At 38.6% G+C, this 288,358-nt stretch overlaps 1 protein-coding gene and 1 non-coding gene across 4 annotated transcripts; one reads left to right on the plus strand and one right to left on the minus strand.

Moving 5' to 3' along the window:
• Positions 1-2,567: 2,567 nt before the first annotated feature.
• Positions 2,568-128,721, minus strand: USP47 (ubiquitin specific peptidase 47). Of its 3 annotated transcripts, XM_053560441.1 has the most exons (29): positions 127,968-128,210; positions 98,294-98,353; positions 92,069-92,272; positions 87,925-88,038; positions 86,241-86,379; positions 81,251-81,347; positions 76,704-76,849; positions 76,250-76,329; positions 74,574-74,723; positions 48,330-48,425; positions 48,088-48,240; positions 45,576-45,743; positions 33,441-33,572; positions 32,919-32,995; positions 32,309-32,364; positions 28,573-28,685; positions 27,614-27,718; positions 25,543-25,750; positions 23,067-23,182; positions 20,707-20,826; positions 18,044-18,821; positions 12,341-12,516; positions 11,902-11,982; positions 10,470-10,585; positions 9,994-10,112; positions 7,228-7,358; positions 5,147-5,194; positions 4,928-5,058; positions 2,568-4,079 (listed from the first exon to the last, which is right to left on the minus strand). In XM_053560441.1, exons 1-29 carry the CDS (start codon positions 128,004-128,006, stop codon positions 3,905-3,907), a joined length of 4,128 nt encoding a protein of 1,375 aa, XP_053416416.1. In that variant the 5' UTR covers positions 128,007-128,210; the 3' UTR covers positions 2,568-3,904. The 3 variants fall into 3 exon arrangements, with proteins under 3 accessions (XP_053416416.1, XP_053416417.1, XP_053416418.1); XM_053560442.1 differs by lacking the exon at positions 98,294-98,353 and having other exon boundaries at positions 127,968-128,563; XM_053560443.1 differs by lacking the exons at positions 92,069-92,272; positions 98,294-98,353 and having other exon boundaries at positions 127,968-128,721.
• LOC128566102 (U6 spliceosomal RNA) lies at positions 116,960-117,066 on the plus strand. Its single transcript, XR_008374398.1, has one exon. It is a non-coding gene; the product is annotated as a U6 spliceosomal RNA (small nuclear RNA).
• Positions 128,722-288,358: the final 159,637 nt, after the last annotated feature.

Raw genomic sequence — 288,358 nt, forward strand, 5'->3', positions numbered from 1 at the left:
ATTTTCTTAACAATGCAAAGTGACTTAAAAGTTACAGGATTACACCAAGCACTAGATGAGAGCCCACTTCCCAGTGGGAAACTGCATCTGACAGAGCATGGTTGACCATTACTAGAAAAGTAGGACCACTGCATATTTAATCTCCTTAAGTGGACTCTCCCTAAATGTGTCACTTAAGCACTTAAGAGGTTGCAAACAGAGTGCCCCCTGTTGGAGGCGCGAGGGACAGAAAGGCGGGAGGCGCTGGGAGAACAGAAAGCAGAAGAGGAGCTTGGTTCCTACCTTTAAAGCAAAGTTATAGGATCCACTAAAAACCTCTGACTCTAACCAATCAAGATGGGCTTCTCTGGTGCAGACGAGCTGGTGAGGGGTGTGAAGAGGCGGTGCTACACTGCTGTGCAGTGAAGGGGCGCAGCACTGTTCCCAGCACTTCTGTGCCCTCCTAGCTTGTCACCCCACTGCTGGCTGCAGCTTTTCCAAATGGCAGTCCGTGCTGCAGGGCATTCTTGGTTTGTCTAGTGTTCTTGATGTTTCTGAAAGCCAAGTGGTGAAAATCAACACTACCTAATCACATGATCACTCCCTCCCCCTTCCTCACGCGAACCCCACTGAAGGGTAGCTTCAATGCACCGAGAACCTATGGACTCCTTTGAAAACCTCATGAAAACTATGTTACCAGCCCCCTAGAAAATCATACATATACACAATTTTGTGTTTGACTTCAGGGCTTATGGCCTTCTTATAAGATTCTGACTGCTGGTAACCAAATTATTGATGTTTTTCAAAAATTACACAGAATTGATTAGATGGAATAGTTTTATTTAGCAAACAAAACCTGCCAATTCAGAGTATCTTGTAGTCCATGTACTGTACTTTAGACTACAATTTGCAAGTCTCAAGCACAAGAGTTGGTTAGGGCCTGGAGGTTGAACAAAAACACAAAATCCAGAGGGAGAACTTAGGAAATACTAGCGAATGAACCAGAATAAAAGATTTTATTGTATTCTATACATTCACAGGTCACGTCCAGATTTAGTAACAACACTGCAATGCTCTGACGCTGTGTGCGCATTCAGTCAGACCACAGGGTGAGTCTGCACCTCTCCTGCATCTATGGATTTACACAGTACCATTCCTAACTGTGGCCTGGCAACAAATGGTTATTTCATTTGATTATTTTCTGACTGGGGCGTAGGTTCACCCATGTCCTCAGAATCTTAAAGTACTTTCCATTACATCAGGAAAGACACTTTAGGGCCCCTTCATGCACTACTTTTATCTATCATGAGAAGTGGACCCTCGATTAGCCAATTTCTGTACAGACCAGCTGAGCATGGCATGGTCCTGAAACCACAGCTTTTGTTTCTCTGGCCAGAATGCACCCCTCCCCTTGAGCACCAGTCTCAGAAATGCAGGTACTTTGTTCTTACAGGGTGTGCATGATTGACACGAGCTCCTGCCCTATGGCAAAAAGCTCTTCAAAACCTCTGCATGCCCTGTGGGAAGCAAGGACACAATTTATCTTGAGTGGCCTGTCCCAGCCTCAGGAGATAAGCAAAGCCAGGCTGCACTGCCCCTGGGCTCAGGGCACTTCATCCACACTCGTCAGAGCCCTACCTGTTAGGCTACAGATCCTCACTTGATTCTGTGAAGCTCAGGGAGGCTGACACATTTGAGCCTTTACTGAAATGATTAAGTGAAACATTGTTTTCACTCTATCAGGCACTGAAAAGCAAGAAGCTTTTATTTTTTCTTTTTAATAATAAAATGCATTTTCTTTACTCTTGGTATCTGTAATATGCCTGCAATTAGAAGTAGCAGTTAACACAAAACAAAGAGAGGGCAGAAGGCACAGACTAAGGAGCGGGTATGAGAAAAATTCTGCCATTTACTCTTACGGGAACACTAAACAAAACCAAACACATTTCAAAGCCCATTTTTTATACAAGTCTGCCTCCTCTGTGCAATAGAAAGTCGGTCCTTGAAAGCAGAGACACTAATAACTCTTGTATCTGAAATACGCAGGCCTGTATCAGAACCAAATGCTATCCTCTCACACCAGAAAATCTAAGTGATCTGGAGACAATTCATCACAAATGATTCTCATTTTCTTCTCAGAACACCAACAATCCTACTAATGCAAACTCAGAACTTTACTTTAATCAAATTCAGCTGAATGCTACACTTTACATGGAATAAAAAGTAGCCAGAAAAATACCTTAGAAAAGATTTTTTTTCCTTGTGGATTCCAAGAGACATTAAGGAATTCTCAACAATTGCATATATTCAAACCGAAGAGCCAACTCTTGCTAACACTATTTTTAAATTTTATCTTTCTTAAAAGGAAAACAGGGTAAAAATCTGATTTTGAAATATTGACAAGATCCCCCAAAGTTGGGCATTCACATCTTTTCATCTCTCTTATGAGAATTTACTGTAAATATATCTTTAGCATAGAAATGAGTTTATTCAATATACATGTTACAAAATGTTATATTTAAAGATGACAAATCTATTCTTTATGCAGATTCTTCATCCACAACTTTAATGACTAAAATAACACAACAGAATGAACAAATGTTTTATTGGCATGTTCACTGTTGTAAACAGCATCTGGCATGAAAAAGTTTGTTTTACCAAAACCTTTTTATTGATTTTTATAAATTAGATGGTATTTCAAAATTTATGTAGACTTGTGTTCATTGAATACTTTTATTTAGCAAAGCAAACACTTCCTGATTCTAATAGACTCTGCAGTGAAATCATGTTGACTGGCATCAGTCTGTACCAGGACCTGACCTTACTAGCAAGTGTATTCAAAATGTTAAGACGTTTCCCCAAAGGTAAACTACATGTAACTATGAATTGACTTTAAAAATTAAAAACTGGACTTACAAGCATTCTAGAAGATTCAAACTTGAAGTAAACCTTCAAAAATAAATGTACAAAGAGAAAAAAAACTGAAGCCACCGAACAGAAAAACCTCATTAACAAGAGCAAATACAATCCTATGGGACCCAGCACTGAGGAACCTCACTGAGGATTACATTTACACGGATTGTTACGCTTCTCAATGTACACAAATGTACATAATGAATATGTGAAAAGAATAACCATGGGAAATAGTTGAACTCCAAATAGAATAACTCAACAGGATCAATTTTATTTACATGCTAAATAAACGAGTGGAACATATTCTCTACATCCGTAACTTACGTACAATCAGTTATAATTACAATACTGCAGCAAACTGAGCTGCCACCTGCTGGAAGTGATCTAAGGGAAACGTTTTTGAAGAATAATGGTCTTAATACTCTGCAATAAATGAAACAAAATAAAAACACAACTTCACAATTCTTTACTGGGTTACGGCTGGTTCTAAGAATTTCTTTCTTCAGCTCCTATTTTTGCTGGTTTCCAAGAGTCAACACACGTTGCATTTACTTCTGAATTGTCAATGAGGTAATGTGTGTATCAGTGAAATAAACAGAAAATTCATTCATTCATGGCCTTTGCACAGCTTTTATTATTAAGCTATGAGCATCCTGTTTGAAAGCTAGTTTTACTAGCGGCTATGTGCACATTTGTCCACAATAAAAGAAGTTTACTCATTCCCCTTTCCCCATTTCTAGTAGCAGGTTTTGCTTTTTTTTTTTTTTTTTTTTAATTTTTTTGCACGTCCCTTTTCACTTTACAGTACATTAGACTATAGTGCACAACATGATTCCAAGTCAAAACAGTGACCCATTGGGCACTGAGCTTCTGATTGGTGAAGGGTTGTCCAATCAGTGCTGGTGTCACTGGGTTACCCCAACCATGTCCCGCCATAATGGCACTACCTGATAGTAGTGAACCATCTAATTAAAACCAAAACTCCCCCAGGGAAAATGCTACACTAGCAGAGTCAGTCTTGAGTCAGATCTTTATTTGGTGCTCCATCCAGATATATTTTTAGTGCTTTCTCTTTACGAGGTGAGTACGTCACACGATGTCCAGTCTTCTGGAGTCGACTACTTTCCTTTTTCATCAGTTCATTTCTTTGCTCATCTGTCAACTCCATTAATTCTTCTGTTTTATCCCTATATTTGAAATATTAGTGAAACATTAGACCACTAGAGCCATCTGCCTCTATTAATTTATGCTTGAATGCTATGATGCTTCTCAGCAAGATAATGCAATCTCATTGTCACTGGTGAAGTTATACAATCTAATACACTAGGATGTCCTATATTTCTAATGTGTTTATCATAGTAACACATTGCTCACTTGTAAAAAGTGGCATAGGATAATTTCCATGTTACTAGTAGTAGTAATAATAGCTATTATGTGTCAAACATTATTTATAACTGTGCCAGTTATTTTAAATGGAACAGCTCTAATTCTTATAAAATCCTGCAACATAGACATCATTGTTGCCACTTTAGAGATGAGGAGCTAAGTAAATAACAAAGCTAGACTTGAACTCACATCTTTTAGGCTCCAATGACTATTCTTTTCCCTTTATGTCTGTTCTGTCCAATACCAAAGCCACTAGCCACATGTGGCTAGTAAGGCACATGAAGTATGCCTGGTCCATATCAGAATGTGCTGAGATGTAACGCCCAATGTCTCTAAGACTTACTATAAGAAAAAAGAATATAAAATATCTCATACGGGATTTTTTTTGGATGGATAAAATGTTATAATGATAATATTTTGGATGTACTGAATTTAAAAATGTTTAAATGAATTTCATCTGTTTCTTTTTATTGGTTTTGATGTGTCTACTAGAAAACTTCAGGTTGTAACGTGGGGCTCTCATTTTATTTCTACTGGTTAATGCTCCTCGACTGTAATATCATAGTATAGATATTTATGTAAAATAAGATATTTATGCACACCAAAAATGTCTTACCACTAAAAGAACCAAAAGCATTGTGAATGTTACCTATAAAATATGACTGCACCATCATCGCAGATATAAAGAGGCCAAACATTCAGTGTAGAAACTTTAGGATTCCAGTCTAAATCCTGATGGATATCAAGGACAGAAATATCACAGGGAAAAGTTCCTCGGCCCTAAGAAGAAGAAGAAATGAATAAATCATGCTATGAGCCACTTTTCTCACATGCTAATACACATACGCAAACACTCTCAGACCTTTACCTTAGCAAATTCAATATCTTCTAAAGGAATCCCACTGATTTCACTAAGCTGTAAAAAAAATAAAAATAAATAAATTTATTTAAGTTTATTTAAAAAATAACTAGCTTAGAAAAGTTACTTTAGCCCAGAAAAATAGCTTGATTTCAAAAAATACACATGTTTGATATAAAAAATTAGAAGAAAAATGGAATTCTGTTCTCTGGTCACCCTGCAAATACCATATTCAAGAAGTAACAAGTTAGTATATTCCTTCCAGACCTTTTCATATGCCTATGCAAATTATATTCACATCATTTATAAAACACATACATTTTATTTATAAGATATCTCTATATTATAATTTTATGTAGCCTATATAGTAGAACAGGATACGGAGTAACCTCATTCTCTTAACTAGCTGAACCACGTATCATTTTATCTCCTACGAAGGTATTCCGAGATGGTTTTTAATTTTCCCCAGTTAAAATGCTATGTATACCTCCATGAATATCCTTGATGTTGAACTGTACATTTGAAATGTTGACAAATAATGCTAAACTGAACCCTGAAAAGGTATCAATTATACCCTTATCAAAGGTGTATGATATTAACTGCTTCTCTCAAACCTTGACAACTGTAGGTATGTTTTTTATTTTCTACATCTTCACCAATTTAAGAAGTAAAATGTGTTTTTGGTTTTAATTTGTATTTCTTTTCCATGAATTGCCTATTCATGCTTTTTGCGTATCTTAAAATTAGATTGTTATTTTTTTCTTAATAAGGTAGTACCTCCTTATAAATTATGGACATCATGTTTAATCAGTGTTTCAAATGATTTCCTCCCTGCTTTTTGTGTTTTAGTTTTTTTTTTTTTTTTTTGAGGCAGAGTCTCACTCTGTTACCCTGGGTATCATAGGTCATAGCAACCTCAAACTCCTGGGCTAAAAGCAATCCTCTTGTCTTAGCCTCATGAGTAGCCAGGATAACAGGCACCCACCACAACACTCAACTAATTTTTCTATTTTTAGTAGAGATGGGGTCTTGCTCTTGCTCAGATTGGTCTTGAACTCCTGAGCTCAAGTAATCCACCCACCTCGGCTTCCCAGAGTGCAGGATTACAGGTGTAAACTACTGCACCAGGCTTATGGGTTGTTTTATAAATACTTTTTTTTGACTGTGCAGAAGATTTCAGCTTTTTGAGGTCTACCTTTTCTCTTTGTTTGGCTGCTGGTATTATGCTTACAAATATCTTTCTCCAGAATTCTGAAAACTGTTTTTTTTTTTTTTTTTTTAGACACAGTCTCACTATGTTGCCCTCAGTAGAGTGCTGTGACATCATAGCTCACAGCAACCTCAAACTCTTGGACTTAAGCAATTCTCTTGACTCAGCCTACCAAGTAGCTGGGACTACAGGCGCTTGCCACAATGCCCGGCTATTTTTGTTGTTGTTACAGTTGTCATTGTTGTTTAGCAGGCCCGGGCTGGGTTTGAACCTGCCAGCACTGGTGTATGTGGCCAGTACCCTAACTGCTAAACTATGGGCACTGAGCCTAAAAACATTTTTAATATTTATTAATTTTAAATATTTTCATCTAGTACATTTATAATTTTTATTTTATTTTTATATAAATTTAATACATTTAGAATTTATTTTTGTGTTTGGTGTGAAGTATGGAAATACAACTTTTGCCCATTGTGCTAGTACCATTGATTGAAAAATTCACCCTTTCCCCAGAGATCTTTAGATTTCTTACCTGAAAATACAAAATGCAAAATATACTTTCATATGGATTCTCTATTCAATTCTAGTTCATCTTTTTTCTTTTTTTGACTTATGGCAATTTACTCTAGTAACTTCTAACTAATCCTAATAGAACAAAGTTGACCTAAGTAACGGAAAGTGAGGGTCTACTTCTGGATGGCCAGGGGTCAAAGAAATTTTTTTAAGCATCAGGATCCCTAACAAACAACCAGAGTATGGCACAGGGCATAACAGAGACCAAGAAAGAAAGGCTGCTACATCATCAGTCTTTGGTGCTTGCTTTCTAGGCTGCCAGAGGGAAAAATGTATTATTAGCTCCTTTTGTTTAAAATGAACTTACCCTCTCTCGCAACTCATCAACACTACTGCTTTCCAACACAACCTCCTGGAAGGGATCCAGCTTCATCTCTGAAGGCCTCCACCGTCTTGACAAAACTGCAAGCTGTGACATGGACTTCATCTTCTCTGCACCTAAGAATATGCAAGATCGTGCTGTCATTTTATTTCCTGGTTTGTAGCTTAACTTTTCCGATACTGCCTAACTAAAAGATTTACTTTGAGTGCTATTCTTAGAAAGTGGGCACAAGAAGCCAAATTATCCCAAAGAGTTTTTCTTTCTTTTCGTTGTTGTCTTTAAAAATTTTTTTCACTACACATTACAGCTATTCACCTAGGAGTTGTTGAGAAAGGAATCACTTCATTCCAGTCTCAGAAAATAATTTCTCCCTTTTGCAAGCTACCCTTTAACCAGACTCCTAATTCCGTGCACTCCTGACTCCTGCTGGGCATTGCTTTAATTATTCTCTTCTCTGTATCGCCCATCTGTGTTTCTCCATTGGTTACTACCCCAACCTAACATTATAATCAAATCATCTTCACTTTTTTATCTTCTTTCACTCAGGCTATTATTAATCCTTCTCATTTATTCCCAAGTTTAGTGATTCTTCAAAATTGTCACTTTTAACTTGTGTCACTTCTCAAGTGTCATTGTCACTTTTCTCTCTGGTGTACATGACAATGACTTCTACTGATTCAGGGACTTAGTACCTATCATTTTAGAATGACAGGCGTGCAATTCTTTTTCTTCCACAAATTGTGTGGATCCGGAGGGGAATTAATGGTTTTTATTCATTTTTGTAGCACCAGGGATTAGCCATGTCTGGCAAATTACCAGTCTATGAATGTTTCTTGGATTTAATCACATGACTTATTTCTTACAGTACTCAATTATTTTGATGCTAAAACATACTGAAATAATACTGATGCAGGTACCAAACATCCAGTACCACTTTCAGACTAATCCATCTCCAGCTAACATACATCCGATCTTTCCTCACCGGGTGATTTCTGTTACCCGTCACGATCTCTTCCTGGCATACCTAGAAGGTCTGCTAAGCCTCCTGACACTGAAGGACATCTGCGGTACTTGTCTATACACCATGGTAGATGGCGTGTCCTGCTTGTTTTTTGCCTCCTTAGTTAACTTGTCAATTAATCAGAATTTCAACCATCTAAATTTATACCAAATTAGATGTGAAATAGCCTGAAATAGGTGAAGTGTTAATGTTATTGAACTCTCTAAAAACTAACATAATCTTATTTTAAAATGTCTAGAATTGATATTTTAATTTCCACAGGAAAAAAAGGAAAATTAACATTTTCTTAAGTAACAGCAACAAAAGAAAACAAAATGCAGCACTAGTTTTTACTTTGATGTGATCTTCCCCAAACCAACTTTTCTCCATAGCCTCCTTCAGAAAAACGATATTTTAAATGTACCAACATCGACAATGAAAACCTGAAGGTATGATGAACACCTCTGATAGACGGAGCCGTCACTCGGCCCTCTGTTAGGTCATTGCTATAGGTTAAATTGTGTACCCTTCCTACCTCCTACTACACCAAAAGGCATGCTGAAGTCCTATAGCCTAGTACCTTGCAATGTAACCTTATTTGGAAACAGGATCTTTATAGTGGTAATCAATTTAAAATTAGGTCATTAGGGTGGGTCCTAATTCAGTATGACTAATGGTTTATAAAGAGTAGAAATCTGGATAAAAACAGATAAGCCCACAAGGAGAATACTGTATTAAGATGAAAGTAAAGACTGGGGTGATGCACATACAAGTTAAGGATTGTCAAAGATGGCCAACAGACCACTAGAAGCCAAGAGAGGAGACAGGGAACAGATTCTTCCTTACAGGCCTCAGAAGAAGCCAACTCTGCCAACACTTCATCTCAGACTTGTAGCCTCCAGAACTATTTCCTTTGTTTAAACCACCCAGCCTAGGAAACTAAGAAAGCCTTTGTTCTCAAATCTCTGCTATAAGTTATCAGTACCATAGTCTCAATACAAAATAAGACATAACAAAAAAGAAACTAGGTAACAAACATGGCTGAGAAAATACTATTAGGATATCCTGACTTGGCGCCCGAGGCACAGTGGTTACGATGCCAGCTACATGCACCCAGGCTGGCAGGTTCAAACCTGGCCCGGGCCAGCTAAGCAACAATGACAACTGCAACAACAACAACAAAAATAGCCGGGCATTGTGGTGGACGCCTGTAGTCCAAGCTACTCGGGAGGCTGAGGCAAGAGATTCGCTTGAGCCCAAGAGTTTGAGATTGCTGTGAGCTGTGACACCATGGCACTCTACCTAGGGCGACATAGTGAGATTCTGTCTAAGAAAAAAAAAAAAAAAAAGATTTTCTTAAAATGTACTAAAAATCCTTGAAATTGGAATTTCCCTGCAAGGACACAGTCCTAAAATTATAGAAAGAAGAAATATTTGAAAGGTAAAAACAGGTCCCAGAGAAAGATGGGAAAAAGCTGAAAGACACTGAATATTCTCTCAAAAATAATTTAAGCAGTTACACTGGAGCACTAGGGAAAAAATAAAACTCTCACGGATTGAACATGAAGAAGAATCATGTCAATCCATAGTAACAACAGCTTAATGCTTAATATAACACAAAAATACTATAACATATATTAAGATTCTGTATGACTCACTTTTGATTAAAAACTATAGGCAACTATTAGTCCTAGACTCTAGAATCTATAGCATTTCTAATTGATATTTCCTCACAAAAATATTGAAAATACCATCAAGAACTTCAAGGAAAACTTCCCAGTTGCTGGAAATATTAATATCTTCTTCATAAATATGATAATCCAAAAAGACAGTGCCAGGGTTCTTCCATGTTTTTTTCCTTAGACGAAACCTACAAATACAAGACATTTACAATTACTATTATTTGAAATCCTTAACTTAAAAAATTGACATTAATCAGGTATCAAAAAAACAAATTATGATCAAATATAAAAGTCAAATGGTTACTCATTAAAATTTGGGGAAAATGTAATGAAATGCTTCCAACAATTTAAATTTAGAATTCTCCAGAGGAAATTCAAACAAAATTCTAATACTCTTGCTTAGTCCTATTAATTTAATCTGCAAAACTAAAGCTCTAACTAGTATAGGAATTTTTAATTCTTTAAGTTTTAGAAAAGTATACCAGTCCCTATCAATTGATCATATAGCCTTTCTTCAAATTACAGATACTGAAATTTAGCTTTACCTGTCAATACTGAGTTCTAAACCACACTGCTCCCTGAGTTGAGGAATTAATTCCTCTTTTGATTGCCGTACAGTCATTCCTTTAGCAAACACAGCATCTAGCAGAAACTTGCATGGCTGGGAAAGTAAACATAAACAATTAGAGCCTGGAATGATATTTTGAAATAAAGACTAGCAAAATTTTCACTTTATAGTATAACAATTAAGGGCTTGAGTTTAGGAGTCTATATTCCTTGTTTTAAATCTTAGCTTCACAACCTACTAGCTCAGCTATCTTGGGAAAGTTGACCTAATATCCCCGTGCCTCAGTTTGCTCATTTGTAAAGTGTAAACAGTTTTTCCCTCACTAAGTCACTGTGAAGATTAAATAAGACAATGTACTCCTATTTCCCTTCTTGTGATAAAAACACTGTAATTTTGAAGGCAAAAAAGGAACCACTCTTAGGGACTAAAATGAGGGAAATGCATACTAATTCTCCAAATCCATTAATCAGTTGCCTCAAGAGAGACACAGTATCCACAAACCCCAACTCAGAAGAAACATTAAGTCAAAATGACTGTAATGGTCATGAGTAAGAGATATAATGGGTGCTGGATAAAATATCTATTGTACAAAAAAAAAAAGGCATTTGGGGAAAATTTACAGTTTTTATATTTGTCCAGATCCCCAATAAGATGTTATAAACACCTTGAAAATATGATCTTTGACTTACGCTTTTGGGTATTTGGAAGTCTTGTATACCATAAGAACTAAAATATATTTTATTGATTACTCTTTAAAAATCATGGCCTGTTTAGACCATTAAACCATCATTTACAAGTTGTGTGGCTCTAACCAAGATACATAATTTCTCTATGCCTCAGTTTCTTCAACTATAGAATGGGAATAATAAACAGTACTTATATCATTAGTTAATACTTGCAAGCACTTATACCATAAACACTATATAAATGCTTGTTAAATACTAAAATGACTCTCTAAACACAAAACACACTTATAGATTCTACAGGTCGACTACTATTCACATGTAGCATTCTATGAAAGCACAAAGCAAGCACAAAAAACCCCCTTTTTAATAGTAGGAAAATATTGCCTCACCCCAGCATTTGTAGCAACATGTCAAAGCAGGAGGGTGACAAACAATGGCCTGAGGGTCAAGTTTTAAGGCCGCCTATTTTTATAAACAGAATTTTATTGGGACATAGTCATTCTCATTCCCATTGGTTGATTATTGTCTTGTGCTACAATGGCAGAATTGAGTAACTGCAAAGACATACAATATGGCTTGCAAGGCTAAAGTATTTCCTAGAAAAAATTTGCTGACCCCTGCTTCAGAGAAATAAAAGAAAATGACTAGTCATAAAATCTCTGCATTTTATCTTTTTAGTAACTACAAAAGTAACCTGACATTGCTCTTAAATGTATCACTTACCTCTTGTTCATTGACTAAAAGCTGGTACACTTTAACTCTGTATTCTCCTTTTTTAAGTGCTCTCCCCAATCTAATTGTAATCTATAAATTAAAAACATTTTTTTAGATGGGTTGTCTCAGTGGAATAAACGAGCCATTCTCACCCCATTGTTTAATTTGTCAAAATTCTTTAGATTATAGACTCTCTGAGAACAGGTGTATCTTTTACCTCTGAATCCCCAGCACCTAGAACAGTAACTGACACACAGTTAACATTTAACAAATGTTTGTTAGATGAACAAAGAAAAACGACAATTAAAAAACAAAATCCCAAATAACTACAAAACAAAGTGATCTTTTTTAGGGTATCTTACTGCACCTTACTTGGAAGTAGTGCAAGATGTTCTCAAATCTATCATTTTAAACAGACTCTAATTATTCAAAGATTATTTTAATCAACCTTATTGTCATCAGAGAATGATGAAAGTGTCTCATTCAGTCGGACGCTCTCAAACTCTTGATTGCTGGTATACACTCGAAACACCTTGAAGTGAGAGGACAAAACTCCAACAAAGGGCTCTAAATGTTGTTTGAAAGCTGCCAGAGTAATTCTTTTATCAACATGCACCATCAACCCTAAGCACAAAAAAAACCAAAACAAAACAGGAACAAAAATGTAAAAGAAACTTCGGAGTATAAACAAAACAGATCATAAACTTTTTATTATACTGTAAGCAGCAAAAATCCCCCCTTCCAGCAAAGACTTTACCTAATATACTACATCAAATGGACAAAAACACAAAGTCTATAAGAGGTATAATGTGATAGCCTGAAATGTTCTGAGCTATGCAAGAGCCAGCTTGCTCATTTATTTACTTATTTATGCATGTATGTCACTGAATTTGAAGCCAAACTTTCAGGAATTCTTCTACCATATATATATTTACAGATCCCAACCCCACCTCCCCTTCTTATTTACTAGCTATGGGACATGGAGGAAGTCATCAGCCTCCATACCTTTATTTCTGGCATCAGAAAAATGGAGATAGTAATAGAACCTAGCTCATAGCATCGTGAATTCAGCGAGGTAATGTTTATCATGCTTTTAGCACAGAGGCAGGTTCACAGTAGTTGTCTCAAAAACTGTTAGTAATATTATCAAGTTCTAGGATTTTTAAGAGAAAAAAACATCTCAAGACTAGCAGCATACCAAGATGTCTGTTTTATCATGTGCTTGGGCTATAACAGGAACTGTCCCTGAAAGTCTCACTTCCTCCAGGCTTAACTTTAAGCTCTCTTGGCATTGTAATACCCTGTTTCCCCGAAAATAAGACAGATGTCAGCTGGGGCCACAGTCATCAGAAGGCTTGACTGAGGCTGGAGGATCTACTTCCAAGATGGCTTACTCTGGCCAGGCACAGTGGCTCACCCCTATAATCCTAGCACCCTGGGAGTCTGAGGCATGTAGATTGCTTGAGCTTATGAGTTTGAGACCAGCCTAAGCAAAAGTGAGACCCCCATCTCCCCCATCTCTACTAAAAATAGAAAAACTCAGGCAAGAGGATTGCTAGAGCTATGACTCGATGGCACTCTATCCAAGGCAAAAGCTTAAAACTATATCTCAAAAAAAAAGATGGCTTACTCACATACTTACCCTGTTTCCTTGAAAATAAGACAGTGTCTTATTTTAAGGTGTGCTCCCAAAGATGTGCTAGGTCTTATTTTCAGGGGACGCCTTATCTTTCCTGTAAGTAGGTCTTATTTTCGGAGGATGTCTTATTTTCGGGGAAACAGGGTAGGATTATCTTTAGTAAGCTTTATTTTTTAACTTTTTAAATCTTTTGTCCCTTATTTTATAACCACTCATGAGGATACTTCTGGAATGCTTCTATTTACTCTTTCCTTCATATTCTAGCAAAAGGCAAAACATAACTCAGTTGTCTCTTTCTCTTGTAATAAGGCAGTGCTGCCATGTTGTCTCAGGCCCCTGGTCCCTCTACAGCCCCAAGTCTCCCCCTGTAGCAGGTCTTGTTTTTCTGTGAAATCTACGATGGTAAAGGATGAGACCCTAAAACACTCCTGGTTTACATTCTCAGGTCATCCCAAATCTTGGGTTGATTTTTTCCAAGTATATTTTTCAAGTAAATTAATGTTCACTGACTTGTTTCCCGGGTTATGAAATATATAATAGATAGGATCAAGTACAAATGAGAAGAGGGTGATGAACTTTATTTACTATCTACCTTTTGAGGCATTTCTTTTAATTCTTTTAAAAATGTTTATTTCTAAACTTTAGGGAGTGCCCTTACATGTAATAATCCAACTTTTGACAAAGAGGCCACTTTTATCCTATCTAGCAAGTTACCAAATTTCTTGAGAGAAAGATGAAATGGAGGCCAGGCATGGTGACTCATGCTCATAATCCCAGCACTTAGAAAGGCAAGGTTAGAAGTTTGAGACCAGCCTGAATAACAGCATAACACTGGCTCTATAGTCCCAGCTACTTGGGAGCCTGAGGCAGGAGGATCGCTTAAGCCCAGCAGTTTGAGGTTGTACTGAACTGAGGACACCACTGCACTCCAGCTTGGGCAAGACAGTGAGACCCTGTCTCAAAGAACAAAACAAAACAAAACAAAAAACAACTATAATGGAAAAATTACTCAAGTAGAATTAAAAAGCTTATGGGTTGGATTTCAGTTTTGCTACTTTAGTCTGATAAATGGCCGTAAGTAGGTCATCTAATGTGTAGGATCATAATACCACTCTTATAGACCTATTGTTATGTCAACTGTAGTAAATTCTAAAGCATTATTCAAATACAAGCTATTGTTGCCATTTTGGTTTCTTTCCTAACCACTAGTAGTGTTGTGTCACAGGAAGACACAAATGTTTATTGATTATTAATACGGTCTAATATGGTGATTAAGACAAAGTGGTTCTGGAATTAGATGGTGTGGCCTCAATGAATATCAGATCTGTATACCAGATTTGTGACTTTTACTTCTTAAGTTCTCTGTATTTCAGTTACCTTTACTGTAAAATAGAGATAATAGTATTTATGTTTTGGGACAACACATATAAAATGTTTAGTGTAGCCTTGGCAAAGAATGTTAGGTTAATTTACTGGCTATAATTATAGTTTTTGAGATTACCATCATACCATTTTTCCTATCTACCTCTTTAGATGGAAGAATTTAGTCTCTTCACAATGCAACCTAAAAATATCTTTCCTTTCTCTTATGTATTTTTTGAATGCAGTGGTAACCAAAATTGTACAAAGAAATTTTAGTACAAATGCATTATTATTACCTTTTTTTAACTTGGCTTTTCTGTTTATACTCAAGGCCTACAAATTATAAGTGAGTCACATCCCCACAGTATTTTCAGAGAGTGGTCTATAATTATTCTCTGAAACAACTCCTGGATTATACCTGATAGCTTTAAAGACCATCATTGTTAAGTATAATTCAATTATTCCTAAGTGGACTGCCTGCGCCACAGTATGTCATACTTTGGATGTGAATTTTTTTTTTTTTTTAGTTTTTGGCCAGAGCTGGGTTTGAACCCACCACCTCCGGTATTTGGGGCCAGCACCCTACTCCTTGAGCCACAGGCGCCGCCCAGATATGAAATTCTTTGTTTACTTCTTACACTTTGCCATTTCATCAGTCCGAGGAACTTGTACTATTACTCATTATTCAGACCACCAAGGTTCTACCATGAATTAGTTTTAGTACGACTCCTAAAAAACCTGGTTGCTGGCTACCAACCCTACTCCCTTATCCCTAACCCAGTTTTCTAAATATGTGAAGGTATTTTCCAGGGTCTTCATTTTTCTTTTCTTTTCCTTTTTTTTTTTAAGAGACAGAGTTTCACTTTTGTCACCCTTGGTAGAGTGCTGTGGTGTCATAGCTCACAGCATCCTCCAGCTCTTGCCTCAGCCTCCTAAGCAGCTGGGACTACAGGTGCCCACCACAACACCAGGCTATTTTTTGCAGATTGGCTGGGGCTGGGTTCGAACCTGTTACCCTCGGTATATGGGGTCGGCGCCCTACTCACTGAGCCACAGACGCCACCTCATTTTTCTTTTCAAACAAGCCTTCTGCATGGCTTCTGAACACCCACATATGCAAACTATAGCAAACGATTTCTCTTCATCACCATTTTTACTATTTCAATGACCACTAGTAAATTAGCCTAGTATGAATTTCCAAAAGGTTAAAATAGCCAGCAATATCCTTTTTAAAGATTTTACTAACAATTCCAAGATGGAGAAGACTTTTCAAACTATAATTCTATGTACTGCCATTGAATACTTCCTGAGGTTGAGACTATCATGCAGTCACATTTTCAGGCCATCATTTTAAAATAAGGCACTTAAAACAAATTTCCAATCTTTTCCTAAAGAGGAGCTAGCTACTTTTAATTTTTCCAATGACCTTGATTGGTTGAATATGGTAAGAAAATAAGAGTACCTCCTACTGTATTTTCTACTATATAGGAAAGTAAGGAACAGTGGTAGCACACATGTGGCTTACAATCAGAAAACCTATGTTGCATTCTAGCAGTATGACCTACTAGCTGTGTGATCGTAGGCAAATTGCTTAATCTGTTTGACCCAGTTCAGTTAAAACTGTCTAACAACAATTTCACAGAGCTATTAAGAGAACTAAATGAAATGATGCGAGTTATTGAGCCTTACGAGGTAAATGCTCCATAGAAATTTAAAGTATTATTATAATATGATTTCTCTGTCTCCATTTTGGCCTACTAATCCACATTTTCACACTTGAGTTAATCCAAGATATATGTAAGGAGGCCATATAATCCTAGTGTTATTCTAATCTAACTAGTTAAAAACACAAATCTATATACTTTTACGGCTGATTTCAAAATTTCTACCACTTTCTCTTAAAAGACAGAATTTGGAGACTATAAGCATCATAACAAGCTTTTAGAGTGGCTGGCTGTGCACCTCCTCTCCATTAGATGGAACACTAAGCTGTGTCTTGGTCATCTCTGCTTCTAATAACATAACGGGCTTGGGGTCCAGCACGGACTCAGAAAATATTAATTGGATGAGGGGATAAAGCGTGGATTAGGGTGGATGAGACATTTTAATGTTTTACATATACAACCCCACACAAAAAAGTATTAGAAAAACACTTTGGGCTCTCTCCCAAAGGTAAAAGGAGCAAGTATGTTCAATTGGAAGCCTGCAACTCTAGTAATGGTCCTACTTACTACCTACATATGTACTTTTAGGCAAGGCATTCGTCCTCTGAAAGCTTCAGTTTTCTTATCTGACAACAAGGATATAAATGTTTGCTTTATTAAGGTTAGAGAAGCTTTAAGTGAGAATTGTTTTGACAAGTAAAATATAAAAACGTAAGGAGTGATATTAATATTTGCTTTGTTGAAGAATAGTGCAAAGTATTTAGATTTTTAGCTATTTCCCTTTCACACCTAAACGAAGATTTTGTATATTGAGAGCTTGCTTAATTCCTTGGCTGGTTTTAGTCTTGGGTTGTATAAAAGTTCTTTTAAGCCTCACCCGATTGTTAGTAAGCTTTTGTTGTTGCTGCTTGTTCCAAGTGCCCAAACCGATAGATCTCTTCCATCTTTTTGACATTTATGCATCAGTTTGTGCCTTGCCTGGAGTTACTTCAAGATAACAAAAAGAAATTCTTTTAAAGCCCTTTTTCTTTCTCTAACTTTCCTAGTTCACTATGGACGTTTGAGATGTATTGGAAGGAAGGGGTAGAGAGAAGGGTGAGGATGGAGAAATAATATTTTCCTAGGCATTGAATATCAAATTTCCTAACGTGTCTGAACTTTTTGTTGTATACATTATTTATAAAGTATTCCTGATTTTTTTACTTAGTACTTTTACCATAATTCCATTCTAATACTGAATACTACTATTTTTACTTATCCCACCAGAGTACTGACATAATTACTACCTAATATATTGCACAGGTCTAATAATATTGTTCACTGCAACTGCATTGACAATGAAAGAAAAGTCAACAGAAGAATCTTACAATCCAGAAAGTTACAGGTCACCACAGAACTAAGTACCTAATGCTTCATTAAAAATTTAAATAAATGGAGAGAAAAACGGCTGCTGTTTCAAGGACCCCTTTTCCTGTGAAGTACATACATTTATGTCCTTCCCCAGAACCTTCATCTGCAGCATAGGGTTCTGCTTTGAAATACATGTACTGCACTTCTCCCCTACTCTTGCCACTCTCATCATATTCACTATCAGTTCCAGAGTCTTCTTCTGCTGTGTCCCATGTCTCTTTTTTCCCTTCATTTGCTTTAGTTCTTCTACTACTTGTGATACTGTGAGAGTCAAGTCCATTAGCCAACGGGATCTGAGCACTGTCTGCATTGCACAAAGTATCACTGCTATGACTGGAGCTAAGAATATCACTGTCCACTGAACTCGTACTCCTGTCATTATTCACATCAGAGTCTGATCGTTCTTCAGACTGAAAATTTTCTGGATCAGAAGTCTGAATATGCTGTTCAAGTTCTCTATTCTCCACTGATGCTGAAGAGTCCCTCTCATTGAGAGGTGATTCGATATTTTCAAAGTCACTTGTCTCAGTACTTTTGCTGCTGTCCCCGTTATCACCATCCTGTTGTTGTTGCAGTGACAAGCTTTTGAGTTTTTCAGTGCTTTCTTCTAGAATAGCTTCCACAGACTTTAGACTCCCAACAGGTCCTTTGACTCTTTCACAATCATCATCCACATTACCAGAATCACCTCCAGCTTTCTGGTATGTTGTCCTTTTGGAATAAGATCCTGGAGATTGTTCAGGTAGCAAAACAAATAATCTGATTGTATTTGCATGCCGATCCAGAAGCTTCCATAAATGAGAGTCTGTAAAGGCCATCTGATAATCCAAGGTCTCAGAACTTTCAACAAACACCTAAATAGTCAAAAAATTATACTAAATCATTAATTTTAGCGACATTCTCATTCATCATCATACCACATCAACACAAGACAGTACATAGTTAAGTTATAAAATTTGTGAGGATAAAGTTTCATTTAGTCTCCAGAATTAAAGTGTTCTGGAGACTAAATGAAACAAATTTTAGGCTCCCATGTCTTTATAATTAGTCATAAAACTATGCTAAGATAGAGCAGATGGATAGGCATACAAATATATATTTTGTTTAATGGGGTCTCCATTTTCAGAAACTTCTGTATTACACAGATACATCATCTTAAAGATTCCCAGTGTTCTTTTATCTATATTCATACTGAACTAGGAAATCAAAGTTTTGAATATAGATAAAGGAACATGTATAAAGATACTCTGGGAATGCAACACCAAAATCCAGGAAAAAATTTAGTGGGCAAATGACTCTTTTTTTTTTTTTTCTTTGCAGTTTTTTGCCCGGGGCTGGGTTTGAACTCACCAACTCCAGCATATGGCCTGGCGCCCTACTCCTCTGAGCCACAGGCGTTGCCCAATGACTTGATTTTATAACAAATAACAAGGACGCAAACAAAAAGCACACAGGAAACTTACAAAAACAATTTTTGTAAGACAATGAATTCTGAACACTGACTAGATACTATCTAATATTAAGGCATTTTTAATTTTCGAGGTATATAACGTAATTTTATATTTTTTAAAGAGTCTTCATCCTTAAGAGATAGAAGATGCCGGGGAAGTTTATCAAGTAATCTGGAGGAAGTAAGTGATTAAATATAGATGAAGCAAGAGTTGATCATTGCAGAAATTGGGTGATAGGGACATATGAGATCATTATACTATTCTCTCCACTTCTGTATATATTTAAAAATTTCTATAATAAAGTATTTCTAAAAAGAAAGAAATTCACACACCTAAATTCAGCAATTATCAATATGTTGAGTTTTACATAAAAAGATGACTCTATCATTGTTTTACTTAGTAAATGTTACAAATTAAGACTACTTGCTAACTCTTTAAGAAAAACAATTTAAATAAAAAAAAAAACTAAGTTAGATTCCCTCCTGCACTCCTTTCCCTAAAACAGTATTGGGTAGATGAGATTTTATTGTTTTACACACACAACTCCACACGGAAAAGTCTTAGAAAAAAATAAAGGCGAATAATTGTACATTAGGATTAATAAAACAATACTAAATAGGGTTAAATGAGATAAAACACTAAGACTATCCTAAGACAAATGAGACTGGAAAAAAGTGATAAAAGATGGCAAAAAGGAAAATTCTGGATGCAACTTATCTAGCATGAACCATCACATTAGGAAGAAACACATATGAGAAAAGAGAAATGATGGAACACAAAATGGTATCAAGAGATAAAACAAACGAATCGACATGAATTTTCTCCTTTCTAACAGCAACAAATGAGTAGGCAAAGGCAAGTGCAATCACCTCTGATTAAGCACGCTTCTGACACACTGTGAAGTAGAGCTTTCAGGGAGAAGCTTAAGAATGAACAAAACTCAGAGGACATAATCACTGTGGGTAGAAATAGTCATGAAGGCTTTCACCAGAGAGGAAGGACTAACCTGGAGCTTGAGAATAAACATGGAGGGAGAGGAGGAAGAACACTCCAGGTGGAGGTATCATGAACAAAGCAAGAGAAGAGGAACCAGCGAGTGATTCCGAGGACAGGAAGAAGCCTGATGTGACCTGACCACAAAGGAAGGTAAATACTTTGGGGATGTAAGAATTTACGCTCCAGGCAGATGGTGATTAGCTCTAGAAGCCAGACTTACTATATTCAACTTAATTTCATCTACTGTGACCAACCAGCATAGAAAATAGTAATGAAAAAATAAAAGACATACCTTATTACTTCTAAAAAATCCTTCGGCTTTTAGGGTTTTAGTGGGCACACTGAGAAGACGCAAATCATTATAGCAGCGTTCCAGCACTATTCGCATTGTTTCAGCAGGTAACTGGATAGCCTATAACAAAAGTAATTTAATAAATAGTATTCTTTTAAAAATAATTCTTCATGACTTAGAAATATGGCAAAAACAGGAAGGGGGAGGAGACAAAGGGATTGGTGTGCTCCCACCTAATAGGCACAACCTCCAACAGGGAACTTAACTAACAAAAGCAAATTCTGTAACCTAATGATTTGTACCCCATATTAATCTGAATTACAAAACAAGAAATAAAGTTCTCCTTTCCAAAAAAAGTGTTAAAAAAAAAAATACGATAAAACAAGATATTGATGAGTTCTTTTTAAAAGTAGCAGGGTGAAAAATAACTTTAGGAGAAGTTTTAAAATTTTTGAAAAACTAAGGGAAAAACTATTAGTTATATACATTAATTATGTTACAAATAAGGAGAAAAAGTACCACTTATTAACATATTCTCTGAAACCCTTTTGAAGTTCAAGATTTTTCACTAGAAATTCTGTTCTTCTCAAACTTGCCAAGTAAGTGAGATGATTTGATTTTAGAGAAACTAAATAACTGGAGAGCTGACCTTCAGTTGACATCTGTTTAATTTCCTGGGTTTTGATAGGCTTTTTTTGTATACTGTGAACAGTTGTTAATAGTTTTACTAAATCCATTTTCCTTTGTATAAAATGAGAAGATTCATAGGTAAAATTTATTCTGAAATTCTACACTCTGAACTTCTGAAGTCATTTTATGAATTTCACATGAATGGAACAGATAAAATAATTTACATTTGAAAAAACAATTTGTTTTCAATACTGACTAATGGTTATCAGTTCTGAGTACCTAATTGGTAGGCAGTCTATTTATACTCTAAAACATTGTATTTGTTGACACAATGTTTTATGATTGTGTTTATTCTCTATAGATATATTTTTCCCCAAGATCATTAGCTTTTCCAGGGAAGGGGCTATTGCATCTTTCCTTTATGTTATACATTATATTATATATTTCCTCAGTGTTCACACTCTAAATTGAATTTTACATTGGCATTTATATTTTTTTAATGTAATACAGAGCAAATTACACTAATATGATATATATTTATGAGCAATTTAATCGTAAAATATGACTTCACAAAATGATTTGTTTCCTAGCTATTATTACTTTGGCCAAGCATTAGGAGTCATTATTCCTGCTTTTAAATAAATAACTACCAATTCTTAAACATAATGCTTCACCATTGTTTTACAAAGCATTTTTCGATTAACATCCTACAACCCTATCAGGCAGGTATTAAAAACCCCAGATAAAAGGATAAGAGACAAGTATAAGATGAATGATTGAAAACTGAACTTAATTTCTTGATGTGTAATTACTGAATAATTTCCACTACACCAGGGATCTTAACCTAGGGTACAGGAACCCTGCAAAATTTTGCCCGTTTTGTGTGTTTAAGATTTGCTAAATCAATGATCATTTGTATAAAGTGGACTAGTCCTTTTGCCCAAGGAAATTGAAATGTTTTCATTATTACATTTTTCCAGCTCAAAAACTCAGAATGAGCCTATATTCTTTATCACTCCCTCACATAATGGTGCCGTATTTAATTCATCACCTTCCCTGTCAAGTCTGCTGCCCCACTTTCCTCCTTCATTTCTGTGAACATATCACAACCTTCCTGGTTACCCAGGTTTGCAACCCCTCCGGTTATCTGTGCTTCTGCCTTACCCCAACATTTACCATTACAACTCCTGCAGATTCTATTTATGTAATCACTCTCAAAATCTACGCCTTCTCCATTCCCAGCCACGTATCTTCACCTGAATTATTTTAACAGTCTCCTCATGTCGATTCCTGACTCACCCCCCGTCTACCAGAAACACGAGTCCAGTGTCACCAAGTTACCATTCTACAGCACAGCTCTAATCATTCTACTGCTGTACTTAAATAGAAAACAAACAAAATCTACTTCCTATTGCATTCACCAAAGAGAGTCCCAATTTTTGTGCTTAGTGTCTAAATCTCTTTAATAATTTGTACTTATATTTCTGGGCCTAAAATTTATAATGATCCAAAACATACAAGTCATTGCTATATGCACTTGCCTCAACTTCCTTACGTCAATACTTTGTTCAAGTCTTTCTTCTATTTGAAGTGCCTTTTCCTAAATATAGTTGTCTCCTAACTACATGTATTAGCTCCTTGAAGTAGAGCTTATATCTTACTCAATACCACACAGTGCCTTGGACACAGGAGGCACTTAAAAATAGTCACTGATCAATTTTAAAACTTACCTTTGAAATCAGTTGCTTGAACTCTGTAACTGTCTGATTTAAGTAAGCACGAACAGTTACAGGAGCAGCTACAGACTCAGCCTTTAGATCAACAACATGAACTTTCACCATCACTTCTGTCACAATGGAACAGACATAAAAACATAATTGGAGGTTATAATTTTAATGTATGTTACATGAGTGATGCATGCTTAATGTGTTTCCAAAGATAGTATTTTCCAATTACCAAGATAGAAGATGTATGTTATACATGTATAAAACACAGTAAGAACATCTCTTTCATAATTTATCACACTATAAGCAAACGTATATAAATAAATGGAAATTAGGCTAATGTAAAGTTTTCCTAGCTCTCTTTATAAAAATGTTAAATAGTAGTCTTCATTAGGAAGTTTTATTTTTTATTTATATACCTACAAAAGTAAAAATATGATTTTTAAAAAAAAATGCTTTGTTTCCTTGTTAAAATATGACAATACTATTAAATTTATCAAGCACATTAAAAATATAAATCCAAAGTTCCAAATGCAGACCAAAACCAAAACACTAAATAATTATTATTATTTTATTTTATTTTATTTTTTTGTAGAGACAGAGTCTCACCTTATACCCTCAGTAGAGTGCCGTGGCGTCACACAGCTCACAGCAACCTCCAAATCCTTGGGCTTAGGCGATTCTCTTGACTCAGCCTCCCAAGTAGCTGGGACTAAATAATTATTTTTTAAAAACTAGGCTGCAAACCAAACAATAAAGAGGCACGGCAGCCCCACTTGCTTCTGAACAACCTTCATTAAACTATTCAAAACCTTGTCACAATCAAAGACTTCCTTTCCTCAAAATAACATTCTCTATTGGAATATGGAAAATTCTGCACAAAAACTATTCTGGCTTATGTGTTTGCTTTTTTCACTTAAATCCTTCATATTACAATTAAATCCCATCTTCTCCTCTTCTCTTCTATGTATTATATGTCAATCCTCAGTTTTCCCTATCTTGTTACTCTAAATTTGACAAAATATTCTGCTAAGGGTTTGATTATTAATGAACAAAGGAGATTACTTTGTAAGTCTTACAACCTACACTAGAGTTCTTAATCAAAAAAGAGGTTTTACTGCTCACTCATGTTGTACTTTGATCATTCCGCCTTTTTTCTACCTAATTCAAAAATAACCTGCAAGTTACAAGGGACTCCACAGACAGGGCAGAGTCTAATTAAAGTAGGCATCACCAGTTTTCAGAAATGAAATTTACCTATTTAGGAGAAAGCTTTTTGAAAGAATACTACACCTGACTACTTTGGACAGAGAAGCCTTCATAAAAACAAGTAGGTATACAGGATCCACAGAGGAACAGAATTTGAAAGGGCAGAAGAAGGTTTTGTAAGTTTAACTTTTATGGAAAAAGAAACACAAAAAAACGTAAGTCTGAATTCTGATTAACCACTGATACAAGGGAATTACAATCATAACACAATGTAAAAATTTTGTACAATTATTTAAACATTTTGATTTTCTCCCATTTGTTACAGTTTATATACAGTGATCACCAGAAAACTCAAGACACAAAAAAGACAACATAACTGTCTTTAGAGACTATGAGAAAACTAGAGATATGGTATTTTGCTTTCCAAAGCAATCCCGAACAAAGGAAAAAACCCACTATAGTGAATGAATGTGACAGACTTAATGAAGAAAGGGAAAACTGAAGTCTCTGGAACCTTGTCAAAAGTAGAAAAGATGAAAACAAATTGTCAATATTGATACTGGTTGCATTATGAGTCCACTCCCCAAAGATACTCAGAAAAACAGACTCTATTTCTGAGACTTTATGGGAATACACTTTTTGGACCAAGGACTACTGTATAAAGAGAGAAAGAAAGATATATCGTAAGAGATGAACTGATAACTTTAGGGATTTACAGCATACAGAATGATTATTGGAGAAGAAAAATCCCACTGAAGATCATAAACTAGAAGTTTTGTCATTTTTGTTAGTGTTTCTTTTTCTTTTTTTTTTTTTTTGTAGAGACAGAGTCTCACTGTACTGCCCTTCGTAGAGTGCCGTGGCGTCACACGGCTCACAGCAACCTCCAACTTCTGGGCTTTGGCGATTCTCTTGCCTCAGCCTCCTGAGCAGCTGGGACTACAGGCGCCCGCCACAACGCCCGGCTATTTTTTGGTTGCAGTTTGGCCAGGGCTGGGTTTGAACCCGCCACCCTCGGCATATGGGGCCGGCGCCTTACCGACTGAGCCACAGGTGCCGCCCTGTTAGTGTTTCTTTTATAAATTCTGTGTATAACTCTTCGCAAGTAATCTAGAACTTAATTCCAAACTTGTTACTACTTCCTAACCTGTCAAAATTATTCTACATTTTAAGACCATGTAATTTTTTTAAATTATGTTCATTTCTATAAAAAATATTTTTCTCATAAAAAATTTAAGTCCAATACAACTCAAAATAGTATAAAATTGCATACCTCCAGGTTTATAAGATTGGAAAACCTGATCAGGCTTTCTCGTCTCCAACAGCAGATCAAACATATATGTTGACTTGACTCCACCTAATAGAAGTCCCATTGGTGTATCTTCTTCTCCTTCATATGATTGTTCCAGATAATCATGAAACTCATCATATTTAACAAGGCGACAACAATCCAGGGGTATTACCTCTTCTAAATCCATCATCTAAAAGAAAACAACCACCCAGAAAGAAGAAAAAATACATATATAGCATTTTAGTTTGGTGTGTAATGATATCACCAATACATCCTAACAAACAAAACCCACAAACTTGTAATTTGCATTAAAAACAGCAAAGTTTGTAGGCAAAACTTAAATGTTATTTTAAAATAATCATGTTTCATTATGCCTTAAATCAAACAAATTATGCATTAATTTAAAGCAATTTTAATTTTTTTTAAAAGCTAACATCCTAAACTTTAGATGTAGAACTGATAGCAACATATTATAATCTATTGCTTTGTAATTACTAAACTAGAAACATGAGAGAAACCAACTCAACAACCAACTAGACATGCATCTTTTGTTCTCATAACACAATATGGAAGAAAACTGATAACTCATGTATCTTTTAATAATTTTCCTAGGTACAAGAGGACAGCAAATCTCTTAAAGCCATTGCAGCCTCTATGTCTCCCAAGTGACACCCCATTCCTCTCTGGACATCCCTTTGGAGTAACTACAGTTCATGGCATAAGAAGTTCTACCATAAAATTTCCCTCTAGCTCATGTCACTAGGAGGTGACATACCCGGGTACAATAACTCCTGAATAGGAAATGAGCCTCCTAAAGAAACACAGTAGGATTGCTTGGAAGTCTGCAATGCTCATTAAAGTTTGCAATTATTTTTTAAAAAGATTTATAAACCTTGGTATGTCCCTACTGATCTTTACTAATCAAAAATAAATCTCTTTTTGGTATATAAGGTTGACTTATTTCTGTCCTGAGAATTATCTGAGATACTTTTTAAAAATGCATTATTTCCCAGGCTCCAACACAGAAATTCTGAATAATTTGCAGGAATTAGCATTTTCAATAAGACTGTGACTCTGGTGCACGTTGTGCCGAATCACACTTTGAGAAAAAATATCAGGTATCCTCTCTGCTATTTTAATTTTTTTCCTCTGCTATTTTTAGTTCCTCATTATTTCTCTATAATTATATATGCAATGATATAGTATACAATTTTTTCTACAGGTAATGATGGTTTAATTTCAGTCAAATTCCGTTAATGTTCATATGGAAAGGAGAAAAATTTAATTTGTCAAGTATCACAAATGACATTTTAGAATACGTTGATGAAACGTGCTTCCTTTTCTATTTGCCTTTCAAACCTCACTAATAACTTCCCATTATTCTTAGAACAAAATGTAGACTTCCGTTCCCACGAAGCCTCTGATCACATTTTATACTTCTCTGTGCTCATTATACTACTCCTCCTTTTAGCTTCGCACTTCCTCACTCAGAGTTTTTGTACAAGCTGCTCACTCTTCTTAGAATATTATTCCCCAACTTTTTGCATAGCTGTCTCCTTCTTAAGGTTAAAGCCCCAGAATAAATTAATCTCGATATGCTACTGATTTACTTTATAGCATTCAAATAATAAAACAATTGCAGATTGTAACGTTTAAATATTTTTTGTGTTTTCCAATAGGCTGCAAACTCTATGAGGACAATGACCACGGTGTCCTAACTCTTCACGTTGTCTTGTTCACTCTCGTATCTCTAATTCCTCATACAGCAGACACTCAATAAATACCTGCTAAATGACTGGAAAGAACAAATAAATATTTTGTTTCTAATTCAAATTCTGGGGTCTAGAAAGTTTAACTGGCTTTCAGAATAAGAAAGTTTTTAAAATCAACTGAGTATGTTCCAAAGAAGAGGTATAAATAATACCCTCCAAGAGATATGTAAGTTAATAAGTTATCATAGTTACTATAAGTGCTTGTATTACAACTATAATAAATAATAATACTGTTATATCAGGTATCAATAAGCATATGCCAACAGTGCAATGCAACACACCTTATAAGCCATTTCTACTGCTTCCTTCAATGTTTTGTCCTTATGAACCTCCAATTTATTTTCCATCATTACTTGTTTCACAGGATGCAAACAGAATAATTTTATCTAAAAAATATAAGATATCATCATTAATTCAGCAAGTCAAGAATCAAAGTCTAATTCTTTTGTAGACAGCACTTTTTTCCTGTCAAAAACTGTTAATTTTTTAAAGAACATAATTGAGATCATTCTTTCTTGCGTCTTTTTTTCTCACCTAATAATTGATAGTGACATGTCTCACAACATCAAAAACTCAAAAACATTAATTTTAACAACTGTATGTTTTTATAAACAAATATCATAATTCATATAATCATTTCCCTACTGATACACATTCAGGTTGCTTCCAATATTTCCATAGTTTAGAAAACATTGTGATGAACATCCTGTAGTCAAGATTTTTATAGATCTATGATTATTTTACTAGGTAATATTTACATAAGAGAAATTATATAAGAATATAAAATTTGCTTGAGGTTCTTGATAAACACTACTCTCTCAATTTTTATTTTTTTTTTGCAGTTTTTTTTTTGGCCGGGGCTGGGTTTGAACCCACCACCTCTGGCATATGCGGCTGGTGTCCTATTTCTTTGAGCCACAGGCACCGCCCTCAATTTTTATCTGGAAAGGTTTTACTGATTTATTCTTCTATGGTAGGCTATGTGAATGGCCACCTCACTGAACCTCACAGCACCGAACATTAATCTCGATGCATCTATATATATGTTATATATATGTTACTGAGTTTTGATGCATCTAATCAAACCAAAATTTACCTTTCTAGTGTAGTTGGTGATACTGGTTAATGATCATGACAGCATAATTGTCTAAAGAGTCAACCCAATGAGTTAGTTACGAGAATTATAGCTAAACAAACTTAAATAGCACTTTCAATTAAAAATAAAATTATGGAATACAACCTTGCATGTATTGCGCTCAATTTCTCGTTGCCTCTTTTCTTGTTCTTCCAATTCTCTCTCTTTCTGCACCAAATTTTTGATATGTTCTGGGTATTCATCCACTTCTAGAAATTCTATTTAATAATAGAATAAAACAGAAAAAATAAATAAAAAAAACAGAAAAATAATAAAACAGAAAAAGACCATGTCACTGAAATTAAGCTCCCTTTATTCATTCTGTCTTACTATGCTCTAATAGTTTGTATTCCTACTATAACCCTCATGGAAATATATCTCAACTATATTCTTTTTTTTTTTTTTTTTTTAGAATTTAATAACTTAATATAGCACACATTTATTTATTTATTTATTTTTTGGCCGGGGCTAGGTTTGAACCTGCCACCTCTGGCATATGGGACCAGCGCCCTACTCCTTGAGCCACAGGGGCCGCCCTATCTCAACTATATTCTTCTCTCAACTTGGAACATGAGCTTCTTCCAGACAAGGGAAGAGGCAGTTGATAATGACACAGGGTTAGGTCTCATATTTTCAAAAGGCATGCATTTATTCAAAATGACTCTTGCCTCCAGTATACCTCCAGAATGTAGATTAAGATTTTAGAATGAAAAAGCCCCCTGAAAGTTGGAAATAATTTCTGATTTCAAATTGTGCCATCACCATCAAACTGTATGACTGTGGCCACATTTATTCTCAAGAACTAGGTCTCCAGAGCTGACAGGGCCTACACCATAAAGTTATTGTCCGGGACATAATAAAATTCAATAAATGCAGTTGCTGCTACTATTACCACAAATGCTATTTATTTGTTTATGATAATTCTCTAATATCTTTCTTTTACTCTCAAAGCAATGTTTTAGCTGCCTTCTAAGCAAAGAAGGCTGAGATTTACAAAACCAATAACCTTATCTGTTATATTTCTTCTTCTTCTATATATAGTCAAGATTAATTTGAATCAAGAAAAAGTGTTGATTATTCCTGAGGTTACTTTTAAAACAACTACTTAAATGTTTCCAACGAATTATTTTTATAAAAGTTTTTTTTCTTTTTTTTTGTTGTAGTTCGGCCGGGGCTAGGTTTGAACCTGCCACCCTTGGTATATGGGGCCGATGCCCTACTCACTGAGCCACAGGCGCCTCCCAATTTTTACAGAAGTTTTTAATAATCATTAACATCATATGTAATTCAAAGCATTAAAAGTGACAATATAGGGCTAGGCGTGGGTGGCTCATGCCCATAATCCTAGCACACTGGGAGGCTTGAGGTGGGTGGATCACTTGAGTTCACGAGTTCAAGACCAGTATGAGCAAGAGTGAGACCCTGTCTCTAGTAAAAATGAGAAACTGAGGCAAGAGGATCTCTTGAGCCCAAGAATTTGAGGTTACTGTAAGCTATGATGCCATGGCACTCTACCAAGAGTGACAAAGTGAGACTGTCTCAAAAAAAAAAGTGACAATATGAGATTATGATACCATTTAATAAAGCAAATTATTAAGTTGGCAGAATTATTGAAATGAGAGTAATTTATATCAAAAACACCATGATTCTGTATAAGGCAAAAAGCCACTGTCTTAAGAAATGAGCTCTAATGTTAAAAATATTCTGTATCAACTTGGCACCCGTAGCTCAGTGGGTAGGGCGCCAGCCACATACACTGAGGCTGCTGGGTTCAAACCTGGCCCAGGTCTGCTAAACAATGACAACTCCAACAAAAAAACAGCCAGGTGTGGTGGGCACCTGTAGTCCCAGCTACTTGGGAAGCTGAGGCTAGAGAATTGTTTAAGCCTAAGAGTTCAAGGTTGCTATGAGTTGTATGCCACAACACTTTAGCGAAGGCAACATAGTGAGACTCTGTCTCATAAAAAAAATATGTAGCTGGTTTTCCAAAAAAAAAAAATAAATAAATAAATAAAAATATGTAGCTGGGTGTTGTGGAGGGCACCTGTAATCCCAGCTACTCGAGAGGCTGAGGCAAGAGAATTGCCTAAGCCCAAGAGCTGGAGGTTGCTGTGAGCTGTGATGCAACAGCACTCTACTGAGGGCGACAAAGTGAGACTCTGTATCAAAAAAAAAAAAAAAGGTATATACTTTGTATCATATCAGACAGCGCCCTCTGGTGCTTCGGCACAAAACTAGAGTTGGGGGTTGAGTTATTGCATATTATAATGGAAGAAAAGTTCCACATGAGACACATGAATTTCTACCCTGACTCTATCTCCAGATAGCTATGACCTGGGATAAGTTACTCTTTGGAGTAGAATTTCTTTATGATACAGTAAAAATGATTACTTCTCTTCTTAAATCTCTATTCTAAAATGACTAATTATGATTTCCATTTATTTTATTAATTCCACAGTAAATTTTTGAACATCTACTATAGGACAGATCCTAGAACATTCCTTTGGTGAAAAGATGAGTAAGTCCTAACCCTGTACCAAGTGAATGCACAATCTAATGAAGGTTCACAAAATTATGTGCATAAACGTTATAATGCTCAAAACAGATTTACTAATAGCGTGGTATTGTTTCATTTCTGAATAAGGGAAATATGCTGAAATCAAAGAAGGTGATTTTTTTAATTATAAAATAAAATTTATTTATAAAAGAAAAGGATATGTGTATACATATCCATATGTATACACACACACATACACACACCCCTATCTATTTGTAATACTGCCTCAGAGAATCTGAGTTAGCAAAAAGAAAACAATAACTACAATTTTTTAAAGCAATAATTACAAAAAAGAGAGACAAATTTTTATATACAAGATTATTTCTGAGATTCTTAGTAAAACTGAAACATATAAAGGATGTATACCAGATTCATAAAGCTTTATTTGCTTTTTAATTAAATAACCATAGATATTTAATTCCAGTTCCCAAAAATGTTTCTAAAGCATTAAACTAGAAATTTAGGTCATCTAGGGTCTCCAATCAATGTATTTAGATACTAAAATACACAAAAAAACTTGAGACTGAAAAAAAGCAATAATAGCTAAAATTGAGTTTTTAACCATATACCAGATATGACCCTAAATGCTTGAGTTGTTATCTCACTAAAATTTTTATAACAACTCTTATAAAACACTATTATTCCCACTTTATAGGTATGGAAAGAATGGCTTAGATAATTTGCTCTAGGACAGTGGTTCTCAACCTTCCTAATGCCACAACCCTTTAATACAGTTCTTCATGTTGTGGTGACCCCCAACTATAAAATTATTTTCGTTGCTACTTCATAACTGTAATTTTGCTACTGTTATGAATCGTAATGTAAATATCTGATATGCAGGATGTATTTAGGCGACCCCTGTGAAAGGGTCGTTCGACCCCCAACCGGGTCACGACCCACAAGTTGAGAACCGCTGCTCTAGGACATGCAGCTGGTGGGTTATGACAAGCCTAGGTTTATCATCACTGCAGCAAACTGCACATGATATAACCTTACTACAGATAAGTATGTGTGTATGCTAACACATAAACATCCTATATATCTGATGAAGAGTAAGTTTTATTTGCCTCTCAGTGTATTAAAAAAATAATTCAATGAGTTTTTTTTCAAGTGTTTTTCCTACTTGATATTATTTCATAATATTCTTTATAATTAATTGTGCAACTAATTAAGGCAATTTAATTGTGCTATCATTTAAAAGTGGTTATCTAGGTCTGCAAAACTCACAAAAGAAATTAAGTTTATAAAACAGAAAAAAAATACAGCAACTGTAGGTTAACATACTTGCATTTCTTGCTGGATCCTTCAGTCTATATATCAGCATATATGCATTTGTGGAGCTGGTAGAAATACAAAAAAGATTAATAGTAACAGAAAGTAGGTTGTAAAGATTCCATTTCCTAGCATCAAGTATTTATTTTAAATTGTGATTTTTTTTTCCTTTCATGCCACTGCTCACACATTCAAATTTAAAACATCTCAGAGAAAAGGAAAATGTATTTTGTTTCTAATGACATATTTATAAGAAGATTCCATACCTCCTCTTGATAACACTGTAAAGTCTACAACAAAGCTGTGTACTGAAATGACTGTAACAGGTAAGTCAGGAATCAACAAAGTTGTTCAGCAAAGGACTTGATAGTAAAAATCTTTGGTTTGGCAAGCCATATGGCCTGTGTTGTTGTTACAATGCAAAAACATCAACACACAATATGTAAACAAGTGACTATGTTAGTATTTAATAAAACTTTACTTCCAAATTTTGAAGGCAGGCTGGGTTTGGCTTGTGGGTTATAGTTTACAGACCCCTGTGTTAAATCTCGGATGACAAAACACATTGAGAAGCTACAGTTAATTCTAACTTATAAATACTAAAAATTAGGAAGTTTCTTACCTTGCAAAAGCACTGGAATAATACCCTCTGCTTCCTGAAGATCCACCATGTGTTTTCTTAATGTCCTCTTGTGTTATCTGAAAGGTTATTGTGTGTGTGTTTTTTTGTTGTTGTTGTAAAAATCTCTAACACTATTGTAACCAAATCTTTTAACTTCAGAGTTAAATGCTACATAAGACCTTCAGAATGGCCCATACAGATCCAACTGACAAAATATAACCACAATCAGTGGCTGCTCACCAGCCAGTCAGTCCTAGTACTCCTAAACACACATGAAGCACAAGGAGCTCTTATGAAGGCCTGGGGCAAGGTGTTAACTGGCTGTCCATTTCTGCAGACATTCAGCAAGCCCCAAATAAAACAAATCAAAACAAAGAAATAGAAACAATACACAAAATCAGGAAGTTTACTAAAAGCAAAAAATGAAAGACTGATTTAATATGGGTCTTAAGATGCAATACTAGACAGACTCTCTCATCTCCACTTCTGATGTGTAAAATAATCTTACAAGATAGCTCTTACCCTGCTGACATGTTGATCATTGAAGCTGTACCACTGCTCATCACTGAATGACTTTATACATGCATAGTAATGACCACCAGCTGCACTCCCCGAATGAACCATAACAGAGAAGAGCTCATAAATCAAGGAATTCTAAGGGGAAAAAGTAAAAGTAACTCAGAAGACAGGAAAAACACTGAACCCTTATTTGTATATTTCCTATTTTCTATTAACACACAATGAAATAACAGGATATTAATAGTTGTCCTTTGTATTACAGGTCAACTTTCTCCTCAGATAAAATTAAAATGGCAAGTCACCAAATAATTTTACATACCACAAGTTTCAGAAGTTTATTTATTGTATTTTTTCACATTTTGATTATGCTATAACCTACGGAAGTATATATACTGAAATAAAAACTTAATTTATGTAAAAATTAAATATAGTCTGAAATTTTAAAGCAGTTACTTCTACAAGGCTATTCTAATATGTACAGTCAAGATCAAAAAACTCCCCAAAATAACAGATTTTTATTAAAATAAAATTCTATTTCTTTTATAAAAGAGTTGTGCAATATAATTATTTGGAAAACCTACAAATATATGTAGGTATATATATATATATATATATATATCTTTTATATATGTGTTTATATATGTATATGTATGTAATATCTATGATATAGTGATCTAATGATTTAATATGTCTCACTTTTATTAAGAATGAATCCTGAATTATATTATCTATAATAAATTAAAATTGTTTTAATAGTTTCCTATTAAATTCTGCAAACAATTCTTCACTGCTTGAAAATAAAGAATAAGTAAACTTCAAGAAATTTGTAGAAGAAAACAGAAATAAAAAAGCAACTGATAAAAAGACACCAACTTGTCCTTGTATTTAGAACCATCTTTTCTTTTAAAAGCCCAGGCACTTCGCAGCTCCTAAGACAGTTTGGGATACTAAAGATCTTACAGGCTAGTGATCCTATCTTAAGAATGGACATGGAGGAAGATGGTGATAAAGGAAAAGGTAAAGATGTTAAAAAGACAGTATGACATAAGATTCCAGTTGATAACAAGCTAGCTTGATTTCTTTACTTTTTTACAAGAACTACGGTTTGTCTTCTTTATTCTTTGTTTTAAAAACCATTTTAGCCTCTTGGAATTCTCAAGACATTTCAGTTTATCTTATTAATAAAATAACTATAAATCAACTATTATTACTTAATGAAATTTCTAGAAGAAATTCAGAAATGTCTCAAAATTTCTTTACATGTTTCAAATTTTATTTTATTTTATTTTGAGATAGAGTCTCACTATGTCTCCCTTGGTAGAGTACCGTAGCGTCACAGCTCACAGCAACTTCAAACTCTCAAGGGCTTAAGCGATCTTGACTCAGCCTCCCAAGTAGCTGGGACTACAGGCACCCGCCACAATGCCTAGCTATTTTTTTGCTGCAGTCGTCATTGTTGTTTAGCAGGCCTGGGCCAGGTTCGAACCCACCAGCCTCAGTGTATGTGGCTGGTGCCCTTACCCACTGTTGCTATGGGTGCCGAGTCATTCAAATTTTATTCCTAAAACTAAAATTAATCACAGGGGTTGTAGGGGGAAGGATTCAGAATTAACTGCAATCCAAAATTTGTATTTAAAGTACTAACCAACTTATAAAATGTGGTTAAGTTCACACTATTGAAGTGCTTTGAGTATAGTAGGTAAATACAGTTTATCAATATTGGTTTTTCATGTCACATCTTTAAAAACCTCTTTAAAGAACAATCAAAATATCTTCAAAAAGAACTTCCTCTCTACAGAGGAACAAAGATAAGAATTATAGCACATTTTTTCATTATAAAACATATAAGCAAGAATGAACTGTAGTAAAATAATTAAAGTGTTTAAGGAAAAATTACTACCAACTTAGAATTCTATATTCAGTGAAATAATCCTTCAAAATTGAGGAAGAGAAACTCAGAATCAATAGCAAAAGGAAAACTAGAAAATTTGCAAATACGTGTATATTTAACAACATATTCTGCAACAACTAATGGGTCAAAGAAGAAATCACCAAGGAAATTGAAAAATATCTTGAAAAAAATAAAAATAAAAACACAACAAACAAAAACTTAGAGAATGAAGCAAAAGCAGTACTAAGAAAAAGGTTCATAGTTATAAATGCCTACATTAAAAAACAGAAAAATATTTCAAATCAATAACGTACCATTACACCCAAACTAGAAAAAGGACAAATTAAACTCAAAGTTAGCAGAAGGAAGGAAAGAATGAAGTTCACAGCAGAAATAAATTAAATAGATAATAGGAAAAGGCGGTGCCTGTGGCTCAACAGAGTCGGGCGCCGGCCCCATATACGGGAGGTGGTGGGTTCAAACCCAGCCCCGGCCAAAAACTGCAAAAACTGCAAAAAAAAAAAAAAAATCTATATCTATCTATATATATAAATAGATAATAGGAAAAAAATAGCAAAATGAAGAGCTGACTTTTTGGAAACATCAAAAAAATCAACGAACAGTTAGCTAGACTAAGAAAAAAGGACAAAAGATTCAATTAACAAAACTCAGAATTGAAAAAAGGAGATAATAAGAATCATGAGAAACTACTATCAACAATTACATACCACCAAATGAGAGAACCTAGAAGCAATGGATGGAATTCAGAACAAAAGAGGAGTTGCAATCTTATTTTCAGATTCATGTGGATTTAAAGCAACTAAAGTCAAAAAAGACAAAGATGGTCACTTTATATTGGTCAAGGGAAAAATACAACAAGAAGATGTTTCAATTCTAAATATTTATACACCCAATTTAAATGCTCCCAGATTCTTAAAACAGACCTTACTCAGTCTGAGCCATATGATATCTGATAATACCATAATAACAGCGGACTGTAACACTCCTCTTACAGAGCTGGACAGATCCTCTAAACAGAAATTAAACAAAGATATAAGAGATTTAAATGAGACCCTAGAACAACTGTGCTTGATAGACGCATATAGAACACTCCATCCCAAAGATAAAGAATATACATTCTTCTCATCACCCCATGGAACATTCTCCAAAATTGATCATACCCTGGGGACACAAAACAAACATCAACAGAATCAAAAGAATTGAAATTTTACCATGTATCTTCTCAGACCACAAGGCACTAAAGGTGGAACTCAACCCCACACAAAGGCATGGAAATTAAACAATCTTCTGTTGAATAACAGACGGGTGCAGGAAGAAATAAAACAGGAAATCATTAACTTCCTTGAGCATAACAACAATGAAGACACAAGCTACCAAAACCTGTGGGATACTGCAAAAGCAGTTTTGAGAAGAAAATTCATCACTCTAGATGCCTACATTCAAAAAACAGAAAGAGAGCGCATCAACAATCTCACAAGCCATCTTATGGAATTGGAAAAAGAGGAACAATCTAAGCCTAAACTCAGTAGAAGAAAAGAAATATCCAAAATCAAATCAGAGATCAATGAAATTGAAAACAAAAGAATCATTCAGAAAATCAATGAAACAAGGAGTTGGTTTTTTGAAAAAATAAATAAAATAGATAAACCATTGGCCAGACTAACGAGGAATAGAAAAGTAAAATCTCTAGTAACCTCAGTCAGAAATGATAAAGGGGAAATAACAACTGATCCCACAGAGATACGAGAGATCATCTCTGAATACTACCAGGAACTCTATGCCCAGAAATTTGACAATGTGAAAGGAATGGATCAATATTTGGAATCACACTCTCTCCCTAGACTTAGCCAGGAAGAAATAGAGCTTCTGAACAGACCAATTTCAAGCACTGAGATTAAAGAAACAATAAAAAATCTTCCAACCAAAAAATGCCCTCGTCCAGATGGATTCACACCAGAATTCTATCAAACCTTCAAGGAAGAGCTTATTCCTGTACTGAAGAAATTATTCCAAAAAATTGAGGAAGAAGGAATCTTCCCCAACACATTCTATGAAGCAAGCATCACCCTGATACCAAAACCAGGAAAAGACCCAAACAAAAAGGAGAATTTCAGACCAATCACACTCATGAATATAGACGCAAAAATTCTCAACAAAAATTCTAGCCAATAGATTACAGCTTATCATCAAAAAAGTCATTCATCATGATCAAGTAGGCTTCATCCCAAGGATGCAAGGCTGCTTTAACATACGCAAGTCCATAAACGTTACCCACCATATTAACAGAGGCAAAAATAAAGATCACATGATCCTCTGAATAGATGTAGAAAAAGCATTTGATAAAATCCAGCATCCTTTTCTAATTAGAACACTGAAGAGTATAGGCTTAGGTGGCACATTTCTAAAACTGACTGAAGCTATCTATGACAAACCCACAGCCAATATTTTACTGAATGGAGTAAAACTGAAAGCTTTTCCTCTTAGAACTGGAACCAGACAAGGTTGTCCTCTGTCACCTTTACTATTCAACGTAGTGCTGGAAGTTCTAGCCAATACAATTAGGCAAGACAAGGAAATAAAGGGAATCCAAATGGGAGCAGAGGAGGTCAAACTTTCCCTCTTTGCTGATGACATGATCTTATACTTAGAGAATCCCAAAGACTCAACCACAAGACTCCTAGAAGTTATCAAAAAATACAGTAATGCTTCAGGATATAAAATCAATGTCCACAAGTCAGTGGCCTTTGTATACACCAATAACAGTCAAGATGAGAAGCTAATTAAGGACACAACTCCCTTCACCATAGTTTCAAAGAAAATGAAATACCTAGGAGTATACCTAATGAAGGAGGTGAAGGACCTCTATAAAGAAAATTATGAAATCCTCAGAAAGGAAATAGCAGAGGATATTAACAAATGGAAGAACATACCATGCTCATGGATGGGAAGAATCAACATTGTTAAAATGTCTATACTTCCCAAAGCAATCTACCTATTCAATGCCATTCCTATCAAAATACCAACATCGTACTTTCAAGATTTGGAGAAAATGATTCTGCAAATGATTCTGTTTTGTATGGAACCGGAAAAAACCCTGTATAGCTAAGGCAGTTCTTAGTAATAAAAATAAAGCTGGGGACATCAGCATACCAGATTTTAGTCTGTACTACAAAGCCATAGTGTTCAAGACAGCATGGTCTGGCACAAAAACAGAGACATAGACACTTGGAATAGAATAGAAAACCAAGAAATGAAACTAACATCTTACAACCACCTAATCTTCGAAAAACCAAAGAAGAACTTACCTTGGGGGAAAGACTCCCTATTCAATAAATGGTGTTGGGAGAACTGGATGTCTCATGTAAAAGACTGAAACTGGACCCACACCTTTCCCCACTCACAAAAATTGATTCAAAATGGATAAAGGACTTAAATTTAAGCCATGAAACAATAAAAATCCTCAAAGAAAGCATAGGAAAAACACTGGAAAATATTGGCCTGGGGAAAGACTTCATGAAGAAGACTGCCATGGCAATCGCCAGAACAACAAAAATAAACAAATGGGACTTCATTAAACTGAAAAGCTTCTGTACAGCTAAGGAGACAATAACCAAAGCAAAGAGACAACCTACACAATGGGAAAGGATATTTACATATTTTCAATCAGACAAAAGCTTGATAACTAGTATCTATAGAGAACTCAAATTAATCCACATGAAAAAAGCCAACAATCCCTTATATCAATGGGCAAGAGACATGAATAGAACTTTCTCTAAAGATGACAGATGAATGGCTAACAAACACATGAAAAAATGTTCATCATCTCTATATATTAGAGAAATGCAAATCAAAACAACCCTCAGATATCATCTAACCCCAGTGAGAATGGCCCACATCACAAAATCTCAAAACTGCAGATGCTGGCATGGATGTGGAGAGAAGGGAACACTTTTACACTGCTGGTGGGACTGCAAACTAGTACAACCTTTCTGGAAGGAAGTATGGAGAAACCTCAAAGCACTCAAGCTAGACCTCCCATTTGATCCTGCAATCCCATTTCTGGGCATCTACCCAGAAGGAAAAAAATCCTTTTATCACAAGGACACTTGTACTAGACTGTTTATTGCAGCTCAATTTACAATTGCCAAAATGTGGAAACAGCCTAAATGCCCACCAACCCAGGAATGGATTAACAAGCTGTGGTATATGTACACCATGGAATACTATTCAGCTATTAAAAAAAATGCAGACTTTACATCCTTCGTATTAACCTGGATGGACGTGGAAGACATTATTCTTAGTAAAGCATCACAAGAATGGAGAGCATGAATCCTATGGTACTCAATTTTGATATGAGGACAATTAATGACAATTAAGGTTGGGGGAGGGAGGAAAAGAGAAAGAGGGACGGAGGGAGGGGGGTGGGGCCTTGGTGTGTGTCACACTTTATGGGGGCAAGACATGATTGCAAGAGGGACTTTACCTAACAATTGCAATCAGTGTAACCTGGCTTATTGTACCCTCAATGAATCCCCAACAATAAAAAAAAAAAAAAAAGTTACCATCAAAGAAAAGTTCAGGGCCAGTTTTGCCGGAGAATTCAACAAAACATTCAAAGAATAATTAATATCAATCCTTCTCAAACTCTTCTTAAAAAGCAAAGGGGAAGAGAACACATCTAAATTCATTCCATTACTTTGATACCCAAACCAGACAAAGATACTATGTAGTGCAAGAAAACTACAGACCAATATCCTTGATGATTACTGATGCAAAAATCCTTGACAAAACACTAGCAAACCAAATTTACAACACATTTAATAAGCATATGGATTTATTCCTGGAACGCAAGGATGGTTCACTGTATGAAAATCAATCGGTGTAATATCCTACATTTACAGAATGAAGGACAAAAAGCACACAGTCATCTCAATTGATGAACAGAAGCAGCATATGACAAAATTCAACACTCCTCCCCCTTCAAGACAGAAACAGTAAACTAGGAATAGAAAAATATTACCCAAACATAATAAAAACTTCATATGAAAGACTACGGCTAACATACTAAATGGTAAAAAACTGAAAGTTTTCCCTCTAAAATCAGGAACAAAGCAAGGATACCCACTGTGACCACTTTTATTCCACATATTGCTAGCCACAGTAATCAGGCAAAAAGAAGACACAAAAACTATCCGAATAGGAAAGAAAGAAGTAAACTTATTTCTGTTCACCGATGACAATCTTATATATAGAAAACAGATTCCCCACCAAAAAAAGTCATAATTAATAAATAAATTCAGCAAAATTGTTGCGTACAATATCAACATGCAAAAATTTGTTGCATTTTTAAACAAAGAACAATCTGAAAAAGAAAACTTAAAACTTAAAAAAGTCCAATTTCTAACTGCATCAAAGAGAATAAATAAAATGGTTATGAAAAAATATAACCTAAAGATTCATACCCTGAAAACCACAAAACACTGCAGAAAGAAAATTAAAGACAAATAAATGGCAAGGCAATGACATATTCTGATTGACATAAACACAGATACATGAACCAACAGAACATAAAAGAGAACTCAGAAATAAACCTTCATGTATGTGGTCAAATGATCTTTGACAAAGGCTGCACAATGGGTAAAAGGATAGTCTCTTTAATAAATGGTGCTGGAAAAAGTAGATATCCACAAGCAAAAGAATAAAGTTAGACTCTTACTTTATACTACATAAAAAAAATTAACTCAAAATGGGTTAAAACCTAAACATAAGACTGAAACTATAAAACTCCTTGAGGAACACATAGGGCAATTCTTCCTTACACTGAATTTAGCAATGACCAAAACCACAGGCAACAAAACCAAAAATAGAAAAGTGACACTACATTAAACTTAAAAATTTCTGTGCATCAAGAGAATCAATTGGGCGGCGCCTGTGGCTCAGTCGGTAAGGCGCCGGCCCCATATACCAAGGGTGGCGGGCTGAACTGCAACCAAAAAATAGCAGGGCGTTGTGGCGGGCGCTTATAGTCCCAGCTACTCGGGAGGCTGAGGCAAGAGAATCGCTGAAGCCCAGGAGTTGGAGGTTGCTGTGAGCTGTGTGATGCCACGGCACTCTACCGAGGGCCATAAAGTGAGACTCTGTCTCTACCAAAAAAAAAAAAAAAAAAAGAGAATCAATCAATAGAGTGAAAAAGCACCCTACAGAATAGAAGAAAATATTTGCAAGTTATGTATCTGATAAAGGGTTAATATCCAGAACATATAAAGAACATCTATTAACTCAAGTCCAATTTAAAAATGGGTGAAAAACCTGGATATTTCTCCAAAGAAGATGCAAGTGGTCAAGAAGCATTTAAAAAGATGCCCAATATCACTAATTATTAGGGAAATGGAAATTAAAACCACAATGAGATATCATCTTATACACTTTAGGATGGCCAATATCAAAAAACCCAGCTCAGTGTTGACAACGATGTGGAAAAATATGAACCCTGGTGTGTTGGTGGTGGGAATGTAAAATGGTATGGCCACTATGGAGAAAAGTATGGTATTTCCTCAAAAGAATTAAAAGTAAAATTACCATAGTATCCAACAATCTCACTTCCAGCTATATACTTAAAGGAACAGAAAGCAGGATCTCAAAGAGACATATGCACACCCATGTTCAAAAAAAACAATAAAAATCTTAGAAAAAAGTGTGGGAAAAACTCTTTTGATGATATATAACTGGGGAAAGATTTTATGATAAAGACTTTAGATTTTATGATATGCATCTTTCTATTTAAACCGGGTTTCTTACAACAAATAGTTGTGTCTTGGCTTTTTCAGTTCACTCTGACAATTTGTGTTGTTTAATTGGTGTATTAGACCCTTCACAGTTAGAGTGATTATTGATACGGTTTCATTAATGTCTACCATGATTGTAACTATCTTCTGTTCATTACATTTGTTTGGTTTCTTTTTTCTCTTCATTTTCTGCCTTCACGAAATTGAGCATTTTATTATAATTCAGCTTTATATCCTCTTATAGCATCTCAATTATATTTTAAAAGGTTTTTTAGTGGTTGCTTTAGGGTTTACAATGCACATTTTTAAGTAATCTAAATTGACCTGCAAAGTAACCGTATTGCTTCATGTTCAGTGTATGTACGTTGCGACAGTCTTTCCATTGCCTTCTTTCCATCCACGTGACAGTGCTTTTATTCATTTTATTTGTCTCTATGCTGTAATTGCCCAAAAGATGTTACTATTGTTACCTTAAACAAATAGTTATCTTTGAGGTCAATTAAGAATAAAAAATATGGGCGGCGCCTGTGGCTCAAGGAGTAGGGCGCCAGTCCCATATGCCAGAGGTGGTGGGTTCAAACCCAGCCCTGGCCAAAAGAAAAAAAAAAGAATAAAAAATATGAAATATTTCATTTTACCTTAACTTATTCCTTCTTTCATGCTCTTCCTTGACCATCGCAACAACAAAAATTAACAAATGAGACTCAATTAAGCTGAAAAGCTTCTGCACAGCTAAGGACACAATAAGTAAAGCAAAAAAGACAACCTTCAGAATGGGAAAAAGATATTTGCAGGATGTGAATCTGACAAAGGGTTGATAACTAGAATCTACAGAGAACTCAAATTAATCAACAAAAACAGAGCAAACAATCCCATCTATCACTAGGCTAGAGATATGAACAGAACCTTCTCTGATGAAGACAGATGAATGGCTAACAAATATTTGAAAAAAGGCTCACCATCCCTGATCATCAGAGAAATGCAAATCAAAACCACCTGGAGATTATCACTTAACCCAGTGAGAATAGCCCACATCACAAAGTCTCAAAGCTGCAGATGCTGGTGTGGATGTGGAGAGAAGGAAAAACTTTTACACTGCTGGTGGGACTGCAAACTAATACCACCATTTTGGAAGGAAGTATGGAGAATCCTTAAAGAATTCAAGTTAGACCTCCCATTTGATCTTGCAATCCCATTCCTAGGTATCTACCCAGAAGAACAAAAATCATTTTATTGTAAGGACATCGGCACTAGACTGTTTGTCGCACCTCAATTTACAATCACCAAAATGTGGAAACAACCTAAATACCCACCAACCCAGGAATGGATTAACAAGCCATGCTATATGTATACCATGGTACTCAGCCATTAAAAAAAGATGGAGACTTTACATCTTCTGTATTAACCTGGATAGAGTTGGAACACATTCTTCTTAGTAAAGTGCCACAAGAGTGGAGAAGCAAGAATCCAATGTACTCAATTCTAATATGATGCCAGTAGATGATCTAATACATACCCACATTTAAGAAAAACTCAATTCAATTCAAGGTGGGAGGGTGGGGAAACAAGTGGGGAGTGGAGAGGAGGGAGGAGGATGGGAGGGTTATGGTGTATGACACACCTCTTGGAGGTGGGACACAATTATAAGAAGGATTTTACCTAAGAAATGCAATCAGTGTAACCTAATTCTTTGTACCCTCAATGAACCTGAAACAATAAAAAATAAAAATTACAAACTACTATATTATCAAAACTCACAAAGAAAAAGATAATCTGAATAGCCATGTATCTACTAAAAAATTAGAATCAATAATTAATACCTTTCTAAAAAAGACAGCATTAGGGCCTTATAATTTCACTAGTGAATGCTACTAAACACTTTAGGAAGAAATAATACTAATTCTCCACAGTCTCTTCCAAAATTAAAGACAAAGGAAACATTCCCCAACTCATTCTATGAGTTCAGCATTACCAAAACCAGATAAAGACATTACAAAAAAGGAAAACTGCAGACCAATGCTTCTCATGAACAGAGATGCAAAAATCCTCTGCAAAATATTAGCAGATCAAATCCAGTAATATATAAAAAGAATTATATACTCTGACAAAATAGAATTTAGTCTAAGTATGCAAAGACAATTCAACATCAGAAAATCAATCTATGTAATTCAACTAAAAAAGAAAAATCATATGTCAAAATGAAAAATCATATGACACAGAAAAATCATCTTACAAAATCCAACACCCATTCATGATAAACAAGAAAAAATTCTCAATAAACTAGGAGACAATCACACTTAATGGTAAGAGACAGAAATTTTCCCTCTAGGAGACTGGGAACATGACAAAAAGAAAAAGGTATACATATGGAAAAGAAAGAAAGCTGTCTTTATTCTCAGATGACATGACTGTTTACGTTAAAAAAAAAAAGAATAGGCCAGGGGCTGGATTTGACTCTCTTGAGCCAAAGTTTGCCAACTCTTGCTAGAAAGTCATGTTTTTATACTAAGTTATAATGTATCCACTGCATAATTCATTACATAGCAATTCCTGCTCATCTGTGTTTCCTGAATAATCAGATAATTTTAAAAGGTTAGGTGGTGGGAAAAATGGCCTTGGTCTAAAAACATTTATGAAAGTGAATTCTATTCTTAAATTATTCTTTAAAAATATCTGTATTTAATATGACTCTGCAAGACTTCACTAGCGATCAGTATTCACATTAGTGATTTATTATTCACACCATGCTCAAGGTATTTTATTTTAATTTTTTCCTCAATAAAGCAGAATATATGAATGTGAAATGATCTGATAAAACATTCAAATCATTGACACGGAGACAAAATCATCTTATCCTAGAGTCTATCCAGTTGTATGACTATTTTTTTTTTTTGAGACAGAGTCTTTTCAAATTATAATCCATGGAACTATATACCTTTTTTCAAAATGCCTTAAGAACTATTACAGCAAGGGGAGGAAGACTGAGGACTGTGCCTCTCTCCTACTTCAAAAAGATAAACTCTATTAAGTTTCATAAAGTGTTCCATTGCATGAAATTTTAAAAATCAGTGGATCTAATCCAATGCTTTCATTTTGTAAATGAGGAAACTCAGATGAGATATAAGATTTAGAGACCTGCTGCAACTTTATGGGCAGAGGCGGCAGATGGTTTCCTGACTCCGAGGCACCCTTTCTACAACAGCAGACAGATCACTCACAGCTACAGTACAGACCCTAGAAATTAATGTTCCTACTTAAGCAGGTTTCACTAAAGTTTAATTATAATCAGATACATGTATGTAGTATCTTTAAGAAGTCTTAACTTTCAGAAATCAAGCTTCTTTTAAAGTAAACTTTATCAGTCACAATACCTACAGGATTATATAGCCACTCAGAGATTATTCTCTCTTTCTGCTAAAACCCACAAACTATAAAAGGTACCTTTTCAAGTCCAGGTTTTGAAATCTTCTCTGTTCCACTGTTGCTTTCAAGGCAGATTCCTTCATCAACACCATCGTCATTGGAGAAATCATTGCTCATCTGATCACTGTGACAACTACCTTCATTTTCTGCTCCACTGTCAGTGCAACTTTCAGTCTGAGGAGATTTCTTAATAAGACATGATTATCTTAAGATTAAAAGCTAAATTTGAGGAAAATATACATTACAAAACTTTTCACATAATTTAACATATTCTTACTAATACAAATATTGATTTTACATTAAATAAATTTATCTTCTCTTTAAAAAGTGAGATCTAAGTAAAATTAAACAAGCAAACGTACAGCAGAACCTCTGTAAGATGACCACTGACCGGATGGTAAAACCTGGTCAACATGAGGAAGCACATCCACTGTACTGACTGTATGTGATGTATGCCCACTCCACCAAAATCAGGGCAACTTACAGAGGTGGTCACCGTAGGGAAGTGGTCAACTATGGAGGTTCTACTATATATTTTTAAAGCATTTATATTATGTCCTAAAAATGCCAATACAACAGATTAGTGATAAACCCCACTTATGTTTATCATTGCAAAATAACAATATAAAGTTATCCTTTCAGCAAAATCCACAAAAGCAGAGAACCTGAGCTCCAAAAGTAGCCTTTTGTGTTCTCAAATACCAAAAGAACATCATTTCTTTTTTTTAACAGAAAGTTCAATTCAGTTTATTACTGTGTTAATTATTATTGATAATTAGAAAGAAAAATAGACATTTTTTCTTTTCTCAAGAACTGAAATGTAACAAAAGCAAATTATACTTTTTGCTTTACGGTTTTTAAATGACATTCATGCAAATTTAATTTGAAGAATTTTACTTCTTAGAAATCACCAAACAACCCTTCCCCACTTTTCCTATAACATTTTATACATATACCTAAAATATTTTTATTTAAACAGTTTGAGAATTCTCAAAGATACAGGCTCTTAGTAAGTGTAAGGCCTTGCACAGAAGTTCTTGGATGCATCCAAGCAATATAGATAATAAGCACAATCTTTTTGTTTTGAACAAAAGTTTTTGTTGTAGGTATTACATTATATTTAATATAGAGACTTCATCCTTCCATAAAGTTTATATCAGACAAACAAAGATGAAAAGCAACTTTACAACTCTATACTATGTCCAAAAGGTAATCCTAAAACTCCTCTAATGAAGTCAAAACATCTCTTCTCCCAAGAACTAGGCCTAAAACTTCCTAAAAATGAGGTTGCCAAACTTTGTATCAAGGTTTTCTTCCCTTCGAAAAGATTTCCCTTTACATTAGGCACATTCAGAAGACTTGATCTAACATGAATCCCTATCGAGTAGAAAACCTCCAAAGATAATGTCTCCTCTCAAAGTTTGGTATACTTTGGCATCCTACCTTAAAGCTAAGTGTTTGAAGATTTTTTTAAATTAAATCTTCCAAAATGTTATGTGGTCACCTTATAGTTACCTTTTAATGAACATTTATTTAAAATACCTCCTTACAAAAGCTGTAAAGAAAACATTACTCTGACATTAGATAAGGAAAATGAAATGTTAGAAAGGTTACATGAATTATTCGAGGTCAAGCAGTAAAACAAGGTTTTGAACCCAAACCTAGTTAGGCCCAAACATATGCTCTTTTATATCACATTCCCTTTTAGTACTGACAGTACTAAATAAAACTTCAGGAATGCTTAACATTATTTTTGAGCTCCTGGGAAAAGGCATTTTTATAGTAATCAGTTTCAATAAAGAAACTGCTTCATGGTAGTCTCAAAGTAATAAACCTGTAACTATGCTAAGTGATTATAAACATTCCAGAAGATGAAATCAGAAGTTTCCAAAAGAAGAGTGGAATGTTATAAATCTTTTATTGAGTACGGCTGGAAGAACCAGAGAAGTCTGGGAAGCCAATAAATGGGAAGAAATTGATGAGCACGACATGTGTCCTCAAAGTCTCCTGCTCAGCTATTTAAATAAAGTTTCCAAATTTAAGCTTTCTAACCCAGCCAATTTAAGAACTAGCAACCCTTAAGTGGGAATTACCCAGGTACCTTAATCCTTGAAGGTGAGACAAATACAAGAGATTAAGTTCATGTTACTCAGTTCATTATTCATTAATTCACATATATTGGTTCTGCATTTATTACACATCAGTAACACAAGTACATGCTACCTGTAAACTAGTTTCAATAACTACAAAATTAGGAAACATAAGATTCTCTCCTTATTGTCTTTTCAAAGAGCATGACGAGTTACTCCGAATAAGAATATTTAAAATATAATTTGAAATACAGTGTTCAGTAAAAGCTCATACAAAGGTAAGTCTTCTTATACAGTTCAGCATTAATAAATAAGGAAAGAAAAAGCTTCCTTCAAAAAGACAGTCTAATCATTGTTACCCCTAATAGCTCTTTCAAAAATACAACTAAAATGAATCAATGAATAACATTTTATAACAAGAAAATTTAATAAATATTTACCTCATCTTCAACATCAATAAATGTACTCATATCTAGTTCCTCAGGAAATGTCATTCGATCATTCAATTTAATCCTATGCATGGTTGTATAATCAAAATCAAACCTTTTCAACTGTAAGGTCAGCAGATAAGGGAAATGCAAAAACCGAAGGCCCTAAAAGAAAAAAAAAAAAAAAGATAGACTCTACTGAATATTGAATATTATCTCAGATAATTAATTATCAATTTCTATATGGTATTTACCTTTCGTGCATCACACTTCTTCTTACAACGTTCACAAAAATACTGATTTGGACCATCCAGGATCTCCGGTTGAATAAATGCATGCAATGCTTCTTCCTGGTTAGGGAAAAAGATTGTTTTATAAATACTTAAAATATTATGTTAATGATAAAGCCTTGAATATAGAAACACTGCAAGTACCAAAATAGTTGAAAGTAGAACTCAAAATGCACCAGAAACACATATCAACAGCAAAATATTACCAGTATAAAAATTAACCAAAAAAAAAATTTGTTTTGCCTTTGATAGCATTTATCTTTCTTAGTATTGCACCTAACAGTTACATCTACCTAATTTTTATTGACTTTACTTTGGGGTGTTTGGCTAAATAATCTTCAAAAAAAAAAAAAAAAAGAAACCCTCATTCTTATGTATTAGAAAGTAATTCCATACTTCTAAGAAAAGCAGTTGCATGTATCACTTCAATCCTCTTGTAAAAAAAGCAGTTACGGGTGGTGCCTGTGGCTCAGGGAGTAGGGTGCTAGCCCCATATACTGAGGGTGGTGAGTTCAAACCCAACCCAGTCTGCAACAATAAAAAAATTAAAAAAAAAAAAAAGGCAGTTACATGTATCACTTCAATCCATATTTTAAAACTACATAGTAAATAACATTGACCTCTGAAGAATTCACAATATCCAGACACTTAAAAATCATGTACCCAGCCCTAGTCACTATAGTTAGGGTCAGCCAGTAATCCACCACTACACTAGTTACGAAGATCGAAAGACACTGTGCAACCTTCCCACTGAGTATGAGGTGTTCCTCCTTTTGGAAATGTATAGTGAGAGCTCCTGGATTGTTCATCTACTAGAACCATATGGTCCTCTTTTCATCATATGGCCTTAAAGCAGAAGCAAGAAGCTTAGTATAAATACTGTTAAAGAATCAGTATGCATAAATTTTTATTTTAATAATTTTTTCTCAAATAAAAATTGATACAATATGTAAGACTGGATGCATAATCTCAAATTTAATCTGTTCTCTCTTTTCTTCACACATGATATACACAGAACTACTGATAATATTTATTACATATAAAGAAAAAGAAATGGAATTATTAAGACAAAGTATCTTCAAATATTTTTCTTTTGACAAAGAACAAGTTGTTCCTCAAAATATAAATAAAAGAGCTTAATTTGGTAAAATGGTATTAGTTGCAAAATAGCTAGCAAAGTTTCTAAAACTACTATCCACATATTATTTGATTAGCTCACTTTGGAACAAGATAAAGATCTGGAAAAGTATTCAAAGCTTCTAAACTCTTCCATCTCCTGTTTTGTTCACAGAAAACAAGGAAGCGTCAGGTGGGGGAATAAACCAAATAGATGGTTTTCTTCCACATTCTACTGGAGGTCATAGGAAAGGACACCTTTAAAAAACAGTATTTTTCTCTAAAACATAGTATAAGATTGAAAAAAGATAAATTCTATAAAAAGATACCAGGAAAAAAAATGCTTCAAAGAAACCACGTCTATATCTTAACATAGACTGATAATTTTTCAGGCTTTCCAAACAGAGCTAATTTGAACTGGTAAAACTCTCAATATCTAAAGTATGGGGGTGGGAAGAAAGTGAGAAAACTGTAACTCAAATTCTACTTTGCTAAACTAGGTGAATATGCACTGGTCTTTGGCTTATAGTTCACAGCTGGGATTGTTTTTTAAAAAAATAATTTAAATCTTAGAGAAAAGTTAAACAAGGAATTCTCAAAATACTCTTTACTTGAACTCATCAACTTTTTAACATTTTGCTACTTTTACTTTATCCACCCCCAACATTATTTCTAAACCATTTAAACCAACAGTATTTTTTCTGAACCATTAGAGAGTAGATTTACACATCACGCTTTACCTTTTAATACTTTAATGTGACTTTTTAAGAATAAGGACATTCTTATACAAACGGTACAGTCATCAAACTCAGGAAAATTTAGTACTAATAAAATACTTGGACATTCCATATTCCAATTCTGTCAATTACCAGATAATCCCCTTAATGGCATTTCTCCCCATTTAGGACAGAATCCAATCTGGGGTCACAAATTTCATATGGCTGTCTCTTTAGATTCCTTTAATCTGGAATAGTCCCAGAGATGTTTCTTTCATGACATTGGTATTTTTTTTTAAAAACCGAAGCCAGTTATTATGTAAAATGTTCCACAATTTGGGTTTGTCTGATATTCTCCATTATTAGATTCACCTTATACTTTCCATGCTAGACTACCGTCTGAAGTAACAATGTGCCCTTCTAAGGGGATCACAGTAGTAGCCTATCATGTTGCTACCGTTCTCATCGGCTATTATTAACTCTGATCATCTGAGCAAGGTGTTACCAGTTTTTTCAACATATAGTTATAATTTTCCCCCTTGCAGCTAATAAGCGATCTGTAAGGACATACTTGAAGATGAAGCAAAAATTCTGAGCCTTACCTAACTTTCCGCCCTTGATTTTAATATCCACTAATGTATTCCTCTTGCCTAAACCAAATTTTAATCAGATGTTTGCTTTAAAAGCCAGTTTGAAAATCTTTTTCTCTTCATAGGTACTTTAAACCTCAGTTAATTGATTGATATGCTTGGTTTCTGTCTCAGACACTATCATATAAGTATTGTGTATATTAGCTAATAGTTACCACATTCCTTTCTCAATGTCATTCTTTTGCTACATTTTTACATTTTCTTTTGGTATTCAGCAAGGTTAGTAATAATTGTTCTGGTAGTTACTTTTGCACTTATACTTCCCTTAGTTCCCCTAATCCCTTTTATTTCTCCTCTGCTTTATTCTTAGTTAAGCTTTTTCAGTGTCTGGTCTGCCAGTTTCAAATGGTATCCTTTGCCTCCCATACACACAACAATCTAATCTTATTCTTTCCCCTTCTCTTCTTTTTAAAAGTGGTGTTCTTTCTACTCTGTTCAACATATAACATTTCATACTGTTCTTCTACCTTTGTCTCCATCCTTGTACGTGGATTCCTCAGTTTAATAGACTAACTGCTCATAGCTCTTTTGCTGAAGACTACCCAGTGATCTCTTGAGTTCATCCTCCACTAAGTTCCTCAAGGGCTCCTGGAATCAATATCCAATGAGTTCTTGAAAGTTTAAAATTGTTTTTGTATAGCCCTCATAACTGAACAAAAACTTGGTTGGATATCATACTTGGCTTGTAATTTCTTTCCTTGAGTCTCTTAAAATCTCTATTCTGTGGCCACGATTTGCATGCTGCTCTTCACAAGTGTGATGCCAGCCCAATTCATCTCTTAGTTTACTAAAATAGGTGTCAGAGTTCATCATTCCAGGTCATGGTGAGTTCTTCAAAAGGTAGATTTAACATTTCCTTATTCCCAGAAAGTTTTTCTGAATTATAGCTTAACCATTAATTTTTTCCACTGCTTTTTTTTTTTTTTTTTTTTTTGTCTTCTTCACAGACTCCAATTATGTGGGACTTCTTGTGCTGGTCATTCCTTTCAAGCATTTCTTCTGAGAGCCTTTTTACATCTTTATTTCATTTTCATTTGATGTCCCTCATTAGATTTTTATTCTTTCTCTTCTGTTGAGCGTTTTGTAATTTCATCTTCATTTCTAAGATAGTTTTGTCTTTTTCTTTGGTTTCTGTCCTGAGTTTAATGAACTCTCATTGCATTTCTTCCTAATCTTTGTGCCCCCCCCCCACCATTTCTCTCCTTAAATTTGGATAGCAGGTCTTATTTTCCTCATGTGAGAATGTTTAATTCAGTCTAGAGTACTGTTACAGCATTCTTCTCTGTGGCTATCTTCCTAAGGTTTTTAGGGAAAAGAGGGAAGGGCAAGATGATGTTCATTAGCTGAAATGCTTTAATAAAGACTTTCCACTTTCTTCTAACAACGATGTTGTGTATATTTGATTTCCCCTAGTTGTTTGTGTACAGCACTCTTTAATCTTAGAGCACCTTCTCTGTCCACTTGTGAAGTGTAGTTTATTTTGGTAATGAGAGAGCCTGGTGTCTTCTTTCATTTTTGCAGGAGACTTAATTTTCCTTTCCTCTCATTTTCTCTACTGGTGTAACTCTGTGGACCAACATCATCATTCCCTTTCCTCTTTTTCATGGAGTCTCTTCCCACTCCCCACATAGACAGTCTCACAGCAGCAGTGGACCCTCGGGTGGAATTAGGTGGTGTTCTCCACTCCTAGTAGTGCAGATGGTATGGGCTAGTTGGGTTTTTCTTTTGTATTGCTTTTAGTCCACGGATTTTTTTACAAGGATATGTGAGGATATTCAAATTCAGGTAGCTGCCCATATCCTTCAGACCTAGAAACCAGTTGAAACTATATTAATGCAAGGTGTTCATAAAGTTTGTGTGTAATTTACTATGTTAAACTATTTTAAATTTCACACAAACTTTATGGCCACCTTGTACATTGTATAGTTTCCTTATTCTGGCTTTCTAATAGGTTGCCACCCAAGATAATTATAAATAAGAGTAATCAGTTATAAAAATTAGCTTCAATTCATCCATTCAACAAATAATGTAAATAATGAGCTAAATGTGCTTATATACAATTAGCTGTACTTAATGTCATAAGTCAAGTGCAAAAACTAAACATCATGCCAAATTATATTTTAGGTATCAAAAAATAGGTTGTAGACCACAGAAATGTAACAAAATATTATAAACATTGTACTATTAACAAACACACACAGAACAGCTGTAAACAGAACAGCTTACTCCCCCAATTTCAGAGCTAATGGAGACAATCTATGCACTGTTAAAAGGATTCAAAAACTGGAATCAACCAAGATTTGTCCATGGTATATGCAAACCATGGAATACTACTCAGCAACAAAAACAAACAAACTCGTGATACACACAAGGACTTGAATGGATATCCAGGGAATTATGAGTGAAAGAAGCCAATCCTCAAAAGTTACATACTTTATGATTTCATAAGTAGTAAATACTACTCAGCAATAAAAAGAAACAAACTCTTGATACACACAAGAACTTGAATGGATATCTAGGGAATTATAATAAGTGAAATAAGCCAATCCCCAAAAGTTACATATTTCACAATTTCAAATACAGTTTGGCATGATTTTTGTTTTAAACAAAAAGTTTGTTTTTCTACAGTTAATGTATTTTTTATGTGAACGCTTTCTCCATCATTTAAAGTCTATTTTATTTTAAATGGAGAAGTGAGTATTAAAACATATTTTATTTTTTTAGACTGAACAAAAAAAGATAATTTGGAGCTACCACTGAGAAATACTTCCTGATTTTGATTACTAAACTATTTTGTGCTATTGATGCACAGCAACATATTTTCCTTACCGACATATTCAGCTATCTTTACTAGGATAGATATATTATTATTTTAACTAGACACTTCCCTAAGGCATTTACTTTTTTGTTGTAATTTTTAAGATAACTGCAAATTCACATCTGATTGTAAGAAATATTACAGAGAGATCACTTGTATATTTTGCCCAGTTTTCTCTAAAAGGAACATTTTGCAAAACTATACCATAATATCATAAGTATGATACTGACATTTACACTATGTACAACCCATTTATCTTACTCAGATTTTCCCAGATTTTTTGTATATTCATTTATCTGTTTTTGTAGATGTGTTAAGCTCTACACAACTTTATCACTTGTATAGGTTGATTTATCTACCACCACAGTTAAGAGACAGTTCCTACACAAGGAACTACCTTGTACTGGTCTTTTACAGCCCCAACACTGACATGTCCTTTCTCTGACCCCCCAAATCCATAAGCTATACTAATGATTCAACTGTCCCCCAGTTATAAAATATCAATATAAAAAAATTATATAAATGAAATCATAAATTATGTAATTTGGGGGGATTGGCTTTTTTTCACTCATCATAATTCCCTGAATATCCATTCAAATTCTTTTTTTTTTTGTAGAGACAAGAGTCTCACTTTATTACCCTCGGTAGAGTGCCGCCACAACACCCGGCTACATTCAAATTCTTGTGTGTATCAACAGTTTGTTTCTTTTTATTGCTGAGTAGCATTCCATGGTTTGCATGTACCATAGTTTGTTAAACTGTACACTTGTTGAGGCAAATCTTGGTTCATTTCCAGTTTTTGAATCAATTTGAACATCTGTGTACAGGTGTTTGTGTAAACCTAAATTTCATTTCTCTGGAATAAATAATCAAGAGTGCAATTGCTGGGCTTACGGTAACTGCATAGTTTTATAAGACACCACCTATATACTTAACATTTCACATTCCCATCAGCAATGTATTGAGTGATTCAGTTACTCCACACTGTCTCCAGCTTTTCATGCTGTCATTATTTTTATTTTAGCCATCTGGTAGGTGACTAATTTTGGTTTGAATTTGCATTATCATTAATAGCTAGTGATACCGAGCATCTTCTCTGTATTTGAAATATGTATATCCTCTTTGATGAATTGCTGTTTTGTCTTTTGCCAATTGTTTGAATTTTCTTAACTGATGTGTTTTGAGAGTTCTTTATATATTCTACATATTAGTCCTTTGTGAGATTACAAATACATCAGGTTTACAAGTATGTTCTTACAGTCTGTGGCTTCTCTTTTCATCTTTATCACAGTGGCTTTCAGGTAGCAAATGTTTTTAATCTTGATGAGGTCCAACTTGTTAGTTTTTCCTTTTGTAGACTTGACTTTTGGTATCAAAGCTAAGAACTCTTTGCTTAGCTCTAGATCATAGTTTTACATTTTACATTGAAGTCTGTGATCTATTTTAATTTTTGTGATATGGATGTTTAATTGTTCCAGGGGCATTTGTTGAAAATACCATCCTTCTTCCACTGAATTGCTTTTGTGCCTTTGTCAAAAATCAATTAGGGACGGCTCAGCACCCACAGCTCAGTGAGTAGGGCCCCGGCCACAAACACCGAGGCTCGTAGGTTCGAGCCCAGCCCGGGCCTGCTGAACAATGACAACTGCAACCAAAAAAAAAAAAAAAAAAAGCCAGGTGTTGTGGCAGGTGCCTATAGTCCCAGCTACTTGGGAGGCTGAGGCAAGAGAATCGCTTCGGCCCAAGAGTTTGAGGTTTCTGTGAGCTGTGACACCACAGCACCCTACCGAGGGTGACACAGTGAGACTCTGCCTCAAAAAAACCAATTAGGGATACTTTGTATGTACCTATTCCTGGCTTTTCTATTTTCTTCCATTTTCTTTCCCTTTGCCAATACCACACAGTCCTTGATTACTGTAGCTAAATAAAATCTTTTTATTACTATGTAGTATTCCATTCCAAATTGGGTAGAATGATTCCTCCCACTTCATTCTTCTTTCTCAAACTTCTTGTAACTATCCTAGTCCTTTGCCTTCCATATAAACTTTAGAATGAGCTTGTATATGCCCTCAAAAAAATATTGCTAGACTTTGACAGGAATTGTGTTAAGACAATGTAATCGGGAAAATTGATACTTTTATTATGCTGAATCTTCCAATCAATGAGCACAATATGTCTCTTCATTTAAGTATTTATTTCAAGAATTTTTTATTAATTCATAACATTTGTACATATTCCTGGGGTACATCTGAAATTGTGATCCATGCACAGAATGTGTAATGATCAAGTTAAGGTATTTAGGATATCTGTCACCTCAAACAACTATCATTTCTATTGGAAACCATTTCAAATCATTTTTGAAATACATAATGTATTAACTATAGTCACCTTACTATGCTGGCAAACACCAGAACTTCTTTCTTCTAACTAACAGTATGTTTGTACCCATTACCCTACCTCTCTTCATCCCCCCTTCCCTCCAAACACATCCTTCCCAACCTCTGGTAACTATCACTCTACTTACTTCCCAGAGATCAGCTTTTTTAGCTCTGACATATGAGTGAGAACATGTGATATTTGTCTTCCTGAGCCTGGCTTATTTCACTTAACAATCTTTTAAAAGTTGTTTGCAGTTTTCAGCACAGCACACAGGTGTAGTACATGTTTTGTTTGACTGCCATCTAAGTTTTAATTTTTTGCAAAACTGTAAATTGTGATGTATTTTTAATTCCATTGTTTACATGTTCAATGCCAGTATCTTGAAATATAATTGATATTTTATGTTTCTCTTTATCCTCCCACCTTGCTAAACTCACTTATTATTAATAGCTCAAAGGATTTTTTGTACATGGAGTTGGAATTTTCTACATAATTATGTGACCTAAAAATATAGGCATTTTATTTCTTCCTTTAATTGGTATGCCTTTTATTTCTTTTTCTTGCCTTTTTGTATTGGCTAGAACCTCCAGTACTATAATGAATAAGAGTGGGGAGGGCAGACAACCTTGCTTACACAACCTTGACATCCCTTAGGGGGAAAGCATTCAGTTCTTCAATTATGTGTTAGCTATAGGTTTTCTGAATGATTTCTATTAAGTAAGGGAAACTTCCCTCTATTCCTACATTTCTAAGTTATTGTCAAGGTAGAATACTGAATTTTGTCAAGTGCTTTTTCTAAATCAATGATACAATCATATGAATGTTCTTCTTTTGTCTGTTAACATTAATACACATTGATTTTTGAATATTGGTCAACACTGAATCCTTAAAATCAACCCTACTTGGTCATAGTGTAGTATTTCTTTTACATATTGATTAATTTCACTTGCTAATATTTTGGTAAGAATATTCTCATCTATATGCATGAGGCATACTGGTCTTTTTATTTTTAATCTGTCCTGTCTGGTTTAGTATCAGGTTAAGAATAGCTTCAGAAAACAAATTAGGAAAGGTTCTCTCCTCTTACTCCTCTTCTTTTTTTTCTTTCTTGAAAGAAAACGTGTAGAACTGTGTGTTCACTATTCTTCAGATCTTTGGTACACATATCCAGTGTACCAAACAATCCAGACATGGAGATTTCCTTTACAAGGTTTTTAATTATAAATTTAATTCCTTAACAGCTACAAATTATCTAATTACTTCTTGGGTGAGTTGTAGTCTATGCTTTTTAAGGAATTGGTTCATTTTATGTAAGCTGTCAAATTCACATGTACAGAGTTTTTCGTTCCATTCTCTTACTATCCTTTTGATGTCTGAAAAATCTATGGTGACATCCTTTTCATTCCTGATACAGGAAATTTTTGTCTCCTTTTTCTCTGTCTTCTAAAGGTTTTTCAATTTTATTGATCTTTCAAAAAAAATCAGCTCTTTGGTTTATTTTTCTCTCTATTTTCCTATTTTCTACTTCACTGATTTCTGCTATTTTCATCATTATCTCCTTCCTTCTTGTTGCTTTGGGTTTCTTTTGTTCTTCTTTTTCCAAGTTAGTTAGAAGCTTAAGATTCTTGATTTGGAAATTTTCCTCTTTTTTAATGGGTACAACGCTGCAAGTTTCCCTCTCAGCAGTGCTTTCACTGTGCCTCAAAAAAAAATTGATGTATATTTTCATTAAGTTCAGAGTATTTTTAAATTGCCCTGGAGACTTTGTCTTTGACCCATGGAGTATTTAGAAGTGTGTTATTTCCTAGTCCCAGCTACTCGGGAGGCTGAGGCAAGAATATTGAGTAAGCCCAAGAGCTGGAGGTTGCTGTGAGTCCTGTGACGCCACGGCACTCTACCAAGGGCGGTAAAGTAAGACTCTGTCTCTACAAAAAAAAAAAAAAAAGAAGTGTGTTATTTCCCAAAAGTATTTGTTATTAATTTCTAATCTGATTTCAACGTGATTAGAAATATCATACATTCTAGAGGCGGAGCAAGATGGCAGCCGAGCAACAGCTTCCTTGCATCTGGGCACCGTGAGTCTGGGGAGATAGGACTCCAGGCATCTCTGGCTGGTGGGAACTGCCTATCATCACTCCTATGAAAATACAGGGAGTCAGCGAGAGACTTCTGGACCCCAAGAGGAGGACTAAAACAGTGGAAAGCCGGCAAGTGGTCGCGTGTGTTCAATCCGTCTAAACCCGCCCACAACTGTAAGTTCAGTAGCAGCAAGACTGCAAACCAGAAAGGCCTTACCTGTGAACTGTTTTGATGTCCTTGGACTTGGCACTGAGTTGAACTGCCTTGGGGAAGGCCTGAGCGGGAGTGCGGAGAACTTTGGCCGTTGTCTAGGGCCCCAGTCTGAGCCACTGAGCCAGACGGAGCTGATAGTGTTTGGCGGTGGGTCACACGGATCCATTGTCAGTGATCTGCCCCGGCAAGCTCTGCCCTCAGGGTCGCAGAGCTAGAAACGGGTGGGAGCTGGTAACCCAGCAACCAAGTAGCCTAAGGGTGGGGTCTGAGCCGTCTTGCAGCCCTAACCCTCAGGGGCAGAGTGAGATCGGTTTTGGCACACTGAGTAAGTGCATAGCCACTTCAGCAGCGATTCCAGCGAGAAAGCTGGGAAAGCTTCTGCTCAGCAAGTTTACAAGTTCAAAGTGCCTTTTAAGTAGGCTGAAGAGAGATTTAGGGTGTCTACCTGCTGGAGTTTGAGAAATCAGCAGCCTCCAGTCGTATCAGAACTGTGACTAACATCTCATACCCCAGAAGACCACGTGTTGCCCAGACAATATTCAATAACATATACAAACTGCTTTGTTTTTGGTTGTGTATTTTTTTCTTCTTTTTTTTTTTTGGTTTGGTTGATTTTTTTGTTTGTTTATTTTGACGTTGCTGATGTTCTTTTGTTTTTTTAATTTCAATCTTTTCCACACAGATCCCTTTTTCTTTCTCAATTTTCCTAGTTTAACTATAATTTCCCATTGCTGCCTTTTTTAATAACTTCAACTTCATTTTTGCTAGTGTTTCTACCGATATAATTTGGTTTTTCACCCAATTTTATCCCCGTAAAGTTTTCTGTTTGCTTCTTTTGGTTTGATTTAAAGCATTTTTGTCTTTCCTCTCTACTTGGTGGAGGTGGGGTACTGTGTCTGATCAGGTTAGCAAAGAGCTGCTGACCTCAAGGGAACCACGCAACTGGGCACCCCCAGAAGGTGGGGTTTTTTAAGGTTGTGTCAAAGTACCCTACTGTACACCTATATTGCCCTGTCTCCCTCTTTCTGTGCCTCTCTTCTTTTTTTCTATATTCCTTATACCCACCCCCTCTCCTTTCTCTATCTTTCTTTTTTTCTTATCACTCGGTCCTCCTTTCTTTCATCCCCTTTTTTTGCTCTTCAACCTTCTCACCCTTCTGGTCCTATAACCCTTAGTCCACAGGCACAAGAACTTAAAGAGCAAGAGGAAGTGAAAGGAAAATTAGGGCAAGGAAACAGATAAAAGAAATCACTCATGAGGAAGAATCAGCAGAAAACTCCAGGCAACATGAAGAACCAGTCTAGAACAACCCCACCAAGGGACCATGAGGTAGCTACTGCAGATGATTCCACCAGTATAGAAATGTTAGGAATGACAGAAAGGGAATTTAGAATACACATGTTGAAAACAATGAAAGAAATGATGGAAACAATGAAGGAAATTGCTAATAAAGTGGAAAATAACCAAAAGGAAATCCAAAAACAGAATCAAATCAGAGATGAACGATATGAAGAATATAAAAAGGATATAGCAGACCTGAAGGAACTGAAACAGTCAATTAGGGAACTTAAAGATACAAAGGAAAGTATCAGCAACAGGTTAGACCATGCAGAAGAAAGAATTTCAGAGGTAGAAGACAAAGTTCTTGAGATAACTCAGACAGTAAAAGAGGCAGAAAAGAAGAGAGAGAAAGCAGAACGTTCACTGTCAGAATTATGGGACTTTATGAAGCGTTCCAACATACGAGTTATAGGAATTCCAGAAGGGGAAGAAGAATGCCCCAGAGGAATGGAAGCCATACTAGAGAATATTATAAAAGAAAATTTCCCAAACATCACCAAAGAGTCTGACACACTGCTTTCAGAGGGATATCGGACCCCGGGTCGCCTCAACTCTAACCGAGCTTCTCCAAGACACATTGTGATGAACCTGTCCAAAGTCAAGACAAAAGAAAAGATTCTGCAAGCTGCCAGGAGTAAGCGCCAGTTGACCTACAGGGGCAAATCCATCAGAGTGACCGCAGACTTCTCTAATGAAACTTTCCAAGCAAGAAGACAATGGTCATCTACCTTTAATCTACTTAAACAGAACAATTTTCAGCCCAGAATTCTGTACCCTGCTAAGCTAAGCTTCAGAATTGACGGAGAAATCAAATCATTTACGGATATACAAACATTGAGGAAATTCGCCACAACAAGACCAGCTCTACAGGAAATACTTCAACCTGTTCTGCACACTGACCACCACAATGGATCAGCAGCAAAGTAAGAACTCAGAAATCAAAGGACAAAACCTAACCTCCACACTGATGCAAAAGATAAAATTAAGCAATGGACTCTCACCAAATAAGACGAATAGAATACTACCACACTTATCAATTATCTCAATAAATGTTAATGGCTTGAATTCCCCACTGAAGAGACATAGATTGGCGGACTGGATTAAAAAACACAAGCCATCCATTTGCTGTCTGCAAGAAACACACCTGGCCTCAAAAGACAAATTAAAGCTCCGAGTCAAGGGTTGGAAGACAATTTTTCAGGCAAACGGAATTCAGAAGAAAAGAGGAGTTGCAATCTTATTTTCAGATACATGTGGATTTAAAGCAACTAAAGTCAAAAAAGACAAAGATGGTCACTTTATATTGGTCAAGGGAAAACTACAACAAGAAGACATTTCAATTCTAAATATTTATGCACCCAATTTAAATGCTCCCAGATTCTTGAAGCAGACCTTACTCAGTCTGAGCAATATGATATCTGATAATACCATCATAACAGGGGACTTTAACACACCTCTTACAGAGCTGGACAGATCCTCTAAACAGAAATTAAACAAAGATGTAAGAGATTTAAATGAGACCCTAGAACAACTATGCTTGATAGATGCATATAGAACACTCCACCCCAAAGATAAAGAATATACATTCTTCTCATCACCCCATGGAACATTCTCCAAAATTGATCACATCCTGGGACACAAAACAAATATCAACAGAATCAGAAGAATTGAAATTTTACCTTGTATCTTTTCAGACCATAAGGCACTAAAGGTGGAACTCAACTCTAACAAAAATGCTCAAGCCCACCCAAAGGCATGGAAATTAAACAATCTTCTGTTGAATAACAGATGGGTGAAGGAAGAAATAAAACAGGAAATCATTAACTTCCTTGAGCATAACAACAATGAAGACACAAGCTACCAAAACCTGTGGGATACTGCAAAAGCAGTTTTGAGAGGAAAATTCATCGCTTTAGATGCCTACATTCGAAAAACAGAAAGAGAGCACATCAACAATCTCACAAGAGATCTTATGGAATTGGAAAAAGAAGAACAATCTAAGCCTAAACTCAGTAGAAGAAAAGAAATATCCAAAATCAAATCAGAGATCAATGAAATTGAAAACAAAAGAATCATTCAGAAAATTAATGAAACAAGGAGTTGGTTTTTTGAAAAAATAAATAAAATAGATAAACCATTAGCCAGACTAACTAGAAATAGAAAAGTAAAATCTCTAATAACCTCAATCAGAAACGATAAAGGGGAAATAACAACTGATCCCACAGAGATACAAGAGATCATCTCTGAATACTACCAGAAACTCTATGCCCAGAAATTTGACAATGTGAAGGAAATGGATCAATATTTGGAATCACACCCTCTCCCTAGACTTAGCCAGGAAGAAATAGACCTCCTGAACAGACCAATTTCAAGCACTGAGATCAAAGAAACAATAAAAAAGCTTCCAACTAAAAAATGCCCTGGTCCAGATGGCTTCACTCCAGAATTCTATCAAACCTTCAAGGAAGAGCTTATTCCTGTACTGCAGAAATTATTCCAAAAAACTGAGGAAGAAGGAATCTTCCCCAACACATTCTATGAAGCAAACATCACCCTGATACCAAAACCAGGAAAAGACCCAAACAAAAAGGAGAATTTCAGACCAATCTCACTCATGAACATAGACGCAAAAATTCTCAACAAAATCCTCGCCAATAGACTACAGCTTATCATCAAAAAAGTCATTCATCATGATCAAGTAGGCTTCATCCCAGGGATGCAAGGCTGGTTTAACATACGCAAGTCTATAAACGTTATCCACCATATTAACAGAGGCAAAAATAAAGATCACATGATCCTCTCAATAGATGCAGAAAAAGCATTTGATAAAATCCAGCATCCTTTTCTAATTAGAACTCTGAAGAGTATAGGCATAGGTGGCACATTTCTAAAACTGATTGAAGCTATCTATGACAAACCCACAGCCAATATTTTACTGAATGGAGTAAAACTGAAAGCTCTTCCTCTTAGAACTGGAACCAGACAAGGTTGTCCTCTGTCACCTTTACTATTCAACGTAGTGCTGGAAGTTCTAGCCAATACAATTAGGCAAGACAAGGAAATAAAGGGAATCCAAATGGGAGCAGAGGAGGTCAAACTCTCCCTCTTTGCTGACGACATGATCTTATACTTAGAGAACCCCAAAGACTCAACCACAAGACTCCTAGAAGTCATCAAAAAATACAGTAATGTTTCAGGATATAAAATCAATGTCCACAAGTCAGTAGCTTTTGTATACACCAATAACAGTCAAGATGAGAAGCTAATTAAGGACACAACTCCCTTCACCATAGTTTCAAAGAAAATGAAATACCTAGGAATATACCTAACGAAGGAGGTGAAGGACCTCTATAAAGAAAACTATGAAATCCTCAGAAAGGAAATAGCAGAGGATATTAACAAATGGAAAAACATACCATGCTCCTGGATGGGAAGAATCAACATTGTTAAAATGTCTATACTTCCCAAAGCAATCTACCTATTCAATGCCATTCCTATCAAAGTATCTACATCGTACTTTCAAGATTTGGAAAAAATGATTCTGCGTTTTGTATGGAACCGGAAAAAACCCCGTATAGCTAAGGCAGTTCTTAGTAACAAAAATAAAGCTGGGGGCGTCAGTATACCAGATTTTAGTCTGTACTACAAAGCCATAGTGGTCAAGACAGCATGGTACTGGCACAAAAACAGAGACATAGACACTTGGAATCGAATTGAACACCAAGAAATGAAACTAACATCTTACAACCACCTAATCTTTGATAAACCAAACAAGAACTTACCTTGGGGGAAAGACTCCCTATTCAATAAATGGTGTTGGGAGAACTGGATGTCTACATGTAAAAGACTGAAACTGGACCCACACCTTTCCCCACTCACAAAAATTGATTCAAGATGGATAAAGGACTTAAATTTAAGGCATGAAACAATAAAAATCCTCAAAGAAAGCATAGGAAAAACACTGGAAGATATTGGCCTGGGGGAAGACTTCATGAAGAAGACTGCCATGGCAATTGCAACAACATCAAAAATAAACAAATGGGACTTCATTAAACTGAAAAGCTTCTGTACAGCTAAGGACACAATAACCAAAGCAAAGAGACAACCTACACAATGGGAAAGGATATTTGCATATTTTCAATCAGACAAAAGCTTGATAACCAGGATCTATAGAGAACTCAAATTAATCCACATGAAAAAAGCCAACAATCCCTTATATCAATGGGCAAGAGACATGAATAGAACTTTCTCTAAAGATGACAGACGAATGGCTAACAAACATATGAAAAAATGTTCATCATCTCTATATATTAGAGAAATGCAAATCAAAACAACCCTCAGATATCATCTAACCCCAGTGAGAATGGCCCACATCAGAAAATCTCAAAACTGCAGATGCTGGCGTGGATGTGGAGAGAAGGGAACACTTTTACACTGCTGGTGGGACTGCAAACTAGTACAACCTTTCTGGAAGGAAGTATGGAGAAACCTCAAAGCACTCAACCTAGACCTCCCATTCGATCCTGCAATCCCATTACTGGGCATCTACCCAGAAGGAAAAAAATCCTTTTATCATAAGGACACTTGTACTAGACTGTTTATGGCAGCTCAATTTACCATTGCCAAAATGTGGAAACAGCCTAAATGCCCACCAACCCAGGAATGGATTAACAAGCTGTGGTATATGTATACCATGGAATACTATTCAGCTATTAAAAAAAATGGAGACTTTACATCCTTCATATTAACCTGGATGGAAGTGGAAGACATTATTCTTAGTAAAGCATCACAAGAATGGAGAAGCATGAATCCTATGTACTCAATCTTGATATGAGGACAATTAATGACAATTAAGTTTATGGGGGGGGAAGCAGAAAGAGGGATGGAGGGAGGAGGGTGGGGCCTTAGTGTGTGTCACACTTTATGGGGGCAAGACATGATTGCAAGAGGGACTTTACCTAACAATTGCAATCAGTGTAACTGGCTTATTGTACCCTCAATGAATCCCCAACAATAAAAAAAAAAAAAAAAAAAAAAGAAATATCATACATTCTATGATTTTCTTTTAAGTCTGCAGAGGCTTGTTTTATAGCTCAGAGTATATGATCTATCCTCACATGTATTTCTTGGGCACTTGAAAAGAATGTATACTGAGCGGAGCACTTTACAAATGTTAATTAGTTCGAGGAGGTTATTATTGAATTACGCTGTATCTTTGCTATTTCTGTCAGGAGTGTTCAACATTTTTTTTTTTTACAGACAGAGTCACCCTCAGTAGAGTGTCGTGGCATCACAGCTCACAGCAACCTCCAGCTCTTGGGTTTAGGCAATTCTCTTGCCTCAGCCTCCCAAGTAGATGGGGCTACAGGCGTCTGCCATAACTAGCCTGGCAATTTTCATTTTTTCTTTTTTTTTTTTGTAGAGACAGGGTCTCACTTTATGGCCCTCGGTAGAGTGCCAGGGCCTCACACAGCTCACAGCAACCTCCAACTCCTGGGCTTAAGCGATTCTCTTGCCTCAGCCTCCCGAGTAGCTGGGACTACAGGCGCCCACCACAGGGCCTGGCTATTTTTTTGGTTGCAGTTTGGCCGGGGCCGGGTTTGAACCCGTCACCCTCGGTATATGGGGCTGGCGCCTTACCGACTGAGCCACAGGCGCTGCCCTTTGTATTTTTTTTTTTTTTGGTTACAGTTTGGCTGGGGCCTGGTTTGAAACAGCCACCCTCAGTATATGGGGCCAGTGCCCTACCCAGTGAGCCACAGGCGCCGCCCAGTGTTCAACCTTTTTTCTTGTCTGCTACACACAGGAAGAAGTTATCTTGGCCTACACGTTAAATACACAAACACTAATGAACGCAGATGAGCAAAAAAAATGGTCCATGCATAATTTTTGTGATATTTGACACCATAGATAAGCAAAATAGTTCTCACATAATTCACATGTGGCCCGTGGGTTGGACACCTAGGTAGATGTTCTTTCTATCTATCATTTGGTGAAAGAGGGGTGCTGAAGTTTTCAACTATAATTGTAGGTTTGCCTATTTCTCCTTTTAGTTCTGACAGTTTTTCCTTCATGCATTTTGCAGCTATTACTCAATGCATACACATTTAAGATTGCTGACTTCTTGACTGACCCTTTTTTCACTATACAATGTCCCCCCGTCTTTGGTAATTTTCTTTGCTGAAAAGTCTTCTTTATCTGATCTTAATAGAGCCATTCCTGATTTCTTTTGATTAACATTTACACAATACATCCTCTTTCATCCCTTTACTTCCAACCTGCCTTTAACCAATATACAGTCATGCACCACATAATAATGTTCTGGTCAATGGCAAACTGCATATATGACAGTGATCCTATAAGACTATGAGCTGAAAAATTCCTATCATCTAGGGAGGTCACAGCCATTCTAACATAGTAGCATAATGCATCATTCACGTGCTTGGGGTAATGCTGGTGTAAGCAAACCTACTGTGTTACTAGTTATATGAAAGTGTGAGACATACAATTATGTATAGTACAAAATACTTGATAATACTAAAAAAATGACTGGCTGACATATTTCTCTATGATACTTTTGTTATTTTAGAGTGTACTCCAAGAGGAGTACTTTAAAGGTGACAATAATGATATTCAGCAATGAGGTATGTGGCACTTTTTCTATAATGTTTGTGAACTTAATTATATAGTTAATTATAAAACAATCTCAAGCAGGTCCTTCAAGAAAGACTGCAGAAGAAGGCCTTGTTATCATAGGAAATGATGGCCCCATGTATGCTATTTCCCCTGAAGACCTTCTAGTGAGACAAGATGTGGAGGTGGCAGATAGTCATAGAATAATCCTGACCCTGTTGAGGCCTAGCCTCATATGTGTGTTTGTGTCTTAGCGTTTAACAAAAAAGTTTAAAAAGCTAAATATAAAATAAAATAAAAATAAATTTAAATAGAAAAAATCTTTAGGAATATAAAGAAAACATTTTTATTCAAATGTATAATGTCTTTGAATTTTAAGCTATAACACAAAAGAATCAGAAAGTTAAAAAAACAAACATTGGGCGGCGCCTGTGGCTCAGTGAGTGCCAGCCCCATATGCCGAGGGTGGCGGGTTCAAACCCAGCCCTGGCCAAACTGCAACAAAAAAATAGCCGGGCGTTGTGGCGGGCGCCTGTAGTCCCAGCTGCTCGGGAGGCTGAGGCAAGAGAATCGCGTAAGCCCAAGAGTTAGAGGTTGCTGTGAGCTGTGTGACGCCACGGCACTCTACCCGAGGGCGGTACAGTGAGACTCTGTCTCTACAAAAAAACAAACAAAAAACAAAAAACAAACATTATATAAAAGTTAAAGAGGTATAGGACGTTAAGGTTAATTAATTAACTTATTTATTTTTTGAAACAGAATTTCATTTTGTCACCCTTGATAGAATGTGGTGGTATCATAACTCACAGCAACCTCAAACTGTTAAACTCAAGCGATCCTCTTGCCTCAGCCTCCCAAGTTGTTGGGATTACAGGTACCCACCACAATGACCAGCCATTTTTTTTTTTTTTTAAGAGACGGGGTCTTGCTCTTGATCAGGCTGGTCTCAAACTCCTGAGCTCAAGCAACCTGCCTCAGCCTTCCAGAGTACTAGGATTATAAGTGTGAGCCACCATGCCTAGTTAATTTATTTTTAAAGAAAATAAAATTGTTTTTTAATGAATGTAATGTATCCTAAGTATACAGTATTTATAAAGTCTACAGTAGCATGCAGTTGTAGGCCTTCATATTCACTCACCACTCACTGACAAACCTAGAGCAATTTACCTTAAGTGCCCTATATATGTGCACCATTTTTATCTTTCATACTGTATTTTTACTGTATCTTTTCTACACAGATACTAATGAGTTATAACTACTTACAGTAATCAGTACAGTAACGCACTGTACAGGTAGCCAAGGTGTAGAGTAGGCTAGACCACCATCAAAGTTTGGACAAAGTACATTTGATGATGTTCACACAATGATGAAATTGTCTAACTACGCAGTTCTCAAAATGTAATCCCATCATGAAGTGACATGTAACTGTTTTTGAATTGAGTTTCTTATAGACAGCATACCACTGGGCTTTTTTTTTAACCTATTATGCCAATCTCTCACTTTCACTTGGTATATTTGGACCATTACATTTAATTAAATTAGGTATTCCATACTATTTTTTAGTTGTTCATTTTCTGGTTTTCAGTTCTCCATTTACTTTCTCCTGCTTTCCTGTGGGTAACATGGACATATTTTTGAATTCTAGTTTGATTAATCTATAGTGTTTTTTAGTGTATCTCTTGTTCAGTGGTGCTCTAGTTGTTACATTGTACACACACGCAGAGGGTACCAAAGAAAGAGTATACACTTTTTAAGAGATCTTGTTGGAAGTAAAAGCAATCATTCCCCAAAAGTGTACAAAGAGTGGGTAAAATGAATGTGTCTAGGTACACATGACCAATAACTGTATCTTCAATTCAACTTTAAAAAGTAATACATAAGATGGTATCTCTTAAAATGAGTATACTTTTTGTTGGCACCCTCTGTACATATAAAATATATATATATATAATTTAGTCTACTGGTGTCATTCTTTTACCAGTTTGAGTACAGAAATCTCCCCTTACGGCTTTATACCTCCTCTTGCTGATGATATAATTGTCTTTTATCCCTTCTACATATACAGCAGAACGACCACAGTTGACCACGTTAGGTTGACCTAATTCTCACAGACTGGACATGCATCACACGTGTGTATCAGAGCAGTAGGCCTAGTACCTTACGTTGACCACCTCTGTATTTTGACTAGTTTGTTACAGTCACTTGGGTAGTCAACTTACAGAGGTTCTACTGTATTTAGAACCACATTAGACAGTGTCATAATAATTTTGGTTCAACTACCAAACATAATTTGGAAAACTCAGGAAAAGGAGAAAAGTCTACTGTATTTACCCATTATTTTTGCTTACCTTGTTGTTCCATCTGTCCTGATGTTCAAAAAGCAGTCCTCTTATTTCCTTCCTATTTAGAGAACTTTCTTTAGCCATTTTGTAAGGATAAGTCTGTTGGTGACAAAGTCACTTAATGTTCCCTTATCTGAAAATTTTATCTCTTCACTATTAAAGAATATTTTTACTACGTATAAGGCTCTGTTTGTAAGTTCTTTTCTGTCAATACTTGAAAAATGGTGCCATTTTCTTCTAGTCTCCACCGTTTTTTGACGAAAAATCTGCTTGTGAGAAATCAGGGTGCTTTGAAAGGTATTTTTTCTCTCTTGCTGCTTGGTCTTCATAAGTTTGGTTATGTAGAGTTCTTTAGGCTTACTCAGTTTGGGGTTCACTCAGCTTCTTAGATCTGTGGGTTTACGCCTTTTGTCAATTGCAGTCAGTTTTTAGCCATTCTTTGTATCAGCCTTCAGAATTTTCTTTCCTTCCAGGATGCCAAAACATGGTGTTAAACCTTCTGTTATAGTCTCACAGGTCCCAGAGGATCTTTTCCTTTTTTCAGTCTATCTTCTCTCTGCTGTTTAGATTGGGTACTGTTTATTGTTCCATCTTCAAGTTCACCAATTCTTTCTTCTGTCTCCTTCATTCTCCTGTTGACTACTAAGGGTTTTGTTTATTTTTTCCCAAGTATTGAATTTATAGTTCTAAATTTCCATTTAGATAGATATAAAACTGCTATTTCTTCCCAGAAATGTTCTATGTTCTTTATTTTCAGTTGTGTTTGGGATTGCTCATTTAAGTACTTCAATGATGGCTTCCTTAAAATATTTGTCAGATAATTCTAGTATCTGTCATTTCAGTGTTTATGTCTAGATTTTCTATTTTAGTTCAAACTGAAATTTTTGATTGAAATCTGAACATTTGGGGTATTATGAGATTCTGGACTCTATTTAAATCCTCTTGTTTAGCTGGCTTCCTTTGGCACTGCTCCAGCTGAGGAAGGGGCCTCTGCCTCATTAGTACCAGGTAGAATTAGAAGTCCAGGCTTCCCACTTGACTTCTGTTACTACCTGAGGAGGAGAGGGGGCTCCTCATTATTGCTGGGCAGGGGCAGGAATTCTCTGCTGAGAGTCAGTAGTATTTCATTACTGCTCCACTTTTGGCCAACACTGATACCACAGACAGGAGGAAACTGGCCTCATTACCTGAGAGGCTGTGAACATCGTGACACTCCACTAGCCTCCTCTGACATCGTGCCAATAGGGAGACGGAGTACCTCATTACTGTCAGGTGAGGGTAGACGGCCAGGCTCCTCACGTTGTTCCTAATGACAGTGAACCAGGGGAACGGGCAATGGTGGTGGGGAGGTTTGTTACTGCCTGGCAGGACGGAAGTCTTGGCTCCCTACTTAGTGTTCTGTGAAACCATCCCAGTGAGAGGAGGGGAAGACAGGAGTTACAGAGTATCAATGAGCCTGGTGACAATGTTATGAGGGTGGTGGCAGTCTAGATTCACTCACTCCTCCTTGGCCGGCATGAGTTGAGGTGGGGGCCACAGTTTTTTTGTGGTGTTTGGCTAGAACAGACCAGTTATTGTCTAAAAGTTTTCTTACTTGCTAATCTGTCCTTTTCCTGGTCCTTCAGCTAAAGAGAGAAGGCTTTTTTAGTTTGTGCCCATTACTGTTTCCAGATTGCCAGCTTCTTCAGCTCCAAGTTTGGGATATATTAGGCAAAAAGAAAACCCACGGAACTCACCACCATGTCATTTCTTGGGTGCTGAGGTCCCTAGCTTGTATGCCTTCTCTCCACCTTTCAGAGTCTTCTTATGTTTATTTTATATATAATGTTCAAGGTTTTCAGTTGTTTTAGCAGGAGGACTAGGGCAATGTACATCTACTCCATCTTCCTGAAAGCAGAAGTCCCCACTTTTTAAACTGGTTCCCACTATGTCCAATCACACAAATTCCTGGAAAAATGAGGGTACAGTCTATGGAAGACATTTTTATGTGATGCTTACATATTTGGACAAATTTGCACCAGTCCTTCATCCAAATGAGTTACCTACTTTACCTGTTAAATCAGGGTAGGACATATAATATAAACTTACATAAACTAAATACTTGAAATGCTTTTGATTTCATAAATACTAACTTAACAAACTTTCCATTCAAAACTTTAAAACAATCATTAAACTATGTTTGCTTAGGGAACAAAAGTCTTGTACATAATCTTACCTCTCCAAAGGCATTGTATGGAATGATGAAGTTAAACCCAAATCCAGACTTTCAAACACATTTTGACATAATAAATAGGTATGTAAATATAATTATTCAATAACAGAATAGAAGTGTTCTAAAATGGCAGACAGCGTCTGCCATTAAGAAGGGACTAAAATATATTGTTACGACAAAAGATATCCATAAAAAGATAGAGTCTAAAATTTTACTACTAAATAAAAATGTACTTCCTTCATGTCAAGCATATAAGACTGCATCATTTATCTTTAATTTAAAAAGTTTTCATAATTAACCAACAAAAAATTATATTTCTAATATCTATGTATTACTAGAACGAACGTATCTTCTTATAATAACACATTTTCAAATGCACTTGGCAATAAGTAGATTCAGGTTTAATTTGATCTAATCAAAGAACACAGAAGGTTCTAATTATCTAACAAATCATTAAGAATAAAAGTGTTATAATTGACCAATACAAGTAATTCTTCAGGAAAAAGAAAAAGTAATTCTTCAGCTGATACAATTTTTCAGCATTAATAAAATATGTAAAGTAATAGGAAATCTTAACACATATTTCAGTATTCTCATTCCTTCCAACATCCCAAGGACATAAATATTAACTTAACAAAATAGAGACATTCTTTAAATCACCTTAATCTAGCCATAGAGCTTCCCAAAATGTGTTCTTCAGAATCCTAATGTCTGTTGAAATATCAAGAGATGTCCCACCAAAAAGGAAAATGCTAGGTTAAACACATTTAAACAAATCTCTCTAATACATGGATCACTGGAGCATTTAAAATACACACTGCATGTCATCTTCCCCAAAACGATTACTGTTAAGTTTTCCAAATTTATTTAATCAAAAGAGCCTTCCCCAGCGTACCTATTAAATCCTGTAACAGACTAGTGTTCAACAGAATTCAGCCTGACGGATATAGAATGGGACAGAGTCCCTCTTGGCCAAGTAAAATTAAGATTATATACCTAATAAGTATTAGTTATAATGAAAAAAATTTAATGAAGAAAACATTGTAATGAATGGCTTTTTTTTAATTCTAAGAGAGTTCTAGTACTCATTATAAAAATAATTCTTACCAATCATGCTGAAAAGCAACTATAAAAATTCATTATGGATATTATAGTGATAAATTAGTAAGTGCTAATTTGATTCATATTTTAATCTTAAATATATTTTCAAGTTAATATGTTTGAGAATGAAGATTAAACAACTCCTAAAACTGGATGTTTCAGATGAAGATCAAAAAAAAAAAACAAAACAAAACAAAAAAAATTTTAACTTTTAACAGAACATTACATACAAACTATCTGAAATCAAACCCATAATACTGTCACACGCTGAATAACATACTCAAAAAACAGAACATAGAGCCATCAGTTTGTATCTTTGTGTGTGTTCGTGTGTGTGTTAATGTGTATGTGTGTATCTACATTATAGCAATAAGAAAAAAAGTCCAGAGTCAACTAATAAAGAAAGGAAAATAATTTTTTAAAAGTTCAATTAAAATTAAGGCCAAATTTTATAGAGGATGTATGTCTGACTGAACAATTTTGTAATGCTTCTTTTAACTAGATATTTTCAGTTCATATTTATATGAAATTCTTTTTAAAACATAAAGAATTAACAAAATACATAATAGCAAGCAGTGATATAAAACTAATTTTAGATGCTATATGATGATATTTGTTGACTAAGAAGAGTAAGATACAGGTTTGAATTCAGAAAATAAGGAGAAATCACTTACCTCTAACTAAAGTTCTCTGAAGGTAGTATCCTCCTTAGAACCCCTATCTTGGGTAGTTTTACCTGCTGTAATTTCTCTCAAAAGACCAGCAAAATCTAGGAAGTTTTAAGTTCTCTTCTGCAAGCCCTATTAGCGCATGTGTGTTATAAAGCTGCTCACATACTGCTTCATAGGTGTAAGCTCCAATTTCCCTTGAACCACTACCATCACTACCACCCAAGAGCACAAGTGTATCACTAGAGGATCCCAATCTCCTTTAGAGAATACCACTTAGAAATGTGATATTGTTCACTTCACTCCATCACCATGTCTGCTAATGTGCTTAAGAGAGTGGTGGCAAATCAGCAGGTGAATGATGACATAAAGATTTAGCTAAGTAATTCCATCTGCTGAATACTCAAATATAAGATTCCAAAACAATAAAACAAATAAAATGAGCTTCCTCAAAACTCAATATGTTGGGGAAAAAAGCTAAGATAAATGCGTATGTGAAAAATATTTCATGAGAAACACTTTAAAAGATAAGGTAGAAAAAATGGATTGTACCACTTTGCACTACCAAATATTCCCCTAGAATATTTTGCCAGAGAAATGCTAATGTTTAAAAGTAAGGAAATCAGTTATTGAAAGACAAATGTTAATTTTTCTTTTTTTTAATGTTAATTTTTCAATGATTTTTAAGTTTGCCATTTCTACCTTGAACTACCAAAATAAAGTTTAAAAATAAATAAATATAATGAATAAAATAAAAATGAAAAACAAAACTAGCCACCCAAATCAAGGCCGATTTTATCTAGAATGGCCACTTAACAAAAGCTACTAGTAAACATTTAACAAAATATTTCAAATATTCTCAGGAAGCAGACTGTGACACACAGTGGAGAAAAGGACTTGATCTTATGCTATCCAGAAAAGATCTTTTATTCAGATGCCTCCTCCTTATTTCCACTGATTGACTCCATTACTTCTTGCTGATTATGGTACTGACAGCCATATAAAAGCAGGAGAAAAAGCAAAAGGAGTCAATCATCCTAGAGGTCCAACCCATACTTGTACAACTATTTTAGAAGATAAAGTATGGAAATAGCTTTAAAAACACATTTTTTGTTAAGAGCCACCATCAGCAAATAATAGCATAAATAAGACCAAAACACATCACCTAACAAAATTCTACTTTTCTTAGATGTCTTATTTAGCTTTGAAAGATTCCCCTGACATACAGTAGATTCAAATGAGTATTTTTGAACACTTTTAAATGTCACCTTAACTCTTTCCATGACCTTCTGTATAAGTAAACACACATACATATAGATAAAATGCAATAAGAAAATTATTTAAAAAGCTATTAAGAAACAGATAACAAGAGGAAGAATAAGAAAATCTTAGATAATCCCCAATTAGATATTTAGTATATGAATAATTAAGGTGATTATAGTTTGATCCTTTAAATTATCTGTGCTTATATAATGTATTTCTTCAAAGTAAATATTTAGAATAGGGATGCTTCCTTAAAAAAAAAAATCTGTATCATAAAAATCAGAGGTGATATTTTTAATTTCAAAAGTGTATGTAATAAAATAATCCCCCAAAACAAAAAGCACTATCTAGTGGAAAAAGTGGTCACAAAAATAGCATTTATAAAATAGACTATTGAGGTTTAAAAAAAAGCTGAAAGCATCTACATACCTATCAAAAAGAACAGAACACTGAACCATGAGGCAGTACATTTGCATTCATTTTCCTTCTTATACATGCACTATTAGGACTCACTGAAGTATCAAAGATCTTCTAAATCTTAATAGTTTAAATGCAGGAATGACTAACAACCCAAGAAGGAGTATCTAGGATGATACTTACCTTACAAGAAATTATATCACTGTGCTATTATGTATTCTGTGTAAGGATACACAAGCAGTCAGGTGAAAGGTACACACCACGCTAGCAAATGCCTGGCTGGACCCGTAAGGTCGGATGACCAATGGAATATCGAGATAGGTGTCGATTCTCCAACCCTCATAACCACATTCCAGACATCTCACGTAGTCCTTCAGCTTGCCTTGATACAGTTCATTTATGAGATCAGCCTAAAAATAAGAACATTCATATTTTTAAAAGTTTTCCTTAAGAATAATTTTTAAAATGTGAAAACACAACAATTCATGCTTTTGAGGATGATTTACAAAGGATATTGATTTTTACTTAAAAATCTTCGAAAGCTTTAGTGTAAGATTTATCTACAAATTTATATAACAAAATAAGATGACAAAAATCAATAAAATAGATACTAATTTAAGAGTCAAAAATAACTATTTCAAGACCCAGACCAGGAAAAAACCAACTGCTAAAATAATTTTTGATAAAATCAGTTATTGATTTATTATACTAGTAAGCCTCATATAATCTTTTCAATAGAATGAGAATAAATCTTAATCTATCACATTAGGCAGGTTAATAATTACATAGCTAAATAACTGGTTGCATTTTATAGCTTTAGATATGCATTATCACCACTCTCATAATAATTATTCTGATTTATAAAATCATACCCCCAGCTTGAGATGCAAATAAAACTTCTAACTTTCAGTAATATACATAAAATAATTTTTAAAGGAAATATTATACCATAACTTTTTGAAAAAAATGTATGGAAGGGCGGCGCCTGTGGCTCAGTGAGTAGGGTGCCAGCCCCATATGCCGAGGGTGGCGGGTTCAAACCCAGTCCCGGCCAAACTGCAACAAAAAAACAGCCGGGTGTTGTGGCGGGCGCCTGTAGTCCCAGCTGCTCGGGAGGCTGAGGCAAGAGAATCGCGTAAGCCCAAGAGTTAGAGGTTGCTGTGAGCCATGTGACACCACGGCACTCTACCCGAGGGCGGTACAGTGAGACTCTTGTCTCTACAAAAAAAAAAAAAAAAATGTATGGAAATTCAGAAAACATCTTAAAATCCATTTCCCTCAAAATATCCTAAAAGAATGGATCTCTCAATTAGTTCCCAAACTTAGCCAACTAGGGCTCTTCTGGCTTAGAAAGCAGGTAAACTCCTTAAGTAAGGACCCTCCAAGTGAATGTCTTGTCTCAAGTTTCATACACACATTTTTCATCTCTTCCCTAGGAGTGGGAAAAACACCCACTCCTAACCTGCTCCTCCTTCCACTAGACAAGGGTCAGATTAATGAGGATTTTGAATGTCAAATAAATACAATTATACTCCACTGGTCAAAATGAAGGTAATGCTTCTTGACTACACTTTACAATGTATAACAGATTACAAACATACAATTAACTTAATATCTAAAAATACTGTTCAAAATCATCACACAAACACACACATAATATGAATAACATAATTTGTAGAGCTAAAAAAGACCTTCTAGCTCATATAGCCCAACTTCCTTATTTTAAAGATAAGAAAACAGAGACCTAGGGTGGTTTAATATAAATGTTTATGACTCAGTTAATGGCCAAATGAGAATCTAGTACTTTCAATTCCCCATTTAGTACTTTAACCAATGGCCTAATACCCAAGTTTTACAAATTTCAAAAGAATAAAAGTCACTTTAAGATAATAATTTATTAGTAAACAGCCCTCTCAATTTGAGAGATATGAATTACCTGCTCCGTTTGCTTCCATTTCTGTTCCAAAGCATCAAACATGACTCTGCACAGTTCTTGTACATCGTGCTGCTGCCAAGCTATTTTAAGATAAAATTTAATTAAAAATAGCAATAAATTTAGTGTTATGAAACATTAATTTGTGTTTAAAAGCAAATAGGCAGAAATATGGAAAAGTCTACTTTAAATAATGCTAAATTTAAAAAGAACACAAAATTATATATATGGTCATGAAAAGACAATCCCAGCATTCTATAAACAGTATGTGCTTCCTGGTGCTACAATATTTGTTATTGTAGAGTTAAGAAATGTGTTAGAAAACTCTAAGTCAAGAAACTTTCAACGAAAGGTTTAAGATACAGATACTTAAGTTGTTAGTGTTTGTTTATAATATTCCTGTCTCCCAGAATTCCTCTGAATATTAAAACACTTATGATTACAAGAGAATTAGTACCCTCACTACTATCCCATCCAAAGCTCCTTGTAACATCTGTTGTTTCAATTGCTCTCTTTTTGCTGGTTTGTAACAAAACAAAAAGTCTTTGAAGTTGGTATGGGATACTTGTCACCGGATCTTCTTCAGATTCTTCAAATTCCCACCTATTAAAATGAAATATTTAAAAATTATTTATAAGATAATCTTATTCTTTAAAAGCATAATTAATATCAAAATCAAAATAATATAATATTTTAATTCTGGGAGCTACATAGAGTTTGATTATAATAACATCTAAGAAAGCATAATTGAAACTATCTGAGGGACTATAGCCTTTGTCTAATGCATAAATTCAGAACAACTTTAGACTTTAACAAAAAAAGGCATACAGCAAAAGTGTTCTCAAGAATAAAAAGCAAAGCTCACTTGAAAGTAATTATGGAACTCAAATTTGATCAAGATTTCTGCCCTAATTATTAATTCACAAAAAATACAGGGAACAGAAGAATAATATTAAATGATACTATGACATTTAATCATCAAAACTCAAACTGTCGAAAACAATAGTACAAATTATACCAGTTTTCAATATATATGTTTTTAGAATAAATGGCATGGCGGAGAAAAGATAGATGGGGATTAGAAGCAGATTGGACAGACTAAGAATTTTAGCAATCAATTGCAATGTACAGATGTTATTTGGATCCTGATTCAAACAAACTGTTACCTGAGGCAATGATGGAAATTTTAGTGCCAACTGAGATATAATTTACAGGTGATATGAGAGTATGCTTCCAAATAACCAGGGAAGGGGGTTATAGACAAAAAAGACTATTATGAGCTGATAATATTTAAAGTTGAATGATGAGTACAGAGGGACTCATTGTACTATTTCTCTCTTTTTGAATGTTTGAAAATTTCCATAACTTTTTAAAAGGAAATGTAATAAAATAATTCAGATATTTTCACCCTTACACATTTATGATAAATAGCAGTGTAATAATAACAAATGTCTCAATAACTGCCTCAAGAACAAGTGAATTCTCAACGGAAGAACTTACGATTTCATGGAAAAATAAGACTGGGGGACTAAAGCTGGTAAAGTACCCACAAAAGTTCTTAAAATAATTCTATATCTAATACATTAAACACCAAGACAAAATATTAAGGACAATATTAACGATACTATCTTAAATTAGCAATGAGAGCACTCTATTATTACTTTCTACTTCCTCACTTTTTAGCTTCAAAAGGAGGCTGAGCATTAATTTTTCTCCCCTGCAATTTATGAACATACTTTAATAAGCTTTTTTCTCCTTTTGGGTTCAGCCCTTTATTAAAATGTTCAATATTCTTCCTATTTTAGGACTTTTCACTACAATGCAGTATATCAATGTAACAAAATTATACTTATACCCCCATAAATACAAATAAATGAAAAATGAGGAAAAAATAAATCAATTCATTACCAGAAAAAAAGAGAAAAGTCATGGCCCTGTCATCCCACTCCTCTTTTTATACACTGGCGTTCCTTCTGCCTTACAGATGTCAGTGGAATGCATTTCTCATTTTTCCTCTCAAGGCTTCCCTGCAAACACATCTACTTGATAATCTGACATCTGCTTTAACTTCTCCCTGTTCTATACTCAATCCCCAGATTCTTTTATTTCTAGTTATCCTCAACAGAAAGTACTTAAAATTGACATTATGGGACCTAAGATTCTCTCACTATTTGTGAAGAGACACTGATGTTAAAATAGAGAACGCTCAAATTTCTTGCAAAGGAAATTCACTAGTGGGAAGAAATTATTGTACTATAAAATTGAATTCTCACCTGTCCTTTAGTCTTGACATAAACACCTTAAAAGATATCTTCTGGTACTTGTTGTTACTCCAGTTACTTAAGTTAGAAACTTTGGTGCCGTATTTGATTCTTTCCTTTACTCCTAAATAAAATTCATCACTAAGTCCTATTAGTTTTCAATCTGAAATATCATAACCAATGCCACCATCATCATCATGTCTCTAATCTATCCATGCTTGTTTTAATCACAGATTCATTCCTCCAGGGTTTCCTATTCTTCAAATCAATTCTGCACACTGCACTGTGTAAACTTTGCTAAAACAATGTATTTAACACATAACATACATGTCTCTGAGTCAAATTAATAGGCTCTATGTTGGCTACTATATAAATGTATCCTTTTATTCCAGTGCTACCCTGCATAGTCCAGTAACATCCTTAGTTCTACATTAAGAAACATCATCAGTGCTCTCAGGCTTTGTTTCCCCACCTGCTATAAACTTCACTCTATTCTCTATATTTCAAGGCATTTGGCCTTTCCTCTTTGACCTTATGTCTAACTCCCCCTTCTCATTCATTCAACTCTAGGCACAAAGGATTTCTTTTATTCCTCACAGGCCTTTGCACTTGCAGCTTCTTATGCCTCCAGATCTTTATAGGGCTAGCTCCTGTGAAGTCTATTCATATGGTATGTCCTCAGGGAGGCCCTTCCTAACTACTTACCTGAAGTTGTGACCTAATCCTACCCTACCTTCTGACAGTTACTCTTGGCACATTACTCTGCTTTATTTTCTACTTGGCATGCATGACTATAAAATGGGCTTACTTCTAGAGGTCTTCCTAAAGAAGTCTAAATGAGGGGCTTTGTTTTTTTTTTTTACCACTATAATTTCTGTACCTAAAAGAATGCTTGGCACATAGCAAGTACTCAGTGTATGTCTGCTGAATGAATATCCCCAGCTACGCTCTTAATTTTCTCCACAGTGCTGTAAATCTATAGACCATTTTCAAAGTATTAGAACTCATAGTTAAACACACTCCTGGAATACCCATTTCTACATAAGCAGGCACGTCATCCTGGACTGTTCAGTCTGTTCTAGTTTGAGGGCAGGCTCCAGAGTCCATCTGTTAACTTCATGTTCTAGTACTCTGATAAAACTCTGATTATGCTTATTTCCTGGAAGCCCCACAACACACTGTACTTTCTGATGTCAACTACAGTACAGGCAAAATAGGATAGTGGATTCTGGCATCAACTGGGTGTCACTTCTAGCAGTGTGTCTTCAGGCAAAGGACTTACCCTCTCTATGCCTCTAGTTACCTCCAAAAATGGGGATAACAATAGCACATAATTCATAGTTACCAAGAGCATAAAGGTAAGACTATATATAAATTCTTAGAACAATACCTGATACAAAAACCAATAGTAACTAACACGTAGGTAGCCCTTATTATTAAATACTACTTGCTTTTGCTTTTGAAAGTCCTCTTGTCTGCAACATTCTCTATTTTTCTCAACCTAGCCAAACCATTTCTAACTTCATGACTACTTTCTTTACTAAGCCACTTCTCCAAGTTTCAATTATCTCCCTTCTCTCTAAACTCTCATGGCATTTAGCTGTCCTTAAATGTTATTTATTTAAACAATTTCCTACATACACATATTGCTATTATGAAAAGATTATAATTCTAACTCCTTCTCTATCCACTAAGTGCCTGGCATCTAAACACTACTGGGCAATAAATACTTAATGAATAAAAAACATGTCAATTTTTACAAGTAAATTCAGAAGACAAGCTTGTAGATAAATATAATAGTGATATAATGTTGGCTGGGTAATATAACCAGTGAAGTCCCAAAAAATAATCTAAATATACACTTTATGTAACTCAAGTCACTTTATGTTACTCAAAAGTAACATAAAAAGGGGTGGGAAGCAGTTTACTGATACTTTCAAATATATTTTTGTAAAAAAAAAAAAAAGAATTATATCTACCTTTAAAATATACAAGCCAAAGATATATTATAATAGGATAGTCATAAAAATAAATGTCTGCCTTATAAGGATGGACTCCCTCCATACAGCATTCTAAAATATCTGATGAATAACATTCTTTTAGAAACACACACAACAAACCGTACATGTATTTTAACTAGAAACAAAGTTTGCAAATTTAACAAAAATTAACTTTGAATTCTTAAATGAGCAGAAAGGAAAATATGGGTTACATGTTCCAATTCTCTCAAAAGCAGACATTTCTTTTTCATAAAGGTGTTAAAGCCATAAGTAAGGAAAGTTTAAATTTACCCTATATATCAGTGGTTTTCAACCTTCCTAATGCCACGACCCTTTAATACAGTTCCTCATGTTGTGGTGACCTCCAACCATAAAATTATTTTCATTGCTACTTCATAACTGTAATTTTGCTTCTGTTATGAATCATAATGTAAATATCTGATGCAGGATGTGTTTTCCGATGGTCCAAAGGGGTAGCGACCCACAGGTTGAGAACCGCTGCTATATACAAATCTTACCAATTGCATCCTTTCCTATCTATGCACTTCTGATTCTCTCTTCCCATACAGTTTTCATATACCTGTCTCTCATAAGATCCTTGCTCTTATATAAAAAGTTACCTCTTATGAAGTGAGAAAGGCCCTAAACTATCAGTGCAAGAAGGCAAATTACATTTCATTAGTTAAAAACTATATTTTAATTATTAAATCAATTTTATTTAGAGAATGTCTTTGAATACTCACTTATATAATGCATTCCTAAATTCAGGAGTCATAAAAAGTGTTTGCAAAAGGCTATTCAAATAGCAAGTCATTGCCTGGTTTACTAATCCCACATATCCTTTAAAGAAAAAATACAAATGCATGTTACTCGAAATTTAGATTAAAAAACAACAAAAAAGAATACAATAAAAATTTAATACATAGTAAACATTCAGAGGTTAAGGTTACTCAGTTGGAAATTGTTTCAGTTTTTTCAATAGCACTTAAGAAAAACCCCTTTCTAATATCCATGCTTTTCATGTAAACCTTGCTTTACAGGATGTCATATGTCCTATTGCAGATACGTCCAGAGATTTTTATATGACATCCAATAAAATTTTAAGAGTAATATGTTTAATATAGTATGTCTTATTGGTAAAGAAATAATCTTCTTCCTCAAATCTAGAAGTTGAGAGCAGAAATAGAAAAATATAAACATTCATGTTAAATATCACACACACCTGGGTGTACACTCTGTACTGAACCAGTTATCCCTGGCATCAAAAATAAATAACATATAAGATAAATTCACTACATACAAAGTACTGCAGGGTGACTTCCTCTATTTTAACAAGCCATTATGTATGAAATTGTATAGATTAGTAAAGAATGATATGACTCTACACCATTCCAAAAAGGGACCAAGTACTTCATCTGCTTTGATTCTGATTTCTTCATCTTTAAGAATACTGTGTGCATGTGTATATATATTTTATTTTACCTTATTATGTAATTCTAATAACTGCTTCAACTCCTGACTACCCCTTACCCGAGCTGTTCTCATAGTGTCCTGTCCTTAATCCACAGCAAAGCCTTTATCTTACTCTTCTGTAATTAGCCATTTACTTACACATCTTCCCCAATCAGAGCAATGTGATTTCTCTCTATCCTATTACCTAGCATAGCGGCAGGTTCACAAGGAAGCAGTGTATATGACTTAAAAGTTAACACATTTTTTATAGTATCTGGCCTGATTATTTCATTAGTTCATATTTTCCCCACAAACAGTAGCACTTTGGCCAGGAGACCAGGTTGTTTTGCTCTGCACCTTCTCAGCGGTGGCTGCTTGGGATTTCCCTTCTTCTCCATCTCCTCCCGATCCCTCAGCAATCAGAGACAACCAATCTATGTGGAGCTTTAGGAGGTAAATGTCCTTTGTCCAGTGAGAGATCACTGTGGCATTAGACTCTCAGAGGAGCACAAACTGTCAACTATACACACACATACGAGGGATCTGGCTGCACACTCCTTCTAAAAATCTAAGGCCTGATGATCTGAGGTAGAGTGAAGGTGGTGCTACTGGTGCTGGGGCGTGGCTGCAAATACAGATTATCATTAGCAGAGACTGCACATAATAAATAAATTAACTGCTTGCAGACTCATATCAAAACCATTAATCCCACCTCCAGTCTACAGAAAAATTGTCTTCCATAAAACTGGTGCCTGATACCAAAAAGGCTGGGGACCACTGCTACGGTCCCCAACTCGTAGAGAGTACATGCAGAAAGAAATCCTACACAGAACCAACAGGTAAGGAAGGAGAAATCAAATAGGGTGAAAAGAAGAATCAAAGGGACTACATAAATGTTAAAAGAAACTAGCCAAAGACTTAAAATTTCTAATCACTTGTGAGTCCACATCAGCCTTCAATCCACTGCTCACCCACCAGATTTCATCTATCACCCACCATCTCCTATCACAGGGGATGCTACCTAGAGGAGCTGGTAGGAAAAAAAGACAGGGAAGTATATGTTAAGCCCCCAAACCCACTGCATTACTGAGAAATGTCTCTCTGCGGCCCTAAGTTAAAATGATGACAACATTTTTCAATGAAAACATTTCCTGCATGGTTACCAAAATTTATAATAATTTCTTAAGGAAAATTCAAATTCAATAGTGACTGAAAAATGATTTTTGAGCTATGATCCGTTTGGATGCTCAGAGACTATTTTAATTCAGAAAGAGAGTACCCCAGAATGCTGAAGAAAAATGTACAGGAAGGGAAAGAAGTGGAGTAAAACTATGTAAGTATGATGCAAATATGTCAAATGGTATATAAAGCAAGTGTATGGTACCCCATGATTGCACTGATGTACACAGGTATGATTTAATAATAAAATAATAAAATGAATTTAAAAAAAGAGAATGAAGACTATGATTGCATGGCAATGTATAGCAAAGGTTTCTAAAAAAGTTTTTTTGGACGTCGTAATTCAATTTCTAGGGACTTTTACTCTAAGGAAATAATCAGAGATAAGAATAAGAACTTGTGTACAAGATTTTCATCATAACGTCAATAATAATTGATGGTGGTGGCTCACGCCTATAATCCTAGCACTCTGGGAGGCCGAGGCGGGTGGATTGCTTGAGCTCATAAGTTTAAGACCAGACTGAGCAAAAATGAGACCCCATCTCTACTAAAAATAGAAAAAGAAAAAAAAAAAAAAAAACTGAGGCAAGAGGATCGCTTGAGCGTTTGAGCCCAAGAGTTGGAGGTTGCTGTAGGCTATGACACCACGGCATTCTACCCAGGGTGACAGCTTGAGAGTCTGTCTCAAAAAAAAAAAAAAAAAAAAAAAATCAGAGACAATTTAAGTATCTAAACCTATACAATGCAGTACTATTTTTCAGCCATTTAAAACCTTATATTTAATAACATTGAAATGCTTTTCAAATACTATTAAATATAAAATGTAGATTTAAAAATCTGCTTATAACATGATCCCCCATTTTCTTTAAAGTATCTATATGTGTATAGAGGAAGATAAGATAAAAATAAGTGAAATCACTAGTAGTATTATCAGAGAATTTCACTTTTACAGTATGATAATGACGTTTTACATTACTATAATCAAAGATTTTTTTTTTTCCAAAGAAAGATTTTTTAAAACATGTCTTAGTATCAAGGAATTTACAGGCACCAGATAGCCACAGGCATTTGAACCTTAGTACACAGCAAAAGTGAAATTCTGTAAATATCTGTTACATAAAAAACTGAATATACAGTAAATATTTCAGAAATCCTGATTTGTTAAATCTGAAACTACTTTTTCAAAGCGTTTCAATGACTCAGAAGAATCTCAGATGCTTATTTAAAACAAAATGCAATTTCTTCCAGCCCACTGCAGAGCAGCTCTATCAGTAGTTTGGGAAGTAATGGTTTGGAACCTATATTTTTTAACAAGTGCCCTCAAATAATTTTTAAAGAAATAAAAATCTGAGAATCACTACTCTAGACAGTACAGTGGGCAACAGTTTTATTATCTCCTATTATCTAAAATGGAAGAAAATTTTTTTTTTTTTTTTTGTAGAGACAGAGTCTCACTTTATCAACCTCGGCAGAGTGCCATGGCATCACACAGCTCACAGCAACCTCCAACTCCTGGGCTTAAGCGATTCTCTTGCCTCAGCCTCCCGAGTAGCTGGGACTACAGGCGCCCGCCACAACGCCCAGCTATTTTTTGTTGCAGTTCAGCCGGGGCCGGGTTTGAACCTGCCACCCTCGGTACATGGGGCCAGCGCCCTACCGACTGAGCCACAGGCGCCGCCCTAAAATGGAAGAAAATTTTGCATTCTCTTTTATTGTGGTGGTTTGTTGCAAAACATCCTATTGATATAAAATGATTCTAAGTATCAAACATAACCATCTTCTACTGTTATTTCCAGAACAAATAAACCATTAACCCAGCACAACGATTAGCTATGAGGAAATTATTTTCAGTTCTAATTAACAAAATATAGTAACAATGTCTGCAATGTAACACATAAGAGTACTTTTTTATACTGGATATTTATAATGTCATATGTATAATCACTTTGTTTTGAAGTTCTAAAAGTAAAGGTTCTGAAGCTGTACTCACCATGAAATACCACTAACTAGATGTGCAATAAAGGGTTCTCTGAACCCCAGATTCCACTTCCCTCAACATGAAAAATACTAACTTCTACAAAGGTTTGTTGTAAGATGAAATGATATGTAAATATACCTAGATTATATTCATTAGGCAATTAACCAATCTTTATACATAAATGAATAAACTTTTGTATGAATAAAGCAATTTCACTAGCTCAATAAATAGAAAAAACTCAAAAATCGGGTAGCGCCTGTGGCTCAGTGAGTAGGGCGCCGGCCCCATATGCCGAGGGTGGCGGGTTTGGACCCAGCCCCGGCCAAACTGCAACAGAAAAATAGCCGGGCGTTGTGGCGCACACCTGTAGTCCCAGCTGCTCGGAGGCTGAGGCAAGAGAATCGCGTAAGCCCAAGAGTTAGAGGTTGCTGTGAGCCGTGTGACGCCACGGCACTCTACCCGAGGGTGGTACAGTGAGACTCTGTCTCTACAAAAAAAAAAAAAAAAAAAACTCAAAAATCTAGGTTCAATCATATTCAGAAAAAAGTTTTACAAGAAATTTTAAAATATTATAGTTCATTTCAAGCATGTGATTAGATTAATTTAAAAGGCCCAATAAAATAAGCATGGCATATCTAATTCAAAATGGAAATACAGTCTCCATAATCTGTTTTTTGTTGTTGTTGTTTTTTTGCAGTTTTTTGGCCAGGGCTGGGTTTGAACCCACCACCTCCAGCATATGGGGCCAGCGCCCTATTCCGTTGAGCCACAGGTGCTGCCCCTCCATAATCTGTTCTAATCTAAAAGGATTTTCCAGAGGAAGTCAACTTCAAAAGTGTAAGATTATAGTCAAACTGGAAACTTATTAAAAAGAAAATTCTTCCTTCAAAATATAATATTAAATTTTTTACATAATAATTAAATGGATAATAAACAATATAGTAAAAACAATGGACTGAGGGAGAGGTAAACCACTCTTATTCAACTTTGCTGCTGCTAGCTGGTGATCTGACTCTGGGTCTCAGTTTTCTTATGCATAAAATAAGAGGATTCGATTTGAAATCGCTAACATTACTCTCAGTCTATGCCCTAAGATTTTATAAAAATACACCAATAAATCTTACCAGTTTCTGATTTATTCAAAATAGATGAATAGGAGTAACTTTGGCTGACATAGTCACTGGTAGAGCCCACAGAACCTTCTCTTGGAAGTGGACCTATAAATCTGTCATGAACACTATCATCCACAGCACTGGAATCCTCCTAAAATACAGCATAATCAATATTTAATAACAAATGTTGCTGAAACAATGAAAAAAAGACATGCTGATTGCTGAGACAATGGGAAAAAAAAAGATGTGGCGTTACTATTACTGTTTCCACCACGGCACTCAAAGTGTATATATTATCACCTTTTCCTACAGGAAGCTTTTGATATCTGATATCAAACACCTCTGTGAGTGCTCATGTCTCCTTTCACAGTGTTTACTTTTCAAATTTTCTTTGTTTACACAAGAAAAGATGTTCAGTGCTCATTGATTGCCACGCTAGAAAAAATTTTTTTCCCTTGGGGCCATGATATTTTATTCCAAAAATAGAATAAAAACTTTGAAACACATGGTATTTTTTTGTTTGCGATGTGAGTTATATGCAACTCACACAGTGCTAACATCAATTTTTACACTGTACCCCATGAATTGTATGTGTCACACAATTTACTTATTGAATTCATTCCTGAGAATTAAGTCTTTTGTCATCCCACAAGTATTTAGTTGTATCTGGAGTGGGCCTTGGGTGGTCCTAGATGAGGACCTCTGAATCATACCCACTAACGATGTGCAACAATGTCACTTTGCCACATACAACAGTATCCACTTCATTCAAAGAGCCACCAGGCAAACATTGAAGGGGAAATGCACAATCAGAAGTTATGGTAATTGGAGATAATAGTCCAGCGTGTGTAGCATGCCTGTGCAGGGCAACAGGAAGTGCAGAAAATGTGCCAACTGACAGCAAAAACAATGAGCAGAGGTTTCACAGCACACACGCAGGCTATGCATCTTCCCACTTATCCTCCAGTTCTATATGCTTCACAAGGGCTCACACTTGCATGAGTTAAACACAACTCACACAACAGTTAATGAGGAAGACAGATCGAAAGAACTACAAGACATACGAATAGAATAAGCAATTAGGACAGAGATAAAGAATAATTACTATGCATTTTAAAACATGAATCCCTAAACTGTGAATCTAGAGTTCCCTAAATGAATAGCTATTTTAGACTGCTATGTCATATAATCAAAACTCTCTCATGATGTCATGAAAATTATGAGATTAAAGAAGGTCAAAGAACATATTTTGGTATTGCTTTAGTACTGTCCAAAGAGGTATTTTTATTCACAATAGATGTCTTAACGAAAAAGATCAAACAAAACAATTTTTCCTGAGTAAAATTTCATTGAACAGAACGGTTCTCAAAAGCTCAGAGCAAGTGCAAGAAGAAAAGGCCTCTGAAACCTGGGAGAGATCTTTGTGGGGTTTTAACTTACACCAAGACCAAGCCCTATGCCTACTGTGGTGGTCTTGAAGATGGAAGCTCATGTCAAACCCAATGTGGCAATATGGTGCTATGCATGTCTGGTGTAACCATATTATTGTATACACTTACAGCAAAGTAACATAAAATGGAACAATAATAATTTCTTATGCAAATTACAAGCATATCTTGACTTTTTCCTTTGGAAAATTACATTCCCAAGTAGCAGGTGACAGTGCACAAAAATTAGGTCCTTCTAAACAGCTTACCAGTAGTATTTGAGGTTGTTCACCATCTTTGTCTGTTAAATGCAGAAAGTTCTTCTTTCCTGACTCAAAATTAGCATCAAGAAGAGACTTGTCACTGGTATGATCCAGTGGGGCCTATGGACATAAAATATAATACCTCAGATTACAAGAAACTTTAATTATAATAATAAACAACATGAAAGTGGATACATATCTACATTTAAATAGAATTTTTTCAATAATGATCTGGTGAAAGTCTGTTCATTTACTCATGAACTGAGATAGCTACGCCCAGTGACAGTGTAAACACTGCCAGGTATCCCAGAAGCTCATTCCCCAACATCCAAAACAACTGGACAGAGAAAAGGAAAAGGTTAATTACTACAAACAAAAAAAGAATCTATAAACATTGCTATTTCTATATTCTCTAAAATGTATGCAGTAGAATATTTAATAGATTTTGAGGAAAAGTGACTAAAGATAAATTTTACATAACTAAAAACTGTAAAATGTTTTGATATTTGAATATAATAAGACTTCCCATATAAGCAACAGATTAAGCAATGCAACCAAAATAATTATGTAGTAGAATTATGCAATACAACAAAAATGTAACTAATGTAATCGAGTCTTCGAACACACCCCTTAAGGAAAAAAAGCTTGTCCCAATCATTTATATCCATCTCAAGTCTACTACAAGGATCCAGAAGATCCCAGGGGGAACTTAAGTGACGATTCCTTTGAAAATTAAACATCTAAGAGTCAATAGTCTAGACCTGCTTCTTTTCTATGCTAGGACAATTTCAACCCTAACCACCATTCCAACAAACCTTAGTTGGTGGACAAGAAATGGAACTCTGTATGCCCCAAGCCCTACTCACTCATACTCTAGACTACTGTTGAGAAAATGAGGGAGTAGGGGTGAACATCACATTCCTCTGTTTTAAAACCATCTTGTCACATTAAAAAATGTTTTTAATGTTTTACAGGCATGACTCTTTATCTCCTTAAGAAGACTAGTTTTATGGAAATGCCTTTATTGCTTTGGAAATTAACATGTCTAACACTGTATAAAAGTATAGGATTAAAGATAAAAAAATAACTGAAAGAGATTCTGCTACTTACTATCTGTGTGACTTTGGACAAATTACTTCACTTCCCCTTGACTAAGTTTCTTCACCTACAGTACGAGGCTGAAACAGCACCTACCTCAGAGGGTAGTTATAATAAATAAGATTATACTTGCATAAAATTTAGAACAATACTGGGAACATAGTAAGTGCAAAGAAGAATTAAGTAAATAAAATAACAAACTAATATGATCTATTTCTTAACTTTGGCTCACATCTAGAAATCTACAAGAAAAACAGGCCAAAGAAAACCTAAAGCTAAGTGAAGCTACCAGGAGGGAGGACAGTTAGCACTGGGTCCCTTAAATTTGCTGGTGGGACATGAAAGACTATTAGATATAACTGGAATAGCAAGGAGTTTTGCCTCAACAAATGTCTATGTATACACAAGGTGGTAAGTAGCAACATGGGTTTGACTTTTAGAGCAACTTCCGATCCGTGCAACATTGTGCAGTGTGCAGGTGAAAGCAGGCGTACGTGTGGAAATGTACAGTAGCCAAGTAAAAACACATAAATGGAGCACTGCAAACAGTCACAGTGAAGAGATAGGTAATCCTGACAGAGTTGTGGAAGATCACTTAACAAGTGTTTTTTGGGCGCCTAGGATACATGTCCATGGAGGACACAAAATTATTATGAGGTTCCTGCCATCAAAACACTTACTCAGCACCTGTAGCTCAAGTGGCTATAAGGCACCAGCCACATAAACCAGAGCTGACGGGCTCGAATCCAGCCTGGGCCTGCCAAACAACAATGACAACTACAACCAAAAAATAGCCAGGCGTTGTGGCGGGCGCCTGTAGTCCCAGCTACTCGGAAGGCTGAGGTAAGAGACTCCTTAAGCCCAGGAGTTGGAGTTTGCTGTGAGCTGTAATGCCACAGCACTCTACCCAGGGCGACAGCTTGAGGCTGTCTCAAAAAAGAAAAAAAAAAAAAAAAAAAACCAAAAAAACAACCACTTACAGTCAACCAAATGGAAAGACACAAATGAATAACAACAAAAAGAAACTCTGATAAATGGCATAGCAGAACAAAAGGGTACAGGAGGTCAAAGAGAAAGAAATTACTTTGAAAGTGCCACGAGGAAATGTCAAGTAAGTCTTCTTAGCTAAAAGAAATAGGACCTGGGAAGACAGGTAGCACCTTATATAGAACTACCTTTTTAAACTGGAAAAGAGATAACATTAGAAGGTACATGGCAATGTGCCAGAAAGCACTCAACGGTTCACATTAAATACTGTTTATCTTTCTATATCCTGGAGGACTACACCAAGTCTACTAGTTAATTTCAGAGGTTAAAAACTAACTAATTTAAAACAGTTCTCTATTTTTAAAAAAGCCCACAAATATATTATGGAATAGAAAGTAAAATATGATTTTAAAGGCAAATCAGCCAACATCATATATCTTTGATTCTGGCTGGGCACGAAGGTTCATGCCTGTAATCCCAGCACTCTTGAGAGGCCGAGGCAGGTGGACTGCCTGAGCTCAGATGTTCAAGACCCCAAAGAATGAGACCCCGTCTCTACTGAAAATAGAAAAACACTAGCTGGGTGCAGTGGTACACACCTGTATTCCCAGCTACTCAGGAGCCTGAGGCAAGAGGATTACTCAAGCCCAAGAGTTTGAGGTTGCTGTGAGGTATGAAGCTATGGCAGGGTTCCTAAAATTTATTTAATAATTGCAATTATTTATTTTCATAGTAAAAATTCATAAGGTTTAGGCCAAATGGTGACCTAAGGACATGAAGGACATGTCTACCAATAATTCTCCCCCAAACTCCACGATATAGTTTAAGAAAAATCTTATAACAGTGCAGGAAAACAAAAGTGTGCCCTTAGCAAACTGGAAATTCTGAGAAATTATATAACAGAAAGCAGATAGATCAGATTTATGGAAAACCACAGCCCAAAGCACCAATAGAGAAGACTTGTGGACTTAAAGGTGGTAGGGAACTCCTGACTAAGGACAAGAGGTAGAGGCTAAGGAACCACTATGGTGAGCAGGAGGTAAAAGGCATTCTGATCAGTTTGGCCTCTCCTCTTTTCTTGCTAAGCAGCAGATAGCAGTTTCTGTTTCGTGCCAGAGTAAAGCCTGGGCACTAAGGCCAGAGAGGCAGAGCAGTACTGCCCAGCTAGGTACTGATCACCCTCCAACCTAAAAAGAGACACTAGCTGATCCCAGGATAAATTATAAACGCACCACACCCAATAGTATATCCCACCCCCTTTTCTATAACAACCATAAGTTAATACAGTAAGTTTAATCGGTATTCACAGAGATGTTAACAGATTCTCAATTGAGTAGAATAATCACTAAATATTTAAAGAAATGCTATACCATGAAAGAGATAAACCAAACACAAAGTAAAGAAGGATAAATAATTAAGGAAATAGTTAACAGAAGAGTGAAATAAGAAAGTAAACTCCAAAGAGAACTGAGATGACTGTAGTCACTAAAAATGTTTTGAGCTTGAGAGTTGAAATCAAAAGTTATATGTGCTCATACACAGAAAAATAAACTTATAAAAAGTTACCCAGAAAGACACATAGACACACAAAAAGAAAGAGAAGTCACCTAAAGATAATCTCTGTTGCCATTGGAGTATACATACTTCTACGCCTTTCTTTCTATATGCATTTTTTTCTTTTTTTTTAAAACTTAAATCCTAAACTACATATGATTTTATATAATTTTTCACTGAAAAATGTAAAATGAACATCATTCCATTCAGTAAATATTAAAAATTTTCTTTACTTGACACAATAGTAGTCACTTTTCATGAATGAAAAAACTGATGAAATGACATTACTCAAACTTTAGGACAAGTAAATGTTGAATCCAGAATGGAGACAAAAGGAAGAAGAGGAATCCAATTATTGAATTGCTCAAAGGATCTAACTGTAATTGTTATACTTTTGCTTATGATACTAAAGAGTTCCAGGATTACATATAACAACAACAACAACAATAATAATGGTTGTAATAACACTATTAGCAGCTTAAGAGAAGATGCTTCAAGTCTAGGGTTTTACCATATCAGCAGTATTGATTCCATTTCCCCACACCAAATCAAAGGTTCCATTTATGTAGCCTACTTTGTTGGCCACATCTTCAAAGAGTTTTCTGACTGGAGTAGATGCTGGTAAATTTAAAGTGATCCGTTCATTCACTGTCTTTGAATTAGTAGTATCTTGTATTATACATAAGACTCTAGGTTCTTCAGCAGCATTTTCTATCTGAAATTTTAAAAAAATATATGATTTTACATATTACTTATCTTTAAAGCAAAACAAAACAACTATATTTAGTCAAGAATGTAAAAGAACCCACAAAATACTATTTAATCTGTGTTAATATTATTGTTTTATTATCTCTGAAACACATTCTAATGTGTATGTCAAGCAACACATACATTGTTTTCAAAAACTGGGGCATATTTCAGAATCACAGTCATTCTCAAGGATATTTGCCTTTACCTCTTAAGGTTGTAAATCAATGGTCAACAAGCCATGAAGACAGTATATTTAAGCGATTTTAAATTAAAAATTTTTAAATCTTATCTTTAAAAATGGGTCATTATCATGCTAAAATAGTCGAATCAAGCATTTCTGGGTCTCCTCAAGAAACAGAAAGGGAACTGTGCAGAAATGCAGCAGGAATCGTCTAAAGATTACAAAATCTATAATTAAGGAACACAGGCAACAAGGTCTCCTCCTGACCTTTATGCTGCTATAACCATAAGCCCAGATGTTCAGAAAGCTCCATTTATAAATGTGTTGGGAGCTTATAAGCTTATCTAAACAAATCAGCCAGGCACAGGAGGAAGGAAAAACAAGGAAAAAAACTTCAATTACCAATCTGGAAAGGAATTAGGGTCACAAATTCTCCTTCCTTCTTTTTCACATAGTGCATAATTCGGTAACTATCAAAAGTTTTTAAAAGCAGCTTTTCTTCAAGAAGCCATGCTCTCCCTCAAGATGTTAAAGGACACTGCTTTTCTTTTCCACTTTCCACTGGGGTAGCAGTCTGGATAGGACATTTTAATGCAAGGAATATCTTTCCTTCTCCTCCTGCTTTAGGGGCCAGCTCAGTGAATGGACCATCATCTACCCAGCTGCTGAAACCAGAAAGCTGAGTTGAGCACCTTCCTTGTCACCTCCCATAATCACCAGATTCTATCAGTTCTACCTTCTGAACGTCTCTTTAACTATCCCCTTCTCTTTATGCCTGCCTTCAGAAATCAGAATGACTTATACTAAAATTATGGCAACAGCTTCCTAAAAAGTTTTAATTTCTTCTAATCTTACATTCCTTCAATACAGAGTAACATTTCTAATATTAATCTACTGACATAAATCTCTTCCTTTCCCTGAAAGTCAGGTGCAGATTTAACAGAGGCATCTCTCTCTATCTCCATCATATACTATTTGGAATTGTGATCTGTACAAACTGGTGTTCTATACAAGAATTTATTTCTTTCATTCTTTTTTACAACAATATCAATCCCAACCTTTTGTTGCTTTCCAATAATTATCATTGATTAGTATTGACAAAGGACAACATAAAGTTTATTGTTTGGTAAAGTACAATTATAATTTGTTTCGGTGATATATAATGTGGGGGTTGTAAGAGAACATTTAAAGTTATTCTAATTAGTTTAGAACAGAAATAAATTGCTTAAAAAGTATAATATTTAAATCAGGTTGGCTAGTACTACAATTCAGACGAATCAAAATATTTAACAATAGTACTACTTAACAATAGTGACCCATTTAAAATATGAATAAAGGAACACTTTTTCATATATTAAAAATAGAAAAGATAACAAAAAAGAACATTATACATCTCAAAAAGGAAAAAAATTTAAGATGTTATATTAACACCTACACATTAAAGATGTTACATTAACATATACAGTGGATTCTTTTATACATGTTAATCCTAAACTTAAAAAACATAAAATGGATCTTTTTCTAAAAGTCTGGTTTATGATAAAAGCGAATAACAAATTTCAACTACAAAAGATCTATTTTTATAGCTTCAATAGTATTCTTCAGAGGTACATTAGGTCTTAATGATTCGGTGTTCCTGTATAAAATACTGTAATAGTCTCATTTTAAAGCTTCAAATAGGTTGGAGTTGACAGCCCAAGGAAGATGACCCTACCTAAGAACTCAGAAATCAAAAAAGCTGTGTAGTAATATACATAGAATGGTAATGTGGCACTATCTTATATAGGCCAGATACTAGCAGTTCCTGGTTCTTTCCCTGAATATTTAATATGTGAATACAAGTTACAAGCATTCCAGACTCCTCTCCTTCCACCTAAAAATATGGGAACATCGTCCCCCAATAGAATCCCATCTGAAGACTAAATATATTATAAAAACAAAATTTAATCTCAAGTGTGCCACTTCCTACTCTTTTTAATAATAACAGCTTTCTTTTCCATACATAAAATTTTGCTTGTTTCTTCAATTTTTTAATTTTAAAAATGTGTAAAATTTTTTTAAATGGCACATTCCTGTAAACAAATTGCTTGATTTTTTTTTTTTACATATTAAGAGTATAAAGGAAAAATGGATATAATCAATAACACTATAACCTACAGATCACTACGAACATTTTGGCATATATCCTTCCAAATATTTCATCTGCACACACAGACACATGCACTCACACTTCTTTTGAGCCACAGGCGCTGCCCCGCACTCACACTTCTTAATTACAAACATTGGATTAGAATACACATGTTATTTTGTAACTAAGAAAGAAGTTATAAATATATAATGACATCTTTCCCTGTCAAGTCTTTTCTAACTAAATATATAAACTAAATATATAATGTAATCCTTCCCTGTCGAATTTTTTCTAACTTATCTTTCCAACAGCTTAACAGTATTTTTTATTACATGGATTAATAATTACCTAATTACTTTACTGTACATTTACAAATCTGTGATGAAAATGTACATAAAACTTTGTGTGCTTTTCCTATTGCTTTAAATTCATGGATGTACATAATTTATGTACATTCATGTATGTACATAAAACTTTGTGTGCTTTTTCTATTGCTTTAAATTCATGTATATAGAATTTCTGGGAAAAATCACATTGTACTCCTGAATTTCATTCTACGATAATTTAAACAAACAAAAAGCTCTCCTATGCTTTAAAGCTTTAAGCTAGCCACTTGTATAAATACTCTGCTTTATACCCAACTTTCTGGCCCATTCTTTATTTCACCTATAATTTGATCTATGTGGCCACTATCTATGGATTTCATCTAAATTTTGGAATCACTAATGCCAACATTGATTACACTGAGGTAAAGTTTCTCTCCTTCCCCGTCTCCAACTTGGGAACTGATAAGAAAACAATGTTTTCAGGTTTTTTGTTTTCTGTTTTTTTAATTTTAAGGTATCACCAATAAGATGGTACCATTTATAACATCTTTTTAAGAGGAAAAGAACCACACAATGTAAACATGCAGATTTCCAAAATATTTAAATGTAAAAAGGTATTTCTTAAAGTTGGGAAAATAGGTTCGTGCTTAATTTGGGGCTCTACTCCAGATTCATCCTATTTATGTCCAAAGAAAAAAAAATTACATCTTGAAGTAGATTAAAGATGGCTAAAAATTATTTATCATTCTTTTTCTTTTATATCTTCCCATGAGTCTGGGCTGGCTACATGACCCTCAGGACAAGAGAATATGATAGAAACAATATAGAGGAACTTAAGGCGGGGCCTTAGGAAAGCAGCAGCTTCTGCTTTTGCACCTTCCCTCTTATAAAACAGCCATCAAGTGAGAAATCCAATTAGTGCGGGATGAACATGCTGCGAGAATGCCCTTACAAGCCACGTGGAGAGAAAGTGGCCACTCAGTGGAGGCACTGAGATACCAGATATACGAGAAAAGCCTTTTAGGACATGCCATCCAAAGCCTGCCACCAGCTGAATGGAGCAAAGTAATGATCTTAGCTGATGCTCCCTAAATTGAACAGCTAGCCCAAATCTCACACTACAGAATTGTAAGCAAATAAACTACTTGCTCTATTAGACCACTAAACTTTAGGGTCCACTGTTACACAGCAATATGTAACAAAAACACACCTAAATGCGCATAAGCACATGCAAGTTCCACTTGGGAAGGATGCTGGAAGTGAAGGGAGACTGTCTACTTAAGTACTGCATCCACCATTAAGGAAAGCTATCTGGGAAGCAAAAAATTTTTAATCAAAAGAGGTCTATGATAAATTCAAGTTAAGAGAAAACAAATGCAAAATTTTAGAAAGCCTTAGCCATGTTTCATTTAGGAAAACATTCACTATATCTTAGATGAGCTATTAGAAGGGCATGAAGTTTTCTACACAAAAACTCTTGCCAAGTACAAAAAGGATATAAAACCACTTATTTCATACACAGTTCATAGGAATATTACACTTATTAAAACAAGGGAAGTCAACACTGGTTATTTTTAATACTGTATATGCTAAGAGAGTGCTGTGTCTATGTTCATTGCAAAAACAAAGCTGCATTTCCTAGCAAAGACTTTTTTTTCTTAAAAAATAAAGTAAAAGGGAATAAAATCATACTCTTGCTTAGAAAAAGCAAAGCACAGTGAGATAAAAATACTGAAAACATAGTTTTTTCCCAAAAACATACTTACTGCTAGGAAAGTCTAGAAGTGACTGATAAAGACGTTAGTTTGTCTAAGAAATCTCAGAGCCTGCTGAAGAAATGTTTATCTTTTAAGTCACCTTGTCTCCTTTTCTTGACATATCTAATAGTTCTAAGTTCAAATTTGAGTTCTCTGATGGTAACATCATAACTTTTGTTTCAAAAAATATATATCCTAGGGTGGCGCCTATGGCTCAAAGGAGTAGGGCACCGGCCCCATATGCCTGAGGTGGTGGGTTCAAACCCAGCCCTGGCCAAAAACTGCAAAAAAAAAAAAAAAAAAACCAAACATATCCTAGGTGTTTCTTATTAAAAAATGAATAAGGTGGGCAGTGCCTGTGGCTCAAGGAGTAGGGCGCTGGTCCCATATGCCGGAGGTGGAGGGTTCAAACCTAGCCCCGGCCAAAAACCAAAAAAAAAAAAAAATGAATAAGGTATATAATTGATGGCATATGTTCAGAATGGCATTAGCATGTAGAAAATAAGTTAATATCAAACAAAATTCAAAATTACTAAGATTTAGATTTTTCTGAGAGAAAAAATTTAAGATAAAGAATTAAAACATTTTGAAGGAACCTCCTTACCTCTAAATTCAATAGTCAACTCATGTTCTCTTAAGGCTTTCTTCCTTTTAATTTATTATTAATATAAAGAATATTATAATATAAAAAATTGTGGTTGCAAACTTACACACACACTTTAAGTCCATTTTCTGTATTTCTTGGTAAGCTTCTATACACTAAGAAATCAATCTTCTTAGAGCAATACCTTTCTGGGTATCTACAGTTCAAAATTAATGTACTGCCACAATTTTAAAAGAGAATTAATGGTACAAATACTTTTGCTGACCAGAATATTTAAATTTATCTGTTCCATTCAGCCTATGCATTTTTATTTAACAAATAACAATTCCAGGACTACTGATGGAAGTCCTAACTTATATAAAAAGAAAAAGAAATAATTTTATGTTTAAAATCCTCCCTCTACCCTATCCTAACCCCCAACCAACTCTTGCTGTTATTTATAGAATCTTTATCTTTAAGCAGTCTCTCGCTATACTTTGGGAAGACAGAAGAGATTAAAAGAGGAATTTGGGAGAAAAAAACTTAGAACTAAGGTGACCCAAGGAAAATGAGGTATTAAGTAAAGGGTAGAATGGAATGCTATATCACAGGAAGCTTTATTTAATTCCTCATATAAGGTTTCTGAATTTTGATTCTGGAAATTATTACATGATTCAATCCCCTGTACTATTAATATCTCAGAAAATATCTGAAAAATACCTATATTATAATATCATTAAAATACCTGGAAAAATAAGCAACTATAATACCAAAGTCAAAACAAAGGTTTCCATGGTTTTTATATCAGGTTGTTATTATTATTATTTTTTTTTGCCTCATTTACTTGGACATAAATTAACTTAAGGTGACTTTATCATTATTCAAATTGGGTAGATATAAAATAGCCAAACAAGCATAAAACTTAAAACATGCCTTGTTAAATAAAAATACTAACATGCTGTTACTTGCTCTGCTGATAATCACATTAAAGCAATTACATCAGCAGTCTACCTGTAAAAATTTCTTCTTCATTTCATCAAAGATATTTTGTCTGCATCTCCAAAACACATCCTATGGTATATAAGAACAAAATGAATTACAAATTATTTCTATAAAATAAACGAAGACAGTGAAATGAGAACAATTAATTTAAAGACATTTTTGCAATGTATTAATTACAGTATTAGTACATCATATATGACTTTACTTATAAGTTATATTTGTAAAGTTACAGAAAACCTATGGTATAGTGATAAAGAATAAGGTAAACATAGAAAACAGCCACATTTCAACAAAGAGTGCTAGCTTAAAACTGTGTATAAGTCAAATGTTTTAAGGCAGACAATATTGTGAGTAGACAGTTTCTTGCACTAATAGAAACCAAGAGATCCCTAACTTTGCTGGTTTATAAATTTGGAATTTCACATGACACTCTTAAAATAAGGCTGCTTACCACTATACCCTACAACTATTTTCTCTTACTATAAATCTCTTTCTTATTATAAGAAAAGCTTTTTAACAATTATCAATTTAATAATTAATATGGAAACATATAAAAGAAAAGTAACCTATAATCAAGAGATAATCTCATAAAATATCTTAGTTTTATATCATTCTACACTTTTGCTGTACATATTTTATCTTCCTATTCCTTCTTTAGTTAAAAGGTGCTTTTAATTTTACAAAAGAAATATTTCTATTATAATAGCACACAGTTTTCTGACAAGCTCTAATACCTCCTAGCCCAGTTATTAATAACTGGATGTACATCCTACCAGAACCTCCTCCACTCTATGCATATATTTATTACATAGAGACTGTTAATTTTAATTAAACAGGATAATTCTATGCACCCTTATTTGAATTCTTCTTGTGCCTCAACATTCACTCATCTTTCTGTGCCAAAATATTTTAAAAGCCGTGGTGTTCCAATACATAAACAAACCATTATTTAACCAATCTTCTGTTAACAGGCATTTAAACACTTCCAAATATTCACTACAGCTTTGCTTGCTTATACAATTTTCCCCAAAGAAATAGTACTCATTTTTACATAACTAATCCTCAGGAAAATGCAAATCAAAACCACAATGAGCTATCACCTCACCTATGCTAGAATGGTTTTTATTAAAAAGCCCCAAAACAACAGATGTTGGCATGGATGCAGAGAGAACTATACACTGCTGGTAGGACTGAAAATTAGTAAAATCTCTATAGAAAAGAGTATGGAAATTTCTCAAAGAACGAAAAGTAGACCTATCATTTGAACCAGCAATCGCACTGCGGGGTATCTATGCAAAGGAAAAAAAAAAAAACATTTTATCAAAAAGATACACCTGCACTCAAATGTTTACTGCAACACAATTCACAACTGCAAAGATATTGAATTAACCCAACCATCCATTAATTCACGAGCGGACTAACAAAATGTGGTATATGTAACCATGAAGTGCTATTCAGCCATAAAAAGGGATGAATTAATTAATGGCTTTTGCAGTAATTTGGATGGAACTGGAGATCATTATCCTAAGTGAAGTATCTCAAGAATAGAAAAACAAATACCACATGTACTCTCTAATAAACTGGAACTAACCAATGGGCACCTGTGCACAGAAGGAAGTAAAAGTCATTGGAAATCAAGCAGGAGGGAGAGGAAAGAATGCAGGGGGCAAAAACCTACGTAACAGGCACAATTAAAACTATTCAGGTGACAGGCACACTTACAGCCCTGATTCAAGCATTACAAAAGCTATCTATGTGACAAAAACATTTGTACCACTTTAATATTTTGAAATAAAATTAAAAAAAATAAAATAAAAAAGATTTCTCATTTCTGATACATAGTACCAAAAGGTGACTCTCGCTTCTACACACACACAAAAAGACTAAATTGCAACTATCTGGCAAAACTGTTCTCCTTGCCCCCTAAGAGGTGACACTGTATAGTGGGAACCAAATCATAATCAAAACTAAACTGTCAGGCACTCACCATCCTTAGGATCTTTGGATTTCTGTACAATATACCTGAAACTTCCCCCTAGAAATCCACGCCTTCTTTGCTCACATATCATTATAGTGGCTTTAAAACATGTCCACAAATTCTTTGGCATGACTCCTTCAAAGTAGGGGTCAGCTGATCCCAGCCCAGCCTCTATCAGCATCAACCAGCATACATGTAAGTGAGGAGGCCTTCAGACGATTCCAGCCCAGCCGCTATCAGCATCAACCAGCATACATGTAAGTGAGGAAGCCTTCACACGATTCCAGCCCAGCCTCTATCAGCATCAATCAGCATACATGTAAGTGAGGAAGCCTTCACACGATTCCAGCCCAGCCTCTATCAGCATCAACCAGCATACATGTAAGTGAGGAAGCCTTCACACGATCCCAGCCCAGCCTCTATCAGCATCAACCAGCATACATGTAAGTGAGGAAGCCTTCACACGATCCTAGCCCAGCCGCTATCAGCATCAACCAGCATACATGTAAGTGAGGAAGCCTTCACACGATTCCAGCCCAGCCGCTATCAGCATCAACCAGCATACATGTAAGTGAGGAAGCCTTCACACGATCCCAGCCCAGCCTCTATCAGCATCAACCAGCATACATGTAAGTGAGGAAGCCTTCAGACGATTCCAGCCCAGCCTCTATCAGCATCAACCAGCATACATGTAAGTGAGGAAGCCTTCACACGATCCCAGCCCAGCCTCTATCAGCATCAACCAGCATACATGTAAGTGAGGAAGCCTTCACACGATCCCAGCCCAGCCTCTATCAGCATCAACCAGCATACATGTAAGTGAGGAAGCCTTCACACGATCCCAGCCCAGCCTCTATCAGCATCAACCAGCATACATGTAAGTGAGGAAGCCTTCACACGATCCCAGCCCAGCCTCTATCAGCATCAACCAGCATACATGTAAGTGAGGAAGCCTTCACACGATCCCAGCCCAGCCTCTATCAGCATCAACCAGCATACATGTAAGTGAGGAAGCCTTCACACGATCCCAGCCCAGCCTCTATCAGCATCAACCAGCATACATGTAAGTGAGGAAGCCTTCACACGATCCCAGCCCAGCCTCTATCAGCATCAACCAGCATACATGTAAGTGAGGAAGCCTTCACACGATCCCAGCCCAGCCTCTATCAGCATCAACCAGCATACATGTAAGTGAGGAAGCCTTCACACGATCCCAGCCCAGCCTCTATCAGCATCAACCAGCATACATGTAAGTGAGGAAGCCTTCACACGATTCCAGCCCAGCCTCTATCAGCATCAACCAGCATACATGTAAGTGAGGAAGCCCTCACACGATTCCAGCCCAGCCGCTATCAGCATCAACCAGCATACATGTAAGTGAGGAAGCCTTCACACGATTCCAGCCCAGCCTCTATCAGCATCAACCAGCATACATGTAAGTGAGGAAGCCTTCACACGATTCCAGCCCAGCCTCTATCAGCATCAACCAGCATACATGTAAGTGAGGAGGCCTTCAGACGATTCCAGCCCCAGCCTCACAGCTGCCCCCAACTGATGCATTAGCAGAGCAGAATCTAGTAAGTCAGCTCAGCCATACCCAGAATGCACATCTGTGGGCAAAAAAATCATTACATTTGAGGGTGCATGGTTATATAGCAAAAGAATTAGAATAGTCTATTTCTCCAACATCTTTGTTAACATGATAATCCTATTGGTATTCCTTTTTTCCCATCCTTGCTTCAGGTTTCTCCACAGTACTTACTTGATACATTCATTTTTATTTTACTTGTCAATTATCTGCTTTACCAGAGTAAAAACTTCTACTCTGAACCAAGACAAAATAATAGACTAGATTTACTGTTCCTACCTTAAGTAACTAAAAAACTAGATAAAAATATATTAAACAATGATTTTTCAGCCGCTGAACAACAGGCAAAACAGGACAATGACCCCTGTGAATCAGAAGCAAAAACATTAATCCCTGCCCCCAGGCTGCAATGTAGGGAGAGAAAACTCAGATGGAGCCCACCAATCTCCCTGAGCTGAAAAGATAAAATTGAGAGTTAAGGATGGGTGGAGGTGGGGGAGGAAGGGAGCACCTATAATTCACAGGACTACATGAGAGAAGAAAGCTATGCATTCTGAACAAATAAATAGCAAGCTGCAAAAATCTGCAGTGTGGTCCCCTTGAGTACTCAACTGAGTTCTCATCAGCATATATATGTGAATAAAAGTACTTGAAGCAGGAGAAAGGACCACAGGAAAGAATCCCTGGAGCTCACTTAGGTTCCCACTAGCCAGATGTTAAAAACAACAATCACCACCCTCATAAAACACAGGGCAGCAGCAGGGGGTTGTCTAATGGGACCATCAGACCTAATCTAATAGACCAGACTACTCGGGTCCAATCTTACAAAGTTTAAAAGCAAACCTCAAAAGGATCAAACTGTTTCCAAGTTAACTGCATCTAAGAACAAAGCTCAAGAATATTTGCAGGAATAAAAAATACCTAGCATTCGTTAAGGTAAAATTCACAATGTCTGACAATCAATTATAAATAAACAGACATACAAAAAAGCAAGAAGCTATGACCCATATGAAGAGGAAAATGAATCAATGAAAACCAATGCATAAATGATACAGATGATAGAATTAATGGCCAAGCATATAAAATGTTTATAACTATAATCCATATTTCAAGAAGGCAGAAGAGCAGATGTTTAGGAAAGACGTGGAAAATATAAAAAAACCCTCAAATATCTAAAGATGAAAAGCATAATATTTGAGATAAAATATACAAGAAATAGGATTAACAACTTAGGTACTTCTGGAAAAAAGATTAATAACGAGTTTAAGACACAGCACTAGCAGACAGAGCCAGCAACTCATGCCTGTAATCCTAGCACTCTGGGAGGCTGAGGTAAGAGGACCATTTGAGCTCGGGAGTTCAAGACCAGCCTGAGCAAAAGTGAGACTCTAGCTCTACTGAGAATAGAAAAATTAGCTGGATGTGGTGGCAGGTGCTTGTAGTCACAGCTGCTTGAAGCTGAGCCCGGGAGTTTGAGGTTGCTGTGAGCTAGGCTGATGCCATAGCACTCTCTAGCCTGGGCAATAGAGTGAGACTGTCTTAAAAACAAAACAAAAAAACACTGAAAACTAAGCAGAGAAAAAAATTATGAAAAAAAGAAAATAAACAGAAAAGTGGGATAACTTTCTTACCAGAAACCACTAAGGCCAGAAGAAAGTAGCACAGTATTTTTCAGCTGCTTAGAGAAAATAACTATTAATTTATAGAATGTATAGAATCCAATAACCACCAAAAATATCCTTCAAGAATGACCCAGAAATTACTTTAGTAATCAAGTGAAATTCAAAACATTCTTAGATGAAGGAAAACAAAAAGAATTTGTCTCCAGTGGGACTATCCTGAGGGAATGGCTAAAGGAAGTTCTTTAAACAAAAGAGAAATTCTCAAAGAAAGTTGAGAACATCAGAAGAAAAAGAACACAGTGAGTAAAAATATAACTAAATACATTTCTTCCTTTTCCTCTTGAGTTTTTATTAAATGCCTAACAGCTAAAGTGAAAATTAAAACACTGCCTGATGTGGTTATAAATGTATTTTGAGAAAATAATTAACACAATCATAAAGAAGTGACGGCAAAGGTACATAAAGAGAGGTGAGATTGCTAGATTTCCATTGAACTAGTAAAATAACTCCAGTAGAATTGACAAGAATTATACTACATTTAAAAAACTGATCCCAAAAGATATATGTGTGATTCTATTTTTATAACATTCCTGAAATGACCAAAGATAAAAATGGAGAACAGATTTGTGATTGCCCGGAATTAGAGGAAATATAAGGTGGAAGGGAAGGAAATGTGGCTATAAAAGGGAAACATGAGGACCCTTATGGTAAAGAAAATGTTCTGGGGCGGCACCTGTGGCTCAGCGGGTAGGGCGCCGGTCCCACATGCCGGAGGTGGCGGGTTCAAACCCAGCCCCGGCCAAAAAAAAAAAAAAAAAAAAAGAAAATGTTCTGTATCTCGACTATATCACTGTCAACATCTTGGTTGTGGCAGTCCTATTAAGATGGTACCATTCGAAAAACTGGAATAAAGACTACATGAGATATCTCTGTTTTATTTCTCTTGACAAGTAAATCAAACATTATCTTAAAGTGAAAAGTTTAATTTAAAAAATAATATCTATTCTACTACTCTTCCACCCGTCTTTTCCTACAGACTAAAACAAGGCAGGGGGAGACAGGGTATTCTTGAGAATGTGCAGCCACATGCAGCCCTCATGCTCATCTTCAGCCCTAATTCACACCATCTGGTGGTATGAAAAACTACAATCCAAGAAGTGCAATGAAAATGGTTCTAGAATAGTAGTATTCCTAAGTACCCGGCAGAAAAAAATCACAGATTCTTTCTGAAAGAAACCATTGAATTCCAAAGTGCAAATGATTTCCAAAAAATAAACACAAATTAAAAAACAAACAGCTCACAATATTTTTAAAAAATCAATATAAGAAAACATGGCACCATGAATGAGAGTCAGCAAAGAAATACAGCAGATCACAAACATAAAAACTTCAATACTGAAACTATCAATTACATTACAAAATAAGTGTGTTTAATACAGCCTTAAGAAATAAAAGTTTTGAAATGATGAAGCATTAGCAGGCTTTTGAAAGTATCAAATAGAATTTCTAGAAAAGAACGCAGTAGACATTAAAAACACAAAGTTTAACAGTATATTTAAAATATTTATAAAAAGAAAAAAGGAATATTGACTTACCACTCTTTGAATAAATATTCAACAAAGAAGAACCCTCAGACCCAGAAAGATGTATTTAATTTTCAAAGGTACATAACTACTTAACAGAAGGAAAGCCTGGAAACCAGGTCTGCTAGTTACAGTCAAAACCTTTCCACTTTAGGACCTTGCTTCCCAAGGGCACGCACTAATCGATAAAACAACATGCCCTCCCCCAAAACACAAACTTTAACAGTATATTTAAAACATTTGTATAAAGAATTGATGAACTCTGTAAAATAACCAAATGAATTTTCTAAACTTCTTACATACACAGATGTAAAATATTAGACTTGATACAATAGGATGATCTATAAATACATATCCTGGAGGGGAAATAATGGAAGGGGAATATTTAAATACATAATAGCTAAGTATTTCAAGAGCTGATGAAGTATGCCAATCCCTATATTCAAAAAGCTCAACAAACCTCCAAGTAAATAAAAAGAAAAGAATTTCAATGCAGACAAGTGAGACAGAAATGAGATTACCTTAAAAGAAACAGACTGACAGCCAGCTTCTCAACAGCAAACAAACAAACAAAAAAAAGGAAGCCAGAGACCAAGCATGATACTTTTTTGTCTTGAGAGAAAACTGTGAATAAGGAATACTATACATGGCAAAAACATCTATGAGACATGCAAAAACAGAGATTTTTGTCACCAGTAGTTCATCAGTAAAGAAACTCCTAAAATCTGTAATTATTGGAAAAAAGAAAAATGATCCCAGAGGGGAGGTGATGAATCCTGATCTAGCTCCCTAGCCAGGTAACAGTGAAGCATACCTGATTTCTACTAAACAACTATTACAATGCCATAATCATGTGGTGCCATAATGACGTCCACCAAGAAGACAACTTTGTGGGAAAAACAGCACCAACTCAGTGCATATGCAATGCCTAAAGAGGCTCAGATACTACCTGCTAATCAAGTCACTGAGAATTTGCTTATCAGACAATATGAAACAGAGATTGTTCATGAATTGCAGCTTTAAAAACCTACACTTTCCCTAAGCCTTAAGTCTTACTCTAACTACCACCCCTCAGTAACTGGATCTAGTACTGGGCTTGGCAGTAAAATGGTTACTCAGTGTTTACTCTTTGATCACTAAGCTTTTTTTTTTTTTTTCTCTTTAGCAAAGGAGTGAGAGATGAAAGAAATGAACAGCTACAAAAACTGACTCAAAATAGATCAAAGACCTAAAAGTAAGATCTACTATAAAAACTCTTAGAAGAAAACACAGGGGGAAAGCTTAAGAACATTGGATTTGGCAATGATTTCTTGAACAATGATACCAAAACATGGACAACAAAGAAAAAATAGATAACTTGGACTTCATCAAAATTAAAAATTTTGTGCACCAAAGCTATCAGAGCAAAAAGGTAACCCACAGAGTTCCCACATTAATATCCATAATATATAAAGAATTCTTATAATTTAACAATAAAAAACCCAAACATCCTGATTAAAGTGTTTTATCTCTTAAAAATGGACAAAGGACTTAAATAAACATTTCTTCAAAGAATACATACAAATGGCCAAATAGAACATGAAAAGATGCTGAACATCACTAATCAACATGGAAAACAAAACCACAAGAAGATAAGCACTTCACACCAACTAGAAAAGGAAAGGATGGGAAGGGAGAGGAGGGGGGATGAGAGGAAGGGGCTGAGGGAAGGCAAGGAGGGGAGGAGAGGGGGGAAAAAAAAAGCTCTCAGCCCACAATTACATCCAGAGAAAATATCCTTTAGGAATCATGAAGAAATCAAGATATTCTCAGATGAAAGGAAACTAAGAGATTTGTTGCAAGCAAACATAACCTAAAAGAGAACAGCTAAAGGGATTTATTGAAATAGAAATGAGAATGCTAAGAAACCACTTTATATTAAAAGTGAAACACGAAAATGACAATCTATGATAATGTATAAATATGGTATACACACACAGAATGAGAAAGTAAGCAGCCTTTTTTAAAAGGAGGCTTACAGACTTAAAATGGTACATATGACAACACAGAGAAACCCTGAGGACATTGTGAAACAAGCCAGTCACAGAAAAACAAATACTATTAAATATATATGGAGTATCTACAGTAGTCAAATTGATAGAGACAGAAAATAGAACGGTGGTTGTCAGGGACTGAGCAAGAAGGGAACTGAGAGTTGATCAATGGGGACAGAGTTTCTTTCAACTCCGCAAACAGAAGAGTTCCACAGCTGGATAGCGCTGATGGTAGCAGAACAAGGAGAAGGTACTTAGTACCACTGACCCGTACACATTTTAAAAGGGTTAAGATGGTAAATTACACCTTATGCACTATTTTACCACAATTTTTAAAAATAAAAAATTATTTTAAATTAGATTGCTTATCACCACAAATTTGTGGAAGCAGCAAAATTGCCTGCAAACTGGGTTTCTAATGCATCTGCATTACAAACGCATACTGTGGATAGTTATATTATGGATATGTATAAATGTATGTCTAAGCATGAAACATATTTCTGTTTTTTCCTTGTAATGCAAAAATAAAAATTCTAACTACACATTAAAGGCTTTCATATGATTTTGGTATATATACATATATGTAGACAAAAACATGTAAAATAAGAGTACATTCCACTCACATATGTGTTTGGGTGCATATTTTCTAGCTCCTTCCACTGAAAAGACAAGAAGCAGTGACATCCCTACAACAATAAGCACAATTAGCACTCACATCTCGGTTTCTAAGCACCATTCTCCACAAAAGGATCTAGAGGTCTTTGTAGATGGATGATTTTAGAATGAGGGCTGAGAGATTTTAAGAGGAAGTAGGAATATTGTACTGACAGAAAGCATTAATAAATGTTCAAAGAATGGCATGCTTATGTCAAGAGGACCTAAGAATCAGTTGAAAGGGCTCTCACTGGCCAAATGTGAAATAAACGTTAATGAGTTACTCAATGTATAAGTAAACATTAAAAATATTATTATACAGAGTGACAAATACATGGCTAAGTATTCTGAAAATTTAAATACACATGTCTTATTTTCTAAATAATATTAAAATACTGATGATGGGCAGTAAGGATTAGAGCAGCGGTTCTCAACCTGTGGGTCACGACCCCTTTGTAACAATGAAAATACATCCTGCAAATCAGATACTTACATTATGATTCATAATAGTAGCAAAATTACAGTTATGAAGTAGCAACAAGAATAATTTTATGGTTGGGGGGACACCACAACATGAGGAACTGTATTAAAGGGTCGTGGCATTAGGAAGGTTGAGAACCACTGGATTAGAGAATGGCTGTAATTGGCCTGAAACCTCTGAAGGACCCTTTGGAAAAATTTATTGTACATATTTAAAACTCACTCTGTCTACTTAAAATCTAAATGTTAGCTATTGAAGTTAACTGGCAGAAAGATGTGCTCTTAAGCCAAATATAACAAGTTTGATCACATTTTTTAAATCTGATTGTCAAGTTTTTATTCAGTGTATTTGCAATATTCAATTTAGAAATAAATATGTAAATGAAGCAAACTAAGAATAAAAACATCATCAATTTTGATATGAATAAAGTTATAATGTTTTATAGCCTTCTTTCCATTTTTAAATTTTCAAGAATCGAACTGGTTACTGTATCTACTTTTGTAACTTCATATTTTGAATGTTTCCATTTTATTTTTTAAAATGTTTCTATTTCAAAATGGGTAAAAACTGAAATTAAAGTACATCATTAGGGCGGCGCCTGTGGCTCAGTCCGTAAGGCGCCGGCGCCGGCCCCATATACCGAGGGTGGCAGGTTCAAACCCGGCCCCGGCCAAACTGCAACCAAAAAAATAGCTGGGCGTTGTGGCGGGCGCCTGTAGTCCCAGCTACTCGGGAGGCTGAGGCAAGAGAATCGCTTAAGCCCAGGAGTTGGAGGTTGCTGTGAGCTGTGTGAGGCCATGGCACTCTACCGAGGGCCATAAAGTGAGACTCTATCTCTACAAAAAAAAAAAAAAATACCATATTTCCTATGACTTATGTAATTTAAAAATCAAATCATAGCATTTCTAAATAGTCATGCTTTTCTAGTAAGCAGCTCTATGAATCATTATAATCATTAAGTGATGTAAACTACATTCATTTTATTATACGAACATAAAAATTTAATACTTTCCTACTATCTACTTTATCTTCAACTCCATGCCTACCAGTATCTCTCTCCACAACTTGCCCGTAAGGCTTAGTCCTAGCCCTAACTTTTCCATTGCTGTCAAATTATATCAAGAATATTCAGGTTCAGCTTCCGTAGCTCAGTGGTTAGGGCGCCAGCCACATGCACCAGGGCTGGCAGGTTCAAACCTGGCCCGGGCTTGCTAAACAACAATGACAATAACAAAAAACACAGCCAGGCATTGTGGCAGGTGCCTGTAGTCCCAGCTACTGGGAGGCTGAGGCAAGAGAATCACTTAGCCCAAGAGTTTGAGGTTGTTGTGAGCAGTGACACCACAACACTCTATCCAGAGCTACATACTGAGACTCTGTCTCAAAATAAATAAATAAATAAATAAAAATTAAAAAAAAAAAAAGAATATTTAGTTGTAGGCTCAAATTTCTCAAAAACCTTTATTTCATTTTATATATCTAGGATTTACATCAGTTTTTTAAATATATAATTTACCTTGTGTTTTATATTCTCAAAGAAAATGAACATGTCAAAGAGTGAGGAAACTGATCAGGAATACATACACACTTCAGAAAATCATAAAGATATAACAGGAATATGAATAAAAACCACAATGTATACAGTAAGAAATATAAGCAGATTCTTATGCATTATTCTGTGTAGCTAAGAAAAAAAGCTGGCTGTTTTATAATCTTTACTACTAAAAACAAACCACAGAAGGAGAAAGTCTAAGTCCTTTTTAGAGTTCGGTAAGTGAAATATATTCATTCAGAAAAAAAAATTTCATAATGTGTTATAGCTGATGATTTTGGAAACAAAGTATGCTCTTAAAGCTTTTAAAGTAAATTTCTAGAAGCTCCTCTTGAAACTGAAAATTCTACAAAGTGATTTTTAAATTTTGAATTTTTTTTAGTTTAATATGGGCTTTTACTATTTAAAGGCAGTTCGATGATAATTACTCTCTGCTTTAATTTGTTTTGTAATTTCAGATCTTCATATATGAGACGTAAAAAAAAAAAGACTTTGGATCTGTTGTAAAAGCTTAATACAAAGCAAGATTTTACTTTACTATTCTAGTTAAATGCAAATTCTATAATAAAGTAATTTATATTAACAAGTATTCAGTGAATGAATCATAGTATATATTTTCTGAATTTAAACTAATAAGCGACATAACAAAATGCTTATCAACATATGACATTTGTTTCTGAATTATATAGCATAAAAACACTCAAATAATAAACTATAATTAGGTTAATGTGAATAAAGTATGTTTTTAAATTTTTGTAAAAATACATATTTTCATTAAGGTGTCCTGCATATAACTGTATTCCATTTTTTTCTAAAATAGTTGTGAAATAAGCTCCCAGAACTCCACAATCTTACAATTAGAAAGTAAATACAAAAAAACTCTTTTGAACCTATGTAACTTATATTTACCTGTCACAAAAAATTATATCAAGCACTCAATAGGAAACTAAAAATATAAAGTTTCAGAACTCTGAAAGAATAGTTTACAATCTATTTAACTATGATCAACTTATCTTGACAAGTAAAAACTAATCAACTAGATGGTTAATCACACATGACAGAATCATATTTAAAACTGGATGGACCTTTGAACATCAGACCAAGTTCCTTACTTAAAGTTGAAGTAAAAGAAATTCACAAACCTGAAGTGACTTGTCCAAAGTTACTCCTAATACAGGGCTTATGATGACATTATAATGTTGACCTGATAGTGTCATTAAAACTACAACGGCATTATTTTCCCTCCCACTTCCATCTTAATACTCTTCTTATTTCAACCTTACTTATTTTAATATTTGTTCTAGTACTGGCAATGGGTAACCCACTAATAATATACTGTAGATATCTAAACTTAGAAACTAAAACTAAGGAGGCAAAATAATATGTCCTTTACTATTCCTGTTACCTTTATTTTTGATTACAGCTAAGATTTCCTCTGTGAGTAGGCTGTTGTTGACAAGCAGTGACTCAGCTTGTGAAACTGACTTGTTTATAGGTTTTAAATGTTCTACTGCATTATTACTAAATCAAAGGAGCTTGTTTATATTATTTGTTACCATGCATTTTATTCAAAAGCATGGACTCGTTTTAAAGTAAGAATATTACATTCTTATGCTACTCTGAACATGAAATTATACAACTGAAAAAAATGTTAAGGTTACTGAACACTATTTAAGACTGTTTATTTCCTATTGGAGTGGCCTATGGTACAACAATAGACCACAGAGTCAAAAGATGGAGGGTAGAATCTTTAGGCTAAGGTGGCTCCTTTTCTTTTATTTATTTATTCATTCATTCATTCATTTATTTGTTTATTTTTTGAGATAGAGTCTCATTATGTCACCCTTGGTAGAGTGGTTGAGTGCCGTGGCATCACAGCTTACAACAACCTCCAACTCTTGGGCGTGGCATCACAGCTCACAGCAACCTCCAACTCTTGGGCTCAAGCGATTCTCTTGCCTCACCTCCCAAGAAGCTGGCACTATAGGTGCCCACCACAACGCCTAGCTATTTTGTTGTTGTTGTTGCAGTTGTCATTGCTGGTTAGCTAGCCTGAGCCGGGCTGGAACTTACCAGCCTTGGTGCATGTGGCTGGTGCTGTAACCACTGCTACGGGCCCCAGGCATGCTTTTCTTTTAGATGTATCACCCTAAACAAAGCCTGAACTTATCAATGACTCTCAGAGTACTAAAAGCGAACATATCCTCCCCACGGTTTTACTGACTAAAAAAAAATAATAATAATAATTTGAAAATGTTCTATAAATTACAAAAGGTATTATTATTATAAAATTATCTGTTACTATCTTTATAATGTATTTTTAAAATATATAATTATTCTGGGAGCCCAAGATGGATGAATCACCTGAGCTCACAAGTTCAAGACCAGCCTGAACCACAGCGAGACCTTATCTCTAAAAATAGCCAGGTGTTCACCACCACGGTACTATTAAGGCCTAAGTAGAGAACACATGAAGAGTCACAGTCCCTAAAACCTCAGTGCTAACAAGTAATTAATATCGGCACCTGCAGAAACAAGCTGATATTTAGACCCCAAATTAAAATATATTGGAGTCTCAAAAAGGGGAATGAGAGAGGATACCTGAGAAGGGTGAGGTCTAGGAGAACAGGTCTTCTCAAGGAGACCACAAGGATACACCTGCAGGGTCCTCTCCTAGTGACTCAGCTCTTGGGAATTTGTAAAGTTAACTTCCTGAAACTTGGAAATTTCCAAGTCATGTGAAATCCTGTAGTTCTGTGGGGGCGGGAATAGCATCTCCCGCTTGATTCAAACTGGCCAATGAGAAGGGTAGCTGTGGGGTAGAACTTTTTGACTGTCCATAAAAAGGGAAAAATCAAGCCAGTCCAGGAGCATGGCCATTTGGAATTCTATGCGCAGCCATTTGGAATTATTCTATGCTGTAAGCTCCCAGCTGGCAAATAAAGCCTTTCCTCTCATAAAATAGCAGGGCATTGTGGTGGGCACCTGTAGTCCCAGCTACTTGGGAGGCTGAGGCAGGAGAATTGCTTGAACCCAAGAGTTTGAGGTTGCTGTGAGCTGTGACACCATGGCACTCTACCAAGGGCAACAAGGTGAGACTCTAGTCTCAAAAAAAAAAAAAAAAAAAAAGGACATTGAACTTCACTTTTCACTTGCAAACTTCCCTTACATCATCAGATGTGAAAAATTCCTCTGGACTTCAAAACAGATCTATACTCCCAGAGTCCAACTCATGACACTTTTCTGGAGGAGGCAAGTGAGACCTATCTGGTTAGCTTATTTGAAGATACCAACTTATGTTATTTATCCATATCAAACACGTAACAATTATGCCAAAGGACATCCTGCAACAACTGATAAAGGAGAAAATGTACTAAGATCGTTGAGAGCAAACATTTTATTCTTAAAAACAAAAAAGAGCCGTATTATATGAAGGCAAATGAAAAAAACAGGTGAGAGAATAAGGTATTAGCAAGTTTCCCCCCAACTTTCATTGGTATGTAAATTTTTAATATTGACATGGGAGACATAAAGCACTCATGTAAGTAAGAAATGTTTCCATGAACAAGTTTCAGCAATTAAACTTTTTAACAACTATTAACAAACCTGTTAACTTGCTCCTACGTCTACACAATAAAAATCTAAACTCTTTCTAAGCATGCAACAAAGCCTTCAGAATTTTCAGACAAGACCTGCCAGAGTTAGCTTCTCTTATTCAACCCCAGGAACCCCATGCAGATACACTAATGTTTTTGCCACGTTACAAGATTCATTACAAACTTTCACATTTTAAATGCTATTCCTCCTATCTAAAAGCTTCTCCCTCCTCTCTACATAATCAAGTCATCCTTTGTGCTATAGTTCAAATGTTACATTCTCACAGAATACCCTAGATAAAGCTGGCTATGCCATCCTTTACTCCTCTCTGGTCCCATAAAATATTTTCATATTATACACTTGTCTGGTGACATGTCTGTCTCTTCCATTCGACTAGACTAGCATTTAAAACTAGGCTGTGTTCCTTATTCATCTTTGAGTCTGGTCCTTGACAGCTTATAACTCAATGCTTAACTAAAAGAATTCTACAGAATCAGGAGCCATGGAAACTCAACACTAAGAAAAATTTAAAGTATCAATTATTAAATAAAAATAGAAATCATTTGAAACAAAAAGGTATAGCCAAACTACAATGCTTTGGTTACACTAGAATATTTCACTGAAGTCATAAGTGAGAGTCACAATTTTCCTAAAGTTAATCTGTAATCTTAACAAAGGTACTGGATCCACTGTATATGGAAATATTTAAATCTAGAACTTTTTCTTAGTGTCACTTCACAGTCCTGATTTAAGTTTTCTCTACTGCAAAGCCACTATATGTATTTAATATACACATATTATTTTTACCAGTCAACTACACAGTATCAAATCTAAAGCATAATCAATAATACAACTGAAAAGGAATCCACATCAACTGGAGTTACAGAAAATCAGAATTATCAAATACCTAAAGATCTATCAGAAACAAACTATTCTTAACATGGGATAAACTAAATCCTTATAAACAAGTAATCTGTTAATCTAGTTATTTTGACAACTACCTGTATGTATTAAACCATTTATTCTCAGAACTTTATTAGCTTAAACAACTTAAAATTTCTTTTATTTTTAATACTTGCACTTTGTTACGTATTGCAATTCTCAATTAAAGCAGCAACAATAGGTCTTACTTGACCATATAAGAGAACCTGTCACATCTAAAAATTATTTAAGATTAGTGCTACAGACATTGAGATATGTAGCTGACAGGTTACAATCAGAACTACAACTTCAAAAAACCAGCATAACTAAAATATGACTTTGTGTTCATTTACTCACTATTTATTAGACAAGAATGTACAGCACACTGTGCTGGTCCACAGGGAGAATATAAGAAGGGAGGTCACAGCAGTAACGAAGGTAACAGCAGATGGGAGTAACAGTTAACTTCTACTGAGTACTTATTATGTGCAAGACACACTACGCGTATTAACTCACTTAATCATCCCACAAATGCTAGAAAGCAAAATTATCCTCATTTAACTGAAGTACAGAAAGGTTAAGTAACTTGCCCAAGGTCACACAGCTGGTATATGAATCTAGGGACTATGGCTGTGGTGTTTTGACTCTGAGGAACTTCTAATCTAACAAAAGCATTAACACACATATCAACTTAAAACAAAGACAGAATTTTTCAAATGACGAAGACAGTGCTATAGAATTTCAGGGTTAGAAAATGCAATCAAGTTAATAGAAGAGAATGGTATATTTTTCATGTAGGAAAAAAGGCTAGATTTTGCTGGTTGGATACAATTATAAGAGAATATTTTACAAAACATCAAAATTATAAACATGTATCTCAATAATATTCAAAAAACTGTAATCTCTCAACAGCAGGTTACATCAACAATTTTGCATAAATGAAACTGTTCCTTTCCATGGCTATTTTATGTATGCGTGGTTCAGTATAGTTCCATTAAATGAGGGAATAGGGCAATTATTGTTGCTCCCATACCTACAGACAGACTAAAGGGAAGTATGTCGTAGGGCACCAAGAAGACATCTCTTTACATACACTACACCTCTATCTCAGCCTTTTTTACACTATGCCAGTAGAAAACTATACTCAGGGAAAAAAACATGCTCTTTAAAAATTTGGATGTGAAAGATCACATTATTTTTTTTAGTCAATCATTTGCCATCATGGCCAATCACAATCATTTTGCCAAAGACATTTTTTTTTTTACAGTGAAGAATATCTGTACATAGATTTTTAAGCCAACAATACCTGAAGAGAACATTTTACAATTGTGTAATAAACTTCGAAAAGAAATATGCCTCTCCATTACCATGACACCTAAACATGGTGCCTTAACTGAAGAAGGTTCTTAATACCAATGAATTTGTTTTAAAAGCAAGTGTCTTTTAAAATTAAATTTATAGTAGGTATTTAAGTATATATTTAATGCTTTTTTGCAACCTATATCTTTGATGTGATCTTTTCAATTTGGGCTACCACGGTACTCTACCATTCTGGAAATGTATAAATCCTCTTCCCCTCAAGTTTGGCAAAAATTTACAGTACCTGGGCACTCAGACTCAAAAAATTTATGTGACTAATCCACAAAAGGGAAAATAAAAAAGAAGCAGGGATCTTAATTACTTAAATTGGAGTTTTCATTTAAAAGCAAATTTTACCCATTTAAAACTTCTTAAAAACTGGGTGACAGAAATACTTCATAATATTCACTCAGGGCAAGCGCATAGAACTGACACATGAATGCGTATAGAACATCTGGGAAAAGCAACCAGTGGAATGAAGTTCTAACAAAATTGACTTGGGACAGGAGGCAAATACATTAAGTTAGGAGTTTCTGATTAAATAGGATAGATTAAACATAAGCATTTAGCTCTGATGTCTCCCAAAATATTTCTAAAACAAAAGCAAAGAAATTTGTGAAAAAGTATAAACTCGTAAGTAACAGAAACACACCTGAAAAGGCTGAATCCCACATAAGCCTGGAGCAAAGACACACATTCATATTGCATTTACATTCAGTACACCAAAAGGCCTCTAAACTACTTGGAGAAGTGTTTTATTCCAAGATTGGGGCAGGAAAAATATTATATGGGCTAGAGCATTACATAGTGCTAGAAATTAAGGAAGTGGTCAAAAACCAAGGATGAACACACAAGCCAACCAGAAAGAGCTCTCGTTAGACAATACTGGAACAAAATAAATAATGATAATATTGGGTTACTCAATCCAAAAAATAAAATAAATATCCACGCTGATAAAAATAATTAAGTAGATAAATAAGGGAGAAGGAAGAACTCCTCACAGAAGAATTCCAATTAATAAATGTAAAAATAATGAGGGAAATAGAAGAATCACTACTATTCGGCCACAGTAATAAAATTGCTGCAAACAAGATCCAAGGATGGATGATAACATTAGTGAGCAGAAATGTAAGAAGCAGGATATTTGCATGGTCTCAAGTATTAAGTAATAAAGGGGAAAATATTCACTTTACAGTGGAGAAACCTAGCAGACATCACCTTACCAAAGTGAGCTGGCTAACATCACAGGAGCACATTCCAACATCATGTCCCCCTCCATGGGGGCTGCACTAAGAAAAACACACCTCATGCTCGTCTCGGCAGCACATATACTAAAATTGGAATGATACAGAGAAGATTAGCATGGCCCCTGCACAAGGATGACACGCATATTTGTGAAGCCTTCCATATTTTTTAATGTATGGCTTTCACATGAAAGCTATAACCCAGTTATAACCTAAGAATAGGGGAAAGGGGGAAAGGGGAGGATGGAGGGAGGGTGATTGGTGGATTACGCCTGTGGTGCATCTTACAAGGGTATATGTGAAACTTAGTAAATGTAGAATGTAAATGTCTTAACACAATAACTAAGAAAATGCCAGGAAGGCCATGTTAACCAGTATGATGAAAATGTGTCAAACAGTCTATAAAACCAGTGTATGGTACCCCATGATCGCATTAATGTACACAGATATGATTTAATAAAAAAAAAGAAATAAGAAAGAAAGAAATAAAAACACACCTCATCTAATAGCCTTCCCTTCAGTTCATAATCTCATCTAAAAGCCTTCCCTTCAATTCAAAATCTCAATTTATTCATGAGAAAGCATAAAAAAAATTAACAGCTATTCCACAAAATAACTAACCAGTGCTCTTCAAAAGTGTCCAGGTCATAAAAAAGAAGGAAAATAAAAGTATCACAGATAGGCCGGGCACAGTGGCTCACACCTGTAATGCTAGCACTCCGGGAGGCCAAGGCGGGTGGAAGGCTTGGCTCACAAGTTCAAGACCATCCTGAGCAAAAAGTGAGACCCCAGTCTCTATAAAAATAGAAAAACTAAGGCAAGAGGATCACTTAAGCCCAAGAATTGGAGGTTGCTGTGAGCTATGATGCCGCACCATTCTACCCAGGGTGACAGCATGAGACTTTGTCTCAAAAAAAAAAAAAAAAAGGTATCACAGAGAAAAAGATACTAAGGAGACATGACAAGTGAATGCAATGTAGGATCACAAAAAAAATGACATTAGTGGAAAACCTGGTAAAATCTGACGAAATCCTGTATTGCAGTTAATCAGTATTATACTAAGATTAATTTCTTGTTTTTTAATAATTATTCTATTGTTATATAGATGTTACGCTAATGAGAAGCTGGTGAAGGGTATGTGGGAATTTTGTATTCTTTCTGCAACTCTTGTATAAATAAATTTTTTAAAAAAGAAAAAAAAACTGAGAGACTCAGGAACTGGAAGTTTCTAATACTCTGGGAGTGAGGGCAGACTCCAAACTAGGACAATGACTCAAGGCTAAGAAGCAGTAATAACCCCAGATACCTCTTCTACTCTTCAACCCTTTCTGACTAAAGACAAACAATGCCTGGGGGAGCACATAGCAGGGTATGTCTGGACTAGAAGACATCATACTCAATTAAATCTGAAGGGTACCATACCGAAAACCAAGGAATTAAATGCAAATTTATCTGCATACTTAATAATAAGACCCATACCCGCTTTTTCTGCTCAGTTCCCAAACCTTTCTCTTCTGGCAAAAGGTTCAGTCTTTTCTGGGAAACTAAGCCAGCACAAGAGAAAAGATGTGTCACTGGGTGCTATGATCTGAATGCTTGTGCCACTCCACTCCCCCAAAATTCACGTTGGATCTTAGTCACCAATATGATATTAGGAGGTATTTGGATCATGAGGACAGAGCCCTGGTAAATGAGATTAGTACACATATACAAGAGGTCCCAAAGAGCTATCTCGCCCCCTTCCTCCAGAACACGGTGAGAGGATGCCACTCTATGAAGCAGGAAGCAGACCTTTATCAGATACCAGATCTGCCAGCACCTTTAACTTTCCAGCCTCCAGAACTGTGACAAATTTATGTTGCTTCTAAGGCACTAGTTTATGGTTTTTGCTTTAGCAGCCCAAACGAACAAAGATGCTGGGAGTCTATATGGAAATTTTCTAGATTTACCCTACAGGGAAAATTCTAATCACCCAATGGCAAAGCTTCCATATAGTTTTTAAGCTTCTCTCTTGAATAAAAAGACTTGTAAGGATCATGAGACCTCTAAGGAAAGCAACTAATATAAAAGAAAAAGCCCAAAGCAAACAAACAGAAAAAGAAAATATGAAAGAAAGGAAGAATAAGCATAGAAGAAAACTACCAATATTTCCTATAAGAGATAAGACATGAACATCCATAAAACAAATACAGAATATTATTTCAATTTTTTTCAGGAAAAAAAAGGAGTGCTTGGAAATTTATACATATTGGAAATAAAACATTAGACAAATTAGAAGGCAAAGTTGAGAAAAGTCTCCCAGAAAGAAGAGAAAAAAAAATAGACAAAAGATGAAAACAGACAAGAAAATTAAGAAACCAGTTAGTGGACCCAATATCTAGACAATAGGAATTCAACAGAGAAAATAAAGGAAAGGAAATAAAAAAAAATTGTTCAAAAAAAATTTCCCAAATTAATGAGATAAATTCCAGATTGAACAAGACTACCCTGAATTTAGTGAATGGATAAAAAACAGATCTATAGCAAGCTACATGATACTTGAATTTCAGAACTCTGGGGACAAAGATTATCCAAGCTTCCAGAAAGTAAGAAAAAAATTAAATACAGTGGAAAAGAGTCTTCTAGACATCTGATCTCAATAGCAACACAGAAAAATAGAAGACAATAGGAGCAACGTCTTCAAAACTCTGAGAAAAAATTATTTTGATACAGAATTCTTGACCTAGCCAAACCACCTATAAGAGTGGAGAAACAAACATTTTCAGACATTAAGATCTTAAAAAATTGTATCGCATGCAGAAAACAGTTGAAAGTGGTCCTTCAAAATGAGAAAGCAAACTAAGGAAGAAGAAAACATAAGAAACAGGGCTCCAATACAAGACAGAAGTGAGAAGAATCACCGAGCTGGTAAAGCAGATCCAGTGCTACAGCTGCATGGGAGTTCTTAGATTTAACAAATTCAAACTGGAGCAGGACAGAAGACTCTGGGAAAGGGTTCCTCACAAAGTCAAAATTGGGAGATTCGAACAGAAGAGGAGATTTATATACTTGAGAGAGGGTCTGGGCCAACTCAGGGCTTCTCCGCATTGGTATTGACATTGGAGCCAAATAATTCTTTGTTACAGAGTCTATCCTGCATAGTGAGGGATGTTTGGTAGCACACCTGGCTTTTACCCACTAGATGTCAGCAGTACCCACCTACTCTCCTCCCCTCCCAAAACATTGTCAAGTGGGAGAAAATGGCCCTCAGTTACTAACCACTTGGCTAAATTAACACACACAGAAAACTAAGCAAACAAATTTTAAAGAAATTATTAAGTCAGGGAAAACAAAATGTTATACAGGAAAAGAAAATAATTATAGCAAACTACGTGGCTCAGCTCTGAACAGTTTATAGTCACAATGACACAAACTTTGAAATACTAACATATCCAAACGACTTACGACATGCCAACAGTGAAAAGATTGAACAGGGTTGAAAAGTGTGTCTGTGTGAGGTTGGAGATAATGGTAAAACCCTCGTCTTCCAGTGTGGGAAATCAGTAGATAATACCTTACAATGAAAACTCAAGAACGGGCACTATAAAAATGCTAGTCTGAAATAATAGACGTAAGTATTAATGGAGACCCTGAAATGAGGGAGAGGAGAAATCTGAAGAGGATTACCGTTTTTATAAACAGTTAGGTGCCACATAACTACATTTTGGCCAATAATGGATCACATACAATAGTCTCATAAGATTACAGTAACATATTTTGACTGTGCCTTTTCTATGTTTAGATGTACTTAGATATACACATACTTACCATTACATTACACTTGTATACAGTATTCAGTATAGTAACATTCTGTACAAGTTCAGAAGCAACAGACTATACCATAAAGCCTAGGTGTATAGTAGGCTGTAACTATCTAGGTTTGTGTCAATACACTGTATGATGTTCACACAACAAATCTAATGAAACATTTCTCAGCACATATCCCTGTCACAAAATAACACATGACTGTAGTTCTGCAGAGCTCCTTAACTTTTCTAAATATGTGCATATATAATTTTTATAAAAATTAAATTTTAGGCTCAGCACCTATAGCGCAAGCAGCAAAGGCACCAGCCACATACACCAGAGCTGGCAGGTTGAATCCAGCCCAAGTCTGCCAAACAACAATGACAACTATAACCAAAAAATAGCCGGGTGTTGTGGCGGGTGCCTGTAGTCCAGATACTTGGGAGACTGAAGCAAGACAATCGCTTAAGCCCGCAAGCTGGAGGTTGCTGTGAGCTGTGATGCCACAGCACTCTATCCAGGGCAACAGCTTGAGGCTGTCTCAAAAAAAAAAAAATAATAATTAAATTTTAAAAAATCGATTTATTGCAGCCCAATTCATAATAGCTAAGTCATGGAAAAAGCCCAAGTGCCCATCAATCCACGAATGGATTAATAAATTGTGGTATATGTATACCATGGAATACTATGCAGCCTTAAAGAAAGATGGAGACTTTACCTCTTTCATGTTTACATGGATGGAGCTGGAACATATTCTTCTTAGTAAAGTATCCCAAGAATGGAAGAAAAAATACCCAATGTACACAGCCCTACTATGAAACTAATTTGGGACTCTCACATGAAAGCTATAACCCAGCTACAACTTAACAATAGGGGGAAGTGGGAAAGGGGGGGGTAGAGGGAGGGGAATCGGTGGGATCACACCTGTGGTGCATATTACAGGGGTATTTGCGAAACTTGGTAAATGTAGAATGTAAATGTTTTGGCACAGTAACTGAGATAACGCCGGAAAGGCTATGTTAACCACTGTGATAAAAATGTGTCAAATGGTTTATGAAGTGAGTGTATGATGCCCCATGATCATATCATTGTATACAGTTATGATTTAATAAAAAAATTAAAAAAAAAAATCGATTGAGGCTAGATTATGAAGGACTTCCTACTATTAAAGGCTACTATGATTTAGAAATAGCTATATATCTTTAAGCAAGGTACTTAACCTCTTTAAGCCTTAGTTTCTTCATCTGTAAAATGGATAATGAAGACTAATAGCTGCCTTAAAGGGATGTTATATGGATTAAATGTAATGATTGTAAATTGGTAAGCATAGTACTTGTAAGTAGTACCTATTATTCTTTTTTTTTTTTTTTTTTGAGACAGAGTCTCACTATGTCACCCCCAGTAGAGTGCTGTAGCATCACAGCTCACAGCAACCTCTAACTCTTGGGCTTAAGTGATTCTCTTGCCTCAGCCTCCCAAGTAGCTGGGACTACAGGCGCCCGCCACAACGCCCGGCTATTTTTTTGTTGCAGTTGTCATTTTGCTTAGCAGGCCCAGGCCAGGTTCGAACCTGCCTGCCTCAATGTATGTGGCTGTTGTCCCAACCACTGAGCTATGGGCGCCGAGCTGGGTAGTACCTATTATTCTATTTGCAATCAGAGGATGATAATTATAAATGTAAAAGCAGGTAAATCATACTCTCATCTGTATTAAAAAGTAACTCTGGCAGTTGTGGAGAAAGAGCCTGGAAGCAGAGTGACTGACCATTCAGAAGGGCTACATTTGAGTAAGAAAATACAGTAAGTAATTAGATAGAAGCAGAGACTCCGAGAGAAAGGTAAGGGTACAGAGATAATTTCTAAATGATACGTGAGAAAAAAGGAAATGATGGGGAGTCAAAAAACTAACTTAAGCAAATAAACAGATGGTGATGACACTAACTGAAACAGGAGAACACAAAGAATCAGGTGGGAGGAGAGAAGAGAAATAAGCTTAATATTACCCATAATTAATATGTGGATTCTAGAGCACAGCCAAGTAGAGAGATCTAGTATGCAGATGGAAATCTGAATCTAGAAGGGAGGTCAAGGCTGGAGACACAAATGTGTAAATCACAATCAAAGATTAAAGGCATACAAATGGATCAGATTACTCAAGGCAAATATACACAGCAAGAACAGAGGGGGGAAATAAAGCCATGAGCATTATAAAAACAATACAATATTAAGCAAATAACTACTTCAAAAACTATATTCAGAAAATCTCAACTTCTTTGAAAATAACCTATATGCCATTTTTGAAACGTGTAAAGAAAATCTAAATATACTCTAAAGATCCAAATATCCAGAAACAGCAAACTGTTAATGTTTGAGTGTATTTTTCTAATCTTTCAATGCATAGAGCCCTAAATTGTCCATTTTTCCTCGACAAAATTGAAGTCTTAAACAACTCTGCATTCCGCTTTTTTTACTTTATTAAATAAGCATTTCTAATGATATCAAAAATATCTTTATTAAACACTTCTATTTATTTAAAACATTGGTGAAACTTGACAAACTTGCCTTTTACTGATAAAGAATCAACACCCTAAAATTTAAGAAAAAGGCTCATTTCAAAAGAATCATCAAAAACAAGAATGACAACTGCAGCACATTTCCTCAAGTTATTTAATTAGGAGAAATAAAGTCAAAAGAATATTTTATTTGATGTATTCCATGGTAGATAATGATGAATGGATTTTATAAGAAATCAGACAACAGAATGATGAATGGATTTTACAAAAGCTCAGACAATAAAAATGAAAAAAAAGTTGTTTATTATTTGGGGATGTCTCAATAGCAATGTCCTTTATATAATTCTGCAATTATTGTGAAGCTCAAATGAGTTAATACACATAAAGTACATTAATCAGTATCTGTCATATAAATAAACGCTTGATAAATACTGGCTATTATTATTACCATCATTATTAAATGCCAAAAATAGTTCCAGATGAAAGTAATGGTTATTGCAAGTAAAACAGAAGAGAAAAAAATCCACTGCGGTATGGAATTTATATTTCTATTCTTTTCCTTTCACTGTTTCTGTGCTTTTGATATTTATGTACTCCATGGATACCACTTTAAGTGGTATTCCAGTATAAAGTATTACTTTAAAAGCATCAGTAAATACGTACTTTATTCTTCATTAACTATTCAATACTCTCATTCTTCTTGACAGAAGAATGAATTTTGAGAAAAAATGCATTTTGTCTCTTCTAAGTTTTCCCTATATGGTAGAGTACAGTGATATGCAGAGTACTCAATAAATGTTAATATCACAAATCCTTATAAGAAAACAGAATAATAAAACCAAACAATAATTAAAACTGGAATGATATTAAAAGCAAGAGGCCTCAAGGCCAAAATCAATATACCACAATTCAAAGACATATTAGCAGAGTGAAACAGTGAAGCAAAAAGCTTTGTTGTCCACCACAGTGAACAGACCACATTTTCTTTGCTCTTTCTGGGTACAATTTAGGAGGAATATTAAAAACTCTAGATTATGTTCAAAAGAGAGCAATTGCTAAAGGGCTGAAGATTCTCAGGCTCACCACAATGGGTTTGCCCTCCTGCTCCCTCCCCCACCCTCAAAGGTGAATAAAGCTGCCCTTTAGGATTTCTGTATTGTCCAGAGGCAACTATCAAAAGACTGCATTACCCAACAGCGAGACTCCTCTCAACTCAGAAATTTAAAATAACAGGTCTGCTCTAAGATGTCAGTCATAAAGGTATGCATTCAGGCAAAAGTTGGGAACTAGCTTACTAAAGATGCTATGGAAGACCTCCAAGCACAGGATAATGAGAATTCTAACTGGGTTTACAACCCTGTGACCACATCACGAATATTTACTGAGTATCTGCTCCAGGACCTGACACAGACCTATAACATATACCAAAACAAAATGCAAAGCAAGAGAGAGACACACACACAAAGATGTCTGCTGTCAAAGAATATACAACAAATAATATACAAAAGGTATATTACAGTTTGAGACCATAACAGATGTTGCAAAATGCTATTAATTGTCCAACAAATTATATTCATACATAAAGGTCAGAGACAGAAATTCCTAAGATTAAAATGATCAAAAGGCTTTTTACAAGATATGAAATACTTATGGGAAAAATATGAAGGTTTTGAACAGGTGGAGAGAAGCAGGGAAAAGGGGACAGTGTACATGTAAGTGTAAAGCAAGTCAGACAGAAACCTGCTCAGCCACACTAAAAACTTGTTTCATGGAAGAAGAGATAAGCTAATAGGGCAGGTTGTAGCCAGAATCAATTGTACTGGGCCTTGAATACCCAGCTAAGTTGTTTCGAATTTATCTTGCATATGGTCTCTGCAGCAAGTACTCAACCCTGCCACTGTAGCCATATAAAACAGTAAATAAATGGCATGACTATTACAGGACTGAATTTTGAATTTCATATATTTTCATGTATCACAAAATAGTATTCTTTTGATATTTTTCTTCAATAATTTGAAAATGTAAAAATCATTAACTCATAGGCCATATAAAAACAGGCTACAAGCTGCATTTGGTCCATAGGGTGAGGACTACCACTAAGCCGCCTTCTTCACCAGTCCTCTAAGGTACATCTGTGCTTGAGTTTCAGAGACCAGAATAACTTATCATTCAGTGAACTATACACATCCACACATGCACATGCATACACACATAATCTAACCAAGATCTAAATTTTGTAGGGGTCAGAGGATCTCTATACATAGTTCCTCAAAACCAGCGGTTCTCAACCTGTGGGTCACAACCCACAGGAACTGTATTAAAGGGCCACCGCATTAGGAAGGTTGAGAACCAGTGCTCTAAACTGTATATGATAAGCCATTAGAACAGGTGCAAGAAATTTTTTAATTTCGCAATTTATTTTCACATAGTACATGCACTTGTGAGAGTTGTAAACTATTCTTACAGAGCCTTTATATTACATGGAGGAATCTATAAAATAGAGCATAATCAGGGAAAAAGTAGCAGGGAATGTGAATTCTAGTCCTATCTCTGCCATTTGTGCATTATTAGTCCGCAAATAAGTAAGTCATTCTCAATCCTCTGGACCTAATTCTTTCACCTGTAAAGTGAAGAGTTTAACTTGCTCACTATGCTTTCTCTTAACTTTAGCACTGTGTGATTGTACTAGTACTTAAAAAAGATCGGTCAGGGAACTTCAAAGATCAAACAAAAGTGCTAATTCAGAACATAGAAAAGAAGAGAAAGGCCTTGATGAAATGAGTAGGCAGATAAGACTAACAAGCAGGAAAATGATCAGAAAAGCGCATTACTAAAATCAAGGAATTGTTTTTTTTAATGCTACAGAAAATTCAGAGGAGGAGAAGCACAGCTTCCAGTAATCCAGAAGGAAATATGGGAGTGGAAGGGAACCACTTGGACGAGTAATGGGTATGGCTATGAAATAAGAAAAACAATTTACTAGCTAAAAAGAACAAGGGCCTTAGCATTTGAGTGTGCTATGCACGGGACTTTGGTAGGTCCTGTTTAGGCAGACCCGTAGTACTACCAAGTAACATGGAAGGAATCATTACGGAAACTAGGGAAAAAGAAGGCTAAAGATGAAACTAGGAATAGAAAATAAAGGAATATGGTCCAGAAAAAGTAGGAAATAAAGTTGTGATAAACTTGAAGCCTTACATAAGGAAGTTAGTCTTAAAGAGGCATTTAGTCTTTAAACTTCTAAAAGATAAAAGCAGCTTACAGTATCAGTTTTTACAAAACAAGTGTGTGTCTGCAAAGCTGTGTATCATACTTTCTATAAATCAAATTATTCGGGAAATAAATCTAGTTTTGATTTTCTTAAAGGTAAGTTCCACCTATAAAATATTTTCTAATGGTCAACGATTAAGAAAGGATTAATTTTACTTTTTATAAGAATGAAAACCAGCAATATGTAGCTCTAAAGGGAAATACATATTTATATCTTTCTTATAGCACCTATCACTTCCTTCCCTGCATGAGAATTACTTACGCGGTAAATAAAGTACCTAGGCCGTAAATGGAGCTCAACGAACACTACTGTTGCCTTTCTTAGTACTTGTAGTTAGTTCCCAAGACAAGAGTTCTGATTAATTCATCTGTTTATCTGCTTTGCGCAGAGATTGTTATGCTTTATGAATAAATACTGACATAGTAAACTCTGCCTTTTTAAAAAACTGTCTTTGCAAAACAACTATCACGGTTGGGAAAATATTTGTATCATGTAACTCCAATAATACCACTTTTGCATAGTAGCAGAACTTGAGAAAGTAGCAAAGAATTGCTACACAACACCTTAAAAGGCAAAGAAAAATTAATAATTTGTAACAATCACAACATTCTACATGGCTAATTTCAACCCAAGACTCGCCTCTATTCAAGGTGTATGAGAAATAAAAATGCAAAGCATTAGCCTGATGATCGGCCAGTTAAAAATACACGTTCGAATATGCGGAAGATATTTATAAAGTCAACAGAGATACTATTAATATATTGAAATTCACTGGCCAGTGGTGGATTCTACTACTACAAGAGAAGCCAAAAAGTCGGCTCTCTTATCGCTTGGTTTTAAGAATTCAAGAAATCATTCAAATTGGCACATACAACCCAACCTTAAGAAAACAGTTCAGCTCTCCATATGGTAATGTTACCTACCTCCTTCCTTTGAAGTCCCATTCACTACTTTTCAACAATCTTTGGTAGGCCCCATTTAGACAGGCCAATAGTACTACCAAGTAACATGAGTTGAAAAAAGTGGCAACAGTTAACTCTGCCCTCCCACAGATCACACTTGGGTGTAGATTTCACAAGCCCTGAAAGCTACACACCGCCACTGTCAAAACCCGAAGCAGCACCGTCACCCTGCCGAGTCCATCGGCAACTGTTCCAGAATGTTTTCTCTGAAATCGTCTCGCTCTCTTTCTCCGCTCGACGTGTTAAATTAGTGCTTAAAGCCCATCGTCTGCCCAAAAGCAGCACTGGATTCTCCCGTCCGCTCTTTTATTCGTCCAGCCCCACACATCCGAGGGTAGGTCCTGCTCCCCGGGACCCTGGACCCAGCGGGTCTCCCAACTGCTCGCCGCACCCACCTTGCCGTCCCCCCATGGCACCCCACTTCCTCCCCCCACAGCCAAGCCCACACCCAAGCCGGGCCCGCAGCCGCCCCCTGGCCCGGGCCCGCGCTCCTCGATCGGCCGTAGGCCTCGGGCCTAGCCTCCTCCGCTGGCCCCTCACCTCTTTCGGGACCAGTTGGTTCTCTTCGCCCGGCACCATGGCTCAGACTCCGGCCGCTCCTCTCCGCCCTGCCAGGGGAGGGTGGAGGGTGGCGGCGGCTCTCTACCTCAGGATAGAAAAGCAGCGGCAGTCATCGTCTCCGCCGCCTGCGTTCCGGCAACCGCGGAGGCCTCAGCCTGGGCCTCAGACACCAGCGCGCAGACACCGACCCAGGGCTCCGCTGCCGCCGCCGCCTTCGTCGTCGGCCCCGCCCCCAGCCCACCGCAATCAATGGAAAAATGGCGGCGCCGCTCTCGCGAGAATTCGGCCGCTCGGGCTTCGAGCCCCGCGCCGGTGCTCGAGGTACCCAGGTAGCTGTCGCTCGCTGCTAATCACTCAGCTCTTAGCCCTGGGACGTGCAAAACTGGTAAAGCGGGCATGCAAACTCTTTTCATTAGAGCGAAGCTGGACCGTCTGCTCGGGACTCCCTCCACCGGGAGGGCAAGGGCCAGGCCCACAGTCCTCCATGTCTTCTCGGGCTCTTCCGACTCCCTCTCCATCATGAAAAGATTCTAGCCCGACGTCCCGGCTCTGGCTCATACTTCTCTCGCTGCCTGTTAGCCAAGCGCCTGAACGTCATCCCGGCGTCAGTATCCCTAGCCTTGTCCTGATAGTGAAGGGGCTACCGCTTGGCCTCCACCTTGAGACAGCTCCGGCCCTGCCAGTCAAAGGGGACTGCGTTATTTACCTCCTTTCACTCCCCTGTAGTCCTTCTCCTCTTGCCCATCCTCCTCAAGGCCCCGGCCTGAAGGGCCTCACGTCCCATCTCCCGCTAGAGGAGGCAGCACCTCTTTGCCCCAGTGAATTGGTGTCATCACGGACCCCCAACCCCATACCCTCCTCAACTCAATTGGAGAAGTGCTCCCCTTCTCCCTTCCAGGCAAGTCTGGGACTAAGGTAGCCTCCGAGAATGGGGCTCCAGTATGCTTCAACTTATGATCTTCTTTAAAAATGTTTTTAGAGAACTTTAATGTCCTCTGAGAGGAAGCATTCTGCTGTGTTTTATATTAAACAAATTTTGTGTAATGGTCATTTTTCCAAATCTTACCCCTTCCATTATGAAGATTCAGGAGGGCGTCCTTCCTGAAGACTTTCATGGATACAGTGATCTTAACATCATGCTGAGACAATTATCCTGCCATATTCTTAATATCCACAGCAAAACTACCTGTACCTGGGTTCTCCAAACATTTTTTTGATGGTACGTTCCCTTAAGGGGAAAAAAAAAGGTATACGTATACTTACATAAGATTTGTACATGTCCTGCTGTGTCTAGAATTATAAAACATTTGTAAAATGTGAAAGGGATAATATAAAGATGACAAACACTTAAAATAACTGGGTTATTTTTCATATTAATAGTATAAAAATCTTTGTTACTCCCCATAAAAATATTTAGTGAACTTACTGTAATTGACTAGGTTTCATTTGTTAAAAAAAAAAAATACATTGTGAAATAGTTATTAAATGTCTGATTCAACGTCCAGGTTATTTTCTGTACTTGATTTTAATAGACGTTATAAGCTGAAAAAAGCGTTAACTCTCAAGGATGCAGATTCTAAAGTAAGTACATCTTTGGCTGCTCTTCCTAATGTAGGTCCGATTTTTATCAGCTCCACCCACCAACCCTGCAAAACTTTTTGTTAAAATTCAATGAGCAGTTTTCCATCTTCCCTGGTATCATCCAGAAGATGGTGCATTTTTGTATTTTTAACAAATGGGTTCAAAACTCTGAAATAAATTGCTCAAAAGATTTTTTTAGAAGGTTGAAAATTTCTGTCAAGTATACAAGAGTTTTGGGAGATACTGGTCTTTATTTAAATTTTTGATATTTGGTTCATTGTGGATATTTGAGTTAATTTTAACTTTTTGAAATGTTGCATTCAATTATTTAGCTTGATTTCTGAACTTCTGTTGCCCCCTTAAATCTTGTGCCCAAGGTAAATGACTCACTTATATCACCATAGTCTCAGCCTTGGACCACACCCATGTGTCATTTTTACACCAAAATCACAGAATGGAAATATTTCCAAACCTCTGTTTTCAAAATGTTAGTCCCAAAACTTAGTAAGGTGGCTTCTATAGAGCTTGTGCTAGAAGTAAAAATGTCATCTCTCTCATCAAATTAGACATTTTTGCTTATTATCTCTAATTCATATTTTCTTTCCAGAAATCTTTTTTAGCCACTTTCACTTTAATAAGTGTTGATGTAATGAAATAATAATGTGATAGAAAAATCTGTTTAACTCAGCACACATAAACTGGAATAAGTCACAGATACTAAAAAATAAATAAATAAAAAGAAAGAATCCCTAAATTATTCTCCACACTGCAGAACTCACACCTTTCACTCCAGAATAGTGAGATGCTAAGTGTTAAATATCAGTATGCCTTAATTTTGTCTATTTTTAGATAAAAATAAATTTGAAAAAGAAGTTCTACTATTTTTTCCCATAATCCACCATCTCCAAATATACATTTTTCTCTTTAGAAGCTACTGACCTGAATGTACTAAACCCTGCTAGATTGGTAGGCATACGGTAAATATTTGTGGTATAAGTAAATAAATGCATGAATTAATAAATAAATGGACAAATGTATGGCTACTCTTCCTAATGTGTTGTTACTGAGATGACATGTATATATGTTTATTTTGCATATGAATTTTCTGTCCCTAGTCCTGATGTCTCACGTAGGTTCTAAACTCACACATCTATCTACATTTTTGATGGCTCAAAACATCTGAAATTAAACTTAACCAAACAGAACATTTGATTTCCACGCCACCCTCATCTCCCTCCTGTAACATATCCTCCATTTGTTCTTCCCCACCTTGATGTATTATACCTTATCAATTGAGTTTATCAAACCAGAAACATGACAGTCTTCATCTTACATTATTACTTTGTGCTATGGCTTCCACCTCTGAACTTTATCTCGAATCTACACATATTTCTCTGTGTCCACTACTGCCCATCTACTCCAATCACTGCACTGCTTTGCTTAGACTACTACAGTTGCCTTCTAACTGGGCTCCTGGATTCTACTCTTATCTCTCAATCCATACTTCACACAGCAACCAGAGTGATTTTTAAAAAATATATCAGATTCTGTCCCTCCTCTAGTTAAACTCTCCCCCAAATTTCTCATCCTCTCATAATAAAACCCACATTCCTTGCTTTGGCCTATAAAACCCAGTGTAATCGAGCCCTTGTCTACCTTGCTCCATTCAGGTGCCACTCTTCCTCTTACACCCAGTGACCTAGCCACTCTCTCTTTATTGAACTTTCAAAATACATGAAGTTTGTCTCTGTGCCAAAGCCTTTGCAGTAGTTATGTCCTTTCTCTAAGCTATTCTTCCCACAGATCTTTGCTCTTATCTAGTTCACTCTTGGCATCTGGGCTTCCCAAATGTTACCTCTTTGAAGAGGACTGTCACGAGAATACAGTCTAAATTGGTTGTCCTTAATGTATCCTCAATATCTACAACAGCACCTGGCACATAGTAGGTCCTTAGTAGATTATTGTTAACAACAAATGCTAGAACTTCTAGAGTGACATTTTTTTTCCTGAAGGTTGCTACTTTTTTCTTATACTTTCTTGAAAATATCTCTCTTTTTCTTTTTACCTTAAAATGCTCATAGTATTAATATAACCCCGATCAAAATATGAAAAAGAAATTACATAAACTCATATTGGGGGACATTCTACAGGATACCTCATCAGTATTACTCAAGACTGTTAAGGTCATGAAAAGCAATGAAAGACAGATATTGTCACAGACCAGAGGAAACGGAGAACAACTAAATGCAATGTGGTACCTTGAATTGGATCCTGAAATGGGAAGAGGATATTGATGAAAAAAACTGGTGAAATCCAAATAAAATATGTATTTGGTTAATATTTATACATTGTCAGTTTTCTGAATTTTTTTAAAATATAACTTTATTTTTATTATTAATAGTTCAGACTATATTGGACAGCGCCTGTGGCTCAGTGGGCTGGGCACCAGCCCCATATACCGAGGGTGGCGGGTTAGAACCCGGCCCTGGTCAAATTGCAACAACAGCAAAATACAACAATAACGGGGCATTGTGGTGGGCGCCTGTAGTCCCAGCTACTCGGGAGGCTGAGACAAGAGAATCGCTTAAGCACAAGAGTTGGAGGTTGCTGTGAACTGTGACACCATGGCACTCTACCAAGGGTGACAGAGTGAGACGCTGTCTCAAAAAAAAAGTGCAGACTATATTTAAACAGTAAATAAAAAGAAATTGTGATTAAACTTTATTTTTAGAGCAGTTTTAAGTTCACAGCAACATTGAGCAGGAAGTACAGAGTTCCCGCATACCCACTGTCCCCCCCCACACACAACCTCCCCCCAATGACAACCCCACCACAGTGGTACATTTGTTTTAATTAATGAAACTATTTCATTATCACCCAAAGTCCGTAGTTTCCATTATCTCTCGTTCTTGGTGCTGTACACACTATGGGTTTCAACAAATGTTTAAGGACATATACCCACCATTGTCGTATCATCAATAGTGGTTTCACTGCCCTGAAAATCCCCTGCACTCTACTCATTCCTCCTTCCCCCTAACTCCTGGCAAGCGCCTTTTTTACTTCTCTAGATTTGCCTTTTCCCAAGTGTCACATGTGGTATTTGGAATCTGAAGTTAGGTAGGCTTTCAGATCGGCTTTTTCACTTAGTAATATGCATTTAAGTTTTCTCCAGTCTTTTCGTGGTTTGATAGTTCATTTCTTTTTAGCACTGAATAATATATTCCATCATCTGGATGTATCACAGCTCATTGATCCATTCAGTTACGGAAAGACATTTTACCAGGAAAGACATTTTACCTGTAGCTGCTTCTAAGTTTTGGCAATTACCATATGAATAAAGCAAATGTAAGCATCCACGTTTTTGTGCAGGCATCAGTTTTCAATTCATCAGAAGTTTACCTCTCGGTAAATAGCGAGGGGCACGACTGCTAATTGCATGGTAAGGTATTTAATTTTATAAGAAACTGTCCAACTGTCTTCCAAAGCAGCTGTACCATTCTGCATTCACATCAGCAATGAGCAAGGGTTCCTGTTATTCCACATCCTCGTCAGCATTTGGTGCTGTCAGCATTTTGGATTTTGACTAACAAGTGTATCTCACTGTTGTTTTAATTTGCAATTCCCTAATGGCATACAATGTTGAACATCTTTTCTTTTTCTTTTTCTTTTTTTTTTGAGACAGAGTCTCAAGCTGTCCCCCTGGGTAGAGTGCCGTGACGTCCCAGCTCACAGTAACCTCAAACTCTTGGGCTTAAGTGAATTTCTTGCCTCAGCCTCCCAAGTGGCTGTGATTACAGGTGCCCGCCACAATGCCCGGCGATTTTTTGGTTGTAGTTGTCATTGTTGTTTGGCTGGCCTGGTCTGGATTCGAACCCGCCAGCTCCAGTGTATGTGGCTGGTGCCTTAGCTGCCTGAGCTACAAGTGCTGAGCCTGAACATCTTTTCATATGCTTACTTGCCATCTTCTTTGGGGAGGTGTCTGCTCAGGACTTTTGCCAATTTTTTCATAGGGTTGTTCATTTTCTTCTTATTGGATTTTTAAGAGTTCTTTGTATATTTTGGATAACAAGTCTTTTATCAGATGTGTCATTTGCAAATATTTTCTCCTTATCTGTGGCTTGTCTTCTCCTTCTCCTGATACAGTCTTGCATAGAGCGAGGTTTCAATTTTAAATAATGTCCACTTTATAGATTATTTGTCATAGATCATGCCTTTGGTATTGTGTCTAAAAAGTTATTACCATACCTAAAGTCACGTAGGTTTTCTCCTATGTAATCTTTTAGGAGTTTTGTATTCTGTTTTACATTTAAGTCTGTGATACATGTTGAGCTCATTTTTTTTAAAGGATATAAGGTCTGCGGCTAAATTTATTTCTTTGCATACCGACATCTAGTTGCTCCAGCACCATCTGTTGAAAAGACAATTTTTTCTCCATTGTATCGCCTTTGCTCCTTTGTCAAAGATAAGTTGACTACATTTATGTGGTTCAGATTCGGGGCTCTTTATTCTGTTCCGTGGATAGCTTTGTCTTTTCTTTTGCCCGTCCCACCCTGTCTTGTTTTCTGTAGCTTCATAGTGAGTCTTGAAGTCAGGCAGTGTCAGTCCTCTGATTTTCTTCTCCTTCAACACTGAGTTGCCTATTCTTGATATTTTACCCCTTTTAAACTTTAGAATCAGGTTGTTAGTATTCACAAAATAACTTGCTGGGATTTTGATTGGTATTACCTTGAATTTATAGGTCAAGTGGGGGAGGACTGACATCTTGACAGTACTGAGTCTTCCTACCCATGGACTACCGCTCCATTTATTTAGATCTTCTTTGATACCTCTTATCAGAATTTTGTCATTTTCCTCATCTAGATCTCGTACATATTTTGTTCGATTTATACCTAAGTATTTCATTTTTGAGGGGGCTCATGTAAAAGGCAATGTGTTTTTAATTTCAAGATCCACTTGCTTATCACTGATAGTTTCTTAGTTTTTGTAAGTGTAACATGGAAATGTAAGATATTAACAAAGGGGGAAACCAGGAGCAGATATAGGCAGACTCTCTGTTCTGTCTTCACAACTTTCCTGAAAATCTAAAATGATTCCAAAATATAAAATGTATTTTAAAATATTCATGGCAATACTTAAAGTATCTCTTTACTTTTATATCTTAAGACTCTTTATCACACATGTCTATATTTTTAAACTCTTTTTAAAAGGTATACAGTCAAAATCAAATTATACAATTTAAGAACTAGTGATAAACATAGTTTCACAAAAGTGAAAAGGAATTTTCACCATGGCTGTGCTTTAATCAGGTCAAAAAGAAAATCTTTAGAGTCAGTATGGTGTGTCTTTGGGGCCAGGCTGAACATTTGAAATCCAAACTCTGCCACTTTCTGTCTATAATACCTTTCTGTACCTCCATTTTCTCTACTACAGAATGGCAGGAATAAAGTAGATCCTTGGCACTTGTCAACTTAACATTTGCAGTTTTGACTAAAAAAGCCCATGACCTGTAGCACTCTGTAATTGTGCTAAAAGGAAATTTAAATTATGTACATTAACCAGAGTGTCAGAGACTATACAGCTAAGTGGTTGAAAACATAAGCTAAAAACATGTTACCTGAATCCTACCTTTGATATTATTAACTATGTGGCCTTCCTTGCATAGAACTCTTAAATTCAGGAAGCTTCAATTTCCTTAATAATGGCCCCACATTACAAGGTGGTTGTATTAAGCAGAAAAAGAAAATAATAGTAATTATAAACTACAACAGTTAAGATTGGTTGAGTATATATGGGGCCCTGTGCTAGAAACTTTACACCTCATTTTAATTCTATCAACCACATTATACACAAAGACTACAAATATCCCCAACTTTACAAATGAGAAAATTTATATAAAGTGTGTCCAGCACTCAACACAGTGCCTGGCAAATGCTAAGCAATCAATATATGCTTGTTGGAATAATCCCAGCAGTAGACTGAACTCCATGAGGGGACACACAGCCTTCACAGTGACTGACATATGGTAGGTGCTTTTAGAGAGGTGTTGGAAAAAAATAAATAAACTAGTCACTTCACTAGTGAATACATCTTGTTAATCATTCAGCAACTATCCTTTGATATAGTCGCATTATTGCCTACTCTTCTCCCCTTATGTAATACCTCCAGGAATTTTCTTTGTGGAAAAAATGGCTCTGAAAAGAAATTCCAGTTTTAGTACTGACATTGAAGAAATTAATGAAGTAATGGATCTTCGCCACAAAATAAGACTTTTGGTTAGGTTAAAGAGAGGATGTGAACTTAGTCAAAGGCCTGTATTTATGATGGAAAAGATATCGTCAACAAGGAAACAAGAAAACCATTTAAGTGAATGCTTCCGTTAAAACAAACAAACAAAAACAAGTTATCAATTAAATAGAAAGTTTACTGAACACTGAAAATAAGACTACATCTTGCAGTGTAAAGATGAGAACAGGAAAAATGATGCTTAGGAAAAGGTAATCTGGAGGAAACCTAGGAACATGTATAAATATTTTTATGAGATATTGGAATGAGGACATTAGTGAGGCTGCCAACCCCCTTATAAACTCAAAGAAAGATTGGATCAAGGGCATAAGTGCTTTTTTCTGTTGCCTTATTATAAAGATAAAAGTCATTGCCACAGCTGCTTCTGAGCTGAAGAAGTTTATAAAGAAAAAGTTTATAGGTCAGTTTGTTCAACTGCATGAAAAAGAGGCTCATTGTCAACAGAAAATGCCTTGGTAAACATTGAAGGAGAGGCAAATAGCAGAGCTTATGGCAACCAAATTGATCATAATTCATGTTAACCTTCTCTAGAGTTGGGCAAGTACACAAATTTTAAGGTGCAAGAATAAGAAGTAATTTAATAAAGTCATGGTCATGGCGTTACTTTTTCAGAAATGATTTCATAAGGTGTTTGCCATAGAGTAATATTTATACATATGTCATTTGTAGAGGTCCCGATATTTCTTGGAAATGTGAAGGGTGAATTGTAATAGTTACTTTATAGCATTATAAGGATTAGAAATAATGTATACAAAGGTGGGTATTATAACATTGGTTTGGAACAAAAGCAAAACCTTGAAGTGTAAAGGAAAGATGTAATTTAAAAATTTTTATTTGTGTGTAATAAAATTTTAATATAAAGTCAAAAGACAAAGTAATGGCTGGAAAAATATTTGCAACAAATATGAAAAATGGCTCATTCCTCAATATAATCAGGTTCTTTTAAATCTATAAGGAAAACATGAACAACCCAATAGGACAATGCTTAAATGAGATAGATTGGCACTTCATAGAAAATGAAATACCAACTGCCAATTAAATGCCTTGGTAAACATTTCGAAGGAAAGGCAAATATCAGAGTTTATGGCAACTGAAAACTGAAAGATGCTCATCTTTACTCATAATTAAATAACTGCAAATGAAAACAACAGAATGCCATTTTTACTTTCATATTACCAAGACTCACGGGAAAATAAGAACTCTTACTTGAATATGGTATAAAATTAATTATTGAAAACCTTTTAAAGGTAATATGGCAATAATATCAAAATTTCAAATGTACGTATTTCTTGATCTAGCAATTCTATTTCTGAGATTATCCTACAGCACAATTGCACAAAGTAGTGTGTTTTAATGTTCATTATAGCACTGTTAGAAATAACCAAAAACTAGAAATATGAAAATACATCAATATAATCATGTAAATTGTGGTATACCCATTTTAAATAACACTGTGCAGTTATTAAAAGAGAATGGGGTAGAAAGATAAAAACTAATACGTATCATCAAATGCAACATGATGTGCTACATTGGATTCTGTAACAAAGACAAAATGTTAGTGGAAAAACCAGGGAAATTCAAATACAGAACAAAATTTGCTTAATATGAATGTACTAATGTTAATTTCTTATTTTGACAAAAGCAACTTGATTATATAAGATGTTAATAAGTACTTTTTCTATAAATCTAAAATTATACCAAAATTAAAAGTTCGTTTTAAAGAAGTGATAGAAAACCAAAGCTCTGGTTGGTATCTCAAACCTGTAATCTCACCACTTAAAGGGGGGAGTCTCAGTAGGAGGTTTGCTTAAGAATAGGAGTTCAGGGCGGCACCTGTGGCTCAGTCGGTAAGGCGCCGGCCCCATATACCAAGGGTGGCAGGTTTAAACCCAGCCCCGGACAAACTGCAACAACAACAAAAAAATAGCATTGTGGTGGGCGCCTGTAGTCCCAGCTGCTCGGGAGGCTGAGGCAAGAGAATTGCTTAAGCCCAGGAGTTGGAGGTTGCTGTGAGCTGTGTGATGCCATGGCACTCTACCCAGGGCCATAAAGTGAAACTCTGTCTTTACAAAAAATAAATAAATAAATAAAGAATAGGAGTTCAAGACCAGCTTAAGCAATATAGCAAGACGTCTTTTATTAAAAAAAATTAAAAAGGAATTATTTGGGTGTGATATCTCATGCATGTAGTCTTAGCTACGGAGGAGGCTGAGGCAGGAGGATTTCTTGAACCCTGGAGTTCCAGGGTTGTAGTAAGCTATAATTGCACCATTACATTCCAACCTGGGCAACAGAGTGAGAACTTATTTTATTTTATTTTATTTTTTTAAATCATAGCTGTGTACATTAATGCAATCATGGGGCACCATACACTGGCTTTATAGAACATTTGACATATTTTCAACACTAGTTAACATAGCCTTCCTGGCATTTTCTTAGTTATTGTGTTAAGACATTTATATTCTACATTTACTAAGTTTCACATGTACCCTTGTAAGATGCACTGTAGGTGTAATCCCACCAATCACCCTCCCTCCATCCATCCTCCCCCCGTCCCTCCCTTCCCTCTCCCCTTTCCCCATATCTTAGATTATAACTGGATTATAGGTTTCATATGAAAGCCATAAATTAGTCTCATAGTAGGGCTGAGTACATTGGGTACTTTTTCTTCCATTCTTGATATACTTTACTAAGAAGAATAAGTTCCAGCTCCATCCATGTAAATATGAAAGAGGTAAAGCCTCCATCTTTCTTTAAGGCTGCATAATATTCCATGGTGTACATATACCACAATTTATTAACCATTCATGGATCGATGGGCACTTGGGCTTTTTCCATGACTTAGCAATTATGCATTGGGCTGCAATAAACATTCTGGTACAAATATCTTTGTTATAATGTGATTTTTGGTCTTCAAGGTATATACCTAGTAGAGGAATTATAGGATTGAATGGCAGATCTATTTTTAGATCTCTAACTGTTCTCCAAACATCTTTCCAAAAGGAATGTATTAATTTGCAGTCCCATCAGCAGTGAAGAAGTGTTCCCTTTTCTCCACATTCACACCAACATCTCTGGTCTTGGGATTTTGTGATATGGGCTAATCTTACTGGAGTTAGATGATATCTCAAAGTAGTTTTCATTTGCATTTCTCTGATGATTAAGGATGATGAGCATTTTTTCATATGTCTGTAGGCCATGCACCTATCTTCTTCAGAGAAGTTTCTCTTCCAGTCCCTTGCCCAGCCTGCGATGGGATCACTTGTTCTTTTCTTGCTTATACATTTCAGTTCTCTGTGGATTCTGGTTATTAAACCTTTGTCGGAGACACAACCTGCAAATATCTTCTCCCATTCTGAGGGCTGTCTGCTTGCTTTACTTACTGTGTTCTTGGCTGTGCAGAAGCTTTTTAGTTTGATCAGGTCCCAGTAGTGTATTTTTGAAGCTGCTTCAATTGCCTGGGGGGTCCTCCTCATAAAATATTTGCCCAGACCAATTTCTTCAAGAGTTTTCCCTACACTCTCTTCTAATATTTTTATAGTTTCATGTCTTAAGTTTAAATCTTTAATCCAGTGAGAATCTATCTTAGTTAATGGTGAAAGGTGTGGGTCCAGTTTCAGTCTTCTACAGGTTGCCAGCCAGTTCACCCAGCATCATTTGTTAAATAGGGAATCTTTTCCCCACTGAATGTTTTTAATTGGCTTGTCAAAGATCAAATAACGGTAAGTAGCTGGGTTCATCTCTTGGTTCTCTATTCTGTTCCATACATCTACCTCTCTGTTTTTTGTGCCAGTACCATGCCGTTTTGATCACTATCGATTTATAGTATAGTCTGAGGTTTGGTAGCATGATTCCTCCTGCTTTGTTTTTATTTCTGAATAATGTCTTGGCCATTCGAGGTTTTTTTCTGATTCTTTATAAAACGAAATACTATTTTTTCAAGATCTTTAAAGTATGACAGTGGAGCTTTAATAGGGATTGCATTAAAATTGTATATAGCTTTGGGTAGTATGGACATTTTAACAATGTTGATTCTTCCCAGCCTTAAGCATGGTATATTTTTCCATTTGTGAATGTTTTCAGCTATTTCTTTACTCAGAGTTTCATAGTTCTCTTTATAGAGATCTTTCACGTCCTTTGTTAGATAAACTCCCAACTACTTCATCTTCTTTGGCATTATTGTGAATGGAATAGAGTCCTTAACTGTTTTTTCAGCTTGACTATTGTCAGTATATATAAAGACTACCGATTTATGAATGTTGATTTTGTAACCTGAGACGCTGCTGTATTCCTTGATCACTTCTAAGAGTTTTGTAGTAGAATCCCTAGTGTTTTCCAGATATACAATCATATATGCAAAGAGCGAAAGTTTGATCTCTTCTGATCCTATATGGATACCCTTGATCGCCTTTTCTTCCCTAATTGTGATGGCTAAATCTTCCATTACAATGTTAAAGAGCAGTGGAGACAATGGGCAACCTTGTCTGGTTCCTGATCTGAATGGAAATTATTTCAATTTAACTCCATTCAATACTATATGGCTGTGGCTTTGCTGTAGATGGCCTCTATCAGTTTAAGAAATGTCCCTTCTATACCAATTTTCTTAAGTGTTCTGATCATGAAGGGATGCTGGATATTATCAAAAACTTTTTCTGCATCAATTGAGAGAATCATATGGTCTTTGTTTTTTAATTTGTTTATGTGCTGAATTATATTTATAGATTTACATATATTGAACCAGCCTTGAGACCCCATAAAACCAACTTGGTCATGATGTATAATTTGTTTGATGTGTTGCTGGATTCTATTTGTTAGGATCTTGTTGAATATTTTTGCATCTATATTCATTAGTGATATTGGCCTATAATTTTCTTTTCTTGTTGGGTCTTTTCCTGGTTTGGGGATCAGGGTGATGTTTGTTTCATAGAATGTGTTGGGTAGTCTTCCTTCTTTTTCTATATTTTGGAACAGGTTGAGTAATATAGGTACTAGTTCCTCTTTAAAGGTTTGGTAGAATTCTGACGTGAAGCCATCTGGTCCTGGGCTTTTCTTTTTAGGGAGATTTTGTATGGTTGATGCTATTTCAGAACTTGATATAGGCCTGTTGAACATTTCCACTTGATTCTGGCTAAGTCTTGGAAGGTGACGTGCTTCCAAGTATTGGTCAAGTTCCTTCAGATTTTCATATTTCTGAGAATAAAGTTTCTTGTAATATTCATTAAGGATTTTTTGAATTTCTGAGGAGTCTGTTGTTATTTCGTCTTTGTCGTTTCTGATTGATGTAATTAGAGCTTTTACTCTTTTTTTCCTGGTTAGGTTTGCCAAAGATTTATCTATTTTATTGACCTTTTCAAAAAACCAACTTTTGATTACTGATCCGTTGTATAATTCTTTTGTTTTTAATTTCATTTAATTCTGGTCTAATTTTGGTTATTTCTTTTCTTCTACTGGGTTTGGGGTTGGAATGTTCTTCCTTTTCCAGTTGCTTGAGCTGTCCCATTAAGTTGTTAACTTCCTCTTCTTCCGTTCTCTTGAGGAAGGCTTGCAGTGCTATAAATTTCCCTCTTAGGACTGCCTTTGCAGTATCCCAGAGGTTCTGATAATTTGTGTCTTCATTGTCGTTTTGTTCCAAAAATCTGGAAATTTCCTTCTTAATCTCATCTATGACCCAGCTATCATTCAGCATAAGGTTATTTAACCTCCATGTTTTTGTATGAGTATACAGATTCCTGTTACTGAGTTCAACTTTTATTCCATGGTGGTCTGAGAAGATGCAAGAAATAATTTCTATTCCTTTAAATTTACTGAGGTTAGCCTTGTGACCTAAGATGTGATCTTTTTTGGAGTATTTTCAGTGGGCTGATGAGAAGTATGTGTATTCAGTTTTGTTGGGATGAAATGTTCTGTAGATGTCTGTTAAGTCCAAATGTTGGATGGTTAGGTTTAAATCTAAAATTTCTTTGCTCAGCTTCTTATTGGAGGATCTATCCAACACTGCCAAAGGAGTGTTAAAATCTCCAACTATTATGGAGCTGGAGGAAATCAAGTTGCTCATGTCTGTTAGAGTTTCTCTTATAAATTGAGGCGCATTCTGGTTGGTTGCATAAATATTCATAATTGAAATCTCATCATATTGCGTATTACCCTTAATAAATATGAAGTGACCATTCTTATCTTTCCTTACTTTTATTGGTTTAAAGCCTATTGCATCTGCAAATAGAATTGCAACACCTCCTTTTTTCTGATTTTCATTTGCCTGAAATATGGGCGACCATCCTTTCACCCTGAGTCTATATTTATCTTTTAAGTTAAGATGTGATGCTTGTATGCAGCAAATATCTGGCCTGAGTTTTTGTATCCAGTCCCCCAGCCTGTGCCTCTTTAGAGGACAGTTTAAGCCATTCACATTAATGGAGAATATTGATAGTTCTGATAAAATTTTGGGTATCAAGTTTTTTGAAAGTCCAGTGGACATTTTTAATCCTTTTGCCACTGTGGAAGTTTGATCAAAAGTTTCTGAGTGAGTTTACTTTTGTGGTAGAGGATTGGGCTGGTCATTATGGAGGATAGGTCTGGGTATGTCCTGAAGAGCTGGTTTGGTTATGGCAAATTTTTTCAACATGTGAATGTCATTAAAGTATTTAATTTCTCCCTCATAAATGAAACTCAGTTTAGCTGCATACAGGATCTGGGGTTGAAATTTTTTGTTTTAGGACATTAAAAGTCGATGACCACCCTCTTCTGGCTTGAAAAGTTTCAACAGAGAGATCTGCAGTCATTCTATTATTCTTCCCGTTGTAGTTATGTTTTTCTTACATCTGTCTGCGTTCAGAATTTTCTCCTTCATGTTAACTTTAGTGAAGTTAATTATGATGTGCCTAGGGGATGTCCTATTCGGGTTGAGTCATGCTGGTGTTCTGAAACTGTCTGCTATCTGAATTTCAGAATCTCTTGGTATGTCTGGAAAATTCTCTTTCATAATTTCATGGAGAAGAACCTCTGTGCCTTGTGAAGCCACTTCATCACTTTCAGGGAATCCAATGAGGCGGATGTTAACCTTCTTAGAATTATCCCAGTGCTCTCTGAGAGAATTATCTGTTTTTGCTCTCCATTTCTCTTCCTCTTTGAGAGTTTGGGAGTATTCAAAAGCTTTGTTTTCAATGTCAGAAATCCTTTCTTCTGCTTGCTCCATGCTGTTACTGAGGGATTCTACTGTATTTTTCAGATCTTTGAGGGCTGCAAATTCTTGCTTCAATGTGTCAAAATCTTTGGTGGTTTTGTCTTTAAATTCGTTGAATTCTTGAGACAACTTTTGAATTGCTCCTCGAATTTCTAATTCCAAATTTTACTCCATTCTATTAATCTTGTTTGCAGTCCAAATTCTGAATTTGATTTCTGACATCTTGGTCATCTATTTATGAATGGGATCTTTAGTTACATCTGCCATATCATTCCTTTGGGGGGTTGATGTACTCTGGTTATTCATGTTAACAGAGTTTTTCCACTGATTTCACTCTATGGTTATTTTCCACCATTTGACTTTTCCCCTGGAGCTTTGTTGCAGACCCGTACAGTGCTATGGCCTGAGAAACTGGGGCCCTGTTTGGTTTGGTGGGGCTAAGTGGCTCTGTGTTGTTTTCAGCTGGTCTGTCTGACCCTATTGAAACAGTTACACTAGGTTGAAGTCTCAGCTGTGGAGAAATACCAGCAATTAAGTCACCCGTCCCCCACAGGCAACAATTGGAAAAGGAAAATCAAACCTTCCTACAACCACACACCTAGGGCACCACTTGGATAGTCCTTGGGCAATTGGCTCAGTTTAAAAGGTCCAAATCAATTGTCTCAGTCACAACCTGTCTCAGGTGGAAAAGTTTAAAAGGTCTTAGCAACTAGATCACAGGGATCTGCAGACAACTCAAATATGACTTGGTCTGGTGCCCCGTGAGGTCAGGAGGACCCACTGAGCAAATAGATTAGTCTGGGAAGGTTGATGCATCCTTGCCCACCTTGCACCTCTGTCACACCCAGTCACTGATAACCCCACAGGGCTATGACCCAGTTGCCTCCAATGAGCAGATACTCCAATGGTTTGTACCTGCCTGAATCACAGGGGAAATCTATGTCTTTTCAGTCAGGACACTGCTCTCTGCCACTATCTGGCAGGGGGAGGTGGGGCTTGATAACCTTTGGTGCTTGATGGAGGTTACAGGTGTTCACTCAGTTCCAGCCCCAACCCAGATTGATGTTACTGACCAAACAGAACAACTTTGCAGAATTTGTTTCTGTCCCTGCTAAATTCCCCTGCAGAAGAGAAGCTGTTTTGAGTTCACAGAACCTGAGCCTCAGGCCCTGTCTTTGCTGCTGCCTGGTAGTTTGTATTCGTAGCATGGTTAGCTGTCAGTTCTAGCCTCCTGCCCTCCTTTGTCTAGGCTGATGATCCCCTGGGGGCCAGGTGTGTCTTAGGCTCAGTAAAGTGGTCCTCTTTGTCAGCCCCACCCTGGGATTCTGCCGGCATTGCGCGTGCGTTTTCTGGTCCCTGCGCTCCACCCAAGCCGGTACTGTCTCAGACAAACCCTTTATTCATGGGGCCTGTGTTTCCATCCCAGATCTGTTCTGCCAGTGGTTGCCACCTGAGAAGATGCCCGGCCTCCTCTGGTTGCCCAGAGAGACAGGGGGTGTGACTCCAGAATATCCGGGAGTGAGCCCCGCCACTCCATCGTGGTTCCCTCTCAGCCGACTGTCCTCCACTCAGTCCTGTGCCACAGAATCAGCACTGACCAGCAGTTCAGGCCCTGTCCACACCTCTGGAGAAAACACCCAAGAATCTGGACTCCTGGGGGACAGGCCTCTAGTCCTCAGAGTGAGAGTGGACGGAGTGCTGGGAGCTCAGAATTGCAGGTAGAGAATATATACAGTTTTACGCCTGGCAGGAGAGCACCATGGCACCCTTGTAGGGGAAGTAGGTCCAGTTTTTAGAGGGTCTCTCCCGTGGAGTATAATGGGAGGACTTTTGAACACTGCTTGTTTGTTTATGGGGCACTCCAAGCTGTTCTCATGGGGGAGGGGACTCCCATCTGTTTGGTGATGGATTTTGTACCTTTTGTTTGTATCCTTGGGGTGGCAGCTCGCCTCAGCAGGGTTAATGTGCGTTCTTTAACCTTCTCTCTTGGTGCAACTCTAATCTGCCAGGTTACTTGCTAAATTTCTGTCTTTTAACTCTCCTTCTGGACGGGAGCCTCTGTGGAAAGCTGGCTTCAGTCAGCCATCTTGTCTCTGCCCTTGACATCTTATTTTAAAAAGGAGGAAAAAGACAGAAAAGAAAAGAAAGTAAGGAAAGAAAAAGAAAGGAAAGGAAAGGAAGGAAGGAAGCCAAGATATAATAAGTAATAAATAAGAAAAAGCAAAGAAAAAGTTGTAAGGTAGTAGTATAGTATTTGTATACTAAAAGATGGGTATATATTGGCGGGTACGTGCAATCCTAGCTACTTGGAAGCCTGAGGCAGGAAAATCGCTTGAACCCACAAATTTGAGGTTACTGTGAGCTGTGATTCCACAATATTCTACCCAGGGCAACAGAGTAAGACTCCAACTGAAATAAATAAATACATAAATAAATAAATATGCGTATTAGTATAAGCACAGAAAATATAAGCATTTGCTTCTTGCTTTTCCCCTAAAAGTTTATGGTAATAATTATCTCTGAGTCACTGGAATAGAAGTTTTCAATGTCAATGGAAGTATGGTGTTAGTTGGGATTTTCCCTTTTTCACTTTCACATTAAATCATTCTGTGTTCTTTTAATTCTTTTAGAGGGGATATGTGTTTCTGATATGATTTAAGAATAACTAATTTAAAAACTGAAGCAGGAAAATTGGCTAACTTAATGACTGGCATACTGTAGATGCTCAGTATTTAAAAGCTTTATGGTCTTTTACTGCTTGCTCTGCTTCCTAGCTCTTTATTATATCACTAATAGCAATTGTGAGTTTGTCTAGAGTACTTACCATAGTCCAGGCCCTGGGGTAAGCATTTTGCACATAGTATTGCATCGTTCCCCACAACAACATTCTGTGTTAGAAACAATTCTTATCCTCATTTTACAGACAAGGAAATAAAAATAGAGACCTTAAGTAACTTATCAAGGTCATAAGGCAAATAATTAAATGATGGAACCATGATTTGAACTCAAGCAGTCTGAGACCAGAGTCTTTCATCACAGGTAAAGACTCAGTTGCTCCTATGGGTACTATTTTGTAACATTCTGGATGGTTATGTGGTAAGTGTAATCTATCAATGTGGAATAAAGCAATGACTAATCACTTTCAACCTTTAACTGAGCTGGGTGATTCAAAGTCCCTGGACCCTTCTTTTAAAATTTCAGCAAATGGGCTTTGTTGCTTGAGTCTTCAAATTTTATTTTTTTTTTATTTTTTTTTTTTTGTAGAGACAGAGTCTCACTGTACCGCCCTCGGGTAGAGTGCCGTGGCGTCACACGGCTCACAGCAACCTCTAACTCCTGGGCTTCCGCGATTCTCTTGCCTCAGCCTCCCTAGTAGCTGGGACTACAGGCGCCCGCCACAACGCCCGGCTATTTTTTTTTGTTGTTGCAGTTTGACCGGGGCTGGGTTTGAACCCGCCACCCTCGGCATGTGGGGCCGGCGCCCTACTCGCTGAGCCACAGGCGCCGCCCGAGTCTTCAAATTTTAAATGCTTGAACTGGTGTAATTATTTAGTGGTTTTCACCAGACGAAATGATCCCATTTTTTCATTATTTTTAAGTGATTTAGTTGTTTAATCCTTGTAGCTTCTTTTCTGGAAGACTATCAATCTCCCTCCCTAAAAGTGTACATTTTCTTTAAAAAGATAACTAGCGGTTGCTGTCCGTTTCCTCTTCCTCCCTCTTCATCTTATAGAGCATGTAGTTTTTGGCTTAATACCACCTAAACTTGTCCATCAAGAGCTTTCACTGACCAATACACATGAGTAAAGAACTTTCTTCTCATCGGTTTACATGACTTCCCTGGTAGAAAAAATTGAAAATGACACCCAGATGTTTGTTGGTGATAACATTTTCCATATGAACTGATAATTAGGTCATGTTTTATTTTAAAATATTTAAAAAACTTTATTATCTCATTTTCCAACCTGTAGGCAGAGTATATAGGCTTTTAACTCTAATTTCATAACCATTTGTGTCAATAATCAACATTTATTGGAGTCCTATGGTTTATATGGCACTGTTGTTTAGGAGAAGTCATAAATTCCTAGCTGGCCTTGATATCTTATTTTATTTAACACAAAAACTTCAAAATTTATTATGCATGTGAGCACTGCAATCATACAGGGTATTTTGGAAGACAAAATACAATAAATAAAATTTAGAAGGTAGATCATAAAAATAGATCAGAAAATGTGACAGAAAGAACAGAAAATGAACAAAGGTCATTTATCATAATAAATTAATCTCCACTAAATACCCCTAAGGTGTTTGACAACGTTATAGATGCTTAAGAGAGCGTAACGTCAGCATGGTGACCGATTTCCTGCATAATTGAATGAAGAAGATCAAAAACAATGAAGCATGTCAGAATTTTATGTTTGAAAACGTACTCTGAAATTCAATTCAACAGATATTTATTGAGAGTCTTCTGACAAGGCAAGTTGCCAGGGATCATGTCAAATAGATGACTAAGAATGTTCTCTACTCTCAGGAAGCTCACAATCTAGTTAGAACAGCACTGGTCAATGCGAAAATTGAGGAAAGCACATCAGGGCTCACAACTTGGTGAGGAGAACATGGACTAGCCTTCCACCTCCACTCACCCTTAGCCAGGCATCCGTGTGCATTGCACAACTTGCACAATCACATGTGGCAGGCCTGGCCATAACTTAGGCAATCACATATGATGGGAAGATGTAACAATAGATGTGTACATAAACTCCTGAGTGTAGGGAAACAGGTTTCCCTGTTGGGAGGTTCCAACAAGGCATCTGAGCCTGAAGATGATTGATAGACTGTTCTACAGTGAGAAAAAGGGGTCCCTTTTTCTATGATGGGCCCAGTTTGGGTCACATGCCTAATGCAATGGACAAGACAGAATGAAGTGCTGACAACCCCAATAGAGACAAAAATGTGAAGATATTCCTGGCAACTAGGAAAGTTGGAGAAGATTACAAATGTCATGCAAGATCTTAATTGCCATGCTGAGAAATGAGGCATTTTTTGGTTATTAGTGGGAAGACATAGATATACATTTTGTTCTTTAAGTTTTTCTTATAAAACGTTTCATAGTAGTTGGGAAATTACAACATTATATAAATGTAGAAGGAATAAACGAGAATTTTATCTTAAAACTAGTTTCAACACACAATCTCATTTCCCAGGGAGTAACTGCAATAAACATTATGGAGTGTGAACTTCTGAACTCTTATAGAAAGTTGATTAGCTATCTGTCAATCTCTAGGGCAGTGCTCTCCAAGTTTTTAAATTTTTTTACAAATGCTTATTTAATAAAGCACTAATATATGCTGGTTAATTTATTTGTACACTTATTTATTTTTAGAGATAAGGATCTTGCTATACTACTTGGGCTGATCTTGAACTCCTAATCTCAAGCAATCCTCCCTATCTCACCCCTAGTAGCTGGGACTACACCTCACTTGACTTGTTGGTTAGTTTATTTATAAACTCGATATATGCCTTAAAATTATTGGCCAATATTTAAAGGCATAATAAACAACTTAGGACAAAGTTCATCATTAAAGAGTGAATACAAATCCATATTTCTATATCTGCTTCGTAGTTTCATGGCAATTTGTTGCACTTGTCAGGCTTGACAGCATGCTCCTATCTATACTAAGATATCGTACCAAGAGGAGGAGAAATGTTTGCTCTGCCATTTTCTTGTTTCTTTGTGTTTATAAGGAGCATTATGTTGCAGTTATGGGCCCTGACTCTAGAGAGATACTGCCTGGGTTACATTGCAACTCTGCCATTGACTAGCAACTTCCTTAAACTCTCTATGCCTCAGTTTCCTCCTGTTTAAAATTGGAATAAAACCAATACCTTGATCACAGGACTTGTGTGAGGGTTAACTGGATTAATAGAGATGAAACAATTAGGACAGTGCCTGGCATGTACTAAATGCCATGTAAGAACAATTGTCCTTTGAATAAGCTAGGGTTTAGTGGTGCTGACCCTCTGCACAGTCAAAAATTCATATATAACTTTTGACTCCCCCCAAACTACTAATAGCCTATCATTGACCAGAGCCTTTCAGATAACTTAGTCCATTAACACATATCGTGTGTGTTTCACGTATTATATACTGTATTCTCACAATAAAGCGAGCTAGTAAAAAGAAAATATTACAAAGAAAATTATAAGTGTTAGGTAGGAGTAAGGAGGGAGAGGAAAGGATGGAACCAGGAGATGTTTTGTCTAAAATAAAAGCAAAAATTGACCAGAGGGGACTTCCAAGAAGGAACAGATGACATGTCAAGGAGTCCCAAGGACTGACCAGATATTTGATTTACAAAAGGAGTCTTCAAGGACTGACCAACTGGAAAGAAGTAGGGGGAGATAGGGCCAAGGCCACAAAAAGGGGTCTTTAGAGCATGCATGCAAGTCAGGTGGTTTCCTCAAGTGACCCACCCTCATTAGCATAGTAAAAAATCACACCCATGAGCCCCATGACAGTTTATAAATGCCATGGCAACCCTCAGAAGGTCAGGAAAAAGAAGGGTTCTCAGTTCAACTCTCCACCTCTTTCCCAGAAAATTCATGCATGTTCTACCTCCAGCTTAGCATATTATTAGGGATTAACACAAAAGGACAGATGCTAACCTGGGCAGCTGCCGTTCCTTATTGGAGGAGTTTGCTCTCTCCTGACTTTGCGAGTGTACTATACTGTCTGTACTCTGTGCTTAATAAATCCTGCTACTTGGCTTGCTTGTATCTGTTTGTCTTGCCATTTATTCCATCAGCTTGGTACCAAAAATCATTCTTCAGTCCTGGGAAACAAGAACCCAGGAACACAGACTTGACATCTGGTCCCCACACTTGACATAAGGAAGAGACAATATATTTACTACTCATTAAGTGGAGTGAATCATCCTGAAGGTCTTTATCCCTGGAGTATTCATGTTGAGTACGCTAAGGAGGGGGAGGACTAGGAGGGGTTGGTCTTGCTGTCTTAGGGGTGGCAGAGGTGCAATAAAAACCAGGCGGAAGTGGACCCACACAGCTCAAATCCATGTTCACGGGATACCTGTATTTGATATTGTTGGCATTATATTCAAACTATATATTTTTTTTTTGGAGGAATCTTGTAAAGTCATTTTTCTATTTTGTAAGGACAAGTTAGTTAAAACCAGATAACATAATCTGCAAATTTACCTTCCTGAACCCTCAGTGAACCCCTTTTCTGCTGTGAGAACTTCCCTTCCTTCCCTTCAGGTGACCTAGGTACAGTGTACACCAAGGGGCCATGAGACCACCATACCACCTCAGATCACATATAAAATGTCAGTAAATCATGATTTTTCTTTTCTTGATAAAAAATATCTATGTGCATATATAACATATGCACATAAATAGGCATATATGTGTGTCAGCCATGCATTGCCTAATGACAGTTATACGTTCTGAGAAATGTGTCATTAGGCAATATGTCTTTGTGTGGACATCAGAGAGTATATTTACACACACCTACATGGTCTCACCTATGGTGTGGGCTCTATGGTACAGCCTATTGCTGTACAGCATGTTACTGTCCTAAATTCTATAGGTGACTGTAACACAATGGCACATGTATATATATCTAAACATACCTAAATGTAGAAAAGGTACAGTAAAAAGAGTGGTATTGTAATCTTATGGGACAACCATCACTCACACGGTTTGTTGTTCACCGAAACATTGTTATGTGGCATGTTACTATTAATGCATATGTATGTATGATATGTCTGTGTAGATCTGAGTATGTAAGTGTATATTGTTTTATACGTATATGTATAGGTATGTAGGTGTACGTGTAGGTGCATATACATACACACGTATATGTGCAGGCCTATCTATGCACCCAGATATATGTTTACATGTGTGTATTTATTTACACATGTATGTGTAACCACGTGTGTATATTTACATATGTGTGTGTGTATGTATGTGTGCACAAACTTTATGGCCACCCTGTATATATATATATATACACACACACATATACACATAGAAAACTATTTTAAATTGCATGTGAACTTTACAGCCACCCTGTATATGTGTATATGTGAATTGGTGTATATATATATATATATTAGCATATATATTCTAATATTTTCTTCTTACATCTCAGTGGAACATCTGGGGTATTCCCTGCTATGTCCTTACTCTACTTTGGAAGCTCCTGTGAAACAGAACTCACTGCTGAGAATGGATCTGCAGACTCTCCTGGGAGGCCGACAGCTGTGGAAGCAGGACCTGAGCAAGGCTGGGCCTTGAAGGCAGAAGAATGTAGGGGCAGGTAAGGGCAGATAGAGCAAAGGAAACCTGGCAAAAGCCCCCAAATCAGATTGGCTGTATGTGTAATCCTGCTCCAGGCTCTCCCTGTGTGCAAGTCAGTGAGGCCTTGAGTTTTCAGTTACAACATATTCCAACAGTTCTGAACCATTTGGCAAGTATACACGGAGCATCTACCATGGCCCAGCACCATGTGAAGGGTGCTGAGGGTAAGTGGTCACTTATTCAGTGAGTGTGTATTAAGATACAGGTAACTCACACCAACATATAAACTCAGTACGGACTGTTTATATCTGTTACTACATAAATATACATACGACATGAATAAATAGTATAGCCCAAATGCTGTAACATACAGAAGTCTTCAGAGGAAGGGTTTTTCTGGAGGAAGGTGGTGGTGCCTGAGGTTAAGTACGGAAAAAACAAACTTCAATATTTTATTGAATATTAAATAAACAACCTTCTTTTAACTGTTTATTAAAGAGGCTCTCATTAATGATCTGGGATTGTATAGAGCCACTGCAGACTCTAGAATATAAATGAGGATGCTTGTCTGTGCTGGTTCATTGCTGTGTGCCCTGATTCCTACCATAATGCTGGGCACATAGTGAATTCTTGTTAATGAACAATGAAAGAAATGGTGCATGTCAAATGTTAGGTAGGGGTTTCATATTTTTTCTTTGAATCCTAGAATGACTATTATCAGGCCCCAGACTTAATCTACCACAATTCTACAGAAAGGCCAAGTAGTCAACTGCTATGATTTGAATGTTTGTCCCCTCCCAAATTCATAGTGAAATTTAATGCCATTGTAACATCTTAACAGGTGGGACCTTTAAGAGGTGACTAGGCCATGCAAGCTCCGCCCTCATGAAGGAATCAAAGGCCTTATTGTGGGAGTGGGTCCTTAGAAAAGGACGAGTTTAGCTCCCTTTTGCTTCTCTCTCTCCCCTTCTGTTTGCCCTCCCACTACGGGATGAGTCAGCAAGAAGCTCCCTCAGTCTTGGACTTCCCAGTGTCCAGAACTATGAGCCAATATATTTCTACTCAGTGTAAATTACCAGGTCTTGGGTATTCTGTTATCACAGCAAAAATGGACCAAGACTTCAACTCAAGACAACCCAGAAGTCAGGTGTAGAACTGGAGTTAGAACTCATTTCCTAACTCCTAGCCTATGATTTCCTTCTTCATGATCCAATGGCACCTCCTCAGAAGAATCAGATGGTTCTTGTCTTTTGCTATTTAGACCTTCTCACAGGGCAGAAATGAATCTGATTCCAGAAGGCTGAAGGAAATAAAGACAGCTAGAGGTTTTTCTGTGCAGCTGCTGTGATCTGTGTTCAGCTTCACCTAAAGCCAATGGTTGTAGTTTTTAGGAGTCCCTGATAGGAATGAGGAAGAACAAAAAAGTAGTATTATATCTGTAGGTACATTTTAATTACATGATACAAACATACTCTTTAATTCCATTATTTCCCAAGCAAACCAGCCAGGTTGTCTATATAGCCCAATGTGCAGTCCAATGTTCAACAGGAATATGACCTGATCATCTCAGAGTTCTTCATTATTCTAAGGACACAATTTAAATATCCATGTATTTATAAATATAATATAAACATGTATTCATATTTTATATAAATATATGTGAAATTAATGTGCTATATAAACTATTATATTTTATATAATTGTGTGTATATGTGTGTGTATATAAATAAATATATATGTATATATATCTATATACCTAGAACCACTTAGAATTTTTGGTTTAGGTTTTAGGTATAAATCTCACCTTGTCATATCATACTTTAGTTTCTGCATAAATGTCATTGTCTCAGAGAAAATTTCTCAGCACCCCTTTCTAAATAGGGAATTCTCTGATCCTTTCTAAGTTGTTTTTACTTTTTAAACTTAAGTCCATATCTAATAGTTTGACTCTCCTGGACTTAGTTGTTTGGCAATTCTACCTCCTAAATACATGTATCTCAAAACTGCCCATTTTTTCTCCATCTCTACTGCTATAAGCTAGGCTAACCCATCATCATCTCTAATTATGTGTAAGACTCAATGAAATAGTCCAGCATGGTGGCATGCACCTGTGGTTCCAGCTACTTGAGAGGCTGGGGCTAAAGGAGCCTTTGAGCCTAGGAGTTCAAGACTGCAGTGTACCTATGAATAATCACCACACTCCACTTGGGCCACACAGTGAGACTCTATCTCTAAATAAAAAACTTTTTGAAAAATATTAATGAGGGCCAGCACGTTGGCTCATGCCTGTAATCCTAGCACTCTGCGAGGCCAAGGCAGGTGGATTGCTTGAGTTTAGGAGTTGGAGACCAGCCTGAGCAAGAGCAAGACCCTGTCTCCACTAAAAAAAAGAAAAAGTAGACGGGTGTTGTGGCTGGTGCCTGTAGTACCAGCTACTCGAGAGGCTGAGGCAAGATGGATCTCTTGAGTCCAAGATTTGGTTGTTGTGAGCTATGATACCATGGCACTCTACCTCCAGGGAAAGAATGAGTCTCCATCTCAAAAACAAAACAAAACAAAAAATAATCTGTTTTCCTCCTTTTTAGCACTTGAAACAACTATAATTTAATACTTAATGTTATCACTTCTTCAATACTTACTTGTCTGGGTCAGTAGAATGAAAGTTCTATAAGAAATGACTTAATTCATCGCTGTCACAACATTGACAGGAACAAATATCTGTTTGAATGAATAAATAAGAATAATTTTCTTGGGTGGCACCTGTAGCCCAAGTGGCTAGAGTGCCAGCCACATACACCAGAGCTGGTGGGTTCAAATCTGACCCGGGCCTGCCAATCAATGACAACTAAAACCAAAAAATGGCCGGATGTTATGTCGGGCACCTGTAGTCCCAGCTACTTGGGAGGCTGAGGCAAGAGAATCATTTAAGCCCAGGAGTTGGAGGTTGCTGTGATCTGTGATGCCACAGCTCTCTACTGGGGGTGACTTGTGAGACTCTGTCTCAAAAAAAAAGAATAATTTTCTTAACTCAAAGGTTGTATGTAACAAAAAAGGAAAATTTAATTATGAAAATGGGTAATTGAAATTAGAAGTGAATATAAGATAAATACATACTCAGAAACAGGACTAGATACTGCCCTAAAATAAAATATGCACACACACTCACAAGCATTCTGTACCTCATCTTGTCTGGGGAGTCTTCCGTGCTGCCTGTAAGGAGAGAGGAAGAAGAAAGACTGAACTTGACTGAGGCAGGAGAGGCAGGCAGCTGAGGCAGGCAGCTCAGGCTTCTTGGGGAAGGGAAAGGTAGAAAGCCTTAGTCTAGGATCCTTAAGCAGCTGGGCCTCAAGCAAAGGCCTGCAATTCTTCCCTGGAGCAGCACTGTATTGTGCCAGAGGTGTCCAAGGGCTTCAGGCCAAAGCCACACACATATGGATCTCTGATGGTTGTCAGCGTTCAGGGACAGAGCAAGGGGAGGGTATGAACACCCCTCTCTGAGCTGCCAGTAGTTCTCCAAGAAGCTGAATGGACTAGAGATGGGAACAGTTAGGACCACGCTCTCTTAATGCTCTTGGCTTCCCATTGTTTAACTGTCATACCCATGCTGGTGGCTTTGGGCCTCTTCTAATTCTATTGAAAATGTTTCAATGAAGTTAATTATTGCTAATTTATAGCTATGTTGTAAGCTATCACCTATTTACTGATTGATTATGGGATATTTGGGATTTCACAATACAAAAGTATATAAGTAATTATTAGGAATTCACATTAAAGGAAAAACCAGCTTTTTGATGCTTGAAGTCATTATTTTTTCAAACACTTGATAGAAGTGGAGCCATCATGTTGGGTATATTTGTAAACTAACGTATGGTTAACAGTGAATGCTCTGATTGTGCTACCATCTGGACAATTACACAAAAGACTGATTATAGCCAAGATTATTGATCAAAGGCAGATATTTACAGAAATGTGACATAGGGCTTGAGAACTTATTGTTTACCAATTCAGAGTTAATTAAGGGATGCCCAGGTCAGCTGACTTACAATGGAGCATCCCAGCCTCCCCTCTCTGGACCATCTTATACATTTCTGTGAGCGGCAGCTAGAGCACCACCCTGGGCTCTGGTGCTCCTGAGAGCTGAAGAGCCCTCTTTGGTGACTCATGAGATACCCTCTGCGGACTTGCAAAATAATTGTGAAGAGTCTTGATGATGTTGTATTTTAGCAAAAGTAGGGGCTAGATCCAGAAATATTATATATTCTTCTGGACCATAAGGTTCTTGTTTGTTATGTTTTATTTTTATTCTTAATTTTCTGCTTTAAATTGATGAGACCTCAACACAATAAACTAGTGAAATTCATGTTCCCCAATAATTACGGGTAATACGTAGGTGCTCCAAACATGTTTATTGACTTCGAACAGAGTAGCAGAAAGTTTCTGCCTAGCATGTTCAAAATAAGTGCTCCCATTGATTGAACTGCATGCTTCATGTTGTACCACCTAGTTCACATTTAGCCCTTTTATCTAACCAGAGGTGAATGTTTTTAAGCTCACTGTTTTACAGAGAATGATACTGAGGCTTAGAGAGGTTAAGTGACTTGTCTAAGTCATAGCCAGAAAGTGGCAGGGTCAAGAGTCAAACCACGATTTGCACAATGTGCCTGCCTGTGTGGCACATTCCCATACTGCTGTGCTGCCCAGCACTACTGAGTAATCAGGATTAAGGTAATGGACCCGAGTGATATTAATCAGATTTCCTGTTGAATTATTATATGAGCGTTTATGTTCTTTACTAATGTGTAAACTTCCAGGGTGGAGAGAGCTAATTCCTCTTTGTCCTCACTGCTTAGTACAGTCCAAAGTGCTTTACGCATAAAAACTTAACCCTCCCAATAACTTCATAAGATAGACACTATTGTTATCTTCATTCTACAAAAGAAGAAATGGAGACAAAAAGAAATTAAGTAATTTGTCCAAGATGTCATGGAGGCTTTTAAGTGTTCACCTTTCTCTGGGTCTCCTGTCTTTCCAGGCATGCAGAGGATCACTTTCCTACCCTCCCACAGTCGGGAAGTCTCGTGACTAGTAATGGTTCATAAGCTATGAGTGGAATTTAAATTTCACTGAAATTTAAATGAAATTTAAGTCTAAATTAAATGAACTTGATGGTCACCCTGTATGTGTCACTCCTGTGCTATGGATCATGTCTCTGCGGAAGTATTTAATTGCTGGCATGAGACCCTACAGTCCTCAGAAGAGTTGAAGTACATACATACCTGCAAGACACCAGAGCCTCCAGCACCCTGATTCCTGGTTGATTATGTGCAACACACCTCCCTTTCCTTCACCATGGAAATGTAGTGTGAGTAAGAAACAAGCCTTGACATTGTAAGCCCTTGGGATTTTGGTTTTGATCTGTTACCATAGCAAACCTAACTCATCCTGACTAATGCATGGTATCAGAATGCCGGTAGGTGATGGGGTAGAGATTTAAACCTAGATGATCTGCTCTTGAGTCTGTGTCTTAAGTCACTCTACTATAAGTGATTGGTAAATGTCAATTGACCAAATGAACCTAAATGAACCAATAAATGATAAGAGGCCTTTGTTATCCACTCGTACTTAGTGATCAAAATCCAGATTAACGGTCGAATGCTTTCTTTCATTTGTTGTTTTTTTTTTTTTTTGTAGAGACAGAGTCTCACTGTACCGCCCTCGGGTAGAGTGCCGCAGCGTCACACGGCTCACAGCAACCTCTTAACTCTTGGGCTTACGTGATTCTCTTGCCTTAGCCTCCGGAGCAGCTGGGACTACAGGCGCCCGCCAGAACGACTGGCTATTTTTTTGTTGCAGTTTGGCCGGGGCTGGGTTTGAACCCACCACCCACGGCATATGGGGCCGGCGCCCTACTCACTGAGCCACAGGCACCGCCGCCTGTTGTTGTTTTTTTTAATAATATCATCTCATTTCCATTTTGAAGCTCTGGACACTTTTGACATTTATAGTGAGATGAATATATCTAATTACCACAATCTTCATCTTGAATAGCAGTCTCTTGAAGGTATTTGGCTAAATTAGAGCTTTCGGATCTCATTAAAATTGTAATATTTTATTAGTTTGAGTTAATCATTTTTGACTCTATGTATTTAAAATGACGGTACTATCAATCAAATGAAACTTTGATCACAATTAGAATTCTCGATAACTAATAAAATATCTAATTTTCAATTTGATGGTAAAAGACAGTTCTTCAAGAAGATACTCACAGGTGCTTTTGAATTTATTTTTAAAAATTATAAGTAATAAAAAAAGAACATTTTGTAACATTCAGAAAATAAAAATGTGGGAGAAAAGTGATTCATATTTCAACCACCTATTATAACTACTCTCATTTTTATCCTTGTAATTCTTATGTCATTGTAGTCAGAGTATGTCTTCTTTTAACTTTTTATTTAATATTATATCACACATGCTTTTCAAAATTTTCTAAAGCAACAGTTCATAGTTATGTAGTCAAAGCATCAAAATTAATCAGTCACTTGTTCTTGTACATTTATGTAGATGCCCCATTTTTTTCTTTATTATAAAAACAAACTGAATGAACAGGCTCACTATATAGCTTGTTAAAGAAAACTGTGACTTTACTGCATGACCTTGAACAAGAGTCCTATATGTTTATTCATGACTCTTTTGGAGTTTATAGGATACATACAAATAACTAACTAGATACTGCTGCCTTCTGTATTCACAAACCATGAAAGGAAATTCAGTGCCAAGAACAGATCCAGTTTTCTCGACAACCTGTTGTAGGGGTTTATCAAAGTGTGTTTTAGTTTTCATGGCTGCTGTACCATAGACTGGGCACCTTAAAAACAGAAATGTATCTTCTCACAGTTCTGGAAGCTAGAATCAGATCAAGGAGCCATCCTGGTTGGGTTTTGGTGAGGCCTCTCTTCCTGATTTGCAGATGGCAGCCTTCTGGCTATGTCTGCTCCTGGCAAGGGGAGGGGAGAAGATCTTCTTCTTCCTCTTCTTATAAGGCACAGTACTACGAGATTAGGTCTCTGCTCTTATAACCTCATTTAACTTTATTTTGCTCCTAAAGGCCCTATCCCCAGAACAAGTCACACTGAGGATTAGGGTTTTATCATGTGCATTGTGATGGGGCACAATTCAGTCTCTAACAGTGTCACTGAGATGCTTAAGTCTAATGGCCAAAAAGAATGGGACATGACTAAACTTTAACAGGTTTCTAAAATGCAATAGTTTGTTTTCCTGAAGGACCTCACACATTTTCTCCTTTCTTATGACAGTTTTGTTACCAAGGCTTCCTCTGGTCCTTAGTACCAGAGTGCCCAGATCCCTGGCCACATCTTAGTACCAGAGTGACCAGATCCCTGGCCTTTATTAGTGGAATAGTTGCAGTCTGCCCTTGGTTTTCTTAAAGTGTTTCCCCATTACTATATTTGCCTCTTTTTGTTAGCTTGTCCTCCACCCTCACCTTTTTTGTGAAAAGGTAAAGTAGAAATTAAGGAAGAAAATAAATAGATAACGATTCCAGTAGTCACAAGCTTTGCTTCCTTTTCATATGCTGCGAGTTTATAGTGGTACTATATGTATTTTTCACTTGAACATATTTCTATCTTTAAGGCTTTTTCTCGAAGGAAATGTTACTCTTGTCTTCTAACATTTAAATTACCTTAAGTACTGATTAAATTTTATCAAACGTAAAACATTCATATTCCTTGAGTAAGAGACCAATATAAAAATAATTAATTCACCGAGAGAATGTTGAACTGAATTTAGTTGTAATACTGGTTTATAATAAAAATATCTCCTTAACCATGACTGCAGTGGTTAAAATTTAATGAAACATTAACAGTGAAGTATGGTTCTTCTAACAGTCTCTGCCCTTGCTTTGAGAAGGCTAAAGAAAAATTTATGCTACAAAGAGACTCTGTATTCATGGAAATATGTAGCTTAGTTTTTAAACATCCCCAGCACACAAAAAGGCCAATTGCTCTGTTGTATGTTATTCGTGTATTTATCAGTTTGCAATAACAACGATGACCTCCAGAGGCTGGGCATTTGCTGGGAGCTAATGATCTGTCAGAGTTAGAGACCCAAAGCTTCATGCTAAGACCATTAATCATCCAACCAGCACTTAACTTAAGGGCAACACCTTTTCCCATCAGTCATCGTGACTCAGGTCCTTCAGGCTGGAGCATGAGGTTTGGAATGCTTACACTGTGGGCCAGCTTTGCTGAATACCATAGCACGCTGGGAATCATACCAATGCAAAGCAGTGTCAGAAACTCCACACTACAAGAGGACGTACGGTATTTTCTGATTGTCACCTTTCTAAGGCCTTAAGCCTGTACCTCAAATGATCAGAATACTGGACAGATCATCATTAACACTTCTTTTCAAGCCATTGGTCAAGCAGTATTAAAAATATTTCAAAGTATTTTTATATGAATAAAGACTACTAAATGAGCTTTTTAATAACTGAAAAGCTGTGATGGATTACGTAAACAGGAAAATCACAAATGAGCCCATTATTCCATTTTTGTTTATTTTGTTTTGTTTACAGTTGTGTTATGACTAACCCAACTCTAGGGTCCGTCATCTGTTGATAGCGTACAGGGCTCTTCCAGCCCTTGCCCTGGAAGGTCTCAGAACACTAACACTGAAAAAACCAGGGACTTTTCCTGTTAAGTCCGCTCCTCCCAGTATCAGCTCAAACTGATACCCAGGGGACTCCCTAGAGCTCTCATCTCCCGTGACTTCTCTGTGTCATGCTGATTATTTCCTCTGTCTGGACACCCCTTGACCATGCATTCATCAGGACTTTATTTGGCACCTACAGTGCACCAGGCTCTAGTCTCTCCCTCAGCTTTGGTGCTATCTTCCCTAGTTCTCCCACTTCTCCAACGACTTCTCTTCGCCCTTTCTTTTTCCTCTTTGTCTGTTCATCCTTGGTGTTATCCAGGATCCTCTTTCGTTCCTCTCCACCCTCTTATTATTACTTTTTTCGCAGCGCACTGAAGAAGGTATACTTCACATACCACAAAAATCACCCATTTTAAGTATACGGCTTGATGAGTTTGAGTGAAGAGACACAGTTATACAACCTCCAACCTCCCCCACAATTAAGTTTTGGAATACTTCCATTGCTCCGAAAGTTCCTTTTTGCCCCCTCCCTGGCCCTAGGCAACCACTCATCTGTTTTGTCAGTAGTATAGTTTTGCCTTTTCTAGAATTTCATTTTTCTTTTGTGTCTGATCTTTTTCATTTACCATTATGTTTTTGAGACTCATCCCTGTATGGACTGCATAGGTAGTTTGTTCCTTAATATTATCACATTGTATGAACATGCTGCGTTTCCACTGTTAAAGTTTTAAACTTTTCAACCACTCTGTGCATCAGTCTTCCAATCTGTAAAATAGCACAATACTGGTAATTTATACGTAAAACGCTTAGAATAAAGCCTGGCACCCGGTAGGTTCTCCGAGCTAGCTCATATTATTACATGTAATTGTTCACTCATAGGCGGTAATGCCTTACCTGAGAGGCTCAAACCAAGAACTTCCAGGGCAGAATTTGACTTCCTGCCTGCCCGTGGGTTTCCCAAGGGACAACTGAGAAAGCTTTCTGCTGCTGAGCCTGGAGGCTGCATCTGGGGAGTGCAGGACCGAGCCGGGCTGGGGCGTGACATAGGAAGCCGGGCAGCACGGCGCAGGACTGTGCTGCTGCGTGGGAGGAAGTGGCAAAGGGCAGGCAGGGCGGCACTGCGGACAGCAGGGGGAGCACGGAGAGTACGAGCGTGGGGGCGGGGCTGCGGACGCAGGGCCATGGGGGCGGGGCTAGGGAAAGCAGGACCATGGGGCGGGGCTAGGGAAAGCAGGGCCATGGGGGCGGGGCTAGGGAAAGCAGGGCCATGGGGGCGGGGCTGGGGAAAGCAGGGCCATGGGGGCGGGGCTGAGGAAAGCAGGACCATGGGGGCGGGGCTAGGGAAAGCAGGGCCATGGGGGCGGGGCTAGGGAAAGCAGGACCATGGGGGCGGGGCTAGGGAAAGCAGGGCCATGGGGGCGGGGCTGGGGAAAGCAGGGCCATGGGGGCGGGGCTGGGGAAAGCAGGGCCATTGGGGCGGGGCTGGGAAAGCAGAACCTTGGGCGTTAGGCTAGGGCAGAGCGGCGGAAAGCGGGCAGTGCTTGCAGGGGCTTGGCCCGGGCTTCCCTGAGTGGCCGGAGCGGGGGCCTGGAGCAGAGGCCGCGTTTCTCCCGCTGCGCGTACTGGGCGGCGTGGTAACCCGGGTGCTGGTGCGCTGGTTTCCTCCCGGGAAGGCCCAGCGGGGTTAGGTGGAGAGGCTGGCCTCCACGCGCGGCTGGTGCGGCTGTCCGACTAACTCTGCGGTTCTGCCCCTTTCCCCTTGGAGTGAGGCTAGATAGCCCAGGCCCTCAGATGGCCCCGAGGAGCAGACAATGGAAGAAATACCAAATTCTGTTTGGCGAGTGCTCCTCCTCTGGGGCAGAGGATGTGGTGGAGCTTTTGATACACAGTTAAGCATTAAAGGAGATATTTTCTGTACTAAGTGTGGTGGGCATTTTATTTTTAAGAACGTTCTTTATTAAAAGATTAAGCGGAATAGATAGAGCCAATCCACTCCCAAGCCACTTCTTCAAACACGGAAATTATTAAGATTATAAAAATGTTCTGTAGCGGAAGGGGCGCTGAGCAGGGGGAATCCGTACAGTCCATCCCCTATCACCAGGGTACTCTGTTACCTCAAATAAGTCAGTTCGCTCTCTGGGCTTCCTGCGTTCCATCTCCTGTAGAAGGAATGATCTCCAAGACTTTTCAGTTCTGCAATTCTATAAAAGGCAGTGAACAAACAGCCTCCGTTTGTGTATCCTTAATCTCAGGATGGTGCCTGCCCTCCAACGGCAGACAATGGACGCACGGAATCCTCTGGGAAACAGGACAAGCCCTGTCCTCTGTAGCTCTCAGATCTCAGGGAGACTGGAGAAGCCTGCTTTTTCTTTACTTGCCTCAGGGTCCGAGAGAATGGATAGATGTGTAGTATCTGGACATCTGGGCAGAGGGAGGAGGAGAAGGCCATAGTTTTGAGAAGCAGGAAGGGCTCTCAGGCTGGGAGGAGGGGGCAGAGTGTACAAGAGCCGGGTCTGGGGGGATGATGTTAGCTGTGAAATACTTCTGCACTCCCAGGAAGTCGACTCCAACACCTGCTCTGGGTCCAGGTCAAGTCATCGTCTGAGAGTACTCTGTCCCCAACAGGTATCATAAAATGGATGACTAATATAAAACTACCTTATCGAAAAGGCATATGCGATTGTGATTATGTGGGGGTGAGGACAAGGGACAGGCCATAATATAGTGGACTCTTTCAGGCTGTTATCTTATTCATTTGTTTCTCCAAAAATCCCTAGCAGAGAGCCTTGTACAAAGCTGATTCTCATGCATGTTTTTTTAAAAATTTATTCCAAAATTATAGAATGAAAACCATGGTGAAACTCTCCTACTCCCCACCCCCATTCCAAAAACAACAAAACCCCTTCTCTTGTTCATGTGATCCTTCGCGACATCAGCTCTTTAAAAAGTAGACAAAAGCTTTCATTTCATATGTGGGCCATTCCTGCAATATTGTGTTCTATTCTGGGTGGCACTTTTGAAGAAGGACTTTGTTGAACAGCAGCATTTTCAAGAGACGGTGATCAAGATGGTCAGGAAGCCACAAATCATGTCATCTGAGAGGAGCAGTGGGCATATTTAAACGGCAGGAACACAGTACTCTGCGGGGAGGTGACAGCTGCCTTCCAACAAAGTGAAAGCCTGCCAGGAGACGGACTTGTTTTACATTTTTTAAGTGGGGAGAAACTGTAGGGGGCTAATTTTGGCTAGCATGACTGAGAACTTTTTAATGATTAGAACAATTCAGAATGGAATGGGCTGCCCCGGGAGGTCTTGATTTACAATCAGGGAAGTTGTTTACACAGAGTCTGGAGTCTATGTATAAGGATATTATAGGATAATTGATGTAGAGGATGAAAAATTAGGGGAAAAAAGACTTCTAAGCTCACTTCCAGACATCTGATTCTATGTGTTAAAGTCTGGTGAAGAATATCTGACTTCAACCGGTTCACACTGAAGATCTTTTCCTATTTCCAAGACCTGGGAGTGGGGAATATGCATATTTGGGATTGGGGTGGGTGTGGGGGGAATAGAGAAAATAGGAAGATAAGTAAGAAAGAGCCTAAGAAAAGAGGAACTCCTACAGGAAGACTGAATCTACCTTCGTGTGGAGAGGTTCCACCGGGCTGAGTATGTTGGAACATAGCTTTTCTTCCGGTCCTTGCTACTAGATCCTTTCTGTAAATCACACTCTCTTCATCTGTTGCCAACCCTGATGAGTTGGAGTGGCAGATTTAAAGATGAAATGATGAGCAGTTTAAATTAACCAGTGGAATCCACACTTATGTTCTATTTTTATTCCTTCCCTGTTATTGTGTAGGTCAGTGGTTACGAGAGTGATTCTAATGCCCAATGTGCTTCTCTTGTCTTGTCTTAATTGGTTTTGTCAGCCTTAGTTGAATTTGTTTTGATTGGAGCCTAGCTTCATAGTCTGGGATTTATTTTTGTATGATGCAATGTGCCAAAGAGAGAGCTATCCTGACTGCAGCTGCTGTCTAATGGTCCAGACATTTCGCCCCCTTTTCTTTTTTTGTAGAGACAGAGTCTCACTTTATGGCCCTCGGGAGAGTGCCGTGGCCTCACACAGCTCACAGCCACCTCCAACTCCTGGGCTTAAGCCATTCTCTTGCCTCAGCCTCCTGAGTAGCTGGGGCTACAGGCACCCGCCACAACGCCCGGCTAGACATTTTGCCCCTTGAACTTCCATTACAGCTGCATCTTGCATGCCGTATAACGTCTTTTTTTCATTTATTGGTGTGAGATGTGAAAGCATTTTGAAACAGAAATACACTATACAAATGTAAATTGCTATCATGGATTGGGGGAAAGTTTATGCAGATATTTACTTGTACCATGCCAGCAAAACATGGCTTTCTTGCTTTTATAATATATTATTAGATGGATACAGCTGTTATTGTATATTGGCACCTTTAATTTTTGGTGACTTGATGTGTCTGTAGTTTTAAAATGTTTTTTCTCCTAGATACATGGTCCCCAGATGAAGTTCCATCACTGATTCTCTGCTTTCCTACTCAAAACATTGTGAACTACTTTGATGCAATGATACACTTTATCAAACAGAAACATTCTCTTCTTTAAAATTCACTAAGTTGTCAAGTTGGTAACAGAAGCATTCTCTTTCTGCTTAAAAATCAACTCACAGTCTGTACTTTGGGGAGCACATGCTTAACACAGTAATAATTTCTAACTAACTATGTCAGGTCACTGCAGTTACAGCTGATTCATCTCACAGAGATATTCAATACTACTTATATGTTAATCAAGTTATTGTACTATGTGTTATGCTACTAAAAGAATAGTACAGATGACTTTCAGATACAACCATCTTCAGTCTAACCACCTATTATGGATTTGCTCATACAATGGCTTGGAAGTTTTCTTCCCAAGGACTTGTATCTCCCCTTCCCCAACTAAATTCCTTAAAGTATTACCATAGATAACATTTAGTGTAGGACTGTGGGCATGTGGTAACCACTTAAATCTTTATTATATGGATGAATTGAGCTTGGTGTTGTCTGTCTTTTTTTTTTGCAGTTTTTGGCCAGGGCTGGGTTTGAACCCGCCATCTCTGGTATATGGGGCCAGCACCCCACTCCTTTGAGACACTCCTTTGAGCAAATGAGTACCAGTTTGAAAACTCTGATGGCTATACAGGAAAGTTAAGAACAGGTCATCATCAAAGAAAAGAGAAAGCTAGAAAATCACATGGATCATCAAACTATGCCTCAGCTGCGTAAGAAAAATGAATATGTGAGACTATATTCAGAAAACCTGAATTTTTTGAAAAAAACAAGAAAACAAAAAAACAACAACACCCAGACATTTCCTTTTCAATGCCTTTTCTTATCAAAGAACGAAACTCCTAAAAACAAACATTCTGAAACATGACAGAAAGGATCTAGGCAAAATCAAAGTTGCTAAAGATGATATTTATCAGGATCAAGCCTTTTCTCTTTTATCTTCCTTCTTGTTCTTTATTGACAAAAAAGGGAAGAAGAGGAAAGCACATTGACTTAGTCAATGGCTCGGCGCCTGTAGCTCAGCGGCTAGGGCGCCAGCCACATACACCAGAGATGGTGGGTTCGCACCTAGCCTGGGCCTGCCAAACAACAATGACAACTACAACCAAAAAATAGCCGGGCATTGTGGCAAGCTCCTGTAGTCCCAGCTACTTGGGAGGCTGAGGTAAGAGAATCACTTAAGCCCAAGAATTTGAGGTTGCTGTGAGCTGTGATGCTACAGCACTCTACAAAGGTAACATAGTGAGACTCTGTCTCAAATAAATAAATAAATAAATAAAAAGACTTAGTCAAGACTCATTGTCTGACTTAACTTACAAAAGGCTTTGCAGAATCTCAAGAAATGTAACACCAAGACAAGGCTAAAATAGCTGTATAAGTATTTCTATGTGCTTGCCTGTCAAGATGAGGCAGTGCACCCAGGTAGCCAGTATTTTCAGAGGTAATTGCGATGAAGATCTTAAAACTGCTTCATACTGTTCTGGTGATGGAATCCTAGCAGATTCCAAAAGCAGAGACAGGCACACAAGGACATCATTGTAAGCCTTGTATTAGGAGTTGCCGTCTCTGAAATAAATAGCTGTCCTCATCACACAGAGCCTCCTTTGTCAGCCAGTCCATCTGTGCTGGAATTGAAAACATGTAACTTGGAAGATGAATTTTGGGTGGAGAGCCTGAAAGATAAGAGGACTTCTCAAACAGGCCCATTAAGCCCTGAAAAAATGAGCAGCAGTTTTGATCACAGTCAAGAGACTTTTTCTAACTCAAAAGCCCTCCAAAAAAAAAAAAAAAATCAGGACTTGTGCCTAGTAGTCAGGGTAGTCACTGTAGTTACTTTGTCCTTAGCAACTTCCAATATTGCCGGGGTTGGAAAGGGAGAAGGGCATCACCACTTCAGTGATTCTACAGAGGCTGGGCAAAGATCTTTAAGTGGAGAAATAGTTCATGAGTACAGCCATCTCCCTCATAGCAACTGAAGACCCTTTAAGACATCAAAAGCCATGTGGGCCCCTGGAAGAATCCAGTCCAATAGATTTCATAAGGTTTTTAAAAAAATTTTAATTAATTAATTAATTGATTATTAGTATAATATTTCTGCCATAACCACCTTCTTGCTCTTCAGAAAGAGAAAGTAGATTTAGATGAACAGCTTCTGGTCTGAGTTTGCTGGAAAGAAGTAGGTCATGGCTAAACGGGGCTTAGACTGTATTGTGTAACACGTTGGAAGCTGGTGATAGAGTTCATGTGACTCCTGAAAATGTTTTGGAGATTGTGAGCCTTATAGAAAACAAGGATGAAGACTCTGGTAGGATGACTACCATCCTTACTGATGATAGCGGGAGGGAAAATGTGTTTTTGCAAAAACAGATGAGATAAAATATATTCAGGCAAAATTGAATTCATCCTTTTTCTTAAAAAGTGAACACAACACTCATATTTCTGAAGAACCTTTTAGTGAAAATAAAAACCAAGACAATGAGAAGTGTTTAATCATATATATTACCTAGGAGTATGAGCTAACCTAAATTTCAAAGCAGAGTTTTCGGGTTTTATGTTTGTGTTATTTTGTATTAAAAGAACATCAAATCCTAACCATTAGGCCCCCAGGGATATTTTGTGTTAAGTAAAAAGAAATCTTAGCAAGTCGGATCTATCAAGTGTTGAACATGAATGTCTTAACGCTGTAATTGGGTAAATGAGGTGAAGGCTATGTTGATTAGTAGGATGTAAGCACTCCAATTTGTACAAATAATCAACACATTGAATCCCATAATGGCATAAATGTATTTATGATCTATGTACAAATGACTTAAAAAAAAAGAATCCGTAGCAGGATGTAAACACACATATATACACATACCTATGAAATTTTGAATTTTAGCATTATGTTTTGTTATACAATTTATAAAATGGGCTGGGGAAATGGGGAAACCGCAATTAATTTTTTTCAAACCATTTTATTAAGGTATGATTGACATACAAAAAGCTGTCCATATTTAATGTATACACATTGCTGAGTTTGGGATGATGTATTCACTGGTGAAACCATCCCCACCATCAAGGAAATAGATGTATCACCTTCTAAAGCAGGGGTCCTCAAACTGCGGCCCGCGGGCCACATGAAGCGGTATGATTGTATTTGTTCCCATTTTGTTTTTTTTTTACTTCAAAATAAGATATGTGCAGTGTGCATAGGAATTTGTTCATAGTTTTTTTTTTTTAAACTATAGTCGGACCCTCCAGTGGTCTGAGGGACTGTGAATTGGCCCCCTGTTTAAAAAGTTTTGAGGACGCCTGTTCTAAAGTTTCTTCCAGTCTCCCTCATTATCATTATTATTATTATTTGTAAGAATATTTAACATAAGCTCTGCCCTCTTACAGAATTTTAAATATATATATATAATACAGTATTATTAGCTATAGGCGCTATGCTGTATAGTGGATCTCCAGAACTGATTTGTCTTGCGTGACGGAAACTTTGTATCCTTTGGCCATCACCCCTTCAGTTCCCTCTCCCCACCATTCTCCTGGCATTCACCAACTCTCTGCATTTATGAGTGTGACTTTTTCACACTCACATAAACTTTCATATAAGTGAAATCATGACTATTTGTCTTTCTCTATTTGGCTTATTTCACTTAGCACAATATTCTCCAGATCCATCCACATTGTGGCAAATGGCAGGATTTGCTTCTCTAAGGTGGAATAGTATTTCATTGTGTGTATACACATTTTATTTATTCATTCATCCGTTGATGAGCATTTTGATTTTTTCCATATCTTGACCATTGCAAACAATGTGTAGTAGCAATTTCTTGAGATGTTAACATTGACTTATCAGCAAAAGTAGATAAGGCCATGTCAGCTGACCTCTATTTTGAATAGGAATAGAAAATAGCAATGTGAGTTGTTTACCTTTCCAGGAAAAAAGCTGTTAAAAAAAGGTAATAATCCTCAGTGTGACTATGCTTATTTATAGAAAACAGTTAAGTGAATAGTAAAAAAATTGTTCATTGATGGTTTATAAAGAGGAATTTTTGGCATATGTGTAAATAACCAAGCTTTAATTTTTTTCCAAAAGTTTTGGTATTTCTCCCTTCTCCCTTCTCTTTTCTACCTCCCACAAAGCATAGTCATTCATTCATTTCCATACGAAATACTTACTGAGTGTTTCCTTATGTGCCAAGGAAAGAGTGCACTACTTTTATTTTCTTTTCTCCCCAGACTTCACAACTTAGTAGAAATAAATCAGTGTAGCAGAATCCCACTTTGAGATAAAGCTGCTTTTCATTTAGGGGCCAAATGTGTGTGGCATGTGCACGGGCGGGGCCTTATCTGGGGTCTGCTTATTTGCATTAAGATCTGAGGAAGGATGTTCGTCCTATGGAGAGGATTTGGATCAAGAACAAGACTTCTGCAGAAAGGAAGGAGTGTTTCTGAGCCCAGGATTTTCCTGGATTGTTCATGGACCCATGCATGAGTGACTGAGAACACTGGAAATATAGGCATTGCTTTAGGAAAATGTCACAACATACTTTTAGGAAAGCCAGGAAAATACCCGCTCCACCTCCCAAGACAGGTCTTACCCATAATGAACACACAGGCTGTTGCAGAGGCAGCCCAGGGTTCACTGGCCCAGCCAGGTGCAGCTAAGTCTGACCCCTCATGTTGTCAGTCTTGGAAAGCGCAGCAGCTGGAATAGGGATAGTTTTGGCAACAACACGTTCCTGACAGAGATGGAGCCACTGCCAATGTGGTTCCAAGACTGACTTCCCAGGAAGCTAATGGCCTTCTCAGGGTCTGGTCACCAGTAGCACCGTAAATCCCTCCTTGTCACCAGCTTTTCACGCAGCACTCTTGTGACCTCATTCCTCCTCTGTGTGTTCTACATAGAGGCCTCCAGCCCCTGGTTCTTCTTTTTCTCCGAGCCCACACATACTGCCCTGGACATGTTTCCTTGTGTATTCACGTGGTTGATTGTCTGCACCACTTCCTCATCAGAACTCGGGATTACCTCCCTCTCTCCTTTTGCTAGACTTAACTATCAAAAAGCCAACTCTATTTCCATTCTTGAGATACTTTACTAAGAAGAATATGTTCCAGCTCCATCCAGGTAAACATAAAAGATGTGTGAAATCAATATATAACCACCTACACACTCATACGGATGGCAAAACATAACTATAGTCCAGACAGTAGAAGGGAAGAGGAGAGAGGGTATTTGGGGGGACCTCACCTAATGTGCATGATGCAATGGTACATTTCAAAACTACTAAGAATTGAGTATAATTGTGATGGATGTGCTACTTAGTTCATTGTAAGCATTTCACATTGTATATCGAAGCAGTATCCTGAACCCCATAAATGCATCAATGTGCAAAGTTATGATTTAATTAAAAATAATTTAGAAAAAATGCTAACTCTAGTCTGTGAGACCTCAGCCTTCTCAGCTGCTGTCTGGACTGAGCCCTGTCTGGATGCTGCTGGAAGGAGCCCTAAACCGCACAGACCGCGCCCCATGGCTTCCTCCCCAGCCTCGACTCTGCCTGTGCTTATTCTCTCCTCTCCTCCTTGTCCTGGTCAGTGCCTCCTTCATGAGCTCCTCGCTAGTTTTAGCCTCCCCCACTCTCAAGCTCTAGGCCATCCCCACTACTCCTCATGGGCACATGGTTTTTCCTCCTAAGGACATGGAGTACATGACCTCATCTTTCCCTTTGACCTGTTCTGTTTTTTTTTTTTTTTTTTTTTTCTTTTGGCCGGGGCTGGGTTTGAATCCGCCACCTCCGGCATATGGGACCGGCGCCCTACTCCTTGAGCCACAGGCACCGCCCCTTTTGACCTGTTCTGATTAAACTTTGTCCCCACCATTCCCCTGAGATCTCTTTTCAAATGCATCAGTGGCCTCCATTTTGTAAAATCTGATGGTCACTTCTCAGTCTTCTTGGAACTTGAACTGTCAGCAGCTTTCCTGGCCACTTTCTTTACTTGGTTTTGGGGACATTGCACTGTTTTTGACTTCTCTTCCTGGCTGCTCTTTCTCAACCTCCTTCCCTAACTCTGCCTCTCTCTTCTGACTTCTAAGTGTTTAGATGTCTCAGAGCTCAGTTCTTGGCCTCATTTCTGCTCTTCATTATTTACTAACAAGTATCATCTGGTGCTCTGTCTTTAAACACTATTTGGGGCTGAGCATTCTGAAATACACATTTCCAGCCTCAGCTTCTGTCTTGGATTCCAGGCTGATATTTCCAATGTCTACCTGGAATATTCCCTGGCGTCTCTAATATGCATCTCAAACTCAACGTGTCCCAAATTAATTTCTTCATTTCTCCCTGCCAAATTTCTCTTCTAGAATAGTCCAAGCCAAAATATGGAGTTTCTCTTTTACCCTCCTTTAATCTATCGAAACAGATCCTTAACCCTTTCATTTTGCTCTAAGCCATCATCATTTCTCAATGGAACAACTACAAAAGTCTCCCTGCTTTCATGCTTGCCCTACCTACATTTCCACAGAGAAGCCAGAGCAACCATGTAGCAACTTAAGTCACATAAGGTCATTCCTGATTAAAACCTTGCCCCAGCTTCCCATGATACTTCAAATAAAATCGAAGTTCTTTACTTACCAACTCTGTCGTGATCTGGCCATTGCCACATCTCTCTGGTCTTGCTTTGTTCACTTTTCTTCTCTGCCCATTCTATTCCAGCTGCCCTGGCCTGCTTTGAATTTTTTCCATTATTTTCATATGAATTTAGTAAGCATAAATGGCATTTCCTCAGAAAGGATTCCCCAATTTCTTATTTTAAAGAAGCCCAAACCCTATGGCATCCCCTTATTTTAATTGTCTACGTAACACCCATCTCTATTGATTATATTTCTTGTTTATTTGGTATTGTCTGATCCAACGAGGAGGTCATGAGAAAATTTGCTTCATTCACTTTTGTTTTCTCTGCACAATTTGACAAAACAACTGTGGGCCGCTCACAAGGTAATTGTGTATGTGAGTCCATGGCACAGGACAATAGGCTGGAGATGTCATCGGCCGAAACCTTATTCAATACTTCACCAAGACCAGCTGATTTTATCTGCTAAGCGTTTCTCTATTCTTCTGCTGCCCTTCCCTGTTGAAGAGAAGGCAAGGGACAAAGCTGTCCTCATCTCTTTCCATTAGTACTTCCACAGTTGCCCATTTTGACCTTTCCCAACTGTTCTGTCTCATGATTTCTAAAACACAAGTCTTGTGTATCAATCCTTGCTTAAAACTCTTCTAAGTCTTCCAGTCATTTGCAAATAAAGTCATCCATCTAATTAATGCAGTGTACAGGGCAACCTCTCACTCCACGCCCTCTTCCTGCTTAGTTTTCCAGGAATGCCCAATTGCCTGTAGGGCCCTGTGAATACCTTGCGTTCCCCGTCTCTCTGTCTCTGTGTCTTTGCTGATGCCCTCCACTCTACCTTGGCATGTCTGACATTTAGAAGCTGTGTGACCTTAGGACATTATTCTTCTTTTGAACCTTAGTTTCCTAATAACCACAATTTTTCACAAGGGCACCATGAAGGGAAAATGATATTATACATAAAGTATAATGCCTGGTGTATGGCATGTGTTTAAATCACAGCTATTTTTATTTTTATTTTTGTTTATTTATTTTTTTGAGACAGAGTCTCACTATGTTGCCCTGGGTAGAGTGCTGTGGTGTCACAGCTCACAGCAACCTCCAACTCTTGGGCTTACGTGATTCTCTTGCCTCAGCCTCCCAAGTAGCTGGGACTACAGGCACCTGTCCCAACGCCCGGCTATAAATCACAGCTATTTTTATCAGCAATGTTAATTTAACTTCACTACTACTAGATAATACTGTGGTGGATGAACTGTGGGATTTCTGGGCGTTTCTTGACTTACTTGCCTTGGGAGTTTAAAAATTCAAACTACCAGCTCTGATTTTCTGATCCTCTGAATTAGCTCCTCCCTGACCTGCCTAGAAACCTTGAGATCCACATAATTCTCACCACATTGTCCTCAAATCTGCAGGGACAGGACAGGAGACTTGTTCCTTATTGGACCCTGGGACCCTCCTTGGCTGTGCTCTTGGGTGAGGGATCAGTTGCAATTGCCTGGCATTTTCAGGTCTTGGGATTGGAAAGCAAGACATTGGAGTTTCTCCCCAACCTTCCCCCAGACTTCCTGAACAGCCAGCCTTCAGAGACATGATGGAGCCTCCTTGCAGTGGCCTCTGGGCATGGAATAGTCATAACCACAGGGTGAGTGGAACTGGCCCAGTTCAAAGTACTTTGGCACCAGTTATCACCTATCACTGCGGAGGGGGTTAGGCATCTACCTAGCATCCCACAGACAGACACCTGAAGAAGAGTAATGACATGTTTTTTTATTTTCCAGGGTGTGGTGAGAATGATAAGAAAAGGGCTTTGGTGTCCATGGGATGGTTTAGCCTTGAGTGCTCCCCAGGAGAAGAAAGCAGCATTGCTGTGCATAATGACAACCTTCCACCCCATCAGAATGGGAACCAGGTGAGCCAGGTGTCTTGGTGATTTGAATCTACTTTCAAAGCTAGTCTGAACTGTATGAATTTTAAGTGGTTTCATAGTCACTTTGGCTAATACATTCATTTACTTAGAGTCTTAAAACATTAAGCCAATAGGTACCTACCATCCTCTAGCTACTGTGTGAAGTGCTGTGGCAAATTCTGAGATAAATCCTGGCTCCTGCTCTCCACGAACTCACACAGAGACAAATAACTGAAATAGAGATTGGAAAATGATAATGAATCAAGACAAGTATGAATAAAATGTAAGTTCAGAGGAGGGGAGAGACATCTAACAGGTGATGAGAGCTCTGGAGTAAAGTTTCAGAGCAAGGAGCATTTGAATTGAACTTAAAGGATCAGAGCTACAGAGGGTATGCCAGGTGGAACCGTGGTGGGAAGCCCCAGTGTGAGCGGAACTGCCAAAAGTTTTGTTTGGTGTATGGGGATTAGAAAGATAGACTGGGACTAGCTCCTCGTGGGTCCCCATCATGGGTGTAAGGAGGTTGGTCCTTATTCTTTGGGCATCTCTCATAATCTGATGAGGTGAGGGTTTTAGGAGGAGTTGGCAGTAGGATTTAGGATGGGAGGAAGGAAAGGATGAAATGTGACGAGACATTAGGTATCATTTAGGACGGTTGGGCAGGTGGAATGGAGAGGAGAGGGCAGTCTAAAGGAGTGTGTTAGAACAGGATTGATGCAGTTGGGCAACTACTTATAAAAAGGGGCATTGGGCAGAGATGAATTAAAAAATGCCAGGAGATTTCCAAACACAGGTGGCTGGGAAGCTAGCAGAGGCAATATTGGTTATAGAGGCAAAGCATATTTTGAAGGGAACGGAAAGGAGTTCCATTTTGGATAAGGGAAGTTTAAGGTGTCAGGGGGATGGTCAGGTAGAAATTCAGTCTTTGGGTCTGGGAGGGACATGGCTGTCGTCATCTGCACTGAGAAGCAAGCAAAGTAGTGGAATGTGGTGAGATTTCAGAGGAGCAAGGAGTTGTCTGCAGAGAAAGAGTGACGGGAAGTGTGAAAGGGGCTCCCTGCTCAGAGACAGACAGACCTGAGGTTGAATTCTAGCTGTGCCACATACTCTTTGTGTGATCTTGGGCAAGTTACTTTACCTCTTTAAGCCTTTGTGTTCTCATCTATAAAATGGGACAGAAAATAGCATTTTCTTCAGAGAGGACTGTGAGGATTAAATCAGATGATGTATGTGTAAAGTATTTAGAAGGCATACAAATACTTGATAAAAGCTAGTTATTAAAAAAAATTATAATAATGGAAAGGTTGCAAGTAGACAGTAGTACAATGAAAATAACTGCAGGCAGAAACTTGAGGGCACTGATGTTTTTAGGGAGTGGAGGAAGAAAAGCCAGGAGACAATGAATGGCCCATCATTTCACACCCTCTGTCAATTGAGGTGAGAAGTGAATGTGGATGAACATTGAGAAAATACCATTAAATTAGGAAGAGAACCTATTAGTTTGCCAGGGCTGCTGTAACCAAGTAACACAAACTGTGTGGCTTAAACAACAGTCATTTACTGTCTCACAGTTCTGGAGGTTGAAAGTTCAAGTTTAAGTGAGGGCTGTGAGGAAGAATGGGTTCCAGGTCCAGGGCCTTCCATGGCTTGTACCGCGTGGACACATCATCTCGGTCTCTCCTTCCTGCTCACATGGCATTTTCCCCGTGTAGATGACTGTGTTCCAATTTCTGCTTTTGATGAGGACATCAGTCATGTTGGATTAGAAGCCCACCCTGCTCCAGGAGGAATCCATCTTGACTAATCATAATCTACTGCTGGTCTACTGGTAAGTACAGTTACATACTGAGGTACTCAGGGTCAGGACCTCAATTTGTGAATTTTGTGGGAACACACTTCAGCCCTTACCAGGGGAAGGGGTCAGCAGAGGTCAGACTGTACACAGGGCAAGAGAAGTAAGAAGGTAAACCTCCAAACTGGAAGGGAAATAGAAAAGTATGGGATAAATGGAAGTATAATGACCACAGGACAGAGATGTTCAGACAAAGCGAGATGGATGGGTGGATGAGCAGTGATCTGTGTTCTTGTCTGGATTGTAGCAGACGTTCCGCACCCTTCTACCAGGCCCCATGTTCTTTTTTTCTTTTTTTACCTCCCTCCCTCTCTCCCTCCTTCCCTCTGTCCTTCCTTTTTCTCATCCCTCCTCTCCTCCCTCCCTCTCTCCCTCCTTCCCTCTGTCCTTCCTTTTTCTCATCCCTCCTCTCCTCCCTCCCTCTCTCCCTCCTTCCCTCTGTCCTTCCTTTTTCTCATCCCTCCTCTCCTCCCTCCCTTCCTCTTTTTCCTCCCTCCCTCCCTTCCTTCCTTCCTTCCCACACTTCTTTTCTTCCTTTCCTTTTTTGTCAAAATTATATGGAGAATTGCTTTATCTTTCCACTTTGCTAATGAAAAAATATTGCTAAAACATGGTCACAGGGAAAGCGAGCTAGCACGGCAGGCAACCATGGATTGTGTTATACGACAGAAACGTCATCAGAGTCCTGTGTAGGGTACAGACAGAGCATATGTATTAAACTGACAAAACTGTAGGATTTCTTTGAAAATATTTTTTCCAAAGAATAAATGTAACTTAGAATGAGTAACCTTTCCTTCGAGAAAAAGCCTTAAAGATAGCAATAATCTTAATTAAGTAATCTTTTATATTCAGAAGGGAACAACATTATAAATGTACACACAACTTTCAAGTGTATGTTCTTTTTAATGATACTAATATATCTCTAGAGATAGGAGTAAAGCTTCTTCCTAATTAGGTAGTATTTTATTGAACGGAATGAAATCTTATATTAGTTGGAATACCATTTTCAAGAATTAAGTAACATTCGTAGTCTCCAGATAAAGACGGGGTTTGTTTTCCTCCATGGAAATTATTGGTGTTAGTCAAAAACCAGTTTCGGGGTGAAGGAAACAATGAGCGTGCTTGTTAAATGAAGACAACTCAAATTCCCTAAGATTTTGCCAAGTATGCATATGTCATTGCTGATTCCGCTTGTGCCAAAATAGCTGTTTTTAAAAGGAAAAATGACAATAATATAAACTTTATAAAAATCGAATTCTTCCACTGACTAAACCTTTTAAGTCAAATCAGTCAAGACGATTTCCATTTGTATAGATTTAGCCTTAATTACCCCTAGGGCAGTGGAGTAATGCCTCCTGACCCTCCTGCCTTCCTAATGCCTCCTGACCCTTTACTACAGTTCCCGTGGGTCTCAACCCACAGGCTGAGAACTGCTGCCCCAGGGGTAGGGGAGGAGGCAGGGGCCTGAGGCCTGGGACTGGAAGCAGAGAGATTAGCGTTCACGTGCAGCCTCTGATCAAAAAACCAAAGCAACAACAAAAGAGAGGCAGAGCAAACTATATGAAGTTAGAAATGATAGGAGGTAAAGTAATTATAAGGAGTATTATATGCACCTTTATGGCAATACATTTGAAAACAGGTAAATAGTTAATTTTGCAGAAAAATATAAATCTCCAAAAGGAATATGTGACCACCAACTACCATATGAGATGATAAAATGGGGATTACCAGGCTAAGATTGAAGAAAACAATGGGACCAGGAAGATTCCCAATTGAGTTTTACCTCATTTCTAAAGAATAGATAATCTCAATGTTTTATGAACTAGCCTATGTCATAGACAACAATCCCATCTGAATATAGATACAAGATTTCTAAATAAAATATTCGCAAATAGATTGTAATAATGTATCTGATGAGTAGTAAAACAAATGGAGCTTACTGCAAGAATGCAAATGTAATTTAATACTGTGGCTCAGCTGGTAAGGTGCCGGCCCCATATACTGAGAGTGGTGGGTTTGAACCCAGCCCCGGCCAGCTAAAGCAGTAGTGACAACTGCAAAATAAATAAATAAAAAATAAATAAAATTTAATACTAGTAAATCTACCAACATAATCCGTTAATCAACAAATTAAAGGAGAAAAAAATCAACATATCTATTGAAAAGACATTTGCTTAAACTTAGCAACCATTCCTAATAAAAAACTCTCAATAAAACAAATATTATTTACCAAAAATGAACAGCTAATATTACCCTATGGTAAAACCATTTCAAGTTAAACCAAGAACTGCCTCCTCCTGCCTTTATTATTTAATATGGCCTTGGAAGTTCTTGCAAATACAACAAATAAATAAACCATCTGATAAAAACATTGGAGAAGAGAAGAAAAATAATCTCTTTTTCTTACTGTATAATCACACACACACACACACACACACTCACAAACACATACATACACATATATAAAATCAGGAAGCTATAGTAAAAACTTCCTACAGTTAAGAGTTTGGCTAGATGTATAGATGTAGAATAAATATATTAAAATCAGTATTTTTTAACTATTACAAAAATAAATATCTACAAATGGAAATGTTAGCATGTATCTAATTAATAACAACAAAATCACAAAAGAGAAAGAAATGTAATAAGAAAGGTGTAGGACTTACAGAAAGCAGATTTTTAATTAGAAGTTAATGTCATACAGAAGGAAATAAAACAAGATATAAATAGAAATGTCATTTTTTTGGATAGAAAGACTTAATATTAAAAATTATTAATTCTTCCATAATTTATAAATTTAATTCAGTTTTTATTTGAATCCCAGTGGCTTTGGGGTAGGATGGGGTTTTGATAAAATAGTCTTAAAGTTTATATAGAAGAGTAAATGTCCAAAGATGACTTAGACAAATGTGATAAAAAGACTACTGAGAATTTACAAGGTATCAGCATATATGGTAAGTTAAATATTGTATTGGCATGAGAAGAAGTAACTAAATCAATAGAATAGAATACTTGGAAATAGACCCTGGAATATGGAGGCAACTTGTACATCAGAAAGTTGGTCCTGGGTGTGGTGGCTCATGTTTGTGATCTCAGAACTCTTGGAGGCCCAGGTGGGAGGATTGCTTGAGCCCAGGAGTTCTTGGGTAGAGTGAGCTATGGTTATGCCACTGCATTCCAGTCTGGGTGACAGAGCAAAACTTGGTCTCTCTCTCTCTCTCTTTTTTTTTTTTGCAGTTTTTGGCCAGGGCGGGGTTTGAACCCACCACCTCTGGTATATGGGGCCAGTGCCCTACTCCTTTGAGCCACAGGCACTGCTCCAAAACTCTGCCTTTTTTAAAGAAAAAGAAAGTTGGTAGTTTCATTTAGTGGAAAAGGATGCAATCTATAATAAACAATACTGGCCCAACTGGCTATGCCTTTGGAAGAAAAACTTGGACCTTTATCTTATGTATACTAAACAATAAATTAAATATAAATGTTAAAAGGAAATATAGAAAATTAAACAAAGTCTTATGTACACTAAATCATAAGTTAGATATAGCTGTGAAAATATAGACAATTAAACAACAATGTCTTGCAGGAAAATCTGGGAGATTACTTTCCTAGATTTTCTAAGAATGCAGGATGATGGGGGAAAGACTCTTTTAACCAGAAATTAATCATATTTAACTATATAAAAATCCACACTCCCATACAGCCAAGATATAATAGGCAAAGTCAATAGACAAATAATTGATTTGGAAAAAAATTATAATGCAAATATAAGAAGTGTATCAAGAACTCTTACCAATGGCAAGCAAAAGACAAAATTCCCAATAAAAAATGACCAAATCATGTAATTAGGTATTTTATGGAAGATAAAATTCAGTTGTCCACAAACATATGGAAAATTGCTCCAATTCTTAGATGTTAGAGAGAGGTGAACTGAGGAAATAAGGGATTAATTAATTATTACCTCTGTGAGACCAGTGGGAAGCTGCAGTCATATCATCTACCGGTGGGACACAGGAATAATATACTTGTATACTTTGACAAAGGAAATGTAAATTTGTTCCATCCTTTTGGAGAGTATTCTGGCAACTTCTTTAAAAAATAAAAATGTATCTGTCTTTAAACCCAGCAATCTCTCTCATTGAATTTCTTTTCTATAAATAAACCCATTCTGATTGAAAGAGATTTCTGTAAGATATTGTTCACTGAGAAAAGGAAGAGGCCAGATAAGTGTATAATGTTATTAAAATTTTATCAGACAAACAATGAAAAGCCTCCTTTACTATAAATATGAGTATCTGAGATTATTTAAATATGGAGAAATATATGGAAGGAACCATGCTAAGTTATTGACATGGATTTTCTGTGATTTTGGGAGGAAAAGAGCAATTATAAACCTGATACAATTTCTTGACTATTTTTGCATACAATACATTTAAGTGATTTCTTATTTTTTCCAATTTTAAATTATAGTTTACTGAAGTTGTTTTTATTGAGGTCAATTCTTTTCCATGTACATTTTTTGTTGAAGACTAAAGTAATTTAGCATTTTTCGTATGTAGCTTGACTAATGATAAGTTTGATATTGTGAATTTTCTTTTTCGCTATTGTTTTTAGCAAGCACGATAGGTGGGTCAAGTTGTCAAATTAGACTTTTGTGAAAAAAATCCTATTTTTTTATGTAAACAATTTTAGTACAAATTTTGTTGTTTTCAGTATTACCTAAAATGTGTGACCATTTTTGTCTTTTTTTTTCTGTCAGTAACAAATTTTACTGTTTGAAACTTTTGCCCTTGCTAGTTTTACTTTGAACAGGTTATTTCTGCCAGTAGCATTCACTATAATTGGATGAGTTAGTGATTTTATACTTCTTGGCTCAGAGAACAAAGCAATTGAATAGAGCAGTCATAAGATCTGAATACACAAAGGAATGAAAATATCTTTGAGATCAAAAAGTTAGGGTCAAATGGTTTTCTTTGTGCCTGGCACAAGCTAAGGAAGTTCTTGGTAATATTAATTGTTACTGTTATTATTATTATTGTTGTTATTATTTTAGAGACAGTTTCACTTTGTTGCCCTTGGTAGATGCTGTGGCGTCACAGCTCCCAGCAACCTTCAGCTCTTGGGATTAGGCGATTCTCTTGCCTCAGCCTCCTGAGTAGCTGGGATTCCAGGTGCTTGCCACAACTCCCAGCTATTTTTTTGCTGCAGTTTGGCTGGGGCTGGGCTCAAACCCACCCACCCTTGGTATATGGGGCCAGCTCCCTACCCACTGAGCCACAGGCGCCGCCCTGTTACTGTTATTATTGAAGGTGTTAATCTTTCCTTTATTCACTCATTGTGCTCTAGCCATCCCAGTCTATGTAAAACTTTTGTAGCTGGAATTAGGAAAATTTTAATAGAGCTGGATTTGGGGCAGAATAACCTAAATGAAGATGGCCACAAACTGGGGAGGGCAAATCCAGCCGAAGGGGGCATTTGCTACTCAGCTCTGGCTACCTGCTGTCATGAAGGGGTGTGGATCTGTGTTGCTGTACCTTTAGATTTTTTTCAACATGGGGAAAATACCAGCATTTTTAGGTGAAATCTGATATTTATGTGTTGGTAGGTAATTTGAATTTTACCAAACATGATCTGGACCACCATTAGGTACTTTTTAACAAAATACAGTATGTCTGCAGGCTGCATTATAGCTTTGGACTTCCACTGTAGCTCAACCAGTGGCTGTCTTCATGTTTCAAAAGCTGGAAAGTGTGACTTACTGGGAAGATGTCATCTTCTGTCCGAAAAATCTCTTCTGCCAAGGAAATTAGCTAGGGGAGTTCTTGGGTCAACTCTAGGATCAGACAAATCAGCCCTTGGGCCAGATCCGAAGGCTGGAGGGACACAGTGGGGATAGTACCCCATGTATTTCAGTGTACCCTCTTGAAATAGCAGTGTGGGATGCTAGCTGTCCAGCAGGTGGCAGCATTGGAACAGAGATTAGGGGTGTTAGGCCCAGGATATTTGCAACTTCCTTTTTTGCATACGAATAGGGAAAATAACACATGATGGCAGACCAGCTTTAGAAGGAAGAAAATTATTTACCAGGCATCCTTAGTTAAAAAATACTTAAGCCCCTATTCTGTGCCATATGCACTACCGTACATATTTTCAACCATCATCTTATTTGATTCTTACAACCTGTGATGTAGACAACTATTCTTCTGTTGGAAAGATAAGGAGACTGAGTTTCTAAGGCTAAACGTATCTACCTGAAGTTTTGCAGTTTCTAAGAAGCTATACGGAGTCCGGATTAGGTCACTGGGTCTTTTCATAAAATCACCCCTCTCATTAAATCACAGCCTTGTGTACTCATTTCTGTTAACATTTTGCCTGAGTAACCTTCTTGAGAAACTCGATCTGTATTCTGGGACAAAGAAAGCAGAATGACAATGTGCCTATCACATGGCAAGGGACATTTGCTCAAATGCCCACAAGGTGGTTGTGCCCCAGAACTGGTAATTGAGAGAAGATGGGTTCTATTACAGAGGAACACCCTGTCTGCGGTCTGGAGAGTGGATATAGAAACTTGATGTATCTCTCCTTTTTATGTAACAATTCCTGCGACAAGAACAGATTACCGTTTCCCTTATTTCTTATTGTTCAAAGCGTTGGCATAGAAAATAGATTATCTAAGAAGCTTAATGCTTCTTGTGATAAATGTGAGGGGCCAACCATTCTCCAGGCCATTCAGTAATTAAGGCTGCAGGATGCATGAGTATGGGACCTCACCCTTGGCGATTTCATACCATGTCAGACAGTGTTTGATTAAGAATGATTGATCTCAGGCTTTTGTACAAAAGGCTTAAATTTGTTAAATAATTTGCCAAGTATATTAGATCAACCAGCAAAGATCAGAGTTTCTTCCAGCTGAGGCAGTGTTGGGGGAGGGACCAGATTTAGAAGGACGCCCCTCCCCCTTTGTGATCTTGTGCAAGTAGCCAAGGGACTCCATCTCCTCATCTGTAAGGGAGAGGTGGATGGGATGGCATCAGAGGTTCCTAACTCCCCTGATAGTCTATGATTTTCTGGAGTCCCATGCAGGGGAGGTGCAGTAAGGGAGAGGTGGATGGGGGTTCCTAACTCCCCTGCTAGTCTGTGATTTTCTGGAGTCCCATGCAGAGGAGGTATAGAGGTGAACACCTTCACCGGAAGTCACTGGTCAGCTGAAACCCACTAAAAAGGGTACTGTTTAATGGCATTTAAAGAGCATGGTCTTGATCAGACAGTTCTGATCCAAATCCTGGCTCTGCCAGTTTACTAGCTGTATGATAATCGTGGGAAGTTATTTAAACTCTCTGAACCTCCATTTTCTTAGAAGCTATAGAAGGATTTGCTGCAAGTGCTAAAAGAGACATGGTTATAATGCCTTTGGCATGTATTGGTGGCCCAGTTAATGGTCACTATTTTTGTTAGTCATGGTTATGGGTTAAATTGTGTCGCCTGAAAATCCTGGGTTGAAGTTCTATCCCCTGGTACCTCAGCAGGCGACCTTCTTTGGACACAGAATCTTTACAGAAGTAATCAAGTTAATACCTCATCCCGTAGGACCAGCATCCTTATAAAAAGGGAAAACTTGGACACAGAGATGTGTGTAAAGGCAGGACAATGTGAAGAGACAGGGAGAAGATGGCCTTCTACCCTAAGAACAGGGGCCTACGTCAGATCCTTCCCTGACAGCCCTGGGAAAGATCTGCTGATGCCTTAATTTTAGACTTTCAGTCTCTAGAACCGTGAGACAATAAATTTCTGTTGTTTGAACCACCCAGTTTTTGTTACTTGGTTACAGTGGCTCTTGGAAACTAATTCAGGTGTTTTAACCCCAATTGCATTCTATTGCCACCTTCCCATGTTACAGATGTACCTGGCATGTGCCACCAAGGTACAAGCAAATGCTTTTGTGTGACTCTGTGTTTACTGCCTCAGTTGCTCCAAAGTGGTGTGCAGGCATTTGGGAAGACATAAAAATGGTATTTATTGAAACTTTTAAGTACGTTGTATAAACTCCATCATAGTATAAACTTTCACCACAGTTCTCTCAGAAAGATACTATTTCCCTCGTTTTACACAAGAGGAAATGGAGACGGATAAGTTTAGTTATTTATCCCACATCTATGAAGTGGCGCAGCCAGGATTGGATGGACTCAGCTACTCTGACTGCAGAGTCCTTGTCCTTAATTCTCATCATGAGCTCTCAGATCCCATGCAGAGAAGCTTAGAGATGACTGCGATTGAAGGAAGAGCAGTCTGAATGGCCACCTCTCCTCAGCAGAGCTCTTGGCAGTAGGATGGCGCTGAGATCTCTGCACTCTCCCCACTGGCCTCAAAGCACATGACACCCTTTTCACACGACTGACATATGCTGGACACAGCGGTACCTACTGCCTGTAGGTCACTGAACCTGCCAAGGTGTCCCACTGGCCAGAGCCCAGAACGGTTCCTCTTGTTTTAGTCTTGAACCCTTCATCTTTCTGGCTTCCCCAAAGCTGCCCCTGATGAATTTTTTGGCTTCCGTAGAGAACCGCTGCAGAGGTATGGGGTGCCGTAGCAGTGAAGAGTGTAGGCTGTGGCATCGGATGCCTGGGCTTATCCTGGCTCTGTTTGTTACAATCTGCATGAACTTAGGTGAATTATTTGCCTCGAATCCTCACCAATGAAATGGGAACAATAGCGCTTATCTCATAGGGCTGTTGTGTGGGGATTACTAACACATGCATACTTGTTAGACCAAACTTGGTGAGTAATTAATGAATGTTGGCCTGATCCCATGTGACCGAGCCATGCCTGATCACCATGTGAGCAAAGCCTCCCTCCTGCATACTGAGGTAGGTAGGGTTGGGGGGATCTGGGCTGAGAAAGCATGCTAAAAACTGGACTCAACTTCACATGGGAGTCACACTCAAGCCCACTGAGCATAGACAATCCCGTTCTAAACAGATGAGAGACCTGTGTTTACCCTGGAACCTCCCACCTTCCGCATCTCTTAAAGTGGAGTCAACTGATGGCTCTCCAGAAGCAAGGGAAAGATTTCTACTGCGCTTGCCACAAAGAAGTGTAAATTGTTACAATCTTTTTGGAGGGTAATTTTGCATCATTATGAAATGTAAAAGGCATGAATTGCAATGTTGTTCGTGGCAGTGAGAAAATAGAAATGATCTGAATGCCATCAACAAAGGGCTGGTTAACAAAATAAAAGTATTCCTGTACTGTGAAATAATATGCATTAATCAAAATGCTGAAGCAAATACATACACATAGTAAAGGAAAGATGACCACAGTATCACATATTAAATGAAGAAAAGCATGTTTCAAAGGAAGGTGTAGTATTTCCCCATATGTGTAAAAAAGTTATGCACCTATAATATAAATGTCCAAGTAATGCCTGGTATATACCTAAAAGGACACAAGCGAAACAAATAAATAGTTGCTAATTCTAGAAAGAGGGATGGGCGGGAGATGGGAGGGAGCAGAAAGGGAACAGGAAAATTTCACTTTTTACTGTACTTAATAGATTTCTGTAACTATTCGCTTGCATTGTACTGTTTTATAATGAACGTTTATTGCACCCTGTTTTTAAAAGATGTAAAAAAGAATCTCAAAATAAGAGAAAAATCTGTTACATTGGTATTTGAGTTTTATGTTTTCTGGGTTGTATTCAGGTTTGGACCAAGTTGCTTATTTTAATACAATGATATCATGTGTTTTAAAGACCCCAGGAGTCTGAGAAGAGGCTGGCAGTGGGCTGCACTCCATCAGGAGGCCAGAGGGGTGGTGCTACTTCCCCTTAGCAAGAGGAGCTGGGGGCAGAAGAGAACCTTTCAGGTGTGCACCCTGGGGCATAAGGCTCCTCACTGGGCACCTTGCAGGCCTTCCAGTGGGCACTCATGGGGCATTACCCTTAGCATCATGTTAGACTTCATACCGGACACAGCTCAGAATACTTTGTATGGAATTGTGCTGATCATGACATAGAACTCTTAACCAGATACTGTGTTTTAGATGGCAGAGGTCATCTCATGACCATTGCCCAGGTTGCAGCACATGATAACTGACTGGGTTCAGGGCAGTCACTGCATGGAGCACTTGACCGGGTAACATGTTTGGCACTAGATGGAATCCTATGTGCACCACTGCACTGGACACCCCATGGAACTCATGACCGTCAGCACCATACACATAGTTGATACCATCAAAAACTCTGAGCTGGTCCCCAGGAAGCACACTTTCTGGCACTTCCACGACCCCAATAAATGGGCATGAACGGGCCACTGAAGAATTTAGTTCTTGCATCTCCAAGAGCAGAGCCTGTTTGAAGGAGGGGCCTGAGCTACAGGCCCAGTAGGACAGCCGCATCTTGGAGACTGGGGATGGAAGGGGGGCAGCAGAGCCCACTCATACCTGCTACCTCCTTCGTGCTGCCAGAAAGGCCACGAGGGTAGGAAAGGGTCTGCCTGCTGCATGAAACTCCACATAAATAGAAGCCACTGTCAATAGCACATATGCATCTGAGATGGAACGCAAACATTTCCTGTTGGGGGTCAGGGGTCCCGGTTTCCCAAGCCCTGTTGATCTGGTTTGATTAGTCAGCCCAGCTAGAAAGTTCAACCAAGGCGTAGTGGGAATCAAAAGTGAAAGTGAGTGGAAACTGAAAAGAAAACTGGAGCAGCACAGGCAGCGTGGACAGAGAGCAAAAGTAAGGCACAAAGAGAAAGTTTACGTTAGTTAGCCCCCAAGAGGGCGGGAAGTGGGTCCCTCTCATGAAGGAGAAGAGGTGAGAGAGAGACTGAGCTAGGAAGGCAGTGCGGAGCGGACCTGCCTGCTTTCTCTCCATCTGACATTGGTTGCAACTTTTTTATTGGTCTCTCTCTGCCTCCAGGCATTATTGCCCTTTTCTTTCTCTCTGTCTCTTTTTTTATTAAGTCATTTGTACATAGATCATGAATACATTTATGCCATTATGCCATTCAATGTGTTGGTTATATGTACAGATTGGAGCTTACATCCTATGGTCATTGACTATTGTCCCTTTCTATTGGCCATTGTTTACCTAGGCTACCCACATTCTTTTCCTTTTTTGCCAAGGAGGAGAGGAGACTATTGAATGTGAATGTTCCTATGGGCCCTCCAGACTTCCTTGTTCAGCAGACCAGGCTTTCTTCCCTTGCAGCCCCCTTCCTTGTCCCTTTTCATTTCCTAAAGAGCTTGCAAGGAGAGTGAAGCTCTAAGATAGGTCTTTGGCCAGGTTCACTGCTGCTTGGATGGTAGACCTTTGCCTGGGGGTGTGTCTTGGGAAGTCCTAGTTTATGAAAGTTGTCTTAGGGCCTATCATGCCCCAGATAAGAGGCAGTAAAGCTCAACCAAAGTCTCAAGGGACCCTTGAGACTCTTCCTAAGAATTGCAGCGCCCTCACTGCTAAGAACAAAGCCCAGTAGAGATGGAGGTTAGGTTGCTGCTAGGTGCCCTCACTAGTTATGAGACGGTTCCCTGTGTTTCAGATTCACGGAGACTTAACCGTGCCCCTCAGCAACCAAGACATAAGCACGTCTCATAGACCCGCAGAGTCATTTGAGAGTGTGCAACCTGAATATTGTGTCTTCTTAGGGGACCCACAGGAAGGATGGTGTTGATCTTCTGAACACAAAAATACAACCAGAGGCATTTTGGACCATCTAGGGCAGCTCCTATGTGAGTAAGAAAGGCAGGTGTCTTTGGGAATTCTCACTCTAAATTAAGGAGAGATGTCCACACCTTTACCTAAACTCTTTGAGCTTTGGTTTTCATTCCTGAAATGGGGAGAATCATCCCTACCTCATGTATTCACATAGTTGTGAATATATGTAAAATCACCTGGTCTTGAATCTGGCACATAGTAGGTGCTCCCTAAATGTTAGAGGAAAATAATTAAGTTCAATGTGAGTGGGTGGAGGGCTATAGTATGCAAAGTCCTTGCCTTTGTCCCCATTTATGTGTCTTCCTTTGTGAACGCCTCACTGCATGGGGACGGCTCCTTTCTCTGAATTCCTATGCCCTCCCTTCCCCTTCTCTAAACAATTTACCCTACACCAAACACATGCTGCCTTGTTCCTTTGCCAACTAGATCCTTTTTTTCCTATGTGTGGCTCTTAGCTCTCCAAGTAGACTTCATGATTTCTTGAGGTCAGGGTCTATTTTCTTCTTCTAGGGAACATATATTCCAGGTTTTCCAGGGCAGTCTCACTTTTAAATACTCCATTATGTAGTCATCCTAAACCACAGGGATATCACAGGAAATCCAATAGTTTAGGGGTGTTCCTGAGACCCACATGCCTAGCATCTAAATCATATCCCCAGATTGCTTTGGCACCCAGAAACAACGTAACCTCCTTTTTGTGGTTGGCTTTGAGCAATGAGGACCCCTTTTAATGTCTGGTGACCATTGTCCAGAAGTGCAAGTTCTATCTCCTCTCCCCAGTTGTCATAGAAATGGAATAGGCGGCAGTTAGGCCTTCCTCCTAATTACCTGGCTGTAAAAGGTGCAAGCTGGCATTCTAGGAAGGTGCTCCTTCAAAGGCACTTGCTGCAGGAGCCGAAGTCCAAATTAAAATTGATTCACATTCTCATAGAAGCGTCAGCTATTAGAGAGTAGGCTCTGCAAGGGAAAGTGTTAGTAGAGAATGAGGTCAGTTATGGACAGAGAAAATGCTTTGCAGTGTTTCAGCATAACCTAGACTCATGGCTGCATTTATATGTTGGGTTTTTACTACAAATAAAATAAATAATGCTCGAAGTGTCCATTTAATGCTATTGACCCTGTCGTTTTCTTTTTTTATAGGAAGTTAGCACTTAGAGAAAGAATAAAAACAGAAACTGAGAGTCGGAAACATTTATGAAGAGAACAAATTTCTAGAGCAGTTGCTCTTAACCATTTTTGGGTCACAGGGTCCTTTGAGGACCTGATAAAAAATTACAGACCCTCTCCAATAGAAAGGTTTCCGATATACATGGGCACAAAATTCTCTATATAATTTTGGAGGGATTTGTGGGCCCCCTTGATATCCACCTCTGGTCACCGTGCTAAGATTTCTATTATAATGAGAGCCACCTGTCTGCCTGTTCTGTAAAGCAGCAAAGGCACAAAGATGAATAGGACGTGGTTCCTGTGTTCGGGGACTTGTACTTTGGGGAAGGGATCAAACGTATATGCAGGCGATGATGCCTCAGCTAGTCAGTTGCAGAAACTGACTGATTCTCTCTAGACCATGTCTCCCTTTGCTTCCCACTGCCCTCATCTTGGTTATGTCTCTCTGGGACCAACAGCACCCATGCTGGTGGCCTGTTTATCAATATCTCTGTCCTTTCTATGGATAAGCAGCGATCCTCCTAGAGCTCATGCATCTGAGGAAAGACTGGACCATTCCTCTCTTTAGAAACCAGTGGAGGTGCTTAACCATCTTCTATAACAGAGAGACCCTTCTCCTTCCCTAGCATGCAAACCCTTGGGCTTGGGTGTCATCAGACACTTTCAGCTTTATGTCCTGTCCACCCTGCATGAACCCGGCTCTTTATTAATACTAGATATCTTGTTATTCTCTAAAGAGGGTTTGCATTTTCAAGCTCCCTGGCTGGCTTATTCTGCTCCGCCATCTTTGAATGCCGTCTCCCTTCATATCCATCTATTAAATCCTTCTTATCCTCAAAATCTGGGATTGGCCACCTCCTTTGTGAAACTCTCCTTGATTCACCAAGTCAGAAGTAATGAGAGCATTTTTGAACCTATATTTAACACTTCTTCGATTCTGCCTTACAAGAGTGTCATTGCCCACATCAGATTCCTCAGAAGTAGAGGTGGTGTTAAATTTACCTCTATGGTTTAGCATTGCTATCAGAAGGGTGACTCATTTGAGAATTAATATATACATTTTTCTCTCTTCTTCGGTGACAAGATACAGAAAGCCACCTCTGACTCCCTGAGGCTGGCATTCCTTAGAGGAATAGGCGTGGAATCTTTTGGAAGGTCTTCTTAGAAGGTCAAAGGCCCCTGGAATCACTAACGACAGATTTCATTAAAAGAGTAGGTGCAATGTGATTGAGGAAAAAGGGATAACACAGTCCTTCATATGAAAGTCCAAAATAGAAGCTTTCCAGCTCTTGAAGCAGGTCCCAGGAGGGAAGAAGATGGTGGTTCTAAGTCCCCGGAGTGGAAGGCCCCAGAACCTATCATAGATCTGTTCATCCCTGAGCTGAGCTTCAAACAGAAAGATGATGAAAGGATCCTGTCTGAGTGCCTGGGCTGGTTGAAGCAGGAGCAGAAGATCCACCACTCCTCCGAGCTCCAGCCTGGCAGCAGAAGCAGAAGCCATATTGGGAGCCGGCTACGAAGCACTTGGATTTCAATTCTGTGAGCATTTATGGTGCCCGTGCTACGAACAAGGCTGTGAATTCTGGAGACTGCAGACGTGCAGGAGATTCCTCCATCCTATTTGGGATTCAGTTGGGATGCCCCAGGTTGCATTCTGACAGAGGCATAAATTCTATCACAACATCCTCCAGGGGCTCACCCCATGCCCAGAGGATAGCGTTTCCCTTTGTGGTGGGTGCCACTCCACACTGGTGCATCCAGTGCTGGACAAAGGAAAAAGGTTAAAATAAGGTCCTGAGGGATCAGCGAGGCCTTTATTTAGCTTCTGGTAGAGGACTCATCTCAACACACAAAGCTGCTCCTGGAGCTGAGGGTCTGATGCAGCTTTTGTGGTTTGAAGGCAATTCCCGAGCAGGAATTCTGCTTACACACCAGTGTCTGTCCCTGAAGTTGGAGCAGTGAGATAGATTTTAGGTAGCCTGGACTTGGCCCTAAATTTTCAGGACTGATAGCCACATCAACGGGAGGATGTTGTGATAGGATTTATGCCTGTCAGAAGGCAACCTGGGGCATCCCAACTGAATCCCAAATAGGATGGAGGAATCTCCTGCACGTCTGCAGTCTCCAGAATTCACAGCCTTGCTCGTAGCACGGGCACCATAAATGCTCACAGAATTGAAATCCAAGTGCTTCGTAGCCGGCTCCCAATATTGCTTCTGCTATGCAAAATGTTTCTTCCCATTTGCCACAATACCAGACGCCACAGATTTGGTCCTTCTCCAAGGTCTCTGTCTCTAAGCTCTTAATTAGAAAAAGGAAGCAGTAATTATTAAAGTTATTAAAATGTGGAATATTGCAAAGGAGCGGATTAGGAGTCTTCCTGCTAATCCAAACAAATCATGCTAATGTTACTTTGATTCTAGCAAACTCAAACCCGCAGAGGAAGATAAAAGCTGGAACTTGTCTTCTAAGTGGAGGGTTTAGCCTATTTGCTGAGCCAGGATTCATCAAACATTCACTGGGAGCTGCAAAGGAGAAGCAGAAGGATATGAAAGGAGGAAAGAAGTGAATGCTAGGAAAAGATGAGGAAGGGAAGGGGAGAGTTGTGTCCAGGGAATCAATCCAGCGGCCGTAACTCGTCAAGCTCCTACCATGAGCTCCTTCCTCTTCTGGGAGCTAAGGGTACAAAGAAATGCCTTTTCTTTCTTTTTTTTTTTTTTAATTTTTTATTGTTGGGGATTCATTGAGGGTACAAGAAACCAGGTTACACTGATTGCATTTGTTAGGTAAAGTCCCTCTTGCAAGCGTGTCTTGCCCTCAAAAGGTGTGGCACACACCAAGGCCCCACCCCCTCCCTCCTTCCCTCTCTCTGCTCTTCCTTTCCCCACCCCTCCCTCCTTCTTTCTCTCTCTGCTCTAGAAATGCCTTTTCTACACCATGAGTTCAGGAATGCATCAATGAGGATGCCTGCTCTAGCCTTATATCTAGTCTAGACACTTCTGCAGGTCTACTTGGCTAACTCTATGCAGCCACTTGTTAGGGAGAAGGACATACACTTTAGCCAGCACATTCCCTAGGGGTCTGATGGAGTTATATCTTGGATATGACTTTGTATGGAGCTCACCTGGCCTGAAAGGTCCCCACACGCATCTCAAACTTAACATACGCCAGATAGAGCTCAAATGTCCACCATGACCTATTCTTCCAGGTAGGACCCCATCTCAGCCAGTGAAGCTGCCATCACCCACTCCTTCCGCCTCCGGATCACACACCTGAAAGCCATCTTAGATGCTCTTTCTTGTTCTTTTGCCAGTGTCTGTTGGTTGCTAAGAACTGAGGGCACCACCTCAGAAACATCTCTTAGATCTTTTCCTTCCTCCCTACCTTCAGCTCTAGTTCACATCTTTAGCATCTTTTCCTGAACTGTCTCTCCAATCTCTTCTCCTACCACTTTCCCAACCTGTCACGTTCCAGCTAAACCACACTTCTCCCGCTTCCTGAGTCTCCGTTGCCCACATGCTTCCTCTGCCTGGAGTCTTTCCCCTCCTTTGACCACCCATCAATCTCTTACCCACCCTCCAAGGCCCAGCCTAAGGGTCATCTTCTCTGGCTGTTGGAGCACAGACTTACTGTATTGCGCTATCCAGCCCTGGTCTCACAGCTCTGGCACTGTGGACTGGACGGGTCTGTTTCCCTGAAGGGTCAGGGATGGTATATTCCACTATTCTGTATCCCTGGGGCCTTGCAGACTACTTGCTTGCACAAGGTAGCACTCCATATCTTTCTACTGATAGAACATTGATTCTGGAGAATGATTAATTCTACAGATAATTGTCTCTGTGAAGGGCGAAGCTGCTAGTTTGAAAGCAAGAAGCTCAGGAGATGCCACACAGAACTCTGCATGATCTGCTGAATTATAGGGTGATGTCTGAGGCAAGAAGCCTGGGTCTGAAGGGAAGGGGAGGATAATGAAGAGGTCTCATGCGAGTCTGCGGGTAGGACTTTTACTGGATTTCATAAAAAGACCTTGATAGTGCTAAAAATCAATACCATAGTTGGGATTTGAAAGAAGTAAATATTTCAACTTAGAATAACTACCACTTATTGAATGCCCGTTATGTACAGGAACTGCATTTTGCCTATTTTATACTTAAACTTAACAACCCTACGCATTAGATATATTTTCTAAGCCTATTTTATAGATGAAGAAATTGAGGCTCTGAGAAGTAAGTAATTCACCCATGGTTGCACAAATATAAAGAGAGTGGAATAAGGATTTCTTTTTTTTTTGTAGAGACAGAGTCTCACTTTATGGCCCTCGGTAGAGTGCCGTGGCCTCTCACAGCTCACAGCAACCTCCAACTCCTGGGCTTCCGCGATTCTCTTGCCTCAGCCTCCCGAGTAGCTGGAACTACAGGCGCCCGCCACAACGCCCGGCTATTTTTTGGTTGCAGTTTGGCTGGGGCTGGGTTTGAACCCGCCACCCTCGGTATATGGGGCCGGCGCCCTACCGACTGAGCCACAGGCGCCGCCCGGAATAAGGATTTCTTAAAAGTTGAAACAGCTCTGATTTCAAAATCTGATTTCTTCATACTAACCTAAATTTATTCTGGAAAATGGACATATCCCACTTCTCTAGGGTATGTGCTATGAATCAGCCACATCTTCAGCATTGTCTCTCACTGCAAATATTACAGAGCCAGAGTGAGTCCTTATCTCTACAAAAAAATATTTTTAGAAGTTATCCAGGTGTGGTGGTGTGTTCTGAGGTGGGAGGATTGCTTGAGAGTAGGAGTTCGAGGCTCCAGGAGGCTGTGATTGTGCCACTGTACTCCAGTCTGGGTGACAGAGCAAGACTCTGTCTCAAGAATACCCCAACCAACCAACCAACCAACCAACAAACAAAAGAAAACTATGGTGGACAATCCCTGATGAAATGGACCGAGGTGTGCACAACTTGCCTCCTTCTCTCCACTTACCCCTGGTTGGTACCACCAAGAAAAAAAAAATAGGCTTAAAAAGAGTATGGCCCCAATGAGGAAAGGAAGAGAACCAAAAAGCCTGAGTAATTCACAACTCAGTAATAGTACTTCACTTTTGCACTTTCAAAGTGCTTTTCAAAAAACAATATTTTGTTTGTTCCTCTTGGCAATGCTTAGGTTCTATACTATCGCTCCCATTTCTCTAGGTGGTTAGAGGACTTGAAAGTCTAAACAACTACAGGGGGCAGAGCCAGAGTGGAAGCTCAGGGGTTTGTTCTCCCAGACCCACATTTGTTCCATCACACTGGTGTGCCTGTGCCCCAGCTCCCAACACGGCGCACGGCAACCACTCCCGTTTGAATACATGAATACCGATAAGAAGAGCCCATTTTTATTGCACTAACAATGTGACAAGTACTGTATAAAGTGCTCTGCATGAATTATCTCCTTTAATTCTCATCATAAGCCCACGATGTAGGAACTGCTATTTGTCCCTTTTACTTACAGAGAAGGAAACTGAGGCACAGAGAGATTAAATCACTTGCAGAAGTCGCAGAGCCAGGATTTAAACCCTGTTCTGATGACTGCTGAGGCTTTGCTCCGGAAAGTGATAACTCTCTCTTCTGTATCTACAAATCATGGTGCGTCTTCCAATTCTCTCCCCTCTCAGAGAAGACTAGTGCTGTCTTCATTTAAGGCTGGCCTCAGACAGGTGAATTTGACACGGCAGGCCTCATCTAAAGTCTTTTCTCTAGATTTTGAAAAGACATAAAAATAGCTCCCTTGGAAGATGACAGAGAAAGACAGTTGGTTGCCGGCTTTTCTTTAGTCAATACTAATTAATATCATCTTTTGAAAGCCCTGGGGCTAAGGGATAGATATTTCCTTCTATTTCTTCTGAATTATTGACTGAGCTGAATTCTGAGGCAAGACCAGGCCAGCGATGAACCACATGGCACACGGACACTGCAGATGCCGTTTTATCCCTGTAATGGATTTTACTTGCCAAAGGCAATCCTTCTAGGGGTTTCACCTCTGTGTTTTCAGAAAACGTTCTAGAAGAAATTTGGAGAGATGGTAGTCAATATGTCCTAGAGTCTCCAAGTCATGAGACCACCCCCCTCCTTTTTTTGCCCCTCCTCCACTTTCTGTTTTTAGCTTAAGGCCCATAGCTCCTTGAACTTTCAACCACCATGTCTACCTCGCTTTTAGTAGAGAGTCTTCTCATCCCCAAATAGGACTAATTCTGACGTCTGTTGGGTCTTTTCTACCCTTTAAGGTAAGATCGGCTCTAGCCCCCATTCCATCTCAGTGGATATCCAGTAGACTCCACAGATTTGAGTGTATTTCCAAGGTGGGGTGAGGTGGGGGCTCAATCTCAGGGTCACCTTGTCCTCTAAGCTCCTGCGTTTGTAGAAGTGGTTCAGTCTGACCTGTCCCTGGCAGCCTCTGAGAGACGAATCATTTTACCTAATTATGCCTAGCAGCTTTAATATCCCTTTTTTACATAAATGTGGCAGCTACAGTAGTTAAAATTGATCTACCAAATAGTGTATAACCTCGTGTTCCCTTTTACCTCCCTGGTTCTTGAGTCTGCAGCGCCCCCTGTCAAAATAATGAAAAGTGTCACTTCTTGAAAGCGTATGACATGCTAGGCAAGAGACTGATTGGTTTCATATATTACCACATTTAATCCTCAAAACGGTCCTACAAGATGAGAGCTTTTATTTCTATTTTGCAGGGAAGGAAATGGCAATTCGGATCACCTAGTAAGGAAGCGAAAGAACTGAGATTTGGAAAACTTACCTGATCCCAGAGTCGTAACCCTTGCCCCCCACCTCCCCCACCCCATACTGCTGTGAGGGCCAAAGTTTTCTGTATCCTGGTTTAGCTTCTGGGGCAGGGGAGGAGTTGGGTAGGGGTCTTTTGGGTTTGCTTCCGTCTCTTCTTGCGTCTGAGTATTCTTGTAGGGCACTGGAATTTGTTTGCAAATAGTCTGAAGATTATGTTCTTTAGAGAGAAAACAGATCCCTTTGCCCCTTTCTTTCAAGAACTTCCTGAGTTCTCTTTACACGATTGTTCTCTTCTGAAAACCCACAGGTCTCTAGAGCATGCCCTGGCTGGGCGTGACTGTCCCCATCGATGGTCTTTGGTGAGAAGGAGTGTGACCCTCACATCCAAGCCACACTTTTAATGGACTGGTGCAATTTCATGTATTTTGTATCAAATGACCTCATGCTGTTGACAACAAGTCAACATATATCTGAAAAGGTGCATCTCAGCTCGAATGTAGCCTTTCTGAGGAAGTTTTCCTCTCAGCCTCCGGAATAGGGTGAGTCCTTCTCCCGCCCCACTTGCCCTATCATACATCTCTGATCCATTTAAATTGTAATGTTTCTCTTAAGTTGAAATTAGTGGAATGACTCCATGTCTATGAATTTTCCAGAAAAGACAAATTCATAGAGACAGAAAGTAGAACAGTGGGGTGGCCTAGGGCTGGGGACAGAAATGGGTATGAGGAATCTTCTTGGGGGGATTAATTGTTCTAAAACTGATTTATGGTAAGTGTTGCGTGCCTCAGTAAATTTACTAGAGGTTATTGAACTAATTTAAAATGGGTGAATGTTATGACACGTACAATATACTTCAAGGAAGCTGTTAAAAAAAGAAATCACTCTGTTCATTTAGTTCACATCTGACTGTGTCACACTCCCTGGTTAGAATGTGGACCTCTGAGGGCAGGGATCTTGTCTGTCTTGTTCACTAGTATATCCCCAGAACTTGTTACAGAGCAGGGGCTCAGCAAATATTCAGAGAAGGAAATGAATACATCAGCTAGCAATCTGTTAGCATTTTATAAACACTCAGTGGAAGCCTGTGAAAGGAAATGTACTCAATACAAAATCAATAACAAACTTTAAATTTACAAATCACATACCAAAAATTAAAAAAAAAAAAATCACAAGACCTCCATTCTCAATGGTGTGCCCTGTTGTCTGCACACAGTTAACTCAGCATCTTCTTGGCCTCCTGCTACGTCATCTTCATCATTACATCATCATCGCAGAGAGGTCTGGAGTTGTATTTCCCAGAATTCCTTTCCAGAATGGTTTTGGGTTGCTGGTTTTTCTGTAAACTACTGTGGACGTTGAAGGGTGACAGCACAGTCATTATTCTCTGACAGCAATCGCGGGCAGATGGGAAGGGGGACAAAGGGGAGGTTTTCAGAGCTTTCTGGTGAGTTCGTAAACTATGTGCTTTGGTGCTGCAGGAAGCTGAGATGACAGCTTCCCTGCAATTTCTGGGCAATCTTCTGGGAGTCACTTGCATTGTGCTGTGGGCAGCAAAGGCTGTTGGCAGCCACCTTCCTGCTCTGGTCCCTTATTGATTTCATAAAAATCAGCTGTTACCTTGATCTTTGCTCCTCAAGTCTTTCCAATGTTGTATAAATGTTAATTCCTTATATTAAAACCTTTTCAACTCGGAAACCTGGAGGGGTCTCTTTTTCTGATTGAACTCTGACTGATACAATGGGTATAGAGTAAAATTTGAAAAAACTCAGAGGAGGATGATGGTGAGGGAAAACATGGGTAGAGATGCTATGTGTTATATTTGAGGTTTCAGTTGGCCAAACAGGAACACCCTTTATTAATCTCTGGACACCATGGATCTCAAGGAAATAAGCCTCTTTTCCTCTTCCTGTCAAGACTTCCATCATCTCTTTTTCTTACTTTCTGTGCCAGTGATCTGTGCCATGGTCATTGCACATGGTGAGTAGTTTCTTTTCCTTTCCTCTCTTTGCCAGTTTCCAGAAGCCCCCAATGTACCTTTTCCCAGATGATCACTGACTTATGGGACTTAGCCATCTTTCCTGCTTTTGCACTCTTGATAAAAATCATCCAGTTGCCTGATTACACCAGGGGAGCATACCTGACATTGGGCAAAATTCTCCAAAGCAAGACACATCTAGCTTACTCACCATCCTTCCTAAACCTTGGGTCAGACAATTAAGGAGTCAAGAACTTGGATTTGCTGACTAGAAAAGACATTGAACAACCTGCTCTGTTCCTTTCAGTAATAACAGAGAAAAGAAATCAGGCCAAGATCATCTTTTACTAATTATTCTGCACGGTTCTGGTTCACTGCACAGTTCTGGTTCAATCTGAGCCTGAACAACCATGTTTCTGAGTCTGTGGAAAATGGCCGGGCAGAGTCTGGAGGCTCTTCTCTGCCTGTCTTGGCTGAGCACAGCTCCTCTTACCTGCAGACCCAGGACCTCATCAACTCCCAACTATTCCTGGGACCAGGACACAGCTTGTAACAGTAACTGACACCCACCATTTGGGGTCTTGGAGTTAAGTCACTGTCTTAGACTTGATGTTTGGCATGGCAAGGACAAGCTCTGCTTATTGGAGTGGCCTGTCCAGCCTTGGTACCCCCTGACTCAGTGTCAGTCTCTGCCCTGAAGACGTCTGATTATTGTGCCTTGTATTATATATATCCTTTCTCCATGACTGACTCCCAACTTTAACTTAGTGGTTGGGATTTAACCCTTAGTTCAGTTTCTTCTTCCCCTATTGTGGATGGTGGTGAAGAAATGCTGAAATCTGCCTGAAGAAGTTATCAGTTACCCCACCTTATCAGCTGAAATCCCTTTGGGACTGGATGGGTCACTAGAATTGCCATCACCTGTTTGTACACATGTGTCTCCCCCAATACCCAAATTCTTCCCTTTTCAGTACTCCATCACCTCTTATCCTCTCTCCCCCCACCTACCGTACCAATGGCCTTAACTTGACCAAATCAGCAGAACAAACTATACCTGTCAAATGGTGAGTCCTGGGCCATCTGGTTGCCCTTACCTCCACCATCCTCTGCAGTTGAACTGAAAATCAACAAGCATTCAAATATTTCTGCTATGTGCTGGGAGGGTGGAGAGCCATGTACGTCTCAGCTTATACCTCTAAGAGCCCACACTATTGCCTGGAACAACACTTTGCCTTCTGCTTGCTGACCCACATTACCAAGAGTTCACTATACATCCCCATCTAAGTTCCCATTCCACTGTGGTAGAATTTCTCATAGCTGTTGGAAAGAGTGAAGGCAATGTAGGATGAAATCTTCTGACTGAGGTTGAAATTCTCCAGGTAATAATATTTCCATTTGTTTTTTGGTGAAATCTATAGGGTATTGGACTGTTTTTCTGTTCACAAAGGTGAAGGGAGTTGCTCAAATTTATGCATAGTCATAGTCAGATGGAAATAAATATGCAACAATGCTAATATAAGATCCATGTTAGATGTGCTGATAACTTAGGGAGAGCTGTAAGTTTTTGGTGGTTTGTTGCTTTAGGCGAAACCAGGGCCTAACCTAACAATGACAGCAATGATAAAGCTAAAGCTGGAAAGAAGTCCATAAAAAAGGCATTCATTTTGCTTCTGGCATGTGCCAGTTCCCCGGGAATGAAATAATCAAATAGTTGGAGGATTTACTTTTACAAATCTCAAAGACCCTGGACATGGATAAGATGGTTTTTGTTTCTTGAAAGGGATATTGGAAAGGCTTTTTAAAACCACTTCCAGCTTAAATTTTTCTTCTTATTCTGAAAAACTATAGGCTTTTCATGCTATAAGCTGCCTTTCTGAATAGAACTATGAAATTCTTCTTTAGATGCAGTCAAATTTTATTGACAAAAGGCAGAGGATAGATGGAGGTTGGGTGGGTAAATACATTCCTGTCTTCGTTAAAACCTGCACTCCATAAAACTGATTCCACTCTTTATAAATATTTATTCCACTGGCACTGGGAATGGGTGAGAGGATTAGGGGTATGTGTCAGGAAAGGGTCTGCATGGACACAAAACAGAAAGTGGCTATGTCCCGTCCTTGTTTCCTGGCACTAAGCTCCCTCAGTTTTCCCATAGGGATTGATCAGCCTAAGGATGGGTTAGAGATGCCGCTGATTGACTTACCTTCAAAGTGTCCTGGACACCTCCGAAAGAAGACATGCTAACTTAGACAGAGCCTCAACATTGAGCTTAAAAAATGGCAGAAAACACTGGGCTCAGTGGACTCATAGTTATTTTAAACCAACAGCACATCATCAACACAGCTCGCGAACAGTAACTTTCAGTCCCGTAGGTCCCCACAGGCACTGCCAAGGTGCTTTATCGGTAGAAATCCTCTGGCTTCATTTGTACTCTGGATGCCCATTTCACATTTAAGGTCTGTTAGCAGCAGGAAGGAACTTCCCACAGAGCACCTTCTATGCCTCTGCTAATCCAGGCTGTCTGTAAATAAAGAATATAATTTTCAGGCCAGAGAAAGGAAGGGCTGGAATCTGCTTAGGTAATATTTTTAAGGACCTGGATAAAGGAGATATATTCATGTAGCCTAAAAAAAATCTGTCATTTTGGAAATATTACTGATATTTTCCAAATCATATATCCTCAATGCCAAGAGCTAACAGAACTTCTTGGACAGGAAATAACCATGCTTTTCAGAGAAACTAGATTGCTGTTTGGAATTCTATTGTTAGCTTGCCCAATCACTCATCATTTATTAATAAATGCTTTTGGCATCAGGAATATTTCTTATAATGTAAGATTTCAGGTTCTGATCAAAAGACCTTACATAAGTCTGGAGAACAAGTTGGGAGACTTTCTGCTCAGGAAAATTCCTACATAGAGAACACCCCAGCAAGTGCAGATCTGTCCCAGGAGGGTTTAGAGCTAGAACATAATGCAGTGAAGCTGAATGGTGGCTCAGCTAATTAACAGACATCTTTTGGGTGGGCATTTCCTTTCATTGCAGACAGCCTGGTAACTCTTTAGGAACTGAGAAATTCAAAGCTACCATTAGCCCTGCCATCTTTGTTTGGTAGACTTAAAGTTCTGTCCACCTCAAGACAGGACCCAGGCTATTCTTGATCCTGGGTGCACTCTCTCTCTTTTTACTGTATAATAAGTTTTTAAAAATTACAATTAACAAATGAATAATTGTATAATTTATGGCATACAATGTGATGTTTTGATATATATATCTATTATGGAATGGCTAAGTCAAGCTAATTAACATATTCATTCTCTCACATCCTTATCATTTTTGTGATGAGGGCATTTAAAATCTACTTTCTTAGCAATTGTAAAGTATATAATACATTATTATTAACTATGGTCCTCTGCTGTACAGCAGACCTCCAGAACTTATTCTTCCATCTTATTGAAATTTGTGCTCTTTGACCAACATCTCTTTAATCCTCCCCCCCACCCCATCTCTGGTAACTACAATCTGCATCTGAGTTTGATTTTTATAAATTCCACTTATAAGTGACATTATACAATATTTTTCTTTTTGTACCTGGCTTATTTTGCTTAATATATTGTTCCCTAGGTTGGTCCACTTTGTTGCAAATGATAGGACTCCCTTTTTTTTTTTTTTTTAAGGCTGAGTAGTATTCTGTTGGGTACATATACCACATTTTCTTTATCTGCTCATCTCTTCATAGACACATAGGTTGGCTCCATACCTTGGCTGTTGTGAATAATGTTACAATGAACAGGGAGTGCAGATGTCACTTTCTCACCCTCCTCCCTGGGCTCTGTGCATGTGACATTACAGAGAAAGATAAGAGGATTTATGGGGAAGATCCTCCTTCTCTTCCTTCCTAGGGACTTGATGTGTTCATCTCTAAATGGCTCGTGGCCATTTCAGGAATATTGTATTTTCTTAGATTTGTGGGAGAACAGACCAGCTGGCCTTGTTTCTTGGGCTATCCCTGGGAACCGAGTGGAGGCAGGTATTGGTTGATTCCTCTTCCTTCTGGAGAGTCAGTGAAGATGGGGGCCTAATTGCCATGGATTAAATCTACAACCCTTCTCCACCTGCCTTTCAAGCAAGGAGGGTGAAATCCTGGCCCTGTAGCAAATCATTTATGCTCCACCTGTGAAAATATGATCAAAAAAGGAAAGACTTACTCCAAAGAGTTAGAGTTCATTGCAGTTATCGTCTATCATCTGGAAATTTCTATACTAGCTAAAAACAAAAGCAAATTTTCTATTATGTCTTTTTTGTTCTGGAAAGGATTTAGTTTCATAGGCCAAAACATCTGAGTTAACTTAATTCTCAACTTCCTCAGGTTTGAGATCTTTGAGTTTTGACCATGATCTCAAGGGATTTAATGACACTGAAAACACAAAAAAGGAAGTTTAATTAATTGAAATAAATCACCCAGATATCCCAATTACCTTGATTTGATCATCACATATTGTGTCATGTATCAAAATATCACACGTATCCTCAAAATATGTACAACTATGATATATCAATGAAAGAAAAAATAAGAATTTTGGAAGAGAGCAAGATGGCGGCCGAGTAACAGCTTCCTTGCATCTGGGCACTGTGAGTCTGGGGAGATAGGACTCCAGGCATCTCTGGCTGGTGCGATCTGCCTATCATCACCCCTGTGAGGATACAGGGAGTCAGCGAGAGACTTCTGGATCCCAAGAGGAGGACTAAAACAGTGGAAAACTGGCAAGTGGTCGCGTGTGTTCAATAGGTCTAAACCCGCCTGCAAATGTAAGTGCAGTAGCAGTAAGACTGTAAGCCAGAAAGGCCTTACCTGTGAACTGTTTTGGTGTCTTTGGACTTGGCACTCAGTTGAACTGCCTTGGGGAGAGCCTGAGCGGGAGTGCAGAGAACTTTGACCATTGTCTAGGGCCCCAGTCTGAGCTGCTGAGCCAGACGGAGCTAATAGTGTTTGGCTGTGGGCCACAGGGAGCCATTGTGAGTGATCTGCCCCAGCAAGCTCTGCCCTCAGGGTCGCAGAGCTAGAATCAGGTTGGAGCTGGTAACCTAGTGACTGAGTAGCCTAAGGGTGGGGTCTGAGCCGCCTTGCAGCCCTAACCCTCAGGGGCAGAGTGAGACCGGTTTTGGCACACTGGGTAAGTGGATAGCCACTTCAGCAGTGATTCCAGTGACAAGCACTTTCCTGGGAAAGCTTCTGCTCGGCAAGTTTACAAGTTCAAAGTGCCTTTTAAGTGGGCTGAAGAGAGATTTAGGGTGTCTACCTGCTCAGTTTTGAGAAATCAGCAGCCTCCAGTCGTATCAGAATTGTGATTAACATCTCATACCCCAGAAGACCACATGTTGCCCAGACAATATTCAACAACATACACATATTGCTTTGTTTTTGGTTGTGTTTTTTTCTTGTTTGTTTGTTTTTCTTGTTTATTTTGATGTTGTTGATGTTGTTTTGTTTTTTAATTTCAACCTTTTCCGTACAGATCTTTTTTCTTTCTCAATTTTTCTAGTTTAATTATAATTTCCCATTGCTGCCTTTTTCAATAACTAGAACTTCATTTTTGCTAGTGTTTCTACCGCTATTATCTGGTTTTTCACCCAATTTTATCCCGTAAAGTTTTCTGTTTGCTTGTTTTCATTTGATTTATAGCATTTTTGTCTTTCCTCTCTACTTGGTGGAGGTGGGGTACTGTGTCTGATCAGGTTAACAAAGAACTGCTGACCACAAGGGAACCACGCAACTGGGCACCCCCAGAAGGTGGGGTTTTTTTTAAGGTTGTGTCAAAGTACCCTACTGTAAACCTATATTGTTCTGTCTCCCTCTTTCTGTGCCTCTCTTCTTTTTGTCAACATTCCTTTTACCCACCCCCCTCTCCTTTCTCTATTTTTTTTTTTTCTTTTCACTCGGTCCTCCTTTCTTTCATCCTTTTCTTGCTCTTCAACCTTCTCACCCTTCTGGTCCTGTACCAAAAGGACTCATCAAACCCTTAGTCCACAGGCACGAGGACTTAAAGAGCAAAAGGAAGTGAAAGGAAAATTAGGGCAAGGAAACAGATAAAAGAAATCACTCATGCGTTTTGTATGGAACCGGAAAAAACCCTGTATAGCTAAGGCAGTTCTTAGTAATAAAAATAAAGCTGGGGGCATCAGCATACCATATTTTAGTCTGTACTACAAGGCATAGTGCTCAAGACAGCATGGTACTGGCACAAAAACAGAGACTTAGACACTTGGAATCGAATAGAAAACCAAGAAATGAAACTAACATCTTACAACCACCAATCTTTGATAAACCAAACAAGAACATACCTTGGGGGAAAGACTCCCTATTCAATAAATGGTGTTTGGAGAACTGGATGTCTACATGTAAAAGACTGAAACTGGACCCACACCTTTCCCCACTCACAAAAATTGATTCAAGATGGATAAAGGACTAAATTTAAGGCATGAAACAATAAAAATCCTCAAAGAAAGCATAGGAAAAACTTTGGAAGATATTGGCCTTGGGAAAGACTTCATGAAGAAGACTGCCATGGCAATTGCAACAACAACAAAAATAAACAAATGGGACTTCATTAAACTGAAAAGCTTCTGTACAGCTAAGGAGACAATAACCAAAGCAAAGAGACAACCTACACAATGGGAAAGGATATTTGCATATTTTCAATCAGACAAAAGCTTGATAACTAGGATCTATAGAAAACTCAAATTAATCCACATGAAAAAAGCCAACAATCCCATGTATCAATGGGCAAGAGACATGAATAGAACCTTCTCTAAGGATGACAGACGAATGGCTAACAAACACATGAAAAAATGTTCATCATCTCTATATATTAGAGAAATGCAAATCAAAACAACCCTGAGATATCATCTAACCCCAGTGAGAATGGCCCACATCACAAAATCTCAAAACTGCAGATGCTGGCATGGATGTGGAGAGAAGGGAACACTTTTACACTGCTGGTGTGACTGCAAACTAGTACAACCTTTCTGGAAGGAAGTATGGAGAAACCTCAAAGCACTCAAGCTAGACCTCCTGTTTGACCCTGCAATCCCATTACTGGGCATCTACCCAGAAGGAAAAAAATCCTTTTATCATAAGGACACTTGTACTAGACTGTTTATTGCAGCTCAATTTACAATTGCCAACATGGGAAACAGCCTAAATGCCCACCAACCCAGGAATGGATTAACAAGTTGTGGTATATGTATACCATGGAATACTATTCAGCCATTAAAAAAAATGGAGACTTTACATCCTTCCTATTAACCTGGATGGAAGTGGAAGACATTGTTCTTGGTAAAGCATCACAAGAATGGAGAAGCATGAATCCTATGTACTCAATCTTGATATGAGGACAATTAATGACGATTAAGGTTATTGGGGGAGAGGAAAAGCAGAAAGAGGTACGGAGGGAGGGGGGTGGGGCCTTGGTGTGTGTCACACTTTATGGGGGCAAGACATGATTGCAAGAGGGACTTTACCTAACAATTGCAATCAGTGTAACCTGGCTTATTGTACCCTCAATGAATCCCCAACAATAAAAAAAAAAAAGAAAAGAAAAAATAGGAATTTTCAAAGGGTTAAGAAAAAACATCATCGCTTACAGCATTGTTGTTTGAGAAGGCAGGAGTGCCAGGGATGTAGTTTAGGGAAAACTTACAGGGGTGACAAGACCCTGCAACGGGAGTGTGAAGGCCAGTGTTAAGTCAAGGGTCCTCTACTTGCCAGCTGTGCCCTTTTTGGTAAGCCAGCCTCTCTGAGTCTCAGCTTCCTCATGTGAATATGGGAGGGCAGGAGTTAAAATCCAAGCACTTACCCCCGTCAGAGCCACATGCAACCTACAAGGGGATCTCACATGACATTTGCTGTGTGAGATGGGACATTCTCCAACTGTTTCCTGAAATGCAGATCACCTGGTTGGGTCTGAAACCTGCTTGAATGGTGTCATGCTGACTTCTAAGATGCAGAGCAAAGAGCCAGTGTGGGGTCTTTTAAAGATGCACTGGTCTGCCCCAGGGAAGAGAGGAATATTCTAAGGTAAACTTCTTCCTAGATTCCATCCTGGAAATCCCCAGGCTTCCCACCTGTCTCCCCTCTGTGACCTGCCTGCGTGTCAGTGCGACTCCTCTGTCCTCCCTCAGAAATCAGAGTCTGGCCACACACAGGTCAGTTCTGCTCCTTCCATTTGGCTCCTGATTTTGGTTTTGACATCCTGACTCCATCTCTCACAACTGACAATTAGACTCTTTCTCTGATTTCCTGCCCTTTACAGCACATGATCCTCCAGAGTTTCAAGTATTCCAAGCACTTAAGAGCCCTTTAGTTTACGCCAGGTTCCTGGGACCCCCAGCACGTTAGGAAGAGCCCTGAGCTGGGAGTCAGAGGGTCTGTATTCTAGGCTTTGCTCTGCTACCCTCTACCGCTTACTGACAAGTTTCTCAATGTGATGTTGTGATACAATAAATACACCTGTGCTCTCTGCTTCTGGCACCGAGCTCCTGAAATCCTTATTACTTCTTGAGCCACAGGGGCACTAAGTACACCCTTTGTACTAATAGTTTTTGACCCTGGTTCCTGATCCTGGGGACTTTCCTAGGGGCTAGGAGCATCTTTTGTTCTAATGAAGTGACTTGTGATGGGCTGTAGATGGGGGCTAGTCACCAGAAAGATTAGAAGTGGGGAACGTTCAGCTTACCCCCACCCCATCCTCAGGAAAGAGGCTGGAGCCTGAGCTAATAATCCATCATGCCTGTGTGATGAAGCCTCCATAAAACTCTCTGAACTACAGGGTTTGGAAGGCTGAGCACAGCGAAGTGCCTGGAGGGGGTGCCTGGAGATGGCTGGGAAACTCCGGGCCCTCCCTGACACCTTTCCCTGTGGGTCTCTTCATCTGCCTGCTCATAATATCCTTTATCAACACAGCAGAACCGCCTTGGTTGACCACCTCTTTAAGTTGACCTAATTTCCATAGACTGGACGTGTAACATGTACCTGTCTGTACAGTAGGCCTAGTTGTTTATATTGACCACGTCTGTATTGTTGTACCCACACGGGAATGGGATTAGAGTCAGCACACCAGTGCACTGAGACCTTGTCAGGTTTGAGTTCTTTATTGCCGGCGGCTGAGAGCAGGCTTGTGCCTAAAGAACTCTTGACCCCGAGGTTAGATTCTCTTGGGGTTTTAGAGTCTCTTTCTAGCCAGGGAGGGTTCAGGGGGAAGCAAAGCGGAATTTTACAGAAACAGAATTTCACATGGTTAGCAGGAAGGCTTGTGGGGGAGGGGACAGTTGTGTTTATGCTATTTCTGGGGTTCCGGCTGTTTTGCTGCAACACAGGATGCCGTTTGACATGCACTGGCCAAGTGCGACGTGGGGGAGGTGGGGTGTGGTGCAAGTTAGGGACCTGCCTAGGCCTGTCCCAAAATGGACTTAGCAAAATGGAGTCAGGCCGGCCTTTTAGGAGCCTCAGTATGTTGATTGGTTTGTTACAGTCCCTTGGGTGGTCAACTTAAAGAGGTTCTACTGTATACAAAATGGTAAATGTAGAAAACAAAAGAAAAAAGGAAAAGAAAAAGATGAATGTGTTTCCCCGAGTTCTGTGAACCATCGTAGCAAATTAATCAAACTGGAGCAGGTGGTTGTAGGAAGCCCTGGGTGATTTTATTTATTCTGGAAACCTCATCTCCATAGGTAACCAATTTTAGAGACAGGGTCTTGCTTTATCACCCTGGCTGGAGTACTACGGTGGGATCATAGTTTACGTCAACCCCAAATGATCCTTCTGCCTCAGCCTCTGGAGTAGCTGGGACTACAGGCATACATCACCACACCTGGCTAGATCTTTACTGTTTTCAGATTCTTAGTTGGTCAGAAGCACAGGGCACAACCGGGATTTGTGATTGGCATCTGAAGTAGGGGGCAGTCTTGTGGGACCGAGCCCGTAACCTGTGGGGTCTGTTGCTATCTCTAGGTAGACAGTGTCAGAATTGGATTGAGTCATAGGACGCTCAGGTAGTGTCTACTGGAGAACTCTTTGTGGTCACACATTATCGTGGGATGTGTTGAGTGCTAAGGAGAGTGGGAAGAACAGTTTGGGTTTCCCGTCTGCCACAGTCAGCCTCCTTGGCCTGCATCTCTCTCCACCAAACTTCAAGGAAGAAAGTGTGGGTCGGGGGGCATAATCTCCCCCACCCCAGAATTCTGTGATTTAGTATGCAGGGTAAGTTCTGAGCTATTAGAAAAAAAGAATATTGGGTGGAGCAAGATGGCAGCCGAGTAACAGCTTCCTTGCATCTGGGCACCGTGAGTCTGGGGATATAGGACTCCAGGCATCTCTGGCTGGTGGGATCTGCCTATCATCACCCCTGAGAGGATACAGGGAGTCAGCGAGAGACTTCTGGACCCCAAGAGGAGGACTAAAACAGTGGAAAACCGGCAAGTGGTCGCGTGTGTTCAATCCACCTAAACCCGCCCGCAACTGTAAGTTCAGTAGCAGCGAGACTGCAAACCAGAAAGGCCTTACCTGTGAACTGTTTTGGTGTCTTTGGACTTGGCACTCAGCTGAACTGCCTTGGGGAGAGCCTGAGCGGGAGTGCGGAGAACTTTGGCCTTTGTCTAGGGCCCCAGTCTGAGCCGCTGAGCCAGACGGAGCTAATAGAGTTTGGCTCTGGGTCACAGGCAGACATTGTGAGCGATCTGCCCTGGCAAGCTCCACCCTCAGGGTCGCAGAGCTGGAATTGGGTGGGAGCTGGTAACCCAGCAACCAAGTAGCCTAAGGGCGGGGTCTGAGCCGCCTTGCAGCCCTAACCCTGGGGGCAGAGGGAGACCAGTTTTGACACACAGGGTAAGTGGATAGCCACTTCAGCAGTGATTCCAGCAACAAGCACTTCCCTGAGAAAGCTTCTGCTCAGTAAGTGAACAAGTTCAAAGTGCCTTTTAAGTGGGCTGAAGAGAGATTTAGGGTGTCTACCTGCTGGGGTTCGAGAAACTAGCAGCCTCCAGTCGTATCAGAACTGTGATTAACATCTCATACCCCAGAAGACCACGTGTTGCCCAGACAATATTCATTTCCATATACATACTGCTTTGTTTTTGGTTGCGTGTGTGTTTTTTATTGTTTGTTGGTTTGGTTTTTTTTTTTTGGTTTGGTTGTTTTTTTTGTTTATTTTGACGTTCTAGATTGTTGTTTTGTTTTTTAAGTTCAACCTTTTCCATACAGATCCTTTTTCTTTCTCAATTTTTCTAGTTTAATTATAATTTCCCATTGCTGCCTATTTCAATAATCAGAACTTCATTTTTGTTAGTGTTTCTACCACTATTATTTGGTTTTTCCAGCCAATTTTATCCCGTAAGGTTTTCTGTTTGCTTGTTTTGGTTTGATTTATAGCATTTTTGTCTTTCCTCTCTACTTGGTGAGGTGGGGTACTGTGTCTGATCAGGTTAGCAAAGAGCTGCTGACCTCAAGGGAACCACCCCACTTGGCACCCCCAGGAGGTGTTTTTTTTTTTTTTTAAGGTTGTATCAAAGTACCCTACTGTACACCTATATTGCTCTGTCTCCCTCTTTCTGTGCCTCTCTTCTTTTTGTCAATATTCCTTTCACCCAACCACTCTCCTTTCTCTATTTTTCTTTTTTTTCATTTTTTTCTTTTTTTCTTATCACTCGGTCCTCATTTCTTTCATCGCTTTTTTGCTCTTAAACCTTCTCACCCTTCTGGTCCTGTAACCCTTAGTCCACAGGCACAAGAACTTAAAGAGCAAGAGGAATTGAAAGGAAAATTAGGGCAAGTAAACAGATAAAAGAAATCACCCATGAGGAAGAATCAGCAGAAAACTCCAGGCAACATGAAGAACCAGTCCAGAACAACCCCGCCAAGGGACCATGAGGTAGCTACTGCAGAGGATTCCACCTATAAAGAAATGTTAGCAATGACAGAAAGGGAATTTAGAATACACATGATGAAAACAATGAAAGAAATGATGGAAACAATGAAGGAAACTGCTAATAAAGTGGAAAATAACCAAAAGGAAATTCAAAAACAGAATCAAATAAGAGATGAACGATATGAAGAATATAAAAAGGATATAGCAGAGCTGAAGGAAATGAAACAGTCAATCAGGGAACTTAAAGATGCAATGGAAAGTATCAGCAACAGGTTAGACCATGCAGAAGAAAGAATTTCAGAGGTAGAAGACAAAGTTTTTGAGATAACTCAGATAGTAAAAGAGGCAGAAAAGAAGAGAGAGAAAGCAGAACGTTCACTGTCAGAATTATGGGACTTTATGAAGGGTTCCAACATACGAGTTATAGGAATTCCAGAAGGGGAAGAAGAATGCCCCAGAGGAATGGAAGCCATACTAGAGAATATTATAAAAGAAAATTTCCCAAATATCACCAAAGATTCTGACACACTGCTTTCAGAGGGATATCGGACCCCAGGTCGCCTCAACTCTAACCGAGCTTCTCCAAGACACATTGTGATGAACCTGTCCAAAGTCAAGACCAAAGAAAAGATTCTGCAAGCTGCCAGGAGTAAGCGCCAGTTGACCTACAGGGGCAAATCCATCAGAGTGACCGCAGACTTCTCTAATGAAACTTTCCAAGCAAGAAGACAATGGTCATCTACCTTTAATCTACTTAAACAGAACAATTTCCAGCCCAGAATTCTGTACCCTGCTAAGCTAAGCTTCAAAATTGATGGAGAAATCAAATCATTTACGGATATACAAACACTGAGGAAATTCGCCACAACAAGACCAGCTCTACAGGAAATACTTCAACCTGTTCTGCACACTGACCACCACAATGGATCAGCAGCAAAGTAAGAACTCAGAAATTAAAGGACAGAACCTAACCTCCACACTGATGCAAAAGATAAAACTAAGCAATGGACTCTCACAAAATAAGACGAATAGAATACTACCACACTTGTCAATTATCTCAATAAATGTTAATGGCTTGAATTCCCCACTGAAGAGACATAGATTGGTTGACTGGATTAAAAAACACAAGCCATCCATTTGCTGTCTGCAAGAAACACACCTGGCTTCAAAAGACAAATTAAAGCTCCGAGTCAAGGGTTGGAAGACAATTTTTCAGGCAAATGGAATTCAGAAGAAAAGAGGAGTTGCAATCTTATTTTCAGACACATGTGGATTTAAAGCAACTAAAGTCAAAAAAGACAAAGATGGTCACTTTATATTGGTCAAGGGAAAAATACAACAAGAAGACATTTCAATTCTAAATATTTATGCACCCAATTTAAATGCTCCCAGATTCTTGAAGCAGACCTTACTCAGTCTGAGCAATATGATATCTGATAATACCATCATAACAGGGGACTTTAACACTCCTCTTACAGAGCTGGACAGATCCTCTAAACAGAAATTAAACAAGGATATAAGAGACTTAAATGAGACTCTAGAACAACTGTGCTTGATAGACGCATATAGAACACTCCACCCCAAAGATAAAGAATATACATTCTTCTCATCACCCCATGGAACATTCTCCAAAATTGATCATATCCTGGGACACAAAACAAATATCAACAGAATCAAAAGAATTGAAATTTTACCTTGTATCTTCTCAGACCATAAGGCACTAAAGGTGGAACTCAACTCTAACAAAAATGCTCGACCCCACCCAAAGGCATGGAAACTAAACAATCTTCTGTTGAATAACAGATGGGTGCAGGAAGAAATAAAACAGGAAATCATTAACTTCCTTGAGCATAACAACAATGAAGACACAAGCTACCAAAACCTGTGGGATACTGCAAAAGCAGTTTTGAGAGGAAAATTCATCGCTTTAGATGCCTACATTCGAAAAACTGAAAGAGAGCACATCAACAATCTCACAAGAGATCTTATGGAATTGGAAAAAGAAGAACAATCTAAGCCTAAACTCAGTAGAAGAAAAGAAATATCCAAAATCAAATCAGAGATCAATGAAATTGAAAACAAAAGAATCATTCAGAAAATTAATGAATCAAGGAGTTGGTTTTTTGAAAAAATAAATAAAATAGATAAACCATTGGCCAGACTAACGAGGAATAGAAAAGTAAAATCTCTAGTAACCTCAATCAGAAATGATAAAGGGGAAATAACAACTGATCCCACAGAGATACAAGAGATCATCTCTGAATACTACCAGAAACTCTATGCCCAGAAATTTGACAGTGTGAAAGAAATGGATCAATATTTGGAATCACACCCTCTCCCTAGACTCAGCCAGGAAGAAATAGAGCTCCTGAACAGACCAATTTCAATCACTGAGATCAAAGAAACAATAAAAAATCTTCCAACCAAAAAATGCCCTGGTCCAGATGGCTTCACTCCAGAATTCTATCAAACCTTCAAGGAAGAGCTTATTCCTGTACTGCAGAAATTATTCCAGAAAATTGAGGAAGAAGGAATCTTCCCCAACACATTCTATGAAGCAAACATCACCCTGATACCAAAACCAGGAAAAGACCCAAACAAAAAGGAGAATTTCAGACCAATCTCACTCATGAACATAGACGCAAAAATTCTCAACAAAATCCTAGCCAATAGATTACAGCTTATCATCAAAAAAGTCATTCATCAAGATCAAGTAGGCTTCATCCCAGGGATGCAAGGCTGGTTTAACATACGCAAGTCTATAAACGTTATCCACCATATTAACAGAGGCAAAAATAAAGATCACATGATCCTCTCAATAGATGCAGAAAAAGCATTTGATAAAATCCAGCATCCTTTTCTAATTAGAACACTGAAGAGTATAGGCATAGGTGGCACATTTCTAAAACTGATTGAAGCTATCTATGACAAACCCACAGCCAATATTTTACTGAATGGAGTAAAACTGAAAGCTTTTCCTCTTAGAACTGGAACCAGACAAGGTTGTCCTCTGTCACCTTTACTATTCAACATAGTGCTGGAAGTTCTAGCCAATACAATTAGGCAAGACAAGGAAATAAAGGGAATCCAAATGGGAGCAGAGGAGGTCAAACTCTCCCTCTTTGCTGACGACATGATCTTATACTTAGAGAACCCCAAAGACTCAACCACAAGACTCCTAGAAGTCATCAAAAAATACAGTAATGTTTCAGGATATAAAATCAATGTCCACAAGTCAGTAGCCTTTGTGTACACCAATAACAGTCAAGATGAGAAGCTAATTAAGGACACAACTCCCTTCACCATAGTCTCAAAGAAAATGAAATACCTAGGAATATACCTAACGAAGGAGGTGAAGGACCTGTATAAAGAAAACTATGAAATCCTCAGAAAGGAAATAGCAGAGGATATTAACAAATGGAAGAACATACCATGCTCATGGATGGGAAGAATCAACATTGTTAAAATGTCCATACTTCCCAAAGCAATCTACCTATTCAATGCCATTCCTATCAAAATACCAACATCATACTTTCAAGATTTGGAAAAAATGATTCTGCGTTTTGTATGGAACTGGAAAAAACCCCGTATAGCTAAGGCAGTTCTCTGTAATAAAAATAAAGCTGGGGGCATCAGCATACCAGATTTTAGTCTGTACTACAAAGCCATAGTGCTCAAGACAGCATGGTACTGGCACAAAAACAGAGACATAGACACTTGGAATCGAATGGAAAACCAAGAAATGAAACTAACATCTTACAACCACCTAATCTTTGATAAACCAAACAAGAACATACCTTGGGGGAAAGACTCCCTATTCAATAAATGGTGTTGGGAGAACTGGATGTCTACATGTAAAAGACTGAAACTGGACCCACACCTTTCCCCACTCACAAAAATTGATTCAAGATGGATAAAGGACTTACACTTAAGGCATGAAACAATAAAAACCCTCCAAGAAAGCATAGGAAAAACACTGGAAGATATTGGCCTGGGGAAAGACTTCATGAAGAAGACTGCCATGGCAATTGCAACAACAACAAAAATAAACAAATGGGACTTCATTAAACTGAAAAGCTTCTGTACAGCTAAGGAGACAATAACCAAAGCAAAGAGACAACCTACACAATGGGAAAGGATATTTGCATATTTTCAATCAGACAAAAGCTTGATAACAAGGATCTATAGAGAACTCAAATTAATCCACATGAAAAAAGCCAACAATCCCTTATATCAATGGGCAAGAGACATGAAAAGAACTTTCTCTAAAGACGACAGACGAATGGCTAACAAACACATGAAAAAATGTTCATCATCTCTATATATTAGAGAAATGCAAATCAAAACAACCCTGAGATATCATCTAACCCCAGTGAGAATGGCCCACATCACAAAATCTCAAAACTGCAAATGCTGGCGTGGATGTGGAGAGAAGGGAACACTTTTACACTGCTGGTGGGACTGCAAACTAGTACAACCTTTCTGGAAGGAAGTATGGAGAATCCTCAAAGCACTCAAGCTAGACCTCCCATTTGATCCTGCAATCCCATTACTGGGCATCTACCCAGAAGGAAAGAAATCCTTTTATCATAAGGACACTTGTACTAGACTGTTTATTGCAGCTCAATTTACAGTCGCCAAAATGTGGAAACAGCCTAAATGCCCACCAACCCAGGAATGGATTAACAAGCTGTGGTATATGTATACCATGGAATACTATTCAGCCATTAAAAAAAATGGAGACTTTACATCCTTCGTATTAACCTGGATGGACGTGGAAGATATTATTCTTAGTAAAGCATCACAAGAATGGAGAAGCATGAATCCTGTGTACTCAATTTTGATATGAGGACAATTAATGACAATTATGGTTATGGGGGGGGAAAAAGAAAGAGGGAAGGAGGGAGGTGGGTGGGGCCTTGGTGTGTGTCACACTTTATGGGGGCAAGACATGATTGCAAGAGGGACTTTACCTAACAATTGCAATCAGTGTAACCTGGCTTATTGTACCCTCAATGAATCCCCAACAATAAAAAAAAAAAAAAAAAGTAAAAAAAAATAAAAAAATAAAAAAAAAATAAAATTAATAATAATAAAAAAAAAGAAAAAAAAAAAAAAAGAAAAAAAGAATATTATAAAGAAATCAAAAAGGAAGGAGAGAAGAAGAGGGTGAGACTAGAATACCAGCAAACTCTGACCCTGAATGGGTTTGCAGCACAGTGGGAGAGTGGAGAGACTCGCTCTGAAGCCCCCTCAGTGAGAAGCCTCCTCCTGACACATGGGCTATAACTCACTCAAAATTATATTAAGGCTATAAACTGCAAAAAGCTCCTCTTGAAGAATTTATGAGGGGTCTGAAAGCTGTATATTTGCTCTAGAGACATCCATTGTTTGTTTATAATGTGTGCATGTTTAATTTGCAATAAAACCAGAGGCACTGCTATCTAAATAGGCAACTCATCCACCCTCGAGTGCTGTCTTGCAAGAAGGAGGATGGGAGAGGGGGGAATTCCAGGAAAAATTATCACTTTGCCCTGTGATTAGAAAAATTTGAGTTGTTGCTTCACTGCTAAAAAGCTATCCTGATAGCTCAGCGCCTGTAGCACAGTGGTTACCGTGCCAGCCACATATACCGAGCCTGGTGGGTTCGAACCAGCCTGGGCCAGCTGGGAGGCTGAGGCAAGAGAATTGCTTAAGCCTGAGAGTTGGAGGTTGCTGTGAGCTGTGATGCCACAGCACTCTATTGAGGGCAACATAATGAGACTCTGTCTCCAAAAAAAAAAAAAAAAATTCGTCTATCCTGATGTACTGGAAACACCTGTGCCATGCATCGCTTAGCCGTTGGTTCCCCAGGCTTCAATGCTGGGACTGAAGTTGCCACATTTTATAGATCACTTGCCAGGCTAGAAATCCTAATTTCAAAATTACATTGTAGGCCCTTGGGCTTTCTCTGGGGTTTTCAGGAGTAGCTCCCTTTGTGGTAGTTGGGACAGGGGGCTGAAACCCCTAAGACACGTCTCTCGCTGCCAGGGCCTGCGTCCCTTATGCATTCACTCCTGCAGCAAACCTGTATGAAGCTTGTGCCTGCTGTCCTTGCCCTCTGGAGTGCCACCAGAAGAGCAAGCCAGATGCAGCGGAACTAAGGCATCGGAGGCACTGGGGTCCCTAGGAAGGAGGCGCTTGCCTTTATGGTGGTGTCCCTGGAAGGCTGAGCAGAGCAAAGATGAACAGATTTGCAGAAGTTCCCACAGTGGGGCTGTGGGCGATGCTTTGTCCCCAGGCTGCCCACCATCATGCATCTGTGTGACAGTCCTTACCAAGGAGGTGTTTCCTCCTGACTACACACTTCCCACAGGTTACTCTTTTAAGATACTAGAGGTTCCTTTTCCAGCCCAAATTTCTCTCTCTGATACACAGCAGTGGTAGCGTCTGCCTTGATACTCCTGTCTCAGTGGTTTCTGGCACAAATAGCATCAACGTTCTCTTACCCACTGCCCTCTGCTCTGCGACCCCAACCCCAACGACCCTCTGGTAGCACAGACAGCCCACACCTGCAAGGCTGACGGAGGGGGTTGCATATCTTCTTTGAGTTATGTTTGCATTATGGCTTCCCCTGACAGCCCCAGATGGTACAAAAGATTAGCAAGAGTGGACGCAGAAATATGCTATGCAAATGCCTTGGAGATTCTACACGAAAATACCTCAGCTTGTCCTGGGAGTCTCCCGGGGGAGCTCCCCAGGAAGAGAAGTACCTTGCCTGAAAGTGCCTTGCCTACGAGCCATTTGCACAGAGCTCTCTGTTCTGTGAACACACACTGGTCCTCTGCTTTCTCCAGCCTTGGCATGTTGGTGCCACTCTTGGCCACTGTGGTTTTGACTTCGCTTACATGATGCCACATTAGTAGCCACTGTGACACAAAGCCCTCCTCGCTGCAACTGGGATCCATCCATTCACCCAGACTCATCTGCTCATTGCTCTGAAGCCCAGGGACTCTCCAGACCTCTCCTGCCTGGCAGCATTCAGGTGGTGCTTACTCACCCAGAGCACCACACAAGGACCTCAGCCTGGTCCCCTCACTATGTGACCTTTGCATTTTAGAACTGACCACTATCCTGGTGTGCCCAGGGGAGAGCCTGAAGAGTTGTCCTCCAATCCCAGTCTGCTCTAAACCTGCATCCTACAGGCATCTCAGCTGGCCCTGGGAAGCTCTCAGGGAAGCTGGAACAGTGTTGCCAGGCAGAGGGTGGACGTACCCTGCCAGTTCTCACCTGGCTTCCTGCAATGCGGTCATGCTGATGCTGTCCCTGCAGGCACTCTCTCAGCCCCCACTTTGCATGTGAAGTAGATGAGTGAGATCAGAGACTCTCCTTGAGATGTGTCAGGAGCACCAGCTGTGGCTAAATGACTAACAGGAATTCTCCGCAGGCCAGTCAGAGCCCTGTTACCCCAGGCTGGGCCTGGCTTGGAGACACTCAGACGGCTGGTTCTCATCAACACCCCTTGGGGTTTTATGACTGCACAACCCCTCTGCTTGCCACCTCCTTCTCTTTCAGGGACTGAATCTGCCTCTGCCTCTAGCAGGGCAAGGCAGTCTCTGGAGGGAAGAGCAGTTTCTCCTGCCCAGTGGCCTTCAGGTGGCTGTTGCTGTGGCTTCTGCTGTCATACAGCCCTGCAGGTCTCACAACTTCTTGTTTTTGGCAGCTGACTCCTTAATCAATCAATCGACTAAGCAAAATTTACTGACTATGTACCCAGTGCCAGGTCCCATTTTGGTGACGGCTTATATGTATTAAGATCCAATTCAAGCTGTTTTCCATAGAAGAAGGGAGTTTGTCATCAGGGTGCAGGGGAGTTTCACAGAACCTAAGGGCAGGAAGGCAGCCAAGCCTAGGAAAGGGGCTGGAAAAATCACCAGCATCTGCAAACCACCATGAACCCAGAGAAGGTCTCTCATCTGGCCCCTAGTCTCTGCTTGGGCATCTGTTTCATTCTTATTTCTTAGAAGGTTGGCTTTCTTTGCTTTTGGTTGATGTGATAGGTACAAGAGTCTTCTCCTGGCTTCCAGCTCACCCATTTAAAAAAGCAGCCTCAGCTGGTATAGAGTCTGTCCGTCCTCCACCCAACAGGAGAGGGAATGTGAGTGGTTGACTTTGAATCAGGTAGCCACCTCCTGTCCAATAAAGTAGGGCCAAAGGGCCATGGCTGTGGAGCATAAGTCCTCACAGGAGCACTCCTAAGAAGACAGGTCAGTTTGAGTGATCTTTGTGCACTGAAGCTCTCTCCGTGAGCTGCTAGATTTAGGGATTATAGAGGGGGCACAGCGTGGCCCTGCCTTCAGGGAGCTCATAGTTAAGGAGGGGGACAGAGAAATGTACATTAAATACAATGAAATAAAGCAATAGTTTTCAACTGGAGATGGATAATTTTGCCACCTGGAGACATTTGAGACTGTCTGGAGACAGTTTTGGCTGTCACAACCAGGGTGTGTGTATGTGTGTGTGTGTGTGTGTGTGTTTATGTTGCTACTGCCTTAGTGAATTGAGGGCAGGGAGGCTGCGAAACACCCAATATCACACAGGACACCCTCACAATAAAGATTTATCTGTCCCAAAATGTCGATGGCATAGAGGTTAAGAAACAGTGAAATAAAGGTCCAGTATCAAAAATAATTTAAAATCTGTTATTATGGCTTGACAACTCTTCTCTGAACTCCCTCACAATTTATCCTACTGAGCCTCAGATACTTAGGAAGCGACTAGCCTTGACTTCTCAGCGTTCCTGACGTGGGCAGGCAGACTAGATGCCTGCCCCGCCCCATACCCACACATGCCACCCCAGCCTGTTTCTACATGACACATCCTTACTTCTGTTCTCATTCCTGAGCACAGGGCTGGGTGCTGGAGGAGGGCTGTGTGTGGGCCCGGAGTCCTGCCTGCCCAATGGAGTTCCCTAGGAAGCTGTGGGCATGGCCAATGTACAACCAAGCCCAGGGTCCAGGCCCAGAGCATATAACTGGTGATGGTTTTTAATTGGCAGTACAAGAAGCAGGGAGATGTATTCAGGAGAGCTGGGTCAGGCTTTCCATAAAGCTGTTTAACTTTGGCAAGACCTTTACCCTCATTGAGCCTTCATCTTCTCTTCTGGAAACTAGGAAAACACTCATCTTCTCCTAAGATTGCTAAAAGTCTCAGAGGAGGTAGTGAGAGTATAAGTGTTCTGCAAATCCAAAGCTCTGGACAGGTATCACCTGCAATATCAGAGCCAGTCTTGACAACATACGCTCAAGGTTTATGTCAGGTGTAGGAAATGGTAGCCTGCAAACTGGGCCCCTCCCTTCAGAGGGCACCGGGCTGCTAAATCTGGGCCCTTCCAAGAAACAAGAGGGAGCCCGAGTCCCAGGGACTTAATTGGGTAGACACTCTGCAGTCACGGAGCTAAAACGTTTCCCCCCTTTCAATGCCAAGCATTTATTTCTGGAAAAAACCAGGGAGAATGTTCAGGAAAATTAGACTCCCTTAAATAGCATGTGAATGAGGGCAGTAGCGCAGACCTAGGAAATGGAGGAACTCCACAGGGTTCTATTTTTAGAGCACCCAGGTCTGTGACTGCATTTCGTCAACAGAACGGTGCTGCTTGAAGGCCAGGGCCAGCCATGGCCAAGGCGAAAGCTGGTGCTTTCCCCTGGGAAATGTCTGTCAAAAGCATTCACTTTATTCCACAGATGTGTCTTTGGAAGAAAAAGAGGATTTCACACAAAATGAAAACCAAGTGTATTTCTGACAGACAGCTAAATGCCCCTTTGTGAAGGCAGTAATAACACGTTTGTCAGGGAGGCGAGGGATCTCAAACTTATTTTTGATACAGATTCAATTGTATCCTTTAATCCCCAATAACCACTCCATAAATGGATGAAACAGAGCAGCCTAAGGATAATTGCTGAAATGGAAAAGAGGCAAGCCCACCGTTTTCTATCTTGAAAGGATTTAGCCTGCCTTTCAAAAGGGAGTGTGTAAGAACTGCCACAACTCGCAGAATGCCTCCCTGGCTCCTCCTGACCGCAGACACGCTGGGAAGCCAGCCCTTTATCACATGCCCAGGAGAGAACGGAAAGTACTCTTTTGTAATCACCACTATTCCCTGCAAAGTACACAGATTGAAACATCAAAAATTCATAGAATAATAGATGTCAAGGATGGGAATGAGGTACTGGTGTCATGGATCCTGTCTCCAGTGGTCCAGACAGCAGAAATAATGATCGCCCTTGACCCAGATGACACCTTGCACTTGTCTCACAGCCAAGGCAGCACAGAGTGCTTGCATGTCATTTTTTGGATGGAGGATACTTTTTTCTCCAAAGCCTGTCTTTGCGTGGTGTGTGGGCTGGACTTAGCCAAATACTTCTCTTTGTTTTTACTCTAGATACTTCCAGGTTCTGAGAGTCCAGGGTGAGCAGAGAGAAGACCGGGTTGATACGAGAACCAAGTGAATACATGGGAGGTTTAGTTCATGGTCAGGGTGATGGGTAAAGGCCAAAGTGGAAAACCACCAGGTTTCTAACACCTGACCTAAGGGAGGTCCCCAGAGGTATGGCCTAGATTTTTGGACTGGGATCAGGGATGCTTCAATTGCTTTTAAGTATGCTTGGTTTACCAGTCTATAGTTACTGAACTATAATCTATGCCAGGACCTCGTCCCTTTTTTTAGGAGTTCCCAATTCAGTGAGGCTTTTAAACAGGGAGTTTTAAATAATTGGAAGCACAGTGATAGAAAAATGCATAATGCATTGTGGAGCAGAGGAAAGGGGTACCCGACCCAGCCTGGGAGAGGAATGAGGGTCATTCCAGAGGGACATAGAAGAGAAAAAGAGGAACCTCAACTGCTTCTGGGAGGGTGACTTAGGAGGGGAAGGGGATTGTATTTTATTCTTGAATGTGTTGAACCTTGTGAGATTGGACGTGATTTTTCTCCCATCCTTAATCATCTTGATCTAAGATCAATAAATACATCAATATCTGAAATGCTTGGTGCTAATCCTTTGAAAATATAAAATGTTATCCAAATATCAGGGTGGCTCTGTTAAAGGCTTGAATCACTACAGGGAGGGGACTTATAACAGGCAAGGATGGTCGGGTAGCAATGTTTGTACCCATAATGATGTGACCAAGGGATGCTTACTACATGTGAGTGTGGCAGAACCTAAAAAACAAGCCATAAGCACCGGCTCCTATTCCGTGTGACAGAGAAGAGCAGTCCTCTCCAGGCTCCCAAGGATCTTTAGGCAGTGGTTGATGAACATGGCTGCATTGAGAAAGATCCCGTGGTCATAGCCCAGTGGCGCTGTAAACATGTCAAAATCACAAGCCATGGCCATGCCCTGGCTTCATTATGCACAATGAACCCCTGTCTTCGTTGCCTTTCCCTGAATCCTGAGCCCTTGCCACAGCACAGATCTTTCTGTTACCTCCTCTTACTTAGCCATTTTTCTCAATACCTCTGTGGTTTGGTGTTTCTACCAATGTCTTTTTCCTTCTTTGATGTCCGTGACTTTGTACTCCTGAGCTCCTGTTGTAGGCTTGATGCTTCGGGTAACTTCTCTGTTCACTTGAACCTGTCTGTGACTTGGCACTTATTCACTGAAACACAACGGGGTCATAATTGCTATTAGCTGTGGTTGCTGCTGTTGCTGCCTTGATATCCTTACTTGTTCTATTGTTCTTCTCACCATTCAAACTAGACCTTGGCCTTCACCACCCCCAGGGAATGGGAGGGCCATAGCAGAAATGGAAAGGAAAACAAACAAAATAAATTATCTGACATGAGAAATTGGTTTGGAAGAATGCTCAGTTCCCTTCCTTCCTATTTCTACCAATAGTGGAAAACAAAAATCTCTGAAGAAATAACATGGGGAGTGAAAAAAGAGAGTATATGTGGGTGTGGGTCTTTGAGAAAGGGATCCTAGTGTTAGCTCCAAACTGGTGGTGGATGGGCTGTATCCCCTGGAAAATACCAGAATCTGGGGAGCAGAGGAATCCTGGGAGGGGGAAGCTGTGCAGCAATTCCCGTGCTGCTATAGAGTGGGAGTGGGAAATTAAATTGCTGAGTGGGTGTCAGGGAAGAGAGGAGTTTAGACAACCCTACTGAAGGTCCTGCTGCCCCAAGAAGTATGGGAGAGCATTTGAGTTTTTTATGTTCTTGAGAGGGAGGTGGGAGTTAGCCGACAGAGTGTCAGAGAGTCAGAAGGTACCTCTTAGCTAGGACCAGAAAAAACCCTTTCAAACCTTAGTTCACTTATGTCCGCTCACGTCCACTTTGCCAAAGCAAGTCACATGGCTGAATGCAAGCTGGGACAGAGTGGGGTTTGGTGCAGAAATATATTTTACCCTTTTTGTAGGTGAAACAGAGAAGTCACAGTGCAAGGGGATGGATCCAGGGAGGGTGAAAATCAGAGCTGTTAATACCATTAACTTAGCACAGTGGGTAAGTAAGATAAGGGATAAAATCTGATATGGGTGAGCAGTGTTAAAGCTATGTTGGGCCACTTGGTTGCCAGGCTGAGCATAATGAGAGATAAATGTTTCAGGGAAGGAGTTGGTGTAGCAGCGTTTGAAGGAGATAGCAGGTGTACACACAGCCACAAATCTGGCTTTCTCTTGAATTTCTTAATACCTTGGCATAATTGCAGGCATGATGCCTCTAGTTTGAAAATGTTGCATAAAATTGCCTAAATAATGGACTTATGTTTACCATCCTAGGAAATTTAAAAGACACTAGCTATTATTCAGTTTCCCAAATGTATTTCTCTTTATGACAGAAGACTGGTCAGCCAATCTATTGAAGGCCACGTGAACGTACTTTTGGATAGATAACTTAAAGTACTTAAAGATATATAGGCTATTGATATTTAGATGCTATTCTACTGGTTATGTTTCTTGCTGGGAAATATCTTCTTTGGATCAATTCACTAAGTAGAATCAGTGTAGTGGTCAGTGTAAGAGTCTGGAATTTCATAGCAGCTTCCTGTAAAGTCTCTTTCCTTTCTTCAGTCCTGACTCCTTCCAGCTGCTCCAACATCTGTAGGGTCAGGCTCACTCAGTTTCTTAGCCCATCCTGATAGCAGGAAGTGCACTGGATGTCTCCGCCCATCCTGGATGGAGTTCACAAACAACCTGTGATTGCAGAACCGCAATTTCAGGGCAATAGGTTGTTGGGGGGAGCTCTGAGCCACATTATTTCCTACTCCAACCCTCTTAACACTTGTCCAGCGAGAACTTTTCATTTCAAGACCCTGTTCATGATCTGGGTAGTATGGTGTGCAGCAGCAAGTAAAAGGATTTAGCACTCCTATTTTATTTTGTTTTTTATTTATTTTTTTTTTTGTGGTTTTTGGTTGGGGCTGGGTTTGAACCCACCACCTCCAGCATATGGGACCGGCACCCTACTCCTTGAGCCACAGGCGCCACCCAGCACTCCTATTTTAAAAAGCATATATTAAGTAGCCCCACATCTTTGCTTGTTCTCCAACCTTGCACATCACGGCGAGTCTTTTCCTTCCACCCCTCGTGTTCCAGTGTGGCCGACCCTGTCTTTGCCTGCCTCTCGTCTGGTCTCCTCTTTACTGGCTAATGCATGGCTTGGATAAACTTGGCATCTTGGCCTTTTTTCCAGAACCCTCACTCGCGAGATAGTCCATAAGCAACCCCATGAGGATGAGCCTTTGCTAAGGAGGGTCTGTGTACGCATGCATATATGTGCTATTGCTTCTCTGACTCCAGACATGAAAGGACCCTCAGGTTCCCAGCTCAATTTGGGACCCCTATCTGGGCATTAGGCCAGTCAGCTCAATTTATAAGAACATAGTCAGGTGTTTTTTGTTTGTTTGTTTTGGAGACAGAGTCTCACTCTGTGCCCTGGGTAGAGTGCCATGGAGTCATAGCTCACAGCAGCCTCAAACACTTGGGCTCATCCAATCCTCTTGCTTCAGCCTCCTGAGTAGCTGGGATGACAGGTGCAGACCACAACACCTGGCTGCTTTTCTTCTTTTTAGTGGAGATGGGGTCTCACTCTTCCTCAGTCTGGTCTTGAATTCCTGAGCTCACGCATTCCACCTGACTCAGCCGCCCAGTGTGTTAGGATTATAGATGTGAGCCACCACACCTGGCCAAACGCAGTTCTTTGTTAGTTCCTTTCCCCTGGGAATCAAATAGACCCTATTCCTTGTGTCCTCCGTGACTGGCCGGAGTCTGACTGTGAAAGACTTAATTGGTCACCATTTTGATGCTGTTGCCTTACTGGGCTTTAAGTGTCACCTGCCATCGGAATTTCCTCTCATCAATTTTCTCAGGGCCCCAACTATAGTCCCTTTGAGTTCTGTGCTAGGATAATCCAAATATATCACCCAGACAGTCTACTGCAATCAGGCCACACCCCCAGCGTCTAGCTTAACTAGTCCCAGCTTCCTCTGCTTCTGCTCTGCTTGTGTTACAATGCTCCTTACCTCCCTCCTCTCCCAGTCAGAGAGGGTGTCCAGGCTGAGACCATAAAGGATGGCATTGTCCCTTTCCATATTCAAACTCATAATTCTATCAATAACTGCAGTGCAAAGCCTGAGCCGATACCTCAGGAAAAGAATCGAGCTGCAGGTGGAGAGGAAATCTGAAAATAAAAGGTTGCAAAATATTTTCTTAAAAATTCCAATCTACAGAGATGCTCACTCTGCAACATTTACCAAAATGTCAGTATTCTCTAAAGCTCTCAAATACCCATCCTGGTGATTAAGAAATCAATAATTAACATGCAAATCTGAAAGCTCTAGGCAAATTGAATATTAATTACTGACTTCATAAGTGGAGGCTGCTCAGCAGTATGAAAATAGTTCATGATAATTAGAATTTAACAACCTTCAGACATAAAGAAAATAAATACAGGGTTCTTGATGAATGACTTATTTTTATTTCATTATTGTATTATAAACATTCTTGGTTTTTCAAAGACAGAGGAGAGAAAGGGTGGTTTTGAGTATTTAGCATATTCATAAGGACAATGCCCTTCCGGCTCCTTGGGGGACTGTAGGATAGAAGTTAAATCCTGTAGTCTAAGATTGCAAGGTGACCTATGTCAGTTAGGAACCAAGAAGTACTGCACAGCAAGAGTAAAAAATGACTGGGACCAACTGTTAAAACAAGCCACTATTTCAGATCATTTCATTGGCTTGGATGCCTCCTCTTGAGCACCTAGGTACCGCTTCCTTCATTTTGAAATGCACTGCTTCTGATCTCCTATTTCAGCCACTGTATTTGGGGGATCTTCTGGCTTCATCTCATCTTGATCTAGTATCTTGGCTTGCTTTCCTGGCTCCACCTGCTCCTGGTTCCTGGCACATACTCCTGATAATTTGCTCAGTTCCAGTCATCTTGTCCCTTGGGTGGTTGGTGTTTCCTGGGTGGTCCTCCTTGAGGCAATCTGTATCTGAACATTTCAGTCCCTTTTGTGTATTGTACTTGTCGAATATTACCATTTTGAATTTAATTTACTTTTTTCTTTTTTAAGTTTGAGACAGAGTGTGGCTCTGTGGCCTGGGCTAGAGTAGTGGTGTCATCATAGCTCACTGAAACCTCAAATTCCTAGGTTCAAGCAATTCTCCTGGCTCAGCCTCCTAAGTAGCTAGGACTATAAGCATGTGAATACCTGGCTGATTTTTCTGGTTTTTGTAGAGATGGGTTCTCCTTCTTCATCAGGCTGGCTCGGAACTCCTGGCCTCAAGCAATCCTCCTGCCTCAGCTTCCTGAGTAGCTGGGACTACAGGTGTGTCACCACTCCCCCAGCTAATTTTTCTACTTTTTGTAGAGATGGGGGTCTTGCTCTTGCTCAGGCTAGTCTTGAACGCCTGGTCTCAAGCAATGCTCCTGCCTTGGCCTCCCGGAGTGCTAGGATTACAGATGTGAACCACTGCAGCGAGCCTCGAATTTGACTTTTTAATAAAGTTTTTTGCTGCAATATAACATTCATATAGAAAAGCACGTAAATCACAAGTGAGCTCAGTGTATTTTCACCAAGGGAAAACAGCCATGTAACTACTAATGGGTGGAGAAATAGAGCATTAGAAACAATATCACCGGGGCGGCGCCTGTGGTTCAGTCGGTAAGGCGCCGGCCCCATATACCGAGGGTGGCGGGTTCAAACCCCCCCCAGCCAAACTGCAACCAAAAAATAGCTGGGTGTTGTGGCGGGCGCCTGTAGTCCCAGCTACTCGGGAGGTTGAGGCAAGAGAATCGCTTAAGCCCAGGAATTGGAGGTTGCTGTGAGCTGTGTGAGGCCACCGCACTCGCCTCTACCGAGGGCCATAAAGTGAGACTCTGTCTCTACAAAAAAAAAATTATTATCGGCACTCTCCTTCTCAAAGGTAAATATAACATAGAATTCAGTGACATTGATTTTTAAACTTGGTTTGAACTCTATTACTGTATAGGATAGAATCATCCAATTTTTTTGTGCCTTATTAGTTTCATTCAATGTTGCATTATGAGATTCAATCAGAATGCTGTATATAGCAATAATTCACTCATTTTTATGTTCTATTGTATACTGTGCTGTAATTTGTTTATCCATTTTATTATTATTGGTGGGCATTTAGAGGGTTTCTATCTTTTGATGAAATTACTAAGTCATGTGTTACGGATGCAGTGGACACTGTCAAACAGTTTTCTATAATGATTTTACCAACTTCCACTTCCCACAGCAGGCTGTGAGAGGTCCAGTGGCTTCGCCTCCTTGCGAACATGATATTGTTTTTCTTTTCCATTTTAGCCATTATTGTTACAGTTCTTTGTGGGTTATATATACATCTTGCAAACATATTTTACTGGTCTAAGGTTTTCTTTCATACCTAAAAGTCTCCCAGTCTGTGCCTTGTCTTTCCATAAATAGAATTTCCTAATTTTATTGTAGTCCAATGTATCAATCCTTCTTTTTAGTGATAATTTTTGTGTACTGTTTAAGAAATCTGTGGTGACCCCAAGGTCATGAAGATATTTCACTATGTTCTCTCCTAGAAGAATTGTTGCTTTACTTTTTTACATTTAAATGTGTGATCCATTCAGAAATAATTTTTTTGCAAGTGACGGGGTGGTGGTCAACATAAAATTTTCCACATATGTATTGGCGATGGCTTTTGATGTGTGAACTTGGCTGGGCTGAAGTTTAGTTTTCCAGAATTTCTTTTCTGGAGTGCTTCCAATTAGAGTGGTCTACAAAGGACATGCTCTCATGAAAGCTGGAGCCTAGAGGGAGACGATGGCCATTTTGTAGGATTTTTCTAGTAACATTTTTCTAGTTATTCCGGCAAATGTAAAACTATAAAACTTTTAGGAAAAACATGGGCCCTATAAAATGTCTTCTTTTTTTTTTTTTCTCCTAAAAGTTTTACAGCCTTACATTTTTCATTTAAATGTATGATCCATTTCAAGTTAATTTTTATATAAGGTGTGAGGTTTAGGTGGAAACACTTTTTTTCCCTATGAGTATCCAGTTTCTCCAGCATAATTTGTTGTTTATATGGTATCATCCTTTCTCTGTTGAATTACTTTTGTACCTTGGTTGAAATTGATTTGGTATATTTCTGTGCATCTCTTACTGTTGCTGTATAATAAGTACTCATATTAGACAGAATGATTCCTTCTCCTTTTTTCATCTTTTCCAAAGTCTTTTCAGCCATTCTAGTTCCTTTCACTTTCCATATGAATTTTAGAATGAGCTTGTTTATATCCTCAAAAAATCTTGCTTGATGAAAATCAAAATTAATCCTAAGTATCATTTTGGGGAAAATTGACATCTTTACTATGTTGGGTGTTCTAACCCACCAGTGCAATATGTCTCTCGATTTATTTAGACCTTCTTCTCAGAGTCTTCAGCATATAAGTCATCTACATGTTTTCGTGTATTTTATTATACTTTTTAGCAGTTGTAAATGTCATTGTATTTTTAAATCTCATTTTCCACATTTTTAATACTAGTGTATAGACATACAGTAGCAATACAGTTGATTATTGTACACTGATTTGTATTCTGTGACCTTGTTGAACTCACTTATTGGTTCTAGGGCTTTCCTTGTAGATTGCTTGAGATTTTCTATGCAAACTATCATGTCATTTGAAAATAGGGACATTTTTATTTCTTCCTTTGCAATCCATATAGTTTTACTTATTTTTCCTTTATAACCCTTTTTCTTGCCAATTATGCTGGATAGGACTTCTAGTACTGTGTTTAGAGTGGTAAGAGTGGACATCCAGGCTTTTTTCCCAATTTTAGGGAGAAAGCACTCAGTCTCTCACCATTTAGTATAAATTATATAGTATGATTTTTTTGTAGTCTTTCTTTATCAAGTGGAAATTCACCTCTATTCCTAGTTTTTAAAGAATTTTAAAATCATAAATAGATGTTAAGTTTTGTTACATGTTTTTTCTGAATCAATTATTATGAGCACGTGATTTTTTTTTGTCATTAATATGATAAATTACATTGGCCAATTTTTGAATTATGTACAGCCTTCTATCCCTGGAATGAGTTCTACTTGGTCCTGGTATATAATTTTAAAATATATTTCTGAATATTTTTTATTTCCTAATATTTAGTTAATTTTATGTCCATATTATAAGGGATATTGGTTTTTGGTTTTATTTTTTTGTACTGCTTTTGTCTAGTTTTAGTATCAGGGTAATTTTGGCCTCTTATAAAGGGTTGCAAAGTAGTCTCTTCTCTTCTATTTTTTTGGAGAGATTGTGTAGAATTATGTTACGTTTACTTTAAATGTTTGGTAGAATTTTCCAGTGAAACCATCTGGGCCTGCAGATTTCTTCTGAGGGCATTTAAAAATTACAAATACAAACTTGATAAACGGTCTGTGAAGCTAGTGAATGATGCCCCATGATCATATCAATGTACATAGCTATGATTTAATAAAAAAAAATTACAAATTCATTTTCTTTAGTAGTTATAAGTCCATTCAAATGATCTATTTTATACTGGTGAGTTGTGGTGGTTATTTTGTTTTTAATGGCTGTATAATTGGTAGTGACGTTTCCTTATTTAATTCTGCTCATGGCTATTTGTGTTTTCTGTTTTTATTTTTCATTAGTTTGATAAAGGTTTATTAATTTTATTAGTCATTTAAAAGCAACAACTTCTGTCTCTGTTTATCCTCTCCATTCTATGTTTGTCTCCTTATTTACCATTTTTATTTTTTCCCCTCTTCTTTTTTTGGTACTTATTTTTTTCTGATTCTTGAGATGATTGCTTGGATTATTCAAATGTACTTCTTCTTCTTTTCTTTTTTAGTTGAGACAGAGTCTTACTATGTCACCCTCAGTAGAGTGCTGGGGTGTCACAGCTCACAGCAACCTCAAACTCCTGGGCTCAAGCAATTCTCTTGCCTCAGCCTCCCAAGTAGCTGGGACTACAAGTACCCGCCACAATGTCTGGCTATTTTTTGTTGTTGTTGTTGTTTAGCAGGCCGGGGATGGGTTTGAACCCAGCAGCCCCGGAGCATGTGGCTGGCGTCCTAACTACTGAGCTACAGGCGCCCCTCAAATTTACTTCTTTTCAAACATTAGCATTCTAAAAGTTTACAATTTCTCTCTAATTTCTCTCAAACTCTTGGGCTTAAGCAATCCTCTTGTCTCAGCCTCCCAAGTAGCTGGGCCTACAGGTGCCTGCTATAATGCCTGGCTATTTTCTTGTTTGTTTTTAGTAGGCCATGGCTGGGTTCGAACCCACCAGCCCTAGTGCATGTGGCCAGTGCCCTACCCACTGAGCTACAGGTGTTACCAATTTCTGTCAAATTAATCAATTTTTTTTAATTAATCAATTTTTTATTAGTTCAAAATATATTAATTTTACCTATAGTTTTACAAGATATTTTTGCTGTTTATAGGATCTAGGCTGGCAGTTATTTTATTTCATCACATTGAAGAATTATTTTATTATCTTCTACCTTCCATTGCTCAGCATGTTTTTGAGAGTCACTCATGTTTTGTGTATATCAGTTGTTTATTCTTTTTTATTTTTAAGTGGTATCCCATTGAATGTATAGACCACAATTTGCTGCCCATTTATCCATTCATGAACAATTGGGTTATTTTCAGTTTTTGTCTATTAGTAATAAATGTTCACAAACGTTATAATTACATATGTTTTGATTGATACCTAGGTGTGTATCAATGCCTCCTATGGTAGGAATGTATCGATTTATGTATGGACGTTTATGTATTTTTTGTGACGTGCCTATTCAACTCTTTTGCCCATCAAATTTAATTTTTATTAATTTTGGTACTGAGAAAAAATGAATCAAAGAAAGATGAATGATTGTTTTGAGGCCATAGGACAATTATCGCACTTGATAGTCAAGCTTTCATAAGCATTGCTGTTGGAAATGGCAGATGTGGGGTCTGAGCGTTCCTCCTCTGGGGGACAATAACAGTCTTATTTCTTCCCAGGGCTCCCAAATTTTCTTCTAAAACCTGCTTCTTGGTACCCTATCCTCAGTCTTCAGCACTGAGAGTTATTCCAGATCCTCCCTGTCCCTCACACCTGTGTATGACGATTGTCTACTTCAACCTGTTGTGTTTCTCTTGTCTTGTATTTATCTTTCTTATTACATCTGATTAAAGTCAATCTCTGCTCATTGCACCCATATTTTTTTCCCCAGAGTGATATTTCTAAATTTCCAAAGAGACTATTTTCCTTCCCTGTAAAGTCCTTCAAAAACCAGTTTGCTGAGGGGGCGGAGACAAGATGGCTGACTGAAGCCAGCTTTCCACAGAGGCTCCCGTCCAGAAGGAGAGTTAAAGGACAGAAATTTAGCAAGTAACCTGGTGGATTAGAGCTGCGCCAAGATAGAAGGTTGAAGAACGCACATCAACCCTGCTGAGGCGAGCTGCGACCCCAAGGATACAAACAAAACGTACAAAATCCATCACCAAGTGGATGGTAGTCCCATCCCCCATGAGAATGGCTCAGAGTACCTCGTAAACAAATGAGCAGAGTTCAAAAGTCCTCCTATTATACTCCGTGGGAGAGACCCTCTAAAAACTGGACCAACTTCCCCTACTAGGGTGCCATAGCATTCTCCTACCAGGCATAAAACTGTGCAAAACTGTATATATTCTCTACCTGCAGTTCTGAGCTCTCAGTCCTCTCTTCCACTCTCACTCTGAGGTCTGGAGGCCTGTCCCCCACGAATCCAGATTCTTGGGTGTTTTCTCAAGAGGTGTGGACAGGGCCTAGACTGCTGCTGGTCAGTGCTGACTCTGTGGCATGGGAGTGAGGAGAGGATGGTTGGCTGTGAGGGAACCACACAGGAGCAGCAGTGCCCTGGGGCGCAGGACAGAAGCCATTTTTGGCAACAATAGGGCTCACCCCTGGATATTTCAGAGTCATACCCCCATCTCTCTGGGCAACCAGAGGAGGCCAGACATCTTCTCAGGTGGCAACCACCAGGGAAACAGAACTGGGATGGAAATGCAGGCCCCGTGAGTAAACGGTTTGCCTGAGGCGGTACTGGCCTGGGTGGAGCACGGGTACTAGAAAACACACCCGCAGTGCTGGCAGACTCCCATGGTGGGGCTGACCCAGAGGACCGCTTTACTGAGCCTAAGACGCACCTGGACCCAGGGGATCATCAGCCTAAACCAAGGAGGGCAGGCAGAGGCTGGAACTGACAGGTAACCATGCTGTGAATACAAATTACAGCTGAGACCAGACAGTGGCACTGACAGGGCCTGAGGCACAGGGTCTGTGAACTCAAAACAGCTTCTCATCTGCAAGGGAATTTATCAGGGACAGAAACAAAATGTTGTTCTATTCCATGGAGTATCTGCTCATTGGAGGCAACTGGGTCACAGCCCTGTGGGGTTATCAGTGACTGGGTGTGACAGAGGTGCAAGGTGGGGAAGGAGGCACCAACCTTCCCAGACTAATCTATTTGCTGGATGGGTCCTCCTGACCTCATGGAGCCGGAGCAAGTCATGTTTGAGTTGTCAGCAGATTGCTGCGATCTAGTTGCCAGAGACCTTTTAAACCCTTTTATTTGAGATCGGTGCTGACTGAGACAATTGATTTGGACCTTTTGAACTGAGCCAATCACCCGAGGACTATCCAAGTGGTACCCTGGGTGTGTGGTTGTAGGAAGGTTTGATTTTCCTTTTCCAATTGTTGCCTGTGAGGGGTGGGGTGACTTAATTGCTGGTATTTCTCCACAGCTGAGACTTCAACCCAGAGTAACTGTTTCACTAGGGTTGGACAGGGACCAGCTGAAAACAAGACAGAGCCACTTAGCCCCACCACACCAAGCAGGTCCCCAGTTTCTCAGGCTGCAGCACTGTATGAGTCCTTGGCAAAGCTCCAGGGAAAAAGGTACAGACACCAGTCCCAGCTTTTGGGCAAAGGGCTGGTTAATCACTACTCCTGGAGCCCCAAATCCAACTTTTTTTAATCCCCTCATCTAGTCAAATGGTGTAAAATAATCATGGGGCGGAATCAGTGGAAAAACTCTGGTAACATGAATAACCAGAGTAGATCAACCAAACCCAAGGAATGATATGGCAGATGTAACTGAAGATCTCATTCATAAACAGATGGCTGAGATGTCAGAAATCAAATTCAGAATTTGGATTGCAAACAAGATTAATAAAATGGAGGAAAAGTTGGAATTAGAAATTCGAGGAGCAATTCAAAAGTTGTCTAAGAATTCAATGAATCTAAAGACGAAACCACCAAAGATTTTGACACATTGCAGCAAGAATTTGCAGTCCTCAAAGATCTGAAAAATACAGTAAAATACCTCAGTAACAGCGTGGAGCAAGCAGACGAAAGGATTTCTGACATTAAAGACAAAGCTTTTGAATGCTCTCAAACTCTCAAAGAAGAAGAGAAATGGAGAGCAAAGTGGATCATTCTCTCAGAGAGCTCTGGGATAATTCAAAGAAGGCTAATATCTACCTCATTGGAATATCTGAAAGCAATGAACGTGGCTTCACAAGGCACAGAGGCTCTTCTCCTTGAAATTATGAAAGAGAATTTTCCAGAAATGCCGAGAGATTCTGAAATTCAGATAGCAGTTTGTGAACACCAGCATGACTCACCCAAATAGGACATCACCCAGGCACATCATAATTAACTTCACTAAAGTTATATGAAGGAAAAAATTCTGAAAGCAGCCAGATGTAAGAAAACCACAACCTACAACGGAAAGAATATAGAATGACTGCAGATCTCTCTGCTGAAACTTTTCAAGCCAGAAGAGGGTGGTAATCAACTTTTAATCTCCTAAAGCAAAACAACTTTCACCCCCAGATCTTGTATCCAGCTAAACTGAGTTTTATTTATGATGGAGAAATTAAATACTTTAATGACATTCACATGTTGGAGAAATTTGCCATAACTAAACCAACTCTTCAGGATATTTTCAGACCTATCTTCCATAATGACACAAACTGCTACCACAAAAGTAAACTCACTCAGAAACTTTTGATCAAACTCCAACTTCCACAGTGGCAAAAGGATTAAAAATATCCACTGGACTTTCGAAAAACTCGATACTCAAAATTTTACCAGAATTATCAATATTCTCCATTAATGTGAATGGCTTAAACTGTCCTCTAAAGAGGCACAGGTTGGCTGACTGGATACAAAAACTCAGGCCAGATATTTGATGCATAAGAGAATCTCATCTTACCTTAAAAGATAAATATAGACTTAGGGTGAAAGGATGGTCGTCTATATTTCAGGCAAATGGAAATCAGAAAAAAGCAGGTGTTGCAATTCTATTTGCAGACACAATAGGCTTTAAACCAACAAACGTAAGGAAGAATAAGAATGGTCAATTCATATTTCTAAGGGTAATACTCAATATGATGAGATTTCAGTTATGAATATTTATGCACCCAAACAGAATGCGCCTCAATTTATAAGAGAAACTCTAATAGACATGAGCAACTTGATTTCCTCCAGCTCCATAGTAGTCGGAGATTTTAACACTCCTTTGGCAGTGTTGGATAGATCTTTCAATAAGAAGATGAGCAAAGAAATTTTAGATTTAAACTTAACCAGCCAACATTTGGATTTAGCAGACATCTACAGAACATTTCATCCCAACAAAACTGAATACACATACTTCTCATCAGCCCACGGAACATACTCCAAAATCAATCACATCTTAGGTCACAAGTCTAACTTAAGTAAATTTAAAGGAATAGAAATTATTCCTTGCATCTTCTTGGACCACCATGGAATAAAACTTGAGCTGAGTAACAACAGGAATCTGCATACTCATACAAAAACATGGAAGTTAAATAACCATATGCTGAATGTTAGCTGGGTCAGAAATGAGATTAAGAAGGAAATTGCCAAATTTTTGGAACAAAATGACAATGAAGACACGAATTATCAGAACCTCTGGGATACCTCAAAGGCAGTCCTAAGAGGGAAATTTATAGCACTGCAAGCCTTCCTCAAGAGAACGGAAAGAGAGGAAGTTAACAACTTAATGGGACATCTCAAGCAACTGAAAAAGGAAGAACATTCCAACCCCAAACCCAGTAGAAAAAAAGTAATAACCAAAATTAGAGCAGAATTAAATGAAATTGAAAACAAAAGAATTATACTACAGATCAATAAATCAAAAAGTTGGTTTTTTTGAAAAGGTCAATAAAATAGATAAACCTTTGGCTAACCTAATCAAGAAAAAAAAGAGTAAAAATCTCTAATTTCATCAACCAGAAATGACAAAGATGAAATAACAACAGACTCCTCAGAAATTCAAAAAATCCTTAATGAATATTATAAGAAACTTTGTTCTCAGAAACATGAAAATCTGAAGGAAATTGACTAATACTTGGAAGCACGTCACCTTCCAAGACTTAGCCAGAATCAAGTGGAAATGTTGAACAGGCCTATATCAAGTTCTGAAATAGCATCGACCATACAAAATCTCCCTAAAAAGAAAAGCCCGGGACCAGATGGCTTCATGTCAGAATTCTACCAAACCTTTAAGAGGAACTAATACTTATATTACTCGACCTGTTCCAAAATATAGAAAAAGAAGGAAGACTACCCAACATGTTCTATGAAGCAAACATCACCCTGATCCCCAAACCAGGAAAAGACCCAACAAGAAAAGAAAATTATAGACCAATATCACTAATGAATATAAATGCAAAAATATTCAACAAGATCCTAACAAACAGAATCCAGCAACACATCAAACAAATTATACATCATGACCAAGTCGGTTTTATCCCAGAGTCTCAAGGCTGGTTCAATATACATAAATCTATAAATATAATTCAGCACATAAACAAATTAAAAAACAAAGACCATATGATTCTCTCAATTGATGCAGAAAAAGCTTTTGATAATATCCAGCATCCCTTCATGATCAGAACACTTAAGAAAATTGGTATAGAAGGGACATTTCTTAATTGATAGAGGCCATCTACAGCAAAGCCACAGCCAATATCTTATTGAATGGAGTTAAATTGAAATCATTTCCACTCAGATCAGGAACCAGACAAGGCTGCCCATTGTCTCCACTGCTCTTTAACATTGTAATAGAAGTTTTAGCCATCACAATTAGGGAAGAAAAGGCGATCAAGTGTGTTCATATAATGGGTCAGAAGAGATCAAACTTTTGCTCTTCGCAGATGATATGATTGTATATCTGGAAAACACCAAGGATTCTACTACAAAACTCCTAGAAGTGATCAAGGAATACAGCAGCATCTCAGGTTACAAAATCAACATTCATAAATCGGTAGCCTTTATATATACCGACAACAGTCAAACTGAACAAACACTTAAGGACTCTATTCCATTCACAGTAGTGCCAAAGGAGATGAAATATTTGAGAGTTTATCTAACAAAGGACATGAAAGATCTCTATAAGTAGACTATGAAACTCTAAGAAAAGAAATAGCTGAAAATGTTAACAAATGGAAAAACTTACCATGCTCATGGCTGGGAAGAATCAACATTGTTAAAATGTCCATACTACCCAAAGCGATATACAATTTTAATGTAATTACTATTAAAGCTTCACTGTCTTACTTTAAAGATCTTGAAAAACTAATACTTCATTTTATATGGAATCAGAGAAAACCTCGAATAGCCAAGACATTACTCAGAAATAAAAACAAATCAGGAGGAATCACGCTACCAGACCTAAGACTATACTATAAATTGATAGTGATCAAAACAGCATGTTACTGGTACAAAAACAGAGAGGTAAATGTATGGAACAGAATAGACAACCAAGAGATAAACCCAGGTACTTACTATTGTTTGGTCTTTGATAAGCCAATTAAAAACATTCCGTGGGGGAAAAGATTCCCTATTTAACAAATGGTGCTGGGTGAACTGGCTCGCAACCTGCAGAAGACTGAAACTGGACCCACATCTTTCACCATTAACTAAGATAGACTCTCACTGGATCAAAGATTTAAACTTAAGACATGAAACTATAAAGATACTAGAGGAGAGTGTAGGGAAAACCCTTGAAGAAATCGGTCTGGGTGAGTATTTTATGAGGAGGGCCCCCCGGGCAATTAAAGCAGCTTCAAAAATACACTACTGGGACCTGATCAAATTAAAAAGCTTCTGCACAGCCAAGAACACAGTAAGTAAAGCAAGCAGACAGCCCTCAGAACGGGAGAAGATATTTGCAGGTTATGTTTCTGACAAAGGTTTAATAACCAGAATCCACAGGGAACTCAAATGTATAAGGAAGAAAAGAACAAGTGATCCCATCACAGGCTGGGCAAGGGACTTGAAGAGAAACTTCTCTGAAGAAGACAGGTGCACGGCCTACACACGTATGAAAAAATGCTCATCATCCTTAATCATCAGCGAAATGCAAATGAAAACTACTTTGAGATATCATCTAACTCCAGTAAGATTAGCCTATATCACAAAATCCCAAGACCAGAGATGTTGGTGTGGATGTGCAGAAAAGGGAACACTTCTTCACTGCTGGTGGGACTGCAAATTAATACATTCCTTTTGGAAAGATGTTTGGAGGACACTTAGAGATCTAAAAATAACTGCCATTTGATTCTACAATTCCTCTGCAAGGTATATATCCTGAAGACCAAAAATCACATTATAACAAAGATATTTGTACCAGAATGTTTATTATAGCCCAATTCATAATTGCTAAGTCATGGAAAAAGCCCAAGTGCCCATCGATCCACGAATGGATTAATAAATTGTGGTATATGTATACCATGGAGTATTATGCAGCCTTAAAGAAAGATGGAGACTTTACCTCTTTCATGTTTACATGGATGGAGCTGGAACATATTCTTCTTAGTAAAGTATCTCAAGAATGGAAGGAAAAGTATCCAATGTACTCAGCCCTACTATGAAACTAATTTATGGCTTTCATATGAAAGCTACAACCCAGTTATAACCTAAGAATAGGGGGAAGGGGGAGATGGAGGGGAGGAAGGGGGGAAGATGTGCGGAGGGAGAGTGATTGGTGGGATTACACCTGCGGTACATCTTACAAGGGTACATGTGAAACTTCGTAAATGTAGAATATAAATGTCTTAACACAATAACTAAGAAAATGCCAGGAAGGCTATGTTAACCAGTGTGATGAAAATTTGTCAATGGTCTATAAAGCCAGTGTATGGTGCCCCATGATTGCATTAATGTACACAGCTATGATTTAATTAAAAACAAACAAACAGAAAAGCAGTGTGCTGCACCTCTTGGGTGCAGGACGCAAGTATGATGGGGACTCTACCTAACAAATGCAAACCTTGTACCCTAATTGTTTATACCTCACATTAATCTGAAATGGAAAAAGAAAAACAAAACAAAACAAACAAAAAACCCAGTGTGCCTGTTCCTTATTGCCTGCAGTGACACGTAAAGTCAGCAAGGCGTTCTAGGCCCTTCAAAAGCAGCTCCTGCTTTCTCCTCTCTTTGTTCCCGACTATCTCTCTTACACTTATATTTCTGAAAAACCACATTATGTGCAGTTTCCTGAACATTCTATATTCTTTCACATCTTTCTGTCTTTGTCTTGTTTCATTTGCCTAGAATGTCATTTGTTTATTTATTCAATTTTTTTTTTTTTTGAGAACCAGCCATATTCTGGCTATTGTTTTTAGAGCATAGAGAGAGCCGAGTGTCAGAGTGCTGGATCACGGGATCAACGCATCCCTGACCTTCTCTGTCCCCTTCCGGACAGCTGCCCCAGGAAGGATTCTCATATGTAATTAATCAGAGTTTTAATGCTGGGGCTGCAAAATAAGCCAAGCTTCATTAATGGACACAGGGAATCACAGAGGTTGCCCTGTCCGCACACTCAGGATTGAGGTTAGCATGTTTTGGCCTTGAAGATAGATGATGCATGATCACAGAAAAAGCTGGTTTCATTCGGGCTCAGCTTGGTGGGTATCCTGGACAAACCAGTGAGACTTTGACCCCTGGGGCAGGAATAGGGCAGTGCACATGGTGTGAAGTCCTACAAACTTTAACCCCTGTTCTCACCCTCGCTTACAGAGTTAGCCTGACACTTCACAGCCACAAGAAGGAATGAAGGAAAGTATTAGCCACCAGAAGCTAAAGAGCTGGTCCTTTGATGCCCCAATCTATGTCTTTCAATCCTTAGTGCAACTGGGCAAGGCAGTTTTTTATCTCCCCATTCTTAAAAAAAAAAAAAAATTTAACTATAAAACCATAAAACCTGAGGTAACAGACTTTGGTAGGGTTGGGGAAAGAGAGTGTTCAGTAACATGCTCAAGGCCATCTAACTAAGAGGTAATGGAGTAGGACTCCAACCCAAGTCTGAACATCTGAAAGCCCAGGACCTTTTCACCCCATCAAGCTGCCAAACTTACTCTGGCTGGGGTGCACTGTGACCTGAAAGCTAACTAGCACCTGCCTTCATCCCACTCTTTTTATTCCTCAGGTTGTCAAAACACATCTTAACAAGCTGGGGAGGGCAGCACCTCCCTGCAAGTCAGGGAGCCTGGCTGGGTGGGTCGCTGGGTCAGAGCTGTCAGTTGGGCCCAAATGGAGTGTGCTGGACACACAAGGCTTTTCTGTGTCTAAAAGGAAGGTGCTGCAGGAGAAGGAGTGGGCATTCCTTTGTCTGTTTTCTTACGTGGTGAATAATTTAGGGAGGAGTCTTATCTCAGGGAGACCCACTTTAATTACATGCACGAAAGAGGAACCACTGAAAGGGCCTTTCTTGGATTATTTATGAAGATGGAGATGAAAGAGGTTTCCAAACAAGGACATAGAGAGAAAAGGAACCTGGAGATGCAAAGGAAAGGAGAGTGAGAGATTGGAGAGGGGGGATGGAGAAGAGAAAGAGATCAGGGCTGGCGTTGCTGGGTGTGGGTGTGGGTAAAGTAAGGCCAGGGGACCAGGCAGCTGGGGGAGGGGGCAGCCTGGGGCTTTGGCTGCTCTTGGTTCCTGTTAAAAGCCTTTGCAGCTGGGAGCTCAGCTTCTGCTAGATGGAGACATATTTTTATTGATGCTCATGTTCAAGCTGAGCCCAGCTAAAAAATAAGAGTGGCCTTCTACATGCCCTTATAGTTCTGGCATCAGAGAATTCTACAGGTGGCCCTGACCCCACCCCTTCTGCTGTGATGTCTAAAATCCTTCTTTTACTCTGTGTGATTTTATCCTTAAATGCCCTTCCATGTCCGTCGTCTGGGATCTCTTCTGCCCGTCATCCTTCCTTCTTTTGTATCCTAGCTGTCTTCTCTCTTCAGGCTTCTTCCCACTCAACATAGGAGCAGAATTCCCTTTTCCTTGACCTCCTTAAGCCTGTGATTGCTCACACGTTGATATGAGCCTTGGTGAGGTGGAACACAGTTGTGTTGGAGAGCCGGGACAGCTCACAGGTTTCGGATGAGTGGATGTGTCTTTCCTTCCTTCCTTGCTTTCTTTTCTGTCTTTCTGTCCACATGACAGACATTAGCCACACGTAGCTATTAACATTATATGACACACACCATAATTGCGTATTAACACCTGCAAGCCTGGTTATTTGTTTTTGAAACCCTTGTTCTGGGCTCACGGTTGAATCTCCTGTTTGTTTTCTCCATCTTTTTTTTTTTTTTTTTTATTGTTGGGGATTCATTGAGGGTACAATAAGCCAGTTTGTTTTCTCCATCTTAATTCATACTGCAAGTCTCTCTTCCTGAGATGCCCCAGAGTGAATTGTAAATACGCCACATGGTGTAAATATACGTGTATATGTGTGTTGATGTAATGTGTATACACATGTATTTAAATAATAGCTTCATTGAGATATAATTTAAAAACCACAAACTTCATCCCTCTAAAGTGTACAATTTGCTGGTTATTAGCGTATTCAGAAAGTTGTACAACTATCACCACTATCTAATTCCAGAACATTTCATTTCCCCAAAAGAAACTCTGTGCCCATCCCCCACTCCCAACCCCTGACACCTGCTGGTCTATTTTCTGTATCTGTGGATTGGCCTACTCTGGATGTTTCATATGAATAGAACCATGTGATGTGTGGCCCTTTCCCGTGGCTTCTATTTTATGTGAGATCATCCCAATTATAATCTCTGCATCTGCTGATGATCCAGTCAGCCAATTTTGTGTGATGCAGTTTTAAACAAGCACATGGAAACTCAATTTTATTTATAAACATGTAACCCTTAAGACTACTTTTGGAAGAAGATACTGTATTCATTTCACAGGTTAGGAATCTGAAGCACAGAGAGGTTATACACAGCTGACCTGAGGTCACATATCTATTAAATGAAAGAATTGGGACTTAAACTCAGGTTACTTCATTTAAAAAAACAAAAACCTCCAAAGTTACAGTACATGGGCACCTTTTTCAATTTCTTCTCTCCTCTGAACCAAGCCGAGTACCTGACTCTTGCGTGTGTTTTGAAATGGGTGGATGATTCAGACAGTTAATCAGCTGAGCTGTCAGCGATGGGGAGCAGGGGAGTGGCCTCCGGACCTGAGGTGCTAGTCTGTGAGGCTTGAGGCTGACTGCTGCCACCGCTGCCACTGCTGCCACCGAGCGGCCTGGCAGGCCTTGTCACCCGCGTGGTGCAGTGTGGTGTGTGCCACCTGCTCTGGGGACTCCTTCCTGGCCTTTAATCCTAGAGCTCCTCTTCCCTGGGTCATTAGTATGTCACTGGGGTGCAGCGGTGGAACCTCCCAGGGCACTCCTGGGGGCTGCGTGCTCCAGGAGGACAACTTTTACAGATTCAGGATAGACAGCAATAGGAACCAGGTGGTGACTGGGGTCACTCAGAGTAATTTAAAGTATAAATTGATTTCACAGCTGGAGACAGTGTCCATGTCCTCCTCCTTACTTAGGCTCCGCTGTGCATATCTCCTCACGTGGGAAATTAACAGCCAGATGAACCCTCTGCGAGCTGGGCCTGGAGGAGCAGACAGGGCTCCTGCTTGTAATGCACCACCAGGGTAAGAAGGCAGCTGGCTATAGGGCCAGGGCAAGGGAGAGGACCGTGTCCCAGGTCCCTGGAAACATCTCCAGCTGCACACGGACCACATCGGCCCTAAGGGCTCTGGAAAAGGAAGGCTATGTTATTCACCGAGATCTGTGGCTTTATACAGTAGCTGTGGGTGACCCTGGGTGAACCAAAGTAAACATAAACAAGCCAGATTAATCAGAGCTCCATCATAGGCAAAGATAGCCGCTTTCCCTAAGAATCCTGGACGCAGCTTATAGATTCTCTGTTTCTGACTGTCTCTTCCCAGTTGCTCAGGGCAGCCTCATCTACCAGCTTCTGATCTGTATCATTTGCATAAATCCCTTTAGTACAAAGGTCCCGAAGGCTCTACCCTGCTGACAGTCCCCCCCCCCCCACCCTCCAGCTCATCTTGCTTTGTTCCTTTCTTCATTCTCTATATTCTAGAGCAATGAGTTTCTCTTAGTCGTTCCAGGGTTCATTCAGCCTCAGGGTTTTTGGACACACAGTTTTCTCTGCCTGGAATATACTTTTCTTACCTTTTCTCTGGGCCAGACTCCACTCAGTTTAAATACACTTCCCTGGGAAAGCATTTTCTGATTTCACACTTCCCACCTTGCACCATCATCTGATCTCAGCCTCCTGTATTTTTCTATTAACAGCATTTGTCAAAATTGTAATTAAATAATTAGCCTGTAATTAGTTGCATAATGACTGCCTTTCCTGCTATACCGTCAGCTCTGAGAGAGCAAGACCTGCCTCACTTTTGCGTTACCAGTGTTGAGCATGTTACCTGGGCTCTAATAAGTCCTCACGAGGTATAGGGAATGAGCGACCATCATTTTTGGCAGGTAGTTCTTTCTGAGAGTTTAAACCTGGCATTTCTGGCATCAACTTATTGGTTACCAAGTACATTTAGTTCTGAGAATCGTGTTATAACTCACATATAAACCCCGGTACTGCCTGGTCTAGCCTGGGTGCATTTCACATGTGGTGAAGTTCAGTGCCACAACCACAAGAAGGTTTTCTTCCCTATCTAGCTCATTTCTCTCTCTACCATGACCCTCCTACCCCCAACCCTTTATTTAGTAGGCTGACTTGACTCTCTGGCTGCTGGGGGTGTAATGTCTGTCCCTAACTGCCAGAAACTTATAGGTAGATTAGTTAGGAAGCTCATGCTACTGTCCAGGCAGGGGATGAAGAAACTTGGAAATGAATGAGGGCTACACATTCTCTGATATTTTTTAGGAGTTCACATTGGTAAGGGGAGTCCTGGCCATGGGGGCTGAACTCAGCAATCTCAGTCAAGATGATTAGGGCCATTGCTCATGGTCACCATGCTATTTTCTAAGGATTGATTTTTAAATGGTTACATGACTCAATCTTGTTTAATTATGAGATGTGAGAAGAAGTCCAATGGGGGCTTTTGGAGAAAAAAAATTTTTCCCAAAGACACACAGAGGGAAACAATATCACTCCTTTGCTGCTGTGAACAAGGAACTTGTGCATCTCTGACAACTACTGCTACAGGCAGAGGGGACAGCCACAGAGAGGACAGCAAAGTGCTGATGCAGAAGGAAGCCGAGTCTCTGCTGACATGGCTGAGTGGCTGATTGCTGTGGGCTCTGGAGTTTCTCCATACCCTGAATCCTGGATATGAGAGAAATGAACTTTTTCTGGTATTATAAGCCATTTGGTTAGATTTTCTGTTACTTGCAGCACAAGTCATCCTGCCTGATACAAGGGGAACAGTGGTAGCTCAGTGGGCACCTAAGTAGGCAAGCCCGAGGCTCCCTGTTGCTAGGCAGCATCCTGGCTCAACTTATTGGTTACTAAGTACATTTAGTTCTGAGCAGGCAGCATCCTGGCTCTTTCTTACCTTGCAGGGCACTGGAGTGACCCCCTCTTTTAACTTTTCGGTCTGCATTAAAATGGGAAGGTCATTACCTGCTGGTCTTTTAAAAAATCAACTTATATTCTACTCTTGCTCTTCATAAATAATATATCTCGAGGAATATTTTCCCTCCAAAGAAATACTGTATTGTAGTAACAGTAATCAGCATGCAAGAAAGGGGACAAAAGAAATCTTATATTACCCCCATGGCCGACACAATGAAATTGTTTTCTTTGCCCTTGCTTTCTTGAAATTCTTGTCCACATTTGTGCAAAAAATGTACAGACTGGCAATCATATCCCAGGCAGCATTAATGTTTCTTTTATTGAGATATGATATTCATGCTGCACAGGGCCCAAATCTGTATCACTTGGTGATTTTTCACATGTTCACGCTTGTAACAGCCCCCTAGTTCAAGATAGAAAACATTTTCCTGGGTATCATTATGTAGTTTGCTTTTTAAATTTAATGTGATATCAGAAGCATGGTACCCTGCTGTGTTTCCTAAGAATTTTTTAGCATGCTACATGATCTTCATACTGCTATTAAAGGCTTTGAAAATCCAATCAACTGTGCAGCACAGATATTTGAGCCAACCCACATCACTGGACAATAAGGTTGTTTAAAATTCTTCCAAACCATAAACAACGTTTGCATGTACAGTTCAGTACCTCTACAGTAGGGATCGGAAATCCACAGCCTGGAGGCTGGATTCTGCCCGCATGCCCATTGTGCTGGGTTTATGTGTTGTAGGCACACACAGTTCTTTAAAAACTATTTGAGTTTTGCTGCAAATTTTAAAATTGGAGAGTCCTTTCATGGAAATCTGGATTTCTTGCTTCCTTGATAAAGCAGATGATGAAGTCACACGGGTGAATGCCCATTCCCAGCAGCGCAGTCACGTGGAGCTGAGCAGGGGGCAGGGGCTGACCCACGTGGGAGGGGCACGTGCTCCTAAGTTTTCCACAGTCCCCGTGACTCCCAGTTTTCCTTGGTCAGACCTATTCATTAATTTACAGCATCTGCTTGGTGCCAGCAGGCATTTGAATTTGCCATTCCTGGCATATAGCTTCTTTTTTCCTGGTGCCTATAAAAAAGTCATTTATGCATGCGGTTGGTGATAAACCCAGGGATATAATAAATACAAGCACATTCAGAAGAGCAAAGGGAAAAAGAGCAAGACCATTAAGTCCAATGTGCCCTAGTGGTGATCACTGCTTGTGACCTCAGCCTAGTCACGTCTTCTGTGAGCCTCGATTCTCTCAGGCTTCAGGGGAGAACAATGACACCCACTTCATGGCACAATGGTAAAGATTTCATAGTGTTTGGCACATAGTAGGCAAACAATACACGATGGCTACGTAAAACAATCTATTGAAAATTGTTCTTTATGGTCGATTTATCCAATTATAGCTCTTGGGTGGCACAATTTATTTTTATTAAGATAATATTTAATTCCCTCTAAATTTGCTGTTCCTTCAAAAGATCTCCAGAGATACTTATAAAGTTTTAATAACAGCAACAATAATAATCATAAGTGGATAGGATTTAATAATGTTGTGTCTGAGTGTCTAAAGAGTGACCTTAATATTATGACTTAATTGGGAACGTAAATTAGAATGTGCTATACTAATCCACCATGCCAGGGAGGTCAAGATCAGGGAGTTGGTTTTTAACATTGTTGTTTGAACTGATGTTAGGCCTTTTTCAGTTGTTAACAGGTCTGGAGATTCTTTGGTGAGCATCTCTAGTAATACATTAAGGCTTGCACCCAGAATTCTTTTTCTTTAAAAGCTTTTTGTTTGTTTAATAGATCTGAAAAGAATGCATATACAATATTGGGATATGAGGAAGCATTGGTTCAACACTAATGAAACGACAAGAATTAGGCTTTTGGGAAGGTGGAAAAGATTAGCTAAACATTTTTAAAAATTAGAAACTGAAACCAAAATAAGCCGATAAAATCCCTATTCACACTTAGGAGGAGTCTTTATGAGACTCTTTCCATCATTTTTATTAAACTAGAGAGCTTCATCTGGCTGCTCATATGCAACACAGAAATAAGGGGAGTCCCCTGACCTGTCCTCTTGTTGTGAAGTTGTTCCCCTCCCCCCTTCCCTCCCCCCCGACCTCCAGCTTCTTCATGAAGCAGGCCTCCACCCTCACAACATTGTTGGCTTCTTCAGGTCTCAGGTTAAATGTCACATTTCCACCCTAAATGTCCTTTCTTGCCTCATCCTGTGCCTTCATACCCCTCACCCACTCCCAATCATTCCATAGATGTCTGTCTTCTGGTACCACCCCTCATACCTCCTCTGCCCAGCAGGTCTCCATCTGGCTTCTGGGAACACCATATCCTATACTATTGAGTTACCAATCTGTGCGAAGCATGTAAGACAATGACTGGCCGGGGAAAATTTCTTTAATTATGCACTCCATCCATTTGGTTTATTTCCAAGGTACAATACTTTATTTATCAGTAGAAGAAGTTGGAAATTAACTTTCATTGCTCCCAGAATTCTGAGAACAGAAAGTATTGACCTTGAAGATGCTTTGTCTTTCCTCGTACATGATCTGTCCACTTACCTACTGGAAACCTACAGGAAATTCTCTCCCCTGTCTAATCCTTCAGTACATCTGTAATAATTTTGTAAGTGAGGCTGTAAGTGATTCTTCTTTCTAAACATCTCTCAATGCGATTTACTTCTTTTCCTCTGGACTGGCACCACCATCACCCGAGACACAGTGTATTCTCCACATGGCATCCAGGGTGATCTTTAAAAAATTCAACTTATATCACATCACTGCTTCTTAAAATTCTTCCATGATTCTCATTTCCCTTAAGATAAGATCCAAACTCCTTATCAAAGTACATGAGGCTCTCTCTGCATGGTCTGCAGCCACCTTTAGCTCATTATGTGCCAGCAACGCTAAGCATCCTTCCTGCCCAATGCTTTCCCAGCCTAGAGGCTTCACGTATGCCTGGCCTCTGCCTGAATCCCTCACCCGACCCCACATCCCCTCTCTTGTAAGGTTGGCTTCTTCAGGTCTCCCGTCAAATGTCTCATTTCCACCCTAAATATCCTTTCTTGCCTCATCCCATGCCTTTATGCCCCCCCCCTCCCACACACACACACTCTGTCGTGATTTTGTGTGTTTCCTTGACAGGAGTCTGTCTCCCTGCTCTAAGTTTTATAAGAATAGGCACCATGCTAGCTCATTTGCTAGTTCTATGTCCAGCTGCTAGCACATTGCTGGGCATCAAGTAGGCATCAGTAAGTATCTACTGGATGAAAGAATAAATACTGGATATAACATCTGGGGGAGAATTCAGAGTAGTCGCAGGAAGGTTTTCTTAAATGTGATCGCTAGAAGACCTTTTAAACTAACCAGCTATACCGACTTATACTCTTGGTACTGCTCACTGCAGGAAGTGTTTAAATGGGCTTACAAAAATTGAGAGCCAGAGACCCAAGATATTTTCAGCTTGCCTCTGGCTTTGTCCAGGGAAAGGCCTTGGTTCCAGACTAATTAGCATTTACATTTTTTCCCCCTGCAAATAAATGGCTTAGTATTTGATTTATCAAGCGTATTTACATGTTTTAAGTTATCTGGAAAGGCAAGGATTAAAACCAAGAAATGCTGCTTTCACAGTGTAATTTCAGCCAGTGGGTGGCGTAGATATTTTTGGATTTCAGCTCCTCCCTGTGCTCCTGACATTATAATGTGGAGATGTCCGACTCTGCCTGCGTATCCTGGCAGCCGGGTTTTGCCACTGTGACATCAGTATGATGAGTGTTCTTGGTCTTTGGCTCTGGCCTAGACTGGTAATTGATCCTGCTCAAAGATTTGATAGGAAAGAGCTTCTTTGATTAGGTTCTGTTTAGCTCTATTAAGTATTTCTCGACTCTTTCCCTTCTTCCTCAGCCCCATCACCACTGTTACGGTTCAGGAACTTGTCATCTCCTGCCTGCAGCACTGTGTCAATCTGCTAGCGGGGTCTCCTGCGGCTGGGCTCCTCCTGCTCAATCCACCCTTCATACAGCAGCGGAGAGAGCTTTCAGAAACACATGTACGATCCCCCTTTGCTTAAAAGCCTTTACTGGCAATATCCTTTCTAACTACAATGGGTCCCAGCCTCTGGCATCACAACACACCTGTTTGTCACATCAATTCTGAGGCAGGTTCATCCTTTCATCCGTCCATTCAACATTTATTTACTGAGCAGCTACTCTGTGCTGGTTATTGTTGCAGGTGTGTGAGGCTACAACAGGAAATGAGACTGACAGAAATCTCTGCCTGTTGCCAACTTGTGACTAATGAGAGTTAAAGCCCTAAAGATTGTGAATAAGTTGTTGGACTATTATGGTGGATGCATTTTATTTCTATAATAAAATTACCTTAAATCACTTGTATGGTGAGGCGCCTCTTGATGGGGAATAGAAGGAGGGATTTATAGCCAGTTGTAGGGGAATTGTGTGTAAATCTGTGTACGCCTTTGGCAGTGTGCTTATGAGCAATATCGTCATTTGTCTGAAGAAAAAATGGTAAATATTGCCACTTGCCTACAATATATGGCACAGACTCTTTAACTTTCATTGCTCAGAATCTGCTTACCCTATCAGCCTCATTTTCTGCCACTCCCTGCCTCGCACTGTATACGCACGGGTCCTTACCCCTCAGAGTTGCTCCATATTGGTTTAACTTCCCACTGAAAGAAGGGTTTGGGTGAAAGATAACTGAAATGTATCAATTATTTTCTTGAAAGACCAGATGTCCTATCCTTGTGGGAGAAGAGGCTGAGTCTATATTATAAAGTGAAATGAAGAAGTGAAAGGGGAATTTGATGGGACCGTCAGCATACCGCTCACAGGCTCCATCTACAGTATTTTAGAAACATAACATTTCTTGGCACTTAATGAAAATAGACACAGTCGTATGATAAATATGAAAATATGTCATGGTGTCCATGTGTTGTTATTCGATCACAATTGTATGACAAACACATTGCAGGATGAGAAAGAGGGGAAACGTGATGTAGGATTTAGTTTCCTTTTGTCCTTATGTGAGAAGGAAATGGACAAAAATGAATGAGAAGAAAAGACCTCTCCTGTCTATAAGACAGAGGAAAACCCAGATGAGATGACAGAGGAGCTTACGTCTGGTGGGTTCCTGCAAACACTCAGAATTGCTCCTACATCACCTAGTGAACTTCCACCGGACTCCCTGTCTACAGCCTGAGCTCTGAGTCACACGCCCATCTCATCTCATGCTCTGCCTACACATTGACTCCCAATTCTTTCTAGTTCTGAGGTTGGGATTTGCCTTCCCACTTGTGATATCAAGAGTGATGTTGACACAACTGTGGCAGCTTGGAGACAGAGAAAGTCAGGTATCATAGAGCTGCTCTTGCCTGTGTTTTTATAGAAAAGCATGAAAGGAAAAACCTGAAGTTAGCACAGGTAAGGCTGTGGAAAACGATCTGACCTGGACTCAGCAGATCGTGTTTGGATGGAGCTTCCACCCATTGTTTCCTCCCCCAAACATCAAGTATGGCTGGTTGGTTGTTGATTAGGGCATGATCCTCTCAGAGGGAGAGCTGAGCAACCTCAGCCCTAGGATGCAGTTAAGTGTCTTGAAGTGGGAAACAGAAGCAGGGCCTCAAAATCCTGAGGCCCTCTGGAGGTTTAAGAAGGAAGTGAATAGCAAGTAGGCCAATGAGTTGAAAGCCTGGGATTCTTCTGAGATAACCTTGGGGCATTATATTAAGATTCTCAGAGACAGGACGTGTGAGAAAGCTGTGCTCACCACCCCTCTCTTCACTCATAAGCAAGGCTCAGCAATTCTCTTTCCAAAAGAGCCACCTCAAATTATCTTGGTCTTCACGGCCAAGGCTTTGGTGCCTGGCCCTTCTCCAATAGTGGACGAGATGTAGTGAGTGCTATTCTGGGGTGACCTTCACTTTGTAATTAACCCTCCTCATTAGCAGCTCACTTGCTTCCCATGGGCAGTGCACACATGTTTGTGGTTATGTAACTGCCGAGCAGGGCTGGGCGGCCATTTGTTGGCATCCTAATTGTCTGCAATCACAGGGAAATGAATTGTGGGGAGAAAAGTAACAAGGAGAGGAGCCCCCTGGCTGCCAGCCAACAGCTCCCACCGTCAGCTGCAGAGTCCAGGACTCTGCCAGCAAAGCAAGAACCTGGAGGTGGACTTGGGCTGGGGAAAACAGGAGGCAGATGCCAAGCTGGTTAAGGAAAGCTGTGGGGGGCTGGGGAGGGAGTTGGGAACAGGGGAAAAGTAGCACTTGAGTGGGAGGTGCGGTGGGAAAAGAGAAGAGATTCAAGCACCTTTTCTTCTTTGTTGACCTTTGTGACCTTCTCCCTATTCTCATCATTGCCTGTGGTTGCCAATAGCCTCCAATACCACCTCAGCAGAGGGAGTAGTCAGGGTTCTGCAGAGAAACAGAAGCAACAGGAGAAATATTTATATAAATGTATATGAATATATTGTACAAGTGCATATATATGTGTGTGTATATAGAGAGAGACAGACAGAGACAGAGACAAAGAGACAAAGACTTATTATGAGACATTGGTTGAAAAGTTCCACTATCTGCCATCTGCAGGCTGGAGACTCAGGAAAACTGGTGGGGTAGTTCTAGACCTGAAAACCAGGGACACAGAGGCCAGGAGGCTGATGTCTCAGCACGAGCAGTCAGGCAGAGAGCAAGTCCACCCTCCCCCTGCCTTTCTGTTCTATCCAGGCCCTCCATGGATTAGACTAGACCCATCCACACAGGGGAGAGTCATCTGCTTTACTCAGTTCATCAGTTCAAATGCCAGTCTCTTTCAGAAACACCTTCACAGAAACCTCCAAAAACGAGGTTTAACTAGCTACCTGGGCATCCTTTGGCCCAGTTAAGTTGACACAAAAAATTACCCATCATAACAGAGACCTTGAGAGCAAAGACATGGCAGGGAAGAAAACACAGATGAAGGGAGTTGATTAAAAAGAGTCTGCATTAATTTAAATAATAATAATAAATGATTGCAGTGATTCTATTCTGCATCCCACGTTGAGTTTGCTGTTGCTACTGCCAGCATGGCAGTGGAGCTGCCCTTGGTGCTAGCCACGCTGCAGTGGGCGCGGCTGCTGCTGCTACAGCTGCTGGGTTATCAAATGGGTTGGAACTCAGTGATGGGAGTTCCAAAGACATCAGAATCCCAGGGCTTTAAGTCTGGATTACCTCCTATGAGTGAAATTAGAAAGAATAAAAATGTAATTAATGAGATCAGCTCTCTATAGAAGCATTCCAAGAGTTAATAAAATGGGCAGTTAGTAAAAGGCAGTCAGTGAAAAGAGTTCAGGAGCACCAAGTCCTCACGGCTCAGCCATGCTGGAGAATCACACATCTGTCTGCATGGGTGTGGACTTGGCTGCAGCTCAAACCTAACCAACAGTGATCTATGTCAGAAGGAGGTTTGCTAATCGAGAAGGCTGATCTGCAATAAACTTGCAAGGGGGATTCCTATGGCTAGATATGTCAGTGAGTGCCCAACATCATCTAAGGAAGAGGGCCTGAAAATCAGTTAGAGTATTCTTGATGCAGAGAAATGCCCCTGTTGAGGCTAGGAAGTTTCACAGGGGATCACAATGCTTGGATGAAATGTTCTTCGGGACTATGCGGCTTTGCTGTACTGACTCATTAATTCATTCTATAAATATTTATTAGGTACCAACTATATGACAGGCACTTTGCTACTCATTGGGAATATAGCCAGAAACAAAATGCATATGGTCGCTTTTCTCATTGAGCTTTTAGTTGAGCACTAGGAGCCTGGGTGTGGCCCAGGACTTTCCCTGCCTCTCCCTGAATGCTGGCTTTGGCCTCTCTTCCTATACACTTTCTTCAAATCAGAGAGAAAACAGACATCTCTAGCATCTGGGTTTATACCTTGTAATCTCTACCACTGTTTTACCCAGATCAAACACCCTGGTAAGGAGGCTTATTGGCCCACTTAGGTCAAGACTGTACCCAGAACCAATCAACAGTATCTACAAGGTGAGTAAATGGGAAGAACTCAGCAGCTTCCCTAGGAGCTATGTAACTATCACAGGGCAGGGTGAGAGTGCTTAGAGCAGTGTCTGCCAAGCAACCTCTGGACTTCTAAATCAGCTTCGCCAAGTAACCTGATTCTGGAACATCTTCAAATACCAATGTCAGGTCACTGAGAAATGCTATCACACTTGAGAATACTTAAGAATTGTGACATTGTAAGAATCAGTCCCAAGAAATTGATTAATGGGAATAATATGCATAGAGAGCTCAGAGCAGCACCTGGCACATCATAGTACTTTCTAAGTGTTAGAAATATGCTTATTGTTATGGTGATGATCATGATCATCCATTTCCTTTGAGTACATGGGCTTAATTCAGATGCATATTATTCTGCATGCACAGAGCTGGCAGCCAGGGTTATGGTGACCCCATCAAGGTGGGGATAGCCTGAGCCGCCAGCCAGTCCCCGTCCACATCACCATCTCATCTCTCTATAGCTTCACTTTAGGTAGAGAAATTTTGACAGATGTCAGAGATTTCACACGAAGAAGTAATGGCAAATATCCTCCTGCTCTTCACTGCAAACACATGGTCCATACTCAATAAATGGTTGATAAGGATAAGTGATAAATTAAAACTGACTATGGAAGTCTTCCCAATGTTTGTAGGCCTCCATTTGAACAAGTCAGGATTGTCCAACAGACTTTCTGTTACTGGCAGAATCTCAGTGGATCCTCTAATAACAACCCTGACAGGCAAAGCTCCAAACAAACATTAATTAAGTCTCTTAACACCCTTGTAAATCAGTGAGCCATATGGCAATTATTAAAAAAAGGATAATTTTAAGGAGCAAGAAATTTTAAAATGATTGTTTACTTTGTCATAGCAGAGAGATCATTTACATACACACAAAAATGAATATTTAGAATTACATGTAAGACAGAAATGCTTGGATAATATCTGATGATATTTAAAAGGACATTAATTCAGGGAATATAGGGGACAGGAATTCTTGGGATGCGAGGTCAAAGGTATATGTATGAGTATTCTCCAGTTTGTGTCCCTAATTCAGATATCTTGTCCTAGAACAGCACTGTCTAATAGAACTTTCTGTGCAGATGGAACTATCCTGCACTGCGCTGTCCAATATGGAAGCCACTAATGGCTTGTGTGACTGAGGAAATACATTTTTAATTTATTTAATTTTAATTAACTCAAATAGCACATGTGGCTAGCAGGCACCATATTGGACACTGCGATCTTCGATCACGGTTCATCAATTTGAAAACTTGATGTAATTTGGAAGAGAATGTATAAGGGATGTTAATATATTATTAACCAGATTGTGATTTATATGCAGGGTGCAGGAAGTGCTATAATGGTAAGATTATCTCCATCATTACAGGCCTTTCATTCATGCATTCTTTCATTTGGACACCTGCTATGTGATAGGCTCTGTACTGAGCAGGATGGCTATAAATAAAGACTGGTCATTGTCTTCATTTAGAGATGAGTGGGGGGAAAGAGCAGATTATAGGGCAGAGACTGGAGTTTGTGACAAGTGTCGCGTATGTTAGTAGTAAACTGTGGGAATATGGAGGACGGCAACTAACTCATCCTGGGGGTGTATGGTGTTGGGTAGGCAGGTCATGGGCCATTTCCTAGAGAATGTGACTGGTTCTTAGAGGACAAGTAAGGATTCTCCCAGGTGAAGAAGATAGCAGCTGTCCCAGGTACAGGGACCAGCGCAGGCAAGGGCATGACGCTCCAGTGAGCATGGGCCTCTGGGGAGCTCTAGATGAGTGGCTGTGCCATACAGAGTGCATATGGAGAGAAACCAGCATGACCCCAGGACGAGGGCAGGGCAGTAGAAAGGAGTTTGATAAACGAGTTTGGATTTTATCCTGAAGATAGTGAATGGCCATTCAGAGGGGTTCAAGTCGCTGAAAAATAGGATCAGATTTGTGTTCTAGAAAGCCCTTTGGTGCCAGTGTGGAGAATAACTTAGGGAGAGTGGGAATGGAGATAGGAAGTCCCTCAAGAAGACAAACTCTTCTTTGCTGAGAGACCCTGAAGTCCCATGAAAAGTAGTAAGGATGGTGCTGCTGGCTAGAGGTAAATGGAACTGGTCCTTTCTAAGAAATGGTGAGATGGTGGGGTACAGGGTACTGGAAGGCCTGAAGTTGGTCTTGGGCAGAGGGAAGAGCCTGGCATGGTTTGGTGAGAAAGATGTGTTTACTTAAGTGACTTTCGCTGAATGCCTTTCCTTTGTATGCGGGAACTGCTTTCTGAATTGCCTGCCTTGGGCAAATGGCCAGGTTTGAGGCTTGGTACAACCCAAAGGTATATGCGGAGTTTGCCACCACTTGGTGTCCAGACCATTCATAAAACCCACAGCTTACTACTAACATTCTATATGTTAATGAACAGCTAATACCCTAATTCCTGCTGAGTGGAGATGGAGATCCAGACCCAGACCCAAGCTCCCACTCTGGGCCCGGAAGAGATTTATTCTTCCCTTGTGGGTTTGCCTTTCTCACCACACATCTCTTATTCAGAAAGCAAGAGGTCTGAATTCCCTGGATGTACATAGCTAATTGGCCAAACAGATATGAACGGCAAAGAGACTGGATGGTCAGGTGCTGTCAACTGGGTAGGTGAGCTGTTCGCACCTATCTGTCATTCTGAAAATGATGGCCCCCAGGGGCGGAACCAGGGCCAAGAAGAGACTGCAAGAAGAAAGGTTGGGGATTACTCTAGCTGTCCAGCAGAGAGGTGGTAGTCTTGAAAGGTAGTGAGTGCTCCATTATCTAAGCTGTGAAGGCGAGGGTTTGATCACAGTTTGGTGAGGATGCTGTGGGGCAACAGCAACGAATGAGCATTAGACTAAGGCAGCAACAAATAGCATAAACTGGGTGCCAAAACATTTCAGTCTCTGCCTCATCATCTAAGTAAAAGGACGATTGCAAGGTAACGTTCAGTGGTGGAAGTTCAGGGTGCATGAAGAACAGGCCAGCGAGGATGAGAGATCCAGACTTCAGGACAGCTGGGAAGACCACCCGAAAGAAGTGAGGGTTCAGCAGAAACCTGAGGGGTGAGTAGGCTTTAGCCAGGGGAACGGGGGTGGGATTGCAGGATGTAGAGCACTTCACTTTGTAATTCTTACAAAGAGTTATCTGGCCCCGGATACCAGCAGTGCTGAGGTTCAGAAACCTTGACCTAGAGTTAGTTTGGAATTCCTGTCTTATGAGAGATGGCACACCTCTTGATACTTTATGCTATTTGATTGAGAAGTTTTTTGATTCCTCATTTTATATGACCTAGATCCATCAAATGTTACAATTTTTGACAGGGCTAAGGACATTGTAGTGTAGAAAAGAGAGCAGGGCCCTTCTTTGTAACAGTCACAGGGAATGCTTTGCAACACTCTAAGTCCTGCAAAAGCTGGTATGCATGTGAATGATGCAATGAAATGTATCTATGACAATAAACCACAGAAACCCTGTTTCTCCCACCACCTGGCACCTTCTGGGGGTGATGTTACCCAGTTGGGAGCCATGACAAAGCTTCTGCTCATTGTCCCCTGTGCTAACTCTAGCCCCTCTGGACTGTTAAGACTCTCTGAAAGGTGCAGGCTGAGCCCTGTACTATTTGTGGGGGAAGAGAGTGGAGAATGAGAAACAGATTTCTGGGAGGCATTAGAGACCTCTGAGCATTTTGGGGAAAAATGGAATCTTGACCTGGTTTCCACAGCTAAATTCCAAAAACATGCTTTCAAGTTTGAACTCTCTCTCTGGGATAATATATCCATAAATGTTCAGTTAAACATTAAGAGACTTGAAGCTCAGTTTTATGATTAACTAAGCCTAACTTTATTTGTTGCAATCTTTTATATTGCAGATTTTACGGTCACATCTAACACCCTCTTCACTATGGTTGTTTGGAAAATTTATCCTTCTTCAACACGCTGAAGAGATGCAATGATGACAAAAGAAAATAGGCATGGAATTTAGAGACACTATGAATCACAATGCCCACTTAATTAGCTGTGTGACCTAGGTCACTTATATAACATCTTCCAGTATGTTTCTGCATTTGTAACTTAGGGCAACATCTATCTTACAGAAAGTTCCCTGTATAATGCCTAACCCATAATAGGCACTCGGTAGATGTTTGTTTCCCTTTGTACGTTTTATTGTGTATATTTAAGGACTACAACATGATGCTTTGATATACTCATGGACAGTGAAATAGTTCTCAGAGTCAAGCAAAGTAAGATCCCCATCCTACCATATAGTGACTCATCTTTTTGTGTGTATGGTAAGAGCATCCAAAATCTAATCTTTAAACAATTCCAAATCCAATGCAATATTAATAACCACAGCCCTCATGTTGTACGTAGGATCTCAAGGCTTGTTCATCCTATGTAACTGTCACTCTGTACCCTTGGACCTGCACCTCCCCACTTCCTCCTGTTCTCCACTGTTATTTCCCCTTTTTATGCAAAGTTCTTGCTCCCTTTTTTATGCTGCTATATCTTAGTCCTCATGAAAATTTGCTACATGTGGTGAATATAAATCACACTTAAAATGAGGAAGAAAAAACCCTTAGTCACATAGCTTATAGAATCAAGAGGCGCACTTGCTGTATATCCTAAGACAGTAGTTCTAAATTGACTCCAGATAGAATATGCTGTTTGTCAGTATTCAACACCTATTTCCTTTTAATGATTTGTGTAAGAATATAGGAACAGAAGACCTGTTTCAATAATCTCATTCCTGACCTACCCTGAAAAGTTTTTGTTGTGCAAACGTTTCCTTTTGAATAATTTTAATTAACCAAGTTAGGGTCTAGATTAATGTTTTTCCTCAGACACACTTCAGAGCTACCTTAAAAAAATATCATGGGGTCTTTGAACTAGAAGAAATGTTAGCAATCGTCTGTAATATTAATAAATATACATGAAGGTGCCATGGGCCATGGGATATTGGTTTTCTTCATAAACTAGTCTGATAAGGAAACTCAGCAAGGATTAGAAGAGGCTTGCTGAAGATGTGGTTAGTGGCAGACACGTTGTCTTGGTTTGCTCAAGACTCCCTCCTCATTTGGCACTTGGGAGTCACCAGCCCTTCTCTTGACCTATTGGCCACAGCAGACTGTGCAGGGAATTTGGCTTCTCTGACCTTTAACTTTCCTGCTGTGCCCTCATCTTGTGGCCCGTATTCACCTACCCCAGTGCAGCTAGAGTGGTAGATTGAGTTGGACATTTTTTCTAGCAAACAACCCTATCTATCTCTAACTAGTGGAAAAGGATCTAGCAGAGATAAAAAGTCAAAGCCAAGGAACATCCTGGTGGGGCTCACACATCATGGGGGCTGGGGCAGGCTGGCCACATAGCAAAAAAGGGAGTGTTGTTCAGATCTATTGATGGTCTCTTGAAATAAGCTCAGCCAGAAGGTAATTGAAAGTCCACAAGGCAGCCGCTGAGAACTTGTCACTCACACTGTGGTTACCTTGACAAAGCATGGCTGATTGGAAATTAAAATGCATGGAACTGTGTGGGGAGTATTTTCAAGAAGAAACAGAATCAACTTAGTGGCACCATTGAGGCTCTTACAGCTGAACACCAGATGCGAGGATTTTTCAAGGAAACCACAAGCCTCTCTTTTTTCCTGAAGTAGAGATTTAGTGCTTAGTTGGTTTGCATAAAGCTGTTTCAGGAGATACCACCAAAGCCTGAGCAAAGGGGTATCAGTGAGCTGCGTCGTAATTGATGCAGACCCAGCCCTGGGGCCAGCAGCCCATTGATTCTTCTGAATCTGCTTGTCTGACCCATGGTGGGGTAGGGGTTCAAGTCATCTGCTGTCCCAAATCCAACATCTATTGGGCAGGGATTCCCAGGGGACCTTTGGCCTAGTGAGTCACCACTTTTAATCTAACTCTACTGTATTGGATTAGACAGTGATCCCCAGCCATGCAGGCAGACATGAGATCTGAACTTCTTATTCCCTGGACCCCTCATCTTCTGGGCAGGAGGCTCAGCCTCTTTTTTCCTAAGCTAAGATTTCTGCCATTAAAAAAAAGCATATGCATAGAATATAGTTTATATCTAATGTGCTGCTGATCAGTATGTATAACGTGGTTAATAGATCTGCTATGATTTGAATATCCTCTTTTGAACTTATGTTGTAATTTAATTGCCGTTGTGGTGGTATTAAGAGGTGTATTCAGGAAGCTGAGGCAAGGGGATTGCTTGAGCCCAAGAGTTTGAGGTTGTTATGAGCCATGATGTCACAGCACTCTACCCAGGGCACAGAGTGTGACTGTCTCAAAAAAGAAAAAAAAAAAAAAGAAAAAGAAAAAAAAGGAAAAGAGATGGGGCTCTCAAAGGGTGATGAAGTCACGAGAGTTCTGCCCTCTAAATGAATTAGTGCTGTCATTGTGGGAGTGGGTTGGTTATCTTGGGATGTGCTCTTGGTAGGAATCTGAGTTGGCCCATTTTCTTTTCTGTCTTGTGTGTGCATTTCCTCGCTGTGTGATGCCCTTGGACCATGATAGGACACAGCAAGCAGGCCCTCAGCAGGTGGCTGAGCAGATGCCATTGCCATGCTCTGAACTTCCCAGCCTTCAGAACCACAGTCCAATAAATCTCTTTTCTTTGTAAATTGTCCAATCTGTGGTATTGTTATGGGAGCAGAAAATGGTCTAAGATAATATCTGACTTTCTCCATTAAATTTTTATGTATGTGCATGTGTGTATATATCTGTATCCACATTTATACACATATACATAGGCATGTGCATATATGTATAGGAGAGACAATAAGGGCCCTCAAAGACGTCCACGTCCTAATCCCTGGCACCTGTGAATATATCACTCTACATGGCAAAAGAAACTTTGTAAATGTGATTAATTTAAGGTCTTGAGATGGGAGATTATCTGGAGTATCTGGGAAGGCCCAGTGTAGCTACAAGATTCTCACTAGAGGGAAATGGGAGGAGCCAGAGTCGGAGAAAGAAGAAACAGCGACTGAACCAGAGGTCGGGAGCTGTGCACTGAAGACGGAGGAAGGGAGTAGGAGCCAAGGAGGCAGGCGGCCTCCAGCAGTGGGAAAGGGCAAAGAAACAGCAGCTCTCAACCTATGGGTCGTGACTCCTTTTTTCCATTTGTAACAATGTGGCAATTAGGAAGGTTGAGAACCACTGCTCTAGAAGGTGCACAGCCTGGCCAACAACTTGACTTTAGACTTCTTTTGACCTCCATACCTGTAGAAAATAAATTTTTATTGTTTTAAGGACTAAATTTGTGGCTGTAAGAAACTATTGCTACTATTATTACTACATATACACATTGTACATTATAAAATTCAAGGACTATAAAACTTATGTCTATTTAAACATATTTTATAAAGTGAAAATAGTAATAACTTACACTTGGAGTAGCAGCAATGACTTAAAACTGGGGTTTTCTGGAGCCAGCGCTGACCCTCTACAGCATTGTGACCTTGGGCAAGTCACTTAATCTCTTTGTACCTCAGTTTCTTCATCTCTAAAATGGGGATATGCACCTACCTCATAGGAGTGAAGTAATGATGAAATGAGGTAATGCATCTAAAATACTTTAAAAGTGCCTGGCACTTAGCACCACGTTAGGTAAGATGAGAAAGCTGAAGGTGACTTTGCATAGCTGTGTGGCTCTGAAGCGGTACAGGTGGGGTTGGAGCCGCCCAGTCCCAGCATGGTTCCCACACCACATCACAAAAAGAGGAAGGAAGTACCCTTCCTTAACCCTTAGTTCCCACCCACAATCATGAAATCCTGTAGACTGGTATTTACCCTTCCAGACACACATATGCACGCATGCGCATGTGTGTGCATGTGAATAATAAGTAATTTAAAAAACAAAACAACATTATATAACATACATGGTCTTGTAACTTATTTAATATATCATAAACATATTTTTGTTATGTTTATTTTATTTATTGAATGATATATAGGTACGTTGTTTTTAAAAAGCTAGACCATTGTAGTTAGACCCATGTAAGCTCATGTGCCCTCTGACTGTCATCTCTACTCCTGGTGTTCTCCCTGTGCCTTCAGATAACTACTCTTTGAATTTAGTGCGTATCTTTCCAGATCTTACATTAAATACCTTTGCACACCTGTACAAGTTCCCTAGGAAGTGTATAGGATTTTAAGGTTTATGTCCATGTCCTCACACAAATTGTATCATGCTGTTGGTATTGTTCTGAAACTTAGCATTGTATTTCTGAGATCTACACTTAAGAACATAGATTTGGTTTAGTCCTTTTAAAAATCGCTGAATTGCATTCTGCCGCGTTGTATTTTCTGTTCCATTATTGACGGCCCTTTAGGTCATTTTCAATTTCTCGCTGTTAGAATGCCTCAATCAGCTTCCCTGCCCAGTCTTCTCGCACACATGCAAAAGTGGTTCTCTGGGTGGAGAGCTAGATGAGGGAATGCCGGCTTTAGGGCATGCACGTTTGCAGGTTTGATAGACTTTGGCAAGGAAGCTTCCAAAGTGATTGATTGTCCTTGTTTATACTACTTCCAGGAGTGTATGAAGGTATTATTTTCTCTAAAGCATCCCCAACACTTGATTTCATCAGTGTTTGAAGTTTTGCAGATATAATGAATAAAAATGGAAACATTTTATTTTAGTTTGGTTTTGGGAAAGTTTACCATTTAGTTTCAAACTGGCCATTTACCTTTCTTCTTTTATGAACTGCTTGTTCATATTTGTTCTCCCATTTTTAAGATATTATCTTTTTCCCGTGATTTGTAGGAGCCCTTGTGGATATTTTCTGTCTAAATACTACGAGCTCACTTGATTTTTTTTTTTTAAATGGTGGCGTAGTATTCAGCTGTATACATCAAACCCTGAGGCCAAATCTGGCTCTCCATCTGTTTCTATAAATACAATTTTTTTTTATTTTTTTTGAGACACAGCCGTGTCCGTTCTTTAATGTGTCGTCTGTGGCTGATTTAGTGCTGCAACAGCAGAGCTGAATGGCTATGACGTGGACCATATGGCCTGCAAAGCCTAAAAAAATTTACTATCTGGCTCTTTAGAGAAAAAGTTTGCTTGGGTATAAATAAATGGTGATTATTTAACCATTTTCTTTTTGGTGGATGAATAGGTTATTTTTCATTTTCCACCATTACAAATGATCTTTTCATTAACATCATCCCACACGTTCAGCTACATCTTTCTCTGTAGATGTGTTTTTGTGAGCTGGATTCCTGAAAGTGGAATTGTTGGCTCATAAGACGGTTGTTGGTGAAACTCATTTGTTTGAACTAGTACTATGTTTGAAATAGAGACTATTTTTGAAAAGTGTAGTTATTTCCTAGGAACACTGACATTCCTATTATTTAGTCCCTGTGCTAGCTGTTCTTTACGTATCATCTCATTCAGTCCTTCCAATAACTCTGAAATGGTTGTTGGTAACTGCTTGTTATGAAATTAAGTAGCTTGTCCAAGGCCACAAATCTTGTGCATGGTTGAGCCAGGATTTGAATCCATTTCTCTGACGTCAATTCTGCCATATTTTTTACTACACAATGTCGTCTCTTGCTGAAAAACGAGGTGATACACACAATTGGCATAACATACCTTTGCAAGTAGCAATTATGCATATTCATTCTCTGTAATATGAACAGGTAGACAACATTTGTAATGAACGTAGTAAGTTTCTGTAGACAGATGGGTTAAAGTAATTTTATAGACGCTTAAAAACTGTTGGCTTTCTTAAGCGAGCTAAACATTTCTTTTGCAATCTTATTTATGCTTCTACACATACAGGCACAGCTGCGATGTAGTAGAAAGAATACTGGATTTAGAAATCCAAATTGGGAAAAGACATGGATTCTGCCTTGTCCCAAGGTTGCTGTGTGATCGTGGGCAAGTTTCCTACCTCCTCTGTGCCCCAGTTTGTACAGAGTTGTGAGAAATCAGTATGAATTGCTAGGTAGTACTTGACCCAGTGCCTGGTTTGTAGTAACAGAGAAATCTGAAATGGTCCTTGTGCTGCAAGGATATTTCTAGAAAGAGGATTTTAACCTGATGAACCTTGGGTACACTTCAATGAGATTGCTTCAAGGCTCAAGCTTGCCCTGCTCTGAAGCCCCAATGCCACACCCTTTCTATACCAGTTACTTGCTCTAGTAACTGAGAGATGTCAGATGCTATCCATTGCCAGGGATGCCCTGGATGCTTGTGTATAGGAAGGAGAGGGAAGGCTGTGACCTGTCCTGGCAGTTTTTTTTTTATTAAATCATAAAGAGGTAGATCATGTATACATTAAGCATTTGTGGGGTACAATGTGCTGATTTCATATACAATTTGGAATGCTTACATCGTATTGGTTAATATATCTTCACCTCATTTACGTAATTATTGTGTTAAGACATTTATATTCTATACTTAATAGATCTGACATGCACCCTTGCAATATGCACCATAGGTGTGATCCCTCCATTCACCCTCTTGCCATCTGACCTCCCCCCTCCCCTTCCATCCCCCCTCCTTCATCCTGGGCCATGGTTGTGATCTATTCTTCATATGAAAGTGTGGGTGATCGTGAATTGGTTTCATAACAGTACTGAGTACATTGGAAACTTTTTCCTCCATTCTTGAGATACTGTACTAAGTAGGATATGTTCCAGCTCCATCCATATAAACATAAAAGAGGTAAAGTCTCCATCTTTGTTTAAGGCTGCATAATACCCAAGTGCCCATCGACCCATGAATGAATTAATAAACTGTGGTATTTGTCCTGGCATTTAAATATTGCCGGTTGCATGCTCTTCTGCATGCTGAGAACCTTGATAATACAGCTAACGCTTACTGAACACTTACTACACACCAGAGACTGTGCCAATTATCTCACTTAATTCTCACCATATTCTGGTGGGTCTATAAAATTACTTTAACCCACTTCTTCTATTCCTGTGAGCACAAAATAGATGAGGAAATGAAGGCCTAGAGAGGTTAGGAAGAGGTATGTACGAAAAGCTAGACTCTGAATCCATACCTCTCTGATGCTTAAACCTGAACACTGAGCGGTTACCACACTGTGCTTTATTTCTCAGTTGGGAAGCCTTCAATAGGAGTATTCCTTGCTAGGACTAGGTATCGGTTTATTTCTAGCTGCGAGCTTCCAGGAGGGAGGATTTGCCCTCCCAGGCAGGCAGTGCATCAGACCTGGGCTGTGGTACACAGTACATGGTCATCACTTAATATCTGGAGGGTAGTATTACCTTTCTCAGCCATCTGTCTGGGGTCAAGAGTCAACGCATCTCCCTTAGACATATTGATTTTGCTGAGCTCTCGGGGAAGCTTCCCAAGCATTAGAAAGCAAGATCTGATGGCTGACCATTTTGATTTTATCACTGCCTTTCTCCTGTCAACAAAGAAACCTCTTTCACCCCAAATCGCAGCTTGCAACCATGTCAGAACCAGATCAATTTGTCTGTGCCACTCTGTTGGGATTGCTGTCATTTTTCTTTTTTTTTTTGGTTTTAGCTGCCTCCCCGACCATCTTGTTCGCAATATAAGCTCCAAATGGCCTGGAACTCGTCTTTTATGGCCTCTGCCAGATTAAACATTTAGAACATAATATACCCGGCTTCAAAAAGCAATTCACTGCCTTCCAGCCAAGCAGCATATTGATTTTAATTTAGGCAATTGCACACGTTTTCAGGTCTTACGGGGGACTCGGGGGGCTTTAGACCACCAGTGGCTCACAGCGTTTCTCCTCCTCACTCCCACTTTCTCTACTTGGGACTGAAGGAGGCTAGAGATGGTGGATGAGAAGCATCAGCCTTCTGCAACGCTCCGTATTTTCTCTTTTAGAATCAAGAATATCGCAGCCTCAGTTCTAAAACTGGTAAAAAGGAGAAGCAAAGTGAGGTAAGAATAGTGTGGGCAGAACTGGGCTCAGGTCCCTGCCTTCCCCCAGAAGGACACACAGCCTCGGGCGAGTCACTTGGCTCTCTGGGCCTCAGACTTCTCACCAGCAAATGAGGCAATGAGGATGTTTAACTCACAAAGCAGATGGCAAGATCAGTTAATCAAGTGCTAGAAGATCCTCAATAAAAATATAGTGAATGGGCAGCACCTGCAGCTCGGCGGCTAGGGCACTGGGGACATACACTGGGGCTGGCTGGTTTGAACCGGGCTGGGCCTGCCAAACAATGACAACAACAACAAAAAATAGACGGGCATTGTGGAGGTCGCCTATAGTCCCTTGGGAGGCTGAAGCAAGAGAATCGCTTAAGCCCAAGAATTTGAGGTTGCTGTAAGCTGTGATGCCATAGCACTCTACCGAGGGTCACATAGTGAAACTGTCTCAAAAGAAAAAGAAATTTAGTGAAAAAAGTGGGCTAGTCTGCCAAGGTGTTTAATGCCTTTTCATTGAGTGGCTCACCGTGGCAGAATATTTTAACACCCAGGAAGAGTTTCTTCTCACCCCAAGGGGGCATCAGTGTGACAGCTGCTGCAGAGGATGAGACCTGGGACATTTGCATTTCAGTAAAGATGGCAGCTAGTGGTGCGTAGCTTCATCTGTTAGCCAGTTCCAGGGCTTGGTCTTTAGCACCACACCCTAGTACAGTTTCCACTTGTTCATTCAACACACAAGTGCAGAGTTCTCACTCCATAACCCACTCCTTGCTTGGTGCTCCTACAAAACTGTAAGTCAGAGCTTGCCTTCAAGGAACTCAGAATTTAGGTGACAAACAGACACAAGTAAAGGCGATTTCTATGCAGTGCTCTGGTGACTGTCCTTAAAGAAACATCTGCCAAGGTTGGAAAGACCGTTCTAGATCTCCCAGGTTCCACTGTCTCAGGTTGAAATCACAGTAGCAGGGCTGCTAGGAACTGAAAGGAGAAACAGTGGCGTAGATCCATTATCAGATGGTTTTCTGACTTGGAAAATGGGTCTAGGGGCCAGCAGTCTAGACCTGAGAAGCTCCAGTTGTCACTTCACCACACTGGCAGGAAGATGAGAAAGGAGGCCAAGGACAAAAGGTGTCTGCTGTGAGCTGGATCAGCCCTCTGTAAAGTGGCTGCCCAGAAGCCCTGACTGCTCACCTTTGGTGGCAACTGTCTCGAGTCTGTTAGCTGGGCATTTTGCTGCCCCCTGCAAAATAAGAAGGGAGCGTGGTTACTAGATAGACAACTAGGGTCATTGCAATATCCACTTAATAGAATTTGAGCTTTTCTACCACCTCGAGATTTCTGACAGCTCTGAAAATAAGTGGATGAGGGAGGTGTCAGGCTAAGCGAATAATGAGGTTGTGTGGTAGATGGTGGATACCATGTGCATTCAAGGGCATGCTTTCCTGATGGAAAGAGTGAGGCTGAAAAGGGTGAAGGATGGAGATAGATGTGGCCCCACCCATTGCCCTCCCTCCACCAAAACCTCCCCCCCTCCCTTCCCGTTCTTTGGCCCTTTCCTCATAGTCTTGTGCTATAGTTGGGTTATAGTCTTCATGTGAAAGCTATAATTTAGCTTCATAGTAGGGCTGAGTACATTGGATACTTTTTCTTCCATTCCTGAGATACTTTGCTAAGAAGAATATGTTCCAGCTCCATCCATGTAAACATGAAAGAGGTAAAGTCTCCATCTTTCTTTAAGGCTCCATAGTATTCCTGGTATACATGTACCACAATTTGCTAGTCCATTCGTGGGTCGATGGGCACTTGGGCTTCTTCCATGACTTAGTTCATGAATTGGGCTGCAATAAACATTCTGGTACAGATGTCTTTGTTATATTGTGACTTTTGGTCTTCTGGGTATAAACCTAGTAAAGGAATTATAGGATCGAATGGCAGGTCTATTTTTAGGTCTCTAAGTGTTCTCCAAACATCCTTCCAGAAGGAACGTATTAGTGGGCATTCCCACCAGCAGTGTAGAAGTGTGCCCTTTCCTCCACATCCATGCCAACATTTCTGGTTTTGGGATTTTGTTATGTGGGCTACTCTTACTGGGTTTAGGTGATATCTCAGAGTAGTTTTGATTTGCATTTCTCTGATGATTAAGGATGATGAGCTTTTTTTCATGTGTTTGTAGATCATGCGTCAGTCTTCTTTAGAGAAGTTTCTCTTCAAGTCCCTTGCCCACCCTGAGATGGGGTCACATGTTCTTTTCTCGTTAATACATTTGAGTTCTCTGTGGATTCTGGTTATTAGACCTTTATCGGAGGCATAACCTGCAAATATTTTCCATCCTCTGATTCTTTGTCCAGGAAATCTTCTTCCAGCCTCCCAGGACACCTTGGAGATATCCTTGGCCTCACATTTTCACTTTTGTTGTAGACACTGGTCTGTTTACCAGCCTATTTTCCTCACTAGCTCTTGGAGAGGAGAGATTGCATCTTATCATTTAAAAAAATTTCCTGCCCCCAGATCAGTGGCTGATATTCACAAGAAATGCAGTAAAAGTTTGTGGACTGGAAGATATTGTAGTACTAATAAAAACCCCACTGCCAGAGCTATTTTTCCAAGTATACATGTAATGTCAACTTTTCTCTACTAAAAAATGTTTATCCTGAAACAATGAGGATTATATTCAGAATAAACCACAAGGTCTGCAGTCTATTTTTTCTTACTTGTCCTCGGGAAGGCTTTGACTCAGGTAGCCCAAGGAACGTTAGCCAGAGGGAGAATGGGAATCACAAGGAAGGGGGAGCAAAGTCCCAGCTAGGTGACCTTGTTAGCTCACGTCCTGAGGAAACTATGGCCTTGGCTCCTCCTTCTCAATCCCCTCTGCTGCTTGGGAGCCTCTTGCTGGAACATTGGGACCTATTATGTCTTATGTGTTACCAGATCGAAGTAGTTCAGGTGGTCAGAGATGCTGTGGGCTTCTCTCCGGTGACAACAAGGATCTCAGGTGACAGCGCTGGCAGTCACATCCCTATCAGGCTATTACAACCTGGATGAACAGGCCAACTGTGCGGCAATGACTTTACCCCTGGCTGTCCACTAGAATCTCCCAGGAGCCTCTTTCCATCACCAGGAGGCTAATTGAATCAGAATGCCTCCTGGTGGGATACCGGGGTGGATAATTTTAAACATAGGTAGTGCTACTATATAGCAAGGTGGAGAACACTTCTTGTAAGAGCAGGAATGGGGCTGGGTGGCAGGGGTGGGGGAGAAAGAATAAAACCTGTGTTTCTTCTGAGCCTGGTGTAGTATTTCCTTCCAGTGAAGTACTACAGATTAAGTCCCATTCCCACTGCCCTCTCTTTAGGAGGGGAGGCAGATGGAAAGTTGATTCCTGCGTATTGGGTAATTTAACCTTCTTTCCAGATCATTTCAGAATCAGGCGAGCACATGATGTGATCTTCTGGGTAGAGATCTCCAAACCAGCCCATGACACTTACCTTCCTGTGAGAAAATTTGAATCAGAGAAGGTTTGTGACTTTAGTCTGATTCCTCAAGGAGGGGCAATAGAAGCAGAAGTGAACCTCCGACCCAGGAGGGCCCCACTCATTCAGCTTCCTGGAGGCCCTGGATGTGAACACAAACTGTTCAGTGTTCTTTCTTAGGGGAAACTGCAAGCAGCCGATATTAACAAAAATCATAGTAGGAGTCCTGGCCAATTTCTTTCCTTCCTTTCTCTCTTTCCTTTTTTCTCTCTTTCTCCCTCCCTCCGTCCTCTCTTTTCCTTTCCTTCCTTCTGTACTTACTGTGTGCTAGGGCATGTGCCATACGATGTGAACAAAATAGACACAGTTCCATGTATCGTGGTGCTTATAGTCAAGTAGGGAAGATAGGTAACACATACGAAATTATGAATTCTGAAAAGTCTGTGGAGAAAAAGAACAGGGTGACCTGGGAAAATAACATTTTGCATTGGGTTTATGAGAAGGCAAAATTTAAGCTGACATCTATAGAAGGAGCCAGTCATTTGGAATGATGGAAAGAGCATTCCTAAGCTGAGGGGACAGTATGTGCTAAGGCTGCATGGCAGAAGATGGTTGGTGTATCCACTACAATACCTTTTACAAAATCTCTCTGAGTGCTTACTCTGTGGCAGGCTGTGTGCTAAGGGATAAGAATATAGTGACGAAAAAGGCACGATCTTCACATGCAAGGAACTCATAGTTTAGTGGAAAGAGAGTGTGTAAAGAAATAGGGTGCAACAAAGTTTAGCAGGACCCCCAGGGGAGCAAATTTAATTCTTCCCAATGTATGAAAGGCTGTGTGTGTGTAGGTCTGACAGTTGAGTTTGTGAACTCATACTAGAAAAAATGCAAAAGTGCTACACCGAATATCACTATGATCACCATTGAAGTACTCCCATGAGAAGTTATGCACTCACTCCAGGGTCTTGTCTACCCTTCAAAGCAATTTTGGAACTCTTTTTCTGGAATGGGTATCAAAACTGTTCTCGTATTACCCTTAATGTCCTGAATGTCATCAAGATGTCTTCCTTTCAATATTTCCTTCATCTTCAGCTAATGAAAAAAGTCAGTGGGGGAGCAGATCAGATCAGTAGGGAGGGTGTTCCAATACAGTTATTTGTTTACTTGCTGAAAACTCCCTCACAGACAGTGCTGTGTGAGCTGGTGCATTGTTGTGATGCAAGAGCCATGAGTCGTTGGCCAAGATTTTCAGTTAAGATTTTCCTAACTGTTTCTCCATCAATGTTTACTTGGACTACTTACTTTCTCTTAGTTAGCCAACAATTTCAACACACAATTCAATGAATTTTTGCAATGTTTTTATCAGTTCTGCTCATTACTGGCTGCTGTGCCCCTTCTTTATCAGTGACACTTTCTCTCTCCTCAGAAAATGTTTAATCCATTTGTGCACTGCTGTTTTCTTCATGTCATTATCCCCATAAACTTGACCTAACATGTCCTTGATTTCATTTCTGCTCTTTCCAAGTTTAACATGAAATTTATGAATGTTTGTTTGTTGCTCTTGTTTAAGCACTGACATTCTTGTGATGGCACACAAAAACATGCAACAACAATAATGAATGCCATCCAGCAAGACATCGCCACACATCAACACAAACACAGCTGTGAGACACTGACACATCAATGTATAAAATCTTACTGAGTTGTTTGTACACTGCTGCCAACATAAGTGCACAATGGCAAGTTCATGACCTTAATTGTCAGACCTGTGTTTTGGGGCACACAGAAGGTGCCCAAAAACATATACACATGTTAAGAAGGGAAAAATTGTAATAATCAATATATACTGATAACAAAAATTAAATACAAGCCATGTTTGAGCACCTCCTGTAATTGCAGAAGTCAAACATGACTTGAGTATAATTTTAATGTAGTTTGTTCCTTGCTTAAAATGTGTATACATTTTTTTGCACCTTCTGTGTATATAGTTATCAGAGGTCTCAGCAGACAGAATTCAGGCTTTGACTGACTGCTGCTCTCTTTGACATCTGGAACAAATTCTCTAGATAGACAGTAGAGAAAGGGACACAGTTACCAGGATCTGCATGTATAAAGGCACAGGGGACAGTGGGTGACATGCTTGGGGAACAAAGAGTTTGGTGTGTCTGAGGCCTCCGATGGGGCATGTCTGTGGTGGGGGTTGGCTGGAGATGAGTGGAACTGACAAATGAATGATGCTAGAGGCTCTCTCTGGGTTGCCTGGCAATGGGGTGGCCCAGATGGATTATTATCTGCTCCCAGGAGAGGCTAAAATTCCCATGGGAGATGGATAAGCTCTGCTTCCTGTTCAGTCAGAGTCAACTCTGCCTGGATTTAATTCCCTGTGAAATTGGAGTGCCAAGGGTCTCCAGGTGCCAGGCAGCTGGCATCTCCAGAAGTTCTCTGTGCCTGAGTCCTACATGCTTATTCTTTCCCTGTTTCTGGGGGCAAAGCCACTTCCACGTTTGCTTTTTGTGAAAGAAGAACAAAAGGGAGCAGAGCCCTCCAATGACACAGAGACACAGATACAGCTCTGCAGCAGCCCAAGCATCCCTCCTGCAGAATGCTAAGAGAACTGGAGGCTGGAAATACCTGTTGACCTTTCTGCCCACAGGTTTCCTCAATGCACCAAGTGACATTTCTTGATATTTTTCTCCAAGCTCTTTTCATCATAAGTGGGATGGTGGGTCAGAGAGAAGGTGAAGATGCGTCTATATCAGTTGGTGAGGCTAGTTAGGAAGGGTCCTGTGGGCCATGCTTAGGAGCTTAAACTTCCTCCTTGGGAAATGAGGACCCAGGGGAGGTTCCAGCACAGGAGGGCCATGATCAGATTTGTGTTGTTGACAGATTTCTCTGCTGGCTGATGTGGAGGAAGGACTATAAAGGAGTACTATTAGATGTTGGCTTTTACAGAAATGTTGATGCCCTGAGGACCAGAGGATTTGTCTCTTTTGTTCACTACTTTATCTCCAGAGTCTATAAGAGTGCCTAGTACCTGGTTAGCACTCAGTAAACATTTGATGAGGGAATAACACCAGTTAAGAAGCAGTTTCCCTGGTTCAGGTGAGAGATGATTTTTTTTATTATTAAATCATAGCTGTGTACATTAATGCAATCTTGGTGCACCAGGCACTGGTTTTATATACAATTTGAAATATTTTCATCAAACTGGTTAACATAGCTTTCCTGGCATTTTCTTAGTTATTGTGTTAAGACATTTATATTCTACATTTAGTAAGTTTCATACCCTTGTAAGATGCACCGTAGGTGTGGTCCCACCAATTACCCTCCCTCCACGCATCCTCCTCCCCCCTCTTTCCCCTTTCCCCATATTCTTAGGTTATAATTGGGTTATAGCTTTTATATGAAAGTTATACATTAGTTTTATAGTAGGACTGAGTACATTGAATACTTTTTCTTCCTTTCTCGAAATACTTTGCTAAGAAGAGAGATGATGTTTAAACTTGGTCAGTGGCCTGGGGCTGGAGAGGAGTTGGAGATAGATAGTTTGGGGAAGGGGGGTGGGATGGAGGAGCACATATCAGCTATAGTTGAGTTGTCGTACTCATTTAGCCCCACACCAAGGACAGAATCCAGCAGCCATGCTACAGAGGTGAGGCCTGTTGGTTGACTTGAGATTCTCCATTTTCCATCTTGGAATTTAGGCTCCTCACCCAAAGAGCTGTTGGTTCCATGTTGAGCATCAATCTTCTCTGGGAACTCTGACTTGGGTACTGCATTGCTGTTGATGAACTCTGTGGCTCTATGGCTTTCTGGAGCAGCTGTAAGTGTTAAATTTGCTGTTGCACAGGGTGGAAGAGCTGCAGTCAGACTTTTTGTCTCTGACATATTTTTCTATTTCAATTTGAAAGGGATATTGTTCAAATAAAATAAATTGTTTCTGGATGCTTTCAGATCTCAATCTGTCATCCTGTACAGGTACCCTTTGATAGTCCATGCAAAAGAATCCCCAAATCTAGTCTCTATGTAGGTAAATCATAGATCAGTGATGTTCAATCTAGATCAGCGATGTTCAACTGGTATGCCATTAGAAGATCTTAGGTGTTCTGTGAAAAGTTTTAAAGATCATTAATTAAATTATTTTTGAAAGAAGTTCAAAACACAGTAAGTATATTCCTTTGTTTTACTCTTTTTTCTGGATCAACATAATTTAAGTGTGCTGCAGAACTATAGGTTCAATGTGCCACAAGATAAAAATTAAAAAACACTGATTGAGATTTTATTCACCATAAAAAGATTTTTATGTCTTTCTGGGTGACTTGGGCTGGTCATTACTATTATGGCCTAGACTAGAGCATAGTTTCCATCTTAGAACCTGTATGAGTCAGGTTCTTAATTGAAAGCAAAATAAATAATTTTTGATAATATAAACAGAAAAGAGATCTTAAAAATATTTTTATTGTGGTAAAATATATATAACATAAAATTTTTAATTTAACCATGTTTTGTCGTACAACTTAGTACAATTAATTACATTCACAAGATTGTACAACATTATTTCCAAAACTCTTTTACTATTCCAGTAGAAATTCTATATTAACTAAACTGCAATTCCCCATGATCCCCTTCCCACAATCCCTGGCAATCTGTATTTATTTCTATGAATTTGCCAATTCTAGATATGTCATATAAGTGGAATTACACAATATTTGGTCACATGTATTTGGCTAGCTTCACTTAGCATAATGTCTATTCGAGTTATATAGCATGTGTCCAAACCTCATTCTTTTTAATGGCTAAATAATATTCCCTTGTATATGTATATACACATTTTCTTTTTTCAAAGAAAAAAAGAACAAGTAATTTCTGGAGAATGAAGCCTGGTGCTGATGTAGCTGGTGTGGGGCCCTGGGCACTATGGAGGCTCTGGGATCCCAGAGTAAACTGATCTTGCGTGATCTTGAGTGAAGTGCTCTGAGCCTCTGCCTCTCATTTGTAAAACAGGGATAAAGAATCTTGTGCAGCTTGTTTATTCATTTGAGATAATCCATATAAATCACTCAGCATGAATTAGGGTACCTGAATAAGAAAGTGCCTCTGAATGTTACCCATTAGTGTGGCTTCTAAAAATCATTGTGATTCTCCTTCCTAATACAAAATCAGATAAGTAGAACTTTTTCTAAAACATCTCCTCCTAAGGGGGAAAAAATAATAAAATGAAGTTGCTTTTTTTGAACATGTTTTCAATCGATTTTTTTCTTGGAGTTAGAACTTCTGAGGGAAAAGACTCCCCTCCTGAGTAGAGAGTGAACCTAACCAGGTCAGTCTAACCTGATACCCTCTTCTGCTGGGGGAAGCTCTGGGGCTTTCCTTTCCAAATACAAGCCCACACTGTGCAAACACAAAAGGGTCAGGTGGCTGAAGGCCATGTTTGATTACAGAGAATAAGATATATTTCCTTTTGTACATCAAGTCCTGCTGACTCTAACTAGATTCCTGAGGATCTGGGCCCTTGCAGTGGGAACAGATTATAGACTGGGAGGCTGTTGTAACTCTTTGGAAGTAGATGAACCTGGATTCAAGTCCCAGCTCTGCCTTTTATAAGTCAAGCTTCCCATTTTACAGGGATGACAGAGGTTATCCATGGGAGCTGCAGAGGCGTGGGGAGCCCCAGGGAGAGCTGCCGTTCCAGGGCACTATGGAGCAGAGGTGCCCAGGTAGACCCCTTAGCAGAACTGGTACATCAGGCTGGGGTGTCTAATGCCCATTAGTCTGTCCCTACCCCAGCTCTTCCAGGATCAACTGGCCATCTCAGCTGTGGTCTTTTCCTGTTATCCTTTGCAAGAAAGGAGTATGACAATTTTTTCTATCATTACAAGTTGAGATCCAAGAACTCTGGGTAGAGTCTCAAGCTGGCTGGAGTAACTTGAAATGTAGTTCTGCCTTCTAGTTCCCAAAAGCGTTTTATTTATTTGTGAAATTGATTTTTTTTCTTGGTGTAAACCTTGTTATAGCAAAATGCTCTTCACTCACAATTCAGATGCCCTAAGAAATCAGATTTATGTGCTGCATTTCAACTTCGCTCTTGCCACTGACCAGCAAGGCCAAGGGGGTGCTGGCAGTACATTTGGAAGGTACTTTCTGAGGCCTATCGGGGTACTCCTAATGGTTCTTATAAGATTAGTTGTAATGGGACTTACAGGACTGAGATGTAATAATGACGGTAACAATGATAATCCCTTCCTCAATCAATCAAATTGATTCTTTGATTCTTTTCAAAAATCTTTGTGTCCATCTTGTGGTGGAAGGCTAGCCCTTGTTTATAGATGTGGGCACTGGGCTCAGACATTGGTTGGCTAACAGATTGCCCATTTGTGGGTCAGAATCCACATCTTCTCACTTCCGGTCCAGTGGTCTATTTATTTCTCCACTATGAGCTGGGCACCCCAGATTTTTCTTGACTTAGTAGTTTGTGATATAGTTTTAGGAAGGCCACTTGACCTCCCTCCATCTGGAAAGAGACAGATCTGTGGCCCATCTCTCTTTCTTTCTAAATTTCCAAAGAAGCAGCAACTTTCATCTAAAGCAGGACTCTGAGCCTGTTTTCAGGCAGTGGAGTGTGCAGGTGGCTCATTGCCTTGTGCCCTGGGGCAGCAGTAAATTGATATTTGCTGGTCTCCAAGCCTCCGGCAGAGCCGGGAAGGGAGGACTCAGGAAGTGACATTTCTGTAAATAACCACACCTGGTTCTAAGAGCAGAAGGATTGGCATGTCCCTGTAGCCTCATCAATTACCATCAACCTTTTGCAAAGGGAGCCCCAGGGGAGAAAATCTTTTCACACTCTTTTATAATTATTTATAGACACCTCATCCTGTCCACACTCCAGAGGGAGTATGGCTTGCTTGGCAGCAGCCTCTTTCCAGATGTGTTTATGTTCTTTCAGGCCCAGGGGAATCAATGCATCTTTCTGCCCCTCCACTGGATGGGACAGAGGCCAGGCATGGGGACATAGCACGGATGGGGAAGGTGAGATGTGGGGCAGAATGCCTGAATTTCTCAGTTACATGTGCCTGTCTCCCAGTGGACACTGATTGAACAGACACTCTGCTGCTGAAGGCATTTCCCCATAAGGGTTAAACAAACACCTATTGAAAGCAGATGGACATGTATTCAAATCCCAGCTCAGCCATTTCCAGGCTGTGTGGCTTTGAGTAAGTTACTTAAAGCTCCTGCCTCAGTTTCTTCATGTGTAATAATAACACTTCCTCTCAGGGACATTGTGAGATTTGAAGGGAAAGGGCTCAGCAGTGCCTGACACATAGCAGATTATCTGTACTCCATGGTGGCTGTCCTTTTTTTATTTATTTCAAGTTAATATGAGGGTACATTAGGTTACATTATTTGTGTTATGAGGAAAAGCCCAAAGTCTGAGTTGCAGTTGAGTCCTTCACCCAGGAAGTGTGCCACATTGTACCAGATAGGTGGGAACTTACTGAAACCCCTTCCCCTCCTCCCTCCTTCTTGAATTTAATTGTGTTTTTCTCTTGTGTGTGCCTGTGGTTGTTGATCTACTATTTTCAGATTAGAAGTGAGGACGTGGGATGATGGCTTTTCCATTTTATGATGGCTTTTTCTTTTCTTTTCTTTTCTCTTCTTCTTCTTCTTTTTTTTTTTGTGAGACAGAGTCTTCCTATACTCTGTTAGAGTGCCATAGCATTGTCACAGCTCACAAAAAAGTCAATCTCTCAGGCTCAAGTGATGCTCTTGCCTCAGCCTTCCAAGTAGCTGGGACTATAGGCGCCTGCCAAAAAGCCTGGCTAATTTGTTTGTCTATTTTTAGTACAGAAAGGGTCTCACTCTTGCTCAGGCTTGTGTTGAACTCCTGAGCTCAAGTAATCCACCTGCCTTGGCCTCCCAGAATGCTAGGCTTACAGGCGTGAGTCACCATGCCTAGCTATGGTGGCTATTCCTGGAAGATACCATAGTCACTGTGGGTGTGATTTTGACAGAAGCAGGCTTGAAGAAACAGAGATGATACAGGCAGTACAGACAGTGAATTTTGAGCAAAAAAGTAATGATTAACACCTAGAGTAGGAAGTGCTCCATGATTGGACAGGACAGGTCAGAGGGGCCTGATGAGAGGTGGGAGAGGTGACTGAGCTGCCTGAGGGTTTGAGATACTTTATAGAACATGTCAGCAGAGTGCCCTCCACCTTCACCTCAACCATCATGACTGCGGATTAGCAGAATGACTTGGACCAACTATTAGGAAAGGCTGTTTTAACCTGGGCTGTCAGTATTCGGTGTTAAGTTTGAGCATCCTCTTCTCTCCAGGACAGTCCGCTGTGTGCCACACTCTTGAGTGTAGCATTTATTTAACAGCTGATTCAGTCCCAGCAAAACTGAGGCTGCTTAATGTGACAAAATAGGAAGGTATCTTTTGGGATAAAGTAACAGCATTGAGCGGATTTTCCTGCTCAGTTATCACCTAAAGCTCTACCCTGATGCCGGAAGTATAATGATGACCCACTCTATAAACTTCTTGCATTAAAAAATTTTTACAATAAATTTAAAAATGCACAAAAATTTTAGAAAATAGTACAAATGAACCCCTTAGATACCCATGACCTTGCTAAAAGAACAAACTCCCAGCCACTTTTGAAACACGTCCCCAATAGTCTATCATGTCACCTGTAAATATTTATGTATGCATTTCTAAAAGGTAAGGACTTAAAAAATCGTAATACCATTACCACAATGAAAAAATGAACAATAATTTATTAAAATCCTTAAATATCCAGTCAGTGTTCAAATTTCCAAAATTATCTCATGTTGTATCCAGTTGGTTTTTTGAATCAGAGTTTAAGTAAGATTTACACATTGCGATTGTTTATTTCCCAGTCTCTTCTACTTACAGTTTCCCAACCCTCTTTCTATCCTGAGAGCTTCTTCTTTTCTAGATAGGACAGGATGGCATCCCTGTGGTGTCATCTACTTTGCTCCTTTGTTCCCTTTTCTTCCTGTAAAATGGCAGCTAGATCTAGTGACGTGGTCAGACTGAGATTTATTTATTTATGTGCGGGACTACGCAGCAGGTATTTTGCCGCTTCCAGCAGCCAGCAGGTAATGACTGGTTGTCTCTTGTGATGGAGCCACTGATAATCATTGCCCAGTTGGTCATTTAGGGGTTTGCAAAATGGGGATGGTCTTATCCTCTCATTCAGTCCTTCCTCCTTTATTATAGAGATCAGATCTATAGAAAGTTATTTCCTCATCAATAATTTCGTTACCTCATGATATAATTTAATCAGGAAAAATAGGTTAAATTCTTGATTCTTTCCCTGTATTTACCAGTGTTTTGAATGGCAGGTTGGTTCCTTTACACACTCCAGAGGTGACCAAGGAGATTTTTCATTTTATAGTGTCATTAGGAACTCATGAATAGAAATGTATCTAATGTCTTAAATTCCTTGAAGTTATTACTCTCTTAGGTGCTCAGTTCCACATCTGACCGGTGGAAACCTTGTTTCTGAGTTGCTTCCCAAGTCCTGACATGACCAGGATCCCCACAGTTAGTAGGTTTCTAGTTTTCTGGAGAGAAAAGATGTCCAAGTTTGGAGATATATTTTTTAGAGAGAAAATAAATTATCAATATATACAGGTATTTTAATTCAAATTTAGGATGATAGGGTTTGCTTAACTTTGATTTGATTTTGAATCTTTTCCTCTTCTGCTGAAAATTTTGGTTCTTAATGACAATAGCATAATTATTTGCTTTATTCTATTATATATGTATTAAAAATCAGTATCAAAATTATGATTACTAAAAATAGTTACCATTATTATTTATGGTTCTTAGAAACATCTCACTAGAGATGTAAGATCAAGTTATTATTTTTTCAAAGCTTTTAAAATAACATACTTCTGCATCATTAAACTATCAACTCAATGCACAGTTAGATTAATTTATTTTATTTTTGTCTTGATTTTAGGGATCGCCTTTTTCATTCTGACATACTGTCATGTATGATCATCTAAAACATTTCCATGGTTCTAAAGTCAAATCCAAAAAACAAGGCATTTGTCAGGGAAATCCAACTTCTACCCCAAATTTATTTCCCTTTTTTATCCTTTATGATTAGGAAATAATTTTATTTATAGTTTAACCTTCCATTGCAAAACCATATATGATATATGTACACACACACACACATATATATACACATATGTACACACACACGCTCTCTCTCCTGTTAGATAAATGATAGCTTACTATACATGATTTAGTCTACCCTGATTTTTCACTGAACTTTATATTCCGGAGATAATGCCATAGCAACATATAAAGATATTTCATACTCCACCCTATATGGTATTTGCATATACTTCATTATTTGAATGTGCATAATTTATTCAACTGGTTGGATGGATATTTGGATTTTTGCCATTCCTAATAAAACTGTATTCATGGTTTTGTATTTATATCAACATTTCTTTAGGACTTGTTCTAGAAGTGAGCTTCTTGAGTCAAAGGGTCAGAGTGCATATGTTATTTTGCTAGATATTGCCAAATTCCTCTTGGTGTCTGATGTGGGGAATGGATAGAATTTTCTTTTAATGTATAGCTATTCAGTTATCTGTATACTTTTGATTAAAAAGACCACCATTTACTCCACTAATTAGAGATTCCCCTTTTGTAATATAGAAAATTTTCAAATGAAATCTATTTTGGGATTTTTAATTTTGTTTCATTTGTGTATACATACATCAATACCATATTCTTAATTACAGAGACCTTATAATATCTTTTAATATCTAACAAGGTTATCTCTTTCTCATTTCTCTCTCTTTTTTTCCTGGCTATCAACAAATTGCATATTTTTATGGGGTACAATGTGATGTTTTGACAACATATACTTTGTGGAATAATTATATCAAACAAGTTAACATATCCATAACTCCAAGGTTATTTTTCAGGCTCCCCTCAACTATTCTTGTTTATCTGTTCTTACAAATAAATCTTACAATCAACTTGTCTAGCTCTAGAAGGCAATGTAGTCATATTGTTACTGAATTATATTAAATTTATTAATGACATACAATTTTAGTAAATTAAACTTTATGAACTAACTACAGGTGACCTGAAATCTTTGATACTGATTCTTCCTATCCAAGAATATGGTGTATTTTTCCATTTATGTAAGTCCATTTTTGTGTGTTTTTGAATTGTTTTAAAGTTTTTCTTCATATAGGTTTTAGGCATTTCTTGTTAAATTTATGCCCAGGTATTTCATTTTATTTGACTTCCACAAAGAGGGTCTTTCTCTTCCAATATAAACTGATTATTGATGTATATATGAAGACTCCTGATTTTTGTATATTGAGTTCTTAACCTACTTTACTGAATTCTTTTGTTTGTAGTAGTTTTCTATTGATTCCTTTGGATTTTTTAGATACATGCTTATATAATTCTTAGCTCTGTTACTACAATGAGTAATATTAATGGATTTTAGAATATTGTCTCACTCTTCCTTTTTTGGTATAAACACTACTTGCTCATGATAAATTTTCTAATGTATTATTGAATTCTGCTTGATAATACTCAGTGTTATTATTGATATTTATAAGTGAGATCACTCTGTAGTTTTCTTTTTTTGATATAATCACTTTCAGGTTAAGACTGATATGATATTCATGCCATTAAATAATTTTTAGAAATAGAATTTTCCCTAGAAACTTTTTTTGTGGGAAAGTTCTTTTTCTACTTCTTCTAGTTCTCATATTTTAGACTGTCTCTCTGAGGGTTGGATTTGATAACTTATATTTTTCTAGAAAATTGTCCTCTTTCTCTATTTTTTCAAATTTATATGCAAAGAATTTTATAGAGTAAACTTATCATTTTCAAAAAATTTGCTCAACTTCTTTTGGTTATTTGCTCCTTGTCATTTCTAATTTTATGTGCATGATTTTACCCCAATTTTCCCTCAATTATGTTAGGTAACAGACTATCTAGTATGTTTGTGTTTTTTAAGTAATTAGCTTTTACTAATTTTTTATTTATTAGTTTTACTTTTTCTGTTTCTATTTCTAATAGTATTTTTGCAGGTATCATTTGCTTACTCTAAAATATTTTGCATGTACAGTTTACAATTTTTGATAAATTTATATACCTTTCTACTCTTCATTAGTGTTTTGTGCAACAAACACTCCAACAAAACACTAATGAAGATTAGAAAACAATTCCACCGCTCTGGAAAGTTCCTTCATCTTTCTTTCCACATAACCTCCTACCCCACCCAAGAAGTGACAGTGTTCTAATGTCTATCACCATAGTTGAGTTTTGCTGGTTTTCAAACACCATGTAAATGAGATCACATGATATATACTTTTTTGTGTCTGACCTCTTGTATTTAACATATGTTTTGAGATATATACATGTTCTTCAATGCATTAGTAATATGTTCCTTACAATTTCTTAGTATTATTCCATAATAGATATACCATGTTTATGCATTTATCTGTTGATGGATTTAGTTTGTGGCTGCAAAGAACAAAGCTGCTATAAATGTTCTTATACAAGTCTTTTGTAGATAGATGGTTTTATTTCACTTGGGTGAATACCTAGAATTAGAATAGTTGGGTTATAACATAAGAGATTGGCAACTGGTTTTTCAAACTGTTATAGATATAAGAGATTTAAATGAGACTCTAGAACAACTGTGCTTGCTAGACGCATATGGAACACTCCATTCCAAAGATAAAGAATATACATTCTTCGCATCACCCCATGGAACATTCTCCAAACTTGATTATATACTAGGCCACAAAACAAACCTCAACAGAATCAAAATAATTGAAATTTTACCTTGTATCTTCTCAGACCACAAGGCACTAAAGGTGGAACTCAACTCTAACAAAAACGTTCAACCCCACACAAAGGCATGGAAATTAAACAACCTTCTGTTGAATGACAGATGGGTGCAGGAAGAAATAAAACAGGAAATCATTCACTTCCTTGAGCATAACAACAATGAAGACACAAGCTACCAAAACCTTTGGGATACCGCAAAAGCAGTTTTGAGAGGAAAATGTATTGCTTTAGATGCCTACATTTGAAAAACAGAAAGAGAGCGCATCAACAATCTCACAAGCCATCTTATGGAATTGGAAAAAGAAGAACAATCTAAGCCTAAACCCAGTAGAAGAAAAGAAATATCCAAAATCAAATCAAAGATCAATGAAATTGAAAACAAAGCATCATTCAGAAAATTAATAAAACAAGGAGTTGGTTTTTTGAAAAAATAAATAATAAAATAGATAAACCTTTGGCCAGAATAACTAGAAATAGAAAAGTAAAATCTCTAGTAATCTCAATCAGAAATGATAAAGGGGAAATAACAACTGATCCCACAGAGATATGAGAGATCATCTCTGAATACTACCAGAAACTCTATGCCCAGAAATTTGACAATGTGAAGAAAATGGATCAATATTTGGAATCACACCCTCTCCCTAGACTTAGTCAGGAAGAAATAGAGCTCCTGGAAAGACCAATTTCAAGCACTGAGATTAAAGAAACAATAAAAAAAGCTTCCAACAAAAAATGCCCTGGTCCAGATGGCTTCACACCAGAATTCTATCAAACCTTCAAGGAAGAGTTTATTCCTATACTGCAGAAATTATTCCAAAAAATCGAGGAAGAAGGAATCTTCCCCAACACATTCTATGAAGCAAACATCACCCTGATGCCAAAACCAGGAAAAGACCCAACCAAAAAGGAGAATTTCAGACCAATCTCACTCATGAATATAGATGCCAAAATTCTCAACAAAATCCTAGACAATAGATTACAGCTTATCATCAAAAAGTCATTCATCATGATCAAGTAGGCTTCATCCCAGGGATGCAAGGCTGGTTTAACATACGCAAGTCCATAAACGTTATCCACCATATTAACAGAGGCAAAAATAAAGATCATATGATCCTCTCAATAGATGCAGAAAAAGCATTTGATAAAATCCAGCATCCTTTTCTAATTAGAATACTGAAGAGTATAGGCATAGGTGGCACATTTCTAAAACTGATTGAAGCTATCTATGACAAACCCACAGCTAATATTTTACTAAATGGAGTAAAACTGAAAGCTTTTCCTCTTAGAACTGGAACCAGACAAGGTTGTCCTCTGTCACCTTTACTATTCAACATAGTGCTGGAAGTTCTAGCCGATACAATTAGGTAAGACAAGGAAATAAAGGGAATCCAAATGGGAGCAGAGGAGGTCAAACTCTCCTTCTTTGCTGATGACATGATTGTATACTTAGAGAATCCCAAAGACTCAATCACAAGACTCCTGGAAGTCATCAAAAAATATAGTAATGTCTCAGGACATAAAATCAATGTCCACAAGTCAGTTGCCTTTGTATACACCAATAACAGTCAAGATGAGAAGCTAATTAAGGACACAACTCCCTTCACCATAGTTTCAAAGAAAATGAAATACCTAGGAATATACCTAACAAAGGAAGTGAAGGACCTCTATAAAGAAAATTAGGAAATCCTCAGAAAAGAAATAGCAGAGGATATTAACAAATGGAAGAACATACCAGGCTCATGGCTGGGAAGAATCAACATTGTTAAAACGTCTGTACTTCCCAAAGCAATCTACCTATTCAATGCCATTCCTATTAAAATACCAACATCATACTTTCAAGATTTGGAAAAAATAATTCTGCACTTTGTATGGAACCAGAAAAAAACCCATATAGCTAAGGCAGTGCTTAGTAATAAAAATAAAGCTGGGAGCTTCATCATACCAGAGTTTAGGCTGTACTGCAAAGCCATAGTGGTCAAGACAGCATGGTACTGGCACAAAAATAGAGACATACATACTTGGAATCGAATAGAAAACCAGGAAATGAAACCAACAACTTACAACCACCTAATCTTTAATAAACCAAACAAGAACATACCTTGGGGGAAATATTCCCTATTAAATAAATGGTGCTGGGAGAACTGGATATCCACATGTAAAAGACTGAAACTGGACCCACACCTTTCTCTGCTCAGAAAAATTGATTCAAGATGGATAAAGACTTAAGTTTAAGTCACGAAACAATAAAAATCCTCAAAGAAGGCATAAGGAAAACACTGGAAGATATTGGCCTGGGGAAAGACTTCATGAAGAAGACTGCCATGGCAATTGCAACAACAACAAAAATAAACAAATGGGACTGCATTAAACTGAAAAGCTTCTGTACAGCTAAGGAGACAACAACCAAAGCAAATAGACAGCGTACACAATGGGAAAGGATATTTGCATATTCTGAATCAGACAAAAGCTTGATAATTGGGATCTATAGACAACTCAAATTAATCCACTGAAAAAAGCCAACAATCCCATATATCAATGGGCAAGAGACATGAATAGAACCTTCTCTAAAGAAGACAGACGAATGGCTAGCAAACATATGAAAAAATGTTCATCATCCCTATCTGTTAGAGAAATGCAAATCAAAACCACCCTGAGATATCATCTAACCCCAGTGAGAATGGCCCACATCACAAAATCTCAAAACTGCAGATGCTGGCGTGGATGTGGAGAGAAGGGAACACTTTTGCACTGCTGGTGGGACTGCAAACTAGTACAACCTTTTTTGGAAGGAAGTATGGAGAAACCTCAAAGCACTCAAGCTAGACCTCCCATTTGATCCTGCAATCCCATTGGGCATCTACCCAGAAGGAAAAAAATCCTTTTATCATAAGGACAGTTGCACTAAACTGTTTATTGCAGTTCAATTTACAATTGCCAAAATGTGGAAACAGCCTAAATGCCCACCAACCCAAGAATGGATTAACAAGCTGTGGTATATGTACACCATGGAATACTATTCAGCCATTTAAAAAAATGGAGACTTTACATCCTTTGTATTAACTTGGATGGAAGTAGAAGACATTATTCTTAGTAAAGCATCACAAGAATAGAGAAGCATGAATCCTATGTACTCAATTTTGATATGAGGACAATTAAGAGCATGTGGGGGTGGGGGAAGGGGAGAGCAGAGAGAGAAAGAAGGAGGGAGGGGTGGGGAAAGGAAGAGCAGAGAGAGGGAAGGAGGGAGCCGGTGGGGCCTTGGTGTGTGCCACACCTTTTGGGGGCAAGACTGGATTGCAAGAGGGACTTTGCCTAACAAATGCAATCAGTGTAATCTGGTTTTTGTACCCTCAATGAATCCCCAACAATAAAAAAAAAAAAGAAAGACTCCATTAACCATACATTGGTTGTCAGTTCTTCCTCACTGATGGCATATCAGTCTTTTTAATTTTAGCCTTTCTCACAGGTGTGGCATGATATCTCATTATGATTTTAATTTTAATTTCTTTGATGACTAATGATATTGAGCACATTTTTGTGTGATTATCAATTACTTATCTTCTTTTAAGAAGTTTATTTTGAAGTGTTTTATCCTTTTTATTGAGTTTATTATTGGCTTATAGAAGTTCTTTATATATTGTGTATATAACTTCTTTGTCAGATATGTTTTTCAAATATTTTATCTCAGTCTATGACTTGCCTTTTCTTTTACCCAGTGGTGTCTTTTGATGATAGCAGAAGATATTAATTTTTGGTAGAATCCAATCTGTCACTTTTAATATATGATGCATTTTGTGTCCTCACTAGGAAAATTTTGCCTGTCCTGAAGTCATAAGGATATTCTCTTTGTTTTCTTCTAGAAGTTTTGTTTTAGCTTTCGTAGTTAAGTCTGGTTTCTATTTTGAACTAATTGTTGTATGTGGTATGTGTTCTTTTTTTAAAAATGTGGATACCCAGTTGTTTCATTTGTTGAAAAGGCTTTTATTTCCCCCATTGGATTGCCTTAGTACCTTTGTTGAAGATCAACTGATTTTATACCTGTGGGTTTATTTCTATTCTTCTAGACTGTTCCATTGACCTATTTTTTGCATTGATACCATACTTTCTTGATCACTGTAGCTTTATAATAAGTCTTGAAATCAGGTAATGTAAGTTGATGATTTAAAAAACATTTTTAAATGAGACCATTGTGGCTATTCCAGGATCTTTGTCTTTCCATTTTATTTTTTTTACTTATTTATTTGGCAAAAAATTATTGAAAGTTATTGAGTACAATATGATGTATATATACGGAATGGCTAAATCAAGCTAATTAACATATCATTACCTTGTATACTTTTTTTTGTGATGAGGACACTTAAAATTTACTCTTAGCAATATTTTAGTATATGATATAATTGATACTAACTGTAGTCAACATGATGTATGATAGATTTCTTGACCTTGTTCCTTCTGTCTAACTGCAATTTTCTGTCTTTTGACCACCATCACCCCAGTCCGTCTACCCTCTAGCCTCTCTGGTAACCATCATTCTACCCTCTGGGTCTATGAGTTCAACACTTTCAGATTCCACAGATAAATGAGATCACGTGGTATTTGTCTTTCTGTGCCAGGCTTATTTCACATAACATTTTCCAGGTTGATCCATGTTGTCACAAATGACAGGATTTCGTTTTGTATTTAAAGGCATAATTATTTTCCATTGTGTCTATATACCACATTATCTGTTCCTCTGTTGATAGATGCATAGGTTGATTCCCTATCTTGGCTATTGTGAATAATGCTGCAGTGAACATGGGAGAGCAGATAACTCTTCAACATACTAATTTCATTGCCTTTGAGTATATACCCAATAGTGGGATTCTGGCTCATATGGTAGTTCTAACTTTTTGAGGAACCTCCATACCATAGGATATAGTAATATCTCATTGATATACATTCCCACCAATAGTATATGAGTTCCCTTTTCTTCCCATCCTTTTCAAATACTTGTTATCTTTCATCTTTTTTATAAAAGCCATTCTAACAGGTATAAGGTGATATCTCATTCGGACTTTAGTTGGCTTTTCCATAATAATAAGTAATGTTGAACATATTTTCATCTGCCTGTTGGCCATTTACATGTCTTCTTCAAATAATTTATCTATTCACGTCTTTTGCCCATTTTTTAAACCTGATCATTTGTTTTCTTGCTATTGAATTGTTTGAGTTCTTTATATATTTTGGATATTAACCACTGAACAAATGTATGGTTTGCAAATATTTTCTCCCATTCTGTAGGTTGTCTCTTTAGTTTGTTGATTGCTTCCTTTGTGGTGCAGATGCTTTTTAGTATGATGTAATCCCATTGGTCTATATTTTCTGCTGTTGCCTCTGCTTCTGGGGTCATATTTTAAAAAAATCATTGTCTAGGCTCAGCGCCTATAGCTCAGGTGGCTAAGGCGCCAGCCACATACACCAGAGCTGTCGGGTTCAAATCCAGCCTGGGCCTGCCAAACAACAATGACAACTACAACCAAAAAATAGCCAGGTGTTGTGTGGGTGCCTGTAGTTCCAGCTACTTGGGAAGCTGAGGCAAGAGAATCGCTTTAGCCCAGGAGTTGGAGATTGCTGTGAGCTGTGATGCCACAGCACTCTACCCAGGGCGACACTTTCCCACTCAGTAATTGAAGAGACTATTCTCTCCTCATTGTGTGGTCTTGGAAACTTTGAGCCTTTTGATTTAAATTTTAGAATCTGGTTGTCAACTTCTATAAAAAAGCCTTCTGGGAGTTTGATTAGGATTTGTGTTAATTTGCTGGGGCTGCCATAACAAAATGCCACAAACTGAGTGGCTTAAACAATGGAAATATATTCTCAGTTCTGGAAGCTGAAGTCCAAGATCAAGGTACCAGCAGGTTGAGTTTCTTCTGAGGTATCTCTCCTAGGATTGCAGACGGCCACCTTGTCACTGTGTCATTTATGGTCTTTCCTCTATAACTGCCCATCCCTCCTGGAATCTGAGTGTTTAAATTTCTTCTTATAAGTATACTGGGAAGATTGGATTTGGACCCACCTTAATGGCCTCATTTTAATGTAATCGTCTCTCTTTTTTTTTTTTTTTACTGGCAAATTTATATTTATTTATTTATTCCTTTTTTTTTTTATTGTTGGGGATTCATTGAGGGTACAATAAGCCAGGTTACACTGATTGCAATTGTTAGGTAAAGTCCCTCTTGCAATCATGTCTTGCCCCCATAAAGTGTGACACACACCAAGGGTAATCGTCTCTTTAAAAGCTCTATATACAGAGACAGCTACTTTCTGAGGTACTGGGAGTTAGTGCTTTAATAGATGAATGTTAGTTGGACACAATTCAAACCATAACAGGATTGTATTGGATCCATATATTGATTTTGAGATAATGGACATCTTAACACTACCAAACCTTCTGATTTAAGAGCATGATACATCTTTTCATATTTTAAATCTTTTTTAATTTCCCAGAGATATTTTATAGTTTCTAGTGTAGAGACTTGTGTATATTTTGTTAAATTTATCCCTAAGTATTTTCTGTTTCTTGAAGCTATTGTAAATGCTATTTTTTCCAATTTATCTTCTAGCTGTTTATGGCTAGCATATAGAAATGCAATTGCTTTTTGTATTTTGATGTTGTGTACTGAAATCTTGTTAAGTTCCCTTTCTAATTAGTAGATTTGTTTGGTAGATGCCTTTTATGCAAAGTCATTTACCTCTTCCTTCCCAATCTTTATGCCTCTTTCTTTACTGCATTGGCTAGGACCTTCGGTCTAACATAGAAGTAGGAGGAGGAGATATCTTTGAATTATTCCTTATCTTGGAGGAAAAGTATTCCCTATTTCACCACTAAGGATGTGTTTAATTCTAGGTTTTTCATGGACACCCTTTCACAGAACTTGGTGCTATGCAAATGAACCTTTCAGATTTCCAATGGTAGGGGGCATAATGATGACAGCCCCAGCATCTGCACCCTGAAATACATCACTGTGTTTATGCAGCAGCCACACTTCCTGAAGACCTCCCCCAGCCTAGTGCCTAGTAGACGTGAGAATCCTCTGGTGGGTGGCTTTGGCTTGAGGACTCACTGATGGTCTCCACTAACTCTTTAAGAGCTGCGCTGGAGTTTCAGATGCTCCCATACCAACTGCCTTCTTCCTCTCCTTCACCTTGGGTCAGGTATCTGTGTTGCAATCTGACATCTCATCTTCCCCTGGGCCTTCTCCTCATTTTTTCCTCATAAGCCTTTTCCCTAATAAATCTCTTCCAAGCATTGATGTCTGCTTTTCAGAGGATATATTTGAACACAGAGACTGAGGAGTTCCTGCTTGTTGAGTAGTGTATTCTTTTTTAAAGTATAACCAGGTATTGAATTCTGTGAAAGGATTTTTCTGCATTTACTGAAATGGTCATATGGTTTTTCCCCTTTTTCTCTGTTAATATGGCCACATTAATTGCTTTTCAGCAGTTACGGTAGCCTTGCATTCCTGAGGTAAGTTCTGTTTGGTCATGAGGCCTCATCCTTTCAATATATTTTTGTATACTAGTTGCTAATATTTTAAAGGTTTTTTTTTATTTTTATTTTATTAAATCATAGCTGTGTACATTGATATAATCATGGGGCATCATTCACTAGCTTCACAGACTGTTTACCAAGTTTCACATATACCCTTGTAAGATGCACCGCTGGTGTAATCCCACCAATCCCCTTCCCTCTACCCACCTCCCCCCTCCCTCCCCTCCCTTTCCCCCTTCCCCCTATTCTCAGGTTGTAACTGGGTTATAGCTTTCATGTGAAAACCCTAAATTAGTTTCATAGTAGGGCTGAGTACATTGGGTACTTTTTCTTCCATTCTTGAGATACTTTACTAAGAAGAATATGTTCTAGCTCCATCCATGTAAACATGAAAGAGGTAAAGTCTCCATCTTTCTTTAAGGCTGCATAATATTCCATGGTATACATACACCACAATTTATTAATCCATTCGTGGATCGATGGGCACCTGGGCTTCTTCCATCACTTAGCAATTATGAATTGAGCTGCAATAAACATTCTGGCACAAATATCTTTGTTATGATGTGCTTTTTGGTCTTCTGGGTATATGCCCAGTAGAGGGATTACAGGATTGAATGGCAGATCTATTTTTAGATCTCTAAGTGTTCTCCATATCTCTTTCCAAAAGGAATGTATTAATTTGCATTCCCACCAGCAGTGCAAAAGTGTTCCCTTTTCTCCACATCCGCACCAACATCTCTGGTCTTGGGATTTTGTGATATAGGCTAGTCTCACTGGAGTTAGATGGTATCTCAAAGTAGTTTTGATTTGCATTTCTCTGATGATTAAAGATGATGAGCATTTTTTCATATGTCTGAAGGCCATGCGCCTGTCTTCTTCAGAGAAGTTTCTCTTCAGATCCCTTGCCCAGCCTGCGATGGGATCCCTTGTTCTATTCTTGCTAATGTGTTTGAGTTCTCTGTGGATTCTGGTTATTAAACCTTTGTCGGAGACATAACCTACAAATATCTTCTCCCATTCTGAGGGCTGTTTTCTTGCTCTACTTACTGTGTTCTGGGCTGTGCAGAAGCTTTTTAGTTTGATCAAGTCCCAGTAGTGTATTTTTGAAGCTGCTTCAATTGCCCAGGAGGTCCTCCTCATAAAATACTCGCCCAGACCGATTTCTTCCAGGGTTTTCCCTACACTATCCTCTAGTATTTTTATAGTTTCATGTCTTAAATTTAAATCTTTGATCCAGTGAGAGTCTATCTTAGTTAATGGTGAAAGGTGTGGGTCCAGTTTCAGTCTTCTACAGGTTGCCAGCCAGTTCACCCAGCACCATTTGTTAAACAGGGAATCTTTTCCCTACTGAATGTTTTTAATTGGCTTGTCAAAGATTAAATAATGGTAAGTAGCTGGATTCATCTCTTGGTTCTCTATTCTGTTCCAGATATCTACTTCTCTGTTTTTCTGCCAATACCATGCTGTTTTGATCACTATCGATTTGTAGTATAGTCTGAGGTCTTGTAGCGCAATTCCTCCTGCTTTGTTTTTATTTCTGAGTAATGTCTTGGCTATTCGAGGTTTTTTCTGATTCCATATAAAATGAAGTATTGTTTTTTCAAGATCTTTAAAGTATGACAGTGGAGCTTTAATAGGGATTGCACTGAAATTATATATTGCTTTGGGCAGTATAGACATTTTAACAATGTTGATTCTTCCCAGCCATGAGCATGGTAGGTTTTTCCATTTGTTAATATTTTCAGCCATTTCTTTTCTTAGAGTTTCATAGTTCTCTTTGTAGAGATCTTTCACATCCTTTGTTAGATAAATTCCCAAATATTTCATCTTCTTTGGCACTACTGTGAATGGGATAGAGTCCTTAACTGTTCTTTCAACTTGACTGTTGTTGGTATATATAAAGGCTACCGATTTATGAATGTTGATTTTGTAACCTGAGACTGCTGTATTCCTTGATCACTTCTAAGAGTTTTGTAGTAGAGTGCCTAGTGTTTTCCAGATATACTATCATATCATCCGCGAAGAGCGAAAGTTTGATCTCTTCTGATCCTATATGGATACCCTTGATCGCCTTTTCTTCCCTAATTGCAGTGGCTAAAACTTCCATTACAATGTTAAAAAGCAATGGAGACAATGGTCAGCCTTGTCTGGTTCCTGATCTGAGTGGAAATGATTCCAATTTAACTCCATTCAATATGATATTGGCTGTGGGTTTGCTGTAGATGGTCTCTATCAGTTTAAGAAATGTCCCTTCTATACCGATTTTCTTAAGCGTTCTGATCATGAAGGGATGCTGGATATTATCAAAAGCTTTTTCTGCATCGATTAAGAGAATCATATGGTCTTTGTTTTTTAATTTGTTTATGTGCTGGATTACATTTATAGATTTACGTATATTGAACCAGCCTTGAGACCCTGGGATAAAACTGACTTGGTCATGATGTATAATTTGTTTGATGTGTTTCTGGATTCTGTTTGTTAGGATCTTGTTGAATATTTTTGCATCTATATTCATTAGTGATATCGGTCTATAATTTTCTTTTCTTATTGGGTCTTTTCCTGG

This window comes from Nycticebus coucang, chromosome 14 (genome assembly GCF_027406575.1).
Source record: "Nycticebus coucang isolate mNycCou1 chromosome 14, mNycCou1.pri, whole genome shotgun sequence".
Taxonomy (NCBI): Eukaryota; Metazoa; Chordata; class Mammalia; order Primates; family Lorisidae; genus Nycticebus; species Nycticebus coucang.

Excerpts from the sequence above, each read along its gene's own strand:
- USP47 (XM_053560441.1), bottom strand. The coding sequence starts at position 128,006 with ATGGTGCCGGGCGAAGAGAACCAACTGGTCCCGAAAGAG. Across the intron at positions 11,983-12,340 it reads CATTCTCTGATGACAATAAG|ATTACAATTAGATTGGGGAG; the intron begins GTTGATTAAAAT and ends TTTAATTTATAG. Across the intron at positions 10,586-11,901 it reads TTTTAGTCAATGAACAAGAG|CCATGCAAGTTTCTGCTAGA; the intron begins GTAAGTGATACA and ends TTACTTTCCCAG.